The sequence below is a fragment of the Battus philenor genome, unplaced genomic scaffold (genome assembly GCF_028537555.1).
Source record: "Battus philenor isolate CCGP_79_NKW_IND1 unplaced genomic scaffold, ilBatPhil1.0.hap1 SCAF_26, whole genome shotgun sequence".
NCBI classification, from domain to species: domain Eukaryota; kingdom Metazoa; phylum Arthropoda; class Insecta; order Lepidoptera; family Papilionidae; genus Battus; species Battus philenor.
Window position 1 is genome coordinate 1,903,470 of NW_027181689.1, and position 280,559 is coordinate 2,184,028.

General features: G+C 33.8%; 3 protein-coding genes across 5 annotated transcripts; 2 read left to right on the plus strand and 1 right to left on the minus strand.

Annotated features, from left to right (window-relative positions):
• The first annotated feature begins 17,872 nt into the window (after window positions 1-17,872).
• Window positions 17,873-18,295, plus strand: LOC137925307 (uncharacterized). Its single transcript, XM_068768747.1, has one exon. The coding sequence runs from the start codon at window positions 17,873-17,875 to the stop codon at window positions 18,293-18,295; it is 423 nt and encodes a 140-aa protein (XP_068624848.1).
• Window positions 18,296-20,661: 2,366 nt separating this feature from the next.
• LOC137925224 (muscle calcium channel subunit alpha-1-like) lies at window positions 20,662-131,035 on the minus strand. Its single transcript, XM_068768636.1, has 48 exons — window positions 130,716-131,035; window positions 79,940-80,157; window positions 78,453-78,558; window positions 77,335-77,474; window positions 76,481-76,587; window positions 75,743-75,895; window positions 73,900-74,093; window positions 72,400-72,503; window positions 71,753-71,925; window positions 71,212-71,321; window positions 70,316-70,431; window positions 67,500-67,602; window positions 66,483-66,634; window positions 64,797-65,007; window positions 63,656-63,776; window positions 63,268-63,353; window positions 61,730-61,830; window positions 59,100-59,212; window positions 57,929-58,076; window positions 56,394-56,520; window positions 55,312-55,475; window positions 54,574-54,661; window positions 54,388-54,495; window positions 53,334-53,386; window positions 52,482-52,619; window positions 51,832-51,946; window positions 50,527-50,657; window positions 48,592-48,736; window positions 47,169-47,249; window positions 46,111-46,224; window positions 45,852-45,878; window positions 44,322-44,516; window positions 43,554-43,650; window positions 40,222-40,394; window positions 39,280-39,377; window positions 39,118-39,206; window positions 37,977-38,117; window positions 36,838-37,003; window positions 34,441-34,449; window positions 32,618-32,783; window positions 31,366-31,468; window positions 29,653-29,731; window positions 28,774-28,866; window positions 26,426-26,466; window positions 25,234-25,310; window positions 23,352-23,458; window positions 21,265-21,331; window positions 20,662-20,967 (listed from the first exon to the last, which is right to left on the minus strand). Exons 2-48 carry the CDS (start codon window positions 80,149-80,151, stop codon window positions 20,896-20,898), a joined length of 5,514 nt encoding a protein of 1,837 aa, XP_068624737.1. The 5' UTR covers window positions 80,152-80,157; window positions 130,716-131,035; the 3' UTR covers window positions 20,662-20,895.
• An 89,315-nt stretch (window positions 131,036-220,350) lies between these two features.
• On the plus strand, window positions 220,351-277,308 carry LOC137925166 (nuclear protein MDM1-like). Of its 3 annotated transcripts, XM_068768551.1 has the most exons (14): window positions 220,351-220,722; window positions 254,659-254,776; window positions 258,273-258,406; window positions 259,910-260,002; window positions 260,368-260,521; window positions 266,056-266,170; window positions 268,034-268,424; window positions 268,807-268,937; window positions 269,377-269,585; window positions 270,112-270,222; window positions 271,365-271,532; window positions 273,268-273,468; window positions 274,685-274,762; window positions 276,321-277,308. In XM_068768551.1, the coding sequence occupies exons 1-14, from the start codon at window positions 220,672-220,674 to the stop codon at window positions 276,719-276,721; spliced, it is 2,355 nt and encodes a 784-aa protein (XP_068624652.1). In that variant the 5' UTR covers window positions 220,351-220,671; the 3' UTR covers window positions 276,722-277,308. The 3 variants fall into 3 exon arrangements, with proteins under 3 accessions (XP_068624652.1, XP_068624653.1, XP_068624654.1); XM_068768552.1 differs by lacking the exon at window positions 274,685-274,762; XM_068768553.1 differs by lacking the exons at window positions 271,365-271,532; window positions 276,321-277,308 and having other exon boundaries at window positions 274,685-274,978.
• Window positions 277,309-280,559: the final 3,251 nt, after the last annotated feature.

Sequence of the window (280,559 nt, forward strand, 5' to 3'; positions counted from 1 at the left end):
GCGAGGACCACTCGGCGATCCAAGGAAAGGATACCGAGGATACTGATCCTACTTCGGATCGTCCACACTGTTCGCGGCGTTAGAAGGCCAACGCCGTTTACGTAACACACAGTGGAGAGTGTTGTGCTTGATTTTTAAGCATCGCACGACGTTTTTACGTGCGGTAAATGGATCATGGTCATCAGTAGAGTGGTTGATGTATAAGTTGAGTTACCGCTTGCAGTGTTGCAAGTGTCTAAACCGTGTGGTGTGTGGCGAGTGGGTTGCGGGAACCCTGCGATAGAATCTGTAAGGACGTCTTTAGAAAGCCTTAGGAGGTTCCTGAAGGAGGTGCTGGGGGAGTAGCGAGTGGAGTTCGCTATGAGAGTGTTGTAAATAAATCTTAATATAACATTCAAGAGTTTTAGTTGATCGAAATATCTGGAACTTGGTTTGTTGACGCATGTGAAGGATCGATACATTATAGACATGATTAAAAAGAGTATCTGTTGTACGGATCAGAGTTACAGTGGTATCTTACTGCTTATGATGTTAAAGTAACGGACGTTTTGAATTTAAATTTGATTTTGACAGTGAGAATGTAGCGTGCACAACAGATATCCGTTTGGTTTTTAAGTATATAAAGTATCAACCACTTTAGAAATCCCTAGTGTAAAACAGCCTTAATAATTTTAATATTATAGATGTCCAGAGATGGACACATTTTTATTATAAAATATGTAATTGAAATTTATTTGTATTTCATTGTTATTCTCATGTTTAATTTAAGTATTTTTGTTATATTTTTGTATGTGTTTATCTTTATCTAATCTTTTTACGAACAATTAGGCTAAACGTATCGCGTAAATCTTGTTAAACTAACCCAAACCTCAGCGCACGAAGCCTAAATTCGGTCCTCACGAGACGGACTTCAGCGAAGCCTTCGACCGCACGTACATTACGGCTCTGGCCAGATTTTACAGCCTTTAAAACGTTGGACCATTTAACAACTGGCGGGATACAAATGGCGGCGTGTTCTGAATAAATCTGAAACGTTTTATCACCCGCAACCGCTGGACGGGCTCGCTTTTCGAGGTGTGCCTCGGGGAGATATGTTGGCGCCTGCGGTTACCGTGCGTTTTATATTTCACCGTTCTTCATTTGTTCGAACGGAATTCGTTTCAAAACTAGAATCGAATTTATATAGCTTTTTGCATTTAAACCACAGATATACTTCGCTAAAACTATTCCGTAATTTTAAGTTTTAATATATATATATATATATATATATATATATTAAAACTTATTATTTGAACTTTAAAAATGTATAATTTTTTTAATTATATTTTTCTTATAAATCGTTATACAGTATGGGTACCTTATGAACAGTGGTAGAGAACTGAGACTCGCAATCGCAGGTCGGGGGTTCAATTCCCGAGGTGCAATCTTAAATAGCCATAAATAAGTAAAACGAGCAGCGGTGTCCAAGTGGTACAAGCAGAGATTTTCTTAAGTTATTGTTTACTATCTTTCTCTGCAGACTTTGTACCGTTTGAAGTTATTGGCTTATTACATTCCAATACAGTTTCAGAGTGATCACTTTAAATAAGACGATTGAAAATAGTACTGAGTAGTGATAGCGAATGAAACTTGTTATCGTAGATTGGTTCAATTCTAGAGCTACAATCTTATATATTATTATAAAGGATTACAACTACTTACAAATAAGTTTCCATAGGATGGACAGCATTGTCCTCTGCGTACCATAATATCACAGTACGATCGTCCCCCGTGTACCAATCGTGGCGATAATGGTATATCCTCTCATAGATATCTTTGGCGGAGGCCTATTCCTTGTGGGGTTGAAACTATTACGAATCATTTCGTACCTTAAACTCCCCTGATGTTGATTTATGTGATAACTAATATGTAGTCCCATAAATCAACGCTATGCTTTTTATCCATATACGACAGAAAAAAAATTGTATAATAACCTAAATAAATTTTAAATAAGCGATTTTAACAATCTAAAAGCAATTTCTTGCAGACCACCAAAAAAAGATATGTAGCGTATAGCTAATGAGTACATTTCAATAGTAATTATATTCAACGTATAATATGCCAATATAGATAAATATGTACGTATAAATAAGTAAAAATTCATTACATATTTAAAACATGCACATATATTATTATCACTAAATTATATATATAAGATTTAATATATATAAATGATATGTGTAAAAACAGAAACAACGAAGCTTAAAACTATTTCTATATATATATAATTGAATATTATAACTCCGCAAGTTACACACTACTCGCTAAAAGACGAGAGCTTAGATATGTCAAGATGATTCGGATATCAATTTTACAGTGGATTTGCCAATGCTATTTCTTTATACATTTTTCATGTAACAAATCTTTTTGGATTTCTTGTAAATCAAATGGAAAATATCATGGGTTTATATTATAGTTCGATTGTTAAATTTAAAGCATAACACATGTTTATATAAATTGGTACTTTTGAAATAAAAGGCATTGTAGTACTCAATGGTAATTCTGTCTGTATAATCAGCCAAGCGTACATTTGTCAAAAATCGGATTATCATTTGGCTCGGCCCAAAACATTTTGAAGGATGTTTTGTGTTTCGAAAGTTCAAGTGTCGATTGCTCAATGTCAGACTGCATTCGACTCATATCGTTCCGTAACCATCGTGTTCACCTGATTTGGCTCCATACGACTTCTGGCTATTCAGTATACATAAAAGGCCAATTGAAAGACGTCGTTTTGACACGATAGAGGAGATAAAAACTGAATCGAAAATGTTCTTGAAGGCTAAAAAAGTAAAAGACTTCCGACTGCTTCAAGGACTGAAAAGAGCGTTAGAAAAATGCCTTTAGTCAGTTTTGAAAGGGATGAAATATACATCTTAGAAACAAATTCAACTTACTTTTTTATCACAACGCAAACATTCCACAAATTCAGTAAGGCTTCTATTTAATACCACTTATTCTCCACCCATTTTGTGTGATCCACACTGAATCTTATGGCTGTGATTTCATGATAATTTTTTATATAACAAATAACAATTATAAAAAACTAGTCCAGAAGGAAATAGTAAAAGAAAAAAGGTGATACACGAAAAGTAAATGAATGACAGATTATATGAAGGAAAAAGAAACAAAAGTAGAGTGAATAAATTATAACAAAAGAAAGCGAATAAATTATTTGGTAAAAAAAATATCCCTGTGAAACCAAGATGGGTGTTGTACGATAGGTCCCCAATAGTAGGGGTCCTTTATTAAAATAATCATGAAGTTCAAAAAAATTTTTTATGAACTACTAATTTGATGGTGGAATTTCGTATAATACACAAAATCAATTCTTAACTGATCTTTACTTGTCAAAAGAAATATTTTTACCAAATTTCAAACCTTAAAGCCTTATTGTTCATGAGATATCGTGATGAGTCAGTACATAAGTGAAAATCACTACAGTGAACCGAAATTATTACAGTGAATTGACTTCCGATATCTACGAATCCGTTCTAAAGGCCCCGCGATCTCCCCTTAACTTGGATAACTTTAAAAGCAATCGAAGTAGAATCACTTAAACTTAATGCCCGTAAGTTACTCCCGTCCCGCGGGACCTTCCGCGGCCCTTTGTCTGCGCTCCTATGGGAGAAATAAACGAAAGTACGACAAATGTGCGAAAGTGCATTCATTTATTGTTTCAATTGCTTCGATACTTTTTTTTATCGTTTATTTGTTTAATTGTAACTCTGTTTATTTAGTATAACAATGGTTCGTTATATAATATATTCTAATAACTTGTTCAAACATGTATATATTAAATCTTCGTACTGTATTTTGTGATAAACATTCTTCTTTTCACTGCAAGTCATAGGCCTTCCTTAAAGATTAAAAGAACACCATCATTAATTCTTGGTCGGAATAAAAAAAATATTCCGAACGTAAATGAATATATATCCGTTATATTCAGAGATCGAATGTTGTAATGCATTTTCATATAAAAAATTAATGTTGGATTAGTACGGAATACACTTTTCTATGAATAAATTCCAGGAGGCGAATAAGCGAATGATACATACTTATATAGATAACTAAACTGATAGTATGCAAAGACTTGATCTTCCTGCTGCAAGTGATAGGCCACCTTGACCGGTGCTGCGCTGCCAGTATCCAGCGAGATCTCTTGACCATAACTATATCCTCAGTTCAACTAGTGGAGGGAGCTTACCCAACCCTCGTCTACCGGCTCATAGACACACGAGAACATTTCGGCACCAGTGAAATTGTTACTGTTATATTATTTATGTAAATAAATGAATTAATATAAGACTTTTCATTTGTTTCCAGATATCAGAGGACGCCGTGCGAGCAATAGCTTTCGGCGATAAACATCGAACAGAGAAAGTGATAATGAACTCTTGTGAATACATTCGTGAGTTTGGTTAATAAATAAACTCAATTCCATTCCTTTCATATACATTTATATGTAGATAAATCGTCAATGTATATGTACAATATTGTTTACATTTTAATTTTATAATCGTTTCGGTCAGTAGGTATTATTTGCTTTCTCAGAATTGTTATCATTTCAATTTTAACATGTAGAACCATTTCATTTATACTCATTATGTTTAGTTAAATAAATTCATGAGAGAGCCAAAGTGTTTATAAAACTTCATTTAGATTTAACATGTAAATATATGTACTTAAAATCATAATAAATGTAATTTTACATTTAATTTCATAATTAATAATAGTGTGAGAATTTTTTTATATATCGTTTCCTTTACCTCAATTTAGCTACAGATAGTTTGTAGAATTTATTATTAGCCGATTCCATACTAAGCTCACAGATGTTTTAGTTAGCTGTCTTAAAGCACAAGCGAATATATTGATTTCTACAATATATACTTGTTATATTACGCAATGCTTAAATAACTTATTATTTTTATATTGTTATGAATTTTTAGTTATATATTTATGGAGACTTCGCGAGTTAAAAGTGAATTCTTTTATCAGAAATCGTATGTTTAATGAAATTACATTGAGATTATTCGTGTTTCGTTTTTATTTTTTACTTTTTTTATAAATAAAGAAAAAAAATGTTAGTTTCTAGATGTAAAACGTTACGTGTGTGTATCGATGTTACTTTGTAACGTCCACATAATCAGAGATCGAATTTTGGAAGGCTTTTTTTTTCCGAAATTTTCTTCTAAATATATAGTCCACCTGGGTAGGCCTTGACTAGTTTCAGCACAACATAATCATGGTCTAAAAGTCACTAGATCGAGCGCAAGGCCGATCATCAGGTTGATCTTTAGAAAAGGTTTATGCTTTATAGTGGAGGCCTATCTTGTAACATGATGGCAGATAGACAAATTGACAAAATTAACTATTTTTACATACAGTTTTATTTAACTGTTGTTGTATTATTCATTCATTCAATACAAAAGTGTTCTCCATATTAATCCAACCCTAATATATATGAGAAGTTCCTTCTCTTGTTGGACTGACAGTATAGTCAAGGTTACCGGAAATTTCTGGATGCGAGCAACGTAAGACAGGTCATTGACCTTTGGGTGAGGTCTTATTCTAGCAGTGGACATTTTTGAAGGCTTTACCTGTATACAAGAAGTTTAGTTATTATTAGAATTTAGTCGATAGAAAAGTGTATTCCATATTAATCCAACATTAAATTTATATATGTCAATGCATTCCAATGTTCGATCTCTGAATATAACAGATTAATATATTCATTTACGTTCGGAATATTTAAATTTTTTTTATTCCGACCTATAATTAATGATGTTCATTTGAAAATCTTATCGTTTCCGTCCAATTTTTACATTTAGCTTGTATTATTTTAATGTAAATATTGCTTTTATACTTTTGTTCGTTTTATTATATTAACACTGTTCTTCAACTAGATTATTTGTATTTACTTAAAAAAGGTTAAATTTGTTTCAAAAACATATAACATACAGTTCAGAGATGCGCCAAAGAACGTATACTGTAACGTCTTTAAGGTGTGTTCAGTAATAATGACAATTACAATTGTATTGGTACGTACCGATTACATATGTAATAACAAAAATAAATATTTATGTAATTTGAGAAATGTATCCAGAATATTTTGTTTCTATACAAATAAATCATTTTAATCTTAAAACTAAAATGGAGTCCGTCAATGTGTGTACTTAACAATATATAATGTCGCCAAAGATCCAAAATGGCGGATCGATTTCGCCGCTCGCTTTTTTTATATAGTTTTAATTTATTTATAACAAATTCTATGTTATGTATATTAATATATATCTTTTCCATATAAACACAGTTATATGTCCGTCGTACGAAAATATTTTGAAAAAAAAAACATAACAGCGAAGTCCTGTCTCTTTTGATGACTTCGTAATTTGAAAACGACTTCAAAATTTCGTTTATTTTAATTTATAGGTATCTTTAATATTTTATTACGAATAAAAAAAAAACAAAAATAAAGCAGAAACTTGAAAATTTTTTACCAAAAATAAAATGTTTACTGAATCTTCGCCTATTTGACAGTTCGTTTTGAAGTTCGTGCGTTTGACATTTCACGCCATTCATTTTTATAACGACAGCATTGGCCAGTGTTTATCAACAAATAAAGATATCAATTTACATTAATTATAATTGTTTTATAAATTATATTGGAATACGATAGGTCAGTAACTTCCGGCAAAAGGGATATGTCTTCAAATTTCGTTTCTATAAGCCTGCATAGCTGGATATCTCTAATAAAAGGGTGATTTGCTACCAATTAATACGAAACACCCATTCCGAAAATCAGTGGTTTCAGAAATTATTTCGGAATTCAAATTAAAATATATGAAAATTAATAATTGTTGACTATCTATTCCTGCAATATCGTATTATCAGAAGTTATTGTTAGATGTGCACGCTTTGCTGTTTTATATATCTAAGTAAAGATCCTAACCAAAAGACTATTTTGGTACCTAAAATACAAACAGATTTTTTTATAAAACCTTTACGGGAATATACGTAATAATTTACCAAATTTTCACGGCGAATGGATTTTTGAATCTTTCGAATACGAACAGACATACATTTTTATATATATTTCAATATACCGTACACCGTCACTTTATAAACGTTGATTAGAAATATATAGTTGTGTTGTATGTCAAATAAGCTACATTTTCACCCTTTTACACTTATAACCAATCACCCTGTATTTAATGGAATCAAGCGTCACCTTGCGGAAGTCCATTCTTAGTAAGAAAAGGTCCAATATTTAGCTGACAAATGCGCTTCACGTGGCATCTTCAGAAATTGAACTCCTGAAGATGCACCGTGAATGGTGAAACACGTGTTGAGTGATTTGACGGTGGCAGTTTATCACCGTTTATCAGCGGGCTGGTAGGCGGTGCACTTTTTCTGCACGACTACCACTGCATGTGCGGAAGTGGCTAAATATTGATCCTTTTCTTGATCACCTTGTATACGAGAACAAATATATTGTCAATCATAGGAGGTCAACCATTTTTAATTCATTTTACAATTCTACTAAAACTTAAATAAATTTATGTATTTCTGATTAGAAGACCGGACATTTAACTGTGTTTAACATCTTAAAACTATATGTTAAGATATATATTCTTTTATGTTTTTCTATCAAAATACATATCTTGTATAGTAAGTCCGCTACTTGCCAAATTTATATATTTACGATTCCTAAACAACCTGCGAATGCTTCCGTAACACGTGAGCGAACAGATCATGCTTAGTGAAGTACCACGTCGATATGATAAATAGATAAATAAATAAAATTATTAGATTTACATTATAATTTGTACTAAGTATATTTGTAAGACATGCACACCAGTACGAAATAAAGGCATATGAATTTATAATTGAGAATATATTTTATTGCACCCTCTCTTACTTTGCCGCATTGGTAATTACATAGTCGTTCAACGAACCAAGGAGATCGCTGAGATGGAAAGGGAAATCCGTAAACGAACGTAAGTTAGCTGGAACTGTACCAGGTTACTATGGGCAAAGGCATTAAAGTCTATAGTGCTTGGGCAGAAGTTTATGTATAGTTGAATAAGTCTTAAATTGAATTAAAAATTTTATTGTTTACATGTATACATGTTAGCTTTATTTACCTATAAGCAAAATTGTAAATAATAAAACGCTGTCTTGACACACAGCTGGGAGAAGGAAGATCTGTATCAAATAGCGACAACCACTCTCTCCCTGTTGTAGTTCAGTAAACGCGTAAAATATATTAAAAAAAAACACCCTAGTGATATAAAATAGAATTAATAAAAAAGACTACGGAACTGAAACAATAGCGTAGAACGTTCGTCCGCAACGTGTATAGATAGATGACTTTCTTTGAATGCATGCCGACATTAAACCTGGGTGGAATGTACGGGGAGATCTATGCCCAGCATTGGACGTTTTCCCGCATTCGGGGGACTCCGGCACGGCTTCGAGTGCCGGTCTGGCGTTGAAATCAGAGAGGAGACAATAGCCTCCCTGATAGGCGGCGATGACAAACAGGCGTTCATATCCCTTTGTAAAGAGATCGCCAAAAGGACGATAGAAAGAAATAAAACAAACAGAGTATAAAAAGATAAATAGATTAAAAACGTAAATAGAAACAAAACTGTGATAGAAATAATTATAGAATAAGTAATAATGTGTAAAAAAAATGTAAAATAAAAATATAAAATTAAGAAATGTAAAAAGAAAAAGTGAAGAATGATAGACGAACAGAGCAAAAGGGTAAGAAAGAAGAAATGTGGTATAAAAGAATGGAATGAAAGATCATGTGAAGAATGGAAACAGAGAACGGAAATAACTAAAAAAAACTAAGTGAAAAAAATAAATTGCCCAAAAAAGACCCTGTCCTTCCACAAGATAGGGGTACGAGAGGCTCCCAATTGCGTGGGTCATTAAAAAAAAAGCTTTGGACGTTTTGCAGCTGAAATAATAACGATGATATAATTGTATTTGCAATTGTTTAGTAGTAAGTAAAGCTATCAAGGCAATATAAATTTAAAAATAAAAACGTAATAAAGAAAATGAATGATAATACTGTAATATATACATAAGTCATAACAATAAAAATATTAAATAAGAACGTAACAAAATGCGAAATGAAGTTAATAAATAAATAAATTAAAAACTTTAAAGTAACAATCCAGAAGGACCGGTGAAGGATAAAAGGCAAGGAAAGAAAGATAAAGGAATGAAAACGAATAAAAGATTATGTAAAAGAAAAAAGAGCGAAAATAAGAGTCAGGAAATAATATTATAGAAAAATGAATAAATTTCGTAAAAAACAATCTCTGTGAACCCAAGATTGGGGTGTTAATTATGGGAATGGATAAGATTGGAATATATTGTGACGGATAAATGAAGAAAGAGAGATATACTAAGAAGGATATAAGAAGAATGCGATAGTATAAAAAGAATGTGAATAAATGATTAAGTAAATGGTGTCCCTGTAAACCCAAGACAGGGGATATGCGTATCATAAAAAACTTATATTCGTATAAGTCTTTGTAAGTCTAGTTGGAAGTTTAATAAATAAATGACTATATGATAAATAAGGCAGTAGTCAATTAAAAGCCTCTAGTATTCTGATCTCTTAAGACGTTAAGTCAAATTTAAAAAGATATTCCGAATCTGTGTTGTATTAGAAGTTTGTTTTAAACACCAAAATTATATAAATAACGCCATAGTTGCTACCTGATGGTACCATCGCGCTTCTGAGTTTGACGAAGTTTTGACGGTTAGAGTTAACACCACTGAAATCAATGTACAATAAATGTCTAACTGAAAATCGATAGAAGTGACATAACAAGGAATGAGATAAAAATATTAAAGAGAAAAAAAATTAAATTGGGTGTACTAGAGATGTCCAATAACGGGATATAAAAAATGTGTGAAAGTTTAAATAAATAAACATCTACGATTATGATTTAAAAAATGACATCAAACAGAATATCGTACTAAAAAGAAGTTAAAATAAATTTGCTATAAGATGTGTTCCGGTTGTAAGCCGAAGTGTATATCTAAAAACCTGACTATCACTTCTATCAGATCCTAAAATACCAACAGATGAATATCTATTTAACGAGTTCGCAATAATAATATATATTGTAAGAGGAATATTACATTATCATCTGCGGCGCATCGAAAAGGGGAGTTCCACAGAAACAAAATTGTTCATTTACGTCGATATAAATGCGGGCGAAGCTCGAAGGTATAGACAGACTCCTACTTCGGGCTTCGTGTTTTTACTATCTCAACACCTACGGGCCTAAGGAAAAATCCCACAATTTTTAGATATCACAATGGAAGAGCATTGTTTTTATCTAATATTTACTTCGAGTCTTTTGCTCGAACTAAAGTATCATTGGTTTTGCAGATGTGCATCTAAAATCCTATAGTTAATATTTATTATTATTTCAAACTAATTATAAATAAAGGGTTATTACTAACAAAGTCATCTAGCGGTAAGAAATTATATTGAAAGATTTTATGTAGTTCTCGTTTTAAACAATAGACGGCGCTATTCAAATTAAAGACCGCAAGTGTCGTTTCTGTCAAATTTTACCGCTCCGGCATTGATTTCTATACTAGATGGCAAAAGTTTGTTGATAATGAAGGTGAATATATTGTTGATTTGAAATAAAATTTCTTAAAAATGAAGTCGTATGAATTTAACTTAAGAAAATGACTACTTTCCGGTCCCCCTAATATTTCCAAACTGATCATTAAATGAACAGTGTTTATTACACTTAGTACAACTCTAATAAAAAGATCATCATTATTATTTCAGCTGATAAGCGCCCTCTGCCGGGCACAGGCTTCCTAAAAATCGCCCTGTGATCGGCTTTACGCTGCTAGCATTCATAGCAACTTCCTTTTCACAACAAAAGATGGCGCTGATACACTATCCTTATTTATCATTTCCTCCAAAACGATTCAAAATTTATGACATTACAAAACATATAAATAAATATGGAAGCTATAGAACAGTATGTTTTAACAAATAATCCATAAAGCACAGAAAATTTTATTAATAAAACTTTGATACTTAAATATTACAAATAATAATTATGCACTACACATATACACATTTTACAATAAATAGTTCTTATATAAACTAATAAAATTAAAAAACTGCTCAAGAAAGCGAAAAGAAGAACGGTGCGTCAAAATGACGTACACAAAATAAATCAAATACTCATAAAAATAACCATGGGGACATAAAAATGATAATAAAAAGAATTTATTTAAAGACGTAACAGTCACGGCGCAGTGTTGATAATGTAACAATGGCAAGACGGAAAATATCCTAGTGTTTTAATCACAAAACAAAATGGACGGAAGAAATCACAAATGTCACGACTCGGAGATCTCGGACGTGTCAACAGAGCAAGACAGCCAGGAGAGCCTGATCATCATCCCGGACTCCTCAGATTCTCACAACAGCTCTTACTCCAACATCGCAGACTACGACAGCCCTGATTCCCAGAGGGTAGTGGACTTCTGCAAAATTCTACCTAACGCCAAGAACTGCAAGTCCACGGAGACCTCGTTTATTGACTATGACACAGCCGCAGATGCTTCACGATATTCCACCCCCATCTCTAAATCTCTCAGTGAAACACTATTCTTCTGCAATAAAGTCATGGAACCCTACCATCAACCTTTACTCGCTGAAAATGTTGATTATCATACCTCTGAGAAAAATGTTCGCATAACGGAGAACTACTCGGATTTCTCATTCCCAGTCAAGGAAGTCACCAGCGACTATTTCCCTAAGAAGAGCTTAACACTACGACTCTGCGCTAACAGCATTCAAAACCTGAGAGAGTCATCCGGGAGCAATTACCAAAGCACCTGCATTTCCGACCGGAAGGAGGCCACTGGCGGGTGCGTAGATAAAACCGTAAGTGAAATATGTGAGGGAAAATCTACAAGCAATTTACCCAAGTCCTGCACGATCAGAGATAGAAACTCAGCAAGGAATACCAAAGGATCTTGTTCAAACATGAAGAAATCTCTATCGAAGAGTTCAATGCGCAGCTCCGAATCTCAGGAGTTGAAGAATGTTGAAGAGAAATTCTCGTGTCTACCTGCGGGTACGGACACGTGCTGTTCAGCGCGTCTTAGGATGCCCAAGTGCAAGCCAGTTCCACCTCCCAAGAAACCAGAGATGTCCTGCTGTTCTATTCTAGAAAATTTCAAAAGCTCCTACACGAACGTACACATATGCTCGCCTCATTACCCGACCAAACCTCAATCTTCTAGCAGCCAACAAAACGACTCTACCCCATCGATTAGCAAAGAAGAAACCATTAGCACGGAGAAGATTATGACCTGCATCAGCACGACTGAAGATAATAAAAAGGAGTGTAAAAACAAACCCAGTTATTGCGCTAACGCTGTTATTATCAAAGGCTCTAACGCTTTACTCGACGGCCGCCATTCGCTCTTGAGACTAAACAAATGCCCGTCCAAAATTAACATCGAGAACATGCGGTACGACCACCAGTCGCTCGAAGATTCGCTGAAGAGTGAGGACGATCACAGCGGAGTACTGACGGAATCCACGCGAAACTACGACACGTACTACGAATTCAATAACACCTCCAAACCAAGAAACATATCCAACTGCATGAAGGTGAAAGTGATTCCTTCCACAACAGACCTGACACAAAGCGCGATCAGCGTCACCAAGATGAAAATAGACCTCAACGAAACCATACCCACCTGCAAAATAACCTCTGATGACTTCACGGAAGTCGCGAAGGACTTCTTCGGGAGCATCTACACGAGAACAAGAGATGCTGTGACCACAATTACCAGGGAGAGTATCGCCCAGCTCGGAGCATTCGTGTACAAGACAAGGTCATGTAATACAGACGGTACAGTCCTTCGAAAGGATAAGTGTGTTGAAACGCCAGCTTTGACGCGCGAACATAGCTCCACAGTAAACCTTGACCGAAACCCAGTCTTGGAGAAGCGTCGTGGTAAGAAGTTAGCAAGCGGTGCCTCTGACTCCACCGTGAACTTCTGCACATGCAGAAGATATCGCGTGGAGTGTTCGCATGTGGCGATCCAGGAACCACCAGCGCCTCCTAACAGTGTGTTCACTGCCATCAAGTCGAAGATATTCTCCATATTCCGTGAAGATGAGGCATCCTTCCACCATACCCCCCACACCGACGAAGATTCAGACAGCGATGAGAGCGCCCTCACAGACCGTGCATCACGAAGGACTTACTAAAAATACTGCAATATCATTCATTTCATTTCGGTTATTTTTTAATATAACTGTTAATCAAATTCGTCTTTTAATTATTTACTAACATTTAAGCCGCCTTTCCACTAGAGATGTGCAAAGATGTAGAGCGACGATTATGTATGTAGAATCATTCTATTTACACATGCACTTAACGGAATTAGGTAAATGGAATGTTATCATTGGCCTTTTTCTTCGGATTTCGTGCTCTTCGTATTCAAAATTCACAGAAAAAATTGGCGAACTTAATGAAAGGCCCCCCTTTATCCTCTTGAAGATGTAATCTAGTAAAATCTGTTCTTTGCTGACCTCTCGGTTTAAAAAAATCTTTGGTTAAAAATTCTTTAAGAATATACGGGTTACACGTTTAAAAATTATAAAAAGGATAGATCATTTGTTACCGAAAACAGCTTGTACGGTTATTTTCAATAAACCTGTATAAGATGATCACTCTAAAATATGTATCTTTTCTACACGAATATAACAGGCCTTCAAGATAAGAAAACAGTAAATATTAATCAATTTTAATACTTAGTAACAAACGCTTTTCCTAACTTTATTATTTTTTAACTTCATTGCGTTATCATTATTAGTTATCTTGTACTATAAAATTATTGACGAAATAATGTACATTCGCCTTTTCAAGGTTTTTACCTATAACTAGTCAACGTGCAGAATTATATTAGAGTGACCGGGAAAAATTGTTGTTTATGTCGACATACTTTACAGATAAACAGATTGATTTGTTACCGCTCCGGCATTGATTTGTATACTAGATGGCAAAAGGTTGTTGATAATGAAGGTGAATATTTTGTCGATTAGAACTAAAAACTGATCAAAAATGTAGTCATGTGAATTTAACTTAAGAAAGCGACATTACTATGTGTTCCCCCTTATGTATATTTATAATTGAGTCAGACAACTGTTAACATATATATATATATATATATATGTATATATATAAAACCTCTTTAGTTTCTAAAATGACTGGCCACATGCTCTAACTTACGCAACTGACGTCGATATTATTAATCAAAATTGAATCAGATCCGGCTGAATTTTCAAAATTATACCATGTAATTATAAAAAAAACTTATCAAAAATGTCCGAAGACAATTCTAGCGATGCAAAGAACACTAAGATGAGGTGTCTTCCATGCGTGATGCCATATACTGAGGATCTGGAGAACTTGGCGCAGCCGGGTACAAAGCATAAGCCGAAACCTGGTCAGTGCCGTGGGAGCACCGACAACGGGGCATCGTGCCAATGCACTCCACAGCGTCCTTGCTGCAATATAGAAGACAAGGACGATGAAAAAACTAAAGACTGATAACTAGAATATAAAACTAACTATACACCATGGATGATGTTGATAACTTCTTGGTTGAGGAACTGATCGAAATAAGCAGAGCGGTCGTGAAAATAAACGACAACCGAAAAGATTATACATATGATCCACCCGATTGCCGTGTGAAACTACTGAAGGATTCGACAAACACTAAAAATGGTAAGTGTTCGATTATCTTTTCAAGTAAGAAAAGGACCAATATTTAGCCACTTCCGCACATGCAGCCCGATGATAAATGCGTATGCGGCAAACAATGCGAATTACACAACTGCCACCGTCAAATCACTCAAACCACAAAAACTGCTAAACACAGAGTAGAGCAGAGGGCACTAATCGGTGTAACATAACTCCTAAAGATGCCCCGTGGAGGGGCGAAACACGTGTTGAGTGATTTGACTGTGGTAGACACGCATTTATCAGCGGGCTGGCGGGCAGGTGCACTTTGTTGCACGACTACTACTGCATGTGCGGTAGTGGCTAAATATTGATCCTTTTCTTACTAAGGATGGACTTCCGCAAGGTAACGTCCGATTCCGTTAAATAATTATCTTTTCAGTTGTTCGGACAGAACTTCTTTTTTTTTCTACTCACAAATGAATACTACATTGATTAAAAAATTGACTGGTCAATACATACTTAACAAGAACAATTGTAAATAATGATTTTATTTTCATATGAAGTAATCTTGACGTAACTCGTAGAATTGTATATCTGAAGTGGTAATAGTCGCGGCAGATCACTAGTGCAACTAATGGCATTTGGTAGGCGACGCGGTGTGGGTAATTCCCCGTCTAGGTTCACCGCCAACATAGTCAAGATCCAAGAAGTCGCTGAAAGCTGGCAGTGCATGACCATGGCCATCTTGGCGATCTTTGATCAAAGCCTTGCAGGGGGCGTCCATCAACTGAAAAGAAGAATCTATATTTTGTAAACGTTATTTAATACTTTATCATTACGTCATATATCATAAAAAATAAATTAATTGACCACAAATAAGATATACATCCACCTAATAAAGGTTTTTACGCCTATAACCAATGACCCCACAAATAGAGTATTTTAAAAGGTTCTTTTAAATGCTGAAGATGAATAAATCTTGGTTTCAGAAGTCGACACCATATACGTGAGGCCGTGCGAACTGTTGGACCCATCCCAACCCTGTGACATTAGACTGCATTATTTCAAAAAAGGACACCTGCCTCTGCCGTTTCTCTGCTTGGAGAAAATCAAGAATCCCATTATTATGGTGAAGGAAGATAAATAAATATTGTAACATTGTTGAATAAATTGATTTTAATTTGTATCAACATTTATATTAGTTATCTAGTTTGATCTACTTGCTTGTACAGTCAAATCCACAAGAAGTGATGTCTGTATATTTAATGGAATCAGGCGTTATTTTGCGGAAGTCCATCCCAAGTAAGAAAAGGACCAATATTTAGCCACCTCCGCACATGCAGTGGTAGTCGTGCAACAAATACATACGCATTTATCAGCGGGCTGGCGGGCGGTGCATTTGTTGCACGACTACCACTGCATGTGCGGAAGTGGCTAAATATTGGTCCTTTTCTAACTTAAGTGATGTCTGTGATTTAGTTTACTAAATATTTACAGGATTCAGATGTTAAATTCGCTCATTGATGGTACTAGATATTTTATTTTGTTAAAACAAATTGTTGGATTCTTCGTAGGGATGCTAGGTCTTGAGATAATAAAATTAAGAAGTCTGGAGTGTAAGTGTATATATTCATTTGAGCTTTGACCGAATTTTAAAGAATTATATTTGTGGGATTCCCCTTTTTGATGCGCCGCCTACGATGACGTAATATTGCTTCTGCATTCAACGAGACTTGTTTGACCGTATGCCGGGGATTTATATGGATTACAATATGTACAATATCAAATCTCAATCGCCGATATTCCTTAATTGTGTCATTTAAGTATTGATACATAAGATCGATAAATATTCATTAGTTGGCAGTAGTTTGGAGATGAATGTGTCAGCTACCACCTACTGTTGATGTAGGAATAACAACTTTATTTTAAAATTAATACAGACATATGAATTGTAAGGAGATTTGAATTAAGACTGAAATCCTAAGGCTTTCAACCGGTGGTATTGAAGATTTAAGGTGGAGGCTATTGTCAAGTACTTGATGCCGCGGAAATTGATGTCTATGTAATTATTCTCTTCAATTATCTTTAATTGTCTTAAAGTACACCTTACGTACATATTGAATAATGGTTTCGAAATTTCGACGTTTGAAACAAGATTTGGATCAACGTTCCTGGAATTTCTTATTTCTCAAAACAACGTATAGGTACAATGAACTCACAGCCGTATCATTAGCTATCGATATTTTTGGTAATTTAACATTAAAACTATAATATTATTTTAATCGAATTTAACAATATAGTAAATGTTGCTAAGAAGTGTTTGTTTATTTTGTGTTATTTTCTTATTTGTTTTGATTAGTTTTAAAGAACCTTTATACAATTTTTTTCTTTAACAATCTTGTACAATACTTCAGTTACTGAACTTAATACCTGAGGATAGTATAATAATCAATTATGTATTTTTTTACATAATCAGTCCATATATTTAAGTAACACAGTGTGGTGGTGAAATGAGATAAGCGGATGCTATTGAGAAAATTTATTATTCACACAACCACTATACAAAGGTAGGCGCGTCGGAGGGTAGGCGCGTCGGAGCGAGAGTTTATTAGGGCGTGCGCACACGCAAGTGCGCTGATCTGCGGCCGAACCCAGAGTACGGTGAGACGCGCGCGCCGAACGACCGGGGATCCGGGCTGCTGGCTTACGTCAATGCGCTAGGGCGCGCATGTTGCCGCCGCGGACAGGACAGTCCGACGTAGTGGGACTGTCCGCCATAACAGTTTTGGACAATTTCTTAATCATTGGCTACCGACTGTAATATAGTTTACCTCAACCGGCGGCGTAGACTCCAATATTTTTTTACCAATGTAAAAAATAATACATTGTATTAATAAAATAGCTCAAGACAAAACAATCTGCATACTGGCACGTTTCTACATCTGCGATCGCTTTACGAAAAATCAAACATGACATCTGACAAACCGGAGCTGTAACCGGCGAAATTCGTTCAAAATTAAATAACAAATAATCATAACCATGAATTTAATTATTGACATACCATGATAACAAAAAAATGCACAACAGAACCAAAACCTGAACCGCCGCCACCGGACCCCTGCAAATTACAGAAGATAAAAGAGTTGAAGAAAGCTGGTGTAAAGATCTGCGAGACACCGCCGATTCCGGAACCAATTCCTCCGCCTGATTGCTTCGGGCTTTGCATCGAGAAGATAAAGAACCCGCCTATTCAGATAAGCATTCAAGATTTTCCAATCATTTGCCCCGTAGAGCGCGAACGTACGGGAACCTCGAGGTGCGAAGAAGTTGCAGATTCAGTCGCCGCACACCCTGACCTGCCCTGGCCGGGCTGTGCTCCCACCCCTACGCTCCCACCTCCCCCCACACCTGATCCCTGCGTGGAACAAGAGAAACGCTACAAACTAGAAGAGTGTAGAGAAAGAATGAAAAGATACCATGAGTAAAATGGAGGCACCCAAAGGTAAGCCAGCCGATTGCGTTGACAATAAACAGAAGAAACCGTTTCTAGAATGTTTCTTGGAGAGATTTCGAAATAAAACCGAGAACAAGCAGCAGCCTACTAATTCGCAGACCAATGTAAAAAAGCGCAAGTCGAGTATAAACTTTGAGAAACGCATCGCGAAACTCGAGTGTCTGATCAAGAAGTTGCAGACGGAGATCTGTGAGCTCACGACGCACGCGAGCGAGTCACTCGCGGACATACGTAAGTCGAACAACCGGATCCAGTTGTCCGGCGGCCCCCTCCAAAGTTCCTGTGATGCAGCGAGCGCGTACTCTTGCTCCCCCTGCCAGATAAAGACGATCATCGTCAAGGATATTAACTTCACCCAAGAGGAAATCACGACGATATCAAACAAGATACCAGAGTTCCAGAACATTTTCGACTTCGAGGCTTGCAGCAGTTCATCAGACCCTCGGAAGTCTACGACGGGAGATGACACTGATAAGGAATACGATAACAGCAGCATAATGGAGGAAGAAATTGACAAGTTGATTTATGAATTAAAATCCGAGATTTGCAACAAGCTAGGGTCTACTAGAGATTTAGGACGGGGGTTGAATAATTCGAAAGAGGACATACCGTGACCCCGCGTACAAAACACAAATCGAATTTGTTTAAAGTTTTTTGTTGTCATTCAAGGTTTTGCGAATTATACAAACAATTGCTTTGAAATAAACCTTTATGTTTCATTTTATTTTTAAGCCACCAGCTGAGCACGGAACGGCAAACGCATTGTAAAATAATTTCCTAAGCTAAGCCTTAAAATACCGGAATCCTTTTTGTCCGTTATTAAAAACCGGTATTCATTTAAAATATCCGGTATTTTGATATTACATTAGTTGATAAAAATTGAATTTATGCACAATATAAATCTAATTTAATTTGTACGAAAATTTAGTCCTCGCTTGATAACGAACGATTGATTATGTTTTTTAAGAGAATATTTTAATAAACAAAACGCAAGATATTAATATTATTTCATAAATACTGTCAATTTAATTATATATTTTACTTCTTTAATTATATAATATCATACGAGCCTGTTACATGTAAAGTGTAACATACAATTTAATGTTTTTTTTTGTTTCCACGTTTTTTTTTACCTATCTACTTCTACTGTCTATGTAATAGAATAAATAATATCTACTCATTTCGGAACAATATTTATTGAATTTCATATATTATGTGTTAACAAATCAATACAACAACTGAGATAAATAAAAACGTAACAAGTAATTTTTTTATTAATAATACAGGATTTAATACAGGTATCCACCGGTATTTCAAATATCAAATACCTTGTAAATATCATCGAAAGATGCTAGATCCAGCCCGCTTCCACCCAGGATATATCGGGAATCTGTAGGGGAATGCCCAGCATTGACGTCCTAGAATAAATTATCTTAAAAGAATTACATTCGAGTTATCAAATAGAGAAGATTGTGAAAGCGTTTTCGCTTGCTTCAATAAAATACTCAGGTACGAATTAGACATTCAATGAAACTAAGAAAATCAATTTAAAAATTTATTAGCTCTAACAGTTTTAGTATATTCCATACAAAATACAACATTAAAATATATTCGTATTTATAAAGGGTCCAATAATAGAAATTACCTAAAGAAGCGATAGATGATGACTAGAAAAAAACGCATTTACTTGTATCATATAAATATATGTTGAAAAAAATGTAATTAAATATGATATTTATAATGTATGTATGGTATGTATGAGAGAAGATATACACAGATAGCAAAATATCAATTACAAAATATATATTTCCACGTTTTGGCACACGATTTTTTAAATATATTCAAATATATATATATTTTTTTAATTTAAGGCACATCGCCACGCGTTTTAATTTTAAATATTTAAATTTAGAATACATTTTTAATTTTTTTTAATAAAGAAAAGCAATACTATTTGGTCTATACGCAAATATATGTAAGTACAAACAGAATGTACCTTCTTATAATGTTATGAAATAAACTTTTTTTTATTGTGGACTAGAGAAAATAGATATACTACTATTTTTTTAAATTCCATCCGAAAGGCAAAGGGCTAAAATCCATACAGCCAATAATATGAGTATCCAGTTATTTTTTTAATTAAAAAATCTTGGATATATAGACGAGGACAATTTCCGATATCCTCGATATATATAAAATTATTTATAATACATATATTCTTTAATACCAAAAATTTACGCCATACAAATTACTCTAACATTCACGCTTTTAAATATTTTCGAAGGCAACTGTCAATCCCTTTTTTGGTCGCTACAATAAGCTCTATATTATATATATTTTTTAAATTTCGTCGCTAGTTTTTTTATCTGCAAACAAATCACAGGAAGCATCCTGATGTAATCACACTAAAAAAAATATTTACAAATTATTCAATAATCAGCATCTCCTTAGTACCCCAGAGGAACCGCTACGGGTTGTCCTGAAAACCCTTGTAGGGTAAAACAAAAACCTATTCGGTTGCCAACCGACATAGGAGTAAGTAGAAACCCATAAAAACGTAATGCTTTTGATTTATTTTTTTCTCGGTAATGGCTGCATGGGCGGTTGATGGAAGGGATGATACTGCCTGGCCAGTATGCTTTCCTGAAATATAAAGACAAATATTTAAAAAAAAACTCCTCATTTGAATATGGAACGAGGTATGTGAACACTATTATAGCGATTTTTCTCGGTCGTTTATTTTTCAACTAAAAATTAAGCGAATTGTAGATATACGTGATATTAGACGTGAATAATTAGCAAACTCTTGGAACCACGTCAGATGGATTTAAATTTAAATACACGTATTTTAAAGCAAAAAACTATATCCATTGTTGGTTTTTGTTAATTTATTGTACAGAATGTCAATTATAGTGATAGAAATATCTCCGATGTACATACCACTTCGCCCGAACCGTTTTGAGCGGATTTCATTTTTCGCTCCTGCAGGATGATTTGATTTGCGGCGCTGTAAACATATAAAAGAAGATTCAAAGTTTAAAGGTTTTTTTTTAAAAAGATGTTAAGCAACTTAAAGTTCATCACCTAAAAATTGTTTACAATTTATCATAGGAATCATGGCATCGAAAAGGGGAATCCCATAGAACGGGCGATTTAGTTCCGTAACATTAATGTAGCTGTAACTGAAATTTTAACTGCAACAATTTCTGAATATACACACTTCAATAATTAGTGTTGTTATTACCTTCTATTTTTATATTATTAACTAACGTAAGGCTTTTAAAAGGCTCTATTTCAGAGTATGTTCATGATAAAGATCTTTGAAAATTGTTTAAATTTTAATAAAAAAAATCATCAACAAAAAATTACAAGCCTTTGTAAATTTCTGGTTAGTTCTTCTCAGATAGTAGCGCATTATAATCTGATGTATGTTATTATTACTTTCATACATATAATTTGATCAATAAATCAACTGTCCCAAAGTAAACAACTTTATATTTAGCTCTAGTATTTTAGAAACATCAACGTATTATATCATGTTATTATTCACAAACTACAATAATTTTCACGTCAAGTACTCGTAGAGAGATATTTTTGTTAATAATTTGTCGCCTCCGCCGAATAAACCCATAAAAATCAAATTATACAGGAAAAACCATATACACAATTTCTTTATAACTTCCTTTATATTCAACTTTCAAGAGTTATTTGTATATCAAATAAAAGCCATTTCTGCGTTCATGTATTTCAATTCTGTTAATATATTCTGAAAATTATCGAAAAATAGTTTTAACTGAAATTAAATTTAAACGTTTTTAAGAGTAATTTTATCGACGATTTTATTCATGCGAAATTCAATATTGACTATCATAAATAATATTGCAATACGATACTCATATATACATTTCTGCAAACTCCTTCACTACAATAACTCGGTCTCGATGCACATGTCATACACTACACACCTACACATGACACGGCGGCCGCGTCCGCCTAACCCGCGTTCAAGCTAGGGCGGTCCGGAGAGCCCCGTGTCTCTCCCGACCACCGAGTAGTCCTCGCTTCGTCCTACCTATTCAACACCCCACTCACTACACTATACACCCACACGGTTATAGTTCTCCGCGTGTAGACGTCTTCGTCGTAACTGAGGTACGATCCCCAGCGTAAAATTTTTAGTCCGTGGACCTCTGTTTTCACGGGCTCAATTTCAATGAAGCTGTACAAAGTCTAGACTGGCTAGCAATCAAATAGTGCCACAACTTTTTTACAGTTTTTTTCGTGTCACCTTGGCTTAGTTAGTGATCGATTACTAAAATAGATTACAGCAATAAGACGATAAATATATTCATAAAAAGTACAAAAATAGGCAGTACTACCCATTACTGAAGACTTGTTGAACATTTTTTCCGTGAATAATTTCATATTTTCTCTTACGATCCTACTTTCGGGAATTTTCCGTGTAAGTTGAGGTTCCGAGAAGTGGTTTTCCATTTGAGCTTCATTAAACTATTTTCCTAAAAGACTATTACCACTTTTTGTGGAAAAACATTAATGGAAGAATAAACTAGTTTTTAAAAAAATCACAAGGTATCTACCTGTAGATGTCGAATTTGACAGAAATGGAACAAGCTTACAATAGCATATATACGGGCGATGATTTGATGGCTTTTTTTATTAATTCTAATTTGTATCGCTAGTGTTTTTTTTTACAATATTTATCTTTCGCTTTAACTAAACGCAGACAGTTGGGAGAGGGTCGCCGCTATTTGATACGGATCTTTCTTCTCCCAGCTGCGAGGCACGACAGCGTTTTATAATATTTTTTACATTTTTTTTACACTATTTTTACTTACGGGTTACGATTTGATGATTGGCTATAATGATATGCTCTGTTATAGTGCTCTATGTCTTAAGTTTTAATTTTTGTTATAGTTATGTATATGTATTTTACCAGTGAAGAAACAGCTGCGTTACGGTCTAGAAGGACGGTGTTAAGATTTAAGAAATGGTTGTAATGATCTCACGTGTCCATCTCCTCCTGGGTGAGGTCGAGCGCCTCCTGCATCTCGCGGGAGGTACTCTGGATGAAGTCCTTATCACAATACTTGCCCAGCCCCTGCTCCATTAGAACCTGGATCAAATAATACTATTAGAGCCACCGGGAAGTAATGTCGTTTCTGTCGACATTTCTTACACTAAAACCAATTGATTTGTTACCGCTCTGGCATTGATTTGTATACTAGATGGCAAAAGGTTGTTGATAACGAAGGTGACACTGTTGATTAGAAATAAAAACTGATTAAAAATGTTGTCGTGTGAATTTAACTTAAGAAATCGACATTACTTTCCGGTCCCCCTAATAAATACCGATTCTGCAATACACTAAAAAAACAACTTTGTGAACATGATATTTTTACTACGTAAATTCATGTAATGACTCTGTTTTTCATTTAAAAAATCATGAAGTAAAGACTTGTTAGGAAGGTTTTTAAAGTCATCAAGTAAAAAAATGAAATCCAAGTTTGTTATGGATTCTTCACAAATCAGATAGTTTAAAAAAACCAAGAACCATTGTAGTTTATAGTGAGTGGAAGTCGTTATAAGAGAGACCAAGTAGAAAGCTTTCAACCTGTTAAAGATCTCTTATACTGATCTCTTGTGTACGTATAGAGAATAAACTGGAGAATCCTAATTTGAAAGCATCTAGAATCAAATCGAGTTCCACTACAAAGACATCCTTCACCTTAAAAATTAACTATGTGAGTTATTTAACATGTTGTGATCTATGAAAGTAGTGGTAGCACAGCGGTTGAAGAGGGAGACTTGTGAAAAGAGGTCGCGAGTTCGATTCCCAGGACATAATGCAATATACTTTATACTTTGTTCATTAATTATATAGAATTGCTACTGCTCAGTAACAAGTTTCCAGAGGATAGGCAGCAGCGTTCTCTGCGTACCATAATACCACACTGCGATCGCCATCGCCTGCCAAGCGTGGCGATTATAGTATATCTCCTGATCATCTTTGAGACTGGCCTATGCCTTGCAGTGGGCACCTATGGACTGAAACAAAACATGAGAAAAGCCCACAAGAAACTCAACTGTTTTTCGTTAATTTTTATTTTTTTATTTAATGTAATCAGGCGTTATTTTGCGGAAGTCTGTTCTAAGTAAGAAAAGGACCAATATATAGCTACTTCCGCATAAGCAGTCGTAGTCGTGCAATAAAGTGCACCGCCCGGCAGCCCGCTGATAAATACGCATGCGGTAAATAATACGAATTACACAACTACTACCGTTCAATCACGCAACACGTGTTTCACCCCTCCACGGAGCATCTTCAGGAGTAATGTTACACCAATTAGTGCCAAACACAGAGTCGTTTATTTTTGTGATCGCTTTTAAATACGTCTTATTAAGAAAAACTATTTACGTTGCTTTTTGATTCTTTTTTTAAACATATTATAAATTATAAGTACATTACGTTTTTAAGGTTTTACGAAGGTAATTATTGCAAGGCTGTATTTAATTGCCTACAGAAGATCTAGGTCTTCTTTCGTAGTGTATTTTAGCACCGAGTATAAAATACAATATATGTCATAATATTATTCTTACTATTATAATTTTCGATTATATGTATCTTCTTTAATTTTAAATGAATAACTTTAATAATTTTTTTAATAATATATTGTGTAAACAAAAATATTTTAATTAGATTTATTTCTTTTTTTTGTGTTTATATCACATATGCAATATTTTTAATTTAACAATCTATCTAGTTTTCAATTTATACAAAACATTGTAGGGTAATGGTTACCTTCTACATGCACTGTTACTTCTTTGGCAATATACATTCGTCTCTTCTCTATCAACAGGTTTTTCTCTTCCTTATATAATTATACTCACTCGAGTAATAAGGCTCTCCGCTGGATTCTCTACACAATAAGGCACCGCGTTGTTCTGTCTTGGCGTTCTGTCACGATCTGTAGCAATTCGTAAAGTTTTGCTATCAGGAAAATTTTCTAGCTTTTCACCAAAAGATGAAAACAAAATCTAATGAAAAATGTTTGTCAATTATTTATCGTTCATTAATCATTTATGTCTGCCTGATGTGGCATTTATAACTCTACAGCATTTACAGAATTTTCGGCTGGTTAAAGGTTGCGAAGCCCTGAAGGCACTCGGCCTAGAAACCTGTTTACAATTCGTAAGCCTTTGTTCTTCATGGGTCTAGACTTAGATCGTCACTTTAGCTTTTGCACAGGATCATAGGCCGCTAGGTTATTTGGCTTTTAGGTGTAAATGGTGGTAAAAGCCTTCGGTGTAGGCTGTTCAAAGAGCGACTCGCCAAAAAAGTATGTTGTTATAAATATTAGTAAATAGCAAAAAAATATTTCGGTTGCCTAAATACATCAAATGTTAGTTTTCCATCATCACAGCATAGAAAAGTTGGTTTGGTAGATCACAGTCAGGAAATAAACACAAAAACAACGTAAGACATAAAGATATACTAAGTATTTCGAATAAAAAAAAAACAATCATGCTTGTTATTATTGGGATAATGTTAATGTAGTATATTAATAGTGGTGTACATATATATACATACATACATATATTTTAGGAATCCTTATTTGCCTTGATCACGTCATTACTAGCGAATCACTTTGCGAATACTTTGTAAAAGGTTCTTATGAAAAAATATAAAACAAACGGCCAATATTTGACAGTTCGCTCTGAACTTCGCGCGTTTAACAATTCGCTTCGAACTTCCAACAGCTGCATTCATCTATATATATAATGGATAAATAATGTGACCACACTAAAATACGTTTCAATTACTTACTTTTTTTATTCAAATGCTACAGATAAATAATTTCTGGAAGTACAAAATCGGGTCTATTAATATATTACATAAACATATAAATAAATATAAATATAAGCAACATAAAATACAATAAAATATAATGCAATCCGTGAATATCACAACACCAAACATTGGGAGAAATATATAAATATAAACAAATAAATAAAATAATAATAGTTGTTAGAAATAAATAATATAAAATAACACAATCACAACACACTAAAACGGACTTACTGTTATTTCTCATATTCTGCATTAAGTCGTTCGAAGTTTTTCTGGAAACGTCATCGTTGTTCAGTGTCTTACACTGGTATCATAGCGGTATCAATTCCAAAACTATAGCTCATTCGCGTTAAACGTTTCGTCATAGTGGACTTAGCCACGCCCCTTGACCAATCGCATCGTAGTGTATTATAAAGACGTGTTCACATTGATGACTTTAATTAAGCATTTCATAAAATGCAGTCGTGTCTTATAAAGAAAGATTAGTGATTTAAAGGCTTTAAAGAGATGAATGTATAACTTTTTTTATCAAACTAAGGCTTTATAATATATATATATATATATATATAAACCGATGTGACTATAACATGTTTTTTTTGTATTAAAATGCAACAGGCCATTTAGTGAGATAAGTAATAATAACTTACATTAAAATGTAGTTATTAAAATTTAGAAAAAGCTTTTTCTTACAACATTATCATAAGGATATTAATTTTTACTGAAATAATTGATTTATGGGTACGTTATATCATATATTACTTTTCATTATATAAGTTATATATCCATCTTTATAAAACTTATACACCTATATTAAATAAGCCTAAAATTCCATAATTAATTAAGGGGCTTGACAAAGATGACTGACAGCTGTAAGTCACTATATGATTTTAATATTTGTTTTTACTTGACTCAACTAAAAACTTTAAAAAATGTGTAAAAAATGCAGCTGTTCAGATACATAACTATCGCGAATACCCATCATATTTATTTTAATTAATAATTTATTTATTACATGTTTAATACAAGGAAACGATTGTATGACAACAGTGTAAAACACAATGATTTTCCGAATAATTTTAATGTGCCATGATGTGAAAATACGACAATGATAACTTCATAAAATTAATGAACAAATTAAAACGAAAGATCGTAATTAGCAACGAAATTTAGAAAATATATTTCACATGTACGATCAAAAGCCAGGGTAAGTTGAACTATACAGCGTGATTGGTTTTACATGTAAATGCTTTAAAACTGTGATATATGTAACATTATTATTTTAACTAAAATTCGATATGCCAATAACTTCTGGTAGTACAAATTCTGCAACGACAGATAGTAAACAATTATTAATATTGAAATAAAAGAAGCTAATTTTTTAAATTACCTGATTTAGTAAATAACCTACACATTCGCACCGAAAACACTACACCTATAACCAATCACCCCGTATAATAGAATGCTGTTGAATCTTAACCTGTAAAAATATAGTTTAACAATAAGAACTTTGTTTTTACAGCAGATATGAATTTCAATGATACACGATTTCTACAGGTCGGTGTAACGTCAAATAGTAAAAAAATCTAATATATAAAATTCTCGTGTCACGGTGTTCGAACTTGAACTCCTCCTAAACGGCTTGTCCGACTTTTACCAAATTTTATATGCGTATTCAGTATGTCTGAGAATCGGCTACTATCTATTTTTCATACCGCTAAGTGATAAGGGTGGTCCACCCCTAAATTATATTTTTTTTATTTTTTAGACAATTTTTTTGGTTTTTATTTCATTATGCTACAGCATACAAAAATACATACAACCTTAAATTTTCACCCCTCTACGATCAACCCTTATTTTTTTTGTTAATTAAAACCCTATTTTTTTTTTGCAAAATAACGTTTGCGGGAACAGCTAGAAATTTATAAAAATTCAAATTTATAATTTCAAATTCTCGAAATTCAGCCGCTTGGCTATCCCGATCATGTTGCTTAAAAACACTGAATATTATAGTGCAGTTATTATAATAATACTTTCGTCATCTTACATCATCATTTCAGCTCTAGGATGTCCAATACTGGACATAGCTTCCTCCCTTGATCCAACTGGACTGGATGGAACATTCAGCATCTTCTGATAACTTTAACAAAGTCATCTGTCTAACTTGACAGTGTACATACGTAACTTGGTTTCAAGGTGTCTGATGGACCTCTTCAAAAGACCTTGGCGGCTATTTCACCTTTGTCCATTGCATTTTAATATTTACGGGATTATTTCTGAATTGATATTGTAGAAAAATATCGAACAAAGCTAATTTTATGGTCAAAAATAGTTTACACGAATCTATCACCTAAAAATTTGTCCGCCTTTTGTACCAAAATATAATATATCGAATTCTATATTATCGATATATATACATATATTTTGACCGATGTCGGTCATCATAAATAATTATCAAACTTGACTATTTCTAATGATATAAAAAATAAACATTTTTATATTAAAATTCTTTCTCAAATCTTGATTCGAAAAACAAAGTCCTTGATGAAAAACACTGGAAGCTTAATAATTGATATACTCACTCGATAACTCTAAATATTCGTTCGGAGTCCTTGCCGTGTAGAAGCGGCTGCATAGCTATCTCCTCATCGCTTTGATGACCTTCGTCGAATTTCCTTAAAAAAACCCCAATTTGAAACTGAATTATTTACAAAAACTTATATGAAATTTGAAAGCATATTACATCGCTTGCGGCATAAAAAGGTTATATTTTTCTACGGTATGTTAAAGTATAATGTATATTTATTTACCATATTTACCTAAATATATAATAAGTTTAAAAAAAACGTGGCAGTTGGCAACCAAGTTGTTAAAAGATAAATTAACAATAATATTATATTAGTAGTTTACATTTATGTTAAATTTTTCCGCATACTAATACAAATTGCAGTTAAAATAAAACATCTGTTATAGAGATAAATTATTCTCAATTTTAAAAATTGTAAAGATAAAACACTCCTATATAATAAAAATATATTGGGAGTACCACAAGGTACAAACCTATGCTCGCTAATATTCTTTATTTCATGCTTAAAGAATATAAATTATTTTTCATGGATTTAAAATAATTATTTAAATAAGACTTTGAAAATAATGGAAAGAAAAGGCCGTATAAATTTGAAAAAAGAAATCACGAAAATATAAAAGATGCTATGTGCAAAAGAATGTTTGTGATATTGAATAATGACTTTCTTCTGTGATGTTTAAATAAAAAACAGAAGCATATACCATTTTTTTTTTGGCTACGTAATAGCAAATGTTGTATTTACATAGATGAATTAATAATTTCAATTAAAAGGATTCAAAACATTGAAGTCATTAGTCTTAAAATTTAAAATAGTGTAGGTGTATTTATTCACTAGCATAATTATAACTAAGAAAGATGTCAAAGTTTGACTTACGTTTCTTCCTCTGGCATTTTTCCATCCAAACCCAACTCTCTTTGCATCATTAAACTTAATGACTGGCCTTTGTCCGCACCTATAACAAATTTAATGGTTACATACTTATTTCAATACAAATACTACATGCCATGGTCACCGAAACAAGCAATATGTTACATAAATTGACTATTTTTAAGCACATTTGTAGACAATTGTGCACCGAAAGAAACACATTAGGCATGTTTTGGTAACTAAAGTCGTACGCCAGATATTTTCTCATACTTGCCAACAATTTTCAATCTTTTTTTTATTTTAACTTCACGAAACCTTCCGCTCCGTAAACTCAGTTCCGATAAAGCTATAAAAGCCCCTGCTAACAGCTTTAACATCGAGACTCTGTGTTTGGCACTAATCGGTGTAACATAATTCCCGAAGATGCCCCGTGAAGGGGTGAAACACGTGTTGAGTGATTTAACGGTGGCAGTTGTGAAATTCGCATTCTTTGCCGCATGCGCATGTATCAGGGGGCTGGCGGGCGGTGCGCTTTGTTACACGACTACCACAACATGTGCGGAAGTGGCTAAATATCGGTCCTTTTCTTACTTAGCATTAACATCAACATAGAATAAGTAAAAATATTTTTTTTATTGGATTGGCTTGATATTTCTACAATGTTGTATTTTAATATTGTACTTATAAAGGAACAGGTATCAGAATCATTATTTACAGTAATTTTTAATGTACTTGTCGGCGGTTGGGATCCGTCCAGGAATCCCCGTCAAATTCATCCATCTGGGCGTGGTTAAATGTTAACCTCAAATAAAACCTTAAATTTCACACTAAAAATAAATTTCAATAATAAATTACACGAAACTGCAAATTAACGCGAATTAAATCTATACTTCGGAGATGCTTCAAGAAGATTTTTCTAAGACGCCGTGCACTACCAACATACCAAAGAAGAGCTTTACAATAAAAATACGTAACCCACGTCACGCATTACCGAACCAAGATGATACGGAAAGAGATCCAAAGACCCATAAGAAACCAGGGAAGCCACCCAAGCAAGTCACTTACAAAGTAACTCGACACGCCCAAGTAAAAGGGCCAACCGAAAAGAATACACCAAGACAAGAAACGGTGGACGAAGGCGACGTACCGAGGACTACGTAGTATACCAATGAGCAATGCCAGGCTTATTTGATTTGAAGGTATTATCAATGTTACAGATAAAGTTTGTCAGCTAAGAGTTAAATAAAGTCCACCCAAACTAAGAAAGGAACCAATATATATCTTCCGCTGTGCAGCAGTAGTCGTGCAATTAAGTGCACCGCCCGCCAGTTCGTTGATAAATGCGCGTGCGGTAAACAATGCGAAATACAACCACTACCGCCAATCCACTCTACACGTGTTTCATCCCTCCACGGGGTACATCTCTTAAGGATGCTGGATGCTACATATTAGTTCCTTTCTTAGTTAAATGAAATTGTAACAGTCTTGCAAGACTAAAAATATGTTCAACAGTTCAGAATAGTGTAGTTTCTTTTGTACTAGTTATAAATTTAATAGGAAATATGTGCGCATCTAATTCGTTAGATTTATCATAACTGGTATATATATCTCTCTTTTCTATTTTGATTTTAAAATTGGAATTATTATAGATGTCTTCGTTTAATCTACATGAATCGTTTCAAATGTAATAAACATTTAAAATACAAAAATATTATTTACCGCTCGATCTTTTTTCATGACCAGAAACCGGTGGTCGATAGAATCCTTCTCTGCCACGTTTCTTGATCGTTGTCCATACAGCACCGAACAATGTGTGATTACGCTGAAAGAGAACAGTTAGTTGTAAATTTAAAAATCATATAAACGAACATAGAAGTCCTTTATTTAAAAATGGAAGCGTTTAAAACAAAATTTTACATTTCCATACTAAACACAAATGGTTTGATTTACGACTTTATCTTCTATATTAACTTTACTCTTGAACTGTCATCATCTTCACACTGTCTTCTACTTCTCCTACCATCTCTAAGGTAACATTCCATTACTCTCTTCTCTAAAAGAGACAGACCTTATATGATCATGCACTATATATTCTTACCTTCATAAGTGTCATTTTGTACGATAATTCTAACTCCTACTAAAACCTACTCTTCGCTTGCCGCTTCCTCGTCTCCTGTCCAAAACCGTACAGCCCAAGCGACTATCAAGTGACTATTCAAGCCCAAGCGACTATTCAGTGTGATACGTGGCCTGTCTACTTGTACTTCAATTTACCAATCCGTTGGCCTATGTTTGTTACCTTCGCTATAATAGTTTTCTGTTAGTTACATTCACTCTACCTAATCATTCTTAATTCGATTCTGTCTGTGGCAATTATAGTAACGGTGAGATTACCAAAGAATCCCAAAGTGAGAGATCATGCTTATTATTACTATAGTTTCCAATTATCATTTTGGCAAATTCAAACTTTAATCATCATTTCCACAGACCATGTTGTTAAGGTTCTGTTAGTGTATCGAGGTAAGTGCGTCCACCCAAACTGATCTAAGTTGGCTAACGGTGATATTATTATCACTCTCATCATCAAGTTAACTTTTTTATGGCCCCCGTTTTTAAGGGTCCTATTGTTTAGTCAGTTTTGATTTTTATTTTCTTCTTTCTTACTACGTATTTTCTTCTCTTCTTTATCTTTCTTTCTTCACAATATCTGCCACTCTTTGCATTATTTGCATTTAGATCAGATTTCCTCTTACATCCCATCTCCTACAGTCTATTGTTATAACAAATTTTATTACTGGCAATAAGTTGACTTGATGTTAAAAAAGATAACTTATATGAGCCATGCTTTTACCAAACGTAATATCACAACTGGAAGACTACGCTATTATAGTATTATTTGTGAAAAACTATAAGGGAGGTCTATATCTAGCATTGGACGTACTTTGGTTGGTGCTGATGATGAAACACTTACCCTATGCATAGGTTCAACTGCTTCAGGTGCAATCTCATCCAAGTTTCCGGATATAGCTCTCTTAAGCTCGGGTCCAGCTTCATGCAGAGTCCGCAGTCCAGCTTGAAGAGTCATCTGGTTATTCTGCAGCGACGCTGCAGCGGCTTGTTCTTTTCTTTTACGGAACCTGTCACATTTTCGAATTCTCAAATTTTCATATCTTTAAATCAACAATCAAATTCTTTTGTGTTGTTAGTCAAAAATTAATTCTAAAGTTTCTGAATAAAAAAAAACTAATTTGTGGATTGTTAATACAACCGTGTGTGATGTTATGTTTACCTCTATTATTTATTCCAATAACATGTCTTCTCTATGTGAATGCCAATAATACAAAATTCACATAATAATGTTAGATAAAGCCAATTGATAAAACGAACGGCTTCGTACATGCATGAGCCTGTATAACACTGTCACGCTCAAATAACACGAAAACGGTTCAGCAAAAACAAAAAAAATGGGGGGGTGGTGTGAAAAGATTGAGCAATGTATATGTGCGGTATTTCAAAGCGAATGGCTGTAGACAACAAAAATGTTACACAAGGAGAAAACATGCTTTGGAATGTTTGGAAAGATATTTTATAACCATATCGCATGCTATGTCTTCTAGCGAAACAAAATTTTTTTCCTTGACAGTGCGGGAAGCTGTAAATAAAATATTTCGTTAACACATCTACAATCACCTTTAACTATTACAGTCAATTCAAATTAGAACATATACAGAATTTTAATGAGAATGTATTTTATTAAACAACTAGCTGTGACCCGTGACTTCACTCGAGTGGAATTTAACAGAAAAAAAATTATGTTTACTTAGTTTATTTTTCGTTTTTTTTACATTTGATATGACACAATTTGGAGGTTGTTAAGATCTTAAATCGCTTAAATAAAGAATCCTTGGTGACATATTTTATCTATTTTCGAGTTACACAAATTTTTTAATCAAAGATTAACTTATGCGTCAATTTTTAAAAAAAATTTAACGTCTCAACATAAGACGGCGCGAATGACCACGTTCCCAACATTGGGTCTGCATCGTTGCAGAGCGAATGTCTAGTGTGAGTATTTCACCTTGGAATATGTATTCTAAATACACTTCAAGATATTTAAAAGACGCAAATAATCTGATTGGTCAGTATATTCAAAATCATAATATTTTTAATTTGAATAGGTTGTTATAACCACATTCGAATCGTCAATCAACATAAAATGTCGAAATTGTTGTACCTATACGAAGCTATCATCGGCTCGGAAGACAGTTCTGCTGAGAGCCGGCAAGAAACTCAACAGTTGCTCTTTACAAAAATAATTTTATAAATAGTGCGCAACAATAATTAGCTTCTTGTGTTAGCATCAACATTTAATTCCACTCATTAACATCAGTATAGTTTTCTTGGATAAAATAATATACTTTTTTGAATGATGTTATTTTAGTCGTGGTTTTAAATCCATTCAGTGGAAAATCTGAAATTGATTTTATAATTTTATTGTACATACGTCATTATAATTTTTAAAGATGAAGTGAAAACTAGTTTTAATAAATTTAATTATGATGTGATGAATAGTGATGTGATGAAATGAACAGTGAATAGAAGTAGAGGTGATTGTAAGTGCGTTGAAGACGGAGCATTCGCAAACTTCCAAGAAAATAGAAAAAAATATCAAAAGCCAAGCCCCCGGAGTCATCGACAGTACGATGTCTCATTATCGTCCATCGACAGGGACATGAAAGCGTAAATACAGCAGGTTTTTTGTTTTCCGAGTTGCTTATAATTTGGTAGACTTACGCATGGTTCCTATAAAATAGAAATAATTCAAGTTAATTTCGATAGGAATTAAATTTACTATATATGACTGGGGTGGCCAAACTCTTACATAGTGCGAGCAATTTTTCGAAATTTGAATTTTTTTTTATTAATCAATTATTTATTATTAATATAAATTCTTTAATTAAAATTTCTTTTGTTAATTAACTTTTTATTATTAGGTGGATTACTAACATTTTTAGGATTTTTCCCTAAATAAATTATTATTATTTTTTTATTAAATAACCAACTTATTTTTATTATAATAAGTTTAATTTTATTATTTTATTATAATCGAATTGTTTATTCATCAATATTTTTATATTTATTATTATATATTTTTTCATTTTAATATTTAATTATTTAAAAAAAATGATTCAAATTTTTTTCTAAAATTAACTTATTATTTATTATTAATTTATTAAGTATAATTTCTTTATTAGGAATAATCTATTAATATAATAAATTTTAGAATGCTTTTTTTACACAAATATATTTCTTGAAATAATTTCAACATAAGTATTAAATATATGTTTTGAATATATTGATATATAACGGCATACATATATGACAGCACTCCTAATAATACTTAAGACGCCGATTAGTTAATTATGATCAGTGTTAGGATTTCTCTAATTTTATAGTGGAATAATAATAATGATTATTCACACTCGTAATTTGTTTCGATTTCCCAGGAGCTGAAATAGGTTATACAAATTTAAATATTTAAATAATTCATACAGCCTCTTGTGGCTTGCGAGCCGTAGTTTGGCCACCCCTGATATATGACATTAATGAAATTGTACAAATCTTTTTGATGACATCAACTATGCAGTAGATAATAAAAAGATTTTTCGACAAGAACTTCATTTTCCAACATAGTTAAAAATGACTGATAAAATGTAAAATTGGACGATGTGACAAGAAATACATTCATCACCGAAGCTAATATGTTGGTAATTTATTGCAATCCGAATTTTTCTATCGAGTAACATAGAGGAAAATGTTATTTAATAATATTGGCTTATTTGTATCGACTATATTTATCAATAGATTATCCAAGGTAGTAAAATATTTACAGGTTTTAATTCCAATAAAATAAATTATATACAATAACGCAATAAGATATTTATTATTTTTTTTATTTTTATTGAAATAAAGCAGCTTGTAATATGACTATGAATAATAATTATGAATTTTAAATTAACTTCTTTCTAAATACATTAGTTATTCTTTCAAAGTGCAATATCTTTTGACTGTTTTTACCAATATAGTATGTTAGTTTTTCTGTTGTTAAAATTAAGGCTATAATGAATCAATAGAATGAGTTGCAATCTTAAACTTCTTTGTCATTTTCTCAAACTATTCAAAGGCATTTTCTAAAAAAAAATTCAGAATCTAAGTCTGCATGCATAGTCGAAATAGATAATTTTATATATCATCTTTTATAGTATTACGATTTATAATAAAAGAAAAAAAATTAATCATTTTCACAAAAATTTATAATATATTTTAATTTAAATTTTGAAAAAAAAACAAAGTTCTTGTTGAAAAATCCTTTAGTTGTTAGTAAATGAACTGTCTTATAATATATATTAAAATAATATATCAATACAAATTATATTTTAACCCACTATTACTAATATTTGTCTAAATAATACTAGAATTAAATTATTTATTTGTTATATACAGAGTGGTTGATTATAGATGTGAAGGCTTTTAAGTAATGAATGTATAGCTCTTTACTTAACAAAAATAAAACGTTAAAGATTTTACATCTATTTCCAATCATCATGTATAAAGTGATCACTTCAAAACATTTTACATTACATAATTTATTTTTATTTAAATAACATTCTAATTACTTCTAGTAATATAAAGTCTGTAGGGAAAGACAGTGAACAACAATTATTCCAAACTTAAAAATATATTACTATATTATCATTACGTATTTATTATTAATGAAATAATTTTAGAAAAGATATAGTGGGTGTATTAATTATTAATTTAGCAAATGAGATAAACTGCTAAACATTCACCTATGGTTTTAAACCTATAAACAATCAGCCTGTATAATCCACGCTATAACACGGTAGATAGTTTCCTGTTTGACAGTGCATTTGAACACACTTATAAACAGATGCAATACGCAACAGATCCTGAGTTTAAAATCCTTTTTGTATTTAAAGGCGTTTAAAACTCAGGTCATATTTTCCCTCGACAAATAAATTGAGATTTTGTCAATGTAAACGCATCCTTATATTCTTACGACTGAATAGAAAAGTTGTACTTCATTCAGACAGCAGAATACAATATAATAAAAATTACTCCAACTCCTTTTATATGTCGTTTTTTTATATTGCGTTAATTAAAGCTTACCTTCTGAAATAATCTTGTATAAGGAAAGTTGCGTAGAATTTTCCGACAGTTATTTCATTGGGATCACCCGGCGGCGGCACCACTTGATCTAGAAGCTTCGGCGATGTCCGCTTCCAGATTTTCTTTATAATTGCCCTTAGCTCCGTGTTACATTCGTCTATCACTCCTATTTGGTGGTAAACAAATTATAAATAGCCCTGCGTATCTATTAGCAAATGATTTTGTAATATTTTCAGAAGCTTCTAAAGGATAAAAACACCGGTAACATTTTTCTAATGTGCTGAAGTTTGCTGTACATTTAACGTAAATATATACCGATTACAATTACACGAAAAATATAGATAAAGTATAGAAATAAAGTCAAAATAGGGGGCCTGGGCTTAATCCGATAGCATTTTTATTATTAATTATATCATACCAATAATACGTATCTAAAATTAAACAATAATATAAGTTACATTCAAGTATAAAAAACCGTGTGTATAAAGGGTGTTTTTTTTTGTTGCTTAACGGATGCTATTAAAAGGGAAGACAAGATTCTAGTTTCAGTCAAATTGAGACCTTTTTGCATACATATGATCCAAAATCTATAATAATGTATATTAAGGTGGGGCTCGAATCGAAATGTTATTTGTACTCAAAAAATATGTTAACAATGGACTGTAACTCCGCGAACATTATTCCACTTTTATACAAAGTAATGTGCCGACTCTCCATATCGTTAACGACACGTCAGATTACAAACTTCTCCGTTTTATATTTATATATAGCTCGAAGAGTAGAGAGCTGAGATAAAAAACAATAAAGCCACCTGAAAAATGAGCCACCGCTTGACAGTTACAGTAAAAAGTCGCCAGTGACCAACAATAGCCCACCTAAGTTTACCGTCTTAATCAACCCATCTGCACCTTTTTGACGTTGCGCCGTCAGCCCCGACGGGCTCGTTCGGCGGGTTCCATTGTCATGTCCGATTATTGAGCGGTCGTCACAATAATAATATCTAATATGCTACATATACATGAAGACTTGTATTTGGGTCTTTGTTTAACTACACTTTAAAATAAATAAATATATATCTATATACATATACTATATATATATATATATACAAACCTAAATAGAAAGTGTAAATGACATACCAGTTGTCTTTATCTGAAGCTGTGTCCGTACCACGGCGAAGAGCGTCGCGTTGAAGTTCACCGTGCCGTCCGAGTTCAGAGGCATGTTCATAGACACGAGCCGCTTGCACGCAGTCCGGTGAGGGCAAAGCTTGCCGAAACCTGCGATAATGGGCATTTTCCTATGATCCTTTTCAAATTAGGCTAGCTAGTGGTTACAGCTCTGATATGCTAGTGATTTTCGACAAATGACTAAAAAGAACTTTGAATTAGAAAAAAAATGGCGTAATTATCATTACTTCGATGTGTTACAAAGTATTGTTACGGGGTTAAGATTTGATATTAGAGTAACGCTATGGTTTTGAACTGTGGCTGCTGAACTGTGCTGGTCCACGCTGACTTCCCGGGGAACCCCCTCCTCACACGAAGAGTACCTCAACACGGACAACGTATACGTCAAATATCACGATGACCGGTTTTGAGTGATTTTTTGAGCAGTGGTAGGACAGCGGTGAAGGACTGAATCTTGCAATAGAAGGTCACGGGTTCGATTCCGTGATACAATTTTATGTAATTCACACTTTATGAATTATGTAGAATTGCCAATGGTCACAAATTAGTTCTCAGAGGATGGGCAGTGGCGTCCCACTGCGTACCATAATACCAGATTGCGATTGCAAACCTGCCTGCCAAGCGTGTTGTTTACGATATATCCCACCATAGATATCTTTGGGCTATTCAGCTAGTTTTACCACTTCACTGTAAAAACAACTTTTCACCTTCTTTCTTTCTTCCCTGATGATTTTTGCTTTATATACTCTTCTAAAACAATTCGTGAATCTTTGTTAGATTTGATTTCAGCTTGTAATTTTCGTACTGATTATTTTTCTGAGTATTGTTGGAAAAGGTTTGAGTGACCTTCTTCTACATTACCTACATAGCTTGTCAGCGTTGTTTGTTCCTTCTGATACTAATATCTAATTTTACTATTCTTTGTCGGCCACTGTAAGAAAATGTTAAGAAGCAGGATTATGTTCAGGAGTTCATGTCCTCACTCCTGACCGCCGTTAGCTTCTGAGACAGTGGGACGTTCACAAAAAATATTGACCAAAGATTTATGAATGGATTTCCAGTATCTTGATGAATAAAGAAAGATGCTTACCCAGCGGTGGACTAATTTTTCTTAACAGCGTAACCACATCTAAATGCTTGATTCTTCCTTTAGCGTCCGGATCATATTCGCTCCAGAGCCTGGAAAAATAAAACAGTTAAATATCTACGGGCTAAGCTTGATTTTATGAAGCAGTGTAAAAAGAATCCTCACCTTACAAATTCGTCCAGGTGATGCGGTCCAAGGATCGACCAGTCCCTTGTCAAGTAATCAAAGTTGTCCATTATAACAGCTACGAATAAGTTAATGATCTGAAATATAATAAGAAAAATTAAAGTTATTTAATGATTGTGGCGATGCAAATAAAGCGCTAGTAAAGTCAGTTGGAATGGTTTAAATATTTTATCACCATGTAACACTTAAATAGCAATATTTTTCTGAGCCACAATGGTCTGGAAAACAAAATAATAAGCTTTAAATGACATTGGAGCTCCCACATCAATGGACTGGTGGACAAACTCGGCAGCGTTGGTGGTAAAAAAAAGATGAGATAAACCACGGAAGTTGAAATTGATCCAATATATTTCTGCTACTTACAGTGTTATGTTTTATAGTATATTACTGTGGGGTAATTTTGTTGCAATAAACACGACTTTTGTACTGCTAAGAAGACTTTTCATTCTTTAATTTAAATTTGGGGTCTTTTATTTGCAACCATCATAAATTGAATTGCAGCCGCCGAGATTCAGTCCTTTATAGTGACCTTGTGACTAAATGCTAAGCGGGTACTTTCCACGAGTAAAAGTCCAACCCGAGGTCCCCTCGATGAGGCCCCGAAGCCTAATCACACACAGCGTCCACCGAAGTGAAGTAAGAACTTAATGGCCTCTCCATCCGGTAAAATAAAAGTATATAGTGTCCCGAGCTAAGAGTCCCTTCGAAAGTCCTTGACCTCCGCTACTTAAGAGGTCTTAAAAGAGGTTAGGTGCCCTCTACACCCTGTGGCCTCAAACCCGTGGTACAATATAAATATCGGAAATTACTTCTACCAAAACAGTCTGTCAGGTTAGATAATAAGTAAACATAAACAAGGCAACGTAACAATTAAATTACTGTCATACATTAATGCGAAAGTTAACAAATGTCAATACTAACCAAAAACGTGCAGAGCAATGAAAACGAAATGAAATACGGAAACGCTAGCGCTGTTCCGCATACTTCATCGGTCGTCTCCGCTGTCGAGTTTGTGGAAATGCAACGGACTGATTCACCAGGAATCTCAGCACCGTTGGGTGAAAGAGACATCATTATATCTTGCCACGCTTCACCTGGAATTTGAAATTGGAATCTTATTACTATATATATATATAAGTTTCAGTAAGTATTGATTATTCGTTTTGAAGTGCTTAGTTAATTCACTGCACTAGTATTTGTTTTTAATTTGGTTTTTGGTGCATTTTGGAGTTGGTGAGTCATTGCTCTCAAGCAAACTTTGCAGTTCAGTCAATCCAACGAACTGATCTCTATCAATATAAATCTAGGCTAAACACACCAGTACTCTGCCATAATAAGTCCAATGACAAAGGGAATAAAAGCCAATATTCCATGGATATGTAGTACAATGCTCAGGACTGAGGATTCAAGTAACAGGCTTACGGATGCCCCATTTCAATGCAATGCGTTTAATTATACCAACCAGACTGCTATCTCTTTTTAACTTACTAATGCTTGTTTATCACCCCCTATAACTTTTAACAGAGAAATTTCTCCATTATACCTCTCTCTCTCTCTTACCTCTACCGCATTTAATTAGTTGAAATAATTAGTTTATGTCGTAGACTAGATCGCAATGTTTTTCTTAGACGTCTGGTTTTAAATATTTGTTTCCCAGGGAAAAACATAGTACTACACGTTTAAATATTTAAAAAAAATCCGGTCTAGAAGATGTCATTGCTAAATCAAAAATTCTATAATGTTTCTCTTACGTCTCTTATAAATAATGAATGAATAAAATAAATAATTATAACTCTAGCATACTCTATTTAAAATATTATTTCAATGTTACAATTCGATAAAATCATAGTACGTAGTCCAGCCGATGTTACGAAGTTTCGCTATTTCAAGAGACATTAAAAGCGCCTTTTGGCCCTGCCACTTTAAACTCTATTGCTAGTCCAATAAAAAAAATCTTAAAATGTAGGTTATAATGGTAACATTTCTATATTTCATTCTAAATGATGCATTGGACAATACAACAAGAAATAAAAACAAAATTCCACATGCCCATGGATTTTATTTCGGAAGGGTAGCTAGTGGATAAAATAAAAAACAGGATTTGAATTCATATCAGGCACAATACATTCGCCTAAGCTCATTTAAAACTAAATATATACTTTCAATTTGGTTTTGTTAATCTATGATATGACAAAGGAGGTTTTATTAAGATGTATTTACAATGTATTTGATAAATTCGCTATTTCTTCTATCAGGGTAAAATACAGTCTAATCTATTTTCACCTGTAAACTACGTGTCAATTACCTTAGAGTATCTGAAATAAATAAAGTAGTTTAAGTTTACTTAATAGCAGCACTTAATACAAATAAACAAAATGAGCTACTTGGTCGGTGTGAACATGACTTTACAAACTTAATGAATATGTAGATATATCACTGTCTTACTACTAGAATGGTTTAATAATATTCTCGTATAAAAATATTGTCAAGTTCAATAAATGGCTTATAAAAGAAAAGAAAAAAACTTTTTTTTATATTGCTAAGAGATGAAGATATCGTCTTAATTTCTTATGTTCTTATACGAAGAGTATATAGGCTAAGCATTGTCCGTGAGTGATAAGATATAAGGATGTTTTCACAAGTCTATTGTCTTGAGTTATGAAGGATTCAATTAAGAAATGATGGTTTTTTTTATTGTTTACCAGAGTTTTTATTTGTTCACTGTTAATAGCTAATAGCGTTATATTATTGAATGCCGAATCTATAATAAATGCCAGCAATTGTCCATTTTGTTTAATAAAGGCCTTATAAAACAAAACACATAACAATAATAAAAAAAGTCTTTTATTTCCATATCTCTATTTTACAATCGAAACGTTAATAAAAGGATAAAAAAGATAAAATTCGTTTATTCGACTTTGGAAATTTTAACAGAACTCTTGCCAAAAAAATTGTAAGATATTTTATGGTACTAACACATTCGCTGTTTCATTTTCAAAAAATTACGAGATTGCTATTTCGATTTGTTGTCGTATAAAACAATAGTCGTGGGGTCATTTAGACCTCGTAACATAATGTACGTGCTAAAATAGAGTGGTGTCATAATGAAAACCGAATCGCTATGATTACGTAAAGTAGGTATGGTGTCAATTACAATTGCTATTATATGCTATTGATAATTACAATGAAGCCTTTTCTATTTTGACAGAAAATATCTGGTCATCCATCAAAGAATTCGAAGATATCCTGCTCGAAAGCAAATTATTATCTAGGGAGATGAAAATAGCATATATAACTAGGTCGCTTATTGTAAAAGATATCTCAGGACTTGTAGCCTAAAAGAGACGCACTGGTCATTTCTTAACCAATTATTTTAAAAAAAGAATAGAGTGGTAAAATCAAAACGACTACTTAAGCAGTACGCAAAGGGATGTCACAGAAATTTTTTTACGGATACAATTTTTACAACTGTGCAATATTTTAACAAACAAAATGACTTATATATATGTTGAAAGCTATAAAGAACCTTCCCAATTAGTCAACAGAGTACAAAGTGGGCAATATCAGACTTCAGTTTGATGGGGTGTTAGCTATGAAAGAGTAACTGAACCATATTAATCGAAAAAGATATTAAAATATCGACAAAAGTGTATCAAGATACCATTCTTAATAAAGTGGATATGGCACTTGAAAACACCATGTTCAATAATCAAGAATAGTCCTTTTAGAGAGACTCAAACTCGGGTCATAAACCTCAATGCACCTTCTTGATTAGAATTGAACGTTCTGGACTTCATCAGGTCTGAAGACTGGACATCATCTAGTCCTGATATTAATCCAGTAGCTTAAAACTTATGATCTGTTCCAGAGAGTCACGTTATGACAGTTTGGAGTCCCTAAATGAATCCATAAGATTGGCAGTAAAGAACTTTTCCCCTTCAAGCAGTCCCTTGAACATCAACATTCGATAGAGACCACTCCCTATAAGTTTTATGTATTTTTAATGGTTTTATATATGTATTAAACTAACATACTGTGATAGTAATAAATGTTACGTATATTAAAAAATGGTGTTTATCTCTGTAACAATATTTATGTTAAAAACAGGTATAATTAAATAGATAAACATAATAAGAAAATACTTTAAAACAGTTTTTGATTCATGTTTTTTTTTACATCGATACATTTTCGAACATACAACCTCTGAAAATATCTAGAACCAATTTAAATGTAAGGTAAGAACATCAACATACCTGTTGCTGACCTGAATAACACCATCAGGGCTCCACCAAAAGTCCGGAAGTTATTATTTCTTGATATAGTGTCTGAAAACTCCACACGGCCGAATAGCTGAAATATAATTTTGAAAATTAGGAGAAAATGTCTTATGTTAAGTCTCTCTTCTAATGTCTTTTAATATAGCAACACACATACACACACATTATATATATATATGTAGTAGTAGTAGGAGGACCGGAAAGTAATGTCGCTTTCTTAAGTTAAATTCACACGACTACATTTTAACAAGTTTTCTTTCTAATCGACAATATATTCACGTTCGTTATCAACAACCTTTTGCCATCTAGTATACAAATCAATGCCGGAGCGGTAACAAATCAATCGGTTTTTCTGTAAAGTATGTCGACAGAAACGACATTACTTTTCGATATATATGGTATATCGAAAAAAAAACGTTCTGGAAAAATCGGATAGATTTCGGTTTTACAAGAGGGCTGTCTAAATCGCGCATTGCTTCGATAGTTTGGTAAGTGTATAGAGTAGTTATTTATTTTATTTATTTTGCTATTAAACTAGTTTTTAATTTTTAAATTTATATGCACTGCCGAAATTTAGACAGCGTACTTTTTATACTTAAACGAGTTTTGTAACTATAATAAGTATGTTATACTTAATATTGCAGGGTTTATAGATAAGGAAGTAAATCCATCCGTATTTTACTAATTTACTAATAATTTACCTAAAGGAAGGCATTTAAACTATTAGGAAGTAGATGATATTACCTGCATTCCGACAACAGCGTAGATAAAGAAGAGAAGAACAATCAGAAGGGCGACGTATGGCAGAGCCTGGAAAGACTTAATGAAGGTCCACAGAAGAGTTCTGATCCGTTCTCCTCGAGAGAGGAGCTTTATCAAACGCATTGCGCGAAAGAGACGGAAGAACGTTATATATTTCAACCCGATCGTTTGTGTCGCCTGAAACGTGACAATACATAATTAACACAAAATAAATAGTAAGATTATTTCAAATCAATTCGAAAACAAAAGAGAAAAACAAGACAAAAGAAGAAAGGAAAGAGAAAATAGATTCAACATTCTTCTTATAAGAGCGCTGGCTGCAAACGTTTTTAAAAATAAAGCTTTAGGCGTTGTTATATTGAATTTTGAGCGCACTCTTCTTATAGTCTAAGAGCCGGTAATCGAGATCTTTGTTATTTTATAATAGTTGAAAGTTCACTACACATGCTCCAAATATTAGAAGCCATCGCTGAATATAAGTTTGACTAATTACGAATTTGGTAGTAACAGGACAAAAGTCTAGGATAGTGTTGGAGCCGTCAAAATTGGCGGGTACTGAGGAACCTTCTCTTAGTTCCTAACCCTTGCAAGATAGTCCTAAGACACTCTTCATATTTTCAGCCGATGGACGCCCACTATAAGGATCAGGTCTTCCCAAAAGATCGTCACGATGACCTTTCCTGCACTTCTCGTGATCTTAACTTTCTCGTCGGACGGCCTAGTGAGGGTCCTACCCACGCACCGTCTACCGGTTCGTGGTCACCATTCCAGGACCTTTCGGCCCCAACGGCCATCGGTTTCACGAGCGATAAGCAGCGCCCACTATCCCTTCAGCAATTCTTCGCGATCACTGCCGTAGCTCTATGTTCTTCTCCAGATATGTTTATTTGTGATTCGATCTCGCAGCAAGTCTGACATAGCCATCTCCATTGCTTCATTGATCCTGAGCCTTCTTATCAGACCCGTCGTTAGTGACCATGTTTTGGATCCGTATGTAACTGGTAACATACATTGGTCAAAGACCGTCGTCTTCAGATATTGTGGTATTTTTGACGAGAAGAGATTTCGGAGCATCCCGAATTCCCATCCGAGTTGAATTCGGACAGTGTTCTTTTTCTCGAACTTGGACCTACTAAGCTAGACGGTTTGTCCCAGGTATATATATTCGTCTACAACTTCGAACGTAGCACCTCCGAGAACTTTTTGAGAAGGCACGACATGGGTACTAGACGTCACTCGTTTTATCTCAAAACATTACTTTTACAGTATTTCAATTTAATGATTGCTTATAAATCTCACACATATCACATATCACATATTGTTAACAAATTTATTATTGCAATGATTTTTGCAGGTTTAAAAGTCTGCCGTTGCATCTATCTGTCTTAGGAGCATAAATTTTTCAACTATTATAAAATAATAAAGTGCGCGCTCACTGTCTCTTAGACTATAATCTTTTCAATTATGGCTTAGTCGAAAAAAAATCTCATATATATATATCAAAAATCATACCTCCTCACTTCCTTTAGGTGGAATTATCTGAAAATGCGACAAGTTCTGAATTAAATAACCGCCTAGAATATTTTTTTCTCATTTTTCTATATCTGAGTAGCTACCATTTTATAGTTTAGTAACCATATACACATTAAAACCCTATCACAGAGGAGAATATATAAGAACAGATAATTTTAAATGTTAGAGTTAAAAGTAGAGATGACATTAAACACAAGAGAGGAAGTGACAAAAAAAGAAACGTATAATTGAAATTTACCCCAGATGGCATCAGCTTTGGGTTGTTTTCGTTGGCCTGAGTTACTACTATGTCTATAATGCTTCCAACCACCAAGATGAAGTCAGTCGTGTTCCATGCATCGCCGAAATAGTTCTGAAATTATATTTTTAGTAAAAATTATCAATGTTTCTTGCTTAGACTGACCGATCATCATCATTTGAGTCATCGGATGTTCACAGCTGGACAAAGGCTTTCGTACATAGGATGTTTAGAAATGGCCTGAATACATCGTCTACGACCACCTTCTTGGTGGACACCCTATGCTGCGCCCTATGCTACTCCAGAACCTAAACAGCTCAGAGACCTTCTGTTCTGCGCTCTATGTGACCTGCCACTGCCACTTCAAGTTGCCAAATTCGTTTGGCAAAGTCTGTAACTTTCACATGACATAGTCTACGGATCTCTTCACTTGAGAGACATCCTAGACATTGCTCGTATCGAGCCTTGGAAAGGCTTACCAATGAGGCTTAGAGTGAAAGATCACGTTTCAGTGCCGTTATCTGATGCCACAGTGTTCGTAGAATTACTTTTTAGGTCTCTGAAGGATGTTGGACAAGAAGATCTTTCGAAGTATCTCAAGAGATTAACCCAGTGTTTCTCAAACTTTTTTGTACCATTCCCCACCGTAACCGTTTTAAAATTCTTATACGAGTACCTCTCTACGTAACATACATAATTTTTATATGAAGGTAAAAATGTTAAACTCATGTCGAGTCCTTTTTTGAATTGCCTCCTAGAGAGGTGTGGACCCCACGTCAAGAAACACTGGACTAACCTGATCACTAAAGCGCTTATTTCAAACCAAATTACAGTGACTAAACTCGACGGTTCCGTCTGAAGTTTCGACACTAGCTGGTACATATATAGAAGAAAAATTAAGTTTGCAGCTTTGTAATATCTTTGAAATCACCTATTATATACACGTAGCGCGTTAATTTGAGGTTTAGTTTGATTCTCCACGGTACCAAACATCGAGATCTACCTGAATGTCCCATAACAAAGAAGAGGAAAAATAGTGGGTATAAAATTTGACTTACTTTAAATCGAAATGCCGCCAATTTGAAGACGAATTCAAGCATGAATACCGTTGTGAGTATCATGTTCAAAATATCCAGCACCTGAAATAACATTAAAAAAGTTTACACTTGTTTAAAAACTCATCGGTAATGTTAAAATATAATTCCCATCTCCTTGTAGACTATAAATTTATAATTATCTATGTATTAATCAAATATATGCCATATAAATATATAAATTCTCGCTTCGGAGGCCATGACCCACTTTGGGTCACTGAGCCAGCGAAGTAAGTATAAATATATAAATATATATGAATCTGATATTCCATAATCGCCACGGGTGGGTTGGCGATCGCAGCATAATATTATGGTATTATGGTACGCAGAGGACGCTGCTGCCCTTTCTCTAGAAACTTATAATCAGTGGCAATCCCATATATTAGTGCACAGTTTGAATTGTATAGGATTGCTTCTCAAGAATCGAACCCAAGACCAACGAGACTTGCGAGTCTCGGTCATCTACCGCTGGGACACCACTGTACAAGTATATATATATATATTATATTTGTTCATTAATAATGTACAAGCTGACTAAACAGACAATGCTCTGGCTACTATGGATAAAGAATTTAAATCTCAGTAAATTAAAAAGGAAGCTTAGTAAGAAAAGGGCCAATATTTAGCCACTTCCGCACATGCAGTGGTAGCCGTGCAACAAAGTACACCGCCCGCCAAACACAGAGTCAAATCGCACTAATCGGTGTAACATAACTCCTAAGGATGCCCCGTGGATGGGTGAAACATGTGTTGAGTGATTCGACGGTGGCAATTGTGTAATTGGGTAAATAATGGTCCTTTTCTTACTTAGGATGGACTTCCGCAAGGTAACGCCTGATTCCATTAAATTATTAAAAAAGATACTGTTTTAATAATTATGGTGTTTATTGTAATTGTTAATAAAATAAATTTCCATGGTACTTTTCGCTACGAAAGAATAAAGAAATAACTAAAAATCAATTAAAACAGAGATAGAATAGTAGAATGTTACACGAGAGATCTTTCGCTTGTAATTCTCGGGCATATACCGTTTGAACAGCTGGTAACTTCGATGTTAATAAGAGAGATTATAGTATTAATTATATCTGATTACTGAATAAAGAAAATTTTAAATTTGGAATTGAATTTTGAATGCAAAAAACCATGCTACTATATTCCATTTTTTTATTTTACTTCTTATATCATCATATCAGCTGATAGACGCCCACTATAAGGCTTAAGCCTCCTCCCCCCCCCCCCAAAGATCACGATGACCGGTCTGGCAGTCCAAGACTAATGCATGTATTAAATAATTTAATAAAACAAACAACAAAGGCAAAAGTAACATTAGCCATTATAGCTGAATTAAGATGGCATTATTTTTAATTATGATAATTATAAAATTCACCTTCTTATATTCAGGTGATGCGTTGTGGAATTTCATCATCAGTGCCACAGTGTTGAGTACGATGAAGAAAAATATGACGTACTCGAAGCGCGGTGACGTCACGAACCACCACGTCTTATACTGGATCCGGTGCTTCGGTATGTACCTGAGGAATATTATCAACATTTTTCAGGAGTTACAACTAGCTAAATAGTTTCATTTATAAATATACAGGATGTTTAGTTATAGATGTAAAAGATTTACTGTATGTCCTATAAGTATATATATGTATGTTTATGTATCTTTTGTCTATATTTATACTTCTATTGTTTCTATACTATAGTTGTCTGAAAGAAATTGTCTCTTGTGATAAGACCGCCCATTGTATTTTCTATTAAGTTAGCGTGTACAATAAATAATATTAAATTAAATTAAATTTTGAAAGGGTAAATATATATCTCAATCGCTGTCAATTTATTTATGTTACAACGTATCCAAAAGTCAAAGATTTTGAAATAATAAACAACCTAAGGAAATTCTTTTTAAAGATTCGAATTGCAACATATTAATATTAATTATTTTTTACTATCTGTGCCTGTAGATTTTGTATTGCAATAAGTTACTGGCTTGTCATATAAAAAAGAAAAAAAAATACATATTTCAGAGTGATAACTACATAAAAGCTTTAAAGCTTATAGCAGCTATAATCAAGCACCCTGTGTAACGGAGTGTCGACACTCTTGGTCACTCTTGGCTACTTAACAATCCATTCTCATTATAATAATTTCCGCCCTCTACTCCTAGACATATGCGTGTCACAGTTTTCCAATAAGATATGTAGGTAGCGGCCTATATCCAGTGTATTTCTAACAAAAATAAGTTTACTATCTTGTACACTAGAAGGTTTTAATTATAATGCAATTAAAGTCTTTTCTCATCTAAATTACCGCAAAGGATCCGAGACGTGGTCAAGTGATTCGTAAGTACGACGGCTCTCATAAGGATCAAAGTGACCTAGAGAGCAATGGAGAGGGCTATGCTCAGAAATAAGAAGACGCAACTCAAAGAACTGCTTGTTTGATGTGGCAGTGAATATGGCACATCGCTCGTGCAACCGATGGCGGTTGTAGCCGAAAGGTTCCGGAGTGACAACCACGAGCCTATACACGCGGTGTGAATAGGCCACCCACTGGACGGTCGGACAACAAAGTTAAGTATTTAATGGAATCAGGCGTTATCTTGCGGAAATCCATACGAAATAAGAAAAGGACCAATATTTAGCCACTTCCGCACATGCAGTGGTAGTTGTGCAACAAAGTGCACCGCTGATAAATGCGTATGCGGTAAACAATGCCAATTACACAACTGCCACCGTCAAATCACTCAACACGTGTTTCACCCATCCACGGGGCATCCTCAGGAGTTATGTTACACCGATTACTGCGATATTCTGTGTTTAGCGGACGGTGCACTTTGTTGCACGACTACCACTGCATGTGCGGAAGTGGCTAAATATTAGTCCTTTTCTTACTTAACATAGTTAAGGTTGCGAGAAATCGCTGGGACTAGCGCAGGATTTGTCGTTGTGCGATCTATGGGGAGGTTTATGCCTTGCAGTGGGCATTTATCAGCTGAATAGAAGTATATGCCTAATACATAATTGATTTTTATTAGACGATTCAAATGTAATTTATTTTGTATGGTAAGAAAAACGTTGTTTTTAAGCTTTTCCAGTATCTTTCGCAGCATCCATAAGAACCTCATTCGTGTGTTAACGTATATATGAAGTAAAATAGATGTAACGTGAGTAGGTCGCCATTAAATGGATCTGCGACGTAGTCAAGATCTCTAAATGCTGGCAGCACAGGCACAGTGACCGTGTCGATCTTTGGTGCAGTCATATGTCTTGCAGCAGTTGACATAGTGATGGAGTATCAATAAGGTCGCTATATTCACCTCCGCACCGGCTTCGCTTTCAGCGCGAACTCAATGCAATTCCTCTGGTTCTTATCAAGCTCGCAGTCCTTGAACTCTTGTTCGCCCTCCTTTTGGAACGTCACTATGACGAAACCGACGAAAATGTTAACCTGCCGATTAAAAATTTAATTAAACAACAATTGATTTATTAAAGATATATTTATATCTGTGTCAACATGGTATTTATGGCACCGTATTTGAGGGAACTCGTTCAACACCTAATGCGAGTGAACAGGGCGTCTTAATTCACATTTTTTTTATTAATTATTACTAGCAGCGCCTCGCGACTTCTTTCGTTTGGAATTTAACAAAAATGATATAAATTTTTTTCGTTTTTATTTTAATTATGTGTGCCGGACATGAATTTCATAATTTACATAAATTACTATATCACCCACAACTCGAAACGTTATCATTAAAAATCTAAATCAGCATGAACTGTAACGGCAGTATGAAATGTATTGTGATGACAGTAACGCCATCTGTCGAAAATTGGTTATCCTAACTTAAAAACCTTTATAGGTTCATGTACTATAACTTAGCTGAAGATCATCACATGATTAAATGCATAGTTTATGAATCTATAAAGGACATACAGGCCAACGTTCATTTTGATATGTATATATTTCCATACTCATCTTTCGTTCTTTTCAATCTCTTATTCTTTCATCTAATTTACTTTAAAATATCTCTCATTCCTTTCCATACATTGCCTTCCCTCCTGTGTATTACAGTTTTATATTTATTATTTTTATTCCTTTATTATTTATCTACTTTTATCGTGTTAACATTTTTAAATCAATCGTCATTAAAAATAACAAATTCTTATTGAAAATCTTATTGAGAATTTCATGTTTACCAGGGTACGCCATGCTTAAATGATGATGTGAATAAAAATTAATTATTTTCAATGAATCATGAAGGACTGTGTTACGAAATAAAATTCTATTTGCAACAATATAATAGTCAATTCAATCGTAAGATGTGGGCTATGTAACTTCTATTTTCCAGCACTATATAACATTCAGGAACGAACTATTTCATGACTACTTGCTTTATTAAACCTCTTAGCTTTCTGGTAATTGTCTAGGGAAGTGCAAAGTCTATGTTATACAGCTTTAACAAAGATATTATAAAAGTGACCACAAAAAACATGTGAGTTTATTGTGGGCTTTTCTGGAATCATAGTGCGTTTAGAACTCTAGTTTAGAACTGATTCTTAAATCAAATTTGAATCTTCTAGAAGAATACTTAATTCATTCCCGTGTATAGAAAAACACTTACCATAAAGAAGGCTATAACAATGATGTAACTGATATAGAAGAATGCGACAAGCGGCCGAGAGTTCTCTATGGGGCCGTGGTTTTCTTCGTTCGAGTCCATAGAAGTTGAGAGTAAACTGAAATTGATAACTTCTTATGTAACTTCACTGTGGTTGTTCTGGATTAGTTTATTGGGGCTTTGAAAACAGCGTTTGCAATCCGTACATTGCCGAGTGATCCACGCTGCCGTCTCAAGCTGCAGACACAAATCATCACACATCTACACGCGTATACCTGATACATTCGCGTGAACGTCATATTACAACTAAAGTATGAGTGCTCAGTAAAATTTTTGATCCACCTAAGCCTGTGGTTGCCACTCGAGAACCTTTCGGACCCAAAAACCATCGCCACTGCCACTTCAGACATGTCATTCTTAGAGCTATAAAGATGGCCTTAGTTCTTCTGTGGATCTTTTTATTTCGAATTCGATCTCGCAGTGAAACATATATAGGTAATTTGTCAGCAAGTATGTTATATATTCAACCTTCAAATGCTTTTACTATATCTAATAACCATGTATTGATATATAGATTTTATCAATTATTATAAGTTAGATGTAGCCAAAGAACGCCATCCACTCATCTAATAATAAATAAATAAAGAACTCACCCGGGCCAACCCTCAAATGTCGACACGGTGAAAAGAGTAAGCATTCCGTTTAGCACGTCGTCGAAATTAAATTTATTCTTTATCCACAACCTATCCTGTATCTGTGGTTTCTGGTTCTCGTAAACCAAGTATGAACCTCTGAAAAAAATACCAAAAAATTAAGTGAATTTTTGCTAATACATGGTGTCCCATAATTCAACGTCAAGGATACGAAATTATATAATGCTCTTGTGAAATTTAAAATTAACCAAAAAATCATAGCCACGTATTTTAAAATTATTTCTTTTATAAAATGTAAATGATTTTAACCACTCTGTGATGTTATTTTTCCTTCTGTGACTATATATTTTCTTTTTTCTTTCGCTTGTATAGTAAGACAAAAATTCATAATGTTAATGCATTATTATAAAACGAAATTGCCCATTTCGTCAATCCATGCAACTATTGAAGTGAAATGTTTAATATCTTAGACCTTTCTTTTCTTAGTTTTAAATCGAAAATAAGAAATATATTATTAGATGTATCATGTTATAGCATACAAGAGTTTTTAGTTGACTTAAATATGTGGTAATTGATTTGTGAATTCATTTACATGGTTTTAATTATATTTTATACAAAAAACATTGTTAAGTATATTTTAATTTAAAAAAGTAGCTGTAGAGTTTGTGGCTTGCTCTTCTTGGCAGACTAGCATTCTGAGCCCGTGGTAATATTCTACTTTTATTACTCAAATAATTAAAGATTTAAAACTGCTTGTAAATAAATATCTAAACAATAATCAATTACAGATAAATCAATTTTAAATATAAATAAATATATATATACATAGAGAGAGAAATAACATGTACTTACTGACATTCTTCTTGTGTGACTTTTGTGATATCACTGCATTTAAAAAACTTTCCCTGCAACCAAACTCATTTTAGAACGTTCGAAATTTGAAAAATAAAAAATTAAATATCACCTGACCTCGCTTCGTACGTCAAAGCTCAGCACACACAAGTTAAACGCAGTTGATACATTGCAAAATAAACCCTACTGCTATAACAATAAGGTGTACCTACCTTAAACAGCTGGATACCTAGCACAGCGAACATGAATTGCAGCATGTGATTAATAACGAATATATTACCAATAGACTTAATCGATGCAAACACACACTTCACGACGTACTGTTATACACATAAACACACAAACAAACAGTTACTTTACCGGATCACAAGGTTTTTATTTCCACCAGTATATGCCAATATCGCAGTTGTACAGATAACACATGTGTAATGGAATAAAAGAAAAACAACGTTAGAAACTTAAAATTTAAAAATGGAATTCCGCATAAAGGACGTTACAAGGGTTTTAAATAAAAAAAAAATAAAAACTGCCAGCGTCCCAATCTGACTAAAAAAAAAAATAAAAACAAACAAAAATACCTCTTTCCTAGTGACAGAGCGAAAATGTCAAGGTAGGGGTGCAAAAAAATCACAATAAAGCATCCCATAACAACACGGTCTGAGTCCAAAAAATCACAATTTACAAATAAATTAATGAACACCACACAACACCTTTGGGCTGGTATATTATTAAAAACGAAAAAAAAAACGTAAAACCAAAAAGAAAAAAAAAACTCATGCAAAATCAGCGATGTTTTGGACCCACTAGCGGAAGCGGAAGTGAAACGATGTTAGTAAATCTAATTCTCGAAAAACGCACAAAAGCCACACCACGAAGCGAAATTAGATGAATTTTTGAAAAGAATTTTTTTCATCTGTTCTAACAACCGTCATTTAATACTTACTTCGGATTTAACGAAATCGATTGACCCAAAGGTGTCGTTGATAAATGAATTTTGGCCGGAATTAAAATTTAAAAAAAAAAAAACAAACAGATCTGGATGTCATCTCCCTACCTTGAACATTTGCACCCCCATTACAGCGAACATGAATTGCAGAAGATTTGTCACCAGTAAAATGTTGCCGATGGTTTTAATAGCGACAATCACGCACTGAACTACGTGCTAGAAATCAATAAAGAAATATTACGTTCACTATTCGACCCGGTTAGATTTAGAGGTCTGTACAGTTACACAACTGACCTTAAGGCCCTTGGCCCTGTTGATGGCTCGAAGAGGTCGCAGTACGCGGAAAACTCGCAGGATTTTTATAAAGGACACATTACTGGACCTGATGAAAATATTTTTTATTACATTAAGGTACCCAAAAAATAATAATAAATAATTAAAGTCAACTGGATTCGGTAGATCATTTCAAGTAAAGCTACTCTTATGTTATTAAATGTAACAAACCATATATAACATTATGTTAAAAAGTTTACTTTTTGAAACTACCATGGCGCATGAGACTCTCAAAGAGGTCCACCGCCTGGGCTGTTACGCTATCATCATCATAATTTCACCTATAATACTTCCACTGCCTTCACCTGTTGGCAATGGCCTGTATCCAATGCCTTCCAACGACCTTAACAAGGTCATCGGAATGTTAACACACACATATATACTTATATATGTATATATATAAGAAATATACATATACATGAATGTATATAATTATTGATGGGTGTATAAAACATCATATCGACAGCGTGAAGATGCTATATGTCGCTTGAACCGCCTTTGGTGGTGAAATGAAAGTTTTCTTGTGATCATCACAGTTACATTTGTTATATATTTACAACTGTCATTATCATCTGCATCCTTTCAGAAGGGAGTCTACTAAACATAAGCCTTTCTCATGTTTTATACAACCTGTTGAATATCGTCTGCATGCAGCATATACAAATAAATTAAATTATAAAAAAAACTATTAATACTTACCCAGTTAAAGACACGAGAGATACTATAACGACCAATAAATCAAGTAGATTGAAGGCGGAACGGCAGAAGGCGTCCTTGTGTAGTATGAAGCCATAAGTGATCAATTTAAGTATCAATTCTATCGTGAACACGGTCGTGAAGAAATAATCGATCTTGCGCAGGATCTGTGGTATAAAATAAAGAATAAATAATTAAGAAAAACCGTGTTAAATTTAAGTATCATTTAATAAATAAATTCTAATCATTTTCAAAACTGTTTAATGTTTTTGCCTTTGTTTTAGAAATTCAATAACAACATCTCGATTTTATAGATTTAAATTAAAACAAAAATTCGTAACACGTACAAAAATTGACACTTATACGGATCTCCTCATTACAACTATATAAGATAGATAGAAGTACTAAAATGTGATATTAATTAGATATCCACTATGATTAGGATTTTAAAACAAAACCTTGAAACCTAGAGAGAGTCATGTAATATATTCTAAACACTCAATCACAGATATATTCTAAAAATGTATTTTTTCAGGGAGATCCAGTAAAGTCAATCAGAGATGTCTAGTCAATTTAATCATAGACATCTAGTAAAGTCAGTCAGAGACATTAAGTAAAGTTGATAAGAGACATCTAGTAAAGTCAATCGTAGACACCTAGTAAAGTCAATCAGAGACATCTAGTAAAGTCAATCATAGACATCTAGTAAAGTCAATCAGTGACATCTAGTAAAGTCAATCAGAGACACCTAGTAAAGTCAATCAGTGACATCTAGTAAAGTCAATCAGAGACACCTAGTAAAGTCAATCAGAGATATCTAATAAAGTATATAATTCGATCTTAACCACTGTATCCAGTAAAAATAATAAATGTATATGATAAAACTGAAAGGTGTACACTTCTTATAGCACGTATCAAACTTTTGTTTTTATAAACTCACTTAGGAATAAAGTGTTTATAAATATAATCGAAATATATTTCATAATCTCATGCTAAATGTAAGTAATTTAGTCTAAACAACCTCTAGGTTGTATTGTTTTATTAAGCATGTATGAATCTATCTCATAAATATAACATATCGTTACCTCATTGATAACACCGGTGGGCACTGGTTCCTCCATCGCTAACATGAGGGACGACGCCAGAATGCAGAGAAGGATTAGATTCTTGAACCACGAGTTGTTCTGCACTTTGTAACACGTCACACGGAACCTGATTTAATCGTATTTGTAATTAATAAAAATCATTGATTTTAAATCATCCATAGCTTGGCTGCCACTCACTTTCTATATACATGTAAAAACTTTAAAGGGGTAAATGTATAGGTCATTTACAGTCATTTTAATATAAGTAAGAAAAGGACCAATATTTAGCCACTTCCGCACATGCAGTGGTAGTCGTGCAACAAAGTACACCGCCCGCCAGTCCGCTGATAAATGCGTATGCGGCAAACAATGCGAATTACACAACTGCCACCGTTAAATCACTCAACAAGTGTTTTACCCCTCCACGGGGCATTTTCAGGAGTTATGCTACACCGATTGGCACCAAACAGATGAGATGTGCGGAAGTGGCTAAATATTGGTCCTTTTATTAATAAGGATGAACTTTCGCGAGGTAATGCCTAATTCCATTAAATATTTTAATATATGGTGCACCCTATACAAAATTCAAGTTTCAGATAACTATAAGGTTGTGTACTAACACAACCTTATGATAAAATAGTAAGAAAAAAACCTTTTCAAAATTAGGATTACTAGGTATAAAATTTATTTATTGTTTATTATTAATCTCTGCAGAATTTGCACAGCCAGGAGTAAATATCTCAGTCTTTCCAAGCGTGGGGTTTACGCCCCATAAGAAGGCTTTTCATTGTTAAGGGTAGCAATTCGAAAGTGGACTCGACATGATTTTAACCCTTTCACTTTAATATAAAAATTATTGTAACATAATAGGCGTAAGAATTTTAGAAAAGCTATGGAAAAAAGATTGGAAAATTCTGAATTAGCCTTATCGCATTATAATAGAATAAATTAATGTAACATGATTCAAAGTGATCACTTTGTATAGGTGATAAGAAATATACGTAAAAGCTTTTAAAGTTTTTTGGTGACAAATGATCTAAACGTTCACCCTTTTAAAGCTATATACAACCGTGAAACTATTATTAAACGCTTGTTTTAATCACCATGTAACTTTTTAAGAAAACGCTCCATAGGCCTTTTTTTTAAATATATAGATTTATTCACACCTAAGGATATGTCTTTACGCGTGTTATATCATGAAATAATAAGTTTGTTTTTTGGAAAAATAAAAAATAACTTAAAGTAAAGAGTGAAGAAAATATTATATACATATTCTAAGAATTGTCATATAGTTTGATAACAACATTATAACATTAAAATTGTGTAAATTGGATGAAAAGTTTGAAAACGGTCAATTTGACCGCTACTGGTAGGTTTAGTGTTAAAATACCAATAATATTTATTTATTCCGCGTAGGGATAGAATATGAACACCGGTCTTTAAAAGCTACTCAAGTAAAGACAGCATCTTCCCCTTCCATCATAAGTTAAAATTACTTAGGTTAAGTTAAAAATAGGTAGTAAAATGAACCTCACCAGTTGGTCTTGGAGAAGATGAAGAAGCTGCTACCGTCCGGTATTGGTTTCTCCTGGGTCTTGATCTCAACCTCGGAAAGACGGCGAGGGCGGGCGGATACAGTGGCCTGGCGCTTCATGGGAGATGGCTCTTCTTTTTTCACATCACCTTGAATAGATCGGATCAATATAATTTTGAATTTTGAAATCTAATAATAAGTAAGGCATAATAAGTAATAGGCGTAATAAGTAAGGCTGGTCAATCTGTGATAAATTTTAATAATGTAGTTTTACGATGAACTTAATTTCAAAATCATTGACTATTTAGCAGTAGTAGAGATAGATTAATAATGATCGGTGAAATAATAGGTAAACTTGTAATTAAAATATTCTAAAAAATATACACGATTAATACAATATATATTTATTTATATATGTATGAATTTAATTATACTTTGTAGAATGTAATGAAAAAAATAAATTTAAGAAAAAAAAAAGGGAAAATAACATTATAATACAAAATAAAAGCAATAAGTTATAAATATATTTATCGATCACAAAAATTTATTTGTTAGTTTTACATTAACAAACGAAGTTGTCACTGAAAAATATTACATTAATTTTTTTTTAAACTGAAATGCTTAAATCAATAGAATTTGGCCTGTCGGGTCAGCTAGTACAATTATTATTATTAGTAAGGCATAGGTCTACCGCAAACATATCTATGAGGGAATATACCATAATAGCTAAACGGGTTGGCGATCACTGCTGCCATCCTCTAGAAACTTTTACGTGAGCATTGGTAATCCTATATAACTGATACACAAAATGTAAACTATATAGGATTGTACTCTCAGTCCACTATCGCTGGGCTACCACTATTGGATCAAGTAAAATAACATACACTAATGTATTTGTAATTTATTCATGAACTACCTAGTTTAATATTAAAGCCATACGCTTCTATAAAATTTAATTTTGCTGATACGTGTAGAGATGGTAGGCGCGTCAAAGGTAGAGATCCAATAGATGGACCGACATACTCAAGGGCGCGGGAAATCGACCTGGGTAACGCAAGATCGATCATCGTGATGATATTTGGGAGAGTCCTATGCCTTTTAGTAGATGATAATCCGCTAGCATGGTGATGGTGATGAAAAGGTTTGTAATTAGTAATAATAAATGTAAATACCGTTTTGTTTCACATCATTGTTGACTAGAACCTCGTTGATGTTATTTCTTTCTTCCGCTTCCTGTTCATCTACTTCTTCCTCTGAACCCGTTTCTTCATATTCGTGTTCAGACCTGTATATAAAAGTAATTCTAATTATCTTATCTATTCGTTCATTTAATTTTTCCATCATTTATTAATTAATTTTATAGGTATTTGAATTTTCATATAACACTGCTTAAATTTGTCAATATTATTTTTGAAATAGATATCATTAACCACTTGCGATACGAATGAACTTCACAATTGCAATGAATAAAATAATACAAATCTAGATGTAGCTCGAAAAATAAATAATCTCTTAGACGATGTGTGCACCAAATTATTTAAATTTTTGATAATCAAATTATTTAAAAATATGTCGACTTGCCACGCACTTTTTTCAGTGCAATTGGTTAACATGTTTATGCTATTATTACCTATTTAATAATAATAATTTCAAATATTTATAAATATTGGTTTTAAATGTTATAATGACCTAATTAAAAGATAGGTTGATTATTGAAATTTAGTTATTAATGCTATGAATACTTTTAAGTCTTGTCTGAGTGTAAATTAGGATGCATTCATGAAACAAGAGAGTTTTTGCTGGAACCACAGTAGTATTCGCATCTTCGAACACATTGTTGCATTTGATGTAATTGAAGTAATGATGCTAGCCGATTTAAACGTCAAAGTCAAAATAGCTTTATTACATGAGATCATTACAATCATCTATGTTCATCACCATAAAAAAGTTTATCGAGGCTATATCTCAGATATATACATATTTATCTTAATATAAACAGATATAGCGACATACTACATACTTTAATAGAGTATCATAAATAAGATTCAAGTTTTACAAGCTTATTAAGATACGCGACATAAGTATTATGCTTTTTTATACTTAAATAAGCGCATTAATGTTATTATTTATTAATATAATTTAAATATAAATAATAAGCTTTGTGTAAGGCAAAATTTTTTTTAAAATAAAAAATCAAAAATTTCTTAAGCATATTTAAATCTAATTAAAAATAAGAAATATACCTTACCTGGCAACCCTCTTGTACTTCCTATACTTTTGGCTGCATTGTAACAATAATAAAAGTATAGTAAAAGGTCATAAATTTTTTTTCTTTAAATTCACATAAAAAGATGACATACTATCAAAAATAATTCATTAATGGAATAGCATCCTTCAGGCTTAGATTCAATAACCAAATTGTTGTTATAAAAATCACCGTAAATTTATATCGCGTGTTATATAAATGCGAAAATAAATATTTCTTATATATATTAATCTCGGATGGAATAATTCAGAATCCTGTGAGACCACGACAAATTTATATGAAATTAAAACCTTCTCAAAGCCTTTCGATAGGCTCGAGTGTAGCAGATACATTTAATCATAGAGCCTTATTTTCTTAACAGCTCAAAAGCATTCTTGAACTTAAAGCTCCTATAGTTCCAAATCTGATATGAGATGAGCTTATGACAAACTGGGGCAATTCATTCGTAGGCTTTATTATCACTTAAAATAAACTTACACACTGTATTAACATTTAAAAAAAATTGTTTAATATACTTGTATTTATTTTTTGGCTTCAGCCGCTGGACTTCCATTATATGACAGAGATGTCTATGACTTACAGTGGGAGTCAACAAAGATATCTTTGTGGGAATATACTATAATCGCGACGCTTGGTGATTTTGGTGTGATATTATAGTATACACAGGGCGGTGCCCATCCTCTGAAAACTTCCTTGTAAGCAATAGCAATTCTATATAATTAATGCAGTGTGAACATCTTCACGATAGGGACCTCCTATAGCATGATTGCACAGACTTATTAAGACTAGGGGCCACTCGGGCAAATCATGAACTGGTGGCGGACCGGCCGCCAGAAGTATAGGTAATTAAATTTTTTTGGTTTTATTCTGGAATAGAATTCAATATTTTTTGAATGTACGAGGTTATTATTTTTGCTGTCGGCGGGCCACAAGTATTCGACCGGCGGGCCGCGGTCTGTGCATCCATCCTATAGGTTCTACTTTTACCGAAGGTCAAATTTTGGACACCAGCGACAGACCACGGTCGATCAATGAAAAACCCTATAGGAAGACCTTTATTAATCTAGTGTGAATTACATGTTGTATTGCTGGAATCGAATACGCGACCCACGATCCCAAGTCTAAGTTCTTTACCATTGAACTATAATTGCGCATCAACTTTTAAATTTATTACATATGCATGATCATGCATTGTTATATTTCTTTACGAAACGTTTATCTAAGGAAGTTGTTAGTTTCATATTATGAACTACTCGTAGCTGTGCCCACGACTCCGTCCACTTGGTATTTAAGAAAAAATAGTTAAAGATTTTTTTCTAAATAAAGGACCTAATTAAAAGGACCTTATGCCATTAGCTACCTGCCAGTATAAGTCCCGTCAAAATTGTTTAAACCATGCCAGAGTTTAGCATGAACAGACAGACAGACAAAAAAATTATTTTGATACATGAACCGTATATATGCATGTAGTAAAAAGCGGTTATTTTAACACTACAAACAGACAATCCAATATCATTTACTTATAAAGATTAGTACCCTTCACTAGAATATCCTTCTTCTTCATTTGCATATTCGTCATCGGTTTCTGGTTTCTCTTCATCTAACTGAGGATTCCCTGCTTCAGGATTGTCAGCCTCCTGGAGTTAAAATATTTAGGTTTTAAATTTAGTAAAGCAAACTATAATTATATTTTTTTGATTGAAAATTTATAATAGATTGAAAAGCTATGGAATATGGTGGTATCACATCTTTTAGATCGGATTTATATCATTGCTTCAAAAATACAGAACTTGTAGTTTTAACAGTACAATACAAACAAATTTCTGTAGCCAGAGAACAAACATGCTTGACCACACAACAGACAACTTATAACTAAGTAAGAAAGGGAACAATATTTAGCCACTTCCGCACATGCAGTGGTAGTCGTGCAACAAAGTGCACCGCCCGCCAGCCCGCTGATAATTGCGTATGCGGCAAACAATGCGAATTACACAACTACCACTGTTAAATCACTCAATACGTGCTGAGTCTAGAGATATTGGTCCTTTTCTTACTTAGGATGGACTTCCGCAAAATAACGCCTGATTCCATTAAAAAACTTATAACCAGTCTAACGACCTAGATAGATTGGAATTTGTATGCGGTGGATATAGGAGAGTTATAACAATGAAGTGTCTGGAACCTTCTAAAGGATCGAGGACTGATAAGATCGATCATCAGCTCTTTTCTGGAACTGGTTTCTAAAACATCATAAGTAGAACCACTAAAACTTTAGACAGAGAGGAGTTTGCTACATGGGTCAGTCAAAATTTTTGAAATTTCTAATTCGAAATTTCCTTTTTTAAATATGCATTTAAATGCGCTTTTGAATAAGCGATTATTTCAACATTAAAAGCAGTAAGTTACTACCGGCTCGAAACGCTGGTCTGTAGAGAAGAGCCAAGAACTCAACAGCTGGTATTTTTAAAGAAATTTAACAATGTGTAAGTAATATCAACCATCTCTTTGTGTTTGGCACTAATCGGTGTGACATAACTCCTGAAGATGACCCGTGGAGGGGTGAAATACGTGTTGAGTGATTTAACGGTGGCAGTTGTGTGATTCGCATTGTTTGCCGCACACGCATTTATCAGCGGGCTAGCGGGTGGTGCACTTTGTTGCACGACTACCACTGCATGTGCGGAAGCGGCTAAATATTGGTCCTTTTCTTACTTAGGATGGACTTCCGCAAGGTAACGCCTGATTCCATTAAATATTTAATATCAACCATGTAAATGAGTCAATAAACCAATATCCACATATTTAAACATTTACTATTTACTTTTAGTTTGATACGTACAATGTAATATGCCAGAAACATTGTACTCGGGCATTCTATGATATGGATCTGGCACACACAGTAAATCTATGGAAAACATAGAATTTACTTTTCGAAAATAACAGTCATGATAAAAATTGTTTGAAAAATAGCGTTGAAATAAACGCGTCCAATAGAGTAATAATAAAAAGCAAAAAAGTACAATTACATTTATTCTTGCAACAATCCAAAATTAAAAAGAAGTAATGACACTCACATCTTTCTCCTTCTGTATCTCTTCCATTTCTTCTGCGTCTCCCAGATTGTCGACGGCAATAGCCAAGAATACGTTCAGAAGGATATCTAAATGACGTCATTAAGGATATACTTCTCATATAATAACAAGTCTTGTAAGTAATCTTAATACATTTATATAAAATCGTAGTGACCTTCTTGAGAGAATTATTTTAGCTTCTTTGTGTGTATTTGAATGTAATACAGTAAAAGCTCTTATGGGCGCTTCCTTCATTCACCTTTTTACAATTCACATATTAAAAAAATTCGACCTCATTCTCGTATACGCGGCTTAAAGTTTCTTTATTCGATGGAAATCAATTGTGAACGTAACAGCGCAAATGATATTAATACAGTTTTAAAAAGGATACAGTTACCGCAAATGAAAATAACAATGAAGTAAATAGATGCCAACATCCCGGGAGTACCGGAGCCGCCGTATGCGTTGATACCGTGGTACATTACCGCATTCCAGTCCTCACCAGTTAGTATCTGAAATAAGTTTCAGTGCACATATTGATTATTGAGAGATTTCTCTAGCTAAACATCATCTAAGTAAAGAGGCCGCCATCTCAAAGCATACTTATCTCATAATTTTTCAATGTTAGATCTGTTTGGGGGACCGGAAAGTAATGTTGCTTTCTTAAGTTAAACTCACACGAATGTATTTTTAACAAGTTTTTGTTTCTAATCAACAATATTTTAACATTCCTTATCAATAAACTTTTCCCATTTAGTATATAAATCAATGCCGGCGCGGTAACATATCAATCGGCTTTTCTGTCAAATATGTCGTTAGAAACATAACTTTCTAGTCTCTACTTTAAATAGCGCCATCTATTATTTAAAGTGACAACTACATAAAATCTTTTAATATAATTTTTTACTCATAGATGACTTTGTTTGTAATAATGCTTTATTTATAATAAAAATAAATGGTTACTAGAGGATTTTAGAATCAAAACAACCAACATCTGCAAAACCAATGATACTTTAGTTTGAGTAAAAGACTCGAAGTAAAAATTAGATAAAAAAGATATTTTTCCATTGTGATATATAAGAATTGTGGGATCCTTCCTTAGGCCAATAATTATGTCAACTATTAAATGAGAGCGCAGCGGTAGAGAACTAAGATTTGTATGTCGAAGATCGCGAGGTCGATTCTGTAATACAATCTTAAATAATTCACATTTTGTGCGTTAACCCTTTCCTCTCCAAGGCTGTTATGTAGCATCGATAAAATTGAATTGAATTATAGTACCTTGCGATTCTAGAATATGTTTCATTCATTCGTGATTCAAACATTTTAGTAACAAAAATCTTTCCTGTTTGTAAAATTTTCCGCAAAAAGAAGTATTACACCATGTCGAGTATCACTCGACAGTGGAGCTTGTGGAACAAAATCAGTGTCGAGTGACACTCGACATTGGAGTGGAAAGGGTTAATTATACAGGATTGCTACTGCCCATAAAAAAGTTTCCAGATGATTGGCAGCAGCGTCCTCCTACTTACCTGAAACATCGTCAGCACAGCCTGCCAGAAGGAGTCAAAATTGTGCCTCTCTTTCTCCTGTACAGGATCATAGTCGAATCTTCCACCGAACACTTGCATACCCAGCAGCGCGAAAATCATAATGAACAGGAAGAGAAGGAGTAGAAGGGAGAAGATAGATTGAATTGAGTTCAGAAGAGAGGCTACTAAGTTTGATAAAGAACGCCAGTACCTGAAAAATACAAGAATTTATTCTTAATTGGAGATACAAAAAAAACATTTTTTGTTAAAGGAATTTTTGGAATACACCAATACCTCACTTTACGTCGTGGTTACGTTCCAAAAAAACACGACGCAAATTGAAACGCCGCAAAGTGAATTAAAACACTACATTACAATACACTACGTAATTGAAACTGATCTCCAAAATTAGCAAAACAAAGTGAAAATAAAACTGTGATAAAATTGCGTTGATTTTTAGTTAGAAAGGGAATCCCCGAGTTTTGATGGCATGGCGCAATTAGAAGCAAAAGTGTTGCCATCTTTTGTAAAAAAATAAAATTTAAAAAAATTAAAGACTCGAACCCAAAACAACGCAACCTTGAAAATCTAACGATGCACAGTGAAAATAAGTGCTAATTAAGCAGCGACGCAACTTCGAAAAAAGCGCAAAATGAAACGACGCAAAGCGAGGTATTGGTGTACAGTATATCAAGGGTGGCCAATCTCTTTGATAGCGCAAGCCATTTTTCGAAATTTGAAATTTTTTACTAGCCGTAATTGAATGCGCATTTAAAACACGCAAAAGAATGTTTTATTATTATTGAAGTTAATTAAATAAAAGTATAAAATCTGTCTTGAACTTAGATATAACGGCACACGTATATGACAGCACTCCTAATAATACTTAAGATGCAGGTTAGTTAATTATGATCAGTGTTTTGATTTCCCTAATTTTATGGTGGAATAATTATTATTATTCACACCAGTAATTTGTTTCAATTTCCCAGGAGCTGACATAAGTAGTATAAATTTAAATATTTAAATAATTCGACAATGAATCGAAGTCAAAATTAATCGTTCAAAAAGCTGCATGTGGCTGGCGAGCCGTATTTTGGCCACCCCTGATTTATGACATTAATGAAATTGTACAAATCTTTTTGAAAGACATCAACTAAGCAGTAGATAATAAAAAGATTTTTCGACAAGAACTTCATTTTCCAACAGTCATAGTTAATAATGACTAATAAAATGTAAAATTGGACGATATGACAAGAAATATAGTCATCACCCAAGCTAATATTTTAGTAATTTATTGCAATTCGAATTTTTCTATCGAGTAATATAGACGAAAATGTTATTTAATATTATTGGCATATAATATATATATGCCAAGAATATTAAATAACATTTGCGTTCATCTATATAAATAGATGTAATATATATTATACCACTATCTAATTACTAATAAACACTTCATTATTATCATCATCAATAAGCCGTTAGTTGCCCACTGCAGGGCACAAGACTATCCCACAGAAGACCACGATTATCGGTCCCACGCTGCCCATATCCAGAGCCTTGGAAAGCCCACAAGATAAAAACCAATTACACGAATACACATACACACATTACACTAGAATTCGTAACGTTCATAAAGATTATTTATTACATTAATAAAAATGTTCAAAATCTGTCAACACTTACTTGGTAACTTTAAACACTCTGAGAAGTCGAACGCAGCGCAACACGGAGATGCCCAGCTGTGGGATGGTGTTGGTGATAGTAAGACCCAGCTCCACGATCGAACACACCATCACGAAGCAATCGAACCGGTTGAATAACGAAACGAAGTAACCCTGTATGTTAATATAGCATATTACTTTTTTGTAAAATTTCATCGTTTCTTCTAAATTTATTTACGGATAACTTTAATCTGTATGTGCCATTTAGTTCGAAAAGTTTTTGACTTGTTTTTTTTTTAAGTAAAATTAAGAAAAATGTATCGAATTTCTTCACTAAATTCATTTAATAAAACGGTTTTATTAAGTTCGACCCGTACGGAATTTATCTGTTTATTTATTTGGGTCAAAATTAGAAATTGAAGTTTAAGCACGTTTCACGTTGTCAGATTGATCTGAAATTTGGTACACACATTTAATTTAGATGACAATACATTATAATAAAATCAATAACATTATAAATCTAAGATGGCCGCCGATACATTTTTCCTTAACCCCCTCAATATGGGTATCAAATGAAAGGGCTACACTAGTAAAACACGATGATTATGTCAAAATTTAAAATTTAAGATAGACGCCGTTCCAATATGGCGGACTAGGTACATATTTTTCCACAACCACCATAATATGGGTATCAAAAAACCGTTTAACTTAAAAGTTTTTTTAATGTATTTATTTTTACAAAAAAAAAAGAAAATAAAAATAGCTCCAAATAAAATTTTACATTCCATTTTCAAAATGTAATATTTTTAATTGTATTAAAACCAGCCTGATACAAATAACACAACCAAGGCGGTTTTGACGCAATATAATACATACTATTTGCGAAAAGAATTTTTTCACCATTTATTAGTTAAAATGGTAGAGATACCAACTTTTAGGCAAGAATGTCTTCTTTTAAGTTGAAGTGGAAAAGACAATATCCACTAGAATGTTTCATCAACGACTTACACCGTTGCAATATTGTCTAGTGGAAAATTACCTGGAAACCCAAAGCGTACATTTTCACAAGCATTTCCATCGTGAACAGAACAACGAAGAGGTAATTCGCGTAGTTCTGGAAGTAGTCCAGCCACTTCGGTTGACTGAGGAGGAGAAGGAAAATTAGGCATTACATATACTGTTAGGTTTTGTCAAATTCAATTAGATTTCTTAGATTTCTTTTAACATATTTTCTTTATATATCTCATTTACATGGTCGATATCATAATAAATAGTATGAGTTTTTGGACGACTCTGTTTGTGGTACCTTACTACTTATCAAAAATAAAATTATTTTAATCAACATTGGAACTTTTAACACATCAGTTATTGTCAACATTTTTTAACCCTTAATAGCCTAGAGTTTCAATTTTGATACTAATCTTTTAAACCGAATGTTCACATTACTATATATTTTTTATACAGGTTGGCTGTACAAATTTTACTGTTGTATAATATTCTTTCTAACGAAATTAAAATAAATCTATTTTTCCCTTCATCTAGACCCTCAAGCAAACACAGTAATATTAAAAAAAATCACTTTCATAAATCAGGCTATTAAGGGTTAAATATATCTTATTTTTAACTCTGCTTTCCAATGTGTTATAGTTGTGGATAGCAGGAAGTAACTACATATAATCTTTATATTAACGATTCAAGAGTGCGTGTAAATGTCTATTTCAACATAAATATTTTCATTTGAATTAGATATATAGAGAGTGAGTGAGATGGAAGTTCCTAGTTCCCTTCGACTGAACTTCACGGAAGCATTGACTCGGGCCGCTGTTGTAAAACTTACATTGCTTTAATTTTTTTACTTGCTCTGCTACCCAAATGGCACTTGCAAGGTCCAAGTGGCGGGGCGTTGAGAGCGCTTAGCCTTACGCCTCCAAGGTACCAAAGCACGAAGGCTCTTTCTAATGCTAACATCTTATGGTCATTCCAATAATAAAAACAAATATAAATAAAATATAAAAAATAGTACATGTTTGCATAATCAAATAATTCTTTGCGTTTTCCTATATGATGTTGCGTATAGATATGGATACATTCAATATTTATTACCCATAGTCATTAAAAAAAACTAAACCGTGTCTATATTCTACTGTGTGTGTATATAAATAAATAAATATTTTTATTGACCATACATTTCTGAACGAAAATTTTCTAAAAAATGCCTTACGATAAACAAAGATCAATTTAGTGTGAATCAACCCTTTAAATATTTACAGTGTGTATTACATAAACTATAATAATTAAAGAAAAACCTTTCTTGCAAACACCGAAATCATTCTATTTTCACGACATTTATCTTAATTTCATTATCACTGGCTGTAAAGCAGCCTCCATCCAGTGACTTTGCAACCTTACAAGGTTCTTATTTAGCAATATGTTAACTAATTAGTGTGTTTTTTTTTACTTTTTTATATTGTCTTATCTCCATCCAGCAACTTTGCAAACCTTACAAGGTTTTTTTTAGCAGTATGTTAACTAATTACTGTGTTTATTTTTATATTGTCTTATCTACCTAGTACTTGAAGTTTGTAATGGAAAACCTTCTAATATCTTTCATGTTCATTTTGGATTTTTGACTTGGATTTTAAAGCAAAACAATTTTCAATTTATTACGATCAACGTTGTAAGCGATACCATTTTTTTCCATTGGAAACAAGACGTAATATTAGTGATATTTATTTTCTAGCAAACATCGTAAACGGCTCTATTGACTGTCCCGATTTAATTTTCAAAATACCTTGCGAACTAATCAAAATAACCTAAGAAAAAGACCAATACTACACGCACCAACTGCATCTACAAAATACAGGCGCAACACTTTACCATTACACTTGAATATTGATCTATTTAACACCAGCGCACGTCAAATTAGAAATACACTAAGTAGGGAATATTTTGGTGATGATGGAAGATAGGCAATAAATGCGACAATATAGCACAGTAAGAAAAGGACCAATATTTAGCCACTTCCGCACATGCAGTGGTAGTCGTGCAATGAAATGCACCGCCCGCCAGCCCGCTGATAAATGCGTATGCGGCAAACGATGCGAATCACACAATCGCCACCACCAAATTACTCAACACGTGTTTCACCCCTCCACGGGGCATCTTCAGGAGTTATGTTACACCGATTAGTGCCAAACACAATGTTAGTGCCAAACTCTGCGGGCGGTGCATTTCATTGCATGACTACCACTGCATATGCGGAAGTGGCTAAATATTGGTCCTTTTCTTACTTAGGATGGACTTCCGCGAAAAAAGGTAACGCCTGATTCCATTAAATATAGCACAGCTTGGCATGGTTCATTTTATTCGTTTCGTTCTGTTTTTTTTTTATATTTAGCAGCAATCAATATAAACACTAATGATACCATATAAGTGGAAGCTTGTAATTAGCAATTGTCACTTGCAATTGTCGTATCTTAAAACTTTGTTATTAGTCTGTAAGCTTTCTGTGAAATAAAGTAATTAAATAAATAGATTATTTTAGACTAAGGATGCCCACAGCTGGACATCGCCCTCCTGTTAGATCACACATCCGAAGCGGTCTGCATCAAAAGCCTTCCAGCGAAGTTCCTTCCATAATATTATGCAAACTTAACATCGTTTTTTTGATTTCGTCTTTTGTTGATACCACAGTGGTTTCGTTTCATATTAGTCTACTTCTGCTAGTAGTAGCGTAGTTGCAAGCAATATAATGTGAATGCAACAATACAATCTTATTTTATTTTCCGATCTACACTTTAAAGTTCTTAATAAAAACTTATTCAATCATAAGTTGTAAAAACAGGGTGTTGTTACTTGTAATGTTCAGATGCCAACACCAATGTATTGAGGAACACAAGTACGATGATGGCCCAGTAGAATGCCTGCGATTTGACAGCCTTCCTGCATGCCCTGCGCATGCGACGATTGACCTGGAATGTTCAATGAGGTATTTATTATATGAAATGGTTTATTTACAATCTACACGAAACCTAAGGATTCTTAGATAAAAGATCGGTGAAGTGAAAAATGTGAACATACACAGTCATATATAATAGGTGGTGCAAAAGTAATGTCATAATTTGAACGATCCATAATTTTTACAAATGGCATTAAATGTCTCTATACAACAATATACTTCATTGCTTATTGGAAACCAATTTTCTATATACCTACATGATAATTATCAAAGCACGGTTACGTTTGGGACCTTTTGTAAAAATTAAGTCACGTTCAGGTAATGATATTATTTTTGCGCCATCTTAAATATAAAATAAATTAATCATCACGATATCTCTAGAAATATAAGATTTAAAGATTTGGGTTTTGGTAAGAATATTTACTTTACTTAGTAGAGATCCGCTAAGAACGGTTTTTATGAAATTTTTCCCACAAGTGGAGTTAAAAATACGTTCCCCGAAATGCATCTTTTCTGAACTAATACTTCTAGATGGGTTATTTTATTGATATTACATTATTAATATACAGCGCGTGTCACGTGACGCAGACAGGGGACAATTATTACTAACATATATACATAGAATACAGTGTTATATAATATAAATGTATGTTTATATTACTGATTGTTTTAATACAGTGATTAAAATATACCTATGTGTGTTTTTACGTGTCAAAAAAATATTCGTTGTAAACCGTATGATTCAAGGTTTAAGTTTTACTAGTATTTGTTTGATATAAAAAGGACATATCACCTTGTCGAACCTCTTGCAGTAAATTTTACAGGTCGTCGTACTCTGTGCAGGTTCTCCGTTCGTATTGGCGTTGTTCTGGGACACCTCGTTATTCTTTCTCTCTTTCTTTCCTGTGTAACATAGTACAAATTAAAATTATTTACTATGGGACAAAAAATTGTGTACTATACATATAAAAACCCGAGTGACATATATAGATCTTTTTTCGATTCACCTGTCTTATTTTTGGGAATTTCTTTCTCTTTCTTTCTTCACATTGTCTTTCACTCTCGCGGCATATTTTTTCTATACTTCGCTTTTTTCTCTACTTTTACAATTTTCTTTTTTTAATTTTTAATTCTCTAAAATAAATATTTCTGTGGAATTCCCCCTTTTCGTTGCGCTGCTGCCGATAACATAATGTTGTCCCTATATTTTGTTTACGAATCTTTTTCTCTCTTATTCTATCTTATAACAAAATTCCGAGTGTATTTATTGGCTAAAGACGCCTTGATATACAATTTCTTTAAACAAATGAAATAATAGGTGTATATTTACAAACCTGGTGAATCCCTGTCTTCGTCTTTCTGACCCTGGTCGTTTTCAAGGTCCAACTCCTCCGCCACCGTAATCCAATTCAGGTAACCTTTGAGATCCTCTTCAAACTGCTGTCTCTCTCTAGACTTCTGGAAATCGCCGCGACTCTTCGCCTTCTCTCTCTCTTTCGAGAACTCTCTGGAAAACAAAATAATAAGTACATTACTATCAGTCTAACCATAGATACTCGTTTTGAGTTTTAAATCGATAAGTAAATTTAATATCAATTTTTGATTATTTAAATCTGATAAGATTAATGTGATCACATTGAAAAGGCAATAGACAAACCTTTTTTTTTTACATATTAACATATATATCTGTCGCAAGCTTGCAATGCGTTTTATACCTTTATCTATAGTGTAAAAATATGTTTTGTTAATAAGCCCGTTTCAACCTAACGGTTCGAATTTCGTAAATAATTAGCTGATATCTATTCGAAACGATAAATATTTCTACTAAATTTCAATTATGTAAGCCTTTTAATTGCACAAATATCGTGATGAGTCAGTATATTAAAATCTCTTTGAAATAGAGATTGTTTCTTATTTTACATAAATAACTCCAACACTACTATCACAAAACCAATTAATACAGTAAACAAAGGTAACATACCCTGACAGTACACCAAGAATGAGATTCATCACGAAAAAGTTTCCAAATATAACCATGGTGACGAAATAAATCCATACCCAGGTGTTGCCTTTGACATCAGATATCTATAAAAAAAAAAAGAAAAAAAAACTAGTCATAAATTGGTGATACTGTAATAGCAATATCAAAGTTAAAATGTAATTAATACATGGCAATTAGTTAAAGGAATAAATGTACTGCTTATTTGCTATAAATTAATACATGGTATGTTATATTAAAAAATAAACGGTTTTATAAAAAATAAACAGCGTAACGATAGAATAAGAAACAGTGTGATAACTTCTAGCATTACAAAAATACGGGGCCTGTAGCATTACAATATAAAATATAAACTAATACCTTTATACACTTTAACTAAGAAAGGAACTAACTTCCGGTATGAAGCATCTCCTGAGGATGCCTCGTAGAAGGGTGAAACGAGTCTAGAGTAGATTACCGGTGGTAGTTGTGTTTCGCATTGTTTACCGCACGCGCATTTATCAGCGGGCGGGCGGTGCACTTCATTGCATGACTACTGCTGCATAGCAGAAGTAGTTTCTTTCTTAGGTACAATGGATTGGAAATAAGCTTAAAAGCTTTTTGCTGACAATCAAACTATGCATTCATTCCTTTATAACTTTTACGCTAATAATCAAACACGCTGTATAATAAAATATAAATAAATAAAACGTTGCGCATTTGACAATTCTATTTCAACTTCGCATGTTTAAGTCTATGCGCAGCAATATATATACAACTGTGATAAAAATGTAAAATGAAATTGTCGTTTAAACTCCCGAGCATTAGGAACAATGGTAATTTTTTTGTCCTAGGTTGGTAGAACTGTTTGCATAATTAACATAAAGGCTTCAAAAATTCCACTAACATCGTTCCGCAACCACTGTAACCGCCTGATTTGGCTACGTACGACTTCTGGGATATTCAGCGAATTCAAAAGCCAATTCTGGGATGCAGTTTTAACGTGATTGAGGAGATAAAAATTGAATTAAGGAGGTCTTGAAGGCTGTACTGGAAAAAAACTATCCCGACTTTCTAGAGAACTGAATTTTTTTTTGGTAAAAATGCGATTTCTTGGTCGGAGATTTCTTTGAAAAGTATGAAATTGATTTGCAAGAATAAATTACATTTTTCACTTAACTTTTTGATCACAGTATTATATGTTCACAATATATATATATATATATATATAAATATATTTCATGTATAACCAATTACAGTACCCGGCGATAAATATTGCACGTCGTAGAGACAATCGGCTAATTTCGGCTTCGTCTACATTATCTCTGTCCCACACTACCTATATGACGTTTTGTCAGACGTGCGACAGAGATAACGCTCTACGAAGCCAAAATTAGCCGATTGTCTCTTTCCAAAGATCGATGTGTGATATATATCACCGGGTATTGTACGGGGTATGTAGAGGTATGTACCCAACAATAGTAATTACATGAAACTGCTTACCGCATACATAATATCAGTCCATCCTTCAAGAGTAATGCATTGGAACACAGTCAGCATGGAGTATCCGATATTATCAAAGTTGGTAATCCCGTAGTTTGGACCTTCCCAATAGTCCTTGCAGATTTGACCCTCGTCGCACTGGAAGCCTACATCTGGATCTCTACTACACGCAGATGGGTCTTCAACCTGCTCCTCTGGAATTGTTTTATATTAAATACAATTAAATGACATTTTATTAAAATTGTCGCAATATGTTTCTTGCAAGTAATTTTTAAGCTTCATCTACTACACTCCCGTGCAAATAAACCGATTCACTACCGCACTTGAATTCATAAAGGCTGCATTTTAAAGCGATGATCTACTTTTGTAATAAAAATATGTATTTTTAAAGTTTAAAAACATAGCTTTCAAATGACACTATTGTCATGTAAATATGTATTTATTTTTTATAAATATTTATAAGCAAAATGCAGTATAAAAGGATATATTAAGAAAGGCATTGATGTATTTAAATATATAGTAAGATATCTTCATATATATTTCTATGTTAGAGCATTGCGTATCATTATCAAACAATTTGTATTTTTGTGGAAAACAAAAATTATGTTATCTATAGAACATAAGCCCAAATTAGACATGCCTGAGTATGTTTTCAGCTCTTTACGCTTTTAAAAACATAAAATATATCAACTACATTTTTTACACACAATCTTATGTAGATACAAGACTTGTTTAAATACATTTGTTATATATTGTTCACGATAGATCTCGGCATATTTAAACATTTTGTCTACTGATATATTTATTGACCAAAATTTTCATACATAAAGATTTCCACTTAACTATATATATGTGTGTGTTTGTGTTTTTCACTGGTTAATGAGAATTAATAAACATAATAGTTATTCTACCTTACCTACGTAATAACACTTAAATTTATTAGAAGTATCAAATATATAAAGAATAAAAAGTTAAAACAACAGTGTACATAACGTAAACATTGATTTGTGATCTAGTGAAAGGCCAGACCATGGAGCACATAATTGCCTTCTATCCCTTATTCGGAGCCATCTCAACAGATATAGAGATCGAGCTAAGAAGGAAGGTAGAGAATGGCAGCATCACCTCCCTGATAGGGGATGCAGGATACCACCATAGATTGTTATAATACGACGAGAAGGTCATTAATTCATAGCTATGAACAAAACCTTAGATCTGTTAATAGTGAGAAACAGCTGTGATATAATAACAATAAAACAAATTTTAACAGCTGAGACAAACATATTTAATAATAAAAATAATAAAAGTTAAAATATCTGAAATGTAAATAAAAGTTATAAAGTGAAAGATATTAAGAAGTAAGAAGAAGTAATGCGAGATTATGCATAGAATAGAAGAAGATAAACGGAGAACAAAATTCTGAAAAAAATATTTCGTAAGCCAAACCCCTGTCGTAGATTAAGGTAAACGAATAAGAGGTTTCCCAAAAGAGGGTCCATTTAAAACAGAAAGTAATCTTCACATAACTCTGTGCTCGTGAATTATACATAGATAATAGATACATAAATAAAAATACATTTATTAAATTATAAATTAAACCTTTTGCTAAAACTACAATACATTGTTTTACACACAAAGTACAACACCACAAAGGAGAATATGTATCCATATTCTATTAGAATTTCACGAAAAAGGCTTTTGTCCAGCTATGGATATCTAATGGCTGATGAAGATAAACGTTACAAGTGAACAATTAATTCAAAACAGTATGTCTAGCCGAGATCTAACGTTACGACTAAATAAAGTTACACTTAATAAAAAAAGTAATTTTAAAAAGGTATACCAGTTCCATTATAGAAGCAAGTGTCGTGAAGAACCCCAGAGAAGAGTTCAAGGCCAATGATGGCGTAAATGATGATCACAAACAGAACCAAGAAGGCGATATGGAATAATGGAATCATCGCTTTCAGGATAGAGTTTAAAACTATTTGTAAACCTGAAAAAAAATATTAAATTAATATTAATATAAGCATAAAGAATTTCTCGTTTAAAGTGGCAATAGACGAAGCACAAAACTAGTATAAGTGAAGGCTGTTTTGGATGGAAAGTTCTCGAATGGCAACTTTATATCGGTAGACGTGATGTTGGTGTGCACCTCACTAGTTGGAACTCATCAAACATCCGTGAAGAAGCTGGATGCAGAGAAGAAGATCAGTAATCATGGCAATCTTTGAGGGAAGCCTATGCCCTGAAGTGATTGTCTATCGGCTAATGTGATTATGATGGCAGATTCCGGTTTGGTGACACCGACCACTTCAAACCAGTCTTCTAAATATGGTGATGTACATTGGTAATGTTTATTGACTAGTATTGTTCGTTGGTGATAGGTTCAGTTTATGAGTGAGTTATATATCATCACCAATGATTACAAAAGTGAAGTTTATTAGCCATAACATATATATATATATACACATATGTATGTATGCTTCTCGATGTGTATGTATTATATGTTCACAAAACGAAGCCAATTCTCCCAGTAATGTGACATATACAATGTAATACGACAATAAAAGAGACTTACTTGGTACTCCAGATACCAGACGCAGTGGTCGCAGAACCCTGAAAGCTCTCAGAGCTTTCACATCAAACGAGTCCTTAGATATATATTGTAAAATCATACTGACTATGCTGTAAAGTGAACATACTATATTAATCACACGTTTGTTTGAATGGACGAAAGTATATATACATTTATAGACAGATATATGTATCATTTCGATGTCATTAATGTCACTGATGTTGTCTGTTTTATTATGAAAAAAAGATCGGATGTTTAAATGTACACCTAAAATGTATATGTTAGCTTATTATGGAAAGGACTTTTCCGTTGAAAAAAATTCGAAACTTAAATGAGTTAGTGACATAGGAATTTCTATTTATGTGAGAGAAACAATAAACTATCTGATTTTTAAATGAATTTGAAGCCATCTCCATTATTTTTTGGTATTTTAGCACATCCATCCAGACTAGCTTGTGATTCTATAGACCATTACCTCTTAGGGTCCGTTTATAAAATACGTTTGCTTTTGATTTTGGTCGTTTATGCGACAAGAGGTGACATTGGGTATATTTAAGATATTTACCAATACATTATATTTTACGAAATCATTAAACAATCATAATTTTTGTGTGACTATAATTTTTAAGGGGTTTCAAGCTTTTGTGACATAATATTTACAAGAGGAGTCGCAAAAAGAAACACAATGTGACAACAAGTCAAATTTCTGGTAACATACTCCTAACGACAATTTACAGTTGATTTAACTGCATATGTACCTCCTGCCTAGGTTCTCTCGTAATTCTAGAATGTACTCGTATCAAATTACTTCAATAATTTATAGTTGAAAGTTTACTAGTTGTAGTAAAAGTACTTACCCGATAGTAACTATAGTAAAATCTAAACTGTTCCAAGTGTTTCTCAAATAAGCTCCGGGGTGAAATAGAAACCCGTACGCTATGATTTTCATAATACATTCACCCGTAAATATCACCATAAATATCCACTCCACTTTTTCCTGGGAACATTGGAAATCATCAACGGGATAAATATTAAAAAAACAGTGTTATTTGCATTAAAAATATTATTTATTTATTTATATATTAATCACTACTGCAATCACAACTAGATCACGGAAAAACGATCTACTAAATTTTTTTGATAGACGAAAGTGAGAATAAAAACATAAGCCACAAGTCATATACCACCGACAACTGCTTATTAGTCAATGAAAGTAAGAATTTGGGAGAAAACGACCAGAATAAGTCACAAGAAGGGGTGTAACCTTTCATAATTATGACACTAGTAATTCGAATTGCGTTTACATTGAAAGGTAATATCAAAATTGCCAGAGGTGCCAAATGTCGATTGCTATTATTTGATCAAGTGGGCAAGGAGGATCGTGGTCTCCTTCTGTGAGACCTTCATGATCCAGAAAGACGCAGCCGAATGGGATCGCATAGGACAGATTCCGCTTGGAGACTACACCATCAGCGCAAAGACACGCTTCGCGACTGCCCTCCAGAAAATGGTGTTCCTCTAGCATAAATGGAGCCTTAAGGTGGGGGCCCTAAACTTCCACCAGATTTAGTGACTCTGAGGTGGACGATGGGTCAATGTAGTCTCGGACCCTCGTGATAGCACCACGGGGGTTTCGGAGGTAGCGTGAGCGTAGGGGGTTTCGTGAACCATACACACATGGCCCGGCGCGAGGGAATACCGCGTGGCAATCCCTGAACGGGAGATACCGCAGTCCCAGCATAGTGCAGAGGGCGATCACCAGGGGGATTTTAGTGGGTAGGAATCCTCCCTCTAGAATCAGGCCGTCTTAAATATTTGGAAAATTTCTCCTTCGAAACCAAAGAAAAGTAGGCAAATTTCTGTTCATGGTTAGGTGGATGCATACCGCTTCCACGCAGTCTTATAGGAAATCAATAGAATCCTATGTCCAGCCGTGGGCGACTTACTAGATCAAGTGATGACGATGATCACTTACCAATATCTGATTAGTATTATTTGTATCACCGGACGGATAAGGTGTGAATACTGCTAGTGCGATACAATTTGCGAAGATGGTCGTCAATATCATATACTCAAACGGTCTGTGTGTTTATTCAGGAAATTAAATATGTAGGAGAAATGCCACTGTTCAGAAAACCAGATGTAAGCAAGAAAAGGACCAATATTTAGCCACCTCCGCACATGCAGTGGTAGTCGTGCAACAAAATGTACCGCCCGCCAGCCCGCTGATAAATGCGTATGCGGCAAACAATGCGAATCACACAACCGCCACCGCCAAATCACTCAACACGTGCTTCACCCCTCCACGGGGCACCTCCAGGAACCATGCCACACCGATTAGTGCCTTGTGCCCGATTAGACTCTGTGTTTGGCATTTGCGGAGGTGGCTAAATATTGGTCCTTTTCTTGCTTAGGATGGACTTCCGCAAGGTTACGCCTGATTCCATTAAAAACCAGGTGTAAATTAAATATCATATTTTATTCATATAATTACCATTAAAAAGGTTGATGAAATTGTAATTTGAAAGTCCGTGGCATTAGGAAGACACCTAATTTTTTTCTTCATATTTTTATTCTAAAACTGTCTATAACATTTGTAAAGGATCTGTTTGCTTTAACAATATTTAGCTCTGCACAAATCATATTGAAGGATGTTTTGTATCAAACACGTTAGTCTCGGTTGGTGCCAAAATGACTAATTTTTTGCCAAAAATAGCGTCAAAAACTCGACTAATGACGACTAATGAGTTTAAAACGTTCCGTGACCACCGTATTCGCCCAATTTCGACAGTTGCACAAAAAAGAGTTACTAATATTATGGAGTCTAAGGAAAGGTATAATACGCTTCTATTTATTTCTGTTGCTAACCATATATACACCACTATTTTATGTAAATTTATTAATATTGTCAATCATTTTATTTACTATTTTTTTCTCTGAATTTCTAGAACTCATATTATGCAGCCACGAGTCACAAATAGCTGTCTTTCATGAAAAGAGAGTTAATGGAATCGAAACTACATTATAACTTAAACTTGCTGGAATGCCCATTTTAAGTATATATGAAAAACAGTTTTCATTTCAAAATTAAATTATATTATAGTCATGATTGGGCCGGCTCTCCCACTAGGTGGATCATTCACATAATCATTGAGGTACGTAACTGGTTGCGCAAAACCGGTCATATTTGTGCTCTGTGGGATGAGCCCATGATATTGGCTGAACGAGCGAATGAATGAACGAACGAACGAACGAACGAACGGACGAATGAATGAATGAATGAATGAATTAATGAATGAATGAATGAATGAATGAATTAATGAATGAATGAATGAATGAATGAATGAATGAATGAATGAATGAATGAATAAATGAATGAATGAATGAATGAACGAACGAATGAATGAATAAATGAATGAATGATTAAATGAATGAATGAATGAATGAATATACAAAGGATACTTCCACTCCACTATATCATAGCATAGCTTCCTGATTGGATTCTTAAGACCTAGACAGAATAGACTCCTCTTCGGTTTCTCCGGTTGCGGTTTGCCCCTGGGTCTCGCCGGTTTTCTAGGAGTCTGCGCCACCAGAGCCTGCCCAGTGTCAGGACCCAGACTGTCTGCCCCAGGTGTGGTGGCTCCAGTTATTTGTGTGGGATCGGTCGTCATTTTTACCTGGAAATCAGAAATATAAATGGTAAGTATACAATATTTTTGTCTATGAGTCTAGGGCCTGCAATAATACCGCAATTTTTTCTTACAAAAAAATGCCACATGAATTCCTAAACTTTTAATGACATGAAAAAAAATTAGCTGTACAAAATTTATTCCTATACAAGATATCATATTCACTCATCGAAAGTTACAGAAGCGTCAGGACATTTATTATAATTATCCTTTAAAAAATATCCTAAACATGTATTTATAAAATTATCATAGAGTTTATCTCCAGAAAGATTAGAGAAGGTATTGTTAAAAATATTTACTTAGACCATTGTTTGTATTAACAAAAAAACCATTATACCTGTTTCAACAATTATATATTTTATATCTACACTGAGTCTATTTTTAACATGTATATCATATCTAACATTAAAGAACAAAAGAAAGAAAAATAATAAAGATGTTCCAAATTTGAACTGCAACAAATAAGCCCGAAAAAAAAGTAGTGAATGAGTAATAAATCTGTAAACATTCGAGCAATAACATTGCGTCGCCGGGATATTTATCTGTTAGCCTGAACTGTTTACGAGCGCGGAGAAGCAAAAACGTCGAATTCCGGAGAAATATGCGCGCAATAAACAATCAGCTAGAGCAGGGTACGGGTTTTTACGAGCAGGCGTACAGGCAGTGACGCGAGTTGAGAAGGCAGACGTTGTTAGTAGTATAGTAAAGGCGTGTGTAGATTTGAATACGGGAATCATATCTAGATAGAAGTATCATAGGCAACGTTTAATATTGGTTAACTACATGTTAATGTCAGAACTGAAGCACATGGGTGCGTTAAAAAGCACGAAAAACTGACAATAAAATGATAAAGCGACAAAACAACGACAATCCGACAAAAAGAACGACAGACCGACAAAAACAACGACAAACCGACAAAAATAACGACAAATCGACAAAAACAACGACAGACCGACAAAAAGAACAACAGATCCAGAAAAAGAACGATAAACTGAAAAAAGATGTCAGAATAACTTGAAAATTAGTCCGTAACGTAGCGCTATACTGATAATACGTATGTATATCCGTATAATATATCTAATTACAGTAATTTGGCTGAAATAAAATAGATTATTACATTTCCATTACATATTCCATTACAGTAATTACAATTATTATAAAATAATTGTAATTACTGTAAAGGAGTGAATGATAAAAGAATGTGTTTTAATAACCCGATTATCAAATATTAAAATGAATTACTGTTTACTAAGAATAGAATGTCGGCCCACTACTACCTTTACACGGTAGGGTTCCTTTTAGAGGCCTACTAAGCCTTTAGATCATACGTTTCTGATTAGCATAACCTAAGTATGGAATAATCTTCGGGATTCCTTTTTTCCTGAGAAATATAACCCAGGTCTGTACAAGGTTATAGTGAACAGATATTTACAAAGTCTTCGATCAATATCGATTTCCAATAGGCGAATTGATAATTAAAGAAAAGAAATAAATGAATGTAACACGTTTCATGTTATTTGATTCTCTATTGTTTTTTGCTGATAAATGTACAATACATTCATTTATTTACTTTATTGGAGATAAACAGTAACAAAAAGTAGTAAGAAAGTACAAACTAGAAGCATAGATATATAAAATTAGTTACAATTGCTACCTTATAACTATCTCACTGAAAACATCTAATGATTTATGGTCAAACAATGACAGAACAAGTAAAAACATTAATAAACAGTGGTCAAAAATTATGGTTTATAAACTAATATTATGTTTGTTTATATATCTATATTATATATTTATATTATGGTTTAAATTGTATTGTGTGTACCCAATAATTTCGAACGAAATTGTCTTTTAAAAGATTCATACATATAAACACGTTCCTAAGAAATCAGTCGTAAGTAACCATCGTAAACGACAGTGGCATCGACCAAAATTAACGTAAAAACAACGCCAGTATATAGATCAGGTAGTACGAGGATCTAGTTGATCTGTAATGAACTATACATTCACCCCTTAAAGGTTTTACATCTAATGACTTTGTATAAATGAATCAAACTGACCGTTGAACTTGTTGAGACATATCTAATATATAAAATTCTCGTGTCACGGTGTTCGAACTTGAACTCCTCTGAAACGGCTTGACCGATTTTAACCAAATTTTACATGCTTATTCAGTATGTCTGAGAATCGGTTACTATCTATTTTCCATATCCCTAAGTGATAAGGGTGGTCCACCCCTAAATTTTATTTTTAATTTTTTAGACAATTTTTTTGGTTTTCATTTTATAATGATACAGCATACAAAAATACATACAAACCTAAATTTTCACCTCTCTACGATCAACCCTTATCTTACATTTGTTAATTAAAAACTTTAATTTTTTTGCAAAACAACGTTTGCGGGATCAGCTAGTATGATATATAAAGAATATTATCTTGAATTCTTTTAAATATCTGTGTAGACAAGAGCTCCCGTCGCGTGGATTTGCACAGCGGGATATCGACAGATCGGGGCCGGACGGTGTATGAACGAGGGTATTGAAAAAAACTTCTCAGCGTGACATTAAGTTTTTATGCTCCTGATATTGAAGGGCAGCAAGCCTCCCTAGGGAGTTTAACGACGCATCTCTATATTCTCTACATTTTTAGATTGTCATATTGAATCTGATCAACACAAACTATACTACGTAAAATAAGTTAAAAAATGGATTCTTTGTATGTAATTATATGACTACTCACCCCACCACAACACCCGTTCACTAATCGCGAACAGCGTGGGCGGACTGAGTTTAGATCCGGATCCATCCTTAGCTCGCCTATGATCCACGCCGCCGTCTCAAGCCGCATACACAAAATCAACACTACACAGCTCTACTCAGGTAGAGCGGTTTACTACTCGCGAACGACTTAGAACGCGACTGCCCAGATTATGTTTATTTTTAAGTTTTATTTTTAAGTTTTTAAGTTCACGGACCCTTCCCCTCAGTAAAGTCTCGACTTTACTCTCGAGTAAATAAATAAATGTATGAAACTGTGCTTACTATATAGGTTCCCATTGCCTTAAACGATAGCACACCGTGTACAAAGTCACAATAAAATGTACACGAGTACAATTTACCATAGATGATCAGATATGGTCATCCGTATCGTGATACAGGAGATACTATCATAATTATTTATATACGAGCAACGTTAGCGCGATCGCGGTCGCTGAACAAGCCATGGAAATGGCTATGCTCAGGATATCTCAGGATTTCTAAAGTAGCCTTTGGAAAGTTAACATGGCAGTAGAGAAGCCACATAGCGCAAGAACGAATGACAGCTGGAGCCATATTTTTGATGAACACGGACCAGCAACCGCAGCGTAAGACGTGGATCCATATAGTGGACAGAGGACTTTTGGTAGTCGACAAAATACAGAATTAAAGTCTACCAATCAGTCTTTATATATCTATTTAGGAATCCTAAAAGAGAATGAGTCTGTATTGATATATTTGTCAAAAATTTGGTAAAAAATGAAAGCCTGTTGCTTATTTCAAACATACTTTATCTGTGTATAGTCGTCGTTTCAACCCATACAGGCCCACTACCAAAATATGGTTCTCCCAAAGATATAGATATCTCGGATTATATACAATCATCGCCAAACTTGGCAGTCTTTTTGGGAATAGAGTAGAGGGACGAAAGACTTTGGATGAAACGATGACAAGAGTACGAAAGGAATAACGGATGAAATAAAAGAATAAGAACGAAAGACAAGGAAGAAAGAGTAAATCGGTAAATAAAAAAATAAATGAAAAAAACATTATAACTGAAAACGTTTTTTTAATGGCCCAAAAAATGAGGTCCTTAAAAAAATTATCGTAATGATGATAATGTAATCTATCAGAAATATTTATAAGCATTCACTTGAATACGTACACTGGTACACAAGGAGTACTTTATTCAACCAGATGGTCACGCTACTTTAACAGAAAGTATACTTAGTCCAAACTTCGCTTCCAAATCGCACGAGAAATTACTGCCCATATAACTTACCAAATAGTCAATTTGTATCACTGATCGTAGATCTTAATCTTATAAGTCAAAAAACAACACTTAACTATCGACATGGAGAACATATCAATATATACTACGGATAAGGTTCTAGTAAGTTCGAGATAGTATTTAGAATTTTCGAGAACCGTACACCAAAATTTATAAATTACTTTAAGCTTTAGGATTTCGTGTTTATTATTTAGATGGTTCTGTAACTCGTGCTTTGTAACAATATGATTGTAAATAGAATCAAAATGAACGTTCCTTTAATATAATTCTTCAATTGGTGCGTTTTGGCCTCCCGTTATATGTATAGAATTGTAGGTTTTGTTTATTTACAGAGCGTTTCATTTTAACATGTGAGGTTCGACTAATTAGTCCATTGACTTCATTACGTAAAATGCTATTTACTCGAAAACCTTGATATTTAAGTAAATCTTTATTTGGCGGCAGAAATAGGCTTTGTAGTGCCGCCTAGACGGCGTCTCGTGAAAAACCTCAAATGTCGAATTTACTTTTCCCCTTAATTTCGGTCTCCCACTTGTATTATAAATATTTTATTAAGTAAGCTAAATTACGAATAAAGCCTTATTTTATTTATAATAAATAATATCGAAGTAATTAACACTTATTTTATATATAACGGTAAACTTAATACTGAAGGCTTTTAACCAGTTGACCATTTAAGCGGTGAAGATAAAATTATTGAATGTACGAGAAATAAGTATATTAAAAAAAAAAGACCGGTTACATGTGAATATAACATTACTTTTAACTATAAATACCATTTATACAAATATAACTAATAAGATAATCCAATAATTAGACTGCCTTTTGAATAACTGCACTCGATTTATTTTCAAACTCTGCAAATTTAGCCATATATCTTTCTACCGTTCTCTAAAGCTAAAATGTCTACCTATTCGACAGCGTTCTTTGCGTGTACTAACTACACTTTTCTCTTTACTCTTTTCTCCCACTTCACCTGCTTATTTAAAATCTCAATTCCAGTTCATAGCCTGTACACACGAAAAAACACTTCGCTCCTCCAACAATCGTCTACTTAGATGTCCTCAAAATAAGGACTGCACTCACTCCTTTTTCACAGTCCAATCTATTCTTTTCAGGAACGCGCTCCCCCTCGATGTTAGGATGATCAGGAGTCGTTGCGCATTTAAAGCGCAGCTTCGATAGCTGCTTGACAAGTTGACGGAATCACGACGAATCTACCAGCTGTTCAGTTGATGAATATCTTAGACCTGGGACTAACGAGCGAAAGAGCCCTCGTGTACTATTCACGTTCTTCATCATTTCAATCTTCATGTGTAAATTGATATTTAGTTATTTCTATATTCCTTGGTAGCAAAATCAGTAATGACTTATTATTTGGACCTCAAACAGGAATTTTCAAGACAAGAGTGAATAGGTTTCTTATAGGCAAGCGTGTTGTATCGTATACCTTGTCGTCGCTTAACATCAGGCTAGACAGTGGTTTATTGCTTCATCTATAATTGATAAAAAAATTGTCATGAAAAACAATGTTAGTAGATATTTCGTAACAATATTCATGGTCCATCGATTTTAGCTTGCTTGCATATAATAGTTTTAATTATATATACAAGCCCATTGTGTAAGGGAACTTTAAGAATATATTTAATAAATAAATTAACACACTTATAATATACGGAACCGGATATTATGTAATTAATGCTTTATGTATATTACCTTTGTCTTATTTAGTTTGAAATATAATTTACTAAATAATAAACGAAAATAACTATGAATACTTCTCTTTATTCTTCTATTTCACCATCAAACGCATCGGTACAGACTAAACCGATATACAAAATATTTATATCATTATCATCACCATTATTCCAGCTATAAGTCGTCCAATACTGGACATAGATCTTCCACATAGATTTCAAAAGGAACCACATTAAAACGAGCTACATGCAGCGTCTTTCAAAGTTTTTTTTTTTTGTTAAAGCAGTCCTTCTTTCGGGGGATCCCTCTCTCCCCTTTCCCATGTGTGGGAACGTTACAACTCAGATAACTTTCATCCTTCACAATCTCTTAAATTACTATCTTGTTCTGTCTTTTACATCTCTATCTTTCTTCACATTCAAACCATCTCCCATACAATCATCTCTTCCTTCCCTCATCTTCGTTGCCTTTTGCTACATTGTCACATTTTTGACTCAAGTTTTTTAAGACTGATTTTGACAGTGTCATACAGAAACTTATCTATACAATAACAAAATATAATTGCGGGAATACCTTTAACCTACCGTATATATAAGTAAATAAAACTTCGGACAGACAATGCCCACAGATGTATTAGTAACTTGGTCTACATTAAGTAAGAAAAGGACCAATATTTACCCCCTTCGGCACATGCAGTGGTAGTCGTGCAACAAAATGCACCGCCCGCCAGCCCACTGATAAATGCGTATGCGGCAAACAATGCGAATTACACAACTGCCACCGTCAAATCACTCAACACGTGTTTCACCCCTTCCCGGGGCATCTTCAGGAGTTATGTTACACCGATTAGTGCCAGTGTTTGAGATTCTTTGTTTGGCGTATTTATCAGCGGGCTGGCGGGCGGTGCACCTTGTTGCACGACTACCACTGCATGTGCGGAAGTGGTTAAACATTGGTCCTTTTCTTACTTAGGATGGATTTCCGCAAGGTAACGCCTGATTCCATTAAATATTGGTATACATTATAATAAATAGTAGAGGATGTTAATAACGAACGAAATTCTTTATTTGAATCAAATCTAACAGTTGTGCTAGACATGTTTGACGTATCTACCGTAGAATTTTTTTATCCAGTCCATAACAAAAGTGCACGCTTTTTAGTAGCGATGAATATTGCAAAATTAATTTTTATTCCTAATTTGAATTTAATTTTTTTATCGTATTTATGAACAGTATTTTACTGAACACTAAACGTATTATTTTTAATAAAAATAATTGTTTTTGTTTTATAGTATTACATAATATAGATTCGACTATTTAGAAAAAAAATTAAGAGTTTTTTCATCTTACACGATATTTTTTTCGCACATTTTTCTAAGAAAGATATTTATCATGTAAAAAAATAATTTCCTGTAAAAATCTGTAAGATCTCTTTATATCTATATCTAAATTAAATATATCTGAGAATTAACTGCCATTTTTTATTGTTTTCCTTTCGTTTTCTAGTGGCGACCATGAGGCTGTAGACGCGACATGGGCAGGTTTTTCACTAGGCGGGCGGACAACAAAGCCTAGGTCACGGAAAGTTTGAAGAAATACCGATCACCGGTGAAGACTTCTTGGTGATAATTATATCTTTTTAATAGCATACCACGACACCAACGATACAATCCCCTTCAACTTATCATGATGGGAAAGGTCGCTGGTAAAAGGAAGGTTGGTAGGAGAAAGAAGTCGTGGCTTCGTAACATTAGAGAGTGGACCGGAATCGCCAGCGCTGCTGAGCTATTACGCAGAACTAAAAATAAGGAAGAGAGCAGGAAGCTGATAGCCAACCTCCACTAGTTGGAGAGGCACTTCAAGAAGAAGAATAGCATAAACAAAAATTATATTAATATAGTATTAGATAGGCTTGATTCTAAAATAATCTTACAATATATTTTGAACCAAACGAAGGTAATATTACGTAATTAAAAATACATTAATTATTAAATCTAATACAGTATGTCCTCGAATAACAAGAGCCCCACCTCACAAGTCTAGACATTGAGACATATAAGTTTTCCGCTTCAGTGAAAACGTTGGGAAACATCCAATGAACTTTAAAACCTTTATATCGTGTATATAGTATGGAATGCTTCCAATTTTCCACTGTAGAGACATAATAATAATAAATATTATTTCAAATTCAGTGAATAAATAGAAAATAATAAGTAAGCGATGATTCCAATTTCAAATTAAAAAGTTTTTTCATTAAATATACACAGACTTAGTACACATGTTACAGATGCAAGTTGAAATTAACACCATGTGAATATATATACATATATATAAATATATAATGTTAATCTAAATTTTCCAATTGTGCCCAGTCAATACTCTATCTAATATAATAAAGGTTTCAGGGTCTTTATGAACCTACCCTGGCACTGTAGCAAGTCAAGAGTGTACGCAAGCAAATACAATATAAGAACTCCATCAGGCTTTTAGTTCAATAAGGCTTACGTTCTATGCAGTGGCTGGGCGCATGAAACACACTTAGCATTTTTTTCACACCTACATGAGGAAAAGGAACAGTCTTATTTTTATTTTATTTTCTTCTTTGGTGCTTCATATTTTCTTTTTTTATCATATTTCGTTCTTTACAACATCTCACACTTTTTACATTCATTGTATATCGCACAGACTTTCTCTTACATCGCTCTAGTATATTCCAAAGATAAGACAAGATAATAATAAAACTAATTTATTTATCGGAACTTTTAACTAAACTCTTATTGATCGTACACTTAGAATTTATTTATTGGTTTAATTTATTTTATTTTTTAACTCCACTCTGCTTTGTAAGGTGTTATAGTTGGGATAGAATCAGGAAGAAATATAACGACAACATATCGTTTGATAAAGTTAAATGCAGATTTATGCATATATACTTCTTCAAATATAGCCTGAATTAAATCAAAATAATCAGACGACATTACTGTCAAGGATTCTGGTCATGTAAATATTCGTTTATTGAATAATAAACCTTTTCCGTTAACTTACTTTCATTATGCGTAAGATATCGCAAATTTATTTTAACTAACACAGTACTTTTCTATCACAGATATCGTTACTGGTTTTCGACCATGTACTTTTTTATTTTGTTCTTTTTAGTAAATACCGATATTGATTACAAATTAAAATTAAGTTTTTATTTATGAATCACCGTATTGAGGTCTCACCCGACACTGCCTTACGCAACTAAGCCTTACTACTACCTATTACACTCTGTACTATTGTTTTATACAACCTTAGGATTGTGTGGCGATGTTTTTCTTCGCCCACCATTTAGCATTTGGCATCCCCAGGCTGCGTTTTCTCTACTAAATCTGCAATAATGAGTTACTTGGACGAAATAAGTGACGTACTTAGTCCAGCAAATAAGTAAGTTCAAGTAGCACTGATCAGGCCATGAAGTGTACATAACCGCTGGGATTATAAGACTGGAATAAAGCCCACGGACTGACAGCATAGGATGCCCACCCACAAGGTAGAAAAACCACATTGTCGAGCCCAAAGTCCAACAGTGAACAAGTTACGGTTAAAGTGATGATAATACATCCTTCAAAATTATATATATGTGAAAAGGTTATAATAAATTCAGTCGAGTGTCTTTTTTTCACAGTGTCACAATTTTTATTCCACAGTGGAATCGAGTAGTTTCCATGACAAGAGAACAAAAAAAAAACTATCTGCGCTACATGTGACACGTTCTATATATAGACGTGAAGAATGGAGGTGCGAATATATACAACATATATATGTTTGTATATAGGTGAGGGTGTAGACGATCAATGCATTGGCAGGGGAACCCCCATTCCATTGGGAGGCGAGCTACGGTACAATGTGATGCAATTTTTTCTTAACGATACATTTACAAAGGTGTATACTGAATTATTGTAAATAAGTGTAAAATCTTGCACATGTACTGTCATTTATTATATTGTAAACTGTATATACAAATCCGAGAACCAAAAAGTAATGTCGGGTTTTTGCAAATCCATATTTGATTGTCAATTGGTAGCTTAATTCGTACTTGAAAGAGGTTGTTGATAACGAAGGTGAATACATCTATCCCCCGATTTACACGGTACATATTTTACACGGTTCTCACAAAAAAATCGAAGCAATTGTTAATAACCGATTTTTTTACCATCTCTCATAATGTAAATATTTCTGCTTTAAACATCGAATCGGCACAAATAACTTCGAGTGATGAAAGTGAATTCGAACCTTCTATTCTTAAAAAAAGAATGAGAGTAATTTCTGACAGTGATAAAGGATAATAAAACACCTTTGGTTCCATTTGTATTTCTTCTTTTTAAAGTATTGTAATTAAATAAAAAACAGTGTTTCCATAATATATTAGATATTTTAACTTGTCAATGCATTTTATTTTTATTTCTGTGTACACCTAAAAATATTGAAAAAAATCACAACTGTTAAATAGCAAGCTGCAAGCTTTTCGATTTACACGGTTTTGACTTGAAAATTTTTAATTTTCGATTTACACGTTTTTCTCGGGAACGTATCTTCCGTGTAAATCGGGGGATAGATGTATATTGTTGATTAGAAATAAAAACTTGTTAAAAATGTAGTCGTGTGAATTTAACTTAAGAAAGCGACATTAATTTGCGGTCCTCCTAATATAGAACCTTATGATAATATAGTGATTAAAAGCATTTTCAAAATTACTACATATTAAAACTAGGGAAATAATAAATAATGTAATGGCAATATATACCTCGACTTAGACCATGAAATTTACGATTATCAAATAATCTTTTACTTATTTGTCCTTCGCAAAGGCTTCTTTCTGATAAACCTCTGCTCAGCATTAGAGAGTCAACAAATCGGTATATGTTTAAAAAAAAGGTTCCAGACTTATTAGCGGAAGAACCGTCATAACTATATAATAACGTATTATGTATGTGCTACATGTACATATATTTATATATTATATCCTACTGTTTAAGTATATGTTTGTAAGTAATTATATATTTACAACATGTTCGTATAACAAATTAGCGTTATTTAATGTAATCAGGTGTTACCTTGCGGAAGTCCATCCTAAGTAAGAAAAGGATCAATATTTAGCCACTTCCGTACATGCAGTGGTAGTCGTGCAACAAAGTGCACCGCCCGTAGTGCCAAACACAGAGTCCACTAATCGGTGTAACTTAACTCCTGAAGATGCCCCGTGGAGGGGTGAAACACGTGTTGAATAATTTGACGGTGGCAGTTGTGTAATTCGCATTGTTTGCCGCATGCGCATTTATCAGCGGGCTGGCGGGCGGTGCACTTTGTTGCACGACTACCACTGCATGAGCGGAAGTGGCTAGATATTGGTCCTATTCTTACTTAGGATGGACTTCCGCAAGGTAACGCCTGATTCCATTAAATAAAGCTAATTTGTTATACGAACATATTGTATTTATATAAATAATAAATTTATTATGATTAAATATATAATTAGTTATGATATATAAATATATATACATATAGTACATACGTTATTATATAGTTATGACGATTCTTCCGCTAATGAGTCTGGAACCTTCTTTTTAAACATATACCGATTTGCTGTCTCTCTAATGCTGGGCGAAGGTTTATCACAAATTAGCTTGTTTATAATATTTGGTCACCTGCTCACTCTGTCTCTCTCTCACTTCTCACTGTCTTAGGCCATGACTATCTTATATTGTTCGGTAGAGAATGCCTAAAGGCATTAAGTTCGAATATACAAAATTTGTAAAAGGTTGAATAAATAAATAGAAAAAATTGAATTAATACTTTGTACTGCTAGCATTAACTGGCCTGTCATAATGTGATAAAAAAAATTACATACTCCCAGGAATATTCATCAAAACTCGCATTGGTTGAAGAATAGGACAATTTGCCCTAAGAATTAATAAACAACCTTATTTTGAATATGGGCAATCGTATACAAGCACTAATAAGGGCTCGGGGAGGAAATACACATTATTGGTTTAATTTTTTTGTGTTCATTTTAAAATTAGACCGATTATAACTGAAAATGAAAAATTCATGAATTTCTTTTTCATCAGTTTTCATAACTTATCAAAAATAAATATTATGCAGCTAAATTAATTACTATTAGTAATTTAACTTTATAATTAATTTTAACAGGTAATTATTTTGTTTAAATTAAGTCGAAAAAAAAATTACAATTTTTTTTTGGGTCCCTCTAATTGTGTCGGTGTGTGTATTTCAGAACGATCAATTTATTCAGGATGATTATAATAATTCGTAAAAGCTTTTTGTTGACAACTCACCAATACACTCACTGATTTAAATTACAGTAAAAATGGATAGTCCAAAATTTTAAATTCATTTACTAGTGTTAAAAGCTTGTAGTATTTTGTAATAGTCGTAAAGCGTCTATAAAAATAAATTTATGCGTGAAATAAAGCTACGGAACTCCAGAGGCTTAAAGTAACTAAGTAGCTAAGTTTCAAAATTAGTAAATTAAGCGCTTTTAAATTTTGAAAAGCACTTTTCTGGCTGACAGTATCTTGTCGGATGAAGCTCATTTATATCTTAAATCAGTGGAGACGAAATTGCGGTTCGCAAACCACATGCAGTTCTTTGAAAGGGTTATTTTTGGCTCTCCATAAATATACCAGTATATATTAAAAATATCACTATTCCATTTGTTTCAAAACATCTCACAATATACTGACGAAAAAATTGAAACATTCGATACATATTTTATTAATGGTTTTAATTATTTATTTATTTTTTTATGAAAAAATTATATCTTTTTTTGCATACGTTAAGTAACTTGAAGTGAAAAATGGATCGTACTGTCAAGAAGCTTGGTCATCCTGGGCAACAAACCACGACTTTAGAAGGGTAGACAGACGTCCTTGCTTTTAAACCGAGCCTATTGGAAATTTACAGGAGAGTCCTAAAGATAGAATAGATAGAAGAAGTTTAATGAGGCAATAACTCAAAGACGATTCCATATCTCGCAATAACACACAAATCATTTACTGACAATTATTCGTAAATAAAGATATTAATATATCACTAAATACATAATCAACTACAAATTTAAAAAAAATATGCGACGTTCATAGTGTATTTACAAAACACAGCAAAAAACGGGCTTTTCCAAAGTTTCGACTAAAAAGTCTCTTGTAAGAAAATGCCGCAAAACTTTATTGCATTACCATTAAAAAAATTTAAAACGCGTATTAAAAATAAATTGACGGAAAAGGCATATTATTTAATAAACAAATATTTAAACGAAAAGAATCCTTGGTAGTGATGTCGCCCGATTGTTTTAATTTCATTTAGGCTATATCTGATATAGTGTATGTGTATAAATGTGTGTTAAACTTTATTAGAAGATATGTTGTTGTGGAGTTTCTTTCTCTTTCTTCTCCACAACTATAACGCCTTGCAAAGCAGAGTAGAGTCAATAGGCTCCAAAAAATTGATAATAAGTTGACGATCAATATGAGTTCCATTAAAAGTTTCAAAGTAGAATAAACGAATTTTATACATTTATCTTTCTACTGAAGTTTCAATTGTTAAATTTAAAAATGACACTCTTAGTAGTATTTCAGAGCACACTGTTATATACACCAATGCCTCACTTTGAGTCGTGGTTACCAAAAAACACGACGCAAATTGAAACGCCGCAAAGTGAATTAAGATTTTCTATAGCAAACCTTGTAAAGATCGAAGATAGGTTCCAGGGTTACGAAAATACTACTTTTTGAAAAAAAAATTGAACAAAGTAAACATTTAAAAAACAAAAATAATATAACTCTGCCAATAAATAAATTGAAAAAATATATACCTTTTTTGTAACCAGAAACAACACGTTAAAATTTATATAAATGTATAATTCTCTTTTAAAAAAAGCACCACACATTACATTACAACAAATTACGTAATTGAGACTGAACTCCAAAAGTGAAAATAAAACTGTTTTAAAATTGCATTGATTTTAAGTTAGAATGGGAATCCTCGAGTTTTGATGGCATGGCGCAATTAGAAACAAAAGTGATGCCATCTTTTGGAAAAAAAGAATATTTCATAAAAGAAGAAAATTAAAGACTCGAACCCAAAACAATACAATTTCGAAAATCTAACGACGCACTGTGAAAATTAGTACTAATTTAGCAGCGACGAAACTTCGAAAGTAAACGCTAAACGAAACGACGCAAAGCGAGATATTGGTGTATGTATCATTATATTTAAAAATATTGGTATCTATACTTTATTATACATAAATATAGAAAAGGATTATAGCTGGCGTTCAGTATGGATGCGGCATCCAATAATAAAACGCTATTAGCTATTAACGGTGAACAAATAAAAGCTCTGGTAAATAATAAAAATTCTAGAGCACCGAAATCGACACTTGTTACGACCTTTGCTCGTAGATATTGGACGCGGGCACCTATCAAATGTCACGATGACGTCACAAGTGTCCATCAAATGCCACACTGACGTACGACGGCTTTGTGTTAAAAGAATCTATTCACAGCAACGTACCATACCACGACCGTAATAGGAACGTGTCAGGTATAGCACAATATGCTCTACCATAGTTGTGTCAAACTCAGAAGCTAACTCGGGTTAGTTATATTTTAGGTGAGTTGCAAACCAAACAAATATGTTTATTTTTACAAAGAAATTGCAATAAACATATTTTATGTTAAATTATTGTTCACGTTTTACTTCTGGACATTTCATTTCTAACACCGTCTTTTCTATTTCAGGAGGAATTTCACTAGCCGAAACTACTTTCAAAATTGATCCAACGTGTGCGTTATTAGTACAGTTGCGTAGAGTGCGTTTATTTCTCCATTTTAAACAATTTTATTTTTTTAACAATCTTTTCATAACTAAATATTGGAACGCAAAAAATATTCATATCGGACCGCGAGTTTGACAGCCCTGTTCAATGTTAACTAAATCGGAAGAAGTATGACACTCATATGATGATCATAGGCAACCTATATTATATTAGATTTTTTGTATTAGAATGTTTGAGACTATTTGACTAATCCAAAATACTGCAACGTCTGAAGATGATGGTTTTTGACCAGAGTGTGTTGCCGGTGATGACAATCCGAGACGTGGTCGCTTACGTCGCCTTAGAAGAAGGTTCAAGACTCATTCAGAGAGCAATGGAGTGATCTATCTGATATGAAACTATCCGTAAAAGAACCAAGGACATCGATGTAACTCAAAGAACTGCTCTTTTGAAGACGCAGTCACTTGGGCAATCGATGGCAGTAGGCGCCGAAAGTTTCTCCAATGGTGATCACAAAACAGTTTCTATGGGCTTTTCACAAAATGGACCAACGATGATAAAGGTGACATAAAGTCGCTGAATTCGAACAGAAGAACGCAAGATCGGTCAACATAGCGTTCCTTTTCACACTATATACAAACTGCTTCGTATTGTTCCTATTAAGCCTTAAATGCATAATGAAGAAAAACTGCAACATACCTTTGAAGACAATAATGTACAGTAAATGCACAGTGTCGCATATCTGCTTAAGGCTTATCAATAAATAAGTATAAAAATATTACATATATGTGTTTTTTTCTATTTTTCCCTGCATTAGAATGATATATAAGATATGTATTTTTAATTTTTAAATAAAATTCATGCATTTAAGGGTTAAAAATCTACGAGAGTTCGATATCCAGCTGTGGACATTCTATCGTTAGAATGGTGAAGTAAAAGACATATGTTATATGTTATGATATTACATATATCCGTTTCTATGAGTATGTATGTACTCAGAATTTTTTATGGACATCCCTTATAGGGACCTCTTATATTTAACTTACTTCTTCTCTCATTTTCAATCTCTAATATTACAACTTCCTTCTGTTCTTCAAAATCTCTATCTTACGTCACATTCATATCGTTTCTCGTGCATCACCTTCCTTCACTCATCTTCGTTCCTAGACCACAGTTTACTTCATTATCACAGATTTAACAGTTTTTACTATTTTTTGTAATTTTTACAACCAGTTTCATTTTAATAAAATTATTACTGTTTTATTATGTTTTCTAGATCCTTATTCTACTTTTCAACCGTTGGGCGCCCACTGCAAGGCTATTTCGCCCTTCCTTTAACTATGCCGTTAGTCCTAATGCTTACCAAGCCGCAATACAAATTTGTTTTCTTATTTACTAAACCTAAATTTTTATTCATAGCCTGCTTGGAATCTCGTTCAATCATTTTTGACTTACTTCTCAGTCTTATTCTTTTCTATTGTATCTTGTACTACTTTTTTGGAACGTTCTAGAAATATAGTGCGACATTTGCCGTCGCTCGGAGACGATGCTGTCTTCTATCTTTCAACTCTTCTTATCTTTCCTATCTGGACCTCGGAATCAGAGCGGAATGTACGGAGAATTGCTTTATCAATTACGAACTATAATAATAACATTTTACAAACTGATTTATATATTAATTGCGGTGGTTTGCCTTTAATAACGGGTCGTTATATATCGGATACAAGTTATATATCAGATAACGACCGCTCAGTTGACTAAAGACTACAATTAATATCCAATAATCAGGTCAGCTAAATTTAACCGCAATTCCGTTCGAAGGATATTAAATAATAAATGATATGTATAATATGTAAGGTTATATAAAAATTTGTGCAAAGAAAATTTTGGCGTAGTAAATCAATGTTGTCGTAGAGTTGTTTCTTCCTCCTTTTTCTCCACACAACTAAAACACCTCTTGAAGCAGAGTAGAGTAGAGTCAGCGGGCTGGCGGGCGGTGCACTTTGTTGCACGACAACCACTGCATATGCGGAAGTGGTTAAATATTGGTCCTTTTCTTACTTAGGATGGACTTCCGCAAGGTAACGCCTGATTCCATTAAATTGATTTATTATTATAAGTAGTAAGCTACCATCGGCTCGGAATGATGATAACGCCGTCAGAAACTCAACAGTTGCTCTTTTTAACTGAGATTTAATAGTGCTTGATGTATTTATTACAATATTATACACGTAAATAAGTAAAAAAATAAACTAAGTCCCACGAATTTCGATTAAGTAAAAGTTATCAAATGCTATAATAAGATTTTATTAATAACATACTTTTAATTTTATATTTATATCTAGTGAAAAGTGTATTTTGATGACTTTGGAAGGGCAAGGGAAATAGGTAGAGAAAGGAAGTTTCCTCCTTCATTGGCGACTACAATCTGCGCCTATCATTCATAGAATTCGGTATAAAAGTGATGCAGATTGCAACAGAAGGATACCGATTAAAATTTTAAATTTCGAATTTCGAATTTTAAACCTGTAACCGAACACTGGTATATGTATCTTTGTTCAATCCTGTAAGTTGACACACGTAAACTGGTCGCCTGAAATGTTTCTTTTAATTTATATCCCTTTGACCCATTTGACTCACCGCTACCGCCCAGGCTATTACACGTTCTATAATTACTAACACTAATCAGGTCACCCAGCATTGCATTTCCGTTCGAAGGATATTGTGTAAGGCGTAACACCGATATATTGATCCAATGGTATAACATACTTAAGTTAAATAAAAAGTTTCTAACTACGAAGGCTGTATTAGCACATTTTATATATCAACCTCTTTATTATATTTATGGCCAACGTTGTAACTTAACAGTTTATCGATTTCATTCACATTTATTATAATTATCCTAATAATTTGTTGGAGGTCCTTACGGCTAACATTTAAAATATCCATTGCAGCTTATGTTTGCTAGGTTTCGGTTGAAGTTGATGATGTAAGCTCTGGCGCTTTTACAGCGTCATCGGAACTAAGTTCACGGAGCAGAAGGTTCCGTGAAATTAAAAATAAAACAGAAGCCAGACAGACGCATTCCAGCTGTAAACCGCTCTACCCAAGTAGAGCTATGTAATGTTGGTGTCGTGTATGCGGCTTGGGACGGTAGCGTGGACCATAAGCAAGCCAAGGATGGATCCGGATCCGACCTCGGTTCGCCCACGCTGTTTGCGGTTACGGAGCGGGCGGCCGACCCATTGCAGCTTGTAATGTACCTAAATGCTTTCTGTTTTCTGTTAAAAAAGTAATACATTATAAATAATTGTTATCAAGAATAAAGTCCAATTGGTTATATACATCAACAGTATTTTTCTACTGATGTTTATATTTTTAAGCAAATAAAAATGGTTCCTGTCCTTTAGTAAAGGCAGTTCTTTCGGAAAAGCATTATAGCTAAGTCATAAGTTCAGACTTTAATCAGCCTTAGTTAAAATTTTACGCCTAATTATTTCTTCTTTACAATAAATATTATAATTTATTGTGACGCTGTGCGGTTTTCATTTTCAAGACCCCTTTTTGACTTACGAATATTACACTTTCAGGCAATGTCTGTTAAAAGATTGCAAAGGTTGTCGTAGTGCTGTGATTTAAATTTAATAAACCAATATTTAAGAAAAGGACCAATATTCAGCCACTTCCGCACATGTAGTCGTAGTCGTGCAAACACAGAGAGAGACTCTGTTTTTGGCACTAATCGATGTAACATAACTCCTGAAGATGCCCCATGGAGGGGTGAAACACGTGTTGAGTGATTTAACGGTGGCAGTTGTGTAATTCGCATTGTTTGCCGCATGCGCATTTATCAGCGGGCTGGCGGGCGGTGCACATTGTTGCACGACTACCACTGCATGTGCGGAAGTGGCTAAATATTGGTCCTTTTCTTACTTGAGGTGGACTTCCGCAAAATAACGCCTGATTCCTTTAAAAACCAATATTTTTCACGTGGCCTATTGTATGAAGTTTTTTTTTGTTTATAAACAAAGAATTTATTCTCTGCCTCGTCTGGTGTCACGCGATGACAAAGTCCTCGATGATACATGCTAGAGGAAATCTATTCACTGTTAAGTATGGTAATATATATGATATTCCGCATAGCTCGACTACAAGAACACAAAACAAGATACAAGATCAAATTAACAATCGATTTATTAAATAAATAAAAGTAAAAACACAATAAATTTTAATTAAAAAAATTATCTGTCAAATATTTTAACATTATAAGTAGTCGGAATGATGATCTATTGAGAACAGCTGGGCAAAAACTTAAAAATAGCAAATTTCATAGAGAAATAAAACAGTTTATTTACAAATTAATTGTTTTATTCCATTTTTGTAATCCAATTACTTCTAAGATCTTGTCTGTGTAATCATCTAAAGAGCTCTGTCCAGTATTGAACAAGACCGCGCCCGGGTCAAAGGCAGTCGCGGCGCCGTTGTTTGCATTGGCCTCACGTACAACAATAATTTATGCGATGGCAACCCCATGCATTGCATGACCAAGCATGTCTGTTGAATTTATGACGTATACCATATATTTAATAAATCCAGAATATTATTAGATATATACATAGCTGCTAGTCTAGTCTAGTAATTGCGACTCGAAGGCACGGGTTCTAAGCCCAGGAAAATGACTTTTTCACGAAATATTTAATAATGTCAGTAATTTAAGAATTTAATAATATTGCAAATATTTTAATTTTCTTTTGCTAGAAAGAACACTGGCTGCCTGTTGGCATTATATAGTATAGCACACCTATGACACGAATACTGGCCGCCTATTGGCATTATATATTATAGTATGACATAGTTATGACACGAAACCTTTCTGCCTAATGGCATTATATAATATAGCATAGATATAACACGAAAATTAACTGTCTGTTGGCATCATATAGTGTAACATAAGTGGCATCATATAGTATAACATAAGTGGCAAAAAAATTTAACTAGACGGCTACTTGTTAACCTTTCAGAACTTTGCCGTTACTAATATTCTTAGGTTTTATGTCTTTTGTTATGATTATACAGGTTGATTGAAAATAGACGTAACCTTCATAGGGGCAAATATATAGGTTATTTTCTATCAAAATATATTTGATACACCCTCTCCAAAAACAATCGGTTTTAATATTAATAAAAAATGTAATAATAATATGGTAGGGAAAAGCGTTTTCAAAATTCAGGTTACTACGAATTAAAAGACTGTAAAAATAAGCTGTTCATAGTTTCAGCCTAGAAACGCCCATGGCATAGGTCTCTCATAAAGATATCTATGGAGAGATATACCATAACCACGATTGGTATGCGGGTAGGTGATTGGAGTATGGTATTATGGTACGCAGAGGATACTGCTGCCTATCCTCTAGAAACATATTTATGAGCAGTGGCAATCCTATATAATTAATGCACAAAGTAAATTATTTTTTTTAATGGCCCCCGCTATTGGGGGCCTCTCGTACCCCTAACTTTTTGGGATCAGGGACTTTATTCACTCTCTTTCACGCGTCACAATATCTTTCATTCTTTACTTTTGTCCTTCACAATATCTTTCTTTCCTCGCCTTTCTTCCATCATCTTCTTACTCTTAGGTGGCTAGGTATATTTTATTTATTTTTATTCTTTAATTTTATCTTTCATTTATTTTATCTTTATTTACACATTTATTTTTCTATTTCTTATTATTAGTTAACAATTTATTTTGTGCAGAGTTTATTAAGTACCTGATTCTATATAGTTTTTTTTTTTAATTTCTTTCAACCGTATCACTCGCCGCCCCACGAGCGAAAGAAAAGAATGATGGGCGAAGGTTGTCGTCGTCCATCATAACTACGATGCTCTCTATGTCTATCTTTAGCTTTGTTTCAGTCTCTAGGGCACTGCGCATCCGTGCATGTGCGGGACAGTAGGCCACAAGGTGGGCCACGGTCTGGTCCACGCCCGGTTCGCAGTAGCACGAGGGGTCCTCCTTAAGCTTGAACCTATGAAGGTACTCAGAGAACCCCCCGTGTCCCGTGAAGAGCTGGGCCAAGACCGCGTCCACCCCGACCTTGCGGAGCACGCGATGAGACTGTGTATTTAAGATTTTATCGCTGTAATCAAACCCGCGATTTAAGAACACAAGTCATAGTCTTCTACCACTGGGCCACCACCGACCAGATGTTATTGGCGTGTCGTATTCCAATGTAAAAACTTTCATTTTCCAGGCAAATGAACTGCATATTCATGCGTTTATAGCTTTTACCTTATCGTTGACAAAAAGTTGATGCTAACACATGTTCTCTTTACAAACAATAAACGCATTATATAAACTAAATATTTATAATATATCATTAATAACTACACCGTGTTTGTACGTTATATGTGACAGATGTATAAACAAAATGAAAGCTGATTTTGATCAAAGGAAACGCGTAACGAATTTATTTATTTGTTATTAGTTTTCGCAAAATAGATAACACAAGAACCTATTACGGGTTACCTTTAAATATATCCAGCGTATGTATCTTAACAATGTTATATGTCCTCTTTATAGGACCATAAGCCGTATGTTCGGCGCTGTGACCTTCGGGCTTCAGTCACTTGGCTCCAGATGTCGGACGTGTTCATGTGCCTGGTTTGGTGCGTGGCCACGCGTTCAGCGTCGCGCGCAGTGAGTGATCATATATCCGGTCTTACGAACAGACCATAATTTGTTGTCATAGACCCCTAAGGGTCGATATAGACCACTTTGGGAATCACTGATCTATTAGATATTAGAGAAGGTATGTGCAATGACAATTATTTTCGTTCGTCAACTGAGCTTCTTGTTCCTCAATCGACCGACTTGCCAATGAGAAAGTTTCACTACCATAAATCATCACTGATTGTTGGTTGTATACCTATATCTTTATTGTACTGTGTACTAAAGGAATATAAGATGCCAGATGCAGGCCGTTATCAATTGATTGTACATGAAATATTGTGAGGAACAAAATGTATATTAAGTTTGAGAGTGTGATAATCGGATATTCAAATTTTACAAAATGTTCACCTCTTTGTTTTAGTCTATGGACTCCCACTGCAAGGCATAGTCGGGGAGGACAAACATTGCCACGATGACCAGTACTGCGTCAGTCCACCCAGTGGGATGCTTACCCACGCCGCGTCTACCTGTTCGTAATTGCCACTCGACAACATTTCGATTCCTTGCGGGGCACGGGGGGTTCTCTGAGTACCTTCATAGGTTCAAGCTCAAGGAGGACCCCTTGTGCTACTGCGAACCGAGCATGGACCAGACCGTGGCCCACCTTGTGGCCTACTGTCCCGCACATGCACGGATGCGCAGTGCCCTAGAGACTGAAACAAAGCTAAAGATAGACATAGAGAGCATCGTAGTTATGATGGACGACGACAACCTTCGCCCATCATTCCTATCTTTCGCTCGTGGGGTGGCGAGTGATACGGTTGAAAGAAATAAAACTGTATAGAATAAGGTACTTAATAAACTCTGCACAAAATATATTGTTAACTAATAATAAGAAATAGAAAAATAAATGTGTAATAAAGAATTAAGAAAGTAAAATAAATGTGACAATAAAGATAAAATAAATGTAAGATAAAATTAAAAAATAATATTTAAGAAAATAATAATATAAATAATGTACCTAGCCACCATAGAGTAAGAAGATGATGGAAGAAAGCAAAATGAAAGATATTGTAAAGGACAGAAGTAAAGAATGAAAGATATTGTGACGCGTGAAAGAGAGTGATAAATATAGAAATAACTAAAAAAAATATTATAAAGTCCCTGATCCAAAAAAGTTAGGGGTACGAGAGGCCCCCAATAGCGGGGGCCATAAAAAAACATTTCGATTCCGACGGCTATTGATTGTCACTATCACTTTCACTGAGTTTCGCTGACAGTTCGAAACAGAAATGAGATCATCAGAACGAAAGAGTAGCCTTAAGATTTTGTCGTCTGTCGTGACAATGAGCGACCACATCGCTATAATACTCATAAAACCAAAATAAAAATATAACACGAATAAAAAATTCAAAAACATCTTATATATTACTAGCTGATCCCGCAAACGTTGTTTTGCAAACAAAAACTAAAGTTTTTAATTAACACATTAAAAATAAGGGTTGATCGTAGAGGGGTAAAAATTTAAGGTTGTGTGTATTTTTGTATGTTGTATCATAAAAAAATAAAAACAAAAAATTTTGTCTAAAAATTTAAAAAAAAAATTTAGGGGTGGACCATCCTTATCACTAAGGGGTATGGAAAATAGATAGTAGCCGATTCTCAGACCTACTGAATACGCATATGAAATTTGATAAAAATCGGTCAAGCCGTTTCGGAGGAGTTCAAGTTCGAACACCGTGATACGAGAATTTTATATATTAGAAATATATAACCAATCTTGGGTTTATAAACAACGTTACCACGTGAATAACGCAGTTGAAATGTAATAACAATAATAATGATTATTATGTACGATTTCAAGCATTTTCTGTTTGTATTTAGCAAATCCAGCCGAAACAAGTGCGGCGCCTTCGAGTGCATAATATTAAAAACAATAACCCGACTTTGGAGCCGTCTGTCGAAACCGCTAGGGTTGCTAACACCGAGAAAATGTGATTCATAAAGCACCAGGGTTGTCAAGATTATTTATTTACTTATTTATTTAAAACATATATATACAAAGGTGAACTTAATGACAATGATATCTTTTACTATATAACCTTTTTTTGGAGGTGCAAATATACATTGTCGTAGTCGTTTCAGCAAATAGACGCCTGCTGAAATTCATAGGCTTCTTTCAAAGATATCTATTGGAGGATATACCATACTCACTTGACCTTGACCTTGACACTTGACCGACGGGTTTGCGATCTCAATGTATTCTAATACACAGAGAACGATGTTGCCTATCCTCTAGAAACTTGCTTGTGTTAATGTTAATTACATGATTGTATGCCGCGAATTAAACCCGCTACCTTTGATGTCAAGTTTCAGTCCTCTATAGCTATGCTACCACTACTCTACACTGAGATACACTATAGAGATGATATTACATATATTTGTGATTAGAGTTAAATATGTTTAATTCTTAGATATTACGAGAAATTTTTTACCTACAAAGTTTATGTCAATATTATTTCACTTAAGATTCAAAAGAAAAATAATCCCGGAATCTGTGGAACTTAAATTCTTTGAGACGCAACTTAAAATGTCGCTCTATTTCTTTTCGTCTTAGTTTCTTATTTGAAATTTCTGTCAACGAAATTCTACTCAAAGGGCTAACGAAGGACCTTTTTTACTTGCGGACAGAATTTTATTGAATTCGCAACCGCGGCTTTGATGACCTTTGACACTCTAACCGTTTGAGGTCAGCCGCACATTTTACGGTCATTACAATACCTTACTTTATTTATTCTTTTACTTCAGAGTATAAGAAAAGATTCAAAATACGTTTACATATAATCAAAGTTAAAAATTTACGATTTTAGTAACGCGTTTTTAAAAATGGAAGAAGTTCCTTGTTCAAAACATTTCAAACTTTTCTGTTCTCGTTATTCGAAATTAAAATTCAATATCCATACCTGGCCAAGTACAATATTCTTTTCCTCGCCAATGATCGGATAAACGACGATTACAATAAGGCTTATTATATACATATATATGTATATAATAAGCCTTATTGTATATATATAAAAAATTTAATCGCCGAATGAGGTTTTAAAAAATCGGAGATTCAGGAGAACATTTCGAAATTTTTTATTTCACTTACATATTTCTTTTACCAAAAAAAAAATTATCGAATGAACACTTATTTTTAATGAAAATAAACAAACACCAAGTCGAAATTTAAATGCAATATAATAAAAATCATAGTGTAACACATTGCATTACAACCTTGTTATTACTTTATATATTATTTACTTATTTTGTTATGTCTTGGAGTGTATAAAATATTATTTTTTTTGGAAATAGCCTGTTCTCTGCCATTTCTATTTCATTTTAATTAAATATGATATACTGTTCTGTTGTTAATTACCCTTTGGGTTGCAGGTATAAGAGATATTCTACTTTATTGATACGTTTTATAAAAATGTTATATCATATAGTGCTGTTAGATTAAAATAAATAAATAAACTTTTGCGTAACCTGTATAATTTTTAAGAGAAACTGAACTAAAATGTTAATTATTCAATAAGAGAATATTTCACTTACAAGAAACTTTGACAATGATGTCGCTTGATTATTTTGTTTTCATTTAGGCTATATCTAATAAGGTGTACGTATAAATCTGCATTGTTAAAGTTTATTAAAAGATATATTGTTGTTGAGTTTCTTCACAAATATAACACCTTGCAGAGTAGAGTCAAAAATAAAATAAATAGATAATAAGTTCGCGATCGATAAGAGTCCTGTTAAAAGTTCTAATGTTGAATAAATGAAAATATCTAACATCTTTCTCGATGGCAATAAGAAAGGTATTTTTTCTCCAACGATTCGATTGTAGAGACACACTAGCAGGCAAGCCCGCCTATTACAACGAAGCGCAATCAATTCCCGTCTGAACCCGCTGCATAAACATTCACTAATCTTGACCCATTTCGCGAAGTGAGATATCATTTCTGTATTCCCGTATATTGTATCAACACACTTATAACTGACTGTTTGAAGGTTTAAGAACTGTGATTAACTCTATATAATATTAATGAAAACATTTTTATGTTATAACTTCACGCAAATATTATTGTTTTAAGTAAGTAACAGAGCGTATGCATTGGCAACACCAATTGGCAGTGAACAGATGGCAACAACCGCTGGAGTCGTGAAGACCACGGATTAGCAAACGCAGTGTAGCACGTTCATACAAAAGGTGACCAGACAACCTTGTAAAGTTACGGATGCCGTTTTCAACCAGACTCATTCTAAATTTAGGGAAAGGCATATATCCATCATTGGATGGGTATTATTTTAAATGGAATGAAATTGATTTTAGAACCAAAAAAAAATATATTTTATAAATAAATTCAACTTTTGATCACAGTATTAAATAGACCATTTGTCATTAGCAAGTGCAAGATGATATATAAGAAAACGACCAATATTTAGCCACTTCCGCACATGCAGTGGTAGTTGTGCAACAAAGTGCACTGCCCGTTAGCCCGCTGACAAATGCGTATGCAGCAAACAATACGAATCACACAACTGCCACCGTCAAATCACTCAACACGTGTTTCACCCCTCCACGGGGCATCTTCAGGAGTTACGTTACACCGATTAGTGACAAACTCAGAGTTACTCTGTGTTTGGCACTAATTGCTTGCCGCATAGGCATTTGTCAGCGGGCTGGCGGAAGTTATTGCACGACTACCACTGCATGTGCGGAAGTGGCTAAATGTTTGTCTTTTTCTTACTTAGGATGGACTTCCGCAAGGTAACGCCTGATTCCATTAACTATTTAAGAAGATATATTCTATATATCGTAACAACATTAAGGTTTGAAATTGATTACTTATGTTTACATTTTAATTAATAATATAATTTGATAGTAAAACATATAAAATCTTTTCGTATTATAGTCATCTGCAATTACTATCACATTAAGTTCTTTTAATAATACTGTTTGTTGAATTTGTTTAAGATAGTTTACTTTATATTGATCATCTTTTATCAAGATCATTATTTCAGATATAAGAGGTCCACTACAGGGTTTAGGCCTCCCATATAGATTTCAAATAGGACAGTTGAAACCATCTTGCATCAATCGACTTTTGAACTTAAAAATATTGAATTTGTAACAATGAAATGATTTTAGAACGCGGTCACATCGTCATATACAACATATAAGTGAATGCATGATACAAAAAGGGAGCAAATGTGTTTCCTGCTTCAATATTTTCATATATATGACGCGCGTGTCTTCACGAGACTAGAGAATAAATTATTACTCCGCTAGCGAGTTTTACCAAAACTCTTATGAAATATTCAAACTCATAGCGTGTTCGTTTCACCTAATAGTCACTTTCTAACATGGCTGCCCTCAAAGATGTCTATAAGAATATTTGCCATAATCGCCACGCTTATCAGGTGACTTGGCGATCAGCGTATTATTATGATACGCGAATGATGCTATTGCCCAAAATCTGAAAACTAATGAAAGTAAGGGCATTTGTCAACTTTATATTGGTCGAAGACCAGTGGGTAGACCCAGGTATCGCTGGATCGATCGCGTTGAGGCAGACTTGCGCGAATTGAATGTCAACCAATGGCAGACGATGGCGCAAGATAGAGGAAAGTGGAAGTCTCTCGCTTCGGAGGCCAAAACCCACTTTGAGCCAGCGGAGTAGTAGTAGTAGTAGTATATTGAGTGTTAAATGGTGAAGACGAAGTTTTGACGTTACGAGTTTATTTTTATTTCTTATATTTATCACGTGTCTGTTACTATTTTTAATATAAGATTTTAAATTATGGCGCATAAGTATATTGTTATTATAAATGTATGCGTGGCAACTGTTAGAGCATCAATTTCTTTAAAAATATCTCTCATAGAACCTCTAGCTTTTAAGTTATAAATATCCCGCACAGCTATTTTCTTTAAAGTAATATAGAATTAATATCACCGGCACTGCCCCGTAATAAAATACCATTAGAAAATTCTTGTACATATTAAAAATATATACATAGATCAAAATTGTAAAGAAAAAGTGCAATAGGCGATCTTATCACACGAGGAAATTTCTTCTAGACAACTATAGAATGGAAACAGTAGAGGGATAAATAACAGGTAGTTGATGTGTACACGTAAAAAATACATATATATACAAACATATATACATTTATATATAGCATGTATTATTTCATTTATACATATAATAAATTCAGTATAATATATATTAATAAATACAATTTTTTAATCACTTTCACAAACCTCTACCAAACACATCGTGATGTGACGTATGATGTTCACCTAATGTAATTATAATAAATTATAATTGCATAGGTAAGTTAAAATTTCTTTGTTGACAATTTAAAATCAATTTAAATAATAGAAGCAAAAACTAATTTTGTTTACTAAGACTGTTATATGTATATGTAAGAAAAGGACCAATATATAGACACTTCCGCTATATAGCAGTAGTCGTGCAATAAAATGCACCGCCCGACATCCCGCTGATGCACGACTACTGCTACATAGAGGAAGTAGCTATATATTGGTCCTTTTCTTACTTAGGATGGACTTCTGCAATGTAACGCCTGAATCTATTAGACTATTTTACATATTATCGCGTAATTAAATTGATGAGTAATGTATCTACATACTTCTACAACAGAGTCTCTGGTAATGTTCCTTAACCTCCTTTTGTAGATTTAAAAAGTAAAATAACGGTTGTTCAAAGAGTTACCACACTGAAAATTACTTCATAAAAGTTAGCACACTTTGGAAATGTAGTGTTCGTTTTCAATCCAATTTAAAGTTTTTAAAAAAGTCCTATTCGTTTGTCGTACGGTTTCGTTATTTTTCTCACGTTTAAAAAATTCATTCCACGGACAGACAGTAGACTCGACTTCATGTCATTAAAAGGTGCAATACATTCTGAGTTGAATAAGCAATTTTTGAATTTAGAATTCTCGTCTCTATGGGTACTGATAGAAAAACTTTTTAATATAACGAAAAAATTATCATAGATAAAAACACTAAAAGCTGAAGAGTAGTGTAGTAATTTTATGATTATTTGCAAGTGCCGACTCTATAGTTTTGACGACATTGAGAAGTGTTTGCACCACGCGTTAATTTCGCGAGATCTTGGAAATGTATCAAATGCACTGACGCAATTAGATTTATTTCGTAAATGTACTCGCGAATTACACCTGTTGTTATAATATTATTGTTTTTTATAACTGCACAATCGCTATACGATCTAAAAAGAGATAGATGAGAAGAAAAGAGATCTTGGATATCTAGGGCCTACATTTCTGTACGAGATCATATCGGGAATGTGGAATTTTATTAACGAGCAAAGGTAATTGATATCGTTCTGTTGTTTGACACTATGAATTGGCGGAGGGCAAGTCAGATAGCACACAGAACAGATGGTCATTGATGTTTCAAGGCTTTAGTGAGACTACGAATTGGCAAGCGAAGCACAGGTCGTCCACCGACGCATGACGCTTCCCATCGGACCCAATGCTGGACATAATATAGCTACAACGATGGGTGTATAAAGAACGTTGTTGGGAATAAATAATTCAGTTACGGGATCTTCATGGATCAAACGGTTCGAACCTTTAGTATAAATCGTCGGTCTATCACACAGGGACTTTTCAAATTCAAAACGAATTCGAATTTCAATTTGAAATTCGAACATGCAACAGTTATTTCAAATAGAGTACTGTAGCATTAGTGGCCAGCAATATGAAGCGTTTTTAAATTAACTCTCCATATCTAATATTAACACACAAAAATTTTACATAAAGAAATATATATATTTTTATTAAGAATCGATAATAAATAAAAAAAACTTCGTGGCCACAAAGGGAATGTATTGAATAACGCCATCTCCGCCGCGTCTGATAAGCGTCAAGGACACAAAAATCAATATGTAGCATAATTACGGAATTATGCCGATAAGATATGTCTACTGTGTGAAATTGATCTCCGCATATATGTATTTTTTTACTCTGTGACATTTCTGCAAGAATCTCATACAGTTTTTTAAACATGGCTTTTACTTGAGATATGACATGGGTGCTTTTTCTTTTCAGATATTTTTATCTTTTATTGCTCTCGTCAAGTTAAGATAATTTTTGTAGTTAATATAAAAAAAACATGATGAAATAATACAGCATTTTAGTTAAAATTTATTGTATGTAACAAAACTCGAACCAAGCACATATATTTCTTCATACTTGTCATAAATAAAACAATCTTACTGTTAAGGATTTTTAAGTTACAATAAACCTTTACAATAACTACTTATTATTGTATCTTTATTTGTTTATTTTTATGGCCCCAGCTTTTAGAGGCCTCTCGTACCCCTAATTAGTTGGGATCAGGGTCTTTGTTTACTAATAAGTTTTTCAGATCTTTCTTCTTTATTCTTCACTCACTGTCATACTTTTCAATTTCTTTTATTCTTACCTTATTTCTATCACAATATCTTTTATTCTTTCTTGCTTTCATCGCCTTCCTTCCATAATCTTATTACTCTTAGGTGGCTAGGTACATTTTTTTTATTCTTTATTTTATTATTTACATATCCTATTTTTTTATCACAGTTTTCTTTGGGTTGTGCTTTCTTAATACATTATTACATATTTCTTATTCAATTTTACCTATTATTAATTGACTAGTTATTTTATGTGCAGTTTATTAGGTACCTACTTATCTATACTGTTTTGTTTCTATTAACAGTGTCACTCACCACCCTACGAGCAAACGATAGGAATGATGGGCGAAGGTTGTCGTCGCCCATCTGATCTCATCAATCAATGTATCAGGTTCTGAAGTGAAGACCACAGTCACAGACCATGTCTTCCTCAGCTACTGCAGGAAGGTGGTAATAAATGCAATAAGTAAAAATAAAACGAACACTAAAATATAGAAATAAAAGGAATAATACGTGTTAAATATTTGAACAATAAATAATGTTGCAAAATAAAATAGTAAGGAAACCTAGAATGTAGTGGTTGAGGATGAATGTATGGCTAATGGAATGAAAGAGAAAGACTGGGAAAATTGTAGAATGAAAGAAAAAGTACGACAGATAAGATGATATATGAAAGAGAAGAATGATAATAATAAAAAATATATGAATAAATTACTAGATTTAAAAAGTCCCTGTCCCACACGAAATAGGGGAACGAGAGGTCCCCAACAGCGGGGACCATAAAAAAAAAAGAAGTGAAGACCACAGACCGGTAAGCGCAGCGAACAACTTCTATCCATAAGGTAGAAAGTCGAAAGACGCTGGGTGCAAGCTACTTCAAGCCAATACTTTTCGAAATCTATGGTGGAGCCCATGTTTAGTTGGAGAAGACACATAATATTATTTCAGACCTTGGTTTTTTCTTAAAGCTGATGATTTCTCAGCACTAATATCCAACATAGACAGAAGCGATGGTCAGCTATAACATTTGATTCTTTAATATTTAATGGAATCAGGCATTACCTTGCTGAAGTCCATCCTAAGTAATAAAAGGACTAATATTTAGCCACTTTCGCACATGCAGTGGTAGTCGTGCAACAAAGTGCACCGCCCGCCAGCCCGCTGATGATATATATATATATATATATATATATATATCATGTGCGGAAGTGGCTAAATATTAGACAGACAGGCTAAAAATTACACAAATACATTTGATATATATATATATATCAAATGTATTTGTGTATGTGTACATCCTAAACTGCCCTCTCTTTTGTGTCTCTCATCTCCATCCAAAGGTTGTCTGGTAGAGATCGCTTCGAGCGATAAGACCGCCTCGTGTGTGATATGAATTGTTTCTTTTTTCCTCTATTTATTGTGTATGGTGTACAAAAACGTATTAAGAAATAAATAAATAAAACATTATTGACAAAAGTGTCTTATTCTATCAAGAATGCTATACTGATGTTAATGCGTGGAATTATATATTGATACTCACTAGGGAAGCTAATTATTGTCGTGCATTTATGAAAATATATTTGTAAAGAGCAACTGTTTAGTTTTGCGCCGGCTCTCAGCAGAACTGCCTTCCGAGGTTGTAGCTTCCTGTAGGGACAACAATGCCGACATTTTATGTTGGTTGTCCATTCGAAAGCCTTTAATAGTTTATTAAAATAAAGAGTATTTTTATTTTGATTTTTATATGGATCGCTGTGGTAGCTTGTTGACAAAGGCAAGCTGCGTCTTTTTTTCTTATTTTTTAACTTCTATACTTTCATAATTTGCGAGGATTAAACATTTTCTTGTAAGGATTCACAGTAATCACGCGTGTTGCTATGAAGATCATTCACAAGGGTTTGAGAATTCCTGTAAACATCGTTTTGTCCAAAATAACGTAATGTCTGAAAACCAAGGTCATTGACCAATGTGTACGTGTCCAATGGGCCTCATATGGTCATTAAGAGAGCAATGGAGAAAGAGCCTCGCTTCAAGATTAAATTCGAATAATCAGCGACGTAGCTAGAAGAATTGCTCGTTTGAAATGGCAATGGGCGGAGCAAATTGCTCGTTCAATCGATTGCCATTGCGGCTGAAAGGTTCTCGAGTGATGACCAACAATCAACCCATAGTCAAACTTTAGTGGAGACTTGCATTGAGCCTATCAACTGTTATGATTATATCTGTAGCATAGCGTTTTGTCATATCATGTACAAGATTGCGCGTTATTAACCCTTTCCTTACCGCAGTCCGTTTCGCCGAAGTGACGCTACTGAATCATGTACGCCGCGAAATGTGAACATTGTATGGTGGTAAGCTGTTGTTCGAATCTTCTCATTTGTATTACATACTTAAAGATTTTACTGGTATTTTAATTAAAAATATAACTTAGGATAATTCTTAGTAATTTATTTGGATAAATCTTAAAACAGGGATCTACACATAAATCTACATTAGGATGCCGGCTTACTCCGGCGCTGGTAACGAAAGGGTTAAAAACGTGACGTGGAAAATAGGTCTTAATACTTATTATCCTTTTTAAAAATGGTAATGAATCTGCTACGAACGAAATTGAGTAGGCGCTCACCGCTGGGCGGCCGGGGAACAAAGTACACGTGTATTCTATTAACAGATCCATCTCGGCGCTTTGCATTCCAGTTGTAAAACAGACGCCTGTATATTTAGATTGCTTGCTTTTTAACATCTTTCAACAATTGATTAGGTTTCGAATGATTGTTATACATATGTTATTGTTTATTTATCCCATAGTTTCATAACGGTATTATTTTAAAAATGGTAGCGTAATTAATATTTAATATAGTTAATTGACGTTAAATTAGATCCTTGATAATGACAGAGTAAATTAAACTAATTTTTTTCTGTTATTAATTTGTTTAGTAAAAAATTGCAGTGGTAGCTTAGCGGTAGAGTATTGAAACTTGAGATCGCAGGTCGTTGGTCCGATTCCATAGATAAAATCTTATATAATTCACATTTTGTGCATTTATTACATAGGATTGCCTCTGTTCACAGACAAGTTTCTAGAGGATAGATAGCAGCGACTTCTGCCAACCCATAGATACCTTTGAGGGAGGCCTGCACCTGGCAGTGGACGTCTACAGTCTGGAATGGCGACGAAAAAGATGCCAAAGACACTCATGAAATAATTAAATAAGTAAGAAAAGGACCAATATTTAGCCACTTTCACACATGCAGTGTGATTCGCATTGTTTGCCGCATACGCATTTATCAGCGGGCGGTGCATCTTGTTGCACGACTACCACGATCTCTACCAGACAACCTTTGGATGGAGATGAGAGATAACAAAGAGAGGGTAGTTTAGGATGTACATATACACAAATACATGTATATATACAAACATACCAATACAAATATAAATATAAATAAATAAATATATATAAATATACATGTATATATATATATACATATACATATATATATATACATATAGATATACATACATGATTTTTAATATTGGTTTTAAATCTCTGTAGTGGCTGAATCTGAAATTGATTGTGAAATTTTATTGTACATACATACACCGCGTTCCGTAAACGATTTATATAATTTTCAAATACTAAAACTAAGAGCATAGAGTTTGTTTTTGTGTCTCCATATCTATCGCTGTTAAATAATTTTGTATATTTGTGAGTTACAACATTATGCTATATGCTATACAATACTGATTACCCTGCATACGGTAAATTGACCGTCAAATTCACGTCGAAAAACGTGAGTGTACAACAGGCCTTAGCAAGCCGTAATCTATTCAATAACCCAATTGTGTGATGTAATGTCTACACGAGTCTAGGTTTTTGAGGACTTGAGCTTACTTAGTTATACACGACTTATTTATTTATCTATTTTTTTTTCGATCTATGAAGATGTGACATGCAACACAATGCATTTTCTGTCCTTTTTTTTTCATTTTTTATATGAATTATTAATGATATTGAAACTTTTTGGATAATCCAGAAAAATATAAAAAAAGAAAACATGAGTAGCGTAGAACTTAACACTATTGGATACATGTCAAAAGGTCCGTAATCATCATTGGAAATCACTGAATACTCTCATTAGTGTTAAAAATTTCAAAAGGCTTAATCTCTTTAAACCACTCGTCGATTGGACCCAATAGGCTGTGACGTCATCAAAGACGAATTAAGTTCGTCCATGCCATCCGGGGTACCGGGGTGAAAAGACTAGAATAAGTATTATTATTTAACATACTTATCTTAATAAGTTTAACATTATTTATGCTTATAAAAAGCATAATATACTACATAGTATATTGTGTTTTCCTCTGTATATATATATTATTCAACCTTTGTGCGTTTTACCGTTGCCACTGCTCACAAAGAAGTTTCCAGAGACGGAACAGCGTCATATCACACGAGGAATGTAATAAAAAAGTATACAAGGCAACATTTAATGTGCCTTGGGTTCCTGCTTAAACCATCTTATATATAATATTCATAAAAAATTACATCGTATGTATATGTATAGTAAAAGGCATAGATCCCTCAACAATTGCCAACAAGACCGGTCTTGCATTTTATGTTATAAATATGACTTCAATATATTATATTATATAATATTTATTTATTTATATTTTATTTTCTCTTATTATTATATTCGGACACAGTGGCGCCTGATACAAAAGAATGAAAAAAACTCCTATTAAACTTGATATATAAACTGTTGAGTTTCATCATGGCTCTTCACAGCAAATCAGGGTTCCGAAACCTGTTTGATATTGTACTTTACTTTAGGTCTAACTCTGCTCGCATCTAGCGACTCCACCTGTGCCATATCTACCGGCTCCTGGTCACCAATCGAGGAGCTTTCTGACCTAGTGGCGATCGAATTCATGAACGATGTGCTCATACTGCTCCGGACGAGCAATTTTTAGAGCTACTTGACTTTGGTTTTTCTGCGCATCTTCTCATATTTGATTCGACCTCGCAGCGAAGCTTCAAACATAGCCATCTCCATTGCTCTCTTGGTAACTTTCACCCTTAATGCCTATCGTAAGCGACTACGTAATGGATCTGTATGTCATCACCGGCAACACACATTGGTCAAAGACCCTCGTGGAACCCTGCGGTATTTTGCACGAGAATATTAAGAGGAAGTATTCTGTTTTCTGTACCTAGTAGATAAATCTCCTCAAAACACTTAAACCGTAGCGAACGTCGCGAAAATAAACCTCTTATAGTGAATAATAGTGGAAAATTTCACTCGAAACACTTGTAAATTATTCAGTCAAGACTATGTGAATAGAAAAGACGTAGAGACATCCACTTTATAATCGTTATAATTTATTATAGATTTTATTTATTCTTAATTTTTTTTTTCTTTTGCCTATTTATTCTTTATATATATTCTTTTTTCTTAGTAAACTTCTAGATTTAACTAGAAAATTATTGTTTAATACCAGATTTAAATAAAAAAAGCTGTAAATATCTATTATTAATGTACGTACTAATTTTAATATTAACTATAATGTTTATCGAATATACTTGTTTACATTGTCGACGAGCCTTTGCATGTAAGATTAAAAAAAAGTTATTATTCAAAGTTAAAATCAGAATAAATAGGCCTTTTGAAAGGCACAATAATGTTGTGGATGAGAAAAAAATTAAATATAAATTATCTTTTAACTGTATAATAACATAATATATTTGCAAATAATCCATGATCTTATATATTTATAAGTATACCAATAAAAAAATTCCTTGTTTACTTATTAAAATTTAATTTTTAACTAGTCTCAATATTTAAACTAAACTTCGATCTTAAATCTATTATCGCTTGAATATATTGCAAAACAATTGGCAACGTTAATTTGAGTAAGTAAAATATAGAAATAATATAACAAGAGTAGAGTCCTGAAATAATAATCAAATTTAAAACTGTACTGTAATATACCAAAAGAGTGTGAAAAAGGAAAAGAGGTGTGAATAGAATGTAAATAGTTAGAGAACGAAAGACAATTTGAAGAACGGTAGAGTAACAGAGGTTGTGAAGAATGGAAGAGGGAAGTAATATAAAAACGCAAAATATTAAATATATTTTTTAAATTAAATAAAGCCTTAGTCCATTATATGATAGAAGATTCGAGAGGTCTCAAAAACAGGGCATCAAATCAGGGTAACTGTTCACGAGAGATAGATGCTATTTTAAACGGTTTTATTTAGTTCGACCCGTATAATTTATTTGTTTGGGTCAAAATTAGAAATTGAAATTTAAGCACCTGCCCGTTGTCAAATTGATCTGAAATTTGGTACACACATTTAATTTAGACGACAATACAATATAATAAAATCAATAACATTATAAATCTAAGATGGCGGCCGATACAAAATGGCGGATTACATATTTTTCCTTAACCCCCTGATGATGATTACGTCAAAATTTAAAATTCAAGATGGACGCCGTTCCAATATGGCGGACTAGGTACATATTTTTCCACAACCACCACAATATGGGTAACAAAAAACCGTTTAACTTGAAAGTTTTTTAATTGTATTTTTTATTTGGATAATATTATCTATTAAAAACAGATTAATAAAATAAAAATTTTAAAAAATAATAGATATACATTTTTGAAATTTCTTTCACAAAAAAGGTCAATGAATAAAAAAAACACAGATTACGTAACTTAAACTTAACATCCACTTAAAGCCTCTATATACTTTGTTAAATACTGTCCAAGTCGAATTATCGATGACCGCTTTGATGTATCGACTGATGGTAGATAAATCATGTTCCGTTCCCCATTGACGGCGAATGATCACTTCTATGACTTTGGAATGAAGAAACTCCCTCATCTAATTCTTTTGTCTCTACCCGAATGTACTTAATGAACTTAATGCTTTCAGCTTGAAACGGTAAAATAGCCACCTGTTACGGTCTGAATATTTAATAATTTCAAAGAGCTAAAGGCTATCTCTCTTACGAAATTTTAGTCTAGTACGAGTATATACAAATATATTTACGTCTAAACATAATTATTTCATAATTTTTTTTTGTTTTAACTTACCTTATTTTTATTATTTGTATATACAATGCGAGTACTCTTAAAGGTTTTAAAAATGTATAAATGTCTCTAAGTAAGAAAAGGACCAATATTTAGCCACTTCGGCGATGGACTGAGCTCATTCTATGTTTGGCACTAACCGGTGTAACATAACTCCTGAAGCTGCTCTGTGGAGGGGTGAAACACGTGTTGAGTGATTTGAAGGAGGCAGTTGTGTAATTCGCATTGTTTGCCTGCCGGGCAGTGCACTTTGTTGAAAGACTACCACTGTATGTGCGGAAGTGGCTAAATATTGGTCCTTTTCTTACGTAGGATGGACTTCCGCAAGGTAACGCCTGATTACACACACACACATATATACATGTATATACATATATTTATAAATATATATATAATTTTTTAAATCTTTTTCTTTTAAATCTTTTACTTTTTTTCTACTCAAAATAAAATTTTGTATCTGTTATTATGGTTGATATAGACCACTTTGGGAATCACTGGTCTAGTTCAATAATATATCTGCTCCTGGTTGTATATAAAACACACTGCAATAAAGGTCGGGTAAGAATAAATACAAGATAACAAATTGGTAATAAGAATATAGAGAATATATAAATAAGGCAACAAATGTAGAGTACTGAAATAAATATCAGATTTGAAACTCTACCAAAATGGAAAGGCGAAGATATAATATACACATAGAAATAATAATATGTAGCCGCCCTTGCAGACGCTTCCTCGGCAGCCGTCACCTTCGATACTATAAATGATAGAGGATCTTAGGTTAGGCGCACTTTACATCCTGCCACTTTAAACGCGTAAATTCTACAAATGCCACTTGGACATTAGTGGTAGTTCGATCCAAAAAAAAATATGTGACCAACCAAGTGTATCACCAGCTCGTGACGTCATAGAAATGCCGCTACGAAACTATTGTAACCTTTATATCATAGTTTGAGTATTTCAACACTCCATGCGTTAAACCGACCAAACTATGCGCATATGTCGTAATAGGTCACGTGAAAAATTTCTTTATTTGTATTTCAGTAAAAGCTCTTTATCCGCGGGGTATATATTCCATAAATATGTGAATACAGAAACCGTGAATATGGAATGATAATTTATATGGAATCATAGAGGATACGTCGCTAGGTGACTAAATAAAGTAGAGAAGATAAAAAATCATTTTGTTTCTTCATCTCGTATTTGATATATTTTGATGTTATAATTTAGAAAAAGAGCAGTAGAGATGCCCACAATGTTTGTAATGAATGTGAAAGTCGAAACAGTAAAAACACGCAAAGCGGATATTTACACAGAACTGAACAGCAACATTTAAGTATATACTTCATTGATCGATTTATTTTTTTAATTTACATTTTCCAAAACATCGATCGCGGTGAAGGCTTATGTGAAAGTCTTCGACGATATCATTCAACAACCTACTTTAATCTAAGTCGTAAAAAGATCTATTTTACTTTTTTTATTATTCCATTTGACGGCTTTTATAAAACACATTGCATTGGATACCTATTGGAATACTTTTATTATTATGTACGTAATTATTAGATCCGCTAATAAAGAAATTTTTAGTCGCGTATGTAGCAATAGGGTCGCATTTTTTAATTGGGAATAAAGAGAATTATAAGAGAGATTATTATACATATATACAGATATTAATAAATAAGAATAAATGTTTATAACCTCAATGCTAAAGGATTTGGTTGCCATTTTAAATATGTTTATAGATGTGAAATTTTAATTATCAGTAAAGTCACTACGGTTCCCTTTCGTAGACGGACTCCTATAAAAATTTAAAACTAAAAGGCATAAAAATGTGTGATAACGTAATAGTACCTTGAGAATCCTTCCTAAAGAAACCTACTATAGAATAAATCTATGTACAGGATCCGGCGAAAAATATTGCACATCGTCCTTTAAAAAGAGACAATTTATTATATTTTATTACTATTTTCCAAAAAAATATCTAGCAATACACCTTCACATTCAAATTAATTACAGTACGCACGAAATAAAACAACTGACAAAACGTCACATAGGTAGTGTGGGACAGAGATAATGCTCTACAAAACCGAAATTAGCCGATTTTCTCTTTTTAAAGGTCGATGTGCAATATTAATCGCCGGGTACTGTAGTGTTTCGTGTTGAAGAAAATTGGAACTTTGGACTCGAATCGAAGGTCGAGAAGCTCGATATCAACTCAACGCGCCTATGAAAAATAAAAATAACACAATATACTGAAAATAAATTCTCCCCGATGACATGTATATACCGCCTAGCCTACTTACTACGCGTTAGTGGGTCACCAGTTCATCGGAGAGCATCGTATACATTTTGTGTGTTGACCCGTCGGCGGCTTGGTGGCGACTGTCTGTATTTATATAAATGAGCGATACGTGTTCGAAATTCAAATTGTTTTTTTTTTTATATCCACAGACTACTTTTTTTTCAATTAAAAGAGTTCTTATGGCATATTTATTATGACATTTACTATGTCTCATGACACTCATATTTGTAATATTTTGTAATAGTATATGATATAACATATATTAGCAATTTATTTACTTTCTCTCTTTTTATACGAATACTTTTTAGTCATTGTCTACCAGTCCAGGCTAATGATGATTTCTATTTTATTTAATATTAACTTCTTTTATAGACTTCGAACTATTAAACAATGCAGCCTTTTCACAGAGCAATAGAATAAAAATTAATACAACGTATTGCTTAATCTATCTTTAGCGAATCGTATGAACCATTTTTAAATGTACATATAGATATGTCTAGACACAAACGGCAGTCGAAAGTCGTATGACGATAGCTTTTTGTTTCTTCATAATATGCTATGACATTTGAAGTGTTCTTTTTTAAAGTGTTCCCTATTAAATTTATCGAAACAAAATTATAGAAAAAGTTTTTTCACATCCTAATAAAACGATTGACAGGTAGTAATTGCAGTTTAATGTACTCTGTGGTTTGTAAGGAAATTTAGTTTTGTTTTTACGATTTCACTAGATTTATGCAATTTTTTATTCGAAATAAAGGTGGACAGGCTTGATAAGGTTGTCTAAAGACGCTGGAGGCAGGTCGCTTCTTATTGCTTCTGCAGAAAGTTGCAGAAGGAGGCCTAATACCAGTAGAGGAAATCTTACAAATAACGATGATGATACCTTCCTCGTGAATTAACAAAAGCGTGACAATTAGCCGAATCGTTCAAGCCGTAATCACAAATTAGCCGAATTAGTTTAGCCGCTCTCGAGTTTTACACTTAACAATATATTTAACGATATATTTTTAGTTATAAATAGGAGAAATAGCTATGGTAGTGTATTTTGAAAGATTACGATGTCAACTTCTCCGACATAAATAATAATTTTGGTTATTGCAACTAACTTGACTTGATTAACTGGTTATTGCATCTTAATTAAGTCTCCAGAGCTCCTTCCACTTCCGTGGTTCAAGAGTCAGCTCTCTCTATGCATTCAACGGTGCCTTTTTATTTATACTGACAAACAAAGCATTCAAATGTCCTATTACTTTCAATATTTCATCATCATTTAAGCAGTAGAGCGTCAACAGCTGGACATAGAACACCATTATTTCCGTTTTTATAACGCAGATACGTCAACATATACAGGATGATTAGTCATAGGTATAAAAGAAGGTTCTTTTACAGGTATTTCAAATCACTCTGAAATATGTTACATCAATCAGTTTTTCTATTGACATGCCATAAGCTAATAACTTCTAGCTGTACAAAGCCTGCAGGGATTTATTTCGTGATCCATTGATTTTTGGATAGCGTGTACCATACATTACTTGATGGTACTAACCATACATACATCCTTTTATAGCTTATACACCCATAACAAATCATCCTGTATATGGATTAGGAATATTTTTGATGTCAATATTAAATATCTAAACACAACGCTGAATCATTTATGTAAATTTTCACATCGAAGATATAAAATTTACAATTATTATGTACACTACCGAACGTGAGGCCCAAGCCCCAAAGACAGGCAGTTTTAATTTTATTAAACAATGCGAAAGTAGATATATATATGAATGTAAGTATGCGAAAGTAGATATATATATGTATGTATGTATATATATATATATATATATATGTATATATCCCATGAGCTATGTTTAATCAATAACAACCTTTATAAATAAATAAATAAAAACCTTATATAAAGACATAGCATTTATGTAATATTTATAAATACACAAAGTTGTTAGTTTTAATCTGTGGTGCGTAAACAAAGAAGAAGCTTTCACAACAAGAAAACAGGCGACTTGTTAAAAACATATATTTTCAGGTTTGATGTTTTTTTTCTTTTTTATTTGTTCCCATTTTTAAGACCTCGTTTACCCTCTTTCATGCTTCGCAGGAACTTTTTTGACAAAATTAATTTTTCACATACTATATTTATTTACTCACTCTCAATGTTTCATTTTCAATTATTATGTACACTAATGCATTATGAATTATATATCATCGTAAAACAATTATTCCGCATCCGTTAGCGAATAAGACACACATATACGTTACGTAATGTTATCAGTCTGAAAATAAAGCAAACCGTACCACCGGGATACGTTCGGAAATAGATTCCGTGACACTGACCACGATGTCAACGGAGGGAGTGGTTTCTGGGTGCTGGCGGTATAACGAGATAGATTTTAGTGTTACTAAACTATTTTGGAGCGATTAATTAGATAATTTACTTAATTTTCTTTACCAGGCCACTCAGAATTAATAAAAAAAACATTTCGCCTACATCAGTGTGATGATTTAAAAAAATATATTTTGTCTATGATACTGTGTTGAGATCTAAAACAAAATATATTGTCTACGTCATTGCGACGCGTTCTAAAAAAACTAAAAAATTTCAAAAACTAAAAAGTGACGTATTATAAAAAAATAAAATATTTTACCAAGGTCACTATGACTAGTTATAAAAAAATATGTTGCCTTCGTCACTGTACCGATTCCTAAAAAAAAAAAAAATATTTCCCTACGTCGATGTGACGTATTATAAAAAAAATATTTTACCAAGGTCACTATGACTAGTTATAAAAAAATATGTTGCCTTTGTCACTGTGCCGATTTCTAAAAAAAAAATATTTCCCTACGTCGATATGACATATTATAAAAAAAATAAAATATTTTACCAAGGTCACTATGACTACTCCTAAAAAAATAGGTTGCCTTTGTCACTCTGCCGATTTCTAAAAAAAAAACTAAAATATTTTGCTTATGTCACTATTTATGAGGCCTAAAAAAATATTTCATTTTTTTAAATCACTCCGAGCGGCCTGCTATAAAAAATTAAGTTTATATCTTATTATATATATCCAACAATTAAGTTTATACATATATATTATAGTTTATATAGTTAATTATCTTGCTAGTTGTACTAAAGTATAAATAAGTTTCGTTATCAAAAATCATTACAATGTGTCCCCAGAAAGTGTTTAAATATCTTCCATTGCCAGATTAAAAATGTCAAAGAACTTTTGTGTGATGAATCTTTATAACACTACAAATAATCATAGATAATAGCACACCTTGAGAAATATATTTTTGCCTGCACTGTATTTCATGTTATTTAAAAAAGTCTCTCCGAGTTTTTTCCGCATGTTCTCATGTCTGGGGCGATTCATGCGGACAGTTGGTAGACTCAACGTCAACAAGAGATATTGTCCATTGTATTTTAAATTAAGAATTTTTGAATTCGAATTTTAATTACTCCTTGTTATTAGAGATACGACAGTAGGGGTTCTTATTGTACTCGAATGTCTTCAGGAACAACTAGTAAAAACTAAAATAGTTCTGTCGTAGCGTAGTGAGCGTGTCGTGTTTATTGCATCTACTCTCTCGCTCTCTCTCTCTCTATATCTCTCTCTTTCTCTCTCTCCATCTCTCCCTTTCTCTTTCTCTCTCTCCCATTCTCTGTCTCTTTATCTCTCTTTCTCTCTCTCTCTCTTTCTCTCTATCTCTCTTTATCTCTCTCCCTTTCTCTCTATCTCTCTCCCTTTCTCTCTCTTTCTCTTTCCCTTTCTCTCTCCCTTTATCTGTCTCTTTATCTCTCTCTCTTTCTCCCTCTCTCTCTCTCTTTCTCTCTCTCTTCAGCGGATGGACGCCCATCGCAAGACATAAGTCACTCCCAAGGTCCTGCGCTGCCCGCATTCAGCTATTCCCCACAACCTTAACTATGTCATCGGTCAACCTAGTATAGGGCCTGCCCACCACGCGTCTACCTCTAGTTGCTACTTAAGAAACTTTCCGCTTTCCACTTCAAGCGTGGAATTCTTCTAGCAACGTCGGTGTTCTTGATTCTATTGCGAACCTTGTCATTAATTATAAACGTCACTAATGTCACAATTTATTACATAAATTATCGCTATTTATTTAATACTTATTTCACGTGATACAATATTAAATAAATTGATATTATTTAAACAAGGTGGATAAAAGTAATAAAGACGAAAAGCGGTAATAATAAAAAAGAATGTGTTTAAAAAGTCACTAAAGAGTCTCCATAGATAGATAGTAGCATTATATGTTGTCAAAATAAAAAAACAGTCGAATTAACTCGCAAATGCAATTTAATCTTTTTGTATCTTTATATAAAATATATGTTACAAAGAGGGGGGGGCGTAATAAATAAGAAAGGCTAAGGTGGGACAAGGCAAGATTGAAAAATACTGCTCTACAGGATGTTGATATTTAATAGAAATTAACTGATATGAGAAACATTACCCAATGTGCTATGTTTAATCAATAACAACCTTTATAAATAAATAAAAACCTAGCATTTATGTACACAAGGTTGTTAGTTTTAATCTGTGGTGCGTAAACAAAGAAAAAGCTTTCACAACAAGAAAGCGGGCTTTTTTTGGGTTCTCGTTTTTGAAGACCTCGTTTACCTCCTATCATGCTTCGCAGGAACTTTTTTGACAAAATAAATTTTTCACATACTATATTTATTTACTTAGTCTCAATTTCTTTTCTCTTTTATCCATCTCAAACTCTTTTATTCCCTTTCTATCTCCTTCCATACATAGCCTCGCTTCCGTCGGCTTCCTTCTAGAATACTACATATATTGTTTTTTTTTCCACTTTCTGTTCTATTATTTAGCTTACTTTACATTTCGTTTGTCTATTTTAATTTATCACTTTACTTTTTAATACTATATCCTAATTTAATCTTTATTTCTATTTAATCACTATGTACGTTCCTTACTTTTTAATTCCATCTGATAGTTTCTCCTATGACCTCCCTGTTGAAAATATAAAACGTTAGATGAAAGTTCTAGATGCAAGACACTTCAATCCAGTCTTAATAAAAATCTATGATAGAAACCTATGTCCAACAGTGGGAGTCCTGAAATAATGATGATAATGACGTTATGTTGAACCGCGATAGACCAACAACTTCTATCGGAGCAGCTTGTAAATACTTGTATATATTGATGGCCAGTACAGCCACAATATATTTATAATAAATAATTTTTAATTTGAATTCAAAATTCGAACGCCGATTTGAATTCGGACGCCTTCAGTGGTGATGTCGCTGCCGTTGCGTTAAGGTCGTGTAAATTGTAAATACTCTTTGTATATATGTATACACCTTCTTCTATCACTCTTGACTATCATCTTCTTCACTAACATGTCTGGACGGCAATTCACCTCCGCATGCTAAACACATGGTAGCGTAGTGATAAGGACTGTGACTTTCGATCGCAAGTCAAGGGTTCGATTTTCGAGATACAATCTCATATAATTCACATTTTGTGCATTAATTATATAGGGTTTCCATTGCTATTTGATGTTGCGCTGTTACCCGGTCCAGGCTTTGTACAACTTCATCGAAATTGAGCCCGTGGAAACAGAGGTCCACGGACTAAAAATTTTACGCTGGGGATCGTACCTCAGTTACGAAGAAGACGTCTACACGCGAAAAACTATAACCGTGTAGATGTATAGTGTAGTGAGTGGGGTGTTGAGTATGTAGCACGAAGCGAGGACTACTCGGCGGTCGGGAGAGACACGGGCCTCTCCGGACCGCCCTCGCTTGAAGGCAGGTTAGGCGGATGCGGCCGCCGTGTCATGTGTAGGTGTGTAGTGCATGACATGTGCATCAAGACCGCCGGGGCTCGATGTGAAGGGTGCGTCCTGGCGTTGATACGGAGGAGCGGATATTATTATATATACGCTATAAGGGCGGCGAGAAGGTCCGAGTGGTCCGCAATACAGAGAAAGCGCTCCGAGGGACCAGAGGCTTTGCGGAGTTTTGCGGTGAGAATGCAGACAACGTCGAGGTCTACAAGGGTTTCCAGTCTATAGTCTATTATATAATTTATAAAATTTACTGTTATAAAATTTACAAGGTTCGAGTTTCTGAACCCGTATCAGTACTCGGCGGGGAGACGAGGAAGTCACAAAGGTAGTGGCCGCGAGATAGAAGCAGCGGGGCTCACCCAGCCAGCCCTCGAGGACACAAACCCAGCGCGACCCAGCTGGCCGGCAGAACTTACGGCTAGCGCGCATATCTGGTCAGTGTTGCTGAAGTGTACTGAGTGAGGAGTTAAGTGTTGACGGCAGCGTGGGCCACTCGGCAATCTAAGGAAGGATACTGATCCTACCTCAGATCGCCCACGCTATTCGCGGCGGCGGCGTCGGAAGGCCGACGCCGGTTGCGTAACGGACGGTGAGAAATGTGGTGGGTGATCTTTGTGCATCGCACGCGTGTTTTCGTGCGGTGAGCGGTTAGGGTTTCCACTGCACACAAAAAAATTTATAGAGGATGGGCAGCTAGTCCACCAGCCAAGCCCCCCCCCCCCCCATAGATATCTTTGGTGGAGGCATAGGCAGTAGACGTTTATGGGTTGTAACAACAATATCTACATCATTAGTGTGGGTAATTCTATCTGTCCTACATTCCGATAAGAAATTAATTAAGGATAGTGATACAACCGCTGTCAGAATTAATTATAATCCCTACCTCTAACAATTGACGGTGGGGGCGGAGGAGCGTTCCCGACTCCCCCATAAATATTTATCAGGGCCGGAATGACGTCGCCGAAACGTTCTCGTTCGACCTTTACGCAATATTCATATTCATATAATTGCAGACATACAGGATGATTGATTATAGGTGTAAAATCATTAAACGGGTCAATGTATTGCTTATTTTCTGTTAATATATAGTAAAATCTATACAAAAATCGACAATTTCTCATACATATGACCATATAAAAATCGTATTTAAAAATTAGATAACTATATATAAAAATCATTATTGTTGACTATCTCTCTTTACGAAATATGCACTGCCAAATGCAAACGGCCTGACACATACCAATAGAAAATAAATAAATTAATATAACACATTTCTTTAAGGTTTTTAATAACTATTCTATTAATTATTTTACATGAGAATTCTTATTATCTTACGTATATTATAAGCAATAAGTTATGTTTAAATAAAAGACGTAATTGCAGAAAATCAATAAACAAAAAAATATAATTTTTCGTTGAAAAACAAACTCAAGGGGCTTCGAGTAATAAAATATTTAATTATAAAGTACATGTGGTCAAAGACAGGAGGTCAGACGTTTTTGTTAAGATCGTTGGAACATGGGTGGAAGCAGGCTGCTTGGCATTTTTCCTATCTAAAATCTGCTAGAGAGACCTTTACCTAGAAGTTGACTTTGTACGTCTTAAGTCATGCCTATTTTCTACATCTACCTGAGTGACCGTTTACATACAAATGTTCATAATCATAGGCATGATGCAATACCTGTAATATTGGTTGGGAAAAGGCGACGAAAGTGAGGTGAGGTATCAGAGGAATATAAAGAATGAAAGAACTTTTGTGGAATAAAATGAATAAATAAATGACATGAAAATGGAATTACTAGGAGAATCTATATTACAAAGTTCAGTGAAGAAATTATCATTGTAATATTTTGTCCCTGTGTACCCATGACAGGGCAATTTCAAGAGCAATATACGCAAGAGATACAAATTGTGAGAATACGTGACATAAAATCAAACAAATTATAGAATGAGAAAAATTTAATATAATATACAAAAGTATAGAAATAAAAATAAAACAAAATTAAAATATAAAAAAGAAATAATAGAAAATATAGAGTTGAAGATGCAGTGGGGAAGGCGTTGTTAGAAACATAGAATATATAACTAATAACAGAAAGATGTGCGAGACATTGAGAAAGAAAAAATACAAGCACGAAAATAAAATATATGGAAAAATTATTAAGGAAAATTTTTTTCCTGACACATAGATTTTCCTATTTTTTCTTTCATGGCATGTTACTTTTATTTAAAGTATATGTAGAGACGTAACTTGTTAATAATATGTGACTGTATAATTGACCATATATAAGCAAAAATATACTTTACTGCTTCAGAGCTTAAAGCACCTAATGCCTTGAAACATCCGTCATGGCTACGAAAAGTTTGATAGAGGACAAAAGTATATTTTTTTAAAATTCGATTTCTGATAGATAATCACAAAAAACGAATAAGTTTTCATAGGATAGGCAGTAGCGTGCTCTGAGTACCATAATACCACACTGCAAGCGCCAATCCACCTGCCAAGGATAATGATTATGGCATATCACCCATACGTACTTTGGTTAAGAAAGAAGCCTTCCAGTGTTGACGTAAAATTATAAAAGACGAACACTTTATACCGCACAGAATAGATGGCTGCTTGGGCTTTAAGATACTAGAGTGGAAATAACGAAAACGCGCAATGTAGGTCGTTCACCTGGTAAACACACCTTGTTAAGGTCGGAAGGTACTGGACGCTTCCAACCAGCTCTAGGATATCTTTAATAGACATCCATGTTCAACAGCGGATGTACTGCTGCTAAAATGATGATAATGTATAGACAATATACATATAAATTGGTATTACTAATTATTTCGTAACAAATAGAATCAGTTTGATTTTTAATTCTATAAATAGGATCCAATGTCAAATTGCAAAACTTCACATCAGGTCCCTTCAGGCACAGGACATCTTTAATAGACGTCCATGTTTATCAGCGGATGTACTGCTGCTAAGATGATGATAATGTATAGACAATATATATCTAAATTGGTTTTACTAATTATTTCGTAACAGGTAGAATCAGATGGATTTTTAATGTTATAAATAGGAATCAATGTCAAATTTTAATACCTCACATCAGACCCCTTCAGGCACAGGACATCTTTAATAGACGTCCATGTTCAACAGCGAATGTACTGCTGCTAAAATGATGATAATGTATAGACAATATACATATCAATTGGTATTACTAATTATTTCGTAACAGGTAGAATCAGTTGGATTTTTAATGTTATAAATAGGAATCAATGCCAAATTTTAATACCTCACATCAGACCCCTTCAAGCACAGGACATCTTTAATAGACGTCCATGTTCAACAGATGTACTGCTGCTAAAATGATGATAATGTATAGACAATATACATATAAATTGGTATTACTAATTATTTAGTAACAGGTAGAATCAGTTGGATTTTTAATGTTATAAATAGGAATCAATGTCAAATTTTAATACCTCACATCAGACCCCTTCAGGCACAGGACATCTTTAATAGACGTCCATGTTCAACAGATGTACTGCTGCTAAAATGATGATAATGTATAGACAATATACATATAAATTGGTATTACTAATTATTTAGTAACAGGTAGAATCAGTTGGATTTTTAATGTTATAAATAGGAATCAATGTCAAATTTTAATACCTCACATCAGACCCCTTCAGGCACAGGACATCTTTAATAGACGTCCATGTTCAACAGATGTACTGCTGCTAAAATGATGATAATGTATAGACAATATACATATAAATTGGTATTACTAATTATTTAGTAACAGGTAGAATCAGTTGGATTTTTAATGTTATAAATAGGAATCAATGTCAAATTTTAATACCTCACATCAGACCCCTTCAGGCACAGGACATCTTTAATAGACGTCCATGTTCAACAGCGGATGGACTGCTGCTAAGATGATAATGTATAGAGAATATACATCTAAATTGGTATTACTAATTATTTCGTAACAGGTAGAATCAGTTGGATTTTTAATGTTATAAATAGGAACCAATGTCAAATTGCAATACCATTAGGTCCCTTCAGGCACAATGCACCGAACATTCATCACAATTATACTCAAGAGACGGCGGCCGCGCCCGCCTAGTCTGCGATCAAGCGAGGGCGGTCGGAAGTCCCTGCTTCACATAACATACACTACACTTCATTCACTACACTATACACATACACGGGTATAGTCCATCTATGTCTGTGCGACTTCGTGTACAACTGAGGTACGATCACCCATCGTGAATTTTTAGTCCGCGGACCTCATGCTTCCACGGACCCAATTTTGATGAAGCTATATAAGGCTTCAATCGACTAGCAGCACAACTTCAAACACATTAAAATGCAATAGTAATAAAATATTAGAAATCCACACAATATTGAAGACGAAACAGTTTAATATATAATTATCGAATTGTACATTCTCGTTGTGACTGTACCGAGCTAAAAGGAATCCACGGCCTTTTGTCATTCGTCGTTATAATTTAATAAGACCTACTTACCGTGTACATTCGCGCGACAAAATTTATCTTTATTATTCTTGGGGCATCGATATAAATACATATACTTTATTTTACAGATGGAATTATAATATAAATCTTATTAATTTTTGATATATCTAGGTGACATAAATACGTTAAATAACCAAAAAAGTAAACATTATATTTAAATAAAAGTATTCTATTTATTTACAAATTTTAAAAAGAAATACTTTTCTTATAATGTTCATTTATTAGACCATCCGCTATACTTTTTAGGTATATATCTATATATTTATTTTGTTATGTGTACCATAAAGAATATTAAATTAAATAAAAGAACTAAATCATTACAACATCATTTCATGTGTGAATAAACACACGTAAACAGTTTCAGGCTATAGGATCCCACTGAAAGGTATAGAACCTTCCTCGAAGATATCTATGTGAGGGTATATCATAATCGCCACACTTGGCAGATGGGTTGGCGATTCAGTGTGGTATTATGGTACGTAGACTTCGCTGCTCATCCTCTGGAAACTTATTTGTACGCAGTGGCAATCCTATATAATAAATGTACAAAGTGTGAATTATATCAAGATTGCATCTCAGGAATTGAACCAACGAACTACAATCGCAATTCTCATTGCTCTACAATTGGACTACTACCTTACTACCTATTATTTGAATAAACCATAAACAGTTATAATTACGTTAATAATATCTTTTAAATTTCTCTATTAGAACATTTTAACTATATCTCTAAATAAAAAAATAAATACTTTTTATCTAAGAATAAAAAATATATTCAAATAAATTTTTCCCCGGCGAATATTGTCAATTTTATATTTGTTTTAAAATAGTTCCTCGCGTCCAGGGGCTTACGAGAAAACAATAGTTGCCAAAAAATCTCCGACATATCTGTTTTCAGGGTTATCACATACTATGTTACAGAATTAACGTCACTAGATTTATATACAGAGGTTAGTGCCATTTTATAGCGAGTACATATATTTGTATATGTTATTTTTAATATATAAATATACTCACCTATACCGGTATTGTGATCCAATATACACCATACACTACGTAACTAATATTATGCACAATGTTAAACGAAACAACACATTATGTCAAAAAATAGGCCGTGTGTCATATGCCGCCAAATTTACAGTCCAAACACACCGCTTCGTTCAACCGTTTACAGCTGAAACTCATAACAGCCATGGGTTCATTGTAAACTATCACCACTTTATATCATTTAAATATATTCTAAATAAACAGCAAGAAACTTTAGATAAAGAACTATGCGTTTAGCTCAATGCGATGTAATTTTATTTTTAAATTGTGGAGCGCGGAACGAGCGGCCGTCCGACTCGTCTGAGCTCGGGTTTTGTATTTAGGTTATAATGCGCGGGCTACGACGTGACGTACACATGCGCAGTGACTCTGTGTGCCGTCAAAGAATATATAACAAAGTTTAATAGCAGAGTGGCTACATCATTCACAGACTCCAGGTCATACAGAACAGGTTTATGCGCAGTGGTACGTACGCAAAATAGACCTGTATGATACGGGAATGCCTATTTAAAAAGGCGACAATTACTTTATCTCTGCCGTAACAAATTCATTGATTACAAATGCCTCTAACTACAATAGAGTCACACTCATTCATCTCGTACCATACTGAAACTGAAACACGCACTTGAGTTTTCAGACGACGCGATAACTTTAAGACAAGCTACGTATACCGCACAATGTCATCGTCGCCATTAATCAGGGAACATCAACCGTCGATCATACTAGAAGTCAAGATCATACTTGCTGGAGTTTCTTTCACCATTTCATCTCTCAGCCGTAAAGATTTCTGGAGTGGTAGTAGTGATAAAAAGGCCATAGCAACCGTCTAAACCAGTGATTCCCAAAGTGGTCTATATCGACCCTAGGGGTCTATGACAACCTGCAAGGGGTCTACGTCAACGAAAAAAAATTTGGGGGTCTCGGAAATGAAAATGGTGGTCTACGATAGTGGATCTCAACACATACACTGATATTACCTATTTACTAACATCATACTATCTTATAATATCAAAACATTTACATTATTTATAAAAGTACTTATGAAGTAAAAAAATTATTATATATGTTTATAAAATTGTGTAAGTTGTAGGATGTTGGTATAATAGATTGGTTTAGTAGGTATATTAGATACAAATTTTATTTTGAGTAGTTTTAATTTAAATTCAATTAATAAATGTATAAATTAACATGTGTTTTTACTTTAAGTTTTTAACACTAAACTTCACTACAGTTAGTACTAGTTAGAAATTTACAGGAAATCAATATCAGGTAAGTAGGGGGTGTACCGAACACGGAAAAACATGGTAAAGGGTCTACGACACAAAAAAGTTTGGTGAACTCAGGTCTAAACCCTATCGGACGCCCTTGTGTCAGAATGCTAAGCGGGTATTTTCGACAACCCAAGCAGAGGTCACCTGGTGGGGACCTTTAAACTTAGTCACACCATGGAAAATTCACCGAAGCGATCTAATAGCTCGGCGGCTTTCCAATCCGGTAAAATAATAACAGGTAGCGGCTCAAACTAAAGCTTCCCCGGAGCCCTGGAAGGGCCTTCCACCTCATAACCGTGTAATCTTAAAATACCATTTAGGCAGTATTGAGAGTTCATAAATTAAATAAATAGTGGTTATTCTAATACAAATATAAGAGTATCATGTTAAATAACGCATAATTGTTATATAACAAAATACTTGTTACACCAATACCTCGCTTTGCGTCGTTTCGTTTTGCGTTTTTTCGACGTTGCGTCGCTGCTTAATTAGCACCAATTTTCACTGTGCGTCGTAAGATTTTCGAGGTTGCGTTGTTTTGGGTTCGAGTCTTAATTTTTTTTTCTAAAAGATGGCAACACTTTTGTTCCTAATTGCGCCATGCCATCAATACTCGGGGATTCCCTTTCTAATTAAAAATCAACGCAATTTTGATACAGTTTTATTTTAACTTTGTTTTGTTAATTTTAGAGTTCAGTTTCAATTACGTAGTGTGTTGTGCTTTTTTTAAAAGAGAATTATAAATTTATATAAATTTTAACGTGTTGTTTCTGGTTACAAAAAAGGTAAATATTATTCCAGTTTATTTATTGGCAGAGTTATATGATTTTTGATTTTTAAATGTTTACTTTGTTAAATTTTCTTTTTAAAAAGTAGTATTTTTGTGGCCCTGGAACCTATCTTCGATCTTTACATGGTTTGCTATAGAAAATATTAATCCACTTTGCGGCGTTTCAATTTGCGTCGTGTTTTTTTTGAACGTAACTACGACGCAAAGGTATTGGTGTATTTGCTAAAGTTTTATGACTGTTTATACACCTGCGTTAATATCATGAAAAGCTTCTACAGTCGTACGGCGCATTACTGGGCCTGTTGCACTTTAGCCGTTTTTCATAGTCCGTCGTCTTTCTGAACTGACCTTCTGATCCGCAGGCAAGCGGTCATATTTCAAAAACGAGGTGAAGCAGAAAAGGTAAGAGTAGAAGTAAATGAAGAATATATGAGAATGTAAGAGAATGTGAATTACGAAAGAGTTAGGGAAAGATCATATGACGATTGAAAGACGAGAGTAAAAATTAAAATAAATTAATGAAATTTGTAAAGTCCCTATCAAATATCAAATAAACGATAGGGTATAATGATAGTTCTATAAAAACGGAGGTCACGTATGAAAAAACACTAAGGTTCTAGTGGCACCTACATTACAAGGAAGCGTACAGATAGATTGATTTGTCTGCCGGAATGAGAAGTGCTGGTATTATCTTGCTCATTCCCGTTGGCTCAACGTTTGAAATGATTTTAACAAACCTTCGTTACTAAGAACGTAGCATCGACGATCCGATTGCACTCTCATATTATTAGGGCCATAGATTGATATTGTACTCTCTGAAATAGAAACAGAGAGTAATAATAATATAAAAAAGGACAACGTGCGGTTTTATTTCTAGAAGCAATATCTTACAACCATATTCAACCATAGTATGAACATAAAAGTACCAGGTTGACGAAATAAGGTAAGAGATAGTGTATATAGTGTACTATGTAAATATACGAATATACTGAATATACTACATTTCATATATATTTATTAATATGTATATAAGTAAGAAAAGGACCAATATTTAGCCAATGTTACACCGATTAGTGCCAAACACTAAGTCTGAGTTTGGCACTAATCGGTGTAACATAACTCCTGAAGATGCCCCGTGGAGGGGTGAAACACGTGTTGAGTGATTTAACGGTGACAGTTGTGTAATTCGCATTGTTTGCCTCATACGCATTTATCAGCGGGCTGGCGGGCGGTGCACTTTGTTGCACGACTACCGCTGCATGTGCGGAAGTGGCTAAATATTGGTCCTTTTCTTATTCAGGAGGGATTTCCGCAAGGTAACGCCTGATTCCATTAAATAATATGTATATATTACATGAATTTAATCATCATTATCACTGCCATTGCAGACTAAAAACTTCTATAAATAATAACAAATATGATAATAAATACACGATATGCAAACTCAAAATAAATAAGGCGTTAGACGCCCAATGAAAGGCCTAGGTTTTCTCGGAAGCTCGCCACCATGGTCTTGCGCATACTGCTATTTCTCACGACCTTTATTATGTCGTCGATCCATCTAGGGGGGAGGGGGCTATGCCGCTTCCACCCTCGTAGTCGCCCCTTGAAAACCTTTCCGGATTAATAAAATCTAAAAACTTTTATGAATAGTGACAGACACATGATAAATACAAGAAATAAAAATAAACTCGTAACGCCTTAATAACGTCTTTAAAAGTTTAACAAATCCGTCATATATATAATAAATTTCCACAAGATACCTTAGATCTTCCGTTTTATAATTTTAGATCTAGAATTAAAAGTATATCATTAAATAAATCTTACTATAGCATTCAAGAGTTTTTAGTTGATCGAAATGTATGCAACTTGATTTGTTGTCTCATTTACATGATAGATAACATAATGAATACTCGTTAAATTTTAACTAAAGATTGAAATTGTTGAGTTTTTGGCCGGATTTTCTCAACAAATCAGCGTGGTAGCTTACAACTTATAATGTAAAAGTATCAACGCTACAAAAGCGCATGTAAATTTCTACTTAATTAAGACTTTAAATTTGAATTTGAAATTCAAATTTGGCTCAAAGGCTGTCTGTTGCATAAACATAAAAACCAGGCAGTATTATTACTATATTAAAATAAAAATCTTTCCCAATCCATCTAAACGTTATCTATAAGAAATCTTAAAATGCGTTAAGATCGCCTATTGCACATGTCAAATTGTACGAATAAATAAGTGACATATTGCAGCGATTTGACACAGAATCGATATCTGATGGGGCTTCAAGTTTCTAGTGTGGACAGCGGATTGGCAAGCCCAGCGTTGGACATTTAGTGTACATGCGGTCCCATAAAGTGGACATGCGGCTTTGTTAATATGCAGACCTTATGCAAGTCGCTACTAACCTGTCTAAATGGAGACCTATGAAGAAGGCCTAGGTCCAACAGTGGACCTCCTGCATCTAAAATGAAGGTGACGGTAAAAGTTACTCTAATATTTCCATGTCATGTTTATAAGACATCACAAAGTAACAATACATATAATACTTGCAAATTTTGGGCGCGGTTTTGATTTCGGGGATACAATCTAATATTATTGACTCTTTGTGCGTTTGACCATTGCCACTGCTCATAAATAAGGTTCCAGAGGAAGAGCAGCGTCATACCACACTGCGATCGACTACCTGTTAACAAGCGTGGCGATTATGGTATATCCCTCCACAGATATCTTTGGGGGAGTTGGGGGAGTCTGCCTAGCAGTATGTGTCTAAGAGCTGAAACAACGAGGAGGAACGAAACAAAAAAGTATATAAGGTAGCATTTAAGACGGCTTAGGTTTCTAATTAAATCTTCATATATAGTCTAAATATAACATCCAAACAAAATTGCATCAAATATACATTATATATATATATATATATATTATAATACCTATTTACAGTTCTGTTTTATGTCTGCTCTATGAAAAAGCTCACAGGTCCGTCCACGCGCTAGCTGGCAGACTTACCGGCGTTTACGTAGTTCGTACTTGCTGTACCACTGAAAATACACTCGCAATCACTCCGCCGTCACTGTCTTACGGTGACCACGCGTCGTTTTTTCTAAAGGACCGTCTACTTTTTTCCTCTACTAACTGTATTTTGTATTGACAAAAGTTATTAGCTCTGTCATTTCGGCCTTATAGTTTTGGAGGATCTGTTGGTGAAGTCTAACACGGTATAACATCAAGCTGATATTGAATTTTTGTAACTATAAATAAATTAAATAGTGGCAATAGAAAACTTTTTATTACATATAAAGGTATTATAAATAATTGTAAAAGCTTTAAATCTGTATGTATACATATCTATTAAATAAGGTAATGATAATACAACAACAACAACGACGAAGACGACCACGACGAAGACGACCACGACGACGACGACCACGACCACGACGACCACGACCACGACCACGACGACGATGATGATAATGGCCTTTTATTTGGACTTCAAAAGTACAATAAAGCATACTTAATATTACACTTACATGTACTAACTAAATTCATTTTTTTTTCACATATATGGTGTTTTGTTACTTTTTATAAGTCCGTTTGTTAGTTGGTAAAGGCCTTCTTCAATCAACTCCATTCTACTCTCTCTGAATACTACTGACAGTAATATAGTAACATCAAAAACAAAATCAAGAGTTATATTACTACATATTAAAATTAAATATTGTTCTCTATCTGTTGCTTCAGACTTTGTAATGCAAGTCGTATTCTAATAAAGTCATAGTCAAAATAGTTTTATTATATGAGATCATTACAATCACTTATAATCTTGGACGTAAAATTAAGTTCACGCTTGTTCGTAATGTGCCAACTATGTAGAAGAACTAGCAATAAAATCAGTGTGGTTTATCATTTAAATGGAAAGTCAATATAAAAGATAAATTAATGAGATAATAAAAAATATTAAGTTATTGCATTATTTAAAATAAACGTATGTTTATTTTAAATGTGAAATAAATAAATTAATTCTGTGGTTGACGAATACTGGCCAAGGAAGGTTTTGTACGACAATAAAAAACTGTGAAAACTTATAAAGACATCTTTCCATCTCACACAACCGCTAAGCGGACACGGGTATTGCACACTGAGCCACATCGGTAATTTTGGTTCTTTCACAGATTTCGACATTTCTGATACGATCTCCCAGCGAAACTCCGGGCATAGCACTCTCCATTGCTCTCTAGATGATGATAATCCGTCGTGATTGACCACGTCTCGGATCCACATGTCATCACCGGCAACTGACATTGGTCAAAGGTACTCGTCTTCAAACATTGCATTATAAAGAAAATTAGTTGTTCACCTATGAATGGCTTAATATATTGTCTTTTCTAGAAGTTTTAGCAGGTGTCAAGAAAAAAAAAAGAAAGAAAAAATTATCTTCTAAACCCTTCTCCCATCTTTTTGGTTCCTTTACCGGTTATAGATCATGGTTCCTGATGCCGTCAACTAGCTGTCTTCTACCGTTGTGTTTTGTTACTACAACATCTGGTCTAATCATCGTTCAGGACTGACCTCTTATTTCCTTTAGTCTCTTTTTTTCTACTTTAGAAAGAAGAATTAATCCAGACCAGGGTTTCCCAACCTTTTCTGTGCCATACCTCACTCTAGCATTTCTAAAATCCTTATTCCCCTCTATGTAACATACATAATTTTTACATTAACGCAAAAGGATTAAACTCGTCGGATCCATGTTCAAATTGCCCCCCTGTGGCCCTGACGTGGGCTGTACATTGGGAAACACTTATCTAGACTCTAACATATTAAGAATATTGAAGAAAAATGTTATCATAAGCTATTAAATACAAATAATAAAAGATATATAACATATAGTACAACGTACGAACAGCAGTGATAGCTCAGTGGTTCGCACTGAGACTTACGACCGTAGGTCGCGGGTTCAATTCCCATCTTTCCGAATTAACCGCTGCATATAAGACATGCTAATTCACTACCTATTTTTAAGAAAATGTTTATGAAATATTTACTAAACCAATGATTATTTATCCTTTCATTCATTTCGATTTTCTTTCTTTGTTTCTTTATTATTTCTGAGTCAAGTGCTATTTATGTAAGTTAGATGTTTTTATTTATTATTGTATTTATATTTATGTATTATACTGTATTTATTATGAGTATTTATATTACATACATATATGTATGTTTTGTACACGGTAACTACCATTTATTTATCCTTCTGCTATTTCCATGCTATTGTTGTCTGGTATAAATTGCCTTGTGTGATAAGACCGCCCATTGTACTTTTATTTAGTATTATGCAACTATGTATATAATTTCTAACGTATACAATAAATAGTGTTTTAAAAAATGCCACTGCTCACAAACATTTTCAAGAGGATGGGTAGCAATGTCCCCTGCGTACAATAATACCATACTGCGATTGCCAACCCGCCTGCCAATCGTAGTGGCAATGGCATGGCCTTGTTAATGTGCAGGCTTTGTGCAGGCCGCTACCTTCTGGTCTCATTAGAAACCTTAAAACGAGGCCTAGGTCTGATTGTGCACCTCCTACAGCAATAATAATGACGACGGTGGAAGTGAATGTAATATTTCAAGTTATCTTTATAAGATATATAATACATCAAAGTATTAAATCATAAAAAGATAACATCCATGGGTTCCGGATTCCCGGGATACAATCTTATATAATTAACACTTTATGTACTACAAACAAGTTTCTAGAGCAGCGATTCCCAAAGTGGTCTATATCGACCCCCAGGGGTCTATGACAACCTGCAAGGGGTCTACGTCAGCGAAAAAAAATTTGGGGGACCATGAAATGAAAATGGGGGTCCACAGACTGGACATCATTAGCCGAGGAGATTTAAGATTAACCCTTACAAAATTGACGCCAAATGTTGATAATTAAATATTATTAAAGCATCAAGTTCATACATCTCACTAAAAATATTGACTTATTGCTTATGTTATTTTATTTATTGTTTATTTTATGTTTATTTAATGTTACGTATATTTTACATAACAGATGACAAAATTTTATTTTGAGTAGTTTTAATTTAAATTCAATTAATAAATGTATAAATTAACATGTGTATTTACTTTAAGTTTTTAACTCTAAACTTAACGTAAGTAGGAGGTCTACCCAACATGGAAAAACATGGCAAGGGGTCTACGACACAAAAAAGTTTGGGGAACTCTGTTCTAGAGGAAAAACAGAAGCGGCATACCACACTGCGATCGGAATCCGCCAAACAAGCGTGGCAATGGTATATCCCCCCAAAAATATCTTTGAAGAAAGCCTATGAAGTAAGCGTCTATGGGCTGAAACAACGACTAAATAATATGAATAAATAAATAACGAAGGTTCTTTTTACAAAAGGATCATCATGATTGTTGATTGAAATCCAATAGGCCATTTGGAAGCGGCTTTCATCTTGGCGCCTGGCATATCATAAGACATATATTTAAATACGTACGACAAATGCTGATACATCATCCGCGATTTTTTTTAGAGGAGATAATTAAGACTGAAAAGTCAATTGAAAATAGTTATCCTATATTAATATAACATAAACATGGTCACACTACTCCTGAACTGTGATGATTTGTGACGCACTTACATTAGATATCGTTTATAATGAAAATACAGAATATTTAGTTAAAATGACAATCTAGGACAAAATTATATTGGCAGCTGTAGGAGTTTCTGTTCTGGATATAGACCTCACCTATTTCCAATAGGACCTAGTTGATGTGCTCCGTATCCGTAGGCGCAACTATCATAAGAAAGTCGTCGGTTGTTATGGGTCAGCGTTCAGTGCTGTACCGGTCTGTGGTCTTTAGTTCAGATGCATAAAGGTAAAGAGTTAGTGTCTTATTAAAAGACGTTTGTAACACTTTATCAATTTATTTAACACACGAACAAATTTTTATTAGCGCTTGAGTGCGAGCAAAAAGGACGTGCATTCGTCGTAGGACTCTGGGCCGCAATGTGCTCTGCGACCGAGTGAAAGCGGACAATAGAACAAAGGCGCAAAAGAAACAAAAGAAACAAAAGTAATAAAAGGTCTGCGCCCGCGTCACCGGTGCGTGCATGTGCCCGCTGCACTAATTCGGCACACTAAGTTCGCCCGTTGGCTACGCTCGCCCACAAAATCTTACACCTATTATTCATTCAGACATCACATCAGTATATATACGACTCCCACAAAGGCCCAGTGGTCATCTGTTCTGAACGCTATGAGTCCTGGTCAATGATACTTCATCTTGCCAACCAGCTGGGTTATATAGGTATATCTAATAAATTCAGGCGTTACCTCGCGGAAGTCTATCCTAAGTAAGAAAGGGACAAATATATAGCTACTTCCGTTATACAGCAGTAGTCGTGCAATGAAGTTCACCGCCCGGCAGCCTGCTGATATGCGCGTGCGGCAAACAATGCATGCAATGCAAAACACAACTACCACCGTTAATCCACTCAAAACGTGTTTCACCCCATGGGATATCCTCAGGAGTAATGTTACACCAACCAGTGATCACTGGTGGGGTCACAGTGGAAGTAGCCATATATTAGTCCCTTTCTCACTATATACGTTACTTTCGCTCGCCTACGGAACTCCTTAGCTTTGATTTGCTCTTGTACAGAAATCCTGGACGTAACCCAAGGCCCGACAGGCGACCGTGAACTTGCAAATGAGACCCGAACTGAGAAAACTTAATTTTCACAAAAGTTAAATAACTTTTGAAAGTTTGATCTCAAATCTTCGTGACTTTTTAATCTCGTGTGCGTTAAGAACTATGATAAAATTATTTTATGTTGAAACATGCCGTTATAACAAGCAATAATAAGCTTTTAAAAAATTGTAAAATAGCGCTTCCCTAGTCTCCGAAATAGCATGTGTTATTCATTCGCATTTATCTCCTTTTCCGCGTAAAGTATACATATTTGTATAAGTATGTTTATATATATGTGTGTATAGTAATGTATGTATTTGTATATGGGCAAGTGTAAACTCTGAAATGTGTAGCATACTTTAATAATCATTTTTTCATTATGTTTACCATAAACTGCTCTCTCCTTCATGACTATCATCACCATCCAATCCTTGGATCTGTCTGGTAGAGATCGCGTCAAGCGATAAGACCGCCTCTTGTACCTGCATATAAATTGTCCCTTTTTTATTTATTATCATTATTATTTTAATTATTTTTGTAATTATTGTTAAACGGTATTTAATTAATATTATAATCTTGTTATTTTTAACATTTGCTTTTCGTTTTTTTATATAGTTTCGGTGTACAATTATGTATAAATAAACAAATGAATAAATAAAAATATAAGACAGTTCAATTTAATTCTAGTTTCTATTAATTTGAGATATTAGAGATACATTCTCCGTGGTATTAACGAGAGAAAATGATGTAAATAAATGAAATTTCATTCATCATTTTTATTAATAATATTGATTAATGTTTCACCGGTGTTTCTCTTTTACAAAGGTGACTTTCCTTATCATTCACATCTGAAACGTATCTACAGGGTGTCTTAAAAATCATTTTCATATATATAACATATACAATATATATGCTTGCATTCTACACGCGCGGGGCGAACTGAGAATCGTTATAGAAAAGTTTATTGTTGAATAAATCTCAGAGCGGTAAACAATGTCGACGTGTTTTCCTCTGATCGGGACCGACAGCGTTGCATTAGACATGGACTGTAGTGATGTACCATTTCTGTAACTGGTATCCGTACCAGAATTAAATTTAAATGCAAGATTCAAAAATAGGTACACATGTGTGATGGAAAAATTGCCAAAAAAATAGTAACAACTCCATAGCAGAATATATTAAAACCTTTCCAAAGAATACATATCAGCAAGTAACCAAAAAACCAAAGTGCCAAACACAGAGTCAACTAATCGGTGTAACATAACTCCTGAAGATGCCCCGTGAAGGGGTGAAACACGTGTTGAGTAATTTGGCGGTGTCGGTTGTGTGATTCGCATTGTTTGCCGCATGCGCATTTATCAGCGGGCTGGTGAGCGGTGCACTTTGTTGCACGGCTACCACTGCATGTGCGGAAGTGGCTAAATATTGGTCCTTTCCTTACTTAGGATGGACTTCCGCAAGGTAACGCCTGATTCCGTTAAATACTCATAGGGAATGTCAACCTCCATTTATACTATATAGAAACCTTACTAGAGTTTCTTTAGCCACTTCTTCTAGCGCTAACACTTTCCGAAGTGGTAGTAATCTTAATCCTTATCTATCCTTATAATCCTTACTATTCCGTTTCCAGTAATATAGTACATTGTAGCGACCCGAGGGAGCATTCTACCATCCTACCAAAAAAAATGCTAAATGTCATCTGCATTCTCTTCGTGAACACAGCAAATGACCTTTGAGCAACAGTTAAATTGATTTAAAAAAAATCCTTTTGCGAATATACATGTATATATTAGAGGTTATAGTCCACTGTAGAAAACCGAATCCCCAAGTTCTTTGGACATGTCATCCATAATGAGGATTTAATGAAACGTTTGGTGTTGCAAGGTGGAAGGTGGAAGTGGACCCTCTCCAACGTCGGTCAGATCTCATTGAAAGTAAGATTAAAACCTCAGTAAATTAAGGCTTTCACTCCGCCAAATTTTTTGCGTTTCATGGCGACGCATAGAGAGAGCAACGAGAAAACTAGAACTGACCGGAGCATGACCACGACAATTCCGACAAGAGTTTAGGACTTAGAAGATGTAAAAAATTATAATTAATTAATAAACAAATGCTAATTATAAACATACACATCGAATTGGCTCATTATTGATTCTTCAACTGTATTTTTATTCATTATTTCCCAACAGAACCCAGCATCAATAGAATCAAATGGTTTATTTATTATATAGATACAGATATGTAAAAATCAGTCGTATTAAATTATATCAAAATTTTAGTATCATATTTCACTGATTCAAAGTTATAAATGTAATTTATGAGCAGCTAAACTTCTTGATAGTTCGACGAATTTTTTAAAGTTTTAATTTTAATGCTAGCTAAATAAATAAAAGGCGACGGCAGCAATACTGGCGGCTTGCAAATTCAAATACTCGTTGGAATTTTAATTCGATAATGAATTAAAACAAATTATTATAGACTGATTAGTTATATGTATAAATACTTTTAAGGAACGAATGTATAGGTCATATGCCAGTTTATTTATGGTACATCGTGTGCAAACGTAAATAATTTTAAAAATAATCAACGTTATGGTAATATAGTAAAAAGGTGTTTTAATAATTCGTATTACTATATAAAACTAATAATTATTTACTATTTGTACAAACAAATTGTCTGTCGTATTATATTAAAGAAAAAAGTTAATGTGACATATTTCAGAGTGATTATTTACACAGGGTGATTGGAGATAGGTGTAATATCTTCAAAACTTTTTGCTGAAAATCTCGTTCATAAACAAGTATCCTGTAGAAGTTGGTTTCGAGGCATGTATACCTGACATTAATAAAGTAATTAATATATATTTAATGGAATCAGGCGTTACATTGCGGAAGTCCATCCTAAATAAGAAAGGACCAATATCTAGCCACTTCCGTAAATTCCGCCACCGTAAATTCACCGAATTTACAGTGGCGGTTGTGTAGTTGGCATTGTCTGTCGCATGCGCATTTACGAGCGGGCTGGCGGGCGGTGCACTTTCATGCACGACAACCACTGCATGTGCGGAAGTGGCTAGATATTGGTCCTTTCTTATTTGTAATTAATATATATACGCTTCAAATTATGTGCTGTTATTTTGCATTATTCAGTCGTATTATATATAATATCGCATGTATCAAATCTCTTTTTCAAAAATTTCTTCATTTTTTTATACGGTTTTATTTAGTTCGACCCGTACGGAATTTGTTTATTTGGGTCAAAATTAGAAATTGAAATTTAAGCCTTATTAGCCTAATTTAAACCTTCCCATTGTCAGTTTGATCTGAAATTTGGTACACACATTTAATTTAGATGACAATACAATATAATAAAATCAATAACATTTTAAATCTAAGATGGCCGCCGATACAAAATGGCGGATTACATATTTTTCCTTAACCCCCTCAATATGGGTATCAAATGAAACACAACGAAAAACACGATGATTATGTCAAAACTAGGTACATATTTTTCCACGACCACCACAATATGGGTATCAAATAAAACCATTTAGCTTAAAAGTTTTTTAAATATATTTATTTAAATTTATTTTAGAATTGAATTATTTACATTTGACAGCTTGCTCTACAAACATATAATAAAGCGAATGCAAAGTTTCTATGCATATCTAGTTTAAATGGTTTGTGCATACAAAAATCAAAAGATAAAACTATGATAAAACTAAATTTAATCTAGTGAAGGTACCAGTATTTATATTGAAGAGATGGAAATATAAAATAACCAGAATTAAATAAAAAACTCAACAGATACATTTAAAATCAAATCAAAATCAAAATGTAATTTATTCGAATAGGTTTTTTTTTACAAGGCACTTTCTAATGGTCTATAAACATAAAATGTCGACATTGTTGTCCCTATAGCAAGCTATCATCTCGGAAGGCAGTTCTACTGAAAGCCGACGAGAAACTCCACAGTTGATTTTACAAATTTAGTTTAAGAAAAAGTGTGCGACAATAATTAGGTTTCTGTGTGAGCATTAACATTAGTACTGTATTCTTGAATTAAAATTATTACATCATAATGTCAGTCGTGGGACGTTCACTGCTGATTATGGGCTTCCTCCATAGAGTTTCACTAATGGGTTCAACTGCCATTTGAACTTGCCAATCTTACTTACTTACTCCACTGGCTCAGTGACCCAAAGTGGGTCTTGGCCTCCGAAGCGAGAAACTTCCACTATCCCCTATCTTGCGCCATCGTCTGCCATTGGTTGACATTCAATTCGCGCAAGTCTGCCTCAACGCGATCGATCCAGCGATACCTGGGTCTACCCACTGGTCTTCGACCCCTCGGTTTTCCAGGTACGCTACCTTCACGCTCCGATCCGATCCCATTCGCTCCAAGTGATCAAGCCAGCGGATTCATTGAGCTTTATATTCGCCAATGATATTTGGCTGTGCTACTAAACTCTTAATTTCGGCATTCTTTCGTAGCCTCCTAGATCCGTCTTGATTACTCGCTGGACCCAAGATCTTCCGCATGCTTGCCAATCTGCTTGGCAATATTAATAGATCTATTAGAGAAATCCCAACAATCCCCTCCCTTGTTTGCTGAACGACAGTGAACTTGCCAATGAGTCCAGAAGTGAGACCACGTTCCGCCAATAGATGAATCACAGGACAAGTTTAACAGTAGACAGAGGTGTATTTAAATATAAACGAAGCGATAAATACAGTTTGTTTATCTCGAACGACCGCAGCGGATGTCGATCTATTTCTATTCGAGACACAATACATCGACTGGTCATTTATTAAATTTGCGAACACGTATCAGATCATGCGTGTACGCATGTTGATTGATACTACATCTAAATGGGGCAATGACTTTAATCTTGTTTATTCATATATTAAAATATTCTGCAGTTAAAATTTTTTCAGAAAATTTTTATGTTTGTGATTGTACAAAAGGCGTAGAAAGTTTGTGTCATAAGCATTAAACTTCAAGACTCCCTCCGCACATTAGGAATCAACCACTTAAAACGGAATGCTGGCATCATATATGCTTATTCCGTAAAATTACTTTTAAAATGCGTTTTTAATTATATAAATGGTATTCCTAATGGACTGTACAATGTTTTGCATGATTTTATTTAAAAATCTGATTCCGTATTGCCATTCCGGTGGACTATATAAGGCTCAGGGTCAGAGAGCTATGGAGAGGAAGATAGCAGACTATGCTCTCACTCAAACAATATGAGATCAGCTGCATAACCCAGGTCACCGTCATAGCAGTATTAAGCGTCATTGTGCATGGTAAATTCCTCGTGCTGTTGACAGCCATTGAGGCCGAAAAGTTTTTTGAGTGGTGACCACGTGCAGGTAGACTCGGCGTTATTTCACATTCACTAGGTGAAGTCAAGACATTGTCAAACGCATGAGGGATCTCAGGATGCAAGCAGCGCAATACCAGCCTATGCCTAATGGGCGATTATCGACTATCATGCTTATTATTGTCTGTGATGTGGAAAAACGTTTATTTAATTATTAAAACAATTTGTGCGCGGAAATGAATAATTCGCCTACGCGCGGTTGCGCATCGAACCATGGCTCAAATCCGACTCTCGAGAACTGCAACGGCCGGCGGGCGTACGTGCTGCGCCTCGGCTCCCTGCCGAGAGCAAGCAAGAACGCGTATTGTGCACGCCGTGCGAGTGAGCGAGACGAGCAAACGGTGGAGCATGGTGACAACGTCCGCGGGAATCCCCACATATAGCGGCTTTTTATGTAGCGATATTATTACATGTCACTTTTACTTTTTTAACATATATTCGAAATTCCTATTCTTAATTTGTAACTAGTCAAAAAATCTTATGAAAATATATTTATTTACAATTATCGATGATTAGTTCTATTAATCATAATTAAGCTACAATAACTGGAAAGATACGGCCGTTGTAGACATTATTATAAATAATCATACATATCACAGTATGGCACGAGAATAATATGGTACAGGACTTCGAAGGTCACGTGTCGCGTTAGATGTCACGCTGTTTGTGAACATTGTCGAAATATGTCCAGCTTGCAGCTGAAATAATGATATGATTACAGGGGAACTGAGTCGAATTGTAGGTTCGTTAAAATTGAACTCTTTAACGATGATGATAATAATAACTTATGTTAAAATGCAAGGAGATCGAAATAATGCTGAAGGTATAAAAAAAAACTTGAAAAAGCCGTTCAGAGCTGCGTCGAAGATGAAGATAAACTTTTTAGGAGACTATATCTAGGAAGGTAAAACTTAAGTGCAGAGAAATAAATGAATATTATTTACCGAAAACCCTATATTCATATTATATATACAAAACCTTAAGACTGCGTTAAAATTCTGGTCTAACATTTATCTTCACAACCAATCATAAGCGTCGTCTGTGCGAGGTGACGGAAGATGTGTGAGAAAAAGAAGTAAGAAAGCGAACTCTCTTAGTTCTATAGCGCGCTGTAATATATGCTGCCAGTATTGTCGCTGCAGTTTTAACGATAGATAACTTTCAGTCGAAGACACCACAATGTAATCCTGTTTATTGTTTATACAAATAATTGTTACTGCTTATCAGGCGGCGCAGATAGATGGCGCTGGAATTGTCCTCACACAAATGCAGATAGATAAAAGGGCAATCACGCGATAGAATCAACACATAAGCAAAGCAGAATCTACAACGATATGACGTATATATTAAATTCAATAACATTGCAGTTTTTAAACATCAAAAGGAACTTCAAAGACAGTTAATGCAACGAAAATTGTATTCTCACTGCGCAATTACAATTTATGTGTATGTTTTAGACTTTACAGTTATTATTTACACGTTTTTAGTAGTATTCAACGAATGTTTATTTTTGGGAAATGAGTGTATATTTCAAATAAAATAAACAGTTATAAAAAGATGTACTTGAAATGTAAATGTCATGCACTACATTAGTGCACTCCACTACACCGTGGAGGGGTGAAACACGTGTTGAGTGTTCTGACGGTGGCAGTTGTGTGATTCGCATTGTTTACCGCATACGCATTTATCTCAGCGGGCAGGCGGGCGGTGCACTTTGTTGCACGACTACTACTGCATGTGCGGAACTGGCTTAATATTGGTCCTTTTCTTACGTTAATATATTGTTTATAAACCAAAACTTGTTTAAAATGTAGTCGTACGAATTTAGCTTATAAAAATAACATTATTTACCGGTTCCGTTAATACATTCTTAGGTCGATTTATTGACATGATAAAATAATTTAGGCAAGGCAAGATCGGTTATCGTGGAACGCTGTGGTACTCTCTCTCTTTCTCTCTCTCTCTCTCTCTCTCTCTCTCTCTCTCTCTCCCTCCTTCACATTTATTATTCCCATCTGATGGTAGGGTCTGCCTTCTTCGTTTTCCGCATCCAGTTCGCTCTATCCGACGTTTCATTTTCGGAAACATTGCAGAACCGCATGTCTTTTTTTACCACATCCATCCATCTAGTTTCCGGTCGCCCTCTGGGTCTGGACCTGGTATGTTGTGTTTGGACGCGACGTTGCCTGCGTACTCTAGGAGTCTCCTCTTTGCGTGTCCAAATCAATGTAGAGTGCTTTCTTGAAGCTTATCGGCGATGTCGTGTACACCGAGACTAAGTTTTCGTTGCGAATTTTTTCGAGTCTCGTTACTCTGCACATCCACCAAAGCATCTTCATTTCTGCCACTTGGATGGTATGTACTTGGAACGCCGTGGTACTTACAAAACAATTCATATATTTTAAATTGTCATTAAAACAACACTAATAAACGAGCGCTAAGCTCATTTCTATGCTTTGATAAAAAACCTATGTGATATATATATATATATATATATATATATATATATATATATATATATATATATATATATAAAGGTATTGTAAATAGTCGAATTGCCAGTACAAATATTTTTACAATTTTTTTTTTACAAAAATACTAAATAGTATTTATATCTGGTATTCACAGCACGTCACTAGCGATGCCAACACTCCTGGCAAGTGTTAACGGCCAGTGACTTTTACTTGTTCTTAAACGCGTCGGGGTCTTTGAGATCAGAACGGGTATCATTGTGAATTATTAGAAGCTTCCAGATGTTTGTAATTCTAAATTTCAAATGCCAAAGCGTTTTACACTGACTAACTTATCTCGTGCTAATAATTTTTATAGAAAAATGAATCATTAAAATTTTTGAAACACGTATCTCTCTCATATAATCTTAAGATGATACATCTCATTAACTCGATTATTTCCCACAGCTGGGTCTCTAAAAATCCGAAATAAAAGTAGCTAGTTTAATACTTTATTTATTTAAAATTGATGTCTAAACCAAGAATATTTCTCCTGTAAAACTTAACCACCAACCAAAATTATATAATACGCTGTCATTTATGAATAATATATCCCGTGGTTTGGTTATATGAAACTAGGGATCGACTACATAAAATATATCTCAAATTATCGCAATACTTTAAAATAAGTAATCACAAAACAATTTTAATGAAACTCAAAAAAGCTATAGATGATATTATGATTTTGAATATTCATCATTTAAAAATTGATTATGAACTTTTTCGTCACTTCAAAGATAGGTATGGACTTCGCGCGTTTGACAATTTATTCATCAGTAAATAAACAAAATCGACTCATATTTAATAAATTTAATCAAAAGGTACAGCGAAGTAAAAATCCTCAGGCTCTGTATGCATACCACTTCTTCCCAAACTGGTTCTTCTCAATTGGAAATCTACGGTACAAAGAACTCAGTGTTGTTGTGGAGTTTCTTTCTACTTCTTCTACACAACTATAATAATATTCGAAGCAGAATAGTAAATAAAAGAGATTTTTAAAAAAAAGTTATCGATCAATAAAAATCCTGTTAAGAGTTCCCAGTAGTCGTCTTACGGCTCAAGATTATGATCTCTTCTTCTTCCCTTTTCCCTTTATTTGAGATCGGGTCTCCTTATCAATTTGCGTCAGGCCACTCCTGGGTTGTCTCTGCATCAAGTTGAAGAGTTTCCAGTTCCTTTCCGATATTAGACCTCCACGTAGCTTTTGGACGCCCTCTCCCTCTTGGGAATTCTGGGAGGCTTAAGGCAGTTTTTACCACGTGGTCATCTGGTTTTCGTTGAATCGAAACGGCTCAAAATTCACTTTGTTCACAACTTCAAATAGTTCACTTTGTTTTGTATCTTCGACATGATAATCATATGTGTACACTTTTAAATATCCCATAAGATATCTTAGTCATTTACCTGCTAGACAGAAGTATATATTAGCAATACTGTATCCAAAGACCAAATTAAACTGATACACGATTTCAGTTATAGTTTAATCCAGTGATTCCCAAAGTAGTCTATATCGACCCCTAGGGGTCTATGACAACCTGCAAGGGGTCTACGTCAGCGAAGAAAAATTTGGGGGTCCATGAAATGAAAATGAAGGTCCACGATAGTGAATCTCAACACATACACTGATAGTACCTATTTACTTACATCATACTATCTTATAATATCAAAACATTTACATTATTTATAAAAGTACCTATGAAGTAAAAGAATATTATATATATTTATAAAATTGTGTAAGTTGTAGGATGTTGGTATTCGCTTTGTGGTCGCTAAACTTCACTACAGTTAAAAATTAACAGGAAATCTATATCAGGTAAGTAGGGGGTCTACGCAACACGGAAAAACATGGCAAGGGGTCTACGACACAAAAAAGTTTGGGGAATTCTGGTTTAATCAATCACCCGTCCGACCGCGCCTAAACAGTGTCCATTATCAAGTGACGTCATCCGTTCCCCGTTCGGAAACAAGCAGACTATAAAACGCCAATTACTACCGTGAAATCACCACCGCTAAATCCCAACGTTTGTTTATATTTGGTTTTATGTTGCGGTTACCAGAGTACGGGGTGTCCGGATATTACGTCAACATGGACCAGTTTTACGGCGAGAAATATAATTATCATCATATCAGACAAAAGATGCCCAACTCATGGAAGAGGACTCCACCAGAAATTCAAACGTTATGAGATATAAAGCGTTCAATTAATGGCAAATATCACGTCTATTATAATGTAGTTGTTTCACAGTCTAACAATACAATATACGTTTATTGTTTGAAAATATATACAATAATACTAAATAAACTAGGTTATCATTAAAACAGCCGATAAATGCTCACTACATGGCATTAACCACAGTAAGAAAAGGATTAATATTTAGCCACTTCTGCACATGCAAGTTCTTCATGCCCCATGGAGGGGTGAAACACGTGTTGAGTGATTCGACAGTGGCAGTTGAGTAGTTCGCATTCTTTGCCGCATGCGCATTTGTCAGCGGGCTGGCGGGCGGTGCACTTTGTTGCACGACTACCACTGCATGTGCGGAAGTGGCTAAATATTGGTCCTTTTCTTACTTAGGATGAACTTCCGCAAGGTAACGCCTGATTCCATTAAATAAAAGCATTAGCCACACTCAAGAATGTACCGATGACTTCCAGTAACTTCCTGCGACCAATGTTGTAGATCCACTTAGTGATGGGCGCATTGACATCGCGTCTACCAACTGGTGATAAGCTACATCCACTGACACTTCAGACGAACATTTCTTAGAGCTCGGATCTACTCATTTTCGATTCGATCTCGCTATGAAGTTCCGAGGATATCACTCTATATTGGTCTCTATGAGCCCTTGAGCCATGTGCTTATCAATATAGACAATACCATAACAACAATACCCAAACATTTCTTTTTTTTTTCATACACAAAGTTAAAATATCATTTATGCCCTGATATTTAAAATATTTTACATGATCTTTCCTGTCTCATTTCTCTTTGACTGGGCTGCAAATTAAATCATTGCGGGCCTTAAGTTTACTTCCCCTGATGTACATGCAAACATGGCACTAGTCATATGATGCACAAACTGACAGTGTTGAAGAAAAAGTGCAGATTTGATGCTTATTCATTTATTATTAAAGCTTATTACAAAGTAAATCGTAGATATATAATAAAACTTAATTTTTTTTACATTTTACGTGACTACTTCAAATTGTATATATTCTGTATCTACACATGTCAAAACGTCATATTTGACAATTGACAGTTGGATTCGCGCCATTTTTCTCTACACTCGATATTCAACAACGATTATTGTCTTGAATTTGATGATTTTCTCGTACCATAAATAACTACCGAGTTTCATTATAAATTAGCTATTATGGCACGTTTCAAATTCATGGCCTAAAGTTTTACAATTTTTTTACGTTTGTATTCAGTAAAAAATTGTAATTTTATATAAATCACACACATCTATTGCTACCGGTAAATGAAAGGAAAGAAATGTTTCATTATTAAATTATCACACTGCTCATAGATGTTGGATGCCATAAAAATATTTCAGTAATTAAAACTGTACGAATAATAAATATAAGTAAACATATTCTTGTCACGACACCAACTATTTAAAAAAAGTAAATCATCCACATTACACGCAACAAATTGGAGTGGCCGGGAATTCGTTTTTCCATCATGTCATAAAACGATTAAAAATGTAATTGAAAAACACACCACCTATATTAGAAACTAGAAACTAATATGAACTTATGCAAAGAGGTGTTACGAAAACAATCTGTCAATTTAATTTTAAAAAGTAATACTAGATGGCGTTAGTTGGTTCTTATTTAATAGTGTTCTCTTACTATCCTTATTAATCCATCCTCCTCGGTGACACTTTTATTAAGTAATTTCATGTAGCGTTTGCCTTAAATTTGGATCAAAACTGGTAAAACTTGAACTTTCTGGGCTTTACAACTATTCTCATATATTAATGGTGCAAACTATTCCGAGAACGTCAAAATCAATTTATGTCGATGAGGCTAAGTGATAAACGACCAAAGAGCTTAGCTATCTCCCAATTTGAGCAAAGGCTTGTGAAAAACTTAGAAAGCTCAGGAGGTTTAGCCTTGTATCTTTTCTATAATGATCTTGGGAGAAATTGTATTTCAATTACGTAAAATTCATATCCAGCTTTTAGGTAGGGGAGAGTAGGGTAATGAGAGTCAGTGGGTAATGAGAATCACCCACATATCCACAAAACAATACACGAGAGCGACTCGTAAATGAGGCCCTCTACCCTGCCCTGGCCCCCAGGAGTTGCCTCGAAAGTCTCGCACCAGTTGGCGCCCGCACTTCTGAGATACGGCTGTATTTTGTTTTTTCGCTCCGCTGATCTAATTTTTCGTCAATGTAAATTAAAAGGTAAGTGTCGAATAATTTGCAGTATACGATTAAGACATTCACACGTGCTTAGTTAGACATTCAAAATTGTGATGTGCAGTTCTTAGCGTGTTAATATGTTGCAGTTTTATTTTCATTCATTTTTTTTCTAATTTGTGTAGAAGTGGGTAATGAGAGTCGGGTGACTCCCATTTCCCACGAATGATCATGTATCGAAAGAATCATAATCACCAGTTCCGAGTACATCAAAAGAATTTCATCCCATAGTACCGAGCACACCAAAACAGTCAGTGTCTGCGATTAACTCATCAGATCCTAGCACTTCAATTCAAATTACATTGCATGATTTAATCAAGTTACCAGAGAAGACACGTATTATTAATACAAGACAATGCCGAAAAAAACAACATGCAACACTTTTAACTTCAACGCCATTGAAAGAAAACCTTGTAGAAAAAGAAAATAAGAAAGAAAAGAAAAAAGGAGAAACACAGAAAGAAAATAAGAAATGGAAAGGTAAAGGTCAGGGAAAAAAAGTAAAGTAGTGAAGAAGACTCCTGAAAAGATAAAGCGTCAAATACTTCAAGAATCGAATGAAACCTCTGTATTTGATGTTGGTACTAACGATTTGTGTCAGCATGATGAGGATGATGACCTAAAAGATGTGGGAAACAAGTGCCCAGTATGCAACGATTTCGGCAGAAACAATGAGATATGGTTCAGATGTACCTCATGTGGTCTATGGGCTCACTCGGAATGCACTGGGTGGACTCAGCCCAAGGTTATGTCTGTGATATGTGCTAGATTTTCATTGACTCTGATTGCCCTCAGGGTGACCACCATTACCCTCATATCGGTGCAATGGGAGTCAAATCTGTTTTTTTTTTAAACTTGAATAATTTTCAAAGTTGATTGCCAAAGTGATTGAAACTGATCTCAATTGATAGTATATTAGTTATATTATATTTAAAGGCGGTTGCAATAAATATTTTGTTTTATAATTAATTTTTATTTGATTTCTCGCTTAAGTGACCCCCATTACCCTGTTTTACCCTACGTGCAGAACTTTGCTATGTCCTTAGTAAATTGAATATAAAATATAATAACTGTGAACAACAACAAATCGCCGGGGGCAGGATTGAACAATCTTCTTTGAAAGTTCTTAATATAGTCTCGTGTAATCCGTCGAAAATAAACCGTTCTGTTGCCATTACAAGGAATTCCCCCGAAGCGGTTTTAAATTCTATTTGTATTTATATTATTAGATACATAAGTGAGTGCGGCTGTGATGCCATGATCATAATTTCATCCGATTTAATAGCACTGATACAAATAGGCCACTCCCGTAGATCTGTCGGATTCTACCTAAGGCCGGTAGGCCTTTAAGGTAATAACAACACAAAGTATGAAGTTAAAGTACATGTCTTAAGGCTATATTTAAACCGTCACAAGTCAAGAAATATTGTAGAGTGCTTTCTTACGCCCGATGTATATCATGATTTATTCCTATGTCCCCAAATTGGAGCAGACGGCAGTACGTGGCCACGTCATTCCAACTGCCTTCACTATTGCAATGACCGCTCTCCTCCAGGTTTGCTTTGGGCGACCACGACTTCGCTTTCCTTGAGGATTCCATTCAATGCCTTGCCTCGTTATGTGATCAGAGTCCCTTCGGAGCGTGTGACCTGTCCAGTTCCACTTGCTGCGTTTGATCTGCTGGTCGACCGGCATCTTACCGCAGCGTTTCCAGAGGTTTACGTTGGAGACTTTCTCAGGCCAGTATATACCGAGAATACATCGAAGACGGTTGTTAACGAAGACTTGGAGCCGTCGTGAGATATCTTTAGTAACCTTCCACGTCTCGCATTCATATAGCAACACGATTTTCACATTGGACCGGAATATTTTGAGCTTAACTCTCCTAGTCAGCTTCCGTGATTGCCATACAAAACGAAGCCGTGCGAAGGCTGTCTTTCACTAGACGGTTTTCGAAGTGATGTCCTCTTCGGTGCCTCCTGATTCCGATACAACGTTACCGAGGTAAGTGAACTCTCTCCACTCCCTCTGTGCCAATAAACAACGGTAAAGAACTTGTTGCTCCTTATCTCATTTCTTAGGTCTTCCCGGTGTTAATTTTAAGTACCGTCTACAAAGGCTCTCGTCGTAGGTCGTCCAGTTTATTTTCCCGTCAAAACGTATACATCTTTCGCCTTTTTGCCTGATGTATGTAAACAATTATATTTCTGTGGATTTCCTGTTTCGATGCGCCGCTGAAGATGACGCTATTGCATTGTATTGAAAAAAATATATTCCTTGAAACGGGATGAAAAACACAATATTTAACTCGATGCAACGTCATCTGTTATTACGCCGCAATTACTGCTTACAAACTGATGTTATCCAATCAACGGTGAAAAAAGATAGCAAGAAAAGGACCAAAATTTAGCCACTTCCGGACATGCAGTGGTAGTCAACACTTTGTGTTTGGCACTAATCGGTGTAACATAACTCCTGAAGATGCCCCGTGGAGGGGTGAAACACGTGTTGAGTAATTTGGCGGTGGCGGTTGTGTGATTCGCATTGTTTGCCGCATACGCATTTATCAGCGGGCTGACGGGCGGTGCATTTCATTGCACGACTACCACTACATGTGGGGAAGTGGGTAAATATTGGTCCTTTTCCTACTTAGGATGGACCTCCGCGAGGTAACGCCTGATTCCATTAAATAATAAAGATAGCTTCTTGATTTACTCATCAAATTCAAATTCAAAAATTCTTTATCGTCGGTCATTTTAACATAGGAAGCAGAAAGCTACCACCAGCTCAGAACGCTGATCTGTTGAGAAGATCCGGACAGAAACTCAACAGTTGTCTTTTAAATGAAATTTAACAATATTTCATGTACACATTATAATATCAATCATATAAATGGGTCTACAAATCAAGTGCCAAGGGTCAACTAAAAACTCTTGGTACTATAATAAGGTTTATTTAAAAATATACTTTTAATTTTAAATTTAAAACTGAGATAAGGAAGTTCCTTACCATGTGGACTTTTGTTGCATATGCGCACACAAAAATTGATTTCAATGATACCAAAGCATTATCCTTTGGTAGACTGGATATAAAAACAGTTAAACAATCGTCAAAAGTGAAATTTCGGCGATATTTCTACAGAAGTAGTTGAATAATACTAATTAAAAATATTATTTGACTTGCTATCTTTCATTATTACGTCATGGAACTCTGCACAGGATAAACAGTAAAGGGCAGAACAAACTCTGCACGTTCAGACGATAAACAAAAATTAAATCAATTATTAAAAAGAATTATCATCATTATTAATTATTGATTTTTGAATAAATATGAAGATAAAATGATAAAATATTATTTATTAATAATCTATTATCTTCAACTTCTTTATTAAATCTATTTTACACGGAGATGAAGCAGGAAGAAACTCCTCAACAACACATCTTTTAATAAAGTTTAATACAGATATATACATATATACTTTATCAAATATAGCCTAAAAAACAAAATAATCAAGCGAAATCATTGACAAAGATTTTTGTCATTTAAATATTTCTTTTTTTAATAATATGCCTTTTCGCGTATACGCGTTTTGAATTTTATAAATGGTAGTCCAATATTTTTTGCGGAATTTTATTAAAAAATGATTTTGCTTGGAATTTGAGATTTTAGGAGTCGTAATTTTAATGTACCAAATTTTTCATTGTTGCCTTGTAAATATTCTATGAACGTGTTACGATTTTTTTGAGGTTGTTTATATTAATGAACAGAAAATAATCTATGTATACATTCATATTTTAAGCTTTTGATACAATTTTTTAGTCATCCTGTATACTATATGACAATAGAACAGTTTACTTAAAAGAAGACAGCGGAGTAACAAAAGAACTGCTCGGTCGTGTTCAAATCCGTTATCGAAGTGGACAACTCGACTGGGAACTAGCGATAAATTCGCATTTCACGTCCCGGAACATTTCAGAACTTAATCCACCGCTCGCCGCAGCTGCAATGCGCCAAACGTTTTTTTTAACACCATAAAGACGCCATGAAACACTTCTGTCATGTACAACGATCAATAAGCATTCACGTGTCAAAACTTTATTTACGGTTTGCGATATTAAAGTTTACATCTGTTTGTTAAATAAGTTCTTGCAACTAATGCTTTAATAGATCATTTAGTACAACAATAGCATGAAGTTCGTACGAGAAATGTTCCTAAGAAAAGTCTTATCGAGGGGTAATATTGAGTCACCACAATCTAGAAACTAACTCTCTAAAAACATTTGCTTAATAGGAACAAAACATTCGGGAAGAATGAGTCCATCTCAGATTAGTAGCGTTTGAAAGCTCCGAAAGATTTTCGTCAAAATACCTTAGTGAAGTCGAAGATCTGTGACAAATGTGCAGCCAGTGATGGTATACGAATCCGAGACGTGGTCACGATGGGTTTATTAAAAAGGTCCCAAGGTCACCCAAAGAGCAGAGATCGAAATAGAAATGAGAAGATACGCAGCAAGAATCAAAGTGACGGTAAGTTCGAAGAATTACACGTCTGAAGTGGCAGTCAGCGCGGCACACCACTCGTCTGAAATGGCAGTAAGCGCGGCACATTGTTCGTCTGAAGTGGCTGTAAGTGCGGCACATTGCTCGTCTGGAGTGGCAGTAAGCGCAGCACATTGTTCGTCTGAAGTGGCAGCAAGTGCGGCACATTGTTCGTCTGAAGTGGCAGCAAGTGCGGCACATTACTCGTCTGAAGTGGCAGTAAGCGCGGCACATTGCTCGTCTGAAGTGGCAGCAAGCGCGGCACATTGCTCGTCTGAAGTGGCAGTAAGCGCGGCACATTGCTCGTCTGAAGTGGCAGTAAGCGCGGCACATTACTCGTCTGAAGTGGCAGTAAGCGCGGCACATTACTCGTCTGAAGTGGCAGTAAGCGCGGCACATTACTCGTACGGCTGATAAATGCGCGTGCGGTAAACAATGCGTATTTCACCCCTCCACGAGGCATCCTCAGGAGTAATGTTACACCGACCAGTGCCAAACACCGAATCACTCTTATAATTATACAATCTTATAATTCACACTTTGTGCATTAATTACATAGGATTACCACTGCTAACAAACATGTTTTCAGGGGATGTGCAACAGCATCCTCTGCGTACCATAATACCACACTGCCATCGCCAAACCCACCTACCAAACGTTGCGATTTATAGAAGTATGGCTTAGTGTTTAAAAATCAACATATGATATTAAAGATCAAAAATTTAAAAATATGAAATTAACAACACACCTACGTTATATAAGTTTGTATATGTTTTGTATACGTAATCTAGTTTACACCGTTATCCGGATTCCTCAGTTAGATTTTTATATGATAGGCCCACTTAGATCAGATTGACCAGACTAGACATACTCTGAGACACCAGGGCACCATATGCAGTCATATCTGCAGTCCAATTAGGTCTGCAATTCGCAGTCTGAAGTTTATGTACTACGCATACCCCTGGACAGGCTATCTAAAATACCAAAGTGGGAGGAAAGATCACATAGTGTCTCCTGACAAGAAGATACCGCGGTCCCTGTGTGCAGTGGCACAGAGAGTGATCACCGGGTAGATTTTAGTGTGTAGGAATCCTACATAACCCTGTACTCCTTCCAGAGACAAGGTATATTAAACATCCGGAAAATTTCCCGAAGAAGAAAAAATTCCCCAATAAAAAAATTTCAGGTGTTAGCACGTATTGCGGATAAATCTGCATTCCTGATAAGTACAGTTCGAAATACCACAGTACAGGTAAATTTAGATAAGTCAATATTAAACTTACTAAGTAACACAAAATGATATGAAGTATATGCCTTGAAAATCCCGTATGCACAATACCTTCAATGTAAGTAGATAGGTATGTAAGTAATAAATAAGTTACGAACGCTTAGCTGACTTAGTGTTGCAGGTCAAAGACCCGCAGATCTGGATGCATTGCGCCAACCCGGCGGTTATGTAACTTTCTTGAATCGCATCGGAACCGGGCATTCTTGCCGTGTATATTTCAGGCTAATGTAGTGATGTATAATGTAGTTATCGATATATTTAAAAAGCCTAAAATATCTACAGGGCCATATGCCATAATCGCCACGCCAAGCACGTGAGTTGACGATCGCAGTGGTATTTGTATTTTATTATTTATTGTATTTATATAAATAGTATATGTAGATATTTAAATAAATGTATATATGGATATATATTATGGTATATTTATATATAATTATATTACGTAGTGGCCATTTGTATAATTAAAAGAAGGTGTTTTGATGTGATTATTTTCCTACTCATTCTGATTTTACTTTTTTATTTTATTTTTCCTGTGTTATGATATTAACCATTTTCACCTACCGTTATTGATTTACCTCTGCACCGTCCAAACGGTTAACAGGTAAACAATGCCTTCGATCATTAAGTTCGCCGTTCTACATAAATTGTTTAAAAAGTATTTAAATAAATAAATATTATGGTAAGTAGAAGATCCCGCTGCCTATCCTCTGGAAACATGTTTTATGAGCAGCGGCAAACCTATATAATTAATGCATAAAGAGTGAATTATGTAAGATTGTTTACCAGATTAGAACTTGAGAACTAGGAACGCAAGTCTAAGTCCTCTACCGCTGAGCTTCCACTGTATCTTATATGTTTTAATATACGAAAATATACAAATAGTACTTACTCAGCTGTAATGTCTGGCCATATAAACTGTTATAATTAAAAAAATGTGAAATTACATTTCAATTTAGAATGTACATTCCATCATTGAAAATAACACATGAACTTGGACATGGAAGAAGATATAATAATGTACCAGCAACTGACAGGTAGGCAGTATCAGTATTTTTAATTTTTCATTTCAGCCGTAGGATATCGGCAGCTGGAAACTGACTTCTCTCATAGATTTCATTTAGGACTGTCTGGAAGTGGTCTGCATTCATTGTCTTCCTATGAACTTGACTATTTCGTTGGTCGTCCTATTGGAGATTCGAGAACCTTTCGGCCCTAAAGGCTGGCAGTTGTACGAGCAATGTGCCCACTGCCCACTGCCACCTCAGACGATTCTTAGAGGTATGTTTATCTAGGTTCTTCTCCGAATCTCCGAGCATAGCCCTGTCTGACCACGACCACGTCTTGTATCCATAATTCATCACCGACAACACACACTGATCAAAGACCTTCGTTCTTCCTACATTGTGGTGTCTTAGATGAGAAGATATTTCGTTGCTTTCCTAATGTTTCCCATTAAATAAAATATATTTCCACTAATTATTTTATTTTGTTAATTTAGATCCAACAGCAACATTTTAATAATATTATAATGAAATATATAGAACATGACATAAAATCAAGAAAATACCTAAATTATACGTAGATATATTACAATAATTTCGAGTTAAAAATAATAATATGATTTAACTAATTATAAAGAAATATGAATTAAATTAAGATACTAAATCAATGTTTTGCAAATACAATTCAAAATGTGTAATAACAATGTTTTGCAATAATTTCAACATAAAAAATAATTATTGTAGAAATTAAAATCAATAATAAAATTAAAGATAAAATTCGTTTATTCAATATTGTAACTTTTAATAGAACTCTTATTGATCGTTATCTTATTATGTGTTTATTTATGGAATCTATTTCATTTTTGACTCTACTCTACTTCGCTGTTATAGTTGTGTAGAAGAAACAGTAAGAAAGTCCACAACAACACATCTTTTAATAAAGTTTAACACAGATTATAAATATACACTTTATCAGATATAGCCAAATGAAATCAAAATAATTAGGCGACATCACTGCCAATGGTTTTTGACATTCAAATATTCGTTTATTGAATAATAAACTCTTTCGTCAATTTATTTATAACAATCCTTGTGATTTGTAATGGTAGTCCAATAATGCTTTGCGGAGTTTTATTATAAATATATTTAAACATTAATATCTAATATATGAAATTCTCGTGTCACGGTGTTCGAACTTGAACTCCTCCGAAACGGCTTGACCGATTTTTACCAAATTTTACATGCGTATTCAGTATGTCTGAGAATCGGCTACTATTTATTTTTCATACCCCTAAGTGATAAGGGTGGTCCACCCCTAAATTTAATTTTTAATTTTTTAGACAATTTTTTTGGTTTTAATTTTATAATGATACAGCATAAAAAAATACATACAAACCTAAATTTTCACCCCTCTACGATCAACCCTTATCTTACATTTGTTAATTAAAAACTTTAATTTTTTTTGCAAAACAACATTTGCGGGATCAGCTTCATCAGCAAATATGACGATTTATTTCCATTCCTATGTTGTATACAGACAGACATTTATTCGTTTGCATATAGTAACCTTGTAATGGAAGATGATTATAAATTCTTGTATGAATTTACTATGAAGCGAATGCACTACAGGTCAAAGAGAATTCCGTTTGCAGTTGTGATTATATAATCACATATCTGACAGTACATTTCAATTGAAACCTGAAGTACTGTAGTAGAATTACGCGCACGGCCTCCTCCATGCCGCGCTCCTAGCTTCTAAGGAGCGGTACAGCGGTTTCGGTAGGATTATAATAACAAAAGTTGCCAGCGTTTGAAGTGATTTTATAATAAACCAGTCGAGCCAAGATTGGGTATCCTAGATTAGGAATCCTAAGTGCGTACCAAACGGTTGTCCTAAAGTTGACTTTTTGGAGGTAAATCAATCTCTGTAAATCAAGAGATTAGATAGAGAGAGGTAAGATAGAGGAAAGGAGTATCTCGGCCATCATGCAAGACGAAGGGGAGAGAGAATGCTCCCTCAGCTACTGCAGGAAGGTGGTGATAAATGCAATTGGTAAAAATAAAACAAACACTAAAATATAAGGAATATAGTAGTACATAAAATAGTGCAATGAATAGTAAATATAAGATATATAATATAAGATGATAATTACAAAGAAAATACGTATTAAATATTTGAACAATAAATGTAATGTTGCAAAATAAAATAGTAAGGAAACCTAGAATGTAGTGGTTGAGGATGTATATATGACTAATGGAATGAAAGAGAAAGACTGGGAAAATTGTAGAATGAAAGAAACAGTACGACAGATAAGATAATACATGAAAGAGAAGAATGATAATAATAAAAAATATGAATAAATTACTAGAAATAAAAAGTCCCTGCCCCACACGAGATAGGGGAACAAGAGGTGCCCAACAGCGGGGACCATTAAAAAAAAAATCTCTGTAAATCAAACTCTGCAGAAGGTTCTTGAAAGCAACGTAAAACCTTTGAGGCTCCATATTCATTACAATATCTATTTTGACGATCCGAATCGAGATTCAAATCGTATAAAAAACAAGATTTTCTTACAGTTAAGTTACTGAAAAAAGTACTAAGCATACTTTCAGACTTATTTATGTGAAGCTATAGATGCTAACCAGTAAACAGCATATGATTAAATTTAAGTTTTTTGTAAAAATATTGTCAAATTGTAGTGGCAGTGAAAAGGTCATATAGCGTGTTGACTAGATGGACCCTGGAGCCTTTAGGTTTTGGGGTGGAGACTGGACCAGCAACGTTTGTTCACCCACAATGTGGACAGACGACCTAGTTAGGGTCGTCAGGAAATACTGGATGGAAATGATCATCACATCACCAGCCGGAGGATGTCCAGCTGTGAACGTTCTCCTGTTGATGATGGCATAAATATTACAGCTATCTCTTCACTTATTCGAAAACACAATTACGTTTACCAATTGATATAATAATAATAATAAATAAAAATGAAATATCCATGCCACAGATATTAAAATAAAGATTATAGCCGCCGTTGAAATATTAAGAAATATCAATTCAATTTAAGCAGCACGTGTTAAAAAAGAGCAAATAATCGATAACAATCACGTCTGTATCTAAGAGTGTACGGTTCAATGAATCGATAAAAAAAAACAATCGACTGCAAAACGATTCGATGACATCACTAGGTTGCAGGGAGTAAAGACTTTTCTTAGGCGATCCCGCTTTTGAAGGCAATGATCTCATCTCGTCTTGCTGGCTTTGACAATTACCTATATTTACCTATCTTTATGTAAATAATATCGATAAATTTATTCACCTCACGAATATTAATCTAAACATGTATATAATAGTAAATATTAAAAAGTTAACGCAGGTAAAAACATTAAAACTAGGCCCGAAGTAATTTATTATTATTTTTTTCATATACAGGTGATTAGTTATAAAATTTAACTTAAAGAAAGTTTGATCAATAAAAAACAGTGGTAGCACAGAGATAGAGAACAGACTTATGATTGTAGGTCGCGGGTTCGTTTCCAGGGGTTCAATCTTATATAACCTTTAAATACATAATGATGAAAAACTGCAACATACCACTCAAGTGTAAAATGTGAGTACTACACTCAAAAGTAATTGCATAGTGTTGTATACTGCTACATAAAGTTTTTTTATTAAATTAGTATGAAAATATCATATGCATTTTCTTTTATTTTTCCCTGCATTTTAGTGTACTTATATGCAAAATATTTACTTTTAAAAAGTATAAATAAAAGTCATGCATTTAAGGGATAATTCATTATATGCATAGGTTATAAAGGATTATCACTGTTCATAATTTTCCAAAGTATGCAGCAGCGTTTTCTGCGTATCATAATACCACACTGCGATTGCCAGCCTTGCATATCCTTCCATATATATTTTTGAAGGAGACTACTGACTAAAACGACAAGATAGTATATTATATATCATGTATATATAACATTAAATATATCTATATAACTTTGGGTTGATAGGTAGAGAATATCTATAAGGCATTAACACAAGTAATAAAAATAATATATAAAGAGTTAGTATCTTATTAAAAGATGTTTGTAACACTTTAACAATTTATTTAACACACGAACAAATTTTTATTAGCGCTTGAGTGCGAGCAAAAAGGACGTGCATTCGTCGTAGGACTCTGGGGCGCACTGTGCTCCGCGACCGAGTGAAAGCGGGCAATAGAACAAAGGCGCAAAAGAAATAAAAGAAACAAAAGTAACAAAAGGTCTGCGCCCGCGTCACCGGTGCGTGCATGTGCCCGCTGCACTAATTCGGCACACTAAGTTCGCCCGTCGGCTACGCTCGCCCACAAAATCTTACACCTATTATTCATTCAGACATCACATCAGTGTATATACGACTCCCACATATATAAATAAATTTTTAAATTTCCGCAAAGCTTGACCAGAGATGTTAATGTTATATATCAAGGGTTACCAAGCTCTTTGATAGTGCGAGACATTGTTCGAAATTTGAAATTTTTTGCGAGCCGCAATTGAATACGCATTTACAACACGCAAACCAATGATTCTTTTTTTACAAAAATCATATTTATTGAAATTATTTAAACAAAATTACCAAATATGGTTATTGAAGCTAGACGTAATCGCACACGTATATGACAGCACTCCTAATAATACTTAAGACGCCGGTTAGTTAATTATAATCGATGTTTGGAATAATAATAATAAGTAAAGGACCAATATTTAGCCACTTCCGCACATACAGTGGTAGTCGTGCAACAAAGTGCACCGCCCGCCAGCCCGCTGATAAATGCGTATGCGGCAAACAATGCGAATTACACAACTGCCACCGTTAATTCACTCAACACGTGTTTCACTCCTCCACGGGGCATCTTCAGGAGTTATGTTACACCGATTAGTGCCAAACACAGAGTCAAGAGGCACTTTGTTGCACGACTGCCACTGCATGTGCGGAAGTGGCTAAATATTGGTCCTTTTCTTACTTAAGATGGACTTCCGCAAGGTAACGCCTGTTTCTATTAAATAATAATAATAATTCACGCCAGTAATTTGTTTCGATTTCCCAGGAGCTGACATAGGTTATATAGATTTATATATTTGAATAATTCGACAATTAATCGGAGCCAAAAATAATCAGTAAAAGAGGCGCATGTAACTTACCAGCCGCAGTTTGACCACTACTGGTATATATGGTGTGTGGTGGCAGTTTCCATCTTCAGGGGAGACCTAAACTGGGAGTCTACCAAGTGAAAAGACATCAATAAAGCATATCATAACTATATCAAAGATATATAAAGGAGTCAATCGTGCTGATTTTATGTTAAAAACAGAAGATTAATAAAAGGAATAAATTTAAAAAATGTAGTTAAAAGACTAACTATCGAGTTTCATGTCAGGTTTTTCTCGGATAAAATTGGGACCAAAAACATTATGTGATTTAAAACACTGGGGCATTAGGAAGACAGGTTTTTTTCTAGATTCGTAGGACTGTCTATAACATTTGGCAAATGTCTGTTTGTAAAATGGTTTAATCATCTCCGAGATACACGTGTTTTCATCAAATGTTTCAAAAAGCCGCACAATTTTTGGAAAAAAACGTCAAAATCGTATTCGCCTGATTCGGCTCCGTGACTTCTCGTTATTCAGAAAACTAAAAACGCCAAAGCGGTGACGATGTTTTGACACGATTAAGGAGATAAAAACCAAATCGAAGTAGCTCTTGAAGGCTATATCGGAAAATGACTTCCGACTTTTTCAAGGACGGAGAAAAGCATTGGCGAATGTGCGTTTTATCGGAAGGGCTTACTTTGAAGAGTATGAAATTGATGTGGAATAATAAAGAAAGAATTTTCATTTTAGTAAATACCTTTTAATAAAAGTATTAAAATTACATATTTAATATACATTGAAGTAGCCTGGAAGGGAACATACTACATCACTCTCGGTATTTATTATATATATATTATTATCTCCCTTGAAGTCATTTACAGTATAGTATTCATATATATACACACATACGTGTGTGTGTGTGTGTGTGTGTGTGTGTGTTTGTGTGTGTACAATTCTTGATTTCGAAGGTGGTTAGTAAAACATATTCTAAATAATAAATATTTATAACATTGTTTCAATGACGAGTCCGTCGGTCTAGATCAGTGATTCCCAAAGTGGTCTCGGACTCCTAGGGGTCTATGACAACCTACAAGGGGTCTACTTCAGCGAAAAAAAAAATTAAGGGGTCCATGAAATGAAAAAGGGGGTCCACGATAGTAAATCTCAACTCATACACTGTGAGTACCTATTTTACTTACATCATTAGCCGAGGAGATTTAAGATTAACCCTTACAAAATTGACGCCAAATGTTTATTATAATTTATTATTAAAGCATCAGGTTCATCCTTCTCACTAAAATATTGACTTATTGCTTATGTTATTTTATTTAGAGTTTATTTTATGTTTATTTAATATTACGTATATTTTACATAACAGATACAAAATTTTATTTTGAGTAGTTTTAAATTCAATTAATAAATGTATAAATTAACATGTGTTTTTACTTTAAGTTTTTAACACTAAACTTCACTACAGTTAGAAATTTACAGGAAATCAATATCTGGTAAGTAGGGGGTCTACCCAACGCGGAAAAATATGGCAAGGGGTCTACGACACAAAAAAGTTTGGGGAACTCTGGTCTAGATCACCTTTCGTGATAAAACCAAATGGTTACAAATTAGAAAATCGATCACACTTATCATCTAACATTAATACCCTGTGCGCATCAACGCGTAATTTTAATGATTTCTGTTTTATAATAGTTTTATAATATAATATTAAATAATGTTTCGTTTTACAAAATTCTGTACAACAACACTTTTCATTTGAAAACACAGTGATAAGTAAAGTGTAACTACAAACATTGAACTGAATCATAATGTTACACTATTGTATCATCATTATTATTATTTCAGCATTATGATGTTCACTGCTGAACATCCTTATCTATAAATGTCCAAAAAGAAAGAACACAAGCGGCCTTCATCTAGAGTCTTTGTAAGACCGTAATAAAGTCTGAACATTGCAGTTGGATATCCTACGCTGCACTTGCCCGGACGTGGTCTCCACTATCAGAAAACCAGACTTCATTATTTCTGCGCAGTTTATGGCTTACCCACTATCACTTATTTTGACCACGTCATATCGGACATCCTTTGCTGCGTTTGCCGGTTCGCAGTTCCCCCTCAAAAACCTAAGGGCTCTAACGGCCAACAAAGTTATTATTCATAAATAAAAGCTTAAAAGATGTAAATTTAAACTTTATTTATCAGCAGAAGTTGAAAGCTCTGACTACTGAAATTCGATAAGTTTAGATCTTTTGACAGTACCAAATCTACAGGAACATATAGTAAATAATAATTAAAAATGAAAACTAATAAATAGAATGTTGAAAACGCCTTTATTACTACATTATCATTACATTATTCGTTATTACGGAAAGCTTTGATTTTTGTAAAAACCTTACGATACTTTGATTGACTGAAAATCCAAAAAAAAACCATCACAATGAAGCATTTACATCTGTAATAAATTATTCTAAGTAAGAAATGGACCAATTTTTAGCCACTTCCGCACATGCAGTGGTAGTCGTGCAACAAAGTGCACCGCCCGCCAGTCCGCTGATAAATGCGTATGCGGCAAACGATGCAAATCACACAACTGCCACCGCCAAATCACTCAACACGTGTTTGTCATGTTACACCGATTAGTGCCAAACACAGAGTTAACAAAATAAATCATTCTGTATAATTAATCTGAAACGTTTTCTATTAAATAATAACAAAATGAATTTTAAAATAAGGCTTAGTGGGATGTGGTTTCCGCGGCGGAGCGATGCCTTCACAGTCAAGGATAACCATTCACCTAATTCAACGTTCAAGTAAAGAATAGATTTAAACTTTTTACACTATTAAATAAGGTTTAATTTTGTTTGTAAAGTATGACAATAGCTTTAATGTAATCGGTTCATAATATTGAGAGTACATTGACCCCGCTGACTTCGTAACGATTATAAACTGGATCTACAGGAGTTTATATACCACGTTCTCAATTACGGGTGGTGTATCCGAATTTCCCAAACGTAATACGTGTTAAATATTTGAACAATAAATAATGTTGCAAAATAAAATAGTAAGGAAACCTAGAATGTAGTGGTTGAGGATGAATGTATGGCTAATGGAATGAAAGGGAAAGACTGGTAAAATTGTAGAATGAAAGAAACAGTACGACAGATAAGATGATATATGAAAGAGAAGAATGATAATAATAATAAAAAAAATATGAATAAATTACTATAATTAAAAAGTCTATCCCACACAAGATGGGGGAACGAGAGGTCCCCAACAGCGGGGACCATTAAAAAAAAATCCCAAACCTATAGAGATATATATCTCACATTATGTTTTTACCTAAATAAACCGACATATATTCGGGCATTGGTAACTCAGAGTAGAGAGCAAGGACTTGCAATCGCAGCTCGCAAGTTCAATTATCAGGATACGATCTTAAATAATTCACTTTTTGTGCATTATTTGTCGACTTTAGCGTATTTTGCGTACAATAATACATTGCGATCGCCAACCCGACTGCCAAGCAAGGCAATCGTGGTACATCCTCCTATATGTATATGTATATATATATATATATATACTAGCTGATCCCGCAAACGTTGTTTTGCAAAAAAATTATTTTTAATTTTCAAAATAAAAAATAAGGATTGATCGTAGAGGGGTGAAAATTTTGGGTTGTATGTATTTTTGTATGTTGTATCATAAAAAAATAAAAACAAAAAATTTCGTCAAAAAATAAAAAATAAAACTTAAGGGTGAACAACCCTTTTCACTTAGGGGTATGAAAAATAGATAGTAGCCGATTCTCAGACCTACTAAATACGCATATAAAATTTGGTAAAAATCGGTCAAGCCGTTTCAGAGGAGTTCAAGTTCGAACACCGTGACACGAGAATTTTATATATTAGATATGTGTGTATATGTGTATATATATACATATATATATATGTACATATACATATCACTTTAAGAGAGTACTAAGCCATGCAGAGGGCGTTTAAAAGGGTGAGTGAATAACACATGTACTGTCAATTAATGTCTGGTGCATTCAAAAATGGTTTCACAGATAATAAAATACGAAATGATTATTTAGTATGAATAAACGTATTATTTTGTTAATAACTACATATTAAAATTAATAATTGTTTACTATCTGACCCTACAGACTTTGTACTATCAGAAGTTATTGGTCGATCGCATTCCAACATACTTCCAGAGTGATCACTTTATATAGGATGATTGAAAATAGCTATAAGTACATACATTCAACTCATTAAAGCTTTTACATCTGTAATTAATCATCCTGTGTATAAACACTATTTTATTAATCTACAATATAAACTTAATTTACAAATACTGTCAATATCTGAAAAATTAAATGCATTTAAATATATACACTTTTAAATATACATATAATATATAGAAGAGCTACTTAGATATTAAATAAAAACGTTCTATTTATTTATTTTATTTAACAGTTTATTGTACACAATAAAAACACTAAAGTAACAATACAAATATAACTGACACAACAGGCACTACTTATTTCTAACCAGAAATTTCTTCCAGTAGGCCTACAAATCTATTTTATAAGACAAAATAAATTTTAAAGAAAATTACTAATTTCTAATGAACACAGTTCACCGTGTTATATCTAGAGTCATATAGCAAACATTTATTCCAAAAAAATTCTTTCTTAAACTAGATTAGTAGAACTCGACTTTAAAATCAAAATCGTAGTCTAAAAAGCATATAGAGCTGATATCAGTTTAACAATTACTCCTCAATATTATCATCATTTCAGACGTGAGTAGCCCACAGCTGGACAAAGGCTTTCCCAATAGATAGGACTTATTGGAAATTGCCTGCATCAGGCATCTTCTGAGGATATTAACAATGTCGTCTGTCAACCTTGGTGGACGTTCTATGATGCGCCTGCCAGTTCGTGATGTCCACTCTACAATCTAAAGACCTCTTTACATTTTTTTCTATTCAACGCGCTTTGTGACTTGTCTAATGCCATTTTAACTTGCCTCCTGACTCGAGAGAAATCCCTAACATAGCCCTCTTCGTGACTCGATGAACGACTATCAGCTTGCTAATGAAGTCTAAAGTAACCTTGGCCAATTAGAAACGTAAATAAGAAAGCCATATTCACAATGACCAGTTGAAGTGGCTTCAAACAGTGATCTGTACTATGTCTTATATATATGTCAAAAATTAACTGTCATTTTATAACGTTATTATGAAGCTGATCATATTAAATATTTTATCCACCATCATCATGTGAACATGATCGCCAGTATAAGTATAAATACAAGTACATTTATTAGTAATGTACACGAAAGAGATGTAAGTAAGCGGAAAATAAATCCTAGTGCCGCATTTAACCCCTCAACCGAACGCCGTTCCCAGAAATCACGGAACAATACCAAATGAAGCGATATAATCGATGTTATATCAATTTGCAACCAAGTAATCGTAATCAAATGTCAATTTTCGCGCCTAAACGTCAAACGTCAGTCGGCCATTTTGACGAGACGTGATTGGCGCGACGCTGAGGGAGGTTCGTGGAGTGTAGCGGCGAATGTATATTCGTCCCTGTCCCACACGGTTACATAATACGGAAATGGGTGAGCAGTGTAAGGCTGCTATGCGAGTTCCGCATGCGGGGCCGGCTACGAAGGGTTGCTATTGATTTTTCACCGAGCTTGCGGCAGTCGCCCGTTACGCCGGTCCCCAGCGCGAAAACACATCCGTACCGCGCTCCGCGACGAAAAAAAACTCTCGTTTCACCTTCTAAATTCAATAAAAATACCTATATACCGACTCTAAACTCGATTTGGAACTAACACAGTTCGTTTTTGTGCGACTTTTGTGCTGGGAACGATATTTCGTAAGTGTTCAACCTTTTATAGCGCATTTTTCTCGCTTTTTTTATTCGTAGACACCATTTTAATCTGTTTTATCAGACTAACGACCACTTTTACAGCGTCCTTAATATTACGTGAAATTAATTTGTTGCAAATAACAGTAATTAGATTATACGGGATGAATAGATTTCGGTTTGATAATTACCATCAGCTGATTGGTTTCGAAACGTCAAGTTGCTTTGCTTATCGCTGTACATACAAAGCCACGTTACAATAAACATAAAAAAAATATTTTTAATAAATATTTCGAAAGCCCCAGCTAAACATCTAACTTACCAATTTATCCAACGTCAGATTTTGTTTCAGCACTCTATTCGACCGGTAAATTGTATGATAAACATTCATTTTGACGTATTATTTTTTTTATTCTAAGTTTACGTCTTTTCTATATATTTCTTTTATGCCAGTATTCACAAAAAAATTACACCTTCTACTATGTAACGCACATATGTTTAAAAATATATAAAAATGTATAACAATATAGGTTCAAATAATTTAATTTAAAAATAAAATAATACTAAGCGAATTGTTAGGTTGAGATGTACATGGGTCCAGGGACGGATTGCCAAGACAACTGGTGAGATATCGTGCAGGACATGACGTCATGGATCGTTACTAACACCATAATATCGGCGGTGATGACGTCACTCGTCCTCCGATCCCTCCATGTCCTGGGATTCGTTATCGCTAAAGCAATTACGTGGGGGATTAACAATGGGCGACCATTTTCTCGCACATTAAGCACGTAGACATCGGGGATTAATGAAAGCGAACATTAAATTCTTATTACATTCATTATGTATATATCGATATTCATATTTAACTTTTATTTAACATTATTTTATAAGCTGACTTGTTTCTCTTGAATATCTTGTTAATGCCAATTTAGATCTGATTATACTACATTTACAACGAGATACAGGGACGCTGATATTTTTATTTTTTTTAAATCATGATTAAAGCTCACTCAGAGGTGATATTTTTGTATTTTTTAAAATTAATTTTTTTCACTAATGAAATGAAACTATCATGGCATGGAATGGATTCCGATATTGTTCTTGGTTAAGTCATTGCTCATTTATCTTAACATATTGATCATCAACTAAATGATGGTTCAACTGATGATTATATTTTTCCATTATTATCACCGGTAGCCTACTTAGATCAGCTTAGCTGAATTGACTTACCTCGAGAGACAAGCCTCTTTTTTTCTATATTTACTATTAAAGCAACATTTTTATCAAAGAAAGCACTTATTTAAATGAACTACCACAAACCACACCACTTAATAAACATGGCATTTAATAAAATAAGCTTTGCTAAAAACATTTAATGAAAACGAACCTTAAATTCTACTGTAGTTTTAATTTACTTTTTTTTTGGGCTGAATAATTTTGAATAACGTAATATTTTCACTTTATTAAAAAAACTATAATAAATGACCAGACCGGCCTTCAATAAATAACATTAGAATTCATAGTCTTTGGTTAGTCCAATGGACGGTAATAAGTTTTAAATCGCCAACATCGAAGGCCATCGCTCCGTTACATGCCGATAAACAAAAACTTTATATTGAAAATCTAACGTATTATGCGACGAAATTGCGGATAAACTGATCAATGTATTCATTTAAATTTAGAATATTAAATATGTTAATATATTTCATATCTACATACTTAAGATGCACATATATTTACGTAAAATATATTTACAAAGAATTACATAAATATTCAATATATGTAAATTGTACATATGTTACATTTATTTCACATTTTCAAATATTATCATGGTTTGATTTTTGTTAAATATATTCCGGTTCATTGTAAATAATTAATTTTGCGATATCTTTTCTTGTACTTCCTTTTTATTCTTTTGTTTTTTTTTTATTTTCATTATAAAAACATGTTATTAAAACATCGCTACATATGATAAAAATTTAAATTCACAAATTAATTTAGTTAATTAACGAGAAGCGAAATATTTCGCGAATGATTCGTTTTCTAAGGGCGTGGCTACTTGGCATATTGCACATGTGCGTGGCGGAACGAGTTATGCTTTAAACATTTGAAAATTAAAAAAAAAACTGTCATTTGATTTGTTGACTTTTCTCAAATTCCCCCAAACTATATATTTACATTATTGTTTAGAACACGAGCTTTTATTTGATGTATAAATACTTTATATAGTATTATTACAGTATATAATAATTGATATATAAAATTGAGCAGTAGTAGCAGTCTTACAATTCGATTCCTGGGGCATAATACACGCATTATGTATTAATTATAAAGGATCACCACTTCTCACAAACAAGTTTCCAAAGGATGGCAGCTGTCAAGTGTGGTCTGAATTATGGTATATCCCCCCATTAATATCTTTGGAAAAGGCTTTGCAGGACTTATGGGCACAAGTAGCACAGTACAGAGGCATTTGAGCTGAATGACGACGATACAATAATGAAATAGATTTATTTTATTTTAAAATGAATCATTAACCATATATTACTTTCATGTTTATTCCATGTATTGTATAAAAGTAAAAAAAGACTTTTTAATACATTTTTAAATTCAAATTAATTATATGCATTAAAAATAAACAAATTTTTTTCTTACGTAACTAAAAATGGAAAAATACTTAAATGTATAGTCATTTACTAGCATAAAAGCATACCAGAAGAACATGCATTAAAGTGGTACAATTAAACGTTGTGATAATTTTTTTTTTAGTAACTTGCTCATATAAGGTGTGTATTACATTTGAAATATTTATTAAATACAACAAGAAATATAATAATGTAGTGTTAACAAAAAATATTAAATTATTTTTATGCCTATTCGATCTTAAATGCCTACTCTATTCAAGAATAAATTTTTAATTTTTTTTTATTGTATCTATTAAGAAATATATCTTTTGTTGATATTCCGATAGTAAACTGTTGTTTAGTAGTTATTGTATATTGTTTACTAGAAGTTGTCTATCATACTTGAACGGGAATGAAGCTAGCGTACAAACTTTTCGTAATACAGTCTATTGTGTGAAAAACTAGCGGATATGTCTAGAAACTTCTAAAGTGCACTCTTTGACTCTTTTAACATAAAAATTTTCTCTAAATTTTTGAAAACTTTTAGCTTCATAATGTAGTTTTGAGCTTTTTATACCTCTGGGATCTTTATGGGAGACTATATCTGTATTACAATACATTCGTATGTAATGTATCAGAATTTATTTATTTATTTACTTTTATGGCTTTAATTTATTTATTTATTTATTTACTTTATTAGAGATAGACAGTAACAAAAGGCAGTAAGAAAGTACAAACTTAGAAGCTTAGAAATATAAAATTAGTTACAGTTGTTACCTTATAACTATCTCACTGAGAACATATAATGATTTATAGTCAAACTATGAAAAAACAAATAAAAATAAAAACATTACTAAACAGGGATCAAAAACTATGGTTTTTATATTTATATTATTTAAATCATATATGTAAATAATAACGTTAAACAAAAATTTGTGAAAGATTCTATAAGTGGTAAAGATTTTTAAAGGATGATAAATCTTTGAAATGTATCACTCTACTGCTATGTTAAAGATATTACCGTCTAAGTTAGGCGAGGGGTGTTCTCGGTTCAGGGTAAGTTTCAAGCTTTTTGTCGAAAGATACCAGCACCACAGCTCAATCTGGGAATCAGCTTTTACCAATTTAAGCTCTACTTTCTATTACATTCACAAGTGATCATTGTAAACGGTTCCGTATGGATATATAAAAATATGTATGTTACAGAAAAACAACTGATATGAATATTTAATAAAATCATACTCATAATAAATGTCTACTAGGCACACTATCTTAATATGAACTTCTTTTTATCGGGTAATACTTGTAAGGCATCCGGTCTTTTGGCCATAAATAAGGTTATTATTAATTTATCTAATAAAACATTTTCGACGGTAACTTTATACTTAAAAGCCCAAAGTATTTAAGCTTTTCGGGACAACGCATGAACAAAGTTTTGAATAAATAGATGGGCGTAAACTATTTTCGGGCATATGTTCCTTCTTTGACATTTCTAAGCACTAAACATTTGTATGTAATAAATATAAGTTTTTTTTTTAAATTAGGAACTGATCTGGCTATATTCGTTTGGTGCTGGACGCTGTGAACCGTTCTGGCTTATACAGGTCCTTCGGACTCAGGGCTCGCGGATCTGAAATGCGCGCGTCAATAAATTAAAAAAAATATACGCTAGGTACGTCGTCTGACGAATTGTAATGTCTAATTAAATATCCACTCGGTTTTCGAAGGAAAGCGTGAATCTTTCCTCCGAAATTTCTGCAAAACATCATTCAACTACAATTAACAAAATTCAAAACGCATATTAATGTTAAATTGGCGTAAAAGGCTTATTATTCAATAAACGAATATTTAAATGACAAGAATTCTAGGCAGTGATGTCGCTTGGTTGTTTTGATTTCATTTAGGCTATACCTGATAAAATGTATATGTATAAATCTGTATTGTTAAACTCTATCTGAAGATGTGTTGTCGTGAAATTTCTTCCTGCTTTTTCTCTACAACCTTACCACATGGTGAAGCAGAGTAGAGTCTAAAATAAAATCGATAAAATAGTCAAAAATAATAGTATAAATAGATAATGAGTTGACAATCAATAAGGTTTGTAATAAAAGTTCCAATGTTGTATAAATATATAAATGAATTTTATCTTTTATCTCTTTCAACCAAATTAAAACAAAATTAGTTTAAATAGGATGACACAGTGAAACACGGTCAATTCTTGCATATTTGTACCTTAAACTTTCTCTTGTAAAATGATCTTCAAAAGAAGCTGGTCGCCACAAAGTTCCGGTTTCATTTCGTTCTATAAAGTGTAACACTTTTGTTGTTTGTACAACTTTGTAGGTATACTCAATGAATATACTATAGCAAACTAAAAATCCATGCAATTAATTAATTTCTTAGTAAATTCAAGAAATTTATTAAGAATAAGCTCTGCCAAAATGAAAATTACTCGATTACAGCCTTTATTAACGATAAAGATGTTAGGAAATGATCTGTTCTAATTTTAAACATATTTTTTTTAATTAATACATTCATAAAAAACAATTATAAACCCCACTGAGTTATTATTAATTTTTAGAGCTTGTTCGCTTAACCTTTCTAATTTTGAATTGTGTTGTGTATGTTTATTTACTTTAAGGGGAATATTGTTCTATTTTTACTATAAAATTTTCATAAAAATTTGGTCTCTGGGTGATCTGAGCCTTCTTATCTTACACACACTGTCCAAAGAACTTCTTCAAGCGTTGCAGTATTTTGATATGAATATATATTTCCTCTACAATATTACACTTTTTCAGTAATCTTAAAAGAGAATAACTTCTATCTAAGTAAATAAGTCGTTTGTAAAAATAATTATGTAATATGTATAAATTTCACTTGAAATTAAAAATACACAGCACAGCATATAAGTAATGATGTAGAACTATTCAAACAAGTTTATACACACGAAACTAAACAACTATTTGGTGATGGAGCTAGAATAGAGCAAACATAATGTACAAAATAAACTTGACCAGAACGACATCAAGACGCAAACAATATGTACGATGAAACCATTCATTTTCTTATTAACTCTTTACATTAAAAAACAAAGTTACCCAAAATAACTTAAATCTAACCGTGATACACACAATAACGAGCTGTTCCGTATTCGCAAGAGAAAGATAGGAGTATCAGATGGAGCTGGTGGAAAGGGTGGAGTGGCACCATTGCCTCCCTTATATATTGTAAGAACATTATAAATGAGGTTATAAATAAAAATAAAAATTAAGATATAAGGTCGAATAAAATAAAAGAAAATGTAAAATAAGAATTAATAATAAAATATATTTATGACGATAGGAATTTGAAACTGTAAATCCAGCTGTAATTTCAAAAAATGTAATAAAGGAAGAGAGACGAAGTGTGTAAAGATTGTTGATAAAGGGAAGAGAATAAAGGATAATGGAAGAACAAAAGAAGTAGTAAAAGAAATTTTCAACGAAGGGAGAGAGAAAAGTCAGAGACAACAGCCGTCTTCATCAAAGAATACGACTTGTTTTTGACTGTGGTTTGTCTTGCTATTCTCCCATCGTCCGGGAACTCGAAAACGTGTCTCTATTTCTGGATGGTGCGACGTTTGAAAGTCTTCGGCGTGTTTGGCATGTTGCAGTTTCTAGAACAAAATAATCTAGATACATGACAGGAGAACCAAAGTAATAATTGTGAAAAAGATTTCAGCTCCAGGTCTATCTATATGAAGGTCTTCAATCTCAAATAGCATATTAGCTGTCTCCTGTCGTCGAAAATATGTGTTTTTATAAGTAAACGCCTACTCATCTCTATTTCGGATAATAATTCGTAAAATCACTTCTTAGCTGACCTTTACTTAGCAAAAAGGACATTTAAAGTCAATTCAAGTCTTCAAGCATTATTTTTCCTAAGATATCTTGATGAGTCAATGTATAGATGGATACATGTTTAATTCATATGTATAAACGCTATGATTAAACTACCCAATTTACACATGAAGTTAATTTAGCTTATTGTAAACTCGTTAATAATTTAATAATGTTAACGAGAATTGAATCTGAAAACTACAAACCAATAAAGCAGTGCTGAACTTTGTTAAGTTTAAAATAAAGCTATGTGAGACGTGGTAATATCATCGTTGCATTTTTATAATATTAAATCTTAAAATATCGTTCAAATGATTAATTAATTTTGTGTAAATAAGCGGTATATTAACAATAATCAAAGGTGTCTAGTGTTTGTCGGTTTTGTGCTAACTCATGTTTTATTTAACCGCAACATATTGAGTAACGGTTTACGTAATGTGTGCATTGCGGTTAAAGTTTAACCAAAAAGGTTGCGGTAACTACAAAGTTAGTTAAAATATGTTTTGATTTTTATAGGACATACTACGATCTTTTTTCGTATCACATGTTATTCAAATAAACAGTAGAAGAAGGGGATTTCCCGCAAGCCACAAAGGGGATATAAGTATGTTATATTAATGTATGTTGTAATGAATAATTATTATATAGAAATAAATATATTTTAGATCGCGGGAAACAAAATTTAATAGTCACAGTAAAGCTATGTAAAATCTAAATTCTATATTTCGCTTCTTCCAGTCCTGAAACAGTCGGAAAAGTCTTTTTTCAAAACCTTTCAAGACCTCAATCTTATCAAAAGGTGTTCCCGCATTGGACTTTTAGAGTTTGTTAAAAAGCCAGAAGTTGCACAGAGCACAATCAGGCGAATACGGTGGTTGCGGAACACTATGAGTCCAGTTTTGAATGCTTTTTTTTTTTTAAAAAAATTAGCAATTTTGGCACTAATCAAGACATGATGCCTTAGAGACACAAAACAACCTTCAAACTAGTTTGGGCTAAGTCAAATGATATCCCAATACTATCAGAGAGGTCACTAATTGTTAATCGACGAGTATCAACAGGGAGGTGGCCTACGTCGGTTTAAAATGACATTTTCGCCTTATATTTTAATCACAGTATATATAAGGATTCCGTTCCGAAACTTTCTTTTAAATTAGTGTCGGTCGGTCATCGCCATCTTGAAACTACTAACTATGTAAATTTGATTCCCCGAAAAGCAAAAGTGACTCGTAAATATCCTTTTCAAGGATAATGAACGCAAAATTGCCACCTTACGAAGTTGTACTGCCTTAATTCTGGTTGCAAAATTTACATATTAAGTTTGTAACAGTAACGTAATAACATCTTCATATGGCGCCCAAAGTTCGTTATATATTTGGTATAAAATGTGGTGGTTCCTTATACAGGGTGGCTATATAAAAGCTTTCAAACCTTTAAAGGTTCAAGGTCAACCAGAGATTATTGAGAAGGACTATAATTGGATTTTCTCGAAGCGGTGTCCTAAACGAGGAATCTCCAAGGGAAAGCCTTCGCACGGCTCCGTTCTGTACGGCAATCACGGAAGCTGACTAGGAGAGTTAAGCTCAAAATATTCCGGTTCAATGTGAAAACCGTGTTGCTATATAGATGCGAGACGTGGAAGGTTACTAAAGATATCACGCGTCGGCTTCAGGTCTTCGTTAACAACTGTCTTCGACATATTCTCGGTATATACTGGCCTGAGAAAGTCTCCAACGTAAACCCCTGGAAACGCTGCGGTGAGATGCTGATCGACCAGCAGATCAAACGCCGCAAGTGGAACTGGATAGGCTACACGCTCCGAACCTTGATCATATACCGAGGCAAGTCCTAGAATGGAATCCTCAAGGAAAGCAAAGACGTGGCCGCCCAAAGCAAACCTGGCGGCGGACGATCACTGCGGAAGTGAAGGCAGTTGGAATGACGTGGAGCGAAGTAAAGCACGAGGCTCAAGACCGCTCGGGGTGGTGAAGTACTTTGGACGCCCTCTGCCTCATCTTAGGGACATAGGAATAAATGATGATGTTTGGATTTTAGCGCCGAGATCGAATCAGAAATGAAATGATCCGCAGAAGAACCAAGATCACCGACGTAGCTCAAAAAATTGCTCTTGTAAAGGGGTAGTGGGCCGTGCAACTCCTGGAACGGAGAAGTTCTGGAATAGCGCTCACGAGCCGGTAGACACGGTGCGGGTAGCCCCACCTCCCCCAGGAAGACGCCGGATACGGTCAGCGCAAGATCAATCATCTTCGGCGGCCTTTTGAGGAAGCTAGTAGGCTTATTTCTGCTGATATGAAGATGATGATAAACTGTCTATAGGCCAACATTCTATCGGATATACATCAGTTTAATATCAAACATATGATATGTCAATAAATCAAAATTAGATTTGAAATTAAATTTTCCGAAGCGACGCTTCCAAATTGGAGCTTTTTAATCTGCGGACGATGTGTCTGTCAACAGGAAATTAAATAGCGCGTTCGTGTCGACAGTCCATTGGACAGTTATGTCAATAAGGCTTAAATTGATTTTCATTTTTCTACGTAATTATACATGTAACTGTTACAGTTATGAGATATAGCGTTCAATTATTAGTAAATATCTCGTCTAATATGAGTTGTTTTACAGTCTAACAATAGAATATACGTTTATCATTTAACGACACGATAATACTAAATAAACTAGTTCATCGTCATCACATCAGCCGATAAATATTCACTGCAAAGAATAAAGCCTTTCCCAAGGATGCAACGGCCTTGCGCTGCCCGATGTACTAGATACATCGGGCAGCGCAAGCGATGCCTACTTACAACACAACCTTCAACTCCATAGCCCATCGCTTACAAGAGCGATATGCTCCCCCCCACTGCCATTTCAGACGAGTATTTCATCGAGCTCACAGCAAAGGTCTCAAACAAAGTACATCTCTGTCAACATCTCTTTAGATGTCTAATGGATTCAGGCGATACTTGCGGAAGTTCATCCTAAGTAAGAAAAGGACTTATACATAGCTACTTCCGCTATGTAGCAGTAGTCGTGCAATAAAGTGCACCAGAATTACACAACGGGGCATCCTCAGGAGTAATGTTACACCGATTAGTGCCAAACAGCACCGAGTGCTGAGTGATTTAACGGTGGTAGTTGTGTAATTCGCAGTTGGGCTGGCGGACGGTGCACTTTATTGCATGACTATTGCTACATAGCGGAAGTAGCTATATATTAGTCATTTTATTACTTATCTCTTTAGATGCCTTGGAGCCTTTTCATACGGCCTACTATTAATAAAACATACATCCCTAATATACACTTGTTTCTTACATACATAAAATACACTAACACAACTCGCATACTTTTTATATTGTGAACTATCTTTGAAGACGAGAATGACCTTAGAAATACCTTTGCTTACTTTACTTGTATAGTGTATACATACATTGTGTGTACTATACAGTAATTCACAGTAAATGAAATATACATTCACTCTTATATAGCTTTTTATTCAATTATGCGGTGTATATTGCAAAAAAGTTAACCATAGTATAAGAGATGTAAAAATATTTTTAGTAGTGATGGCTAAAACACCGGAATCTTGTTAGCAATGATCGGTGTCTGTGAAAATAAGAAATAAAATGGCGGCGCTCTTTCGCGCCAAAGCTATATGTCACGTAAAGCTATGTCAGCGCTTACCTCTTTAAGATTCTGTTAAGAGGCCTTTTGTTCCGCCGGGACGTGGTGTTTATGGGTTCTTTTTTCAAGTGTCGTATGCCATAAAATTTACGATGTACGATTATTTTGATTTACTAGACATATTCCATGTTAAATGTTATAAATACATTTATGTTTAAAGTACTTATATAAAGAGATTATTGGATCGAATAGGGGCTTTTTGAGGATGGCGCAAATATTTTATTGTCAGAAAATCTTTATTGTGTCAATATGGTGCTAATTTCTGATCTAATGCCATATTGGATGTAGGTTTATTGCAATAAGGTCACTTTGTTAAGATCGACGGAACATGATGGACCCAGGCCAGTTCCCACCGGTACTATTGGTTTACGTGGGAGTTATACATCCAGCTGTGGATGTACTACAGCTGTTATGATGATTATGATATTTTAAAATAAGGTTACATTTTATTTATACTATAATCGGCATCTGAAAGAATTACTAGAAAAGTGCTGTCATCTAGTTTTAAACTAATTTTATACAATAATCAAAGAAAGTTAAATAAATTTGTTTCGTATTAAAATATAATGAATTATTTCTTTGTGTTTATTAAAAAGTCTTTTTTATTATTTCTAATGACTGCCTTAATTGAAATTCTCTCGTACATTCTCCTATCTTAGTTAGGCAGGAACAATATTTTCTCAATAATTTTTTTACTGACTTTTTTATTTCAATATTCACCTTTTGTCATTTACATTACCTTCTACATATCACTCTTTTAATTCGTTCCATTCTCTACATTTCATACCTTTCATATCAACACACATACATAGATAAGGTAGCGATTTGTAGAGAAAGCCTTTACCTTGCATTGGGTGTCTCTATCGGCTAAAAAGAAGAGAAAGAGACAACAAACTTATCTTTATATTTAGTGCTAAACTTATACATGACTATTATTCTTATTTTGAATTATATTCTTTTGCACATATCGATTATGTAATGTCGTGTGTTTTTCTAGACGAAACAGATAGGACAAATAGCTCTTTTTAAGTACAAAAACCTATATACTTCAGAAGTGTTACAACATTAAAGTAACAGTTAGTACATAATGCTGTAAAATAGCTAAAATAGATTAATAGAGCTGCTAACATCTGTCGGTTGTCGAGTCGAGTTTTGTTATTTTATTTATTTCGGTATTCATCATGTTTAATCTAGCGCTAACATACAGAATTATTATATAATAATCACCTTAAAGGACTTTAATAATTAAGTTATTTTATATGTTCATAACCGTAATGCTTTTTTACAAATATAGACACATACACGTTGACTAAACTAAAACAAACAATTTCGTAGATTGTACTTTTTGTTAACATCTTTTTCTAATAACAAACGCTTTTCGATCAAAAATTTAAAAGTAAAATATGCCCAGGGACGCGGCCCTTTCAACGCCCTGAACCTTACACTTTGATTGATTGGAAGACGGGCAAGATTTATGGCCTAAACCTCAAAAACTCCAACGGAGAATTCTCAATCTATCTAACATGGTTTAAAAATGAAATACCATCGCTATTTTCATAATACATATCGTTGAAGGTAAATATTATTTTTAATATATACTTCATGTGACAGATCTTTTAATGAACGCAGCCGCCATCTTGGTGACGTCATATATTATGGACAATGGTTATGGTTGGCATAAAAAACTAAACATTTATTGTCGATCTTTGAAATTTCTTGCATTTTTTATTGCAGTCAGTAATTCTTGTATTTTATTTCATTAACAACGCTGTTACAAAAAGTATATATATTGACTGTACTCATGTTTGTTTTTAAAAATTAATAATGTAACAGGTCGACTTTTTTTTCTTCTTTAGTTTATTTAAGTAGATTATATATACACGGAGCCATTGGTTTTAAAAGCCTTGAAAAGATGAATGTATATTGCTGTCAATAAAAATGTTTATCAAAAATCAGTGTCTTTAGTAATATTGAATAACATAATGATAACACAGTATGAAAAAGCATTTTCAAAATTCGGATTAAAATTATTATAGTATTAAAATTACTTATTTTTGACTATCTATCTATACGTGCAGACTTTTTACTGTCAGAAGTTATTTTCCTGACGCATTCCAATGAAAAATTGGCTGTGGAGGATAGCCCTCGGAGCCTTATCACCGGCGCAACTGCGATGCAATCCCATGTTGCAAGGGTACAGGGACACTTCTCCCTCTTTGTCACCTCACTCACCTCAGATCACTTGGTAGTCTATGTAGACAGACAATGATGACCAAAGTGTCGTCTTGACCACGATATTTCGGTCAATTAGCCATTTTTTCCGGTCGTAGAATGTCCACAGCCATAAAATACACTTTAGTGTTTTTTTTTTAAATTAATCCTTGCATGCAAAGCTTTAATAACTCAATCAATATTACTCCATGACTTGGTACCAGCTGGAAGGCATCTCACATCTAATCCCAGCATGGAGGTACGAGCAAATTTCCTAAGAAAAGTTATACCTAGTAGGAATGACATTAATTAGTAACCTCTGAGACCTGATTTGTTTTGGGACATCTCAAAAGCAGAGCCTTCGGGAGCAAATGGTGGCGGATTTAATAGATTAAATTTAGAGGCTTGATTTTTCGAACCTTTAGTATTCTTTTGGAAAATATTTCTGAAAATCTGCAGGACTTTATGAAGATATTATTTTCACAGAGCTAAATAAAAATATTTATAATCATTATTATAATTACGTAATATTTTTTTGCTGACTCTACTTAAGACATGTAGTGACGTCATACGCACGTAAAAGCATTGGTTCAGATGATCATAAAAATATCTCCATGATAATAAAACGGAAAGTGCGGTACTCAGAGAAAATTGATTTCAAATGATTCCATATTTTTCATGTACCTATTTCCCACTGTACAGTTTACTTGTACGCCTTTTTTCGGACGCTCACTATTTGCCGAGGTAGCAAAACAACATGGGCTCCTAAACTTAGTTCATTTATTTTTTCTTTCATTTATTAATGCATTTATATCCTTTATTATCCGCTTCTACTCATACTCCTTATGGCACTGCTAACAGGGACTTGTCCTTTTTTACTGATTTCCTTTTTAAAAATTCCTTTTGTTCAATTTATTATACATTTTTTATTTTGTTTTGACTTTATCAGCACAAATATAAACCCGGTTGGTTTTTTGTGAATAAAAAAATGAAACTCGCCTTTATAAAAAAAAAATAAAAAAGTCACAACGACCTTATCGACTACTTAACTAGGAATAAATCGTAAGTGAATTTATATGCAGCAGAAGTAGGAAGATCATCGCTCGTGCTCGTGCGATTAGCTCGCAGAATTGCACGTTAGAAGTAGCGGTGGACGAGGTACATCGCTCGTGCAACCGATGGCTGTTTGGCCGAAAGGTTCTCAAGTCCACCACGAGCTGGTAGTGTCGTGGATCGGCCCGCCACTGGGTGGGATACTACATGACTATGTTCCTATTCCACACATAATATTCCACATATAACATCAAAATATCTACGACCTTCTAAAAGCAGATGAAGGATTTAGGCATCTTAAGAGCGAATCTCAGCTCATTTCTCCAACGCATGATTAGTAGACGTTTATGGCGCAAGGTATACGATAATTTCAGATCTGCAAGAGAGGATATTTAAACACAGTATTTAAAAAATATTATTATTTAAGTATATTATTCTATCGACCTATGATGCTCACTCATGTAGCTAATTATTGTCCAGCACTATTTATATAACTGTATTTGTAAAGAGCAACTGTTGAGTTTCTTTCCGGCTCTCAGCAGAACTGCCTTCCTGTGATAGCTTTCTGTAGGGACAACGATGCCGACATTTTATGTAGATTGAAAGTGCTTGTAATAGCCTATTCAAGTATGAAAATGACCAATATTTAGCCACTTCCGCACACGCAGTGGTAGTCGTGCAACAAAGTGCACCGCCCGCCAGCCCGCTGATAAATGCGTATGCGGCAAACAATGCGAATCACACAACTGCCACCGTCAATTCACTCAACACGTGTTTCAACCCTCCACGGGGCATCTTCAGGAGTTATGTTACACCGATTAGTGCCAAACACAGTGTCACACATAGCGTATTCAAATAAAGAATATTATTATTTTAAAGGGGAGTTTGACTGGTGAAGACATACAGAGCATTGCGAAGAAAACTCCTTCAACCGTTTACTTCCTATTACGTTGACAATTGACGTCACTATTCACAATTTCTGTCAAAGAAGTCAGGTTATGTTTGACCAAAAAATATAAAGTGTCAGACTTCTTTATCGTGAAATAAAATCATTATGAGACATTCTAATAACGCTTGTTAACCCTGATTAATCAATACACGTTATGTTATAAGGCTTCTGTTGTAGTAACTCGGCAATGTCGTTTGGGTTAGGATAATTTTGATTAATGTCACCGCTACTAAATCCAATAGGTCAAATTTCATATTGACCGTTTTCATAACTTAAGGTCGTATTGTTGCTTGGTATCTGACAGCAGTGATATATATGTACCTAGTTTTATTCCTTTACATCCCTATCTAGTTTTGGAATGGGCTTTACATTTTTAATATGCTATTTATTTCCTTATTTTATAATTCATTAACTTTTAACACGATACGTGAAGATCCCAAAAACGTGGGCCACATAAAGAAATCTATGAAGAAGCATATGTCCAACTGTGGACGTTTAACAGCTAAAAGGATGATGATGAAAATATTTATTGTATATCACATATATCCTTCCGTGACTCTCCTTTTAAGTTTCACATGAGGAAAATGCCATGTACCTGTTCCCATGAAAGCAACGACTGATTCACTGATACATATGATGACTGAGGATGTTCTTCCATCATTGTCTTATAGCGGGGGGTCTGTGGAGAGGGTAAATAGCGTATTATTTCCTTCTCAGTACCCTTTTTGTATTAACAATAAATACATTTAAAAAACTTTTAAGGTAAACGGTTTTTTGATACCCATATTGTGGTGGTTGGGGAAAAATATGTACCTAGTCCGTCATATTGGAACGGCGGCCATTTTGAATTTTAAATTTTGACATAATCATCGTGTTGTACTAGTGTAGCCCTTTCATTTGATACCCATATTGACGGGTTTACGGAAAAATATGTAATCCGCCATTTTGTATCGGCGGCCATCATAGATTTATAATGTTATTGAGTTTATTATATTGTATTGTTATCTAAATTAAATGTGTGTACCAAATTTCAGATCAATCTGACAACGGGAAGGTGCTAAAATTACAATTTCTAATTTTGTCCCAAATAAATAAACAAATAAATTCCGTATGGGTCGAACTAAAAAATTGTTTAATAAAACCGTTTAAAAACAAAGTCTAATCTAAAATATTTATATAGAAAATGCATCGTACAATTTGATTAGAAATGTTTACGCAATAATTTTCTTCCAATCAATCGTGTTATTTCCCTGGGGTCAACGACCGGGTTTGATTTTCCCTCACGTAGAAGCTTTTATTTATAGAGTGCTCTAACAAATACTTATTTAATTACCGTCTCCGGAGTTTTACGTAGAGTCACCATTAAATAAGTAATTAGTCGAGTATAATAGATAAAAGAAGATAACGGGGCTATTTTTTTTATAAAAAACTAAAGGAATTGAACGAAAAATAAATTTGGTAATCTTAACAAATAACTATTTGGATTTTTTATGTCAAAATTATTAAAATTGAATTATTTTTATTCCCAAAAATATTATGTTTTTAATCACTTAATGATGAATGAATAAATGATGAACACAGTGGTAAGATGTGGACACAAAAGAAGTGGTATAAAAAGTTATTACATACAACTTTGAGAATTAGCGTGCCTTTAAAGGCAGTGAAATGACGCAAAAGGTCTCATAGGTCACAATCTTAGGTCATTAGAATGCAGTCTTAGGTTGTAGATTTATTAACAAGAACGAAAAATTTTGGTGTGAAAATTAACATCGCGAAAAATTATTTTCTATTTTTTTTTCGAATACCGTTAAGGTTCCGAATTTTATATATATAAAGGACTATGTTCAGTGAACATGACATGTAGATGTCTTACAAATAAAAAGTGTGACAAGGCTATTACAAACTCAGTAACTTAACAGTTTCAACTTCATCTATTACCAGACGAATTAAGTAATATCTCTATTACTATATACTGAAGTTATACTAGAGTACGAAATTTTTTAAAAATTAAAATTAGAAAAAAAAGAAAATGATTTTTCGTGATGGTGATTTTCATTTTCACACCTAAGACTGCGTCCGATGGCCTAAAATTGTGACCTGTGAGACCTTTTATGTCATTTCACTGATCAGAAAAGTTTCGGTCGCTATCCGCTCGCCTTTTCAGTGATCAAAGATGATTCGTTCGTCATCCACCCACTTTTTCAGTGGTAAAAATTTTTTCCATCGTTGCCCGCCCACCTTTCAATCATCAAAAATGTTTCAGTAGCCGTCCGCCCACCTTTTCAGTGATCAAAAATTTTCCAATTCCTCTACGAATAAAATTGAAAACCTAATTAAACCCCACACATTAATATAATTACAAAACCCTTATTACTCTGTTATAAACAATATTTATCTGAACAGCATCTTAGCAGACTTAAATTCGTCCGCCAAATACAAAAGCCGGTCTTACTGTCAGAGAAATTAATTATATCAAGTCTTCGACAGTTAGAGGAGACAATAATTAGTGAACCGTTGAAATACGTCATCTATAATTATGGTTGACGTAGGTTGGATTCGAAGTTTTATTGAATAATTGACATGTCTTAAGTGACTTTGGCGTACATATTTTATGACTGAATTCTTGTTTGAAATAAGTCGTATCTTGCGATATTACTTCACTTTCTTTTTTTACATATATTATTGGTTTTATATCACATTAATTCTACATGGTAATAGGTTATAAAAGGCTTTAAAAGTGTTGAATACATAGCTCATTTGCTATCAATAAATACACTGTACACACTATCCAAAAATAAACGATTTAGGAAATAATACATAACATAATGATATTACAAACACATTAAAATTAATTATTGTTTATTATATATCTCTGCAGAATTTACAATGACAGAAGTATTAGCCCAGTGTTTCACAATGTGGGGTCCACGCCACACAGTGGTAATTTAAAAGTGGTCTCGACATGACTTTGACCTTTTCGCTTTAATATAAAAATAATGTAGTTATGTATGTTACATAATGGAACGTAAAAATTTACTGCAAAATATATTATATGATAAAAACTTTTCTAAAAAACGGTTTCAGAAATAATATAAATCGTAATGATAAGCAAAAGTAAGAAAAAACATTTTCGAAATTAGAATAACTACATATTCAAATGCATTATTGTTTACTATAGAGGTGAATATCTTTAATATTAGGGGTTCTAGTTTTTCGGGGTCATTTCAGACCATAAATAGGGAAACTATTCCGCATCTCAATCTAACTTTAAGTTTCTATATAGATATGATTAAATTATAATCAAGATCTAAAGTAAAAGAGAGAGAGTACTAGACTGAATACAACCAAACCATTCAGGCTTTATTTCTATTCCAAAGTCTCTTCAGTGTGATCACTTTATAAAGTATGTTTAGAAATAGGTGAGAATATTAAAGTTGCTAGTAAACGAGCTATATATTTACCCTTTAAAGCTATTTCACCTATAACAAATCACCCTGTAGATTTTAATTGAAAACAAAATTAGTGATGTGTAAAGGAACACCGGTGATTTGTATAGCCTGTGGATTAATGAACCGGAAACCGGTACGATAAGGCTTTATTGGATGTCACAATGGCATGTTTATATTTCCATCCTAAAGCTAAGTTAAAATTAATGAAAAAAATTGGGTTTTTCTCTGTAAAATTACTTGAAACAAAACTAGCTTTGATTTCGAGCGTTTTTAATGCATGTATTTCCGCGATATTTAAATACAGCCTTAATTGTCGATGTATAAGATATTTTCGTATTTCTTCTAATAAAAAGTGGACCCGGGCCGCTTCCTACCGATCCTTTTTTAAACCTAAGAGTAGGACTATGTGTTTCAGCAGTGAATTATACTTACGATTGAATTTATGATGATGGTGATGATGATAATAATAATGACAATAATGATGATGATACTGATGATCGTAGTAATGATGGTGATAATGATTGTGAAAGTAATAATAAGGATGACAATGGTGGTGACAATGATGATGATGGTAATGACGATAACGATGATGATGATAATGACTACGATGGTAATGACGATGATGACGACGATGGTAATGATGATGATGACGACGATGGTAATGATGATGATGACGACGATGGTAATGACGAGGATGACGATGATGGTGATAATGATGATAATGGTAATGATGACAATGGCGGTGGTCATGATAATAACGATGGCAATGGTAGTGATGAGTGATAGCTATGATGACGATAATGGTATTAATGAGAATGACGATGGTGGTGATAATTATGACGATGGTAATGATGATGACGATGACGACGGTAATGGAGATGATGACTATGGTGATAATGATATTAATCGTAATGATATTGATAACGATGACGATGGTAATAATGAGGATGACGACGATGGTGATAATTATGACGATAATGGTGATGATGAGGATGACGATAGTGGTGATAATGATGATGATGACGATGGTGGGATAATAATGGTGGTGGTATTGATGAGGATGACGATGGTGGTGGTAATGATGAGGATGACGATGGTGGTGGTAATGGTGATGATGAAGATGGAGATGGTGATTATTATGATGGTGATGATAATGATGATGATATGACTATATCGAACCACCGATATAAGTGGTAATAATGACCGTTAGTTAAAAAATGTACCTATAAGTGTTTTATTACACTTTTATTTGTTTGTAAACATACAGACATGACTATATATGCATCCAACTATGTATCTTATATTATATACATAACACAACAAAAAAGACAAACGACACAATATTTCAAATAGGATGTACTGCATGTGTATATATATATTAATAAATATGAATAGTTTAAAGATGCTACACAATATCGTATTTTAAAGGCGAAGGAAGTGCTCTTTTACCATTTTTTAAAATGTTGTCAGCGATTTAGCGCATCTAATTTGTTCTGGTAACTCATTACATAACCCGACAGCGATAGCAGTAAAATATTTCTCCATTAACAAAGTATAATGAGCAGGCATAGTCAATTTCAAGTTCTCTCCGTCTTATGTATACAGATCATTTGTCAGCAAAAGGTTTTAAGCTTTCACATCTATTTCCAAACACCCTAAAGGAATCACTCTGAAAGTTATTTATTGTAATGGAATGACATAAGCTAGTTAGTTCTAGCAATACAAAGTTATCTAGGAGTTTCGATGCGAGATCGAAACAGAAATGAGGGAAACCGCAGAAGAATCAGCTCGAAGAATTGCTCATGTGAAGTAGCAATGGGCGGGGCACATTACTAGTGAAACCGATAGTAGTTGGAGCCGAAAGACTTTTGCACGGCGACTACGACTACGTAGACTTTATATTAGAACTAGATGGACCGAGGACATAGTTAAGATCGTGGGAATCAGGAAGGCTTATGCCTTGTAGCGGGGGAAGAAGGAGAAAAATACAGCCTGTGTAGATATACAAGCATTAATTAATTTTTATATTTAGTAATCTGAATTTTGAAAACTGTTCTTCTAAATTTTTTATCATTTCATCATTTATGGTTTCTAAAACCTTTGATTTTTTTTACATTATTTATCAAAAAGCAATCTAAACTTTCCCTCTTTAATACTTTTACACTTATAACTATTTACAAAGCTAGCCAACTAAGCAATAAGTAGAAAAAACACGTCGTTTTACTGTCTAAAAAGAAATTTCTCTTTCAAAACTATTCTTTGGCACTCGACTGAAAATGTAATTTAAACCAGGAGTCTCGTTAGTGTCGCAAGGAGTCTGCAATTGGCCCCGGAGTCAGCATTAAATTGTATATTTGATAGAAATAAGCGATGCACGTTTAATTGCAGTTTGGCCGCATTCCAACACAAACTAACTGCCATTATTCACGCCACAATAGAACTGCCATAGAACCCGCCCATGAACAGGCATTGTCCAATGGTAAAGCAGAATTTAAATAAAGAATACCTCTTCGAATCAATACATTACAAAAGGACAAAAGATCTGGAACAGATATTGACGTGTAAATTTAAGATCGTTAAGACGAGAAAGAGGTCACCGACGTAGTTCGTTTGAAGTGGCAATAGGTTGAAATAATTTTCGAGTGGCGACCACAAACTGGTAGACGCGGTGTCGATAGATCCTTACTAGATGGACGGACGACATAGTTAAAGACACGGGAAGGGAAATTGCTATATGAGTACAGTGCAAGTTCGGTCATGATGGCGATTTCTCAAAGCATATGCTTTTCGATGGGTGTCTTTCGATTAAAAAGGAGATAAATACATTTAATTGTTTTTTAAATTAAACGTTTTTTTGATATTCATATTGTGGTGGCTGTGGAAAAATATGTACCTAATCCGCCATATTGGAACGGCGTCCATCTTGAATTTTAAATTTTGACATAATCATCGTGTTTTACTAATGTAGCCCTTTCATTTGATACCCATATTGAGGGGGTTAAGGAAAAATATGTAATACGCCACTTTGTATCGGCGGCTATCTTAGATTTATAATGTTATTGATTTTATTATATTGTATTGTCATCTTAATTAAATGTGTGTACCGAATTTCAGATCAATCTGACAACGGGAAGGTGCTTAAATTTCAATTTCTAATTTTGACCCAAATAAACAGATTCCGTATGGGTCGAACTAAATAAAACCGTTTAATAAAAATAGGTAACTGGGATAGTCAGGGCGTATTTAAAATCCCCTCATCCCTCGTAACTTTATTTTTAAGCCTAGGACATCAATATAAGTTATAATGATATACGGATCACTGACGACGGGTATAAAGTCACCCAGAGAGCAATAGAGAGGGCTATAGTCGGAGTTTCGATTGAATTAGAAATGAGGACATCCGCAAAAGAACCAAGATCACCGACGCAGCAAGAAGAATTGCTCCTCTAAAGTGGCAAGGCGGAGCAAATTGCTCGTCCAGCCGAAGGTCGTTGAAGTTGAATGATTCTCGAGTGGTATAGATAGGCCCTCACTGGGTAGATTGTCGATATAGTTGAGGTATCGTGGAGTCGCTGTTCTGCAGGCAGTTCAAAATCGGTATTCGAGGCGATCTTTTAGAAAGGCCTATGTCATCCAGCGGATGTCTCTCGGTTGAAATGTAGAAGAAAAATTTTCGAATATTCGGACCGTATTTTAAATCCTCGTATCTTTATTTTTAATTCTAGCATATCAATATAGTACTCATTTTAATACCAATTTCTATAGAATTGAGATGTTTGTACAAGTTTCCTTATACACCAATACCTCGCTTTGCGTCGTTTCGTTTTGCGTTTTTTTTTTTCGAAGTTGCGTCTCTGCTTAATTAGCACTAATTTTCACTGTGCGTCGATAGACTTTCGAGGTTGCGTTGTTTTGGGTTCGAGTGTATAATTTTTTTTTGAAATTTTCTGATGGCAACACTTTTGTTTCTAATTGCGCCGTGCCATCAATATTCGGGAATTCCATTTCTGACTAAAAATCTACGCAATTTTAATAGTTTTATTTTCACTTTGTTTTGCTAATTTTACAATTCAGTTTTTATTACGTTGTGTTGTAATGTAGTGTGTTGTGCTTTTTTTTAAAAATAATTATAAATTTATATAAATTTTTACGTTTTGTTTCTGGTTACAAAAAAGGTAAATATTATTCCAATTTATTTATAGCCAGAGTAATATTGTTTTTGTTTCTTAAATGTTTACTTTGTTCAATTTTCTTTATAAAAAGTAGTATTTTCCTGACCCTGGAACTTATCTTCGATCTTTATATAGTTTGCTATAAAAAATCTTAATTCATTTTGCGACATTTCAATTTGCGTCGTGTTTTTTTGGAACGTAACCACGAGGTATTGGTGTACGTATACAAATAATGACTGTTCATGTACTAAACGAGATAGTAACGAGAAGCTATTTTTATTTTGTTTAAAGAAATTGATATCTTAACGGTTACTTAGCAGTACATTTTTAATAAATTATTTATGCGCCACAATTTAGAATATTATATGAAAAATTGTGACGCAGATATGACTTATACAAGAAGTAAATAAAAACTAGTAACGCCTTAATATCGTCTTTAAAAAGTTGACAAATCCGTCATGAGTCTGAGTGTACGCATATATAATAAAGTTCTATAATATATCTTAGACCTTCCGTATCTTAGTTTTAAATCTAATATTAAAAGTATATTATTAAATAAATATAACAGCATCCAAGAGTTTTTAGTTGATTGATAAGTGTGGAACTTGGTTTCTTGACTCATTAACACGGTTGATATTATAATATACACATGAAAAATTATTATTATTTTTTTTTTAAAAAAAAACAACGGTTGTGTTTCTGACCGTCTCTTCTTAAAAGATCAACATTCAGCCGGTGGTAGCTTACTGCTTATAATGTTAAAATAATCGACAAATCAAAGGCGCATGGAAATACCTGCTTAAATAAAATATTTTGATTTTCGGTTTTATTGGAATAAATAAATGGGTCACCCGTGTTAATTTTTTAATGTACTCTACTGCTGCCCAAATGGCATTTGCAGATTCCACAGGTATGAGGTGGCAGGACACAGAGTGTGCGTAAGCTATGACCTGCTGCAGTTGTGGGCTTGCGAGGAATAATTCTCCTTTTCAATTATAGTAGACAGCGGAGTCAAAGAACCGATTCACTGCAGGTGACTAAGAAGGACTTGTACTTGCTAAAGGTCGTTCTCTTGGTCTCTTAGTCTTTGGGTGACGGACTTGAACATATCCGTTGCTTGCGATAGGTGGAGACACAGAGATATTAGATGCATAAAGGTTCCCTTTACACAACATTACAAACATGCTAATACGATGAGTTTTCTTAAAATGCGGTACAGATACACCATATTTTTTGTGACACCAGTTTTTGTAGGTATCTCGTCCCCTCCCCCCTGCTTTTTTTGGGGCAGACACATTAAAATTTTAAGTTTAATTTTTTTTAGTTTTTATATTTTATATTTATCTTTCTCCTTTTATTCTTCACAATTTCATTTATCACATTTTGATCTTCTATCGCACATCACCTTGTTCCCCTCGTCTACATTCATTGTTTAATTTGGTTTTTATTACATCTTTTAAATTTATTTCTATTAATAACAATTATTTATTAAAAATTCTATCTGTAATTGTACTTTTTTATTTATTTAATTAATTACATCGGTAGTTGACGTGATATTTTATAACATTAAAACACATATGGGTTGCGATAGGCCAATGGCCAATGCTATTTATTGACTAGTGTTTCCCAGCGTTGGGCCCTTGCAACACAGCAGGGCAATTTGATTGTTGAGGGAACAATGCTAAAATGAACTTGAGATCAGTATAACCTTTTCACTGTAATAAAAAATATTTAACTTACATAGAGTGGCATAAGAATTTAATGAAGGGACGTGATACAAAAAAGGTTGAGAAACATTGTTGTAGACATAAACAGTACAAAGTCTGTCACGTCAGGTAGTTATAGAAATGCCTAAATACCTGTAGACCAACAAGTGTTTCATACTAATCAGCTGATTAGGAGAAGCCGTAGGTGTTCATATTGATTTAATTTCTAAGGTCATTGACACGTGAGCAATGTTTTTGAAAGGAATTTAAGGTTAAGTCGGTATTTAAACAGAATAATCTAAACAGACTTGGCAAGTCTTCTTTTGGTATATAATAATGACAGTAGACAAATTTTTGTAGCCACACTGCTAAGTAATGAACCTAGTAAAATAATCTTTTTGTCTTTTGAGAGAAAAAATGTTGAATTTCACGTTTTTATTTCTTTTCTTGTTGTAGGACAGGATTTAATTTTCTTTAATGATTTTTTTTCTTTTATTTCTGTCATTCTATCATTCTTCGTATGATCTATCTTTCCTCTTCTTTCATTCTAAAATCTTCTAACATTCTTTTTCATACTTATTTCCGTTCATTCATCGCCTCACTTCCTATTCGATCGCGTCGTTCCTCGTATATCACAGATCCGGGCTATATCACATTTCTTTACCTTAATTTATTTTTATTTTGGTGCTATTTTACATTCTTATTGATATGATAATTGTATTAATATGCTAATTCATTACGAATTATCACAGTTTATTACAGTTTTTATTTTATTTACCTAACAATATTTTGGGTTATTATTACTTCTTCCTTGTGTAGAAATAGCAGTGAGCAGGCCACATAGGGCAAAGAATCAATCGCCGTTGGGGTTTTAAGGGTACGGAGTGGAGACCAAGGAACGGCAAGAGCAGCATATGACCTCAAGTCGAGAAGTGTAACCTTATTAAAGTCACAGTAATCAAAAGAAATAAGACATAAATCAATGAAAGACACATAAATATCGCGAATAAAGTATGAAAAATCGAAATTATAATCATGATAAAAAATTAATAATAGTTAAGGACAATAAAATATTGAACACAAAATATAACTTAAATTAATATAAAAATTGTAAAACAAGGATCAAAAATTTAAATCTGTTACAGTATTCTAGTAGGATAGTAAGAGAGGGATATATGATAGTTAATCTGGTAGGGAAAGGAATGGAAGAGAATGAAAAGGAACATAGGAATGAATGAAAGATCTAAAGAATGAGAAGCATGGGAATAATAATTAAATATTTTTTATAACTCTGTTTTATATTTAACTGTACTCTGCTTCGCAAGGTGTTGTTGATACGAAGCAGGAAACTTCACAACAACAACATCTTTTAATAAAGTTTAACACTGATTTATATACACATTTTATTAGATATAGCGGAAATTAAATAAAAATATTCAAGCGACATCACTGCCAAGGATTGTTATCGGTTAAATGTTCCGTCAATTTTATTTGTTTTATTTATTTGGTTGTTAATGGTAGTCTAATAATATTTAGCAGCATTTTGTTAAAAGAGACTTTTTGCAGACGAAACTTTGGTATAGTCAGTTTTTCACGGTGCTTTTTAAATGTATTATTAATGTCCCATATATATGTGTTTTAATTTATTATTAATATATTGACCATTTTAAATTCTATTATCTGAGAATAATTTGCGGGTTTCGCTAGGGCTGTAAGGAAAAACAGGTACATTAAGCCAAAATCGTTGTTTTTCAAGACAGAACGAATGTCTACATGCATTTGTCTATTCACTGCCTAATGTATTAAAAATTTCGAATCTCCCGGTCACTGGCCTCAGCTGAAAACGTAATTAAATTGCAGCTAGATTCAATAACGCTGTATTAAACAAACAGTTCCGTTCCAACATCCAATCCATATAAGTGGTTCATTTGAATCCGATGCGCCGTGCATAATAGCAATATACAAATTAGATGCAAATAGTGCAATCTCATATATTCAATTGTTTTTTATTTATTTTTTATACACATACAACAGTAAAGATTTTTTATCTATACAAATAAATGAAATTGGTTTGAACATTTTTTTAATTTTTATTTTTCTGTCTTTTTGTTTCTGAAATGTCTGGACCGATTTTGAAGAGACATATACTGGCAGGTAATGTAAAGAGGAGTAACTTAGGCTATTTTATATATATATATATATATATACTTAACAAAAATCACCTATTTGATATCGCGTTCGAATTGAAATTCGAACGCGAAAAAAAATATTTTAAATATAGTATTGTGTACGTACTGGCCGGCAATACGAATCGTTATCGTGAGTATAGAAATTATAACCAAAAAGATAATTAAACATTTCATTACTACAATTATGTCAGTAAAATTCTTATCCGAGTGCCACAGGATCGTTCGGCAGGTCCGCATCTGTTTACTTCATATACACAAACAATTACACAGAGCTTAACATTTTAATTGAAAACGCTGTTGGAACTGGGCAAATTATATGGCGCTTAAATTTAATGATATTCTGTTGAAATGATAAGTTTTATAATGATATTATAATTATGAAAATAAATTTTAAAAAGATCTCAAATTGTGTTTCGTTTATATTAATTTCATAAGGCATTTCAAAATGTTTATAGAGCAATTTAACAATGTCATTTTCCTTATATATTACGTTTTCATTTTACCAATAATTAAGTAAGTTTTCTGCGAAAAAAATTCATGTCTCCTTTAGTAATCATAAATATGTTGCAAGCTATTTGCTTAACGCTGTGATGATTTACACGGTAATCAAGAGTTTTTGCTCATTTTTTGTATAGGCAATGAACTTTTATAACATATAGTTTCAATAGATCTTATCTTAAATCTCTGGAGAAACTCTATGTCCAGCTGTGGGTTTATTACAGCTGAAATGACGTTGTCAATAGTTCATTTATAAAAGTATACGAGTTTATTAGCTTACCTAATACAAACCATAACCTAATTTGTACTTTTGACAATTTATTTATTATTTTTAAAGATCTCATTTCTTTAAACTTTTATTAGAGTCGGGACATAGTTTACCGCACGGTCATTCCTATGACGTGCTGCATACCTGTAGCAAAGGATTGCGGATGGACGTGTTGGAACGGTTAGAAATAATAAGACACACGGGTAAAGCTGTATAAAACCGAGATTTAATGAAAATTTTAAATAGAGATACCTAGAATGTAGTGGTTGATGATAGAGATAGGAAGAGAAAGACTGAGAAAATTGTGGATTTAAATAACTAGAAAGAAAGATTATGTGATAAATGAAAGAAGAGATAGATAATAAAAAAGAGCTGTAAAAAATCGGGAGGACCCCAATCTGGGACCCCAGGGGCCGTATATAAAAAACCAGAGAAAGTGTAGCGCAGGATGTCCACCCACAAGATAGAGATGTAGATATGACCGTGTGAAAATCGTTTGAAGATGTTAGATGTAGGCTTCGACCGGTTCCATGAAAAATTTCTGTGAGAAGTCTTTGTACATATGTGGACATATTACCATTGTAATGATGATGATAATCTAAAGCTTTGACTTATCTTTTGTTGTTGCCATATTAGCCCAGGGTCAAGGTGAAGCGCAACAAGTGATCAAATATAAAAGATAGCGTGTTAGGTGAACTAGATAATATACTAGATATATAAATTTTTAATTACAAAACATCACTGTAAATATTACTTTTATTCCACCACACAATTGATGCAGGGGAATGTACTGCGATGTGAAATACACTCACTCCATCCCCTTTTATCTGTATTCGACAAGTAGACACGAGCGTGCATTCATCGTTTTGTCATATTCCTCGGACAAAGGGCTTCGCTTCGTCCTTTATAACACAAACATGGCACCGGGCGACAATATTTCCTTACAAGTACAACATGGCCGACTTGAAAAGGAAAGCGTTGTGAAGAATTTTATTCTTGTACTAGTATTAGAGGGATCAGAAAGTTATGTCGTTTCTGTCGACAAATTTTACAGAAAAATCGATTGATTTGTTACTGCTCTGGCGTTGAAAATTTGTATACTAGATGGCAAAAGGTTGTTGATAACGAAGGTGAATATATTGTTGATACGAAATTAAAACTTGTTAAAAATTTAGTCGTGTGAATTTAACTTAAGAAAGCGACATTACTTTCCGGTTCCCCTGATATATGAATAAACTATTACTATACTATACTACACGATTAGTGACAAATTAAATAATATATGTAACATAACTCCTGAGGATGCCTCGTGGAGGGGTGAAACGTGTTGAGTGATTTAGCGGTGGTAGTTGTGTAATTCCCATTGTTTGCCGCATGCGGATTTTTTAGCGGGCTGACGGGCAGTGCACTTTATTGCACGACTACTGCTACATAGCGGAAGTATCTATATATTAGCCCTTTTTTTACTTAGGATGGACTTCCGCAAAGTAACGCCTGAATCTATTAGAGAATCATTCGATTGTAAAAGTATTTTAGAGAATCATTTATTTTAAGAATCTTATGAGTAATGAGAGGTTCTATATCCTAAATTAAATTAAAGACTTAAAATAAACCAAATGATTGTTCCATATGGAACACTTTTTTTGATAAATGCTTTTAATAACAAAGCCGCTTCCAACTAGTCCTACGAGATCTATGTCCAGCTGTGGACGCCTTACAAATGAATTCTGATGATGTATGGATGACATAGTGAAATTTGGTTTTCAGCAGCATCACATGCACCAGGAGCCCGTTGTGAGGAGGGCGTAAAGCTTTGCCCCTGTCCCGCGCCAACGCCCGCCGAGGCTGCCCCCAGATGATCGGATCATTCTGGAACCTGTGCCGTGCATGCCCTTCCATGCCTGTTGATAAGGTAAGTGTAATAGAAATGAACTTAATAACGACTCAAACTATTTAAAATCTATGACGATATTACCGACATTGGACAAAGAAATATAAGATAAAATTTAACATAATAAAAATATGAATTGTATTAAAAAAATAATATTGAAGGATGTGTAAATTTAAAATGTAAAATTGTGCCGAGGAATGGATGCAAGGAAGGCGAATATGAAAAATTGTGATACGATAGAGAGAGCGAGCATGTAATAAAAACTATACTAAAAGAATATTTGATTTATAAATCACTGTCATAGGTTAATATAGGGGAAAGATAGCCCCTCCAAAATGTTAGCCACAAAAATTCATATTGGATGGAAATGCGGCAATTTTCATTCTTCATTTTTTTATCCACATAGGATTATTAATAGTGACCACTCGTGTACATGGAAAGAATCCTAGAAAAGCCCAAATCAGTAAAAACTAAATTCAGATGAACACTAAATTGGCATCCTCCATCTTAAAGATACGAGGATATGAACGCGAGATGGCCTGAGAGAGAAAAAAAAATTTTGACGAGTTTGTCGTGGTCACTTTTACAACTTCCTTAACACAGTAATATAACAATTCATTCCCAAGCTATATTATCTCTTAAAATTTCTTCATACTAAAATAGAATTTTTGATTAAAAGATATTTTGAATACATAACATGGGAGTACATTATAATACACTATCAAAAAGGAGTTACGCTTGGTGGTGATCATGCTGCAAAGTTACGAAACTTCATCACAATTAATTCTAATTATCTCACCCATTAAAATCAATTGGTGATATAAATAACATAATAGCGGAAGTCGAAATCCCTGTAGAACCCGCCAGCTTTGTTAAATAGTGAGAATCTATATATGACTTTCATCACACACCATTATTTACCAAACAAGTTACTAACAATATTGAATTAATATTATAATCGATTATAATTATTACATCGTACCGCATCTACGCGATTATACTAGATATAAGCGTTTGTAGAGTTCCTTCTGCCACTTCTTCTTCGAGTGCTAACACTCTCCAAGCTGGTAGTAATGATATTAGCCAGGCAATAGCAACCGGCCAAGCCGTGGTTCGACTCTATCGCGCGCTCTATCTCTATCGACGAGTGACATTCCAAGTCCAGATCTCCTCATGGAGGTCCTAGAGCTTCATCACTCTATGAAGTTTTCACCGGAGCCATCTAAGACCTGGCGGCCCCCCAAACCAGTAAAATAGTATATAGCAGTTAAACCTAAGGCTTCACAGGAGTACAAGAACTTCTCGACTTCTAAGAGGTCTTAGACTAGGCGCCCTCTGCGCTCTACCACATTAAACCCGCATAGCCTGCAAATGTCATTTCGGTAGCAGTGAGATTCCGGTGAAAAAAAAACATAACGTATCGATTTTATAATTTTATTTTCTTATAAATATGTTATTCGTTTAAAAATGTTACCTTATGTTAGTAATCATAAAGTTTATGAAGTAAAATGTTCTGAACGAATGTCTGTGTTGTGGTAAGAAGTGTTGTTAGGGGTTTATCTTGGAAAAATGGTGGAGACATTACTTATAAAAGCGGACATTAGGGTCGGAGACAACGTTTATAGAATCGTTGTGAGGCACAAGCTGCTATAATGTGTTATTCTTTAAAAACCTATTTTTTCTAAATATTGTTCTTAATTGTTATTAATTGTTCTGAATCATTGTTATTAAAAAAAAGAAAATAAAATATGCATTTAACAGTTCACTTTTAAACAATTCGGCAAGCACACGCGACGTCCTCCGAGTGTAAGTAAAACGAAAAGGCAGTCCCGTTGCACACGCGAGTTCAGCGAAGAATTTTCATAATTAGCGCACTGCACTTTGCAAGTTTTTAACTGACGTGGAAGTTTTTTTTTTTTTAATTAAAAATCAAAGGAACACGGAATTAAAACCTTGGCAGTTTCGACACGTTAATTACTGAGGACTTAATATTTAATATTTTTTTATAATACCATCTTCATTTTAAAAAGATTAAAGACTCTACTACTCTACTGTATGTAAAAACGACATTATAAAGTATGTCCCATAAATCAACGACTAACCGAAAGCGAACGATATATTAAAAAATAATTATTTAACAGTTACTTATCATTTCTTGAGGTTATTTGAACGCACCAGAAATTTCATACTAACTGACTTAAAATTCAAAATGGCCGCTATTTTTTATACTTTTTTTCCATCAAACATATGTGACACATAACCTGCATTGTGTTATCTGTGAAACAGTAACATGCTAACTAAATTATGTATACATACAAGATTATTTTTACCGGAAAAATAAGGAATTATTAAATCAAACGCTGACGCATTTTTAACATTAAACCCATATATGTATCACTGTCATATATGATCAGTAGAATGATAAAACAAAAGCGTGATATGACAAGCAAAATGGCGGCAAGAAACGAAAAAAAATGGCGCCCGCACCGACCTTTCTCCTACGCCCATTAAACTTTATTACTTTTTAATATACGTTATATGGCTTACATATTTAATATTCGCGAGATGAAAATCATTTATAAGGCTTTTCTTTACATTAAAAAGGTTACTGTGGTTTTAATCTCTCAATTGAATTGAGTTTATTCTTAGAGACAAGTTTTGAAAAAGGAATCAAATGAAAAATATTGTAAAGGAGGCTTGCAGTGGGCATTCTATAGCTTAAATAATGACTAAAGATTTACCATCAATTTTAATAAACATTTATACATAATATGTATTTAAAAAAAGGAAAATTCTCACGCATATATGGTAAAATTAAAACATTTTTATTAAAATCATCTTATGAATTCGTGAAGCGTCTTATCCTCTGACGGCTTTTTATAATCTATAAAATACAGTACTTAAACGCTAACAAAGCGAAATATATCTCTAGAACGCACAGACCAAAATGAAATTCGTATTTTGTATCGCTAAAATTTTTCAGCAAAATGTAATTCCAATTTATTACTGGCCCCCGGGTTTACGTAACTAGATTTGGCAACGCTTGGCATGAATGCCACACCGCTTGCCAACGCGACTGTACATGTAATATCTTTGGTTTATTTCGTTACATTTAGAATATTTTATCTATAAATGCATAACAATATTTCAAACAGTTATCGGACATGTTAAAGCGACTATATTTGCTCGTTTTTTATGGTGTACAAATAGAAAAATGGAAAATAACTTTATTTTTAAGTATTTAATAATTTATATGTTATTAAACAATATCACGATCGTCATATCACCCCACAGAAGCCTCCTGCAGGGCATAGGAAGCCTCCCTAAAAAATCGTCACGATGACCATAATCCGCCTTCAGCGACTTTCCGCGACCTATGTAGTCAATACATTATCTAATATATTCAGACGTTACCTCACGGAAGTCATTCCTAACTAAGAAAGGAACTAATATATATCTACTTCCGCTATGCAGCAGTAGTCGTGCAATGAAGTGCACCGCCCGCCAGACCGCTGATAAATGCGCGTGCGGTAAACAATGCGAAACACAACCACCACCGCCAATCCACTCTACGTGTTTACTATTGTATGTTAAATATTAAATTTTAAGAAGTATAATAAATATTTTTTTGCCTAAATTCTATTATATTTTGTACTTCGATTAAGAATAAATGATGAAGCATTTCCGTTTATGGGCGTTTTCTTCTTTCTATATATTTTTTATAATCTTTTTTATATATTTTTTTAATAAGACTTATATGAATAATATGAAGTGATCCAAGTTTGTTGTGGGTTCATCTCTTACTGCGCGTTTGGAACACTCGTAGAAATAAATTATAGAATGTCATAGAGTTCAATCTAAATTAAGTTACTATAAAATCAAAGGCTCAGCTAAACTTATTCATAAGACCTCATGCATATAAGCCTCAATCAATCATCTCATCAATTCTCCATTCTCACACAACCTTAATACTGTACTGTACATATTTCATTACTAAAGATTTAATACAAATTCACAAACAACATCACATATGTCACTTGACGCCGTTCGCCATTTTAATATTATATAATATTTTTCGGCGTGAGACGCGGTTTTAACAACCACCTACAAATCATACGCCGCGCGTCCTTACATTTTGCGCATGCGTAGACCGATGGATTGACAGATAAGCGAATCTCGGTATATTCTGGCCTGAGAAAGTCTCCAACGTAGTTCTCTGGAAACGCTGCGGTGAGATGCCGATCGACCAGTAGATCAAACGCCGCAAGTGGAACTGGATAGGTCACACGCTCCGAAGGGACCCTGATCACTTACCGAGGCTAGCCCTAGACTGTAATTCTCAAGGAGAGCGAAGACGTGGCCGCCCAAAGGAAATCTGGCGGCGGACGATCACTGCAGAAGTGAAGGCAGTTGGAATGACGTGGAGCGAAGTAAAGCGCGAGGCTCAAGACCGCTCGGGATGGCGACGTACTGTGGACGCCCTCTGCCCTCTGGGGACTTAGGAATGAAAATGATGAATGATGACTAACTTTTACGTAGTTAAACAATATCTTTATCACCATATCAGCAGATAAAAGTCTACTTCAAAGCATATGCCGCTCTCAAAGATCATCACCCTGTATAAATGCAATGAGTAAAATGAATTTTACAACAAAATAACAGGCCGAGCAAGATTATTAATTAATTTTAAATAGGCACATTAAAAGAAAAACATAACATTCGCATTAGCTTTGTATGACATTGTACTAAATTAAATTTGTTTGGATATTGTAAACAGGTGTGCACATCCTTTGCTATGATTATACTGGCTTATGTTAAAAATTATTAATACATATAAATAAACATTAAACGGCTTTTTAAATAGCATTTATTTTATTAAAGATTTTTATGGTACCTGATGAATTGAAATTTGGATCTTGTTTACATTTGAGTACCTAAAACCCATGAATATAGAATTAAAACATGTTTTTAAATAATAGTAAGTCATATTGAGGAGAGCAAACTCTCAACATTCGTAGGTGAACTCGTTTCGGTCTTTGCAATTAAAAAAAATAAGACAATTAGGGAAACTTAATACGGCTCAACTTTATTTAGTTATTTTCATAGCATTTTCTCTTACGCTATTTTATTATAAGGCAGTGCTGCTAATACTAATTCCATATTTATTTTACAGATAAAGGCTGTACGGGCTATTTATAAATTAAAGTTGTAGGCCTACTGGAAGAAATTTCTGGTTAGAAATAAGTAGTGCCTTTTGTGTCAGTTATATTTGTATTGTTACTTTAGTGTTTTTATTGTGTACAATAAACTGTTAAATAAAATAAATAAATAAATAAAATTAAAAAGCTAGTGATTCCCTGAGAGATGTTTTAAAGAAATTGGTTGTTACGCAATACATATTAATTATGCGCCATAATTTAAGATATTATATGAAAAATAGTCACAGACACATGATAAACACAAAATCTAAATTTCGTCTAGAAAAATTAACACATTCGTCATGATTCTGAATATAGGCATATTTAAAGTTCCACAAAATGTCTTAGTTAATAAATGACTGAATGAAAACTTAGTAAAGTAATGTCTTAGTTATAATAAAAGTATATTATTAAATAAATCTCAACATAGCATGGCTGAAACTAGGTTTGTTGGTCATTTACACGATTGATACTATGATATATCATTTAAAAGAGCAATTGTCGAGTTTCTGGCCGACTCATCTCAACAGATTAGCGTTCGTATAATGTTAAAATAATAGAAGAAACAAAAGCACGTATAAATGTATACTTAAGTATTCTAAATTTAAATTTGAAATTTGTTGACAATAATATAGATATTATTTCAATGTCACATACGGCTTTCCTTCACTTCTCACTTAGTAAAGCATCTATTTTGTTTATCTATGTCAGCATGCTTGCAATGTTAAAAATAGAAATGAAAATTCTCAAAGAAACCTTCTTGTAAGTCAAGGTAACTAACTTAAAGTAACTTAAAGGTCTAACGTCAAACACTACGTCAGAAAGAAGAACAAATTTATTTAACGAGAGCTCTCTAGTTTCATTTATAGCTCTAGCTTCACATTAACACGAGAAAGTTTAATTTTTCTTGTGTTATGTGAAGTTAGAGACATAACTACAGTCTTACCTGTATTATGCAGCTAGAGATGCTTTCGTACTTTTTGAAACGCCTATCCACTGATCATTATGAATATGGCTTTCCTTTTTACTAGTATATACATATATATGTACAAAAAATTTTTAAAAAAATCATTTTAACCAGAAACTATGTTTGCAATGTTTATGCATCGTTATTAGGCTATAGTGTCCTATAAATACGGTTTTTGTCAAAATAAAAGTTACCAGTAATTAAAGCAATAAATTAAAATAAAGTATTATGACGATCTTCTATATACAAAAACATTATTCCATTAAAACAATTAAATAGAATGTAGATTATAAAATCATTAATTTACCGCCAAATTCTTTACAAAATGGCGGCAAATGTTACACGCAAGAACCCAATATTTTTTTAACTCCAATTCATGGAATTGGCAAGGTCGTTGACCTCGTTGAACGCGAATGAGACGCAATAACTGAAGCTCCACCAGTCACGGTTGCGGTCCAAGCTTTCATATCGAATAGGGTTACCATTTGTAAAAAATATATGCTGAAATAATTTTATTGATATTGTATTATACAGTCGCTCAAGCGTGAAATCCTATCAGAGATAAATATATGAATGGCTAATTCAAACGCAGAAATACAGACGATATTTATAAAAGAATAGAATTCTTTATTAAACGTGATATTTTTTTGTGTTGAAAAGAAAAAAACATTGTATTTTCAACTTCCTCGTGTCTTAAGGCACTTCTTTAAAGAAATTGTGAAAAAATAGCCGATTTGGTTAAGCCATTTTTGAGTTTTCGCTAAGCAATATATTTGGCTATTAATTTTTAGTTACATAGATATCAATACCACAACATTTGCGTATTATCTATGCGAATAAATAAAATTGGAGTGTCGGTTTGTGATGATAAAATAACAGCTTTTTACTTCATGCATATGAATATATATACGGTACATCTAACATTACATTCTTTTAATTTTTGTCGGCCTGTCTGTTTGTTGTTGTTGGCTAATCTCTGAAATAGCAGGACCGATTTTGTCGGGACTTACATATCACAGAAATTCTAAATCGAAAAAAAAAAGAAATAAAGTAAATAATTTGTTCTGTTGAATTCCACGCTAACACATTTGGTTTGCTTTTAAGATGTGTCATTTTTTGTCAACTTTAGCATTATTATCTGTGTAGAATTTTAATGCAAATATAGGAGATATCCCCCGCGAACTATTCACATTTACTTTTTTAATAAGAACGGCTTTGTGATGGAATAAGATATAACCGTTATTCCGTTCAAATATGAAGTATATGTCTTTATAAATAAAAAATATATCTAAAGAAACGAATTATTTTCAAGCTATTACGTCATATGTAAAGAATCATTCATAAAACTTATTATTAGTTTTACTTTTAAATCACAAGTTTCACTCTTATTCTGACATATGTCAAAACGATATATAGCCATAAGAAAACGTATGATTCTATCTACCATGTGGCAACCCTGACAAGAAGCTTCATACGTAGCACACAAAAGCTAGCTTCTAAAGGCGTCGTGACGGGGAAGCTCTATTGAAATTAAATTTTATAGGGGCCGCGTAGGCAGAAAGCGTTGGTAAAGAAATTTCACGTGAAATTTATTTCCTTGAATACATTGCCGCGCTTACCTGACGATAAAAGATTCTACCGCTTTCCCGTACTTCTTATAAAAGGAATTTGGTGTCTGGAACACCGTTAGCCGTATATTAAAATAGCAAAGCTCCTTTCGTTGATATATAGCAGTGATTCCCAAAGTGGTCTATATCAACCCCTAGGGGTCTATGACAACCTGTAAGGGGTCTACGTCAACGAAAAAAAATTTGGGAGTCCACAATAGTGGATCTCAACACATACACTTATAGTACCTATTTACTTACATCATTCTATCTTATATTATAATATTAAAACATTTACATTATTTATAAAAGTACTTATGAAGTAAAAAACTTATTATATATGTTTATAAAATTGTGTAAGTTGTAGGATGTTGGTATAATAGATTGGTTTAGTTGGTATAGTAGATACAAAATTTTATTTTGAGTAGTTTTAATTTAAATTCAATTAATAAATGTGTAAACTAACATGTGTTTTTACTTTAAGTTTTTAACACTAAACTTTACTACAGTTAGAAATTTACAAGAATACATATCAGGTAAGTAGGGGGTCTACCCAACACGGAAAAACATGGCAAGGGGTCTACGACACAAAAAAAAATTGGAGAACTCTAATATATAGGATTAGTTCTTATATACAAGGCATATGCCTCACACAAATATGTCTATGGGAGGATAGAACATAATTGCCAGGCTTCGTAAGACCGTTCAGCTCTTGTGTAGTTTAGGCAGACACTTCACGAGCCACGACCAAGAGCAAGCTTTGGTTTCGAGTATGACCGAAAACTCATTTTGCACGGGAAATCCCCGAATCTCGATACAACTGCTTTCTATTAAATTATTATTAAAATTGACCAACGTAAATGCATCGCTGTTCCTTGATTTGTCTTTGAGAAGCTTTTAAAATATAGCAACTGTGGAAGTGTTAGGAAGGTATCTTACCCGGCATATGACTTGCCACGTCAGAACTGGACATCCTGGTCTTGATGTTCAGTCGGGTTTGTAATTTTGCAACCTATTATCTTTGTCTATAGAAAACAACGCCATATATAAACGAATTCGACCTATTTCTTAATTCTACTCTTCTATCCGAAGTGCCTAATCAAATACCGCGTAACTTGTGCTGATAAAAATTAAAGCCTAATCAATTACGAATGTTTCAAATAGTTGTCTTAAGAATCCTATTTTTATTTACTGAGTCTTGTCCTAAATATCGTTATAAAGCTAAAATTTATTTTTGTAACATTAGAATTTTTAACAAAACACTAATTGATCGACAATTTTTTTTTTATTTATCTATTTTATTTTCTACTCTGCAACGTTGCATTATACTTGTGGAGAAGAAGCAGGTAAAAACTCCACAGCAACACATCTTTTAATAAAGTTTAACATAGATTTATATATATACACTTTTTCAGAAATATCCTGAATGAAATCAAAATAATCAGGCGACATCACTGCCATGGATCCTTGTCATTTAAATATTCGTTTATTAAGAAAAATACGTTTATTATATTACGCAACATTTATTATTATTACACTGTGTTTATGCATCAATACATAACCATTAAAATATATATAAAGCTTACTAGAAGTGATATCGATGGGTTGCAATGCATTTCTTTAAACGAGGAAAATTCTTTGAAATTTTCAGTCCTCTTTCGCTGAATTACCACAACTCGAATAGGGCTACGACATAAATATGCATCCTGTTATGGACAAATATATGTGAAGTTTTACCTTTGAATCTTATCTATGCTTATTTAAATATCTATAAAATTTAGAAAATTATGTTGTCGTTCGTTTTGGTAATCGTAATTATGAGGTAATTACTGTTAATTCAGTACTTCTCCAAGTTACAGAGGTTTAAGAGACATAAACCTTGCTTATATTCTTTTAAGTATATTATATTTATTTATTACTCTTGTGCAGAAAAAAAAATGAGATACAGGGTTTTCTATCATCATCACCATCAAGTCAGCCGCAAAGCCTCCTCCAAAGATGGCCACGATGACTTCCCATGACCTTGACTATATCAACAGACCACCTAGTGGGGAGCTTACCCACTCCACCTCTAGCGGGTCTTTATCGCCACACTTTCCTACCACCACAACCATCGGATGCAAAAGCGACATCCCTCGTACACTGCTATTTCAGACGTGCAATTTTTCGAGCTGTGACATTTCTGATTCAATTTCGCAGCGAAGCCATTTTCTCTGTTTGACACTGAGCCTTATTATAAGACTCGCCTTGAACAACCAAATCTCAAATCTATAAGGGTTTTCTAACAAATAAAAACAATATCTAGCTTACAGAAAAAAAAAACATGAACAAAACACTGTATTCATTTTTATATAAGAAACTGTAAGATAAGAATAGAATGCTTACATTTTTAATAATGAAAAATTTTTAATACAGAAAACAAAAGTATAAAAACAAAAAAAAATACATCCTTTATAAATTGAAAATATCTTACAATACGCATCTTCAATGTCACAGTATACCGCAGCGGTGCCATCCGACCTTATTTCCAAGACAAGGTCGCTGCATTATTGTTCTGCTGTATACTCTGTGCTGTGGAACAATGTGCACTGTTAAATTAAAGATGGCGGCCCAGTTGACAGGTGGGGTAGCGACCTTGCCCGCGGATATCTCCAGTGCATTTATTTTGTATACAATTAATTCTTTGTTAAAAAAAAAATTCTCGTCCCTATTATGAAATTCAAATGTATTTTATTTTACATTGCGTTTCTTCTATAATATTGTTTTTGTTAAACCTGTCAACTAGATTCTAATTCAAAATATTTTTATTCGAGTAGGCATTTACAAGAACTTCTGATTTATCGATTACACCTATCCCCCGATTTACACGGTAGATACGTTCCTGAGAAAAACATGTAAATCGAAAATTGAAAAATTTTCAAGTCAAAACCGTGTAAATCGAAAAACATGCAGAAAATGCATAATTTTGCTATTTAACGGTTGTGATTTTTTTTCAATATTTTTAGGTGTACACAAAAAATAAAATACATTGACAAGTTAAAATATTTAATATATTACGGAAACACTGTTCTTTTATTTAATTACAATACATTAAACAGAAGAACAAAAAATAAAACCAAAGGTGTTTTATTATCCTTTATCACTGTCAGAAATTACTCTCATTCTTTTTTTCGGAATCGAAGGTTCGATTTCACTTTCATCACTCGAAGCTATTTGTGCCGATTCGATGTTTGAAGCGGAAATATTTACATTATGAGAGATGGTAATAAAATCGGTTATTAAAACAAAAAAAAAGTGTAAAACAAGTACCGTGTAAATCTGGGATAGGTGTATTTTAACATTATAAGCTGTTAGCAACCATTGGCTCGGAATTCTGATGCACTAAGAAGAGTCTACCAGAAACTCAACAGTTGCTCTTTTCAATGATATTTAACTATTTATTGTGTACATTATTATATTCATTATATAAATGAGTCAACAAACCTAGTTACACACATTACAAGATTTATTTAAGAACATACTTTCAATTTTATAATTTAAAACTAAGAAAAGCAAAATCTATCTCTATATCTTGTGGAAATTTAAACCTTTTCTTGATAACGTATCTGGAAAGATACATCAGAATTAAAAAAAAAATTATTGCATCAATTTTGAACGCAAAGTAATGCATTTGTATGTGAATGTTTAGGTAATTTCTTATATTTCGAACGCTTGTTCAGTTTTTTATGTTGGCATCCATGAAAAGTCAAGTGGTATGTATATTAATAAAAATCTGCCAAGTTAAGGGTTAAATATATTCGTACACTCAGTCCCATGAAGAATATGTTAACTTTTTAAATACGAAATTAAGACATTACTGCATTTATTTTTACTGCTTATATTTATCAAGTGCATGTCACTATTTTTATGTAACATTTTAAATCATGACGCATAAATAATACGTTATTAAAATGTATTGCGAAGCAACCGTAGAATACCAATATTTTTAAAAAGTCTCTAAGAGAATTTCTGGCTTTTAAGTTATATTCAAAGATTCAATTTAAGTTTGTTTTGCGAAGAACCGGATACAGTTTTCATGCATGATATATATAACAAAAACACAAAATAATTTTTATATCAGTAATCGATACAAGCATAATTATTTTAAAAAAATAGATTATGCATTATTTTATTTATTGCTAACTGAAATAGATAATGTCAGATAATTATAACTTGCTTGGTTTCGGTTGAAGTTGACGCTGTTAGCCCGGAGGCTTTAACAACTTGATCAGAACTGATTTCACGGATCGAAAGGGTCTATGAACTTTAAAAATGAAAACTACATAAATAATAATGTACAATGATTTTTTCACATATAGTATTTTCAAGCCTCCTTACGAATACAATGTATAAGGAAAAAGGTCTGTCTATAGTTGTACATACTGTACACACATGTTCATTAGTAAATACCTTAAACAAAAACTGCATTAGTATATAAATCATTTTTTAACAGACATTATTAGAGATAATTCATAAACAACAACAAAATGAAGATTTGCTTTTAGTTGAGGAATTCTGAACGTTTACAACTACATGTTTGTATTTGAGACAAATGGACTGGTTCATTAGAATTATTGCTCTCGGATATACTCTACACATAAATACTAAAGTACTCCAGCATTATTTTAATTATTTTGTGACATATACTTTAAACTAAAATTTTATAGCAAATATAAGATAAATATTAAAATTATCGTGAATTATGTATATTTATCGACATTAAATCAAGTGTTTTCTATAGTTACCTTAGTTTTGTTAGTATTTACTAGATGGCGCTGTAATTAACTCATTTGACATTCTAGAAATTTTTGGTTGCTGTATTTTATCTGTATCAATAATACAAATTAGTATTTAAGGAATATTTTATTTACTTGTTGACAAATAAATATTATAGTGAAAAAGAAATGCCAGGATACTTAATAAATGGCTGATTGTTTTTGAGATTATTGAACTGCAAAGGCAAATCTACTTGACTTATTAAAATAATTACATATTTTACTTATTATAACAACCACAAAGTTTAAAGTTAAATTAAACATAGTAATTGAAATATAAATATTCACATAGTACTAAGACCGAATACAATTTTTTAACTATCTTAAATACTATTTTCTCAAATCCTCCCGTTGTTAATACTAAATATTTGTGTTTCTTTAATAACTAGCCATTTTATTACATTTCATTCATTGTATGAGACGTTCTATTATATTATAACCTAAATAAAATCTTATTTTACTTTTGACATATAAGTACAGTTCATTGTATACAGAAAATAAATAATTACTTTCTGTCAACTAGTATGTCTAACATATGTCTTTGTATGAAATAAAACAGATAAATGTATAAAAAATGTAGAACAGGCCTATTTACTGTAGTCATAAACATTGTTTTCATTTATTTATTTTAATATTATAGTCAATATAATTAATATTGCAAAGTTTTATAAAGCGCCATCTAGTTATATAATTAGCCACTATCTGCAGTTGACAAACACTACTTTTGAAACCATTACGTCATTATTAAGGTTCTGTTTCGAATTTTCTACATTTCAAGAACTACCATTTACATTATTTTATTTGGGCTACTTAACGATTTTATAAATAAATAAGGATAATAAAGAATAGTAGAAATCTTAAGAATTATATTATCTGCATCATAGTCCATAAAATAAAAAAAGCTGTTAAGTTATGAATTAATTTTTTTTTAAAAGGAGAAAACAGTAAAAGTATGAAATTAACAGAACTGTTACAAAATTATAAGAAAAACCAAAAAAAGTACAAGTTTTTAAGGGCAGACAAAATCTTTCAATCCGAATGTAACTTATGTAGAATAATTTTTAAATTTTATGTAGTGATTTTACAAATACGTCTGCATTGGTTTCGCACTGTTTGAAAGTGAAATTTTTATGTGATACACATCATAAATGGGGTTCAAACTATTTAAATACGTAGATAAATCTGATCAATGAGTTGATTTCAATTAATGTAGTTTCTATAGATCTCATTAATTATATAGGATTGCTACTGCTCAGTAAGTAGTTCCCAGAAGATGGACAGCAGTGTCCTCTGCGTACCATAATACAACACGGCGATCTAGATTTGGAAGGCCTGTTTTGTGATGAAATCTTTTTTGTGATCAATGGCAATCTTATACAATTAATGCACAAAGTGTGAATTATAGAAAATTGTATTTTGTGAATCGAATCCGTGAACTACGATCGAGAGTCTACTTCTCAAATGATCTTATGTCGATAATATTATCAATAATTCAATAAATAAACAGTTATTGAGAGAGATTGACATATTTTAGTAATCACATATTGAGATATAATGTGTATCTACATGTTAAAAATGTTTCATGAGTCTTAGGGGTATATAAAGCAATGCCACTGGACGAAATATCCCCACTTCTCCTAGCGTTTAGACAGTATGATAGTAATTAATAAAAGGACTAATATATAGCTACTTCCGCTATGTAGTGGAAGTAGCTATATACTAGTCCTTTTCTTACTTAGGATGGACTTCCGCAAAGTAACGCCTGAATCCATTAGACAGGTGATAGTTATTCTAACCAGGAAATAGCAACACACCAAATCCAGGATTGGCTGTCTTGCTTCGGCGCCCGTGAATTGAAATGCTGAATGCTTATTAATTGACAACCCAAGAGGTTTCCTCGTCCGGACCTTTGCGGAGCTCAAGTAACGGACCGAACAGTGTCGATGAAGCCATCAAGCTAAACTTTATAAACTAGTGTTAGGCTAAGCACCTTCTGCAGTGTTTCCCTTAAGCCTGAGGAAATAGAAAATAATGCCAAAAATTCAGACTGACAAAAGAAAAAAGTATCTGCCGTCAAAAAAACACATTAAACCAGGGATGATCAACACGCGGCCTGCGAGCTGCTTGCGGCCCTTTATACATGTTTATGCGGTCCGCGTAGCATTTCAAAAATTGAATTTATTTATTGACTTTCTCTTCCATCAATATATTATTATAAAATAGTAGTACATACTAAACCAAAAAAATTTGTTTGTAACAAGTTACTCACACAGCGACTTGTTCAAACATGCAAAACGAACGCGATGCGTTTGCGCGATTTATATGTTTCTATATGAATTTACATTTTCTATACTAATGTTTATTGTAAATATAGCTTTGTAGAATATTAATTACTAACTATTTTTGAAAAAGGTTGCTTAACCCTGGAGTGAATGATTGTCGCTTGTATCGCCGGATCGTTCGGATATCTCTAGACAATGTTACGCTTTTAGCCAAATATAAGATCCTCCCAAACTGTGCTGCATTTGTACTTAAGAGTAATTACTGCTATGATGTTAGTGACGGAAAAGTTGCTAACATCGCTATATTATAAACATTAAATCGTGAGCAATAATAGACCAAAAATACCAATAATTTTTGCTGCAACGGACCAGCACCCATTCGATAACCAACCGGACTCGTTAGAAATGAGGTCTTATTGAATCACATGGGACGCCGAACCCTGATCATACTGAATGGAAGCGATGGAGTTTCTTCCGTCACTTCTCCGAGCGGTAGCGCTTTCTGGTGTGATAGTGATATTAGCCAGACAATAGCAACCGACAGAGCCTTCTCGGGCGCCCTTGCATCGGAATACTAAGCGGGTTTTATCGAGTGACAACCTAAGCCCAGGTCACCTCGAGGAGGACCTGGAGTCTATTCACTGCATGAAGCGTTCACCGCTACACGCGCTCTTCACCCTGCCACTTCAAACACACGGAATCTGCAAGTGCGATTTGAGCACCAGTAACAATCCAGTCAAAAAATGCGACCTACACATTGGCAAACGTGTGGTAGAGTTTTAACATATGTAGTGTGTCCGACCCTTAACCATGGTGGAATTGAACCCAAAAACTTGAATGCTGTCCATTACCAACCTTATAAAATTCTTCAAAGTGAGAAGCAGAATTTTTTCTATACACAATGTTACACTCCTTTTTAAGGTAGTTTGTTCTATAATCTTTGTATTTACTATTATTAAATTCCCTTTTACGTATGATATATTATTATTAATCAGAGATGTAGTAGGTAGTACAAATAGTTTAAAATTCATAAAGGCCTTACTTTTGTCAGGGTTTAATTAATTCTATATCAACGTACACATGCTAACAACACATTTTAAAATACCTTCAATTTAAAACTAAATGAAAATATCAAATTGGCGCTAGTAAACATTCCTACAGATGTCGATAGATGGCGGTAGTAGTATTTTAAATCATTCATGATCTTGTTATCACGTGTTAGATTTTATAACACATATCAGTCCTTAACATTGATTAAACTATAAAAATTGTCTCTATGATTGACATAGTAGTAGCCTATGCGAATAATTAAGTGAATTTTAAGTTAAGTCATGGAATATTTCTACTCGATGTAATACCGAATACTGAACGAGTCGCTCGCCTGCAAAAGGCATGTAGTTTATAGTAACGTTTCAAAAGTCATACATGTTTAGAAATCATCAAAAACAACCCTATTTTTTGTGATATTAAAACATAAACATTCAAAGTATCGAAGAAAGAAAAAGAAATGGAAATAAAAAACGCAACAAGAATTACTCAAGCAGCAAAGAATGTCACGTTCAATTTTGAAGATAATATTGAATCTATTCGTTGAAAAGAAGAATAGAAGTAAGTTGTAGTTTGACGTTTTAATTAATTTTACAGTTTTGTGGTTTTTTTTTTCGTCATTTCAACCGTCTTTTGGGAGACGTGATGGACGTACTACTGTATCGGCCTCTCCATAGATTTCCAACCAGACGTATTGACAATGACCTGCATCCTTACTGAGTCTTCCCAAGACTCTTAGACCGGGAGAATGTCCTACCCTGCGTTTAAAGGTCTATAGACGCCAATCAAAAACCTTAAGGCTCCAGTGTTGATCTGCACGCTATGTAGTCTGCCTTCTGCAACTTCAACTTGCCGCAGGGTTATATTTTTTACTTTGAGTTTAACGTGAATAACATTTTTTTTGTATTTCTATAATCATGTATTACAACACCTTATTAATATTTTGTTAGAAAAGTAATTAGGTTAGGTAGGGTCAAATACCTGTTCAAAGTCCATGTAGCAATTTCTCTAGCGGATTGTCTTCGAATCGATAAAATAATTTTTGTCAAATTTAATAGTGTTTGACGTAAAGAAGATGCAATGGATTCCCCGGAGATTTAACAAAAGGTGTCGAAAAAGCCCGTAGGGTTTTAACTAGTAGGAGTCCAGCATAACTCTTTCGTCACCTACGCAATGGAGTAGTTTTCCAAGGGAGATTTACTCACGACAGAAAAGACAAGAGATACAGACAAGGTTCATTGGCTCAGAAGGTTCATGACTACTGCATTAAATCTCTCTTTTTACTTAAAACAAAAGTTTAAAAAGAAATAAAATACGTTCATCGCTTTTTTCGATTAAAAAAATTATAATCCTATTGGAAATTAATAACAATATTTTTTTAATCTTATGATCTGTGATGATATTTTATCTATAAAAATAGCCATTCTGAATATAACAATGTGATACTAACCTCATTTTCAACTAACACACGCCCTCAAGAAATAATCAATGCGAAAGCAATTTATTTGCTTCATTAATAAAACAACACATACTTCAAGTTACATGTTACACTTAAACTAGAAACAGATAACAAATACCTCGGAAGAAATATTAGAAAAAAAGTTAGTTTCGCCTTGGACTTTAGCATATATCTGTAATCACTTTATATAATTGAAAAACTTATAATTTATAACAAAAAAAATTCTTTTGCACAAAAAGTTGAAATGATAATGGGCAGGCCACATAGCACGCAGAAGTGACTGCTGGAGCCTTAACTTTAGGAGTGGGGACCACTGACATGAACTCAACGTAGATCAGCTCACAAGGTGTACAGGCATTGTAAAAAATTAGGCGTTACCTTGCGGAAGTCCATCCTAAGTAAGAAAAGGACCAATATTTAGCCACTTCCGCACATGCAGTAGTAGTCGTGCAACAAAGTACACCGCCCGCCAGCCCGCTGATAAATGCGCATGCGGCAAGCAATGCGAATCACATAACTGCCACCGCCAAATCACTCAACACGTGTTTCACCCCTCCACGGGGCATCTTCAGGAGTTATGTTACACCGATTGGTGATCACAATGACACATAAAATATTGGTCCTTTTCTTAATTGTAAAAGTCGTTGAAAAACTCTGAATGAAAGCCGCTTCTGACTGGTCTTGAAAATTAAAGAGAAGCTGAAATGATAATGAAATGTAAAATATTTATTATCGTCAAATTGGCCAGACACATATCTCGTTATACTTACAGCCAGTAAATCATACAGGCAACAAATTAGAACGGAGCAGCAAGAAAGATAAAATTGGGAAGACGAAACTGACAATGGGCTGATAATATAATAGACATTGCCGGGAAATATTGGTTGACCAAGCTCGGGAAAGAGACACGTGGAAGAAGTTGGAGATGGTTTTCACTCGAAGAAGGGTCCATATCTTGCAATAACAAACAAAACTAGATTCATTAGATAATTTAAGACAAATATAGGAAATAAATATTATAATACGGCAGTATATAGAAAAAAATTGGTGAATAGATTAAAATGTAGTAATAAGATATCTAGATAAATAATAAGGAAGCAATGCTTATTGTATATACAAAAATAAAATAAGGAATTATCGGTAAGAAAAAATGTAAAAATTAGAAATAATAAATGTGTAATATATTATATGTATAATAAATTAGAAATAATAATAAATGAAAATTATGTGACTTAAATAAAAAAAAGAAAACCACATATTATTATTTTATTGAATACAAAATTGTTATGAATCTGTTTTATATAAAATTACGTAACAATATATTTTCATTGTGACTGTACCTGTTAAAAGGACAACACATTTTTTTGTCCTTCATCATTAATTTAATAAGACGTACTATCCGTGTACATTCGTGCACGATACAGTTATAGTATTAATTTTATTACAGTAGTTATTTAGACTTCAACATAAATCCGTATAAATGTTTACTGATTCAGACCGATCATCGACCTTTGGGGGAGGTTTATAGTTTGCAGTGGGCGTGTACCGGCTTACTTAAAAAGTATTTACTGTATAAGAAAGGGACTAATATATAGCTACTTCCGCTATGCAGCAGTAGTCGTGCAATGAAGAGCACCGCCCGCTAGTCCGCTGATAAATGCGCGTGCGGCAAACAATACGAAGCACAACTACCATCGTTGGTTCACTCTTCACGTGTTTCACCCCTCCACGGGGCATCCTCAGGAGTAATGTTACACTGACCAGTGCCAAACACCGAGTCTACTGCATATCAACCAGAAAGCAAATATATTTTATATCATTAAATGTACAATTTAATTAGTGATTTATCATAATGGCAAACGTAAAAAAGGTAAAAAAATTGAATACGGCATAATTAAAACGCCTGGTTACCCTAGTTGCAAAACTGTATTAGTTTATTGGCAGGCAGTTTACGTGGAAACTTGCGCCTTAGCCAAATCCAGAGTCATTGACCCCGCCTTAACAGAGTTAAGGGTTAAGTGGGCAATGACTTCTTTGTTAAGAAAATAAAACCTTTTTATAAAAACTTTTGTGAAGCATTTTTGTTGATTTGGTACTTTCTATTCAAAACCAATCTTCATCATTATTTATATATCACTGGACATAAGCTTCCTCCATAAATTTTAAATAAAAAACACATCAAAAATGTTGAAAAGAACATGTACAAAAATCATTATATTAATTCTTAAAACTAATACATACATTAATGAAAGATCAGATAAGAGAAACAAAATATTACAAATACAAAATGATTTAAAAGTGTAAAAAAAAAATGTAACACTAATTGATTTTTTTGCCATACGGTAGGCAGAAAATTTCTATTCTTTTTTCCCCCGAGTAATAGATTAAGGCAGAGTATGAAATGCAGCTTGGAAGTAAAAACTGGCATAATAGTCTCCTCGATGGGAAATGGCGATAGCGGTAATTAGTAATACAATTACAACAAATAAAACATATAAAAATTGTGGTGAAGGATAGAAGGTGATATAAGGAAAGTTCGTAAATAAGTTTGCAATGAAATGTAAAAGATGAAAAAGGATAAAATTCTACAATAAAATTTTAAAATCTATAACTATTGCAATAATAAAGTTTCTGTGCTTTAACTGTGACAGAGGAAAGAAAAAAAAAACTTTCGACGGCACAAAGTCTGCAAGGACAGATAATAAAAAAAATATTTATTTGAATACGTAGTAATGACAGTTTCAATAACGCTTTTTCGTGCTATATTATCTTTACATTATTTATTTAACATCTACAACCAAACACCATGTATATCATAAAATTATATATTATATTTTGAGTAAATAATGGATTTTATAATGTTATATTTTTTAAAGTTCGCTTCCATTAATAATTACAATATTATTTTATCTTTCGCATAGACATTTACATTGTCAGTCTGTGTAAACATGGCGTCAATAAACGTGGCCGTCCGACGATCTAAATATAGATAACAAAAAGACCCCTCGCGAACGGTCAGCCGATGCGTGCGCCCCAGGCTGTGGTATTGATCCCACCACACCACCAACTGCCACCTGCCGTCCACCACTCCCTCGCTACACATCTTACGTCTAGTCGGCAATCGTACCGCAACACGGAACCACTTTATTGCAAAAACAATTATTTAATTTAAAAAAAAACTATAACAATGTTACATAAAATTGGCGCGCTTTTATAATCTGTAATCTGTCATTTGTCAAATATTTAGTGACGTAACTTATTTAATTAGTGTTGGTTGATTACGTCCCGTGTTAAAAGTGGATCACAATATCTGGGTCTCAATTGCAAACGATGAGATGATTCAGTTCGGTCCAGTTTTCTACATTATCTCAATTTGCAGCGTTAAATTTCATAACTGCAACTGCTAAATAACAGCTCATTTCGCAACGTACTGTTAATTCGCCGGAGCTATATTACATCGCGTTATATAGCTGATATTTAAGGTGCGCTTTCACCGCGACAATAGGCTGGAAGTAAATAATACACATCTATCAAATGCAAATGATCTGGCCACTTATCTAGACCCCCTTTAGATAGAGAGGAATAGAGCGTTATCGCGTTCTCGCTTGGCATACTAACCCGATCGGGCGTAATACTGCATTTTTCTCGCTGTTCAGTTCGTCAGCTGATATTGTGATAACGGTTCGCGTCGAGATGTCTTAGTGGCGTTGAAAATGTAAGATTTGCGTACAGTAAGCGACACAGCGTGCTGCACTTGTAATAAATGAGTCAGTACATCGACAGCGCAATCGCGGACGAACGCAGTCAACTGCGTTTCCCCCACGCTTTCCCGCAAACGAAATCGCACGCCGACTCATATATTTATCTATCGACTTTTATCCTTTTATACTATTGACCAGTTTATTTAGTATTTAATCAACGAATAAAACATATAATACAAGTGTGAGTGAAATGGTGTCGTGATAAAAACAATATATTTTTCTTTCTTATAATGGAAAGAAGTGTTTTAGCGCACACCGCACACGTCCATTGGGCTTCAGAAGTGAGTATTGTTTGTTATAATATATACACCTCACGGCTTTGTTTTTTTTTTTTAATTTTATATTTATTACTACTTGCCCTTCTGTTTCTTTAATATTTATCTGTCATTGCTTCGAGTGATGAAACCACCCGCTGTATTTTTTTTCGTTATCACTCACCCATGTTTCTTTTTTAAGTGTATAGTATAGTTTTAAATTAATAAATAATCAAGTAATGCACTCAATATTACTGTCAAATAATCTTAGAGTATACAAGCATTATCTTCAACTATGAATAAAATAAAAAATGTAAATGAAAATTAATTAAATAAATAAAAAAATATGAGCCATAGCGAAACCTAAAGTTGTCGTCTGGATCGATTTTAGTGAGCAATGACCTTTGACCTTCTTTGCAGCGACCGTATACTAAAGTATCTACTATTTGTTTGCGTAAATAATATATTGTGTGTCATATTCCTAAATATTTAAATGTACGCACTTTGAATGTAAACATTTTGCAAATTAAAAATAGACATTAATAATATAATTTCTCATGAAAGTATTTCAATATTCTGTATATAATTGTTAATACAAAAGAAACAATTTTTAAAACATTTTACAATTCCAAAGAACACATGTTACAGATTAAATAGACAATTTAATATGAAATGTAATAATAATCCTTTTATTCGGACTTAGAAAGTATAAAAATGTTTATTTAATACTACACTTATATATATTAACTGAATTCAATGTATTTGAACATATTTGGGGTTTTCTTATTTTTTAAGACCGCGTTGCCTCCTTCAACCTACTTCATTCTACTCTATCTCTGGCCACTATGCTCCATGTTACTCCTGGTATTTTAAATGTGATAACATTTAGACCTGCAACATATATTTTAAATTTTCTGTGATTGTCATTTAGAGCTGCAACATATATTTTTGATTTTCTGTTACTGTTTTTGGAGTTTTTTTTTCCTTTATCGTTTACTTGTAGTCTCTATCTAACCCACGAGGGCCAGTCCCCTTCCGGGAGAAAAATAGAGAAATGTAATATGGTAAAAAGTTCAAAATTGAAAATAAATTTATTATATAAGATCAAGCATCTATAATCGTCAGCTTAAAATTAAGTTTACATTAGTTCAGAACAGGCCAGATACATATAACTTACAAGAAACTCAGTGAGATTTTTTTATTATTAAGAAAAACTTTAAATTACAATTTTTTTCGCATATATCTTTATCGTGAACATACTCCGAAATAGAATAATATACCTTTTAACAGAGCCTTTACTTAAAAAATTTCTTGAATTTTCTAAGAGATAAATTTACAGCATCGCTTAAGTGTCGCGGAAGTATTTTGACTGCTATTGTAATTATAAAAACAATTATGTGGGTAATGAAACAATTTCTTTTATTGATTTTATTGTTTCTGTTTTTTATTTTTATTTTACTAATAATTTGTTATATTTATATAAATAATAGTATTAATTATTATTAAGTCTATATTGCAGTGTATTATTTTTACATCACAGTTTCATATAGCGCAAATTATAGTTGCATAGGTTTTTCCCAATCGCTTCCATCTACCCTCTGTCTCGGGCTAAGGGTGCCGACAATAGCGCTAAGTTTTTTATCACACCACCGTCTGTAGGGTATGTCGCAAAGATAATTTATTTTAAACAAATTTCTTCAAACATTAGTTATTCTGACATGGTAACTGTCATTTTGACATCTTTTAGTAGATGTAGGCATAATGCTGTGATCAAAAAGTAAGGTGAAATAGTCTTTTAAAACTGTCGAGAGTAACGTCTAAAAATCAATGATTTGGTGGTTTAAAATTGTCTATTGACAATTAGAGACCTTGCTGATTGTGTTAAAATATCATATGGCTCAAAATATTTTGAAAGACGTTTTGTTTCAAACCCGTTATGTCTCAATTAATCGATGTCATACTGCGTTGGTTCTTCGCGACCTTTTTTTTGCTAAAAACTCGACTCATGGCGTTCCGCAACCACCGTATTGGCCTGATTTAGTTTGGAAATCTTAAAAGGTCAAACCGGGGACACCGTTTTAACATGATTGAGGAGGAAAAAACCGAAACGAAGAAGGTTTTGAAACCAGTACCGGAAAAAGACTATTTAGACTTCGAGGACAGAAGAAAGCGTTGGCAAATGTGCGTTTTATTGGGGACTACTTTGAAGGGGATGAAATCGACTTAGAAGAATTTAGTATATAAGTATTTTACTATGTTAAAATCTTTCTATTATTAATTTTTTAAACTGTTGAGTTCCAAACAAAAAAGTTGTTTACTTATTTATAAAAATGCATCAGAAGCAGGTATATCAAAATAGTACAAATAAGTGTTACAACAAATAAAGCTTCCGTTGCACCTGATTATTTAAGATGCGTACAAAATTCAAAATATTTATTATATACATTAGCAAATAATTAAGAAGTGCGTTACTAGAATTTGAGTTTTTAATAATAAAATATTATTAAATCAAATTGTCATTTTAGACCAGATTTCTGAAAACTGTCATGGCAATCAACGTAGTGATCACAGTTACAAATAGATAAATACGAATAAATGTAGGAGGTTATTAGCTATTGGTGTTGTTGTGGTGGTGAATTGTGGCTTTAAAGTGGTGAACTTTCAGTCGTTTAAAGCTTTTATTACTCTATATTTTCAATAGGTACGACGATCTTAGATGTAATTTCTTAACATTCCATGGGTCCACCGTGCTGGTGCCGGGATCATTACGTCTTAGGAATAGGGGTATCTGGAGAGATATCTTGATGACCCGTGTATCAGATTTATATTGCTGTGCCAGACTATAGAACCCTTTTTTTGGTTTGTAGGGAGGGGCGGCTTCTAGTTGTTTAAGATACAGTGCCTGTGATGGAAGACAGGGATATCTGAGACTCCTACCAACTAAAACCCCCTGGTGGTCGTCTTCTGCACTTTGCGTGGGACCGCGTTAACTCCATTTTATTATTTCAATAGTCCCTCACGGTATGCTATTTTTGTTAGCCTTCCCCGGGGTATTCATTCTTCACGCTCGAAAAACCCTCATGGTGCTATTACGATAGTTCAAAACCACGTCGATCCTTCATCCGACTCTGAGTCATTTAAGCTAGTGGGAGTTTAGGGCCCCTACCCTGAACACCCGGAACTCCGAAGAGCTCGATGTCGTCGTCTCCGAGTGGAGTTTCAAAGATCGGAAAATCCACATCCAGTCCAATTTAATATTCTTGTTCCAGAAATTAACTGTTGTTCTATCTTAACAGGCATAAATCCTTCAGCAGGTTGACCAGAATGAGAAACTTCAGCAAAATGACCTCTCATCTCGCTGTTGTACCTCTCAATCCTACATTACCTCATACAAATTCGCTATGAATTAGAATTTTGATATAAAAACTAGGTCGTAGTATTTCTTTGGCTTATGTAAGAAATTAATCTACCAAGAAATGAAACAGTTCAGGTAATTTAAAATTCGAACACTTTCAATCACCAATCAGATTCGATCCGAGTCGAAGAAATATGTCAAAAGCAGTTTGACATATTTTTTAGGTTACGCCGTAAACCTATAACAACTGAAAATGTTTTATAACCGTACACAAAACAATTAAATAAAATTTACATGGAACAGTTTTTTTTTCAAATGTATAATTTCGGAAACAACAAACTTAACAGGAGTGTACAACCTTTGTTCTAATCATCTGGAAAATTAAAAAGGTAACATTAAATGCTGACAAAATGATCACAGAATATTTCGTAACACCTGTTTGTCATGGTCGAGCCCTGTCACTCGCCATTAGTCGAACGACTTGTTTAAATCGTTACTTTAATGTAAAATAAAATGTACTTTGTGATCTTGATAATATTTGTGGGATTCTTTTCAATATTGCATTTGTGTAAAGACATAGACATGTCTATAAATGCATTCGTAGACATTTTTAAAAACGCAAGAAAAATGGTTGAAAATTACGTGATATAGTAATTTTAATGTTTTGATTGTCTAACTTTATTTGACAAGTTTCTGAAAATGTAGTAGTTTCTTTTCGCATTTAAAAAAACAATAATTATTATTGTCATTTGTTTTACAAAAAAAAATAATGTCTTTATCGACTTTACAGAATGTAATTAGTTAAATTTGATTATTAATATGTGTGTGGTGGTGACTATATATATAGTATATTGATCCTTTTTATAACAAAACTTTGATTAAATTAATATGTTATAATCTATTAAATAAAATTTTAATTAATGGCCACTTTTTTGTGTATTATATAACTCCTATAATAAATGTGAACAAGACCAGAAATTAATTAAAAAATATATGTACGTATTTTTTTTGACAGTTGGGAGAGGGATTGCCGTTATTTGTTACGAATCTTCCTTCTCCCATTTGCGAGACGCGCTACAATTATTCTTATGGATAACAATAAGTACAGTTAAAATTTTGTATATACATATATATATTTCTAAATTCTCTAGTGTTCCTATATTTTATATGTGAGGCGTTGCCAAGCGCTGCAGACCATTAAATGTCTTGATGTTTAAAACAATGTGCCGGGTCATCTCGTCAAATCATTCTGCAGTAAATTCTTTCTTGACAAGGTTTAGAAAGTTGAACGGTTTTCACAGAGGGAACTACAAAGGTATACCTTTCAATATTTTTTTCCTTTTCGTGTTATTCTTTTGTTTACGACAGACATAAAATTCACACAGCAGCGAGTTGATTTAAAAAAAATTGTACCTTTTAGCGAACTTTGTACTCAATATTATTACTGTTTTCTTCTCTTGTTTTTTCTTTTGTAATCAGTTCTTTGGTTACCTACACTATCTGAGATCTGTTCGCTTAACGTTGATTTATGGGACACCTTTCGTGAAAGCCAAGTTGCTATCCTGGAGTTCTAATTAAGTTCTTGTGATATAGTGATTTTTGGAGGTTTTTATATCGACAGAAAATTAAACACATATTTATTCTTTTTAATAGGCTTTGCTTAATGTGTCTGGAAATGGAATACATTGATATAATGTTCATTTAAATATATTTATACACAGTAAAGTCGTCGTAATTTTTTAATTAATTACGCTCAGGGATTTGATTGATCTTTTCAGTCTGATTTTTTTCATCTTTTATGTACCAGGCCTCTATGTAGCCTTTCTAAAACTCTTATGTTTCTCTACATTCATTCATATATCCTTCATTATATTAAAGCGAAATGATTGAACTTGTATCTACTTTTGAATTGCCCACCCTTAACATTCAAACTGCCCACCTGTAGGGCATGGGCATCACGTTGGGAAACACTGGTTTATATGTAAAGCAAGAAAGAGACTAACATACAGACCGCCAGATAAATGCGCATGCGACAAACAATGCGAATTACACAACTATCACCCTTAATTCACTCTACACGTGTTTCATCCCTCCACGGAGCATCCTCAGGAGATATACACCGACCAGTGCCAAACACCGAGTCCTGCGGTCTGCCGGGTGGTGCACTTCATTGCACGACTACTGCTGCATAACGGAAGTAGTTATATATTAGTCCCTTTCTTAGTTAGGATGGACTTCCGCAAGGTAACGCCTGAATCCATTAGATATTATATGCAAAGCATTCGACTTGTATCTCGCGTGATATTAAATGATGACGAGGTCGAGGTCGATGCTACTTTGCCTAGAAGATACCTATTCTCTCTTGAGTTGAAGACTCCCAAGTTATAGGTAGCTGGAAACAAACTGTCAGATAAACGAAAAAAGATGGATGGGAACAGTTGAAAATATATTTAATGGAATCAGGCGTTACCTCGCGGAAGTCCATCCTAAGTAAGAAAAGGACCAATATTTAGCCACTTCCGCACATGCAGTGATTGTCGTGCATCAAAGTGCACCGCCCGCCAGTCCGCTAATAAATGCGTATGCGGCAAAAACTGCGAATCACACAACCGCTACCGCCAAATTACTCAACACGTGTTTCACCCCTCCACAGGGCATCTTCAGGAGTTATGTTACACCGATTTGTGCCAAACACAGAGTCGAGTTGAAAATATTTTTATGATTCGTAACTGTTAGCTGTTTCGCTCGTTATACTTCCTGAAGTGTTCATGTCTGAAACATTCTGACACTGTCCAAATGAGCGCAGCGGTTACATTGTCACTTCCGTTTGCAAATTGTAACTATTTGCCTGCTCGTTAGTGACGCATGACACGTGTATTATTCAGCACGTTAAAAGCTATTTTTATTAACTGTTAACTACAGTGTAGTAAATGATTTGCGCTAAAAATTAAGATATACATATGATTAGTTATAAAAAGCTTAATCTATAGCCCATTTACTGTCTAATAATTACAGTACACATTTTCCAAAATTCAATTATGTTTAAAAATTATAACTATCGTAATTATAATAAAAATCGTTATGACTAGATTCGAATTTTAAAATCGATTTTATCATTATCAGATCATATTAAAATTGATCATGGTTTATTATCTGTACTCGCAGACTATATACTGAGCAGGAGTAATTAGTCTGTGGCATTGCAATGTTAAATATTAATATTAAAGTGATCATTCTATACAGAGTGATGATAAATAGGTATAAAAGTTAAATAAAGCTTCTTGCTCACAAATAAACTTAATCCTTCTTTGCGTGGAGATGGAAATTTTCATCATAATATTTAATGCAGGTAAAAGGGTATACAAAACTAGTGTAATTTACATTTCTTGCTACTGACAACTTTTTATAATGTCTTAGAGTAAAACGAAACGTAGTAGTCAAAAAAAACTTTAGTCACTATTAATAAAGATGGTTTTGTATACCCTTTTACCTGCGTTAAATATTATGATGGTGATTTCCATCATCATGCAAAGAAGGATTAATATATGATAATGTATAATTAAAAATTTTAAGCTTTTACACTGTTAAACAATCATCCTGTATATTAATTAAGTTGATATTGCAATGTAATTAGTAGTTTAATAATTATTATTATTTATGATTCACCAGAACGTGTAAAATAATGATCGCCGTCGCCGTAATAACGGAGAGTAAGGATGGAATGAAAATTTTTACGTGTGAAAAGTTATAACAAAATGGCCGACCTGCACTCTGTGAATAACGTTTTATAAGATCTGTTGTCGCAACAGTTGCCGTGCGACGTGTAACTTGCAAAAAAACTTAGCTCGCGACCTCGTCCGATATTCAGAATACGCGAAAACAGAACTTAACTTGTTTTACTAACGTCTATATCCCCACATGCTATCATTTTAAATTACTATTACATATATAAAGCAAATTCAACATTCTACATTCAATACAATTCGAATTCAGGGACATTACTTATTATTTATTTGACTTGTCGTCTAAAATACGGTTCAGGAATAAAAAAAACCTCGCTAACTTGGCTTGAACTGTTTCTCGATAGATAATAACCATTGCTTTCATAAACGTGTTATATAAACATATTTTATTGTAAAGTATTACTTAGTATTTTTGGTTTCATACTAACAACTTTTTAATGTTGAAAAATATTTACTCTTTTAACAAAGTAATTGAAAATGTTATCTTTATATGATCACTTAGGATATAGATTATATAAAATAATAGTTAGAAAGTATCATAGAAACGCAGGAAGTAATTAAGTCTTTTGACTTCCGATACCGAGCGATCGTCAATTCGTCGGCCGTGACAAATCAGACGCCGTCGAAGTCAACGGATCCATTAGTGCTGTCTTACCCAGCGGTTTTCGATCCATTCGTCTTCTGACACCGCTCTAGCTATACTGACTGAAAATATATTTGCTCTATCTTTTTTATTTTATATATGGCAGCTGTTCCAAATTTATGCCAGTATCAATTTTTTTTATATATTAAAGATTTTTTGACAATTTCACATTTCGCACATTATTAAGGCACATAAAGTACAAAAAAAATATACAGGAAAATATTGAAACTAGTACACAACATTTTTATTTAAATTAAATGCAACGATTTATTTTCCTAACATAAATTATAAGGTAAAAATAGGCACGACGTAATTACAAATAAACATAATAATAAAGGTAAAATACAGGCTGATTGGTTTCATATGTAAAAGTTTTAAAGAGGTAAGTTTTAAACCGTTTACACCTATTTTCAAACAACCTGTATATATAACGATAACTCGAAAAATGTTATATTAATTTATTTTTCTATTGGAGATCGACTAATTAAATGACTTATGGCAGTACAACGTTTGCAGACAGATAGTAAAACATTATTAATTTTTATATATAGTAATCTGTGTTTAGAAAACGCTTTTTCTTACTATACTATCATTAAGTTATTCATTATTTATGAAACTATTGATTTTTGAATAGTGTGCCAGACAGTAATTCCCTGCCAAGGAGTTGTACATTCACACCTTTTAATCTTTTAAAACTTTTAGCTAAAAATACTACATAAACAATAATACATAGAGATTATAATAAATTTAAAATATACAATAAAACATTTGTAATTATGTAATAGCAAAGAATTTTTATCTGAAAAAGATTTGATCATGTAAATGTTTTTTTAATTAAGTTATACAAAGTGATAGGTTATGTATATATATGTAAAGCATTATTTTGATATATGTTTCATTAATTAATTTTGGTTATTACAATGCGATTTGCCAGTAACTTCTGGCAGCATAAAGTGTGCAGGAACCGGTAAGTAATTAACAAAAAAAATCGTTTGGGGTATTACACAAAATTATTATTATATATTTAGAAAATGCTTTTTATACTATTTTATCAGTATTTCTGAAACCGTTGATTTTTAGATAGGCTACATACATGATTTGACGGCAAATAAGCTATACATGGTGATTTTGCACCCATAACTAAACACCTATTTAGCATCGTTGAAATTGTTTTTTCTGACCGGACCATATCATCCAGAAATCCTATATTAGATATTTTCTATGCTTTATTTACTATATTTTTTGCTTTGTATATTTTGCTGACAATTGCTCAAATATTCACAACTTTAAAGCAATTAGATCTACAACTAACCCAGGTTGGTATATCATTTTTAAACGGTTTTATATAGTTCGACTCGTACGGAATTTATTTGTTTATTTATTTGGGTCAAAATTAGAAATTGAAATTTAAGCACCTTCCCGTTGTCAGATTGATCTGAAATTTGGTACACACATTTAATTTAGATGACAATACAATATAATAAAATCAATAACATTATAAATCTAAGATTGCCGCCGATACAAAATGACGGATTACATATTTTTCCTTAACCCCCTCTATATGGGTATAATGAAAGGGCTACACTAGTAAATCACGATGATTATGTCAAAATTTAAAATTCAAGATGGACGCCGTTCCAATATGGCGGACTAGGTACATATTTTTCCACAACCACCACAATATGGGTATCAAAAAACCGTTTAACTTAAAAGTTTTTTAAATGTATTTATTTTAAAAAGGTATATACATTAAGATTAAGATATACAGGGTGTTTGTTACTACGGATATAAAAGCCAACGGTTGATTCACGTGCCGTTTCTCTGAGACGACGTCTTGATCGAATAAGCAAATGATGTATAATCACTATCCACTTAGAACGTCGATGTTGGCGTGAAGATAAGACGACTCTAATTATAAGCGCGCCAGTAATCAGGAAAATATTAATGGAACAAACGACGCGAGCAAAGAGCGCATGTACTTTCTACATTACCTCCGACTATACGCGGGATTTCTTGTACCATTTTCATCGATCTGTAACAATGTTCCACGATGGAGATCTATGATAATGTTCCATATCGGTGATTAACAACGATAGTCTATGATCGTGATCTTTCTCGATGATTTTAGACGAGGATTTACACCTGTTGTCTGTGACCAAGATCTTCAACGATGATTTATAACGACGATCTTTGATGATCATTTATACCTGTTGTCTATGACCGTGATCAACGACGATCACTTATATTGATGATCTTTAACGATTTGTTACACCTGTTGTCTATGACGAGTATCTGCGACGACGATTTATGACGACGGTATTTGAAGATCATTTATACCTGTTGTCTGTGACCATGATCAACGACGATCACTTATATTGATGATCTTTGACAATTTGTTACACCTGTTGTCTATGACGATGATCTGCGACGACGATTTATGACGATGGTATTTGAAGATCATTTATACCTGTTGTCTGTGACCATGATCAACGACGATCACTTATATTGATGATCTTTGATAATTTGTTACACCTGTTGTCTATGACGATGATCTGCGACGACGATTTATGACGACGGTCTTTGAAGATCATTTATACCTGTTATCTGTGACTATGATATGCGACGACAATTTATGACGACAATCTTTCAGAATCATTTATACCTGTTGTCTATGACCATGATCAACGACGATCACTTACATTGACGATCTTTGATAATTTGTTACACCTGTTGTCTATAACGATGATCTGCGACGACGGTTTGTAACGACGATCATTGACGATCATTTTCACCTGTTGTCTATGACCATGGTTAACAATGATCATATACATTGATGATCTTTACCGACGACGTACTACGACGATTGTTACGGACGACTATCTATAACGACGACCTTTTGACGTTTTAAGAAGGTGATCTACGGCTATAATCTACGACTTTAAGATTAAATAATCTTCTACGACGATGATATACAACGATGATCTTTGACTATCAAAGCTCGTCAAAAATTTTGTTACATGGTTTAATAAAACTAAATAAGAATTTTCATTTTAAATTGATAATATGTGACCATTGCTAGTAGTCTTAAAATTTTAGAAGTGAAATGAAATAATTGTAGAAAAAATATATCACAAGAAATATATCGATATAAATCCAGCACAACACTAGCTTTTATTCTTTTACGTTCACATTTCCCATACACGTCCCATGTCTCGAAGCGAAGGTGAAACTTTGGCGCTATCGATCTCTCCCACGCTCTATTCTCATTTTGAAACAATAGGTGTGTACACAATTATACACACACTTACGCATATTCACACAGAGGCACTAAATACTTCATACGGACAAGTACAAGTGTGAGTAAACTTTTCATTGTGTGCGAATAAAACAAATGTTTGAAGTAAGGTAGTAAGTACTACAAAGGCTTTTATGCTTTTCATAATTACCTCTTGTATACATATACCAGAGGTAAGTTTTAAGTCAGTTCGTATTGTATATATAAAAACTAATCTCTATTTCTTTTGGTCAGGTCATAACTGGAGAATAACTATAACATTTTTACATTATACATATTATTTAGTTTTTCAATCATAGCTTTTCACTAATATTCCTAATATAATGCAGAAGATTTCGGAAAAATAAACAGAAAAATGAGTAAAACAGTTGAGACGTTTTGAGTATTATAATTACTATTGAAACTGCGCATTTGACAGTTTGCTTGGAACTTCACGCGTTTGACAATGCGCGTTGAACTTCGTGCGTTTGACAGTTCGCTTTGAACTTCGTGCGTTTGACAGTTCGTTTTGAACTTCGCGCGTTTGACAGTTCGCTTTAAACTTCGTGCGTTTGACAGTTCGCTTTGAACTTCGTACGTTTGACAGTTCGCTTTGAACTTTGTGCGTTTGACAGTTCGTTTTGAACTTCGCGCGTTTGACAGTTCGCTTTAAACTTCGTGCGTTTGACAGTTCGCTTTGAACTTTGTGCGTTTGACAGTTCGTTTTGAACTTCGCGCGTTTGACAGTTCGCTTTAAACTTCGTGCGTTTGACAGTTCGCTTTGAACTTCGTGCGTTTGGCATTTCGCTTTGAACTTCGTGCGTTTGACATTTCGCTTTGAACTTCGTACGTTTGACAGTTCGCTTTGAACTTCGTGCGTTTGACAGTTCGTTTTAAACTACGCGCGTTTGAAAGTTCGCTTTGAACTTCGTGCGTTTGACAGTTCGCTTTGAACTACGCGCGTTTGTCAGTTCGCTTTGAACTTCGTGCGTTTGACAGTTCGTTTTAAAACTTCGCTCGTTTGGCAGTTCGCTTTTTACTTCGCGCGTTTGACAGTTTGCTTTGAACTTCGCCCGTTTGACAGTTTACACACTGCAAATTTGTATAGTTTTTTAACTGTTGCCCCGGTCAGTGTATTTCAATCTCACATTTAAACAAGTAAAGTGATTACTTTAAAATCAAGATTTTCATGAGCATCAAGTCAGATAATATGCACCTACTGCAAGGCCCTCACTCAAAGCTCAACACGGTAACCGATCTTACGCATCCTGTATCCAGCGACGTCCTGAGACTTCGAACATGTCGTCGATCAACATAGTGGAAGACTTGAAAGAAGTAGAAGACTCCATTAGAATGCAATAGGCCAATATTTTCTCGCAGTATAAATTGCATTGCAAATATTAAAGGTGTCATCAACAAAATGTTTCAATACAATTAATAGTAACATTTGAAAAGACGGGAGTATTTAAAAAAGGAACTGATATTATTACCTCTGGAATAGCGAGGTTGAATTCGTTCTTTAACAGAAGAGTTTGAAAGAGGTTTATTAGGCGACAGTGGCTTGCGAAAACTTTCGAGTCGGTCCTCGTGTGCCGTAGTGTCGGAATCTTGTTTCCCATGTAGGTCAGAGCGAGTGGTCGGTCTAGGGCGGGGTCAGATCTGCGCTAGTGCTCTCGTCGTGAAACCTAAGCCTAATGACTAATTTTTTATGTACTAAAAGGGCAACCGTACCGGATACGGTGCCAACGAAACGTTTTATGAGTTAGTTCGATAATTAAGACAAAAATAGAACGATTTATCATAAAAAACCTGTACCTAATAACATAGTTTGAAAACATTTATTTCGTAAAATCCAATCTTAGCAGACCTCTAGTTGTCGAAAAAAATATTCATTTCGAATTTAAATTCTCTAAGGCTTTTAGTTACAGAGATATTGTGATGAGTATGTGTATGGCTCGAAAAGCCATGTAAATATGTTTTATATTTTCCCCAATATTGGGGACCTTACGTTCCTCTATATTATTTTAGGGACATGGCTAAAATTGTTAATAATTTTTCATTTTACATTTTTATTTTTACGCTGTCTCTTTCATTCTTTACAAATTGTCTCTTTATCACAGCGTTCATTTATATTTATGCGTCGAGATTCGATACGAGATTTTTATTATTTACATTTCCAATTATTATCATTATTGTTATTTATGTGTGAGGATTGACGAGCGATGACGATGTTGGTTAGTTCATTAAAAAGTTAGTATAACTATGACGCAGTTAACGGCGTGAGTAGTGGTTGTTGATACAGGTCTCTCGTCCCGTAATAGGTAATCCAGTGCAAGGAAAACACTTGCCGGATGGTTTAAAAGTATGATAAAACATCACAGCATAATCATAATCAGAGTAACAATAAATCATTTGTTGCTACAGTGGTCTAGCGACGCGTCTAGCCGAGAGTGCAGCGCGTCAGGGAGAGAAAGATACACAGAATCAAAAGAGAGAGTAGAAAAATGGATGCGTTCTTAAATAATGAGTTTGGGTGCGTTCTAATGAACATCACGCCCGTGATAAGTAAATATTAACAAATGTGACCACATGATAAAAGTTATTAAAAACTAATGAAGTAATAAAATTAAATTGATATCAAAGTTACTAAATTTAACCAACATAATAAATAGTATATGTATATGTATATACATATATATGTATGTATATACATATATATATATATACATATACATATATATATATACATATATATATATATGTATATATATGTATATTATTTACATATATATATATATATATATATATATATATATATATATATATATACACACTGAAATACGCCGCTAAAGAGCTTATCTTTATCAACATGTGTTTAGGACATTAGCCATACACTTTTTGTATGACGTTTTGTATGGCTTAAAATATATGTTAAGAATTTTATGGATAAAAAGATTGGAACAAATATAAAATTACTAGTTTCTTGATCGTTTCACAAATCATTCTATACGTATCAGTTGGATTAATTATACGTAAAAAAGCATAAAAATAACGTGTGTCAATATTTTCAGATGACTTAGGGACCTCAAACATGATTGTAGCGCCATATATTCTAATAGTACAATTGTAGCTGTAGAGGGTTAACTGGACCCAGCTGATTTTTCAAAGTGGTCTGTTAGAAAACACATCGCATTCATAGACCTTGGTTTTATGTTATGCTGTATACATGCTAAAATATTATAAACCAATGATTATAATATTATAATAATTATCGCTGGTGGAACTAAGCAAATTTATCTGTAGAGGATAACCTCTTCTCTGAAAGCAGATTCAATTAAAATTAGTCGTTAAATGATTATCACATTCTTTGATTTTTGGCTATTGTTTCCATAAAAAGTTTCTATTCACATTGTACGCGCTTTCCAGGAATTGAAAATACAACTTATATTTGCAAGTAGTTTAATATTAGATTACATTTCTTCTAATTCTAGTTATTCCACTAGAACACTAGTTGTAATATATAACACACGACTGTGAGAACAAGGTCCCCTCGCAAACTTGTCCTGAATCACGTCCGCTTGTCGGACAAATAAGATGGCGTTAAAATTTGTTGCACTAAGATATCAAATTGCACTACAAATTGATTTCTGAGTCCATATTAAACTGTTACTATTATTGTACTGTTACTATTATTTATTTAATAAATAAAAACGATTTGTCACCAATGGTCGATATTTGTTTATTCATTTATTGATAATAATATTACGTAACGTAAAGTTTATGATCTTTTATAAAAAAAAATAGAAAAATGAACAAAAACCTCGTAGCTTGATTTATTTAGGTATATATTATGGTACGATAGATAAATTAATAATCATATTAAAGAAGTTCGTTGCGAATAATAAAAAGAAAACATTGTCAGATAAGTAAGATATAAGATTTGAAATAAGAAAACAGACTCTCTAGAAGGAAATGAAGTATTTCAGTAGAATTTATAACAATACTAAGTATAATATGTAACAGTTGAAATAAGAGAGTTAAAAACAGAGCAGTAAATGTACAAAAAATTCATAACGAAAATACAGATGAAATCAAAGAGCAATAGGTTTCTGTCTTTGTTTCTGTGGAAATACGATATCTCTAGCTTTCAATGACCAGACAATTGTTGATCTGACAAAGTAAGGGTATAAATTTAAAATTGATTATTTATTTTCGGCTGTTGAAGACAAAAAGCTGTCACATGACAACCATGAGCGTGGGTAGAGCTTCCACTTGGTGAAGAATGATAGCAACGCGAAGTGGTCTAGTGTTGTTGCGATACAGCGAGAATGCCGAGGGAGGCACAGTTTCCTCCCTTGTATCTTGACATAGTACTGAGGGACATCTGCGAGTTCCATAAGAGGTCTGCCGACCCTCCATAGGTACCGAAGACGACCACCAACTGGATTTTAGTGGGTAGGAATCTCACATAACCACTTCTTTAGAACAGACCTCCGATACCAAAAAAAAAAAATATGAACCATCGACATAGATTTGTCACGGGAAGTCGGTGGAAACAAGAATGTTCACCGTAGCGATCTTTGGGGAAAGTTTTCGTCATAGAGAGAGCCTTTATCGGGTGATATGATGATTGATATATGTTATGACAATAAGGTTAAATAAAATTAGTAATTAAATATTTAATTACGTATAATTATAGTCTGTGACAAATATCCTTCCTATTATGTATCCGTGTAATATTGAGCCTATTCTTCTCGCTTTTAGCTCGCACAAAAAACATCAGCGGACAGTTTTTGCCGGCGGTACCGCTACGGGCGAGTCCAATCGGTCGTGGCCCGTGCAAGCTGCGACCGACGAATCGATTCGCTTTGAAATTTAAAATTGATAGATTGGAACTGCTAAATATCACTTCCCGCCAATAAAGAAGCGCTCGTCACGTGGCTTCCGGCTGTGACTGCTTAGTCGTCCAAGTTTTTCTGAATGCCATAAATGTAAATATAATTCAATCATACTATGGTATAGACAATCCAACTCGTACAATCAACCTTTGGAAAAATTGTAACAGCTTCTCGTCCAATATCCTTCAATGTCTGAAGTCAAACGTTTCTGACCAATATGTGTTATCTGTGATGACTTACACCACATTTACGTGATCACTTACTTCGGATTTCATAAGTGAACTTACAACTGCTTAATAAACCATAAAGAGAGGGCAATGCTTGGTATTCCTCAATGAGATATTTGAGGTTCAAAAAATTCGTAGATGACCAAAAGTATATACATAGTATAACAGATTGGACAATTTTGGTTTTCAACTTTAAGACATTCATACATATATCTAAATAACTAGCATTGTTATTACAAATAAAACGTTTCGTCGTACTTCTTGTGTTAATTAAAATACGTGGTATAAAGATGTATTTTGTGTAAGAAAAGTAGAAGTAAGTCAGTCCACACGGCTAAAAGATAAAACGCTGACCGAATTTTGACTGCAAGATTAAGTGACACCGTTATATACTGTCTGACCTTAGCAATTGTTTGACGCAATCTCAGATCTTACAACCGTACAACAATGAGGCGGTACCTCGATGCTCCCACCTCCGCCGACAACAATACTTCTTTTTTTTTTGCATATTTCTTGCGATGTTGCTAGTTTTTGTTACGCCATTTACATTCCGCCGGTCAAGGTAAGATTATTTCTGCCTTCGTATCTTTATACGTGTATACATTTCGTCTTTTCTTTGACTTGCTTTAAAAATAGTTAAAGTCATATGATTAAATTTTCTAATCCATAGAGAAACAAAATAGTTAATGGAATCAGGCGTTACCTTGCGGAAGTCCATCCTTAGTAAGAAAAGGACCAATATTTAGCCACTTCTACACATGCAGTGGTAGTCATGCAACAAAATGCACCGCCCGCCAGCCCGCTGATAAATGTGTATGAGGCAAACAATGCGACTTATACAACTACTACCGTTAAATTACTCAACACGTGTTTCACCCCTCCACGGGGCATCTTCAGGAGTTATGTTACACCGATTAGTGCTAAACACAGTGTCTACAACAAAATAGATCAGACGAATGAATAAATGTAAATGTAGAATACGGAAGAGAAGGCGATGAAAGTGAAGCGATGTATGTATGGAAAATAATAAGAAGGAGTAAAAGATAATGTGAAGTGAAGAAAGGAGAACTAATGAAAAAAAATTAGAAGAGAATGAAAATAAAAAATTAAATGAAAAAACAATTAAGTTAAGAAAAGATCTTCACGTGGTAAAGGTAAGTACGTGAGGCCCCAAAACGTAGCTATAAAAAAAGACCAAAGGAATGGCAGGTTGAAGAGGATGAGGAAAAGATACGTATAGCACAGAACAGAAGGGTGCTGAGGCCAAAATGGTAATCAGTCCTATAAGAAATCTATGAGGAAATGCCAAATCCAGTATTATGGTACTATGACAGAAATGGTGATGAGGCAACCGAGCTCTTTGATTGTTTAAGATGCTTTATGGGAGGTTACTTGTCACTTGAAACGCGCTTAATCTTCTAACTTGAGAGTGCCCGAGAAGATCAAACCAAGGCTTTATGTCGCTGTTATTGAATTAAAAAAAAAACTATTAGGGCAACTAGGTTATCGATTCAATTCATCATAAGATATTAAAACCACCGACTAGTAACTTTAAATTCAAACCGTTCAACTTTAGGAGTATATTGGATCTTAAATTTCTGTATAGAGCACTTCTTAACAATATTTAAAATCCATATGTTTGATATTAATTGAAATTTAATGTACTTTATAGATCTCCAAGGTATACGGGTTACTTATTTTCAATAAAAAATACATAATCAATCTTATTTAAATTGATGGACCAACTTGGACTTGTTGACCATCACTCACTTAGTACCTATATAGTACAACTTAACTTAATTTAAGATATAATTTACTTAAGCGGTTTTCATCTGTACTTAGAAACACGATGAAAATGTAACTATTTTATATGTACTCTTAGACATCCATTGCAAGACATACGCCTTCCCTAAAGATATTTATGGAGGTATATATCATAATCGCCACGCTTGGCAAGCGGGTTGGCGATCACAGTGTGGTATTATGGTACGCAGAGGACGTCGCTGCCCATCTTCTAGAAACTTCTTTGTCACCAATGGCAATCCTTATAAGCACAATTTGTGAATTATATGTAAGACTATCCCGGGAATTGAACCCACCACCCACGATCGCTTAACTGTGCTCTTGTTACCTTTGTATATTTTATATTCTATTCTCTGTTGATTGTCAAAAATAAATATACAGTCGATAATAGACCGCAGTTTAACAAAATGTTCACCTTATAAATATTATAATGAATTCAGATTTCCTAAAACTAACAGATGACATCAGCGCTCTTTTATCAGAAGATATGAAAAAAGATAAGAAAACTAACAATGATGTAGTTTCTGCTGTCAACAGACAAAGGAGGATATCCGTTTTTTTAATCTGCAATTCTTTCTTCGTTAGTCCGAACTAGAGACAACTTTTCAGGGCAGACGTGAAACTACATATTGATTATATCTCGAAGATTTTGGCTATATGAAGCAATTAAAATATTTATAAGAATATAATTATAACAATTCTTAGCATTCCGAAGAGGAGTAACGTTTTACTTATATGGTATAACCTTTCTATTCTTGTTTGTACTTTACCATGTTTTTTAGAAAAAAAAATTTAACTTTGCCTATCTCCGCCATTTTTATCCAGAAAATTCTGGAAAAAACTGACAAGGTTTACTGGAACATGTAGATTGGAAATATATTAAAAATATGATAAAAATGATTACGGCAATTGTCAATTTACTCGATTGGGTTGGAGTGATTCATATTGAGTCCTTTGTAGTCTGTATTGAGTCCAGATATAATATTATAATACCACGCATTTCATTCAAATGGTTGGTTTTATTTACTCTACATATTATATATATCACGCTGTCGCTCAGTGCACTATATATAAAACCGACTCAGATGATCTTTGACATAAGTCTTGCCGGGTACATAGGATTTTTTAATTAATTCAAAAAACCTTCGAACATCATATCTCATGTATGGACTCGGTCAACTACCTTGGAGTCACTTTTGACTTCAGGCTTTGGTCACATGACCATATTCGCTCCGTCAGGAATAAAGAAAACACTCCTCTAGCAAATTCTTTTTCTGACACAAAGTCCACACACAATTTGCGTTAAAACCGGTATTCTCCTACGCAGGCGTTGTCTTGACCCACGCCCCGGCCACACTCCTTCCACATCAAACCCTTCAGAATCGCTTTACCAGTGCGGAAGTTCCATCGTAACGGATCTCCACAGCAACCTCAACCTCCCATATTTCCAGGAATTCTTTCAGGCTTGCACAAAGACTTACTTTGGGACAGCCTCTGCATACCCCAATCACCACATACTGAACGCATCCCGCTATTTTACCCTCAGTTCCGACCAGGAAGAGGCATCCTAAAGACGTCGTTACCGATTCCATCTCAGGGTTTCCACAACCGAAGCGTCGCAGCACATTAATATCCACTTCACCTGGATCGCACACATAAACGCGTACGATGTAACAAAATCAAGCATCGCACATCGCACAATTTGATTCGATAGCAAGGGGGTTCCGAGGTATAATCCCTATCCTAGTCTAGATTGCCAAGTGGTCGTCGCTGCCATTCTAACCCGCACACACACATACATAACACTATACACTTACATGTGTAGAAGCGCTGCGTTCGTGCAACTGGAATACGTTTAAACCAGTCAAAAAATAAAAGTTCACAGACCCTACCATTTTGTGAACTCAGCACCCTTGAAACTATAAAACAACTCATGGCTAACAGCAAAAACATCAACATAAACATAACATCAAAATAAAATTCTACGCGTTGTCCATTTTTAGTAGAACAAAGCAAAATTTTCGCATTTATTTTCCTCTTTAAACCTTTTTTTCTTACAAATTTCCTTAATTATAACGGACTCTAATTAATGAGTCTTCGTATTACAAATTATTTTATTTACAAATAAATCTGATCTAAATTTCTTAACATCGTAAAAATCGCTCGCCTTACTTTTTTTGGACCTCTGTGTTGCTAGCTTCAACCGAAGCGTGGTACGTCCACCCGAAAGATTGACAGACGATCTTAAGATTTTCCAAAGACGGTGGATGCAGCTTCCAACCAGTGTTATTGTAAATCTTTAAGAGAGACCTCTGTAAAATACTGGAGGTCTTATGACTAATAAGATGATGATGCTTGTAACAGTTTCTTTCAAAAAAGAGTATAAATACATTTACAATAAAAACTAAATTTAGAATAGGGACTCGTATCTCAAAGAGATTGAAAGGAAGTCGTTTCCAACCGGTTCCTTTTTGAAATCGATAGGAGAGATCTACGCACTAGTACGTTAAAACAGTTTGTTACATTTTATAAAATAAACAATTTAAGTGAAAGTGTATCCATTGTACAAGGTAAAAGAATGGAGCAATCTTGTAAACGTCGGTATACCCGTCCAACCGTAACGTGTTTTCTATACAATAATGTGAAAAGTCAAAAAAAGTATAAATAGATTTAACATACATTTGTTAATAATTCGGAAACTTATCATTCCTCATCATTTCTGTTGATGTCTCAACACTGGACAAAAGCCTCCTGTGTCGACATTCAATGATTTTCGAAGATCTTAACAAGGTCCGTGATTTTCACTTCAAGACGTAAAGATCTCTGAAGCCATCTCTTCTACCCTCAATGTTACCTTCTCACTACCACTTCTACTAATCTCTGACCCGCTGGGATCGCTTACTTCGGTTTGACTACAAATCCCTTTTATGTAATGGAATCAGGCATTACCTTGCGGAAGTCCATCCTAAGTAAGAAAAGGACTAATATATAGCTGATAAGTGCGCATTTATCGCATTTATCACATAACTCCTGAAGATGCCCCGTGGAGGGGTGAAACACGTGTTGAGTGGTTAAACGGTGGCAATTGTGTAATTTACATTGTTTGCCGCATACGTATTTATCAGGGGACTGGCGGGCGGTACACTTTATTGCACGACTACCACTGCATGTGCGGAAGTGGCTAAATATTGGTCCTTTTCCTACTTACGAATCCCTTTACATCAAATTCGATCTCATAGAGAAATCCCGGAGCCCTTTCCGTGGCCTGTGAGCTTGCCAGGCCAGAAATTAGAAATACATTTCTGTACGCAGATCATCACTGGCAATATACATTGCTTGTAGATTTTTGTATTTAGGCACTAAAATATATTAGACGAGCATTATGTATAGAGTGATCGCTCTTTAATATATTACATTAAAATTTTTGCTATTACAATTTGATAGAACAATAATTTCTAATACTAAAAAGTCTGTAATGATTTATAATATACAATAATTAATGTTAATACCTAGACATATGAGTTTTATAATCTCTTTTTCTTTTAGTGTCATTATTACGTTGTTTAATATTTCTGAGATCATTAATCTTTTGACAGGGTATACCATACATTAATTGACAGCAAACGATTTATACATTCACCTTTTTAAAGCACCTATATCAAATCAGTCTGTATAGCCGATGTCATTACAAATTTATTTTTATATTATATTTCTACATAAAAGCCTTACTTTCCACTTTCGATCGTACGTGAGAAATGGAATCAAATTGATCTCCCCTGTAAAAGCATCTTTCATCTTAATAAATAAAAGAGTTCGACACTTAGAAAAGCCCGCAAATACAGGTGAGTTTTTTTATGATTACTTTCGTGAAAATACTGAAGTACTCTAAAGATATATAGATATAGTTTCGAGCCTTCAACTGACTATATGAATCGTGTCTATCACGTTTCATCGCAACCTATACAGAGACATCTATAAAAGGAGTGTACTTCAAAGCAGTAGAGAGATTAGAGGAGAGGGGTGGAGTTTGGGAAGCAATATAGGCGTCAAGCGTGCGGTGACGGTTATTGCGGCTGAAGGGACACGCCGCGAAATTGCGACTCGATGTCGCCGAGCCGAATAGGGATGGGGCGGAGTGTATCGATAACATCGTAATTATTTATTTTAATCGGCTAAAATACAGAAATATGTTTGTAGTGATGTCATCAGTTGATATACGCTCACTACAATGTATAGGCATCACGCAAAGATAGTCTCTATGATCCGTCTTCCCGCGACTTTTATTACGTCGATCTACCTAGTGGAAAATTCGTAGTGATGTAACTACATTTAGATACGTAAGAAATTTCCATCTAAATACTGACTCATCACGATATCTCTGGAACCATAGTGCTTAGAAACTTGTAACTTAGTAAAACATATTTCTCCCGCCGAGTATAAATCAGCTAAGAGCGTATTTTATGAATATACCCGCGAGAAAAACGAGGAGCGTTCATTTAAATTTGCTTATTTTCAAACCGTGGCCTCTGAAATATAAAACTAAGCGCAAATTTATTTAAGTAATAAATTACCAAGAACGAAATTTATAAAATTATACACAAGGCAGAAAATAAAAATACTACATTTGTAGTTTATCACTTTAATTTAATAAACAGGTCGTTACAAAAGACACCTATTGTAGTCTGTCACATATTTACGTCACTGTCATCTGTCATCTTGTCGTCTTAAATCTAAGGCAAATATACAAGCCTATTTAACATGATCTGTACACAGGTACAAACACGTCATACACATCAGCTACAAACTTCAAAAGGTCCACAGAACAACGAAAATATTTATTGTCATTTTTAAATTTCATTTATATAGTGGTCACATATGTACGCCGAGATTATGCTAATAAAAACAAACAGACAGACATTTCGTACCGAAAATAATAGACTGATTATCATGTGTTCTTTGTCATTATATTTACAATCCTCGACAATATCACAATATTACTTCTTCATATCTCTCATCGTCATCCAAAGGTTGTCTGGTAGAGATCGCATCGAGCGATAACACCGCCTTTTGTACAGATTATAAAATATTCCTTTTTTATTTTATTTATTATCTATGGAGTACAATAAAATGTAAATAAATATTACCCGATAGAATTACGTAGATTGCAATTACTGTATTAAAAAAATTAGCAACCCTATATAATATACAATAGATATTGGATAGTTCAGCTAGTATTATGTACTTATAATCCATATTGTATTTTTATAAATTTGAACAAAGATATAATCAAATAGCAAATAGCAAACATACAAAAAATACTTCCGACAACACATTACTAAAGATGAATACAGCCTATAATATTACAGGCAACATATCCATTAGAAATTTCTTCGATATCACTTCAAACAAAGGCATTGTCGTCGCGTATTGTTTTACTTGTGGGAGAAAACCGTCAAATCTGATCCGTACCGCCGGTGTATGTTACCTTTAATGGAGACTTTCGATTCGTGATTTCGCCACTCTGGCAACATTGACGAACGTTGTCTTTCGACATATCACTTTCACTTCGGTCTAGAAAAAAAAAAGTAATTACCCGATCTGTTATGCAAGCGGCTAAATTACTGAATTACGTGAACACAGCACTGATTTTGTAATTCAAAATCTTTTATTACCTTGTTTTAAGTAACCTTCTTCCATCTTTCATCTTCTCCTAATACCCTTAAATACTTAAAGATGTGTGTTACCGGTGATGACTTACGGTATAGACACGTGGTTTCTTATTTCTGGTTTCAGAAGCAAGCTCGAAGTCGCTCAATAAGCCATGGAATGGGCTGCACATAAGATTTCTTTACAAGATCGTATCAGGAACGATATCAAATTTAGACGTACGAAAGATTGGGAAGCTGGTAATAGCGTGTAGACCATATATCACGCAGAATAAATGTCCGCTGGTACCTTAAGGTTCTGGTGTTGAAATCACGAATGTTCTTCTTAAAGTTGAACAGATGGCCTTGTTAAAGTCACCGGAAGACTATAGTTGCAGATCTAAGTTGTAATCTATAGTGGAAGCGCAAGTCGAAGTACAGCTATCTAAGCTCGTTTAATATAAAAAATATGTTATTTTTACACTTACAGCTTTAATTTTTCTAAACTTTTATTATGACCTTTTGTAATAACTGTTTTTAATAACACCAAAGAGAATGTAACAACGATTATTAATGAACGAAAACATTTTGTTTTTAAAATATTAAATGGAATTATAAAATACGTAATATAACTACAGTACCCGGCGATAAATATTGCACATCGACCTTTGGAAAGAGACAATCGGTTAATTTCGGCTTCGTAGAGCATTATCTCTGTCCCACACTACCTATGTGACGTTTTGTCAGTCGTGCGACAGAGATAACGCTCTACAAAACCGAAATTAAACGATTGTCTCTTTCTAAAAGTCGATTTGCAATATAAATGTTAGTTTGCAAAGTGTAACTGAACTTCCTTTTGACTTTATGTAAAAGATTTAAGGCTGTTACTAATTATCGTCCTTGTTTCTGCCCATACACGCCCCCTGCATGATATGAACCTCCCCCAGAGATATGAGAGGATATACCATAATCATAATCTAATAATCATAATCACAACGCTTGGCAGGAGGTTGACGATCGCACTGTGGTATAATGGTATGCAGAGAACGCTGCTGCCCATAATATATATATATATATATATATATATATATATATATATATATATATATATATATATATGCCTCTATAATCTTGTATGCGAGCAGTGTCAATCTTATATAATTAATGCACAAAGAGTGTATTATATAAAATTGTATCCCTGGTACCTGCGATCTCGTCTCAGTTCTCTACCACTGAGCAGCCAGTGCTCCATATTCAATCATTTATATTTAATGGAATCAGGCGTTACTTCGCGGAAGTCCATCCTAAGTAAGAAAAGGACCAATATTTAGCCACTTCCGCACATGCAATGGTAGTCGTGCAATGAAATGCACCGCCCGCCAGCCCGCTGATAAATGCGTATGCAGCAAACAATGCGAATCACACAAACGCCACCACCAAATCACTCAACACGTGTTTCACCCCTCCACGGGGCATCTTCAGGAGTTATGTTACACCGATTAGTGCCAAACCTCTCTGTGTTTGTGGCGGTGCATTTTATTGCACGACTACCACTGCATGTGCGGAAGTGGCTAAATATTGGTCCTTTTCTTACTCAATCATTTATGTTAAATATTTTGGTATTTAAATAATTGTTAAAAATAATATAAAATCATCGAAGTAGAGTAAACAAAATTAAGTTATGCTTTATCTTTAATCAATTCAAGTAAATAAATTTATTAAGCGATTTGTTTCTAAGAATTGCCGCTATCAACGTGTAATATATAAAAATGAGATACGTTCGATAAGCAATCTGTAAGGATGAGGTCACTCACTCCTGGAGGCTCGCGTATCGATCGGGGAACGTCGTCGCCAACTCGAAGCCACGCCCACGCGCTCAACTTTGTGAAATATTTTCTATATACCGTCCAAGGTGGTTGTACCTATCAACTTATTAATACCTCAAAACATTTTATAAAGAGTATATTAAAATAGGTTCTTAGTAAACTCTACTGCGTTTAATAACATAAGTTAAAAATTTTCGGTGGTTACTTACGAAGGGCGTTATACAAAGGCATACAAAGTCGCCAAGACAACAATAAAAAAGGCTATGCTAGAAGTTTTGCTGCAAGATCAAATCGGGAAAAAGATGATTCTCAGAAGAATCAAGATCACTAACGTTGCTCAAAAAATGTACTGTCTGAAGTGGCAGTGGCAGAAGGAAGTTGGAGCTGAAAGGTTCTCCAGTGTCGACCACTTGCCGATAGATGCAGTGTGGATGCTGAAAGCGTGCAGCGCCAGACCGGTCATCGTGACGATCTATGGAGAAAACCTATGCCTTGTTGTAGGCATATATCAGCTGAAATTAAGAAGAATAAATATTTTAGATTATAAAATAAGTAACAAATATATTTATGTATTTATTATTATTGTTAACTCAAATTTAAAAAAATCTAAATATACAATATGGAGTGTGTGTCCGACTTGACATTGATTTATGGGACACCAGCCTCTATATGTATAATTTATATTAAAATGATAATGAACATACAAAAGTATATAGAAGAATGAAAAAAAAATAATAAAAATATACTTTATAAAAAGAAATTTTTAATTATTGACAACAATGTAATTAAAATATATATTTATGACTGGTAATAGGTGTCAATGAATGTATCAACATGTATCCGCATATCAAATATTTCAGAAATAATTACAACGTACACACATAAAAATATATTAAAATTAATTATTTTTTACTATCTGTCGACGTAAATTTTATACTGCCAGAATTTTTATGAAATTTCAGAGTGATCACTTTATACAGGGTGATTGGAAAATGACATAAAAGATTTAAATAATTTTGCTGACAAATGAGGTATACATTCAATTCTTTAACAATTAATAAAAAATTAAATAAACATGGCATTTTAACAAATGAGAGATACATTTATGTAATAATTGTAAATACGTATATTTATTATGTAATTTTGTTGGTAGACGTTTTACCCTACTAAGTTAACTGCCTATAAGTGCTATGAACATCAATATTTTGTACAGTTATCATTCTGCACACGTAAAAGTAATTTTCAGGATTTATATTCTGTTCATAGTAATAAAAGGATATAATCACGTAGGTAGGTTATACAGATGAACATTCCATGGACGTAAAGACGTAATCTATGGCATTTTTCATATCGATTTTCTTAATTAAATTCGAAACTCAAAATTGTACAGGAAAATACTGTACTTATTATCAAATACAATTTACAAATTTAATTTCTTTTTTTTACACTTATTTACAACATAAGCTGGGTTTTAAAGCCACAATTTATAAGATTGGTTCTATATAAACTATTTATTTATATCAATTTTCAGTGGACAACTATATAAGGTAATGCACTACCATATAATGTCTATATATTATCGCCATAAGACATAATAATGTGAAAGCAGCTGAAACACATCGTGCGAGCTATTTAAACAATAGCGGCTAATCTTTTCTTTTTGTGCACGCAATAACAAGCTGTCCTGTATTGGCAAAAGAGAGAACGTGAAGTGTGAGATTGAGTTGGAGAAACGAGTGGAAAGTGGCACCATCTTCTCCCTAATGGAAAACAAAGTACGCTGCAAGAAATTCTTGAAATATTGTAAGAAAAATATAAATGACATTATAAATAAAATAAAAAATAGTAATATAGATAGGAATTAGAAATTGTTAATCAAACTGTAATACTGAATGTGGTGAAGGAAGGTAGGAGATATGTGAAATTATTGTCGACGAAAGGTAGAGAATAAAAGATAATGTGACGAATGTTAAAAAAGAAGTAAAAGACATAGTGAAAGACTAGAGAGCTAATAGAAAATAAAAAGTGAAGAAATTGTTGTACTAAATATAGATCCTGTTCAAAAACGAGATCCATATAAAAAAACTTATCTCTTTAACCACGAATGCTGAAGAACTGATTGATGTAATTCACGGACCCTTCCGCTCCGTGAACTCAGTACCGATGAAGCTGTAAAAGCCTTAGGTCTAACAGCATTACCATCATCAGAGAAAAATCAAAAGCAGAGCTGATTCAAATCCATCAATTTAAAAACTCACTGTAATTAAAGTTTATTATTTGTCAGCCGATAGATGTCTACTGAACAGGCATATCCCAAAAATTGCCACGATGAGCGGTCTTGCTCTGATCGTAAATATAACATACGATTAACATATTAACTTTAAAAACTATGAGTCATAGAGAATTAAATCTACCATTACATACGTCATTCATTCATCTCCAGCGTTTCGCAATTTTATTTATATTTGTACGAACTAGATTGTGTAATATTCATATAGTACACACTTATAAATCAGCAGTAGTGTAATGACTGTAATAAAGTTTAAAATAGTCTGTTCTGGGCAGATGAACGTAAGCATTCGGCGCACGTGGACGGCATCGACTCGACGGCCTCTCGTAAATTATTCCGCACACGATAACTCGGACACTGGGGCGACCATGTCGCTCAATTTATACGGACTCTAAACAATATCGCTCTTTTATTTCAAATCATCAACTCTAACTACCTAAAGAATCTTGAAGACGTGACATATGAGACTTAAATATTTTTATAATTTATTATTTAGGTTTATTATTTACAAAGAAATGAGTCAAATGAATTCATTTAACAGCAATTAATAATTTAGCTGTAAAAATAAATATAGTATATAATTAATACAGTATATTTATTTCTACAGCACGATCCAAATAATATATTTAATATTTGATTAACTAAATAATAAAGATGTATTTTATATGCATAACGGTACAAAAATTTTTTTTTTAATTTAAATAAAAGAGAGATATGTAATTTATATAATTACTAAACTAAAGCCAAAGACGGTTTAATCACCTTGTTGAAACCAGCATCCTTAGAAGAAATTTTCAAAACGTATGTGACTGCTATAAAACACTCGCATAGCGTTGTGTATTATGGCTTGCACTCTGCAATTGGAATAAGAAATCAAAATTAATACAAAATAAAGAAGGAAAATAATAAATTTTATTTAGTTATAAATAACCACAGCAATAATAATATGTAATCTTAGTAAAACATCCGTTATAAAATATCAGGTAATTAATTATAGATATAAATTGTTGGTCACTCTAGCGGCAGTGTGTTTCAATTCAATTAATTCAGAGCGCCGACATAGTGCACTGCTAACCCGCTTTTAAAGAAAACACCGACGTGAAACGTAATCGAATAAAAAAAAATTATGTTGCGAAGTTCCTTTGATACTAAGGCAGTCACTTGATAAAAAGACGCAAAAGATATATTTCCACTGAGTGAACGATTTTCGAGGCAAGAGCTTTAAAGGGATGAATGCGACCTGTTTTTAAAACTTTTAGACTTATTTTTAATCATTCTGTATTTGTGTAAAGTATTTTTTATAAGCTTGCCTTTGACCACCAACTCACCTATTGTAAAACGATGATTTGGTCGAAGATGAAACATCCAGACTCAAGAAGTACCTGTTCACTTTGATAGTCTGATTACAGTATTGCTAATTCGAAATACCTGAAATATGTTACATTTGTTTTTTCTATTTCAAAACGTCAGGCCTTTTAGTTCAGGCTGTACAGTGTCTACAGGAACAGATATTAAACAGTTATTATTTTTAAGACGTGTTTGTAGTAATTAAAATTATAATAATCCTTTTTCTTTTACATTATAATTTCATTATTATTATTATTTCTGAAACAATTTGTTTTTGGATAAAGCGTTCCAAAGATTAATCAACAACAAATATCTATACATTCTCCCCTTTAAAGGTTATCTAATATATAAAATTTCCATGTCACAATATTAGTTATCGTACTCCGAAACGGCTTCACCGATTTTTACCAAATTTTATATGCGTATTCAGTAGGTCTGAGAATCGGCTACTATCTATTTTCCATACCCCTAAGTGATAAGGGTTGTTCACCCTTAAATTTTTTGTTAATTTTTAGACGAAATTTTTTATTTTAATTTTTTTTATAATGTAGCATTACAAATACACACAACCCTAAATTTTCACCCATCTACGGTAAACCCTTATTTTTTATTTGTTAATTAAATACTTAATTTTTTTTCCAAAACAACGTTTGCGGGATCAGCTAGTGTACATATAAACATACAGGATAATTGGAATGGAAATATTGAGAGTATATTGTACTGCACAGGTACAAGACACTCAGACCCCTCTTTTTCTTGCTGACTAATGAACTAATTCTGTGATAAAAAAGTAAGGTATTATTGTTAATTTTATATTTATTCTTCCTGATATATTTCATATCCTTAAAAGTAATTGTCGTCTGATAAAACTCACTTTTGCCAAAGATTTTTTGTTCGACAAAACTATCTTTTTCTAGTATTGTCTTTGAAATCTTCTATGGTTCAGGTTTTATCTTCTCAATCACGTCAAAACAGCGTACCGCGTTGGTTTTTTGAATTTGTTGAATAACCAAAAGTTTTTGTGCCAAAAATTGCGGAATAATATGAGTTCAGTTTTGGTAAAAAAATGTCGCGAAAAAAAAGCAATTCAGTATGACATCGACCAATAAAATCCAAAATGGTATGGGTTAAGAGATATTCCAACACCATTAACGACATCTCTAATTGTCAATCGACGATTTTCATGCACCAAATCTTTATTTTTTGGACGTGGCGGATTTCAATGACATTTTCACCTTATTCTTCGATCGAAGTATTACATATTTTAAAACTTTTATATCTACTACCAAGCACTCTTCATAATAATAGAATAGTAATCGTATTATAAATAAATTAATTCCTAATCATTGTACCTTCGGTCCTTATTAGACAGAAAGACTGGTCACATGTTTGAAACAAAGTATACCTTTTTTAAAATAAATATATCTAATTGGATCAATGTATAGCATTGATCTTCCTCTCCGCTAAGAATCGACTAGTAAGTAACTTCAGCGTATACTGTATAGTATGTCAGCGTGTTTTGATGTCATTGACCCCACACCGGAAGGAAATATTTGTGGGACTTCCCCACGTTACAAGGAATAGTCCGTCACCAGTATGACTAATTTAAACAACTGTTGTGTTTAATATCGTGTATTATTTTTGGAAATGATGTGGCATATTGCTGTGGATGCTATATCCATGCGGCTCTTTGAACGATTATTTTAGGATCCTATTGATTTCCGAATTATTTAAATATTACAATATATGTATATAATCTATGTCAGCGTCTGGGAAATCAAAAACAAATTACCGGTGCGAAAATTTATTATTATTATTCCGGCATAAATTAACGAAATCCAAACACCGATCATAATTAACTAACCGACATACGTACGTACTGATACGTATGCCGTTATATCTAACTTCAACAGACATATTTTGTACTTCAAAAAATATAATTTTTGTAAAAAAAAAATTCTTTTGCGTATTTTAAATTCGTATTCAATTGCCACTCGCCAAAAATTCAAATTTAGCAAAATGGCTCGCATCATCAGAACTTGGCAACCCCTGGTCTAACACCTCAAGGTATTTAACAGTCTATAGCGCATGGGCAGTTACTTCAAATGAAACAATGCAGACACGAATACATGACTTAGTAAAAGATATATATATATATAAATTTTAAGTGATTTACCGATATCAATAATTGTATATAAGAAAACGCTGCCGTGACTCGCAGCTGGGAGAAGAAAGATCAGTATCAAATAGCGGCAATCCCTTTCCCAAGAAACAAAACATCCTAGCGAAAAAAAAGCGTATTTGATAAAATATGATTTTAAAGCAATTTATTTACCACTTTTACAATTCTTAGTTCGTATTGTAACTTTAGTTATCCTAGATCCGCCTTCAAAGTATCAAGACAGATTTTTCTGATGCCGTAAAATTGACTACGCAGAGATCTTAGGCGGGCGTGTGAAACTACATGCGATATTTTTAAATCTGATCTAAGGAAACTGCGAATAGCAGACAGTAAACAAGATCACTGAGATGTTATTGTAAAAACTTTTTTATAACGAGAAGCTTTCTAATTATAAAAATAATTTATATATTTACATATTCAAACGTAAATATGCATTTTAAACACTCGTATTTTAATGTATTTGTATAAGTGTATTTTTCTATTATACCGATAACAATAATGTGAGAGGTTAATCATTAATTACATCTTCATTAATAAAAGTGAACATGATAAGTTAACTTAAGTGAACCATTATCTTAAACATAAGTTACATCGGAACCGGAAAATTGCGCCATGATAATCATTTTATATTAATCATATATAATGAACACGTCGACTACGATCTGTTTGTCGATCTGTTTCCCTACTATGTATACATTTTCGTTTCTAATGTTACGGTTACAAAGAAAAAAAGTACTCAGATAAAAAAAAACAATTTTTTTATTATATGTTGTGCCTTATTTATGTATTTAATCTTTTGAGAAAACATGCAGAATAATTACAATTTGGCAAGTTTAGATAAGATAAAAAAATAAAATGAAATAAATTCGCTAATGACAGGCCTTTACAGATAAATAATTGTTATATTAAGATTGAATATAACTAATAATGCTTTCAAACTGTTAACAACGTAACAGCGTAATGAAACTTTTAAAAAATCTAATACACTTATTATTCACTTATTCTGGTTATAAAAGAAATTTCGAACAATCATTTTCAATATTTAATTTAATTATTTTAAAAACTATCCGTTTACTGCTATTCCAAACCAGGCAACATATAAACAGTGCGACCAAAAAGGTTTTACTGCAAGTTTTTATTCAGAAATTAAAACAATAATATTTCCACGACGTAATATTATAACCTGTACTTTGCAGGTGAGGTCTATCAGCTGAAAATAAAAAGAATATAATCAATTTAAAAGAATAAATAGAATACGAAGCATAAGAAGCCGAGTTTGAGACTTTTAACGCTACATATATTTTTAGATACATCGATAAACTAGCAAGCGCATCACCGGTTCCGAAGGCTCTTACATCGTTCAACGAGCAATAACTCTAAAGAGGTTGGGAAGCAATCTATGCGAAAACATTTCAGTCGAGCGCTCGGCATCTGACATGTTTTGCTATACTAGTTCTGAATCTTGCTATACTGAATTTCGAAAACAAATATTAATAATAACAGTGTTAATCTTTTACTATAATGTTCAATAATATATTTATTTTATTATATATCCAATCTAATATATAAAATTCTCATGTCACGGTGTGCGTGATTGAACTTCTCCGAAACGGATCGACCGATTTTCGTGAATCTTAGCGCGCATATCGCCCAGAGCGGAGAATCGGACGACATCTATTTTTCATCCCCCTAAATGTTAAGGGTGGTCCGCCCTTAAGTTTTTTTATTTTTTTGACAATTTTTTTGTTTTTTTTTTTTGATACAGCATACAAAAATACAATAAATTTTCATCCCTTTACTTATTTTTTATTTGTTTTTAATGTTTTCTAGAAATAACATACATGGCAAAACAACATTTGCGGGATCAGCTAGTATTTATATAACATTACAGGATATTTAATTCAATTGTCAATGTCGTTGGCAGTCTGTTATAAATGTTATAGCCGTCCTTTTCATGCCTATAAACAAAAATTAAACAAAAGTTAACAAGTAAGAAAAGGACTAATATATAACTACTTCTAGTAGTTGCCCGCTGATAAATGCGCACTTATCAGCTATATATTAGCCCTTTTCTTACTTAGGATGGACTTCCGCGAAGTATCGCCTGAATCCATTAAAAGTTAACAACTATATTAACACTTACACAACTAACATTTAATATTACGTGAGTGAGCAGTATCCTAGCGGTAAAGTTCTGGGACTTGTGATCGTAGGTCTCAGTTCGATTATCAGTATACAATCTTGTATAAATCAAACTTTGTGCGTTAATTATATAGGATTGCCACTGCTTACAAAGAAGTTTCTAGAGGATGTGCAGGATTCTCTGCGTGCCACAATACCGTGCTGCGATCGCCAACCAGCTTTGTTGTATATCCCCCATAGATATCTTCGGGAGAGGTCTATGCTTTGCAGTAGACGTCTATGAACTGAAAAAAGAAGAGAAGAGATTATGTTTGTATGTATGTGTGAAGTTTGTATGTGTAAACAGATGCAATGAATGTGCTGGGTAATTTTTCTTGTGAGTTGATTACATTATATTAGCCCCCTGCAAGACATAGGACTTACTCAAAGATCGGTACGATGTCATCGGTCTACCTAGCGGCATAGGCTGCGTCTATCTATTCGTGGTGGCCACCTTTCGCCCCTAATGGCTCTCCGCCCAGTGCCACTACAGACGAGCAATCTTTCGATTATTAAATCATAATTCTAAGTGATGTTCGTTGTCAACAGCTGCACTCGGAGTATCGCAGCACCTACAGATGGCACGAGTACAAGGAACAGCAGCAGCAGCAGGGGGTGGTGAAGCAGCCCGCTCCCACCCCGCCCTCCGCACTACCCATCACCAGGGGTAAGCATCACCATCACAAACTAGGCTTCTAGAAGTTTCTAGATTAATATTGATATGTACAAACATGGTACAAACACGGTGTTTAATTAACTTATATTCATTTTCCTCTTTTAAATACTTTATTTTATGAAATCATATACGATTCAGCTGGCACACGAAATGAATAAAAAATAAAAAAAAATTGTAGTCGTTTTCATATTGTTATGGATTCGTAGTGCTATAGTATATTAGAAAATCCTTAGAAGACAAGGAAAGCGATATAATTTATCCTTAGAGGACAAGGAAAGCGATATAATTTATCATCAGATATATAATTTAGTGCGATCACTATATTCGAGTCAGTGATCAAGAGTAGTGAGTGAGATACCACTGTCTACACAAATAAAATATTTTACGTGTTCGAATACACAACAGTTAATACAGATACTATAGGTCATTGTTAGAAGTAGCGCAGTTCAGAAGAAAGCATCTGTACATACGTAGTTTTTTTTTAATAAACTGTACGAAAACGTTGTTATCGAATTAGTTGATGTTGAATAAGAAAAGGGCAAATATTTAGCCAAACACAGAGTGGCAATAATAGCTAAAGTGGCAATAATAATAGCGGGCTGGCGGGCGGTGCACTTTGTTGCACGACTACGACTGCATATGCGGAAGTGGCTAAATATTGGTCCTTTTCTTACTTAGGATAGACTTCCGCAAAATAACGCCTGATTTGTTGATGTTACATGAACGTAGTGTGATAAATATTAATTGGTTTGTTATCATATTACTATCGAAGTTGAAGATCGTTCAATCTGGTAAAAAGTATATAACGATCCGAGCGAAGACACCTCTCATATCTGTGGAATCCTTAAAGTCCTATATATATATATATATATATATATATATATATTTTATTTATATATATATATATATATAAATATATATATATATATATATATATTGCTATGACGTCACACAAAACAAAATTAAATTTCTTAATTTTTCTTTTGTTAAAAATGACAAAAGAAGAAGTACAAACAACGATCTTAACTCAATCGGCAATTTCATGCAGACAACCATTGGATGGACTTATTTACCAAGTAAAATTAAATTACACAGATAACATACAATATCTAATGATAAGCAGAAATATATCGATAAAACATTACAAGTTAATAGGTAATGCAGCTTTTCAAGGGTTTTGAAAACATGTAACGTTCCACAAGCCCGCAATGGACACAGTTTATGAATTGTTTTGAAAATAAATTATATGCTTGGAAATTTCTAATACCCGATTTTCTACCTTTCGTAAACACGTGTGTCATTACTCAGTAAGTGGAAACTGTTTTAATAAAGAATTCTTGAAAATGATTATACACTTTAGATAATTTAAAGTGACCTCTTGTGTACGCTATAAGAATATAACGAAAAGAGACCAATGTGATAAAAGATAGAATCAGAATGAGCTCCTGATCCTGCTGAATCAGATTTAATGTTACGAGCGTACCAAACGCGTCCTGATGAAGATCCCACAACAGATGGTTTATTTTATGATCACTTTCATTCAATATACATGACTTTTACAACGTATAATGTTTATGTATAGAACTTACCGTGAATATACTTCTCAATTTGATTAAGAAAAGGACCAATATATAGTTACTTCCACTATGTAGCAGTAGTCGTGCAATAAAGTGCACCGCCCGCCAGCCCGCTGATAAATGCGCTAGCGGCAAAAAATGCGAAACACAACTATCACCGTTAATCTAGTCTACATGTGTTTCACCCCTTCACGGGGCATCCTCAGGAGTAATGTTACAATGTAACACTTTATTGCACGACTACTGCTACATAGCGGAAGTAGCTATATATTAGTCCTTTTCTTACTTAGTATTAACTTCCGCAAAGTAACGCCTGAATGTATTAGATATCTCAATTTGATGTTAATACATTGTAACTTTATTCCGTGTGTCCCAGTTTTGCGGTTAAATAAGAATTTCCTGCGACTTGATAACTCACTGATGGCATACGTTAAGTGCGAAGTCTGAAGGGGATTCGATTACCGACAAAGTTTGCGTTTCCCATTTGCCAGCAAACACTTCTAAAAGGTTGCCTTTTGTTCTATTAACGAATGTTAGAATATATTTCGAAAGAATGAACGAAGACAAAGGAAAATATAATGTTTTTTTATTGAAAAGCCTCTTGTATTAAATCGCTTTCAATTGTATGCTTATGTATGTAGTACTTGCTGTCTCCCCTCAGCTTCGACTGGCATTACCTTTTGTGAATTAATTTTATTAAATTCATTCTTGGTAATATTTAACATGCTAAAAATATATTCCAACAAAATTTTATAATTACAAAATCCATAACCGTTTCAAAGTTTACATTTTTTTAAATGAAAGCCTCTACAAACACTCTTTTAGGTAAAATTCAATATAATCCGTTCTTAGATGATCTCTACTTAGTATAAGGTATATTTTCACCAAATTTCAATTCTTTATTCCTTATGTGTTTAGAGATATGGTGATGAGTCAGTAATATATGTAGTAAGTACATAAACGGACATGTCTTACACAGTTTGGTTAGTTAAAAACTGTAAAAGTATAATTGAATAATTCTTTGCTAATAATTAATAAAACTTTTATATTAATCTTCGGATCTGGTGTGATTAATACACAACTTGTACTGTGTGGAAATAATTAATAACATAATGATAATATAGTAAAGAAAAGCGATTTCAAAATACGGATTATTGCATATTAAAATTAATTATTGTTTATTATCTGTTCCTACAGTTTTTGTACTGCCAGAAGAAAATGAAATTAATTAAGTAAGAAAAGGGCCAATATTTAGTCACTTCCGCACATGCAGTGGTAGTCGTGCAACAAAGTGCACCGCCCGCCAGCCCGATGATAAATGCGCATGCGGCAAACAATGCGAATTACACAACTGCCACCGTTAAACTACTCAACACGTGTTTCACCCCTCCACGTGTCATCTTCAGGAGTTATGTTACACCGATTAGTGCCAAACATAGAGTACGCCTGATTCCATTAAATAATGAAATTGATGTACATATTCCGAAATTAACACTTTATACAGGGAGATTGAAAATATGTGCGTATATATAACGCATTTGTGAATATGAAAGTATACTGTGAACATTCACCCCTTTATATCTTTTACACCTATAACCGATCACCCTGTGTATTATCATCATAAAGTTAAAATTTTTACTGCAGTTATTAGATATTACGAGTATATAACATGTTATTTTTAATTATATTACAGTACATACTGAACAGGTGTGTTGAAAATCAAAACGAACACCCAAATTCTGATGATTAATCTATTAAAATGTGTAAGATTTGTTTGTTCATAAAGGCTACTTATATTATATTAAAGAACATATATAAATTGGCTGCAAAATGTTAAATAATTTTCAAATATCTTCATTAAAAAACAAAGTTGTAATTGAAAAATATTTATGATTTTTTCTTTTGACCAGGACCGATGGAACCGGCGATCCCGCGCCGCAAGAAGTACCCCGGCGTGGCGTACAAGACCAACGAGCTTTTCGACCCAGCACCCGCTGAGGCTCTCCGCCCCGCCGCCCAGAACTCCGCCTTCGAACGGGCCAGGGTAAGTGTGGGCGAACGTGTGGTCTGTATGATTAAAAAATGAAAATTTTAGTTTCAATTTTTCATGTATTTTAATTATACTTTTACTAAACTAGGTAACAGTAGACTGACATAGAACAAACGAAAAATCAATTGTCAAAATGACACACAATGGCAATATGAAAAGTATAAAAACAAATGAAAACCTAAAAAGATTTTTAAGGCCCCAGTTATGTTATATATAAAAAAATTAACACGAAAAAATATTAACACGTTGAGTGTCACGTCAGTCACCAGTGACTGACATCTACCGTTCCTTTCAGGCCGCGTCAGTCACTGGTGACTGACAGTAAAACATATACATATACACATATATATGTATATGTGTGTATAGGTTACGTCTGATGAAGCTATAAGAGTAAGGCTAAGAGAAATAACAACAACAGTCACAATATAAGCATAGGAACTTGTAGTCTATTATCATGAATTGAATTTTGTATAAAATAAGGACTATATTATGCCTCTTGGGCACCCGTTCATCACCTCGCACCTCGACATCTGTTAGTATTTACTATTAGAAATATTTCATTTGTTTTCGACCCGTAAGCAAATCCTACATTAGTTACTCTTCTGTTGCGACAACAAATAGGGTTTTGCGATACTCATACTAATTAAAACCCCGCAGTCTTCTTAGAATCCTTTTGTTTTTCAAATCGTAAAGATATCATTATTAAAATAGATATTTACACACTTTTTTAAGTCTTCATTTATTTAAACATTATTAGCGGTAGCCAGAAAAGCCGGCCAGAAACTCAACATCTGCTTTTTTAAAATTTAACAATCTCTGATGTATCTATTATAATTTCAATCACGTAGAGTACTCGGCGATAAAAATTGCACATCGACTTTTGGAAAGAGACAATCGGCTAATTTCGGCTTCGTAGAGCACTATCTCTGTGCCACACTACCTATGTGACGTTTTGTTGTATTTCGTGCGACAGAGATAACGTCTCTTTCCAAAGGTCGATGTGCAATATTAATCGCCGGGTACTGTAAATGAGTCCACAACTCAAGTTCCATTTTCATTAACTAAAAACACTCGAATGATACAAGATTCACTGAATAATTTACTTTTAACACGCTAAGTGCCGCGTGGTTTTATAGCGACTTCCGTGTCGGGCCGCGCGCGCAATACTGGCAAATTTGAATTTACCTGATGGAAATTTCAAAATTTTGTGACACTTGCGAGGTACATCCATTTTTATGTTTACCTTATTTCAATAAAATCTATTAAAGCTTTCTGTACAATGTTTCATTTTTACCTTTATTATCATATGTTTTACTGTCAGTCACTGGTGACTGACGCGTCCTAAAAGGAAAGGTTGGTGTCAGTCACCGGTGACTGACGAGGCACTTAACGTGTTAATATTTTTTTCTCTCTAGATAAAAACCTTTTTTTATTGTTTACTGCTTTTTATAGATATCGTTCCTTCTACAACAGATAAAAAATGATTTTAATCGATAGAGCGCCCAGAGGAGCGATCCCGAGCGTGCCGGGCGGCGCAGCAAGTCGGAGGGGCCCCGTCAGCCGCGGTGGACTGACACCGTCGAACCCAAGGTACCACGGAACTTTCCAATCCACTGTACATTACATCTATGTTAAGTACACATTTGGAAATTTATACAAGATGGTTTGTTTTAAGTGTAGAAGCACATTTGCCAGCAAAATGTTTTTGCACTTCTAAATCAACCTGTTCATACTTTATAGTGATTTATTAAAATACATTTATTTATTTTTTATTTGAAAACAGCCTAATAACTTCAGGTAGTACATACTATGTGTAGTTATTTAAATTTGAAAATGTTATTCTCACTATATTATCAATACTGAAATAGTAAATGAGCCATAGACTCACCCTTTATCTTTTACACAAAAAATATTAATCATCTGTTGATAATCTCACTTAATACATGATTGTGTAGGCGTCAAACGCCCTGGGCGAAGTCCTGGCGGCGAAGGAGCCAGAGACCGTGAGCACGGAATACCGCAACCAGTTCGCCTGGCCCAAGGACTCTGAAACCACACCCAGGAAGAGTATCTCCATGGGCGCGCTGAAGAAAGCCGCTGTGGCTGAAGGTAAGTCCTTGATCTTTTCACTATCGCAACCAGTCTGATTTTATATGTCTTTTTATTAAATAAGAAAATTTGAAATTGATGCTTTTATTAAAATATAAATAAAAACATGAACGTAAATATTAAAATATAATAATTAAAAATTTATAAAAAATATTTAAAATGTAAATAATTTAAACAAATGAGTCAATAACTGTGATAATGTAAAAACTGTGATCTGAGAATGTAGACGAGGGAAGGAAGATGAAGCATGGAAGATGATATATAAGTGAGAAAAAATAGAGTATGTGAATTATAAAAGAATAGTACATAAGAAAATTAAAAAAAAATTAATAAGATAAAAATAAATACCCTAATCTGTGACGTTACCGCTTCAAACACGGCAAAGGAGAAAGACAGGTACCCAGAATAGCCAGGTCCAAGGGCCGTTAAAAATCCTCTATCTATCGGTTAATAATTTTAATATCGGATAGTGTAATTATTAGTAACATAATTAGGTTAAATTCCTGGTAGACATCACATTTTTAAGATACACAAACGATAGGATTTCCTATCTTCATTTCAGTCTTAGAACGTGCATTGGTGAATATAGACCTCCCCCTTTACATTTCCAATGGCACAAATTAAAAGCTGTTTATATCCACCGTCTTCCGAGAACTTCGAAAAGGCCGTCTGACCATCTTTTTTAAGGCTCTTTCTGCGTCCAATGCGCTGACCAGTCCTTGGTTTCCACTCCACCTCGATATCTCACTGCTCTAAAACGGCAGTCACCATGTACTACCTCATTTACATTGTTTTTCTTTCTCAATTGTCTACTTACTATTGTAATATTTCTACTTGTAATTGTTTTACATGGATCTTAATTTTAATGTCATAATTACTTGTGCCATCTATTAGTGTAATAGATTGCATTTAGCGTGATAGTATAGCTAGTTTTTTTCACTTATCTATAGCAAATTCATTTACTTCTTATTGATTTAATCCCTGTTTAATAAAAAATTAAAAATAATTTTATATCTTATACACTATTTTCTTATCTATTTATGTTATACTATTTCTACTTTCCCATTTACATTATTCGATATCATGAAATGGAAGACTATGAATAAATTTTACAATTATGTTTGCAATTAATAAATGTTTCGACGACGGTTTTAATTCCAAGTTTGTTCACTAAAAGTGAAATGAGTAAACTATTCACGGCAGTTTTAATTCAGTTTCACATTTCTATTAAAGATGAAAGCTCGCGACGTCTAATCCATTTATATATATATATATATATATATATATATATATATATATATATATATATATATATATATATATATATATATATATATATATATATATATAGATATATATATAGATATATATAGATATATATATTATCAACATAGTATGTATATATGTGTATATATAATGTCAGAAGAGCTCAATTATATGTAATTATACATAATTACAATGAGATTGCACTCCCCTTAATGGCATTTTTCAAATTAAAGCAACAATACCAGGCGATAAATTATGCACATCCACATTTCGAAAGAGACAATCGGCTAATTTCGGCTTCGTAGAACGTCATCTCTGTCGCACGACTGACAAAACGTCACATAAGTATTCTCTTTCCAAACTCTTTCCAAAGGCCGATAAGCAATATTTATCGCCCGGTACTGTACGTGGGTTCCAAATGGCGCCATGATCTACGGCCACGAGAAACTCAGATGATTTTAATTTGTTGTTACTTTACAATGTCCTTGATGGTGTAGCAGAGCAATATATTTCCAAGCTTTATTATCACTTAAAAATTATTCAAATAGAAATTTTTATCATTTTCTTAGAAAGAGGCTTAATACACGTATGTTTCAACTGCTACTAAACCATCTAAAGCTCATAGAGTCCATAACAATGGCACGCGAGACAGCAGCGAGACAAAAGCTCTCCATCTATACATAAACAATTCCAGTGCACGCTCCGGTAATTTGAGGACGTGAACATGTTAAGAAAAACATTAATGTAGTGTCTCATTTCGTAATATTATTTGAAGTGTATGCAATTATAATTTTCCTACTTTTGTTATTAAATGATCTATAACTTCGTAAGATAATTTTGATAACTTTTAGCAATCATTAAAATTATGTAATCAAATAAGGTTACTTTTAGAAGAGCGAGTAGCTCAACGGTAGAGGACAGTCTTGCGTCAGAAGGCCGCAGTTTCGATTCCCGGGATAGTCATATATATAATTCACACTTTTTACATTAATTACACAGAATTACAACAGCTTATAAGAAGTTTCCAGAGACATACTACACTGAGATCGTTAACCAGCGTTACAGTTGTGTATTTATATCTTCATATGTTTTTATAATTCGTGTTTCCATATGCAAGTCGCTTCCAACGACCGCTTCTATTTGAAATCTGTGGAAGTACGCTTATGTGTAGAGCAGTGAATATCCTAGCGGTTGAGGACTGAGATGCGATTGAGTCGCGGGTTCAATTCCCGAGATACAATCTGTAATTCACACTTTGTGTATTATATATACTAACTAGCTGTTCCCGCAAACGTTGTTTTGCAAAAAAAAATTGGGTTTTAATTAACAAAAAAAATAAGGGTTGATCGTAGAGGGGTGAAAATTTAAGGTTGTATGTATTTTTGTATGCTGTATCATAATAAAATAAAAACCAAAAAAATTGTCTAAAAAATAAAAAAAATAATTTAGGGGTGGACCACCCTTATCACTTAGGAGTATGAAAAATAGATAGTAGCCGATTCTCAGATCTACTGAATACGCATATAAAATTTAGTAAAATCGGTCGAGCCGTTTCAGAGGAGTTCAAGTTCGAACACCGTGACACGAGAATTTTATATATTAGATAATAGCACTGCTCACAAAAAAGTTTTCAAAGAATGGGCAGCATCGTCTGCTTACCATAGTATCACACCCCGATCGCCAATCCGTTTGTCAAGTATTATTATGGTATATCTCCCATAGATGTCTTTGGTGGAGACATATGCCTTGTTTGAACTTTACCATAAGACTTAAGATTAAAGCTTTCTCAAATATCATGGCAATATTTGATACACACATAGACATCTATATTTATATAGATTTTATATAGAGAGAGAGAGAGAGAGAGAGAGAGATAGATAGATAACTTAAAAATTCTTTATATTTGTGAAAACTTTTGGCCTTCCCATTTATTATCTATAATTTTTATTTAATCCGAAAATATTCAGTCCATTTATAGAAATATGGAATATCAATTAACTGTTCATCACTTGATATAACTTAACCCATTAACTTGGATAAACATAAACATTTCCATCGCAAATACAATAAGGCGTACGCCAAAGCGTAAAACAGATTGAAATGCTTCCACTGCGGACTAGTGTTTGTACGCTGGAACAAAGCAACGCTTCGCGCCAAAGTTATCTCCGCTAAGTTAGCGTTCAAATTACTTATGAACTGATGCTCAACTCTTGCATATATTATACGAAAACTAAGTTATTTGAATAACCGTTATAATCCGCCATTTCTCGGTCCTTGTTTTGCAACGTTTCTTGAAACTTTATTGAAGTATAAATTAAGTTATTTATGTATGTATTATTATTGCTGTCACTTGATATATAGTACACCCACTATTAAGCAGTTGTAACGCAGCGGTAGAGGACTGTGAATTATGATCGTAGGTCGCGGATTCAATTCCCAGGATATAATTTGTGAATTAATGATATAGAATTACCACTGCTCACAAACAAGTTTCCAGAGGATGGGCAGCAGCGTCCTCTGGGTACCATAATACCACATTGCGATTATTAACACGCCTACCAATCGTGGCGATTATGGTAAATCCCCTTATAGATATCTACGTGGGAAGCTTGTGCCAGTGGGCGTCAATCGGCTGAAACGTCAACCCTATCTTATAAAATTCAATGTTTTCATAAATAATTAAAAAATGAAATGATAATGCAGTAAGAAAAAATTGCAAATAAGTAATAAAGCCTTCATTTTCGCTGACAAATGTGTCATATACACTCGTTTACATCAATAATCAATGAAACTATTTATTTAGGATTGATTGTTCCTGGAGATGCATAGCATTTGCATAGCAAGTATACTTTGTATGTGTATCTGGTGATATAGTTACACGTGACCAATAAATGATCCTAATTGTAATAATGAATAAATTACTTTGATCTAGTTCTTGTTGAAATATCCAGTGTCTGTTTTCCAATATCGTGCAGGACAGAGATAACTGAATATCTCCCGAGAAGAAACTTTGGCTCTCAAAGAGCACGGGAAATACTAAGTCTGGCCATAAATATAGTTATAATTAGAAATAAATGAAATATTTGAATTTGGAATCTGTCATTTTCATATGACAGTTCCTTATGTTTTCTTATTTTCGCGCCAATATTTTGTAAAATATTTTGTAATATTAAAATGCAGTGAGGTGACAAAGACAACCGAATCGCTCTGATTGCATTACATGAAGTAATTACTGTGTCAAATACAATTTTTAAAATCGTTAATACGCTTGGTATATCAACTAAAATTTACAATTTTTTGCAGCGTTAAGTTATATATATATATATATATATATATATATAATGTTGTGTTTTAAAACATTTATTGCAAGACTAAGTAATTATTGAAGAAAGTACAGAAGTTATTATTTTAGTAACGGACTGATCCTTTAGTTTTGGTATAAAAAGGCACACGCGCCTTTGTTTTAGAGATCATAACTTTTATTAGACATACAATACAAAATATATAGCTATACATCTTCGGAAGATACTGGAAACAGGTCGCTTCCAATCGGTTTTACTGAAATTCTATAGAGTAGGCAGGTATATGTGCAGCTGTGAACGTCTTACGCGAATATGTACACCAATACCTCACTTTGCGTCGTGGTTACGTTCCAAAAAAACACGACGCAAATTGAAACGCCGCAAAGTGAATTAAGATTTTCTATAGCAAACCATGTAAGGAAATCGAAGATAGGTTCCAGGGTTACGAAAATACTACTTTTTAAATAGAAAATTGGACAAAGTACACATTTTAAAAACCAAAACAATATAACTCTGACATAAAATAAATTGGAAAAATATTTACCTTTTTTGTAACCAGAAACAACACGTAAAAATTTATATATATTTATTATTTTCTTTAAAATAAAGCACAACTAAAATTAGCGAAACAAAGTGAAAACAAAACTGAAAAAAAAAATTAGAAACGAAAGCGTTGCCATCTTTTAAAAAAAAATTAAGGATCGAACCCAAAACAACGTAACTAATTTTTAGAAAATTAGTACTAATTAAACAGCGACGCAACTTCGAAAAAAACGCAAAACGAAACGACGCAAAGCGAGGTATTAGTGTATAAATAATTTATTTTTTCTACCAAAAAGCAACAGACCAATAACTCCTGGCAATACAAAGTCTGTCGATACAATATTTTTAAATTCCTTATGTCAATTGTGTTTATATAAACATAGTATAAAAGTATAATAAAATATTTTAACATAATTATTACAGGATCAGTGGAAGCTGAACCTCTTATGAACCACGTCGACGGCGATCACGACGACCATGGCAGTAAACGATACATTGAAGATTATTTATGGAATGGCCAAAAGCCTGGTGTCCAAAGGTAGGTCTTAAGAAAAACAAATTTGAATTATTGCCAGTCGATTTATTCACTTTAATTATTTAAAACTGGAATAAAATAGTTCATAGGTATCTTATTTGAAGTGAACAATATCGACTGATGTGTGATTAATATAAATTACTCTGACTCTTTTTACAAAATATATCTTTTAATTTATGATGCCTTGTAAAAAGAGTGTTAAAATAGCTTTAGCTTCGTAACTTCTCTATTCAATGCTTATCTTTTTAATTCTCCTTAGTTATTTCACTTTATAGTTTATTTTTAATAAACCATCATTAAAATTTCCTTGTCATTTTAGCATGCAATGATTTTGTATTTGCTATACACATTTGGGCACACGTTCCATTTATTGTAAACACCCACTCTAATTTCATTCCATAAAGCATCAAGAGGCTTTGCTTCAGCTGTACAGCTTCTGGCGTGCATTTTAAAAAGAAAAAATCGTTAACAATAAACAAAATCGACGTAATAAACTTTTAAAACCTACATTTGACACATCCACAGATAAAACATAACATGATTACTTGACAAAAATCCGCGTGATTCCGGACTTACAACTCTATTAGTATTTTTATATCGTTCAGTATATGTAAATAATATTTATAAATATTTATTTTTGGTTTATTTTAATGTTATTAGAAAGACATTTTTTCAGGTGAACGAAAAATAGAAGTCTTCGGTTATCACCGCTAGCTTTTGATATTTCTATGTCTAGCTTTGTGTTACCTGTATCGTGATGGAGGAAACTTTTACCTGTACTTATTAGCACATCTTTCTAGAACTATCTATTCCGCACACAGATTATAAATAACATAGCACGGAATTGGTTAATAAATGACTAAAAAATATGCTTTTTGCTACCTAACACAATTTTCTGCGATGATAACAGATAATATTTTACCTTCTAAAGTCAATTTACTTATCTTTCTTTTATTATCTGTACGAATCCGTATTCGTAAATGCTATTCGAAAGCCTTGATATTACCAATTTCCTCTTGACCTTCCGGAGATATGTCAACACATTCAAACATTAGAGACAAGGTTGAATTTTTTGCCGCAATACGCAATTACGGTTATAAAATGGCATCCATTTTGTTAGACAGACGTAATGGTTGTAATGATCTTTACTTGATTTTTTTTTTCATTTTCTTAGAACACATTTAGCTAATAAAACAGTTGTTTTACATCCGCGATTCTAAAATTATAGTCGTTGTGAAGGGCTGTCAAATAATAATCTATTTTGACAGATGACAGCTGTCACTTCGTGTATACGGTAACCTTTTTTTAATCTGGTAAGAAATAGGTATTATTTCAAAATAAAACGACTATTATAAAAAGCATATTTGAACTTTCCGCGTCGGTAAAAGTTTCCTCCGCGCGCATGTTCTGCCCCGATCACCTCCTAACCTTCACTTCATACTGGGAACAGCAGAACAAGTCTAAATTTCGTTTTTGATATTTGCTTCAACCTAATCTCTGTCACGGTGGCGGTGTGTAGGCCGAGTAGTTTAGTCGATACTAACTAGTACAGAATGAACGCTAATAGATAACTTTTAATAATCAATGTCCTGCACCTTGTCGATGTGTAATTTCATTCAGACTTTTTGTTAGATTGTTTGTCGCTGTCTCACCTAACACTTCTGACACCGTACGGCGGCCCTCGCTCCCTGGCGGTCTCCTCTGGTCTCTTTCAGGACTAACATCCTTACCTCACCATCGCGTGCTTTATCTTATTTACGAAGCATGTCTACCTTACTAAGCAGGCTGGGTGCGAGCTCTTTGTTTTGCCGCATTATCACCGAGAGGCTCGCAAGCGTTCTAAGACTGTGAACTGGAATTTTGCAGAAAGTCGACGTTCCGTAGCGCGCTATCGGCCCTCATATACAGCGGGGAGGATCGTTCCAAAGATAATAGGAAACGTTACAAAAGCGAGTACAAAAAGAAATTTAGACCGTTCTCTCAGTACGTGTACGAGGCATCTAAAGGGACGTTTACGAAATGCAGGGGGAAAGGGAAGGCCATTGAGGAAGCGAGCGAGAGGTTGGTGGTAGAGGCGGCCGAAAGCGGGGGGACTGGGGGGACGGGCGCGGGGGCGGGTGCCAAGGCGGGAGGGGGCGCCGACGGGGGCCAGGCAGCCGCGGGGGGCGACGCCGGGCTGCAGCCCCTCGGCCCCGACCACGGCGAGTCCTGGTACCGCGAGGTGCTGGACCTACGCAAGCGCGCCGGCGAGTACAAGGTCTGCGGACAACTCCATCTATCCCTTATCTTACTCCCCGCTAGACCTCTTCTAAACTTAATCATAGATAAATAACTAAAAAAAGTAATAATTATGTTTGAAAAATTAAAATGAAACAAAATATTTATTTTTTGGAATAGTCGAGACATTAATATAACGTAAATTTAAAAATATATTTTTACATAGACTAATACCAGTTTAATTGTATAATATTTTTTCAAAAAATATCACTAAAAGCCTCACTCGTATCACTGCACACGATTTGCCGCAATAGACTCGATTGTGTCATCTGTCAAACGTCAATTTATCTGTCACTCTATATTGACAGATGTCACGATCGATCACGCTTCAGTCATAATCAAAATGACCATTAATTCGACAGTATCGCGGCTGGGGAACCGAACTAGCTCCTGAACACATCACTCAGCTTTACAATAAGCAAATCGAGCTCTGGTACCAGGTCTCCCGCCGGTCCTCGCTGTCTGCCCTATCACTAGCTTCTACCAATCACAAGTAAGTGATGCACTCGGGAAATATCAGAAGCGACGTGTCCGGCTCGAAAGACTGATCACCCAAACTGTGTATGTCTCCAACTGTGGTTAAGTCTTTCGCGAAGGAAATACTCGCTTAACACTATCATAAGATTAGATAGCATTAAGGCTGAAGCTAGCAGGGTGGCTTCTAATGCAAAATAAAGCCAGTTTTTGTAGTTTAGCAATCATCAGCCTGATTTTTAGATTCAAGATGACAACGCCACGCCCTCATCGAAGGCGCAAACCACGCGGCTACGTGTTCTAGCTATCAGCATGTGAATACATAAAACGGTTAGATGACCATCTATCCGTTTTGTGTTTACCTTAACTCCTAAAAATCCGTTTTTTCCTTAGACATCCTTAAAGCTAACATTTAAACTAGAGTCAGTAGTTTTAATTCAAAACGCGTATTTCCACAGAGCTCTGCCACGAGACGAAAAAGACGGTAAAGAGTCCAGGAATCTGTCCCCTAAAAAGTTCAGATCGTTCCGCTCTGCGCCGCACCAGTCCATCCACGCGAAGCTACAGGAGACTAAGGCTCTGGAGCGATCTCCTCATAAGACCTCGCCTCAGAAGCAGAGAAAGAAGTTGCAAGGCCATAGCTTCGACGAAGGTGCTACCCATGAAGGTAATATTTAACAATAAATTTATTAACAATAGAGTTAGATATTTTCAATCAATTTTTGGCAATCGTAATTCTAAGCGTCATTCGTTATCGACCATGTCGAATTTTGGTACTGACGTTTTAATGTAACCAGCTATAGATTTGACGGCTATTTTTTAATTCGTGCTAAAATTTAATACATCTACATTTTTGTGCCAATTATATAGCAACACTTTATTTAAAATCAAAACTCTTAATTAAAAACAAACCAAGACAAGCTTTGTTTTTAAATTAAGAGGTTTTTAAATTTTTCGGTAGCGTTAACACATATAACTTTTTTAAAAATTGTTTTTTAAAACATTTTCGGCAATATTAAAATTAGTATAAATTTAACATGTTTAATATTTTATAATTCTTTCATATGCGTTTATTTATTCACATCTACTGTATATTATTAATGTTCAATAAGTTTGTCAACAAAATGTAACATTGGCCTGAATATCTGTCATGTCATAAAGTAAATAAACAAAAATGTTTGACGTTTATTTAGGCGCGAAGACGGAAGCGTCGTTCCGGTCGCCGCGTCGCCGCCCGCGCTCCGCCGACCCCGCGCCCGCCGCGCGCGCTCCCCTGCACGAGCCGCGCGCGCACAAGCCGCTGGGTACGTGCTTTTCGCCACCTTGCCTCCCGCTTCAGCAGATATAATGACAACTCGTGTATTCAATAAAAACTTGTCCATCTTATTATTACGTTGACCTACATATCGCAAAACACAATTAAAATTTTTGAATGACATTTGGAAAACGCAGAGAGATACAACAAATAAAAGAATTGTACATATGATCCACTCAAAATAAAAAATATCATCTAATTTTTAAAATAAGAGGCATGACGATACTAATTCGTATTTACGTACGTTGTTTATACCTAAGACATTATATGGCCCTTCGAATTAAAAAATTAGAGCCATAGCGTACTAGCAACAATTCGGTCTCTTTTTTGACATTAACATTGTCAAAGCTGCAGTGCAAAAATATATCTTTCACAGCGCTATGTCAGCATATATACATACATTACATGTATAAAAACAATTGTGTTTACTTTATACATAAAAAAAAAACTCCTATCGTCATAAATAAAATGAAATGGCAGAAAGCCCTCTACTTCTTATCTATGCTAAGATCATTGAAAGTTGATAATATAGTGCTAAAATACACAAACAATAAACATTTTAACGCACAAATTTTGTTCTACAAATTTGTTCACATCATACACAAACAACAGATTACCGATTTTAATAATTTTATAAAAAATTAGATATTAAAGAAACTTAAAAATATAAAAACTATATTGCCTGTGTCATATCTTTAGAACTTAATTTATTTTGTAATTCATGACACCGTGTTAATGCAATATATAATATTTCCACTTAGCAATATTTTCATTTTGATACGCCATAGCGTTTATAAGGTGTAACGAGAATATACATATCACAATAAAGGAAATATTCATACTTAATTCTCAATTAATTATTTTTAATTTCGTTTATAATTAATCATAATGTCATTTAGTTGTATGTCTCTCATGGGTTGTTAATGATTCATGTGTTTTCTTACAAAAATCATTTATAGAGTTCATTATGCCTGTTACTATTCTACCTGGTATGTTTGTTACATGTTAGTGTTACCATACTTCAAAGTTTCTAATGTATTTTGTGTATACTTCTATTGGTTCTAACGTGCCTGTGTAGAAAGTTATCTATAAAGTAATTTTAATTTTAGAGTGGCAACATTTCTTCTGTAGGTTTACCGCTGGGTAGTAATAGAGTTAGGTCGACATCGAGGGGTGGAAGGTCGCCCTCGGCGCCAAGCAAAACTGGGGCTGGGGTTATGAATGGGACAAATGGGACTATTGAGACTCCAAGTCGGGGCCGTCGCAGTCGCAGCATTTCAAAAGTGGGCATTAAATTGGGTGCGTACGAGTCTGACAGGTGACAGTTGCGTCGACGCTCTGTGTTTTTTTTATTGGCAATGGCGACGAGGATTATTCTGCCGGCTTCGTTGATATTGTGTCTGTGACGCTTAATTATTTGCGTATCTATTTTTAAAATTTAATTATTGTTCAGAACACCGCGAAGCTTCTGATAGCTTTAAATGTTATAATATTGAGATTTTTTTACAAATAATTTTAGTTAGTCAGTGCGTCTACGCAACATAATGTCACACAACGCGCATTGGCACCAACATACAGCGGGAATGGCTTGGACACTTCACCGAGTGCGGCTGTACGTCTTGTCCGTGTGCTACACTTCAAATATTCGCACCAAAACACCAGAGCAACAAATGTCCAAATATTTCCGTTAAAAGTCAACAAATATATAACCTAAAAATGCAATTAAAATATATGAAGGGAATACCAGTAAAGATTGCATAAAAGTATCTTTTTTGTTAAGACATCATCTATAAACGATTGCAAATCTATAATCAGATGGGTTATATGCACGTGGGTTTTAATAGAACTGAAGACTGATGCCTTGCTATCTAATCAATGCATGTGGTTCTTCTACAACCTTTTACCAAACTGATGTCGTTAAGCAATCCAAAAGCGATTGGAAGCGGATTGGAATGATGAATTTGTGAATTTTAATTGTTAATATTCCGGTAGGTGACACAAACTGACTGACTGTCTTAGATAACCTTTGTTTTGCATGCGAATTTTCTTAGTGCCTTTATAAACGAAGTAAATACAATTGGTACTTTTAAAAGGCTCTAAGAAACAAATGAATGCCTATATGTGTGTACGTAGAAACTTCTAGTTGTTTTGTTACACAATGGATGTTGTTTGTCTGTAGATATTCTTCCTAAATAGATGTCTTTACATTTTAAACGTTTTAGATGTGTTAGTGAATATTTAAATGTTCAAATTGTGCATTTTTTAATAGTAGAGTTACCCTCACTCGTCAAATATCCTCATTGTCCTTGTGTATAACTTGATATTATCCACTTTGTTTCACATTTGATTTAGCGGGCCGGAAATACTCGTATAAATCCTCTGTAAAGACATTCGTTGTTAATTATTCTACATACATATAATTTAATATATATTTATCATGTATATAAACCAGTTAATGCCTATGTTTGTTATACAGAATATTAATATTTCCAAAGCAAATGCGATTCTGGTGGAATTATTTTACCGCGCATTATGTAATTACGCATTGTACAGAGGTACCTATCGGACTATATACTAAATAAAATTGCAACCTCTTTAGTTTTTAAACCTTCATTGAACTCGAGATTTTCAAATCCGGAATATAGTTCCCATTACGATTTGATTCGAGTGGCAACACCAATGTACATTTGGCAACCCTGTTGTAAAATAAGAAATCTATGGCTTCTTATATAATCATCGCATTTTGTATTTTACTGTACTCTAAATATTTTTGTTATTATTTATACATTTGTAATTTTTTGTTTAATATAATGTATATTTAAAAAAAAACTACACTGGTTTAAATATAGTATGTAGCGCTCAAAGTCGAAAATTCCCCGTGCGCTTCAATCTTAACGGAGGTTTAGGCAAGGGCGCAGACCCCAGACTGGGTGTCTAACCCGATATCTGCAAATGCCAATTGAGCAGCAATGGAAACCAGATTAAAGAAATACCATGTTTATTATACTAATGAAGCCGTCGTGGTGTATTCCAGATGACGAGATAACTGCTCATCGCAGCGCGTCCGTCGCGAAGGATCATTTCTTCGACGACTCTCCCGTGGTGAAGTCGCCGCCTGAGCCGACCCGGGTGAAGTCACCCGAGCAGATGAACATGCGCTCCCCGGACCCGGTGAACTGGACCGTGCCTTTGGACACGGGCAAGACCTTCACCGTCACGCAAAACGTCAAAAGCGGTGAGTCCAACCTCCTCGCTCGGCTGGCGGCCAACATATTTAGGCTAAGTTAGTTTCATGCCCATGGAACTCCGTACATACTGTAGTATAATAAAATGTTGTTCTTTGGAAATTATAACTATACTGTTATCATTGTAAGACAAACATTCCTGTTGGGTGACGGATGTATTGTACGTAAAGTTAGTTTCACCAATTAAAAGAGTATCTTATTCATTGAACTCTGGAATACGGGTTTTGTTTGGTCACAACGATTATAAATAAATAAATATATATATCAAACTTTATTTACTAATAAACTATTACATTTGTTAATTGACATATTTTAAATTAAAATTCACGTATATGTAAATAGATTTAATGCCAAAAAAACGTTATGCCAAATTATTTATAATATACAATTTGTTTATTATTAGATATAAAAGTATAATTAAAAATAATAAAAGAAACGCAGTATATGATCAAGATACTCTTACAGTTACATTAAGAGATTTGTCTATAGTTCTTGTTACCTCCGTATCCACAGTTGATGAATGACCTTTTATAATGTAGTCTGTATTTTTAAGTCAACTTTAGATACCGATGACTATATGAATTCGAATCAAAGCCATCACACTGCCATGTCATAAGAATATACCGACCATAGCGCTCATCGCGTCGCATCAGTCGCGTCCTGACGTGTTACTAGCAACCCCACACTAGATAAATAGGTAGAAAGCTTGCAACACTGACACGAAAGACAAACACAATAAAATCATGCGCAACTATGCAATTTAGACGGAACACAATTTATTTATTTTCAAAACACTCATTAAAATCTTTCATCATTCGTTTTCTTTTCGAATCATTGTTGCGTTTCAACTTATTTATTTAAACAATTGATTATCTGTTTTTCTACTTTTTTTTTGACATACACTGTTTATATTGTTTTAATTTGTTGATTCTGTCAACTCACGTAGTGCCTTAATGCGATCTGTACTGAAAGAGGATTCCGTTGATCAATACAGACAGGGGGTGAAAACGTCACAGTCGAGTGTTACCTGTTTCTCGTTAGAGAAGGATGGCATGATAACACTTCGTTACGTCTTCTTCCCTCGGGCATACGATTACTTGGATTTCTTTCAGTGCGTTCGCACCTGACGATTTATTTTGTGGAAGTAGCTGGTAGTGTGTGCTATCTCACTCCATCCGACCATACAAGTCACTCACCATATTTCAGATGAGAGTGTTAAGCGCCCTAGCTCTGAGTTTAAGGGTGGCTCCGTGGCCGAAGAGGGGCCGACCGTGAAGCCGCCAGGTACGACGAACATCGCCACAGCCTAGACCATCCGCCATACACGTTTTAATGAGTGTCACAGACAGCGAGGCGACAGTAAACCCTACCGCGTCCGACTCAAAGTCCACTAGGGTTCACTGTCCACCCACGACACACGATCGACACCAGATGATATATAATGTGTTTTATATAACTATAATCTAAATAGTTCATGATTAAATTGTGTTAATCCAATAATTGAGATGCTTTTTTATTTTGACCGTACTCCGCTGAGACGTCGACCACGTATGTATTCACTTGTCTGTGTGTGTGTTTCGATGTTTGCGTGCACTGTCACTGTATGCCATTCACTCGTGTTGTTTTGCCATATCATCCGTCGTTCACTTCTGCATGACGCCTGCCCCGGTGCCCCGCCGCCACCGCCGGACTCCCCCGGTCGGTTGCGACGTGGCCAATTTTCCAGATCATTACCGCTCTGTTCCGTACTGGCTTGTAAGCTGACTACCCTACGTTTATAGATAACCTCGAGTGTCATAACATCCTTTTCTTCACTAACTAATATAATAGCATGAATATATCAAGGAATTTAGCGAATATATGATTATGAACTTAAATATCTAAAATAGTCTAGAATAGGAAGTTTTATATCTAAGCATGTATAGGCAAGATTATTGATCCCTTAGAGTTTTTCCAATGCAAAATATAACATTTTTCACACTTAATGAATTCTGAAATGTTGATTAATTGAATTACTAGATTCTATTTTAATCACTTAGTATAGCTTGCATTCTGAAATGAACAGACACTAAATTTAAATTTATCTTGTTATAGCATTTTACATATTTAATCTGTAGAATTCTGAATGGATACACATTAAGAAATTTAATATTTATGTAAGTATCGAAATTTTGATCGAAAATTGGTGAAAATTAAAAAAAAATAATAATTTGAAAATTAAAATGAAAATATTTCGTATGTATTCGATACTTATCCAAAATTTACTTCAATTAAAAAAAAATACTTACATTTAAAACATTATAATGTATTAACATACATTAATTATTAATATACTTCGTAAATAAGTTTTGTCTTGAATTTAAAAATGTATATTCTGTAAAAATAATTATTTGTGGCACTAAAAGGAAGGATGCCTGTCACAAAAATAGTTTTTTGTATAAAGAGTACCGAAATGTTAGAATTTTTATTTGTTTTTGTCTTTTAAAAAAATAATAATAATTGTCTTACTGTCTTTGCAGCAAATCTTGCGCCATCACTAATCAATTTTAAAACTTGAATGTTAATTTCAGAAAAATTTAACAGTCCTTAAAACTAAAAATCTTAAATTATAAGACTTAGTAACGAATACATATGATTATCATTCGAATAAAATTCATTTAAAAAATAATGTCGCGTAATCTGTGTGCTTACTCGATGTGTTATTGGCGTATCTTTAAAACGACACGGGTGTCTAAACATATAACTAAATTTTATGATGTGTAGAATTTGAAAAATATATTTAAAAATTGAGCAATTGCATTCACCAAGGAACTGTCGAATAAACTATCTACCACTGTTACAGAAATCGCCCCAATACACCATCAGCAAATGTCTCCGATACGTTCGTTGAAAAAGAGCGAATCGCCGACAAGCCTGAGCAAGCGCACTGACAAAACACCAACCACTCCCATCAGCCTCACTCCCATAGACGAGACGAAGGCCCTGGACATGAATAAAGTGAACGGAGTTAACGGAATCGACAGCGAGCAGCTGACGCCCGAAACACCAGTCCAGGAAACCATCAAGGAGAAAGAGGTCGTCAAGAAGTCCACAGAGGCCACTCAGAAGGCGCCCGGCGTAGTGGACACGACTGTCGTTAATGACGCCCCCAATACCGGCGGGCTCACGGCTTCCGAAGTCCTCGACCGGGCCAGGAACAGATTCGACAAGTTCTGGGGCAAGAAAGAGGAAGACACTGTTTAGTTCCAAACGGTCATCTTCCAATTGTGACGAGTTGAAAATTTTGCTTAAAACACAAAAATCGAAATAAAATGTCAAAAAAAAAACAATAAAGTCAGTTACATTTTTGCGTTCCAATTCACATAATTAATGATTTGTGAGGATATTTTATAATTACATTTTCAAAATGTCACAATAATCATGAGAACGGTAGAAAAGTTACTCAATATATCGGAACGCTTGCTTTTAACGAAGACACGTGTCGTATATTTGTTTGATATTATAAAATGCAAGGTCAGTCTGATGGACAGTAGTGTGGTGGCTTGGTCGTATTGTTTACAACATTGTTAGCGGTCTCAGTCGGATTTGTGATTTTTTTGGTTTAATTATATTTATGGTTTAATGGTTTTTCCAGTTGTATTAGTTAAGATTTAAAAAATCTTAAATATATAGTTTAAGCGTTTACTGTTCTAGCAGGCAGTTAATTTAAGTATAAAAATTAATTAACCAGTGTTCTTTTTTAATCGATAATTATACTAAACAATGTTTATACTAACGTGCTAGTTTTGTTAAATTAGAAATTTAAATGTATGTTGCGTGTTATATCTAGAAAAAAAATGTGCGATTCTCTTTATAACCTATATAACTTACGTATTTACGTTTTACATAATATTAAAATGCGTTAACGTATCTTACCAAAGCTTAGATAAACGTTTGCTTTCTATGTAATCCGGATGTGGACAAATTATTTGTAATTTTCATTGTAACCAACGTATAGACGGTTTAATGACTTGTAACAACAAAGTTTTGTATACTTAGATGACACAACTAAGCCGTCCAGAATAGTATTTTTTGCGAACCGATATTTACAATAACTATTGCCTCCCTTTCTTGAATAAAAAAATACTTTTAAAAGTAGAGCTTCAATAATTTTTAATCTGTAGATCGTGAATTGAATCACGGACGTTATAATCTGTGTATTATTTTTGGCGCAAAATTTACAGTTTGGATTTACTGTAGTAAAAATTTGTATAAAAAAATAATCTCTTTACCAGTTAATATGGAAATATCGCGAAGTTCTTGTCGTTTATGTCTGTCGGAAAGTGAATTCAACGTACCTCTGTTCGGTAACTTCTGTCGACGAACCGACATGGTGAATAAAATATTTGTCTGTCTTAATCTCGTGGTTGAAGAATCCGATTTTAATACTACAATCTGTTACAAATGCGCAGAAAAAATCGAATCCTACCGCGATTTTATTACGTGCGTGCAAAAATGTCAAGCGAAATTGGCCCGGAGAGGGCAGCACGAACACTCGCGTCACATGGGCGGCGGCGATTGGTCTCCTTCGAACAAACGACAAATGACATCATTCGGGCGCGAGCAAGCGTTCGACCTTGATTACACTTTTTCGTTTCTCGGTTCGGAAGAAAAAAAAGAACAGAAACCGTCGAGTCCTTTTTTCTCGTATTTTTCTCCGCCAAGTCAAGTTACGAAATCATGCGCTTGGAAGACGCCAACCCGTTCCAAAAGCATCGACAAGGCAAAAAGTGAGTGTAACTTTAAAAAACGTTGTAACAGCCAGCCGCGCCACCTCTCCCGTGATCTATTTGAAACTCAGTCCCAGGAGATCGAAGAGGATCACCCCAGGTCATTCCACAAGCCGGCCATGCGGAACGACATTATAAAACTCGTTAAAGAAAAATGCTTTGGCCGTTCCGATTTCTAGCTTTATTGAAGTTTTATTTATCGGTGTAAATAATTTAAGTGTTACGTTTACCACAGCATTTATTCGTCGTTGTTCCTAAATATAATTATTTAATAACTCGATTGTGTGAGGTTCCGTAGACACAGGGTAAAGTATTCACTTGAATGGACCGTCTAGCTCGGACGCCCGGTTGGTTTTGTTTCTATAACGCTCTCGCTGTGCGGGGATATAAACAATGGTTACTATTAGCGGGCATGTTGCGTGTTTTGTAAGACTACTGAATAACATAGGTACCTTATAAATCAGTGATGTACGGCTAATTATAATATCCATACATAATTACGTGCATACATTTACGAAAATAAAATATTGTAGAAACAATTTTGTAATGCGTTTTAAGGACTTGTGTTGTATTTATATATCACGCTGTATGTTATTTATTCGTATAGTTTGTTTATTTGTTCGCTGGATATGTGAAACTATTTAATTTCTAAATAAGTGATTGTAATAGTAAACATTTTATTGCGATGTTTTTAATGTTATTAATTGTATTTTGAAGGCATATATGTTATTGAATAAACGCATTTATGTTCCTATATCATTCATCGATATTGTTTTTCCGCGCACAAAAACTTCTCTGTTACTTTACCTTGTTGATCACATCAATCAATAGTTCAGGAAATTTGTGAGGTTAGTTTTGCTACGGGATCCTTTGTGGCTTGTGTTGATTTTTAGTTGTTACATCCAGATGGACACATCAATAAAATTTACAAAAAAACAATTAAGAATTTTTATTTACCTGTATCACTACATATTTTAGTTTCTCAATATAGTAATTATAACCGCTTAACTTAATTCAATTCATGATAAAATTATCTCATTTAAAGACAAATAAAATACTGGAATAAATTAATTTTTTTTCTTTCGGCATGGAGTCAAATTATTTAATACATCATTATACTTATATGGCAAGACAGCACTACACTTAGTTCTGAAAACATAACAAAGGCTTTAATAACACAAAATCTGGTGTAACGTTACAATTAAGTCTAATTCAGGAAGAATAATATAACATATACAAGGGAGTATTTAGTTTTAGCTGTTGAAACTAAGTCTGGTAAATTTTGTAAGGTGATAGTTGTTGAGATTAGAAGGATCTAAGCAGTTGTATTAATTTCTAAAAGTAAAATCGAGTTTTTCCATTTAGCAATCCATAGATATATCTTATTATATTGAGTGACTTAATGGTTGATATATAAGCCGTTGTCATATTACTATGTTATCCCAGTGTATAAGCTTTTAATAACTGCCTCCTAATCCAGTGACAGTAGTGTAATGACTTGCGCAAAGGCTCCTGGAGTAACCTTAATTACTTTTCCTCATACTCGGTAAAGCCTTTAACCCCAGCCAAGAAAAACATTCACTGCTGGACCTAGGCCTTATAGACTTTCAATTTGACTAGTATTAGGTGGCTTGTTATTGAACAGTTGCAATGGCTCCAATCTCCTCTAAGATGAAACTCAGTAATCCAAAGTATGCGGAAGAAATAGAAATCACCGCCGGGGATATAGCGCGATCAACAAAACACACACGAGATTCATGCGAACAGATGTTGAGCTCAAAGCTTGTTTATCCTGTCATGTCGCTCACACCAGCTTGCATCTGAAATACTAAAATGTTATCACAATAAACAATTGTACCTGTATATAATTAAAAAAACAACAGATAATTCATGACTTTATTTCGTATTCATATCGATGCGTACACGTATTACTATAAGGAAAAATAATCCATCGCTCACTAATCATACTTTATTTATAAATCACATTCATATTTAATCTAGGTTCATTAGAAATTAACACGTTACAACATTTATGGCTGGCGGATACATGTGAATTGCGTGAAGTGAAATAATACTACAAGTAAAGCTTCTGGATGCGTTGAAAACCGCTACAGGCCTTGTAGCAGGTCCATACTCGTTCTAACCAGTTTAAACTGGTTCTAACTAGTTCTTGCTGGGCCAAACCGGTGCTAAAGTATTCAGCAGAGCAGTCACAAGTACAACGCATTCATATTTAGCAATAAATTCTAAACAACCAATACCATAACTCGAGTTGGATATGACTCGAGCGAAATCCGAAAATTTAAAACCGC

Bases quoted from the DNA above. Each gene is read 5' to 3' on its own strand.
- LOC137925224 (XM_068768636.1), bottom strand. From the start codon at position 80,151: ATGACGACCGATCCCACACAAATAACTGGAGCCACCACACCTGGGGCA. The intron at 65,008-66,482 runs GTAAGTGTTGAC...TGTATTTTTCAG, and splicing joins AGAGTGTTTAAAGTTACCAA to GTACTGGCGTTCTTTATCAA. The intron at 43,651-44,321 runs GTAATATCATCT...ATTATATTTCAG, and splicing joins ACGCTGTTGTCGGAATGCAG to CTATTCGGCCGTGTGGAGTT.
- LOC137925307 (XM_068768747.1), top strand. From the start codon at position 17,873: ATGATAACAAAAAAATGCACAACAGAACCAAAACCTGAACCGCCGCCA.
- LOC137925166 (XM_068768551.1), top strand. From the start codon at position 220,672: ATGGAAAGAAGTGTTTTAGCGCACACCGCACACGTCCATTGGGCTTCA. The intron at 260,522-266,055 runs GTAAGTCCTTGA...TAATTATTACAG, and splicing joins GAAAGCCGCTGTGGCTGAAG to GATCAGTGGAAGCTGAACCT. The intron at 271,533-273,267 runs GTGCGTACGAGT...GGTGTATTCCAG, and splicing joins AAAAGTGGGCATTAAATTGG to ATGACGAGATAACTGCTCAT.